Consider the following 279023-nt stretch of genomic DNA (forward strand, 5'->3'; position numbering starts at 1 on the left):
GTGGGGATGGTGTGCTTGGGGTGATGAGCTGTGTTTGTTTGGGGTCAAACATATAGTTTACATTAATGGCCAAAAAGTTCAATTTTAGTCTCATCTGACCACAGCACCTTCCTTCATACATTTGAGGAGTCTTGCACTTGTCTTTTGGCAAACTCAAAATGATCCTTACAATTTTTGTGTAAGTAAACACTTTTTTCTGCCAACTCTTCCATAAAGGCCACCTCTATGGAGTGTGTTCGGCTTAGGCTGTGTGCACACGCTGCGGATTAGGTGCGGATTTTGTAAAATCCGCAGGTGAAACCGCAGGTCAAAATACCTGCGGTTTTACCTGCGGATTGCTCTGCGGTTTTTCATCTCAATGGAGGAGATGGCAAACCGCAGGGGAATCCGCAGAAAGAATTGACATGTCAATTCTTTCTGCGGATTGAAAACCGCAGATAATCCGCGCGGAAAATTCCGCACCATCTGCACTGCGGTTTTTGATTCCCATAGGGAATCACGGTACTGTACACCGCAGCAAAAACTGCTGCGGGTCCGCAGCAGCCAAAACCGCTGCGGAACCGCAGCAAAATCCGCAGCGTGTGCACACAGCCTTATTGTGGTCGTATCGACAAGCTCCAGTCTCTACTTGGTCACTCTGCAGCTCCATCAGTATTACCTTTTGGTCTCTGTGCTGCCTCTCTGATTAATGCTTTTCTTGCATGCCCTGAGAGTTTTGGTGGGCGACCCTCTCTTGGCAGGTTTGCTGTGGTACCATGATCTTTCCAGTTGATGATAATGGACGTGATGGTGCTCCGAGGATCATCAGAGATTGGGATATTGTTTTTTTGTTTGTTTGTTTTTTATAACCCAACCCTGACTTGTACTTCTCAACAACTTTATCCCTGACGTGTTTGGAGATCTCCTTGGTCTTTATGGTGTTGTTGGTTAGTGGTGCCTCTTGCTTAACAGTGTTGCAGCCTTTGTGGCCTTTGAGTAAAGGTGTGTATATACTGACAGACATGTGACACTTGAATTGCACACAGGTGGACTTCCTTTCATTAAGCAAGTGACTTGTGAAGGTAATTGCTTGCACCAGAAGTTTTTCGGGGCTTCATAGCAAAAGGGGAGAATACAAACGCACATGCCAACTTTTATTTACTTTATCCCATATATTTAATTTATGCCTGTGTTTTTCTCATTTCACCAGTTTAGACTATTTAATGCTGATTCATCACACAAATCTGATTTAAAAATATTTAAACACCGGTTGTAATGTAACAAAATAGGTAAAAAGCCAAGGGGTGAATACTTTAGCAAGCCACTGTATATAATCATGCTGGAAACCATTTAGCAATTCAAAATGTAGATTCCTCACCGTTATGTCTGCTTCAAATTCTCATCGCATTTTCCATTGGCAGCTTTATCCCATATTAGTAGAGTGCTGAGATGATCCTTGCTGAATCCAAGCTTGTGAATGTAGTACTATAGAACAAGCTGCTCCAGGACCCCGGGGATATATTAAAATGATTTTTTAATTGAAATCGATTAAATGCTAGTTCACTGGTAGATTTTTTTATTTTTTTTTTGCACGTTTGGAGCTTAGTAAGTCTATGACGAAGAGAAGTGTATGCATTAAAATCCTAAGAAATCCCGACATGGACCATTTTCGGTGATCACCGAGAGCTGCTACTGCGCAGGTGGCGCCGTCTTAGAGGAGGACTTTTTTTTTTGCATTCTCCAGCAAGATGGCGCCGCCTGTGCAACAGCAGCTATCGGATCTCTATACAATCCGATAGATGCTACTGTGCAAGTGCCCCGGGCACCATTTTCAAAATGACTTTTTTTTTTTTTTTTTTTTTTCTTCTCGCCACATTAACCATACGATTATGCCGCAGCGCAGGTGCCACGGCCGGCATCTACCTGCAGAAGCTTTTTTTTTTTTTTCATCAGTATGTGCTATTCATTATGCAAACTAGGGGGCTGGTCAGTGAGGGATCAGTGACCTGTCAGCAGTCTGCATTATGAATAACTAATTAGAACACCACATACCCCAACCCCGCCGTAGGGCATGGGCATATCAACACAAAACTAAAAATAAAGATTTAAGAAACAGCCACAAGACGGATTTTATCAACCAAGGTATCATTTTATTTAGTTTAACAGCTCAGACCTGACATTGTACGTTACAGTGCACAATCCTGCTGACAGGTTCCCTTTAAACTTCATCCTCCTGTATTTTTTTTATTTTTTTTCCCTTGCAGAGACCTTTTGTTAGTGACAGCAAAGTGATAATGCCATGTAGACCGTGCCATTGAGAGTGGCTGGCAGCACCAATTCTGTTGGGGTTCGAAACTTGCTGGGCTTTAGATAGTGTATCACGTGCTGAGGTTAGATATGCAGAGTGTCACACATTGAGTATCCAACAGCAGAGCAAAACGCCTCCTGGTATTTGATGTGTTTCTGCAGGCTGTATCTCACAAATTGGGCATTAGATATGTGGCTCTGTGGGCTGTATCGCACGTTAAGGGTATTAGATATATGGCTCTGTGGGCTGTATCACGCATATTGGGATTAAATATATGGCTTTGCTAGGTCAGTGTTAAACTTCAGATCTCTGTAATACAGGGATGTCTGAATAAGTGGCATGGTGGCTCAGTGGTTAGCACTGCAGTCTTGCAGCCCTGGGGTTCTGGGTTCATGTCCCACCAAGGACAGTACCACGGAGAGAGGGGATCCGCCCTTCAGTTACAGGAACCTACAGATGATAAAGGTGACACCTCTCCTCCGCCCTCAGTTGGGTTCCTGTCCCTGATGGGGACTGGGCCAAAAGAGATGCAGGGTGTTCCCACTAAATGAGAATGTACAGGGCCTGATCAAAAAAGAATGGGAGAAGCCAGACAGGGAAAATCTCCATGGTCCCTTCCCTTGAGAAAATATCCCTTAGATGAAGAGGCGTCTACATCTTGGGATAAGGCCCCGAAACTTGACGTAAATGTCGCCAAGGCCTCAAAGAAGTTCGCCCTCCCCTTTGAGGACATGGGTACTCTTAAAGACCCTTTAGATAAAAAGGCCGATACTTTCCTCAAGGGGGCTTGGGAATCTTTAGTCGACCATAGCGGCAACATGTACCTCCAGAGCCCTTATGGTATGGGTTGATCAACTCGAGAAACAGCTGAGGGAAGGCACACCGAGAGAAGATTCTGGAATCTATCCCAGTAATAAGGGGAGCAGCGGGCTTCTTGGCGGACTCATCGGTCAACTCAGTACGGTTTTCATCCAAAGCGGCAGCACTGTCGAACGCAGCCCGAAGAACATCGCTCAAATGCTGGCCAGGGGACTTACAAACTAAAATGAAGCTTTGCTCAATTCCCTGTGAAGGTAAGTTCGGCTAGATGATATCCTCCAGAAGGCAGGGGATAAGAAAAAGGGGTTTCCAAACCTGGGGCCTGCAGCGTTTAAGAGGTCCTTTCGGAACAAAAAGTTTTTTCAGAAAAGACCATCGAGAGAAGGAGAGGGTTCCTCTTCGGTAACAATTCCCGAGACAAGCAGCCCTAAGTGACAGTTCGCCCCAGGGTGGGGGGGAGAATAACCCTTTTCCTTCCAGCCTGGAGGAAAATCTCAAAAAGCTCTTGGATATTAAATCTGATCGAGTCGGGCCTTAGGATAGACTTTCTCTCTCTCCCACCTCAAAAATACATGGTGAATCCACTAAGATCCTCTACACGAGAGCAGAAAGCTCTAGAATGTGAGGTCCTAAATTTGGTAGAAAAGGGAGTCCTCCAGAAGGTTCCCCTTCAGGAGACGGGCAAAGGTTTCTACTCCCCGCTTTTTCTACTGACCAAACTGGACGGCACCTTCCGATCAATCATAAATCTGGGGAAACTAAACGGATATGTTAAAAATCAAAGATTCAAAATGGAGTCAATCAAGTCAAGTCCACCATCAAAATCCTGTTCCCGAACTGCTTAATGGCGGTATTAGACCTCAGCGACACGTACTATCACATCCCCATTCACAAAGACTCTCAAATACCTCAGACTAGCTGTCACTGTGGAGGGCGACATAAGGGAATTCCAATAGAGGGCCTTGCCATTCAGAATATCTATAGCCCCAAGGGTATTCACAAAACTAGTGGCAGAAATGATGGCCCACCTAAGGGAGCAGGGCATATTAATAATCCCATATTTGGACGACTTCTAGCAAGCGATTCGGCCCAAAATTGCAAGGAACAGAGGGACAGGGTGATGGACACTTTACAGAACCTCGGGTGCCTTCTAAACCTGAAAAAATCATGGTTGGAGCCCAGCAAAGAACAGAAGTTCCTGGGGCTCATGCTGGACTCAAACAAGCAAGAGTGCCGCTTCACAGACCGCAAAAAAGAGAAAATTGCGCAAATAGTGACGAGCAATACAGAGCCCCTCCATGACACTTAGAAAAACGATGTCACTGCTGGGGTCTCTCTATGCCTGCCTGCCGGCGGTCCAATGGGCGCAGCTACATACAAGGGATCTCCCATGGGATGTATTAGCCAACCAGTTAGCATTAGGGGGCCACTTAGAGGGTCGCATAACCCTAGATTCCAAAACTATTTATTCCCTAGCCTGGCGGGGAAACGACAACCTATCCAAAGGGATCCCCTGGTTGATAAAAATAGCACACACAATTACCATGGATGCCAGTCCCATTGGTTGTGGAGCACACATGGACAGCATGGTGGCTCAGGGAGAATGTGGAGGTCAGAAACTAGAAGCCTCCTCAAACCAGAAGGAACCTTTGGCAGTAGGCTACGCCTTAGCACACTTCCTACCCTTGCTGCGGGGGGTCATCATGTCCGCATATTTTTGGACAACCAAGTGACGGTGGCCTATATCTATCATCAGGGGGAACCAGGTCCTGAGCCCTAATGGACATGTCCTCCAAAATCCTCAGTCTAGCAAAGGCAAACCTACTATCTCTCTCTGCATTACACATTCGGGGGACAGAGAACCAAAAAGCAGACTTTCTGAGCCGCACCCAAATGCAGCAGGGAGAATGTGTCCTAAAGCAGTGCATTTTTCGTCAGATTGTAGAGATGTGGGGAACTCCGGATGTAGATCTGTTTGCCGACTTCAAAACCAAAAAAGTGGAAACATTCTGTTCCCTAGACCCCAGGGGGAATCTTCAGGCCCTGGATGCCTTTATGCTTCCATGGACCCAAAACCTGACACATGCCTTTCCCCCGATAATTCTCATTCCGGCAATCATAAGGAAAGTCAGAGAGGACCGTATGAGAATATTAATAGCTCTTTTTTGGCCCAAAAGAACTTGGCTGAGAATGCTCTTGGTCACCGACCTTTGGATCTTACCAGATCTCTCGGACTTACTATCTCAGGGGCCGGTGTTAAACCCTCGGGCAGTGAACCTCCATTTAACAGCATGGAATTTGAAAGGGCACTGCTGAAGGAAAGGGGGTTCTCGGAGAACCTAATTACTACACTACAAAAGAATATTAAACCAGTTACGACAAGAGCCTATGGGAAAACTGGGAAAAATTTCTGTCCACCTCTGGGATAAGAGTCGAGGATGGGGTCAAGATTGATAAAATTCTTGAATTTCTACAGAGACCTAGAGCAGGGGTTGGCGGTTAATACATTTAAAGGTACAAGTAGCGGCTTTAGGTGCCCTTCAAAACCATGATGTGGGAGTCAACCCTTGGATAGCACGGTATATTAAGGCCTCAACCAGGTCTAGGCCAATAGTTAGCCGAAAATTACCATCGTGGGACCTGAATCTTGTACTATCCGCAATAAGAAGTTCTCCATTTGAGCCTAATCAGTCAGCACCCCTAAGAATCTTGTCATTAAAAACTATGCTTCTGGTGGCACTAACATCGGCTCGTAGAATGAGCGATATTCAAGCTTTATCAGCAGTGCCACCATTTACAAAAATTCTAGAAGATAGGCCGGGTCAGGTTTTAAGATGACTATCTACCTAAAGTGGCATCACACTTCCATAGGTCCCAAGAAATAGTCCTTCCTTCCTTCTGCCCAAATACTAGGAATAGGGGAGAGGAGAGATTTCACACCCTAGATGTGAAGAGATACCTAGTTCAGTACTTAGATGCCACCAAAGGGTGTAGGATGGAAGGATCTTTGTGTGTGCTTTCAGGGGCCCAGGTAGGGACTCAGTGTTCAAGAGTACCCTGGCAAGGTGGATAATGGATGCGATTGCTCTGGCCTATTCATCCACCGGGAATACCATCCCGGAAGGGTTGAGAGCCCATTCCACAAGAGCAATGGCAACCTCATGGGCTGAGAGATCTGAGGTATCGATACAACAGATCTGTAAGGCGGCCACCTGGTCATCACCTTCAACCTTTTTCAGACACTATCGATTAGATCTAGCCTCTACGTCTGACTTGACCTTCGGGAGAAGCGTCCTTCAGGCTGTGGTCCCTTCCTAAGCTACCAGTCTCTGTCATTCTCTCCGTGGTGCTGTCATGGGTGAGAGAGAATAACATAGTTACTTACTTTTAACAGTGATTATCGGAACACATGACAGCACCCGCTTATTCCCTCCATTCACGTGTGTGGTGAGCACGTTTTACTGTTCGTAGAGTGTTTTCGTTTAGGCACAGTGCTTCTTGTTAATAAGCAATATTATAATGTTATGTATATTTTTCCATTCTACATGACGGCACCACGAGAGAGGGGATCCGCCCAGCGAGGACAGGAAACCTTCAAGATAAAAGGGGCGGCTCCTCTCTCCGCATCAGTTGGTTTCCTGTCCTCGATGGGAAACCCTCAAGATGAAAACCTCTTGATGGAAGAAAGAAGAGGATGCCTGGGCCTGGATCGGGTGATCAAATAGCAGGCGCCGGTCTGCTACACCTGATACCAGGTACCGGTAGTCGCCTCGGGGGTCATATATTCCTATGTCCCCCCTGAGCGAGTGCATGGCCACAGCCCATGGGGCAGATGCCCGGGTGAAGCTGGATACCTTGGAGGCCACAGGTGGTGTACCCTCCAAGAGGTAAAGATACCCCGTAAAACGTCCACGGAGGCCACTTTTCGTGTTCCCTCCCTGTCGACGTACGGTGGCCATGCAGCCCATGCGACACATCGGTGTCTGGGCGAAGATATTGCTCCTCGGGGGTGCCACGTTGGTGTACCCACCCTGTTGAGACCCGACGCCAGATTCAGGGGAAGGTTTACCTGGTGGATGCGTTGGTGGTATAGTGGTCGCCCATCCTCTTCTCCTCAGGTAAGAGGGAGCAGATGGCCAGTATAGGGCCCAGGCGCTCACCGGGCAACCCGGGATCGTGCCGCTGAGCACACCGGGGCGGCAAGGATGCGCACATGGGAGCACGCATGGCGGGGTCTTGCTGGGAGGAAGCCGACGCTAAACCGGAAGTGGTAAGCGGCGACCCGGAAGTAGTACTGGCGCGCTCAGCAGAGACACAGGAGGGTGTGCGCAGTTACTGGGGACGCGCGGGCACAGGCGGTGGCGCGCGCGCGCACACAGGGCGCAAGCAGGGCGCAAGCAGGGCGCGGGGACCAGGCGGTCCAATTAGAAAAAAAAAAAAAAGGGGGAATAACCTTCCCTCTTAGGCGGAAGGTGACTGCTCTCATTAAGTGGCTCCTGCTAAGCACCTGGAAGCTGGGGGCTGCTATTTAAACCAGTAGCGGCAGGCGTCACTACACCATTATATGGTAGGGTGTGACTGCTCTCAGCACAAGATAGCAGCAGACATATACGGCAGGATGGAGAGCCCCTCACCAGAGCATATACAACCACGCCAGGAAGCAAGGCGGTCACGCTCACACGAAAAGAGCCAGACACGCCGCAGCAGCAGTGGAAGCCGCTCGGGCAGCGCACGGGCGGATCGTCAACGCAAGAAGGAGGGGTCCCTAGTCTCCTTGGGAGACAGTGAGAAGACCAGTCAGCCTCCAGATCCGGTACCCGTTTTATGAAAGCGTCCGAGTGGTGAGTGAACTACGAGAAAGTCCAGTACTCTAATGTCTGTTCTCTTTCTCTCTTCCTTCTCCTCCCTCTCTTACATACACTGGCGGGGTGGAGTATAGGAAGTCCCTAGGAAAAGTAGGGGAAAATCTAAGAATAAAGAATGTGCTTTATGCAAAAGTCCCGTGGGAACAGCCTGGAATAAAAAGTTATGCCAGGAGTGTATTAACAAAACTATAGCGGAGGAGACTCCCTCATTTTCGGATAGTCTGAGGTCCCTAATTCAAACCGAGGTTTGTAAGTCAGTAAGTGCATTGCAAACTGCGGATGCAGATAGGAAAACTAGGGATAGATCCAGCCCCTCAGGGGTCTCTCAAGAAGACTATACAGGATCAGAGGAGGACTCAGATAAAACGCACTATTCAGATAGTAGCTCAGATGGGGAAGATACGTTCCCAGTAGAATCTACGGATGAACTTATTAAAGCAATCAGATCTACCATGGGTCTGGTAGAGGAGCGAGCAAAAAAGACAGCCCAAGAACTTATGTTCAGTGGACTACAAAAGAAAAAGCGTAAGACCTTCCCTATTAATGAGCAAGTAGAAGAGCTCATAAAACGCGAATGGGAAAAACCAGAGAAAAAGTCCCAGATATCTAATTCTCTGAAGAGGAGGTATCCCTTTGAGGAAGAGGCATCCTCATCCTGGGATAGAGCTCCCAAAATCGACGTAGCGATATCAAAAGTCGCCAGGAAAACCTCCCTACCCTTTGAGGATCTGGGGTTTCTGAAAGAACCGCTGGACCGAAAGACTGACAGTTGCCTTAAGACAGCCTGGGAAACCTCGGCTGGGGCACTAAGACCAGCTATCTCAGCTACGTGTGTGGCTAGGTCTCTAAAGATATGGGTAGACAACTTGGAGGATCAACTAGAACATGGAGTGCCCAGAGAGTCAATTCTGGAAGCATTACCGGCTATTAGAGCGGCGGCAGACTTTCTCGCAGAGGCTTCTGCAGACTCGGCCAGACTAGCAGCAAAGTCAGCAGCCTTAACCAATGTAGGACGGCGCGCAGTATGGCTAAAATGCTGGCCGGGGGACACTCAGGCAAAGATGAAACTGTGCTCTCTGCCATGCGAGGGAAATTTCTTGTTCGGACCAGCGTTGGATGACGTATTGGAAAAAGCGGGTGATACAAAGAAAAATTTTCCAAAACAACCATTTCAGGCGTTTCGGCGCTCCTTTCAGAGGGGCCGAAAATTCAGAAAGCAACAATTCAGAGATCGAGACAAAAACAATTCTGACAGGCGATACAGAGGAGGGAGAGGCTTCTATTTCGGTAAGCCCTCCAGGGAAGCCAAAAAGCCCTCCCAGTGACGGTCCTTCTCAGGTGGGGGGAAGGCTCTCTCACTTCCTCCCAGCCTGGGAGAGAATCTCATCCAGCACCTGGATCCGACAGATAGTGGGGTCAGGTCTGGAATTAAAGTTCCACCATTGGCCACCACAAAAATTCATTCAGACTCCAGTGCAATCTTCTCAAGAAAGACAAGAGAGTCTGGAAGAGGAGGTATTGTCACTCATACAGAAACTCGTACTGGAAGAAGTTCCGGAAAAAGAAAAAAAGGAAGGCTTTTACTCCCCCCTATTTCTAATAAAGAAACCAGACAATTCCTGGAGGACAATTATAAACCTGAAAAGCCTCAACAGATATTTGATAGTCCCATCATTCAAGATGGAAACCATAAGATCTGCAGTGAAACTCCTCTTTCCTCGGTGTTACATGGCGGTCCTGGATCTCAAGGACGCTTACTATCATGTCCCGATCCGGCAGCAAGACCGCAAATATCTCAGGGTGGCAGTCCAGATAAAATCTCAGTGGCATCACTTCCAATACAGGGCTCTGCCCTTTGGGGTAGCAATAGCCCCCCGGGTCTTCACGAAATTAATTGCGGAGGTCTCGGCACATCTCAGGGAAAAAGATGCCCTGGTAATACCATATCTGGACGACTTCCTGATAGTGGGGAGAGATTTCTCTCACTGTCAGGAACAAGTCAAGATAGTGATGGAGACACTTCAGACTCTGGGTTGGCAACTGAACCTCAAAAAATCCAAACTGGAACCAACAATGATCCAGAATTTTTTGGGCCTAACAATAGACTCAGTGGTGCAGGAATGTCGCCTCCCAGAGGAAAAAGAAGGAAAAATCAAAAACCTAATCAGGACAACATTAAGAAAGCCAGTAATGACTCTGAGGAAAGCCATGTCAGTGTTGGGATCCCTAACTTCCTGCATACCAGCAATAAAATGGGCTCAGTTTCACACAAGGGAACTTCAGTGGTGCGTGTTACAAAACGATCTGAGACTTCAGGGGCAGTTAGAGCAAAAACTCACCATCCCGGACCCTGTACTCCAGTCACTCAAGTGGTGGTTACAGATAGAGTCCTCTCAAAGGGGAGTACCCTGGACATACACAGCCTCCAGAGTAATCACGACAGATGCCAGCCCTTGGGGCTGGGGAGCCCATCTAGACACCCTATGGCTTCAAGATCCTTGGGCTCAGGATGAAAGAGATCTATCCTCAAACGAGTGGGAGCTGTTAGCCATCGAAAGGGCGTTGGAAGGTTTACTGACACACCTGACAGGACATCACGTGAAAGTCCTATCAGACAATCGGACAGCAGTAGCATATGTGAACCATCAGGGGGGCACCCGTTCTCGGTCATTAATGAAGATAGCGGGAAGAATCCTGACTCTAGCAGAACGTCAGTTTCTCTCATTATCGGCCCTGCATATCCGAGGTGTGGACAACTTGAAGGCAGACTTTCTGAGCAGGAACCGGTTGAAGCAAGGCGAATGGTGTCTAAAAGAGTCCATTTTTCAACGGATTATGCTTATGTGGGGGAAACCCATAATAGATCTCTTCGCCTCAAAAACCAACAGAAAGGTTCAAAAGTTCTGCTCTCTAAGTCCAGCAGACATGCCACTGGCGGTAGACGCCTTCAGGATAAAATGGACATCAGGTCTCCTGTACGCCTTCCCCCCGATATGCCTCATTCCATTAGTCCTGAAGAAGATCAGGGAGGACCGAGCCAGAGTAATTATGATAGCTCCCTTTTGGCCAAAAAGACCATGGTTCTACTGGCTAAGAGTGATGTCAGTGACGGACCCGTGGGTACTCCCAGAGGACCACGACCTCCTAACACAGGGTCCCTTCAATCACCCTCCGAACTCCAGGTTGCATTTGACAGCCTGGAATTTGAAAGGTCGCTGTTAGAGAAAAAAGGGTTTTCACAAAGGTTAATTTCCACCCTAATCAGTAGCAGAAAGCCAGTGACTACAAAAATATACGGGAGAATATGGAGAAAATTTTTGTCCACCTCGGGCCCAATACAGGAGGGGGAAGTACCTGTGAGGGCAGTGCTAGAGTTTCTGCAAAGGGGTTTAGACTTGGGCTCAGCTGTCAGCACCCTCAAAGTACACGTTTCAGCACTGGCAGCATTATTCAATTATGACCTAGCAAATGATAGATGGGTGGCCAGGTTTATCCGGGCCTGTACTAGAGCCAACTCTGTCCCATCTCCTAAACCTCCTCCCTGGGATCTAAACTTAGTCCTATCATCTCTAACAGAAAGTCCATTTGAACCACTAGACGTGACATCAGATAAAGTGTTAACTTTAAAAACAGCCTTATTAGTAGCGCTTACATCGGCACGTAGGGTGGGGGACTTAAACGCACTGTCAGCAGACCCGCCGTACACTCAGATTATGGACGATAGAGTTGTCTTAAGATTAGACCCAGCATACCTCCCTAAGGTAGTGTCGAAATTCCACAGAGCTCAAGAAATAGTCTTGCCATCCTTTTGTTCTAACCCCGGTAATAAGGAGGAGGAGAGGCTACATTGCTTAGATGTTAGGAGATGTATCCTACAATATTTGGAGATGACAAAACCCTGGAGGAAACAGAGGGCCCTGTTTGTTTCATATCAGGGGGCAAGGAAGGGCCTTAAAGCCTCTAAGCAAACTATAGATAGATGGGTGAGAGAGGCCATCATACTAGCATATAGTAGTGCAGGTAGGGCTGTTCCAGAGGGCCTAAAAGCCCATTCCACGAGGGCCATGGCAACGTCCTGGGCGGAGAGAGCGGACGCCTCCATCGACCAGATCTGTAAGGCGGCCACTTGGTCCTCTCCATCTACCTTTTTCAGACATTATAGATTAGACCTATCTGCTACCTCTGATCTCACATTCGGGAGAAGAGTGTTACAAGCAGTGATCCCCCCCTAAAGAGAATACAAATCTCTGTAACTCTCTCGTGGTGCCGTCATGTAGAATGGAAAAACACGGGTATTACATACCTGGTAATGTGTTTTTTCATGAGACATGACGGCACCCTTATATTCCCTCCCTATTTGATCACGTCATTAGTTGGGTGCATTATTAGTATTATACACTCCCTTGGTGTCGGAAATTTATCAGCGTTAAAGTTGTATTATTTATGTGTACACTAACCTGCGGAGTTCCTCTCGTGCTCTGTAAAACAACTGATGCGGAGAGAGGAGCCGCCCCTTTTATCTTGAAGGTTTCCTGTCCTCGCTGGGCGGATCCCCTCTCTCGTGGTGCCGTCATGTCTCATGAAAAAACACATTACCAGGTATGTAATACCCGTGTATTTCTGTTTAACTAAACTGGAGACCCTCTGATGCTCTGTAACCAACTGGGGGCGCCCTTTTTATCTGTAGGTTCCTGTCCCTGAAGGGCGGATCCGTGGTGCTGTCATGGGTTCCGAGAAACACCGTTATCGGTAAGTAACTATGGTATTGCGTGTGTTATGTTCTCCCAGTGTTTGCGTGGGTACTTCGGTTTCCTCCCGCATTCCAAAGACACACTGATAGGGAATTTAGATTGTACAGTGCCAACAATGTCTGTAAAGCGCTGTGGATTTAATGGCGCTATATAAGTGAGTAAAGTAAATAAATGAAGCTTACGCAAACCTACCAGAGCACAGCAGTGTAAAGAGCAGCAGTTAGGTACTACCATCAAGCTACCATGTTCTCACCACTGGGTGAAGTCACTTCCGCAGTCCTGGTCTCACTGCAACGAACAGCGCTGTGGTGGTGACTTCTCAGCTATGAGAACAGTTGGTATCATAACAGTAATACAATGACAGATTGCCTACCTCCATTCAGTGTTTGCTGTACCTCCTGTCACCACTCAGCATACTCTCCCCCTTGGGAATACATGCAAATTTATCAAAGCATTTTGTGTGTAAGATATTAGGGAGACATATTAGTCAGCCAAGTGAGTGTTAATCTGTTAGAAGTCTAAGGTGTAGGAAGACCTGCAGACTGGTAATTTACATGTAGTCTATGGTCATACTGCAATATGTGACAGCAGAGTCAGGCAGACATGCTGCACTTGTGACTGAAAACCTGAAGTGTAACTGCAGTTTCAAGCTGACATGTGTTTGTACATAGGGAGTTTGGATGCATGAAATTCAGAGAAGTCCTATTCTGCTGGATGGAATGGTGTACAGGAGAGCTGAGAAGTGATTTGCTGCTTCTAGGTGCCAGTATTCAGAGAGCTGAAAGGTGTGACGCACTGAAAGAAGGGGCTTTACATGGGCTGGGGAGCAATGTACTGCTGCATCGGTATATATATACAGGGGCTGAGGGGAGTAATTTACTGCAGAATGAGGAAGTGTATATAGTAGTTGAGAGGAGTGATATACTGGTTGATGGGGTAATATGTATAAATGAGCTCAGAGGAGTGATATACTGCAGGATGATGCCTTATACTTGGTGTTGAAAGGAGTGAGATTCTACATTTATAGGGCTTTATGTATTAGTGATATGTTGCAGTGCAGGATTTGACTGTATACATTGGCTGAGAGTTGTGATGTACTGCAGGATGGTGCTGTGCATAGAGAGCCTGAAAGGAGTGATAGACTGCAGGAAGGAGCTGCATATAAGGGCTGAGAGCAGTGATGTACTCCAGGATGAGACTGTAAAGGAGCTGAGCTGAGTGATTGCAAGTTGGGTATGTAAGTTGCTGATAGGAGAGATATACCTCAGGATGCAGCAGCATACTGGGGCTGAGAGGTGATGTACTGAAGAATGGGGATGTGTATCCAGGTGCTGAGAGGAGGGATCTACAGGAGGTGATTGTATATAAGGTGCTGGAAGGAGTTATACTGCAAAAGAAGGCTGCATATAGAGGGCTGAGAGTCGTGATTTTACTGCAGGATGGGTCTGTACGTAGGTGATTGAGGGTAGTGATGAACTACATCAAGGACTGTATATAGAGGAGCTGAGAGGATTCATATACTGCAATATTGGGCAGTATATAATGGGGCTGAGAAGTGATTAACTGCAGAGGGGATGTATATAAGGTCCGAGAGGAGTGATATATTGAAGGATGGGCCTGTATATATGGAACTGAATTCGGTGATTATATTGCAGGATGTGGCAGCGTACATATAGGGTGATTATAAAGTATTAATAGGGATTCAAAGATGTATATGTTAAAATCTATTACATGCACAATAGTGAATGGCACGTGATACAGACCATATCTTTATGTTTAGTACATAATGTCCAAGAAGTATAATTTCTCCTTGTGGAGAATGACATGCTAAGCATGTTGAGGTGAGGAGACTTAAAGCCGCAATGCTCCTCTGGGAAATATGCTAATTATGCAAATTTTCACTTCAGAGAGGAAGAGAACTAGAACTCTAGTGCCACCTATTGGAGGTAGCAATCCTAAAAGTCAATGTTGACCCTTTAACGAGCCTAGTTACATGACTTAGGATAAAAGCCAAGCCAGAATCTCCATTTGCAGACACTGTGTTTTGAGGTACTGCCCCTCTCACACAGCCAAACCAGATCTCCCACTTTGCACTCGTGTAACTAGGCTCGTTAAAGGGTCAACATTGACTTTTAGGATTGCTACCTCCAATAGATGGCACTAGAGTTCTAGTCCTCTTCCTCTCTGAAGAGACAATTTGCATAATTAGTACATAATGGTTACAAATGTTCTGTGTCCTCCTTTTGTCACAGGACACACAACTCTGCGGTAATCCAGTTCAACATAAACATGCTGTAGCATGTCCCCCAACGATGGGTATTAGAGCGGCGGTAATGTGGTGCTAAAGCTCATCAAGTGTTGCAGGTAAAGAGGGCACGTAAACAGTGTCTTTGACATACCCCAAGGGAAGAAGTCGCACACTGTCAGATCCGGAGACCTGCGAGGGTCATCTGAAGAGTCAAGACCAGTACAGTGCCCAATCCATCAGTTTAGTAGTTTCTAGTTGAGATGGTGACGCACCTCTGAATGCCAGTGGGGTTCAGGTCCATCTTGTCTGCACGCGTGAGTTACAAACTCTGAGATGTGACCTTTCAATACGTTATCATTACAAACGGGTGAAATTTGCATCTTTGCAATAATATGAATGTTCAACCTGATATTTTTTTGTGTATATATAATATATTCTAATTATTATAATTTATCAATTTATACCACACGCACAGCAAGAAAAATAAGTATTGAACAGGTCATCGATTTTCTAAGTAAATATATTTTTAAAGGTGCAAATGAAGTGAAATTCTTACCACATACCTGTAACAACCCATCCATCCACACAGGCAAAGAAATCAAACCACAGATGTCCATAAATAAGTTCATGTGTGCAATACGTTTTCCCTGTGTCATTTCTCATTACACATAACTTAAATTGTGGACAACTTTGGTTTGATTACTTTGCCAGTGTGGATTGGATGAGTTATTACCGACATTTGGTGAAGATTTCATGTCAATAACATCTTTAGAAATCTAGTTAGAAAATTGACATGTTAAATACTTTTTTCACCCGCTGTATGTGTAGACAAAATTGTATTTTCTGATAAAGTAAGAAAATCCCACAGTGTTCACTGAAATAGCTTGAAACTAATAAAAGTAATTTTGTTCAATTGTATTGAATATCAACTGATATAATTCACACTTTGCTTTTGAATTGTGGTTCAACAGGAAAAAAAATTAAACTACTGAAAATGTCCTGGATGAAAAATGATGGTACCCCTAGAAAATATTAAAAATAATTTGACCATAGGGACATGTTAAACTAAGGCTGGTTTCACACTAGCATTTTATCGCGCAGCGCATCGTGCGTTATCGGGCGCATGCGGAATGTTCCCCTATCTGTAACATGGTGGTCGCAGGGTCTTGCGATTGCACGAGCTCATCAGCGTTTAGTGTGCACTGCGCATTTTCCAGGTGTGCACCCAGACGCGCCGTACGCTACATGTTGCATTTTTTGTTCCGCCTACATCGTTAAAAATCGCACGCACGTGTGCGCCCAAAAATAGCATTACAATCTATGGGGTCGCTGGCGTGCGCTTGGATGCGCGCATGTCAGCGTTTTGTGCGCACACGCGATTTGAGTAAACAATGTCTAGACAGTTGTTTAAACCTCCCCCTAAACAAGCAACATTGTTTGGGAGGAGTGTTGATAAAAGGTGTCTTCAGGGACACACCACTACAGCCTTGAAGAGAAGAGCAGCTACAGACAGCCTAGAATAGAAGACCAGACAAGAGCCTTGGATTCAAGCTTCAGCAGCCAAAATGTGAGTATTCTTCAACATAATGTGTTGTGAGCTCATTTTCGGGTTTGCCTCTGGCTTCTGGTGAGGGTTATGGAGCTGGCTGTGCTGACAGAGGAGTAGTGAGTTCTCTATCTGGACTCCCTCTGTTGGTGAAGGGAGGTAATGAAGCTGATCTATATGGCAGAGACCGGCCACCTGAGGAAGAGGACTGCGATTGGACATCAGGAGTTTCTGACTGGATTTAAGGCAGTCGACTCCCTAGTTTCTTGCTGGTGATTTTTCCTGACTGTGGCTCCTGGTTTCCAGTTTGGTTCCTGCCTTCCTAAAGCTAAGTTTTCTCTGCTATTGTTCATATGAGTTTTTGTCTGGTTTACTTACTTTTTGTGTTCAGCCAGCCCTGGCTGGGACTGGGCTGAATCCCCATTTTGTCTCTGATCAGTTGTTCTCTTTTGCTCTGTCTTCAGAATATACTTGAGTGCTGATATAGTGATTTGAAGTCTAGCGACTTCAGGGCCTTTTTCTATCAGACGTGTTGGACATTCTTTTTGACAGGGTTTTTTGCGTGATTGCAGACAGCAGCTTTTCTTTCCTGTCCTTTCTAGTTAGCGAGGGTCCCATCGTTTGCTCAGCCTATCTTTCTACCTGTGTCTGTGTTTTCATCTTATTTCACCGACAATACATGTTGGGGGCTGTCTATTGCGTTGGGGTCTGCTCTGGGGCAGTTTAGATTTTCCCTTTCTTTCTTTAGGCTTTTTTAGTTCTCCGGCTGTGACGAGGCGTCTAGGACCACCGTAGGCATGCTCCACAGCTACTGCTAGTTGTTGTGGATAGGATCAGGGGTCTGCAATCCGCTAGTTACCAACCTCTCCGGTTTTCTGGGCTTAGCTTGCTTTTTGTTTTTTCCTCCTCGGTGACTCATTCATAACAATAATGTGTGTGTGTCCTGTACAATTTATTATATACTAATGTATTTTTTGTTTAAATTTCAGCATGTCTTCTTCTGGATCGGTCTATTAGCCATCTCGGCAAGAACTGGCCCAAGCTGATCGTGAGGTGAGGATATTGCTGCTTTGGGTAAGTTTAGTTGCTGCCTCTAGAAATGTGTAATAATTTTTTTTTCTTTACAGACATCGGACACGGCAAGTGAAGGTGAAGTGCGGGAGCAGTCTGAGAGGGGGAAAAGCGTAGCCAAGTAGTGGTGAGGAGACGCTTTATATATATATATATATATAGTCTTTATATAGTCTTTATATAGTCTTTCCTTTTTACTTTTTTTTTTTTTTTTTTTTTTTTTTTATTTCTGTCTTTATTTTCATCTTCTTCTCTGTTTCTTTTTCTATCTTTTTTTCATTCTCCAAAATTACAAAGATTATAATTTTTTTTTTTCTAGGTACCACAATGGGATGACGAAGAATTTTACATCGACAACGAGCATCTGATCCGCCTTGTTGAGGAGCGTATCCCGTTGTGGGACAGCCGTGACCAGCAGTACAAAGACACAGTGGTGAACCGGCAGCTGTGGAATGAGGTGGCCGCAGTGATGATGGATGGCTGGGACAGCACCTCTCCTAATTCAAAAAAGGTATTCGGTAAGTATAAAGCTGCTCTGTGATGCTGCATTGACTCTTGGTCTTGAAGGTACTGGTGTGTTTGTGGCAAGATATATTCGTTAAAGCTTTGTTGGGACATCCGGGTATAATCTGTAAATTTCTCTTGGCTTACCTGTAGCTCACTGTAGAGGGTGTGGTACGCTCCACACCCTCTACAGTGAGGGTGTGCGGAGTTCAATAATGGGATGTATTCACAAATGCCGCCGCTGCCATCTTTGCTGCCTCTCTCCCTCTGTTCATCGCAAGCAACTGCATAAGCCTGAGCCATCCTGATGTCCAGATCCAAGTCAAAGTAAAAACTCTTCCAGCACAGATCCATGTTTCACAAGGCAAATGCAAGCAAATGTGAAGAATTCAGCTGTAAACAGGGTCTATATAAAGAATTTCCATAAGACACGCCCACTGCTGTCCCATTGGAGTGTTTTGCAAGAATACTGTGCCTGACACCGTCTGAGCCTGCCTCCTGATGTATAGACATATATTTTGAATGTGTACGCTATCCATACATGTTATCTGGGGATACGGTACCCTTTCTAACCTTTGTGCAATCCATACTGGGCCTAACACCGTCTGAGCCTGCCTCCTGATGTATAGACATATATTTTGAATGTGTACGCTATCCATACATGTTATCTGGGGATACGGTACCCTTTCTAACCTTTGTGCAATCACGTGCAATCCATACTGGGCCTAACACTGTCTGAGCCTGCCTCCTGATGTATAGACATATATTTTGAATGTGTACGCTATCCATACATGTTATCTGGGGATACGGTACCCTTTCTAATCTTTGTGCAATCACGTGTAATCCATACTGGGCGTGAGAACGGCTGGCGAGCTGTTAAGCAAGCTACAGCACCTGTGGTTTGCACACGTAAGTTTTTCATTTTTTCAGGAATGACGGTTAGGCCTAATTCCGGAACTGCGGTTGACCTGCACTTACTGGGAAATCATTGTTCGCGGGTAATAATTGTAATCAGTGATCTCCATCACTAACGTTGTTCAGCGGGTTATCTGCACCTGTAAGCGACAAACGCTGGCCTTTTCAGTGTAGCGCACATGCAGCCACGGACATGTAAGGGCATGACACACCAGTTATTGGCCAATCTCATGTGCCAGAGCCTCACGTGTCCCTCTAGTAAGCCGGACTCGGACCGCGGGGCATGACGGAGTCTCGTTCGTTAACGGAATTAAGCTTGCAATGTGTGCATCTGTTCTGTAGCTGGCATGGTTGAGGTTTCCCAGGTGGAGTCGAATTTAACCGTAGGCTCCACTCCTGGTGGTGCCCTTCTGGACATTCCTTTAAGGTTCAGCTTTGCAACCATACTGCCCACGTAAAACAAACACTTTGCCTTCATGAACGCTGTTTGGAGGGTCATGACTCGTGGGAATAACGCCGCCCAATCAGTTAACCTGCTAGAGAGATCGTTCGTTGCTCCCAAGCATGACATCACACTCCCTAGGAAGAAGGTAATGCCACTGTGGCGACCGTACTCCTGGGGGCGACACAAGTGCACTGATGCCCAGCCACTGCTCGATGAATCTGCTGGTACATTGACCCAGACCACTACATTCCCCTCGCACGCTACACGACCTGAATCTGACCCTGATGAAACTCAGGTTACCTTTCCCATATACAGTTCCATCTTACACGGTGACAAAGAGGAAGCTGCAGATGAAAGTGCAGGTTCGGCCCACCCGCCATCAGACACACCACCGTACTATCAGGGGCCCTGTGCCAGTGCCGTCGCCAACGAGTGGGCCCCCCTGCTTGCTCTGGATCACAGCACTTGCAAAGTTGAAATACTGTGCAGTGAGATGGAAGATGGGGACGACGAGGAATCCAGACAAGTACAGGGATTCCCTAGCGAGGAGACTTATTTGATTGTTTTCAATGTTGGGACAGCAATTTTTGGGGAGCACTATACTCTGGAGAATGATAGATGGGGCCCACCATACACTGGAACATTCCAAAGGTGGACATCAGACACTGGAGCAGCATTTACAGGGCCCATTATACACTAGAGCATTAGAAATGGGGCCCATTATGTTTGGAGCATTATTTGGGCCCATAAGACAGTGGAGCTTCATCCATGGGGACCAACATATACTGTAGCATTATGTGGAGCTCATCATATACTGTTTCAAACATTATATGGGACCAATGATTCTGTATGGAGAAATAGATGGGCCTCGTCATGAGATGTAAAAAGTGAGGTATTTTTCATTGTACTATACTGCTATTTCTCTGCCGTATCGGAGCATGATGAGTTGTGGTATGTGTTAAAGGGGCGCTCTTTCGCCCAGGGCACATGAAAACCTGCAGCCAGCCCTCCCCCCCACAACTTTAGCCAAATAACCCCCATTTTTCAGTGCGTAACTTGTATTATGAAGTTAATTAAGGTTGACAAGCTTAAGTAAGAAGAATTAATGCTTTTGGCATTCAAATGGGCACTGTAGGTGTGTTTCCTGTCCTCCTCTCACTGTCGACTTTTATTCCCCATTGACTTACATTGGGTTTCGTGTTTCGGGACGACCCCGACTTTTCCCTATAATCGGACGATCTTGCTCGACCCGACTTTTGGAAAAGTCGGGTTTCACGAAACGAAACGCGACCCTAAAAAACCAAAAGTCGCTCAACTCTAGTATTCACATCTACCCAGGAGTTTAGACTTTACTCTTTAGAGAGGTATTCACACTAGACATGTTAGGGCCCAGCAGTTTTGAGACCACCTTGTCATTGGTTGTTGGGCATATGATAATTGGCCAAATTATGTGGGGTAAGCGTCTCATTTTTTCCTAGTATCCAGAAGCAGTATTGCTTTTTGGATTTCATATATTTCACATGAACATATTTTAGTACTGCAGAGTGCAACTTTTTTGTTTATTGTGTGTCAGACTTTTATACCATTGGGCAGTGAAGAAAAAATAATTTACATTTTTACCACCAAGATTGTGTGTTAGCAACAAATTTTAAATTTTCATACTGGGAAATGGGTAAAAATGGCGCCAAAATTTGTCTTAGGCTACTTTCACACATCAGGTTTTCGGCGTCAGGCGCGATCCGGCGTCGTGCCGGAACGCCGGATCCGGCAAATGTTTTGTAAAACCGGATGTGACGGATCCAGTTTTCTGCCGGATCCGTCTTGTTCTTGACAGACAAAACCGGATCCGTCTCATCCGGTTCATCCGTTTTTCTATCCGTTTTTCGACGGATTACGCCGGATCCGGTTTTTAAAAACACCCCTTGTGGCCTTCCGAACGGGATTGGCTACTGGAAAACTATATATAGCGTGTTCCTACAGCCCTTCTTTGACAGGTTGTAGAGGAGAAAGTGCAGGTTGGAGAGAAGAGCAAGTTACTGGCGAAGATGGATGTTGTCATTGGAAATATTTTGAAGAATTTGGCGGATTTTACAGCGGAGGCGAATCGTTTGAGGGTGATTGTTCTGAAGAAGGAGAGAGCGAGACAGCAGCGCATCAGGCATCGTAGACGACGTTTGTGGATCCACCCCATCACAGCCAAGAGAATGACGCGTGGGGTCTATTCTACACTCTGCATGGACCTTCGACGAAACCCGGATAAATTTTTTGGATATGTTCGGATGAAAATGGAGAATTTTGATTACTTGGTGGAGCGCATTGCACACCTCATAAGAAAAGCGGACACCTATTGCCGCTTCTCTGTTTCACCCGTAGAGCGTCTGATGGTGACTTTAAGGTAAGCCACATTTATTGGATATGCTCGCATCAGAGCACACTTTCACTGCAATCTTGTTGGTGGTAGTTTGTATCTCCAAGTGTTATAGCTGAGTTTTGGTATGTAATGCTGTGATTTAAAACTAATTGATTGTTTTTTAATTCCCCACAGATTTCTTGCAACTGGAGAATACCTTTCGTCACTGCATTTCCAGTACAGACTCGGGATTTCCACCATATCTGGAATAGTGAAGTACACATGCCGTGCACTGTGGGACTCCTTAGCTGAAGAGTTTTTACCAGAGCCCACAACAGAGAGGTGGATTGAAATTGCTGACAAGTTTCAACAGATATGTCAGTTTCCCAACTGCTTGGGCGCTGTGGACGGGAAACATATCCGCATTGTAAAGCCAGCCGTATCGGGATCGGAATATTTCAATTACAAGAAATATTTTTCAATTGTCCTCATGGCCATCGCTGACGCGGAATACAAATTTATTGCTGTTGATATTGGGGCCTATGGCCGCTCCAATGACTCTCAAGTTTTCAAACTGTCTGCCATGGGGCGTAAACTGTATGGAAACACCTTCCAGTTCCCACCACCTAGACCGCTGCCGCAAACATCTGGTCCACCTATGCCATTTGTCTGTGTAGGGGATGAAGCCTTCCAGCTGTCAGAACACCTTTTGAAACTGTACTCTAGCAGAGGATTGACAAGAACAAAACGCATTTTTAATTACCGCCTCACAAGAGCAAGAAGAATGGTTGAATGTACCTTTGGTATTCTGACAGCCAAATGGCGGGTCCTATTGACTGCGATCAACCTCAAGACAGAAACTGTGGACGAGGTGATCAAAGCTTGCGTGGTACTCCACAATTTTGTTATCTGTAAGGAACCCATTTCCATTGAGGACACCTCTGAAGAAACCACCTTGCAAGATTACCATGACATTACCACTAGAAGTTCTGTGACGGTTTCAGTAATGAGGGACAATTTTGCACTATACTTTGTCTCCTCAAGGCAGAGTACACTGGCAGGATGACAGAGTGTGAAAGATTTGTGCCCTTAACCAAACTTGTGTACCTTCTGTACCAACAGTATATACCTTTGCCAACCAAAGTTGGCTATCTTGTCATGGTCTCTATTTTTAGCTTTAGGCCATAGGTGTGTACCTGGTTGTGTTTTATGCAAAGTATTTCACCTTTTAACAAAAGTTGTGTACATTGTTAGGAAATCACCAACAATAAACACAACTTTTTAGGTGAAATACTTTGCTTCAAACACAACCAGGAACACAACTGTGGCAAAAAGCTAAAATTTACCCACAGTTATATACCTGGTTTTGAATACCTTTTTTACCTTTTAAATACCCTGTATTTAACCTTTTTTTTAAACATATTTCGCCGCAGAAAGAAATGACAGACAACCAGTGTAAACAATAATTTAACTTTTATTTAAAATATTTTTTTTTTGTAAACTGTTTTTAAAGTTAAAAAAACTTTTTTAATAAAGGTTTGAATCCAACTGGGCATTTTTATTACAAAACACATCATAAATCTGTGTAGTGTGGGGTGGAAATACTGCTGGAGGGGCTGCGGGACACTTCGACACTGGGAGTGGGGAGAGAGGATTGGGATCGTGGTGGGGAAGGAACAGTTAGAGGTGATGGTGTGGAAAAAGCTACAGAATGGGTGGACATGTGGGAGGCAGAAGAGGTGGTGGGCGGTGGAGTGGAGGGTTGGGCAGGGACTGTAGGAGCAGATGATGTTGATGGCAAGTTGTATAGGGAAGGAGTTTGGTACGGGGAAGGAGTTTGGTACGGGGCAGGTTGCTGGTACTGGGGAGGTTGCTGGTACTGGGGAGGTGGATGGTATGTAATAGGAGGGGGAGGATGGAAAGTGGCTGGAGGGGGTGCAGATGTAATAGGAGGGGGGAGGATGGAAAGTGGCTGGAGGGGGTGCAGGTGGAGGAACTACTGTGGTGGGAGGAGGAGGTTGGGAGGTAACATGCTGGAGAGCACCGTGGCATGAATGCATTACATGCATCTGCTGGGTAGGAGATAGCGTTTCCATGCGCTCCACAACAGACCTGAAAAAGGTGTGGTTTGGCGAAGATCTTGCTTCTGAATGCATGGTTTGCAGAAGTGTCTTCACCTCCAGAATGCTGGAGTTGATCTGCTGAAAGCCTGCGGAGATTTGCTCTGACAAGACTTTTAGACAGTTCTGGAAAGATGCATTCAGATGCAAGAACTCTGGCGCATAAGTCTTTTCCTGACCCCTCTGCCGCTGCCGCCCAGTACCCGCAGGTGTACTAGAGGTGGCAGGGGCAGAAGGGTGGGGTAAAGGGAAATCGATCTCCTCACCAGCAGCTTCATGTAATGTAGGCGGCCACGATGCTCCTGTGCTGGTGGATGGGACAGATGGGTCGAATGTGTGGGAAGGCTGGGAAGGTGCAGATGTACCGGGGCGGTCGAAGTGTCCCTCGGTGCCGGTCTCCTCAGGGATCGCCTCAGAAGGGTCCAATCGTGCAGGCTCCCGAGTGCTGCTCACCGTGCTGTGGAATAAAGAGAAAAAAAAACAATTAAATTAGTGACATGGTATGGCCCTGGCTGAAAAAAAAAAGTTACATCTAAACATTTTTTTGTCACATGTGGTGTGTAATATTTACCTTCTGGCGACCATTGTATCCCGGAGGAACGTCAGGGCTCGTGCGTACTTGTACTTGCTCCTGCGTCCTCCAGATCCACTCGGGGCCCACATCTCTTTATTGAACTCCTTCTTGAAACGATCCCTCACAGACCGCCACCGCTTCACAATTCTCTCCCCTGATACGAGAAAGGACAAAGTGGTTAGTATACAACATCAGTGTTTCCCAAACTCCAGTCCTCATGGTCCCCAGGGGTCATGTTTTCAGGATTGACAAAGTAAATAGAAATCCTGAAAACATGATCCGTGGGGACCACGAGGACTGGAGTTCGGGAAACACTTGTTTAAATCAAGCAACCGGTACTGTATATACTTACGCTCTTTAATCTGGGCCCGAGCATCGAGGTCCTCCCAGCGGTCCACAAGGAGCGAACAGATTTCCTCCCAGAGTCGTCGGGTAACGATAAGGTCAGCGTGGCGGCGGTCAGCCATATTCCAGAGCGGCGCCCTTTCTCTGACGAGATCGATGAGGTGGTCCACATCGATTCCTCCATCCTCACCGTCAGAGTCGGGAGCACGCTGTGAAGGCTGTTAAAGAAAAAGACAAAAATAACATAATTAGCCTCCACAAAAGAAATGAAATAAAAAGTGCAAAAAAACAAAGCAAAAATATTTATACTTACACGCTGGTGACCGCCGCGTTGCTGTTGCCGACGACCCTGGGAGGCACTGCGAGGACCTCTTGGCCGAGCACCAGATTGGGAAGACTAGAGAAGAAAACAAAAAATGTTATGTCTTTGGATGTAGGCATTTGTTTGCTGTGTGTGGTCTGCAGAACATTGTTTTCTATGTGTTGTGTGTAGTGTGATGTTGTGTTTCTGCATTTGATGCCAAAATCTTACCAATTGTGAGCCCACTCCAGGTGTCTGTCCACCCCTTCCTTCTTCTTCTGGGAGCTCCTCTTCATCTTGTGATTCCTGTTTTGAAATAAAAGGCAATGAATAGACATATATTACAGAGATGATGGATTTTGGAAATAAAAACTTACCGTCAAACGCTGACGATGCGAGGGAGGGCTCCCAGAAGAAGATGTGCTGACTTCCTGCTGGCCAGACTCCATGGCTGTGGGTGGTGTTCCTGCTGCTGCCATTGCTGCTGCTGCATCTCTTGGGCGGCTGTTGAATAAAGAGAAACAAAGGGCCAATGAATATCTTGATATTCCATGGCCCTAGTTTGGAGGAATGGGGGATTTGATAATTACCGTCTCTCATCTGCTGCTGGACTCCCCTCCCGTTGTTCAGCATGCTGCTCCAATTGGGGTGGTGCTGATGGTGCTGCTGCAGATGTCTCCTGCCTTCTCCTGGTTCTTGGCTTGGGTGGCATGTTGGGTGTGGCTGAGGGTCCCACTGTCTTGCTTTTATATATGTCTTGTGGGCAGAGCTACTGAGCATGCTCAGACCAAAAAAACCGGATCCGGCCGTCGCCGGATCAGGCGCATTGCGGCGCTCATAGGCTTTCATTGTGTGAAAAAGCCGGACATGCCGGATCCGGCGTGTCCGGCTTTTTCGCCGGAGACAAAAAACGTTACAGTAGTCGTTTTTTTCAGACGCCGGATCGCGACACATTGCCGGATCCGGCGAAAACCGGATGAAACGCATGGCCATCCGGCTCGATCCGGCTCTAATGCAAGTCAATGGGGGGGAAACCGGATCCGGCATTGCATTTCCCCGGATCCGGTTTTTGTCAAAAGCGCCGGATCGTGCCTGACGGCGAAAACCTGATGTGTGAAAGAGGCCTTACAATTTCTGTCGAATACTTCTCCCCAGAAACTCTCAATCCCTGGACACTGCCACCAAATATGAATCAAGGTTCCTCTTGCGTTCCCACAGCGCCAACACCCATCCGCCACCGAGGGGAATATGGCATGCAACTTCACAGGGTATTGGTACCATCTAGTAAGAATTTTGAAATTCTTCTCTTGGGCATGGCTAGCCGGAGACATCCCATGAGCGCAGCGGTATGCCGATGTGATTTCCCTCTCAGTAAATGTGCACCCCATTTCTGCCTCCCATGCTCTAATATATCCCGGGATTACTGTTGGAGTATCATCGTTTAGTAATTTGTACACGAGAAATTTGGTGCAATGGGGGTGTCTGTTGGGCGAACATCTTCTCAAACTGTGTCAGAGAAGGTGGTGATCTCTCTCCACCAGAAATTCTTCTGACAAATGATTTTAATTGTTCATGCTCCAACCAAGATAGTGTATGTGTGGGGTAATCGTCTTGTAACTCGTTGAGGGAGGAAAGTCCCCTCTGCGAGATTATTTGATATATTCTTTGATCGGATTCCACCCTCCATCCCAAAAACCTCTCACATTGAATGCCCGGTGGAAAATCAGGATTAGCGAATATAGGAGACAATGGAACAGTGGCGCTCATTAATTTTTTCTTATATTTTAGCTTGTCCCAACTCTTAAGAATCTCGTCAGCCATCATATCCTGACAACCCCCCCCTATTTTCTCCCTATCTCTGGTCACTATCCATGGTAGATTTCGTAATGGAACTAGGTATCCCTCCTGTTCCAGTCCAACCCATTGTTTGGTCTCCCGTCTGTAATGCCAATCAAAAAGATGGATCAATTGTGAGGCCTGATGGTATGTCTCTAAATCTGGAAGTCCCGCCCCCCCTTGTGATTTAGGTCTCGTCAATGTTCTGTAGCTCAGCCTATATCTGTTCTGACGCCGTATAAAATGTATTAGAGCTGATTTAATAGTTTTAAAGAAACTTCGAGGTGGCGTGATCGGTACTGTCTGGAACACATAAAGGAACCGGGGAAGCACATCCATCTTGAATGTATTTATACAGCCAAACCACGAAATCATTTTCTGATCATACTTTTTTAGATCCTTTATACAGTGAGGAAAAAAAGTATTTAATCCGTCAGCAATAGTGCAAGTTCCACCACTTAAAAAGATGAGAGGCGTCTGTAATTTACATCATGGGTAGACCTCAACTATGGAAGACAAACTGAGAAAAAAAAATCCAGAAAATCACATTGTCTGTTTTTTTTTTCATTTTATTTGCATATTATGGTGGAAAATAAGTATTTGGTCAGAAACAAGCAATCAAGATTTCTGGCTCTCACAGACCTGTAAATTCTTCTTTAAGAGTCTCCTCTTTCCTCCACTCATTACCTGTAGTAATGGCACCTGTTTAAACTTGTTATCAGTATAAAAAGACACCTGTGCACACCCTCAAACAGTCTGACTCCAAACTCCACTATGTTGAAGACCAAAGAGCTGTCAAAGGACACCAGAAACAAAATTGTAGCCCTGCACCAGGCTGGGAAGACTGAATCTGCAATAGCCAACCAGCTTGGAGTGAAGAAATCAACTGTGGGAGCAATAATTAGAACATGGAAGACATACAAGACCACTGATAATCTCCCTCGATCTGGTGCTCCACGCAAGATCCCACCCCGTGGGGTCAGAATGATCACAAGAACGGTGAGCAAAAATCCCAGAACCACGCGGGGGGACCTAGTGAATGAACTGCAGAGAGCTGGGACCAATGTAACAAGGCCTACCATAAGTAACACACTACGCCACCATGGACTCAGATCCTGCAGTGCCAGACCTGTCCCACTGCTTAAGCCTGTACATGTCCGGGCCCATCTGAAGTTTGCTAGAGAGCATTTGGATGATCCAGAGGAGTTTTGGGAGAATGTCCTATGGTCTGATGAAACCAAACTGGAACTGTTTGGTAGAAACACAACTTGTCGTGTTTGGAGGAAAAAGAATACTGAGTTGCATCCATCAAACACCATACCTACTGTAAAGCATGGTGGTGGAAACATCATGCTTTGGGGCTGTTTCTCTGCAAAGGGGCCAGGACGACTGATCTGGGTACATGAAAGAATGAATGGGGCCATGTATCGTGAGATTTTGAGTGCAAACCTCCTTCCATCAGCAAGGGCATTGAAGATGAAACGTGGCTGGGTCTTTCAACATGACAATGATCCAAAGCACACCTCCAGGGCAACGAAGGAGTGGCTTTGTAAGAAGCATTTCAAGGTCCTGGAGTGGCCTAGCCAGTCTCCAGATCTCAACCCTATAGAAAACCTTTGGAGGGAGTTGAAAGTCCGTGTTGCCAAGCGAAAAACCAAAAACATCACTGCTCTAGAGGAGATCTGCATGGAGGAATGGGCCAACATACCAACAACAGTGTGTGGCAACCTTGTGAAGACTTACAGAAAACGTTTGACCTCTGTCATTGCCAACAAAGGATATATCACAAAGTATTGAGATGAAATTTTGTTTCTGACCAAATACTTATTTTCCACCATAATATGCAAATAAAATGAAAAAAAAACAGACAATGTGATTTTCTGGATTTTTTTTTCTCAGTTTGTCTCCCATAGTTGAGGTCTACCTATGATGTAAATTACAGACGCCTCTCATCTTTTTAAGTGGTGGAACTTGCACTATTGCTGACTGACTAAATACTTTTTTTCCCCACTGTAGTTTTATTCAGTAGGGTTTCATAATTTAGTGTGTCTGAGGGGACCTGTATGCCCAAATATTTAATGGCGCCCGTCTGCCATTTGAATGGGAAATTTTCTTTTGCCCTCTCCACATCCCCCCATGGTAAAGTGATATTAAGTGCCTCGGTTTTGGTGTAGTTTATCTTAAAATTACTGACCTCTCCATACTTTTTGAATTCGGACATTAGTGCAGGTATGGTGATGTGAGGTTGAGAGATGTATAAAAGATCATCTGCATACAATGATGTTTTATAATGCTTCTGACCTATCTTGATACCCCGTATGCTAGGGTTATTCCTCACCGCTAAATGCTCCATTGCCACCGTGTACAACAAGGGCGAGAGAGGACACCCCTGTCTCGTTCCATTATGAATCTGAAAGGGGTCCGAGAGCAATCCATTAATTTTAATTGTAGCTGACGGGTTTGTGTACAGGGCCGCAATTTTGTATAAAAACCTGTCCCCCAGCCCTAACTGTTGGAGGGCTGATTGAAGGAAGCTCCATCTCACTCGGTCAAACGCCTTTTCGGCGTCCACCGATATCAGTCCCAGGTGCTTCCGGTGGGTCCTGGCATGAGCGATCAAAGATATAGTCTTCAACACTCCATCACGAGCCTCTCTTCCCTGAACGAAACCCACCTAGTCTGAATGTATGATATATGGTAATAGGGGTGCAAGTCTGTTGGCCAGTATCTTCGCGAATAGCTTTACATCTATATTTATTAAAGAGATCGATCTATAATTAGAGACCACTGTTGGATCTTTTCCCGGTTTTGGCAATACTGTGATATAGGCCGCCAGAGATTGATGCGTAAACCCTGATGATTCAGAAATGGAGTTATAAGTCCTTGTCATATGTGGTGTTAACTGTTCTCTGAATAGTTAATAAAAGTGGGGGGAAAACCCATCTGGGCCATGGCTCTTCCCGTTCGGTGTATTCCTTATGGCCTCATCCACCTCCTGTGTCGATATATCTGCTTCTAGCTCATCTGTTATCTCTGTGGAAAGTCTAGAATGTGGCCTGTCTGCTACATATTTATCTATTTTAGTCTGTATGTCCCCTGCGTGATTAGTCGACTGCGCCCCTTCCAAGCTATATAGCCTCTGATAGTATTCTCGTATTGTTTCCAGAATCTCCCCTAGGTCGTGAGTCTCCGTTCCCGTACGTTTCTGGATTTTTGGAATATAAGTCGTCTGAGTCTTAGGGTGTAATAATCTTGCTAGGGGGCGGTCGCATTTATTGGCCTTATGGTAAAGGAGACTTTTGAAATTATTTCTGAATTTCAATGATTGTTCGTTTAATACATTTCTAAGGGTCTCCCTATGTTTAATTCCCCTACTATTACCGGTGACATAGTATTATGTTTTTGCTCCAATACATATATAGTATCCAGCAATTCTTTTGTTTCTTCTGATCTGTTTTTTAAGACGGGATCCATGTTTTACCAGGATACCACGAAGCACGCACTTAAGGGTCTCCCATTTCACCGGGGTTGGGGTGTCGTCGTTTGTGTGATCTGACCAAAACTGATCTATTGTCTTTTTTATCTCTGTAGTGCAATTCAAGTCTTTCAGCAAATTGTCATTCAATCTCCAAGTCCAGGGACGGTCTACGATGTCCGGTGGGGAGACATCTAGGAACACAGGGGCGTGATCCGACCACAAGAAGCTACCAATAGACGGTCGGGGGCGCCAGGACAGGGCATGATGGCTGATAAGAAAAAAGAAAATTCGGCTATAGGAATCATGAGAACTGGAGTAATATGTATAGTCTCTACCTCCAGGATTTTGCGCTCTCCAAATGTCCACCAGCTGCATCCCATGGATAGATTGTTTCAGAAGGGACAATTGTCTAGTGATTCCTCTCACATTTCATGTTGTGGTATCTATTCTTGGGTCAAGAGTGAGATTGAAGTCCCCCCCCTATTACCATCACCCCCTCAGCAAATTCCGCTACCCTCTTCGGAATGCCCTGACCAGCCCTGGCCTGATTTTCGTTTGGGGCATACCACCCCGCAATAGTGTAAAGGGTTGTATGACTCCTAAGTTTTAATAGTAAGTATCTGCCCTCTGGATCCGCATATGTGTCCTCGACCGTGTGCTGGAGGGACTTGTGGATCGCCACAGATACCCCCCTCGATCGGCTTTCTGGGCAGGCGCTATGGAACCACGTCGTAAAGTATCGGTCCCTGATAGTAGGGATATGATTTTTTTTAAAATGAGTCTCCTGGAGTATAAGTATTCGTACCTTAAGCTTGTGCATTCCATATAGGATTTGTGTCCTTTTCTGGGGCGTGTTAAGTCCCCTAGCGTTCAGGGATCCCATAGTGATCTTTGGATGCATTGTTGCCTGAGTCGTACCTCCTCCCTCCTGTCTGAGAGGGCCGCAGATGCTAAAGTAGATCTAAGTTATCAAAGAGATATAGATAGTGGATAGAAAAGGTAGATAATTAGACACATATTCAGTTAATTGCGATATCAGGGTCAATATCTGTCAATACGTAGCACGTCTTTGAAGCCCTGAAGTGGTGTGTTTTATGTAGGAAACCTTCTTATATCCTAAGATATACGATGGAGGAATATGTTATGGCTCCTCCGTAGGGTCGTAAGTTATGCGCGATATGGAGTGAGACTCCCCCCTCCGACAGAACCATCAGTTGTCTCCCCTCAACTGAGGGGGACAAATGTAAACTTTAACTGTGAATTAACCGAAACCCTTCATATAACGAGTTAGAGCCAGAATATGATTTGCGAACCTTGTTCTAGTGCCACTCACATCTCTAAATTCCATATCAGGCCCCGAATGAAAGCTACACCAGGCTTAAACAATAACACAGGAGTGCCGGATGTCACAGACAGGTGAATGATTTGTTACAAAATACCATCTACATACTGTAATAATATGTTGCAGAAATCAACTATCTTCCATTACAGTCATGAACTTGTCTTCGGTTTGGACTACCACAGCAGGGCAGAACGATGGCGCGATTTTTAGTACCCCTAGTAGAGGAGAAAGAGAAAAAAAAAAAAGGGGGGGGGATTTTTAGAGAGGGGAGGAGAAGGAAGAAGGGGAAGTGGGGGAGAAAGGAGGGGGAAAGGGGGAAGGGGAAGAGGGAGGGAAAAAGGGAGCGAGGGAAAGGGGGCATCGTTTTCTTTATTCCCATTGATTTCCTGTGGAAAGTGTCTGTTTTCTTTTTCCTATGTTCCGTCTATCTTGAAGACCTTGCGGAGTCAATAACGGTTGTTGCTTTGATAAATATTCCGTTCCACGATACTATTCATATGTTAGTAAACTGGAGTTTAGACACCCATCTGCGCTCCTGTCCCCCATAAGAGTGAAACCAGATATATCCCGCAATCCCCTTCCCCCACCCAAACAGGTAGTCATGGAACCTGTTCTGTCATGGTCCTGACTTCATGGTTCTCTCCCATCTTTGTTGCCTCTGGGATCACGCCCTTCTCTGTCCAGTCTTCATGGTTCTCTCCCTTCTTCATTGCCTCTGGGATCACGCCCTTCCCTGTCCAGTCTTCTGCCTGCTCTCCTCTGCCTTTGAGGGAGAGGTTGCCTGGGAGGGTCTGCTCCTCTATACTGCAACGGCAGAGAAGGCCAATCTGTGATTTCCACCCCTGGGATGTTAAGCGCCGCTGAAAAAGCAGGGATGCCATTCGGGTGACTCAGCAGGTGAACCATGCCCTATTTTTGGACACGTAGACGGAACGGAAACCACCATGTGTATGATATATCATTCTGGCGTAGGACGTCCAATAATGGGCGGAGAGCTCTCCTCCTCTGCAGAGTCCACCGAGATAGATCAGGCAATAGCTGGATCCTGGTATCCTTGTATTTTATAGTGTTCTCTATTCTTGCCTTGGACATCACTTCATTTGGTATCTATGCACCCGGCATATCACATCACGTGGAGGAGCCTGGTTATGAGGTCTTGGGCCTAACGCCCTATGAGCCCGGTCTAGTTCAAGAGGTGACTCCTGTGGTCGCTGCAGAACCGCGTTAAATACTTGCTGTAGTGTGCTGCTTATGTCTTTGGGTGCCACTGTTTCTGGTAACCCCCAAACCCTAATATTGTTCCGCCTTCCCCTATTTTCGGCATCATCAAGCATATCTGCCAGCATTTGAATGTGATAGGATTGATCTGCAAGCGTCTGATCCTGAGCATCCAATCTGGCTGTCAGTGCCGCGATAGCTTGGTCATGTTCATTAACCTTTTCATTGCACTGTTGTATCTCATCCCTCAAGGTTGATAATTCTGCCTTATACGACGTCTCTAGGTGGGTCACATATTGTTCCATGTCCTGTCTGGTGGGCATATCACGTAGTCTAGCATTCAACAGACCCAGATCGAGTCCTGGGGTCAATTGTGTGTTATATCCATAGCCCTGTGAATCATATGCAGGATAGCAGTGAGAGGGCATCGCCTGTGGGGCCTGGGTTAGTGTGAGACAACCCTCCTGAAATGGTTGGCCGCCCCCCACAGTTACTATAACAGGGGCTGTGATGTGCTGTGAGGATTCAGAGAAGCTTCTGGGGTGGGAGGACACGGGGCTCTGAGATGAGCCTTCATTGTAATCCATTTCACAATCTTCCTCTTCTGTCCTATGCTCTTCCCCGTCTTCCTGTATCTCCTCTGTCACTGCCAGCGCTGACCCCAGCTCTCCTCCCCCAGCTCCATCTTGGCGTGCTGCTGGTAGTGATTGATGTCCTCCCTCACACTCCCCAGTGCCAAAAGCAGCATCTCCGCTGTGTCTCACCTCCTGTGTCACTGATCTGTCGGCCCTGCTTCCCGCCCCTGCTTCTGCTGTGTCAGCGTCTGTTGCAGTGTCTGCTGCCTCCTTCTCATCCCCCGCCGCCATGTTTCTCAGGCCTTCTCCTCTGTCTGGGCTGACCAGGAATTTTGTTATCTGTTGAGTGGCGGGCTCTGCCACAATCAAGGGGATTCCCCCGCTTCCCTTCTTCTAACTGGCACCCATGATGGTGCTGTTGGGGTCCGGAATCGTGCGCTGATATGATTTTTAGTCTGTTTTATGGAGGGAGCTCCTCTGCCTGCTTCCTCACTGCACTGCTGCCGACCACGCCCCCATGCTGGTCATTTATACCTGTAAATAATGTTATCAAATTTGCCTTCAGATGGCAGCACATTATATTATATGGAGGACTGTGGGGAGTATAGTATACGATATGGAGGACTATGGGGTGTGCATTATACTATGGGGTATATTTTACTATGTGGAGGACTATAGGGATGCATTATAGTATGTGGAGGACTATGGGGGGTGCATTATACTATATGGCGGACTATGGGAGGTGCATTATACTATGGGGGTGCATTATACTATGTGGGGGACTATGGGGGGTGCATTATACTATGTGGGGGACTATGGGGGGTGCATTTTACTTTATGATGGACAATGAAGTGTGCATTATACTATGTGGCGGACTATGGGGTGTGCATTATACTATATGATGGACTATGGGGTGTGCATTATACTATGGAGCACATTTTACTATGTGGAAGACCATGGGGTGTGCATTATACTATGTGGAGGACTATGGGGTACATTATACTAAACAAGCAAAATGTTGCCTATTCTTTGAGTGATTGGATTCTTTATGCCGGAACAAAGATCATTGTTCTCAACAGAACTTCTCCTGGTGAAAACAGCAGTGCTGGGGATGTCATGATGCTGTATGGGGACAGACTTATCTACTAGTGAACATTCTGTCCCCATGATTTTTCCTCAGTTGGTGTAAAGAGGCCGAAAAACAAGCATCCGACGACTTCAATATTGTCGATCATGCTCGTTTAACGGCCTGAATTCAGCACATGTAAATACAACTGAAATGTTTTTGATGTGCAATATGTGAGCATTTGGGACCCCACTTTGTCTAAAGCCGGCCCCGACACTGTCTGTACATTTTGAAGGGTCCCTGTCGTGTCAGCTTTATTAGGGTGTAGTACAACTTCTTTCCTACAGGTGCCACTACTGTGATTGCAGTCTATGTAGTTAATTTGCACTTTGCTTGATTTCACTATTTAGACTGGTGGAAAGTGTCTGAATAATAAAGTAGTAAGCTCCTTTGATTATGGATGTGTGTACACTGAGATTATACCTTACTAGAATCTAGTGAGTGGTTCTTGTAATATCTGTGCTACATTGATAAATGACATTCACTTCAGCAAAACTGACAGGTTGTTTACAAGATCTGAGGTCTGAAATGTCCTTGACTGGATAACCGTGGGTAGGAAACGTGGCTTTATCAGTTATTTTCTACATCCTTCTTCTGAGGCCCACTATACATCATGTCTAACAGGCGACTGTCCAGATTTATTTGTAGAAAGTCTAAGGTCTCCAGCAGCCTAGTGGGTTAACATGACATAATACTGGAATGCCGAGCATTACATAAACTCTGATTCAGTTGTTTGTATATTTAAAGCCATCGTCATTGCTATGGTTTCATAATTTCTTATCCCTGTTTAGTAAATGTTCATCGTCAAAGAAAAAAAAAAATGACTATTTCTATTCATTAGCCCCTACCTAATATGGGTAATTTCCATTTTTGCGTTTTGTTTTTTCCTCCCCTTTTTCGAAGAGCCATACCTTTTTTTTTTTTTTTTTTTTTTTTTTTTCCTGTTCACAGAGACGTATGACAGCTGGATTTTTTTTCCGTGCCTGCCTGCCCTGTGCCTCAGCCATGCCTGCCTGCCCTGTGCCTGCCTGCCCTGTGCCTCAGCCGTGCCTGCCCACCAGTGTCCCAGTCGTGTCCGCCTGCCCACCAGTGTCCCAGTCGTGTCCGCCTGCCTGTGTGGCTACCGTGCCCGCCTGCCAGTGACTCAATCATGCCCGCCATGCTCACCTGTCTGTCTGCTACTCGTGCCTGTAAACCGTATCGTCTCCCCAAGTGGGATCAGCAGCCACAGCCAGACACCACCCTGGAGCGGCACCTGGCAGCTGCCTGCCTCACAAGCCTGACCTCACCATCAGAGGCTCCAGTGAAAACCAAGGCAGCTGCCTTAGGCTACTTTCACACTAGCGTTTTTTTGCGCTGCGCTTGGAGCGCACATAAACGCATGTCAAAAGCGCATGCAAACGCTGGTAAACGCTGCGTTATTTTGTAGCATTATTGTGCGCATAACAAAAAATCGCAGCGTTTTTATGCGTTTGTAAGCGTTTTTCATGTGTTTGCATTTTTTATGCGCAATTAACTGGAGAAAAAAATCCTTGAAAAATTCTTGCAACACACTCCACCAATGGGACACCAGTGGGTGTGTCTATGGAAATTCTTTATATAGACCCAGTTTACACCTGAATTCTTCACATTTGCTTGCATTTGACTTGAGAAACATAGATCTGCGCTGGAAGAGCTTTTACTTTGACTTGGATCTGGACATGAGGACGGCTCAGGCTTATGCCGTTGCTTGCCATGAACAGAGGGCGAGAGAGAGGCAGCGAAGACGGCAGCAGCGGCGTATGTGGATACATCCCATTATGGAACTCTGGGAGAGCCGTGGAGCGTACCACACCCTCTACAGCAAGCTCCAGGCAAACCCGGAGAAATTTACAGATTATACCCGGATGACCCAAGAAACCTTTTACTATTTGCTTGTTCGGGTAAAAGAAGTCATCCGGAGACAGGACACACAGCTCCGGTGTGCGATTACTCTTGAGGAACGGCTCCTGGTCACATTAAGGTACGAAGTTTTGCTAAACCAATGTCTGCTGAATTTTCTTGCTTGTGACATGTACTCTTCCAAATCTGGCAGAATTACAGTTCTGCCATGTCGGTAACTACAAGCTGCGTTAATTTTTGGATGCCGTGTATTGAACCAAATGCTGCCGAATTTTTTTGTTTTATTGTAACGTGTGTAAAAAAAATGTACATAAACACAAATATTAATTTTTGTTTTCTTTCTGTCACAGATTCCTGGCTACTGGAGAGACCCTCTCCTCACTGCACTTCCAGTACCGGATTGGAATCTCCACGTTGTCTGGAATTGTAGCGAACACCTGCCGGGCTCTCTGGAACGTTCTCTGTCCCGAATTCATGCCCATGCCAACCGCAGAAAAGTGGTTGGACATCGCTGAAAGATTCTGGACTGTATGCAATTTCCCTAACTGTTTGGGAGCGGTGGATGGGAAACACATCTGGATTATCAAGCCCAAAAGAACTGGCTCTGAGTTCTTTAACTACAAAAAGTACTTTTCAACTGTACTGATGGCCATTGCGGATGCAGACTGTACGTCTATTGCAGTGGACATTGGGGCATTTGCCCGTGGTAATGACTCCCAGGCTTTTAAGACATCAGACATGGGCAGGAGGTTGTATGGCAACAACTTCAGTTTCCCAATGCCACGGCCTCTTCCCAACACCGAAGGTCCGCCACAGCCATTTGTAATGGTTGGTGATGAAGCGTTCCAGATGTGTCAACACCTCCTCAAACCCTACTCTACTTGGACCTACAAAAAAGAATTTTCAATTACAGGCTGACCAGGGCCAGGAGAACAGTAGAGTGTGCCTTCAGTATACTTGTATCTAGTTGGCACATTCTTGGCACAGCTATAAATCTGAAACTGGAAACAGTGGATGAGATGGTCAAGGCCTGTGTTGTTATACATAACTTTGTACTTTCTCGAGAGCATCCGAACTTTGATCTTGATGATGTTGATCCTAATCCATTGCCTGAATTTACACAGCACCCTCTCAGGTCATCTGTGTTGAAGTTGGCCAAATGAGGGACCAATTTGCGGCATACTTCAACTCAGATGTAGGACGGGTGGAATGGCAAGAGCAAATGGTTTAAAAAAATTTGTCTTGCATGTTGTTTGTATGTTAATAAAAAAAAACCTGTTTTGATACCTGTACTGACTGCATTCTCTGTTTTTACACTCTCAATAACATTAGCAAGTAGCCAGGTGTATCAGTGAGTTTATGATGCTGTGTTTTGTGTATCATGATTTCACTAATACTCCAGAGTAGGTGACTATATAGATTATGTGGTTATTTACAAGGTATGTCTATAGTTCCTTGCATTTTTTAAAAGAGAACAATAGATATACCTTGCACTCAACACCATCCTCTATAGCAAGGGTTTTAAAACTTTACTCCTAATGTCAACCAACATATCATGCTTAAATTTTTTTTTGAACTCCAATGTAATTACTAAAAACATGCTATGTTGGTTTGGTTTGAACACTGTAGTTAGGGAAACCAACTCTATTCAGTTAGCAATACACCAGATATCTCGATTACTGACGTTTCTTGTGTCAGTCTTGGAGATATGTTTTGTCAACGAAACTAATCTACATCTTCACCAACTCCACAAGATTCAACAACTGATCATGTTGTAATGAAATCAATATTTGCAAAAATAATTTCAAACCGAGGATTCCATACAACATGATCTTTTGTTGGACCTTGAGGCCTGGAGTTGGGGAACCCTGCTGGATTGAGTATGTGCAATATTTCTAGAATGTAGAGACTGTTGTTGAAAAGACAAGTCATGTAGATTATACCTATATGACTTGTCTTTTCCACAGTAGTCTCTACATTCTAGTAATATTGAACACACTAGATCCAGCAGGGTTCCCCAACTCCAGGCCTCAAGATCCAACACCAAGCTGGTGGTGCTGTGGCAGTGGTGGTGCTCCATACAGGAGCAGCGCTTGCCATAGTGGTGGTGGTGGAGGAGTGTCCAGCAGCACTCAGACTTGAGGTGGTGTAGTGATGTCCGGCTTCGCTGGGAATGCAGGTGGCCGTGCAGTGGTATGCAGCAGAAGTCGGTAGTGTGGTTAAGCGAGTCAGCGGTGGAACTGTTGGAAATGACACCACTGACTGCTGAACATACCGATTCTGCTGCATAGCCTGCAAGTAAGCAGTGTTGCAGGCCTGTAACACACTCAGCTGTTGCTCAGGACTAAGGTGTTCCGCCATGCCCTGTTCAATTTTACTGAAAAAATCGTGCGCTGGTCTGTTGAGGTCGGCCTCCAGACGGTCAAGGCGCTGGTCGACAGAGTGGAAGCGGTGTTCCATGTGGTTAAAACCACGTTCCATGTGGTTAAAACCACGCTCCATCAGGGAAAAACCGCTTTCCGTTCTGGCGGCCAGCGCCTTGAGGCTGGCCTTAAAGGCCTCGCTCAAGTGCATGAACCTGGGCATGATATTCCTGTCCAAGGCCCTGTGCCGCTGGCGGGTAGTGCCCGTGGAACCAGTGACAGAGACCTGGAACAGGGGAACACCTGATGGACCAGCTTCCTGGTCACCAGCTGTCTGTGTTGCTGAATTGCAAGATGCTTCCTGGCTGTCAGATGGCTGGGACGGGTCCGAGGTCGATCGATGAAGAACCGCTCCTGGGACAGGGTCAGTTTGCAGGGTGCTGCTCCAAGTGATGTGGAAAGAAAGGGAGAACATGAGTATCATGAATGTACAAGAAGCATCACCTGTGGAATAGAAAAGCACATAGTAATAACAAACACCCCCCCCCCCCCCCCCAAAAAAAAAAAAACAAAAAAAAAAAACTTACGCTCTGCTGGCAAGGACCGGTCTCAGGAAAGCCAACTCGCGATGGTAGCTGTACTTTCTTCTGCGCCTTGCCACAGAACCACTCCGAACCTGTCCCTCAGCACGAACATCAGTGTTGAAGCCGTCCTTCATCGAGCGCCAACGTGTGCGGATTTTTTGTACGGTCGGTAAAAAAAAAAAAAAAAAAATTAAAAATGCACTTCTTTAACGTCATTCTCAACACACACACCTGATTGAACTTTGAAAACAGTCACTGCTGCAGCACCAATGAAACACCACCTCCGTCAGGTCCACAAAACAATGCAGCATTTGAAGAGACAAATCAATCAGTTTTCCACCAGGCATTGGTGTGTTTAATGCAAGAATATATCTTGAAAAAAACACATCAGCACCGTCAGGTCCCCAAAACAATGCAGCAGTTGAAGACACAAATCCATCACAGTTTTCAACAAGGCATTGGTGCTTTTCATGCAAGAATATATCTTGCCAAAAAACACCACCACCGTCAGGTCCACAAAACAATGCAGCAGTTGAAGACACAAATTAATCACAGTTCTCAACAAGGCATTGGTGTGTTTAATGCAAGAATATATCTTGCAAAAAACACATCAGCACCGTCAGGTCCCCAAAACAATGCAGCAGTTGAAGACACAAATCCATCACAGTTTTCAACAAGGCATTGGTGCTTTTCATGCAAGAATATATCTTGCCAAAAAAACACCAGCACCATCAGGACCATAAATATATGCAGTATCGCAGAGCATCTTTATACGTACTGAACGCCCTTTTTGAAGCTGCAGAGGCGCTGTCCCAGCCATCCATCAGCGCTGCGGCCACCTCATTACAGAGCTGCCGGGTCACCACTGTGTCTTTGTACTGCTGGTCACGGCTGTCCCACAACGGGATGCGCTCCTCAACGAGGTGGATGAGGTGCTCGTTCTCGATGTAGACTTCTTCGTCATCCTGCTGTGGAACCTAGAAAAAAAAAATATAGAATGTTTAGAAGTATGGAAAAGATACAAAAAGAAACAGAAAAGAAGCAAAAGAAACACAGAAAAAATATATACTCACATTGCGTCTCCTCCCCACAACTTGACTACGCGGCTCCCGCTCAGACCGCTCCCGCACTCCATCTTCACTGCCCGTGTCCGATGTCTGTAAAAGAAAAAATTAAAACACATTTCTAGAGGCATTGTGCCAGTTCTTGCCGAGATGGCGAATAGCCCAATCCAGAAGAAGACATGCTAAAAAGAAAACAAAAAATACATCAGTACATAATACATTGTACAGGACACACAGACATTATTTTTAAGAATACTCACACCTTGGCTCCTGATAGGGGGACATTGCGCGTGCGCCCGATAGCGCACGATGCGCTGCGCGATCGAACGCTAGTGTGAAACCAGCCTTAGTCACACCCCTTCCAGGGTAGTCTGGTTTGTGGGGCCACAACCCCCTGGTTCACGCCCACCAGTCAGGGCGTGAGCGTGACACCTACATTCTGAGACCTTCGCCGTCCCCATGCGTCTGCATTGGTGCTCACACGGCTTTTGCCCCTTGTCCGCCTGCCCCCAAATTGATATTTGTTAAACTCGTTAAGGAAGACTTTAACAGGATGGACCCCCATGTCTCTCAAGATAATCTTTCACGATCTTTGAGAATTGCTATAAAATAACTTAAAAATATGAAAGAATGGGGAGAGTTGTGGTCGGGACTGACTGTTATACTGAATAACAGTCTTCCTTTGAGTCTTTCAAGCTACACTTTCTGGATATTATGTCCTTCTTTATCTTTAAATGCTATATATGTTACTGATTCTTACCTTGTTTGCACACGGTTATAAATAAATAAAAAAAAATATGGAAGATATAGTAATCAAGACCCGTAGAAGCGAGCAATCACGAAACGGCCATCGTCCATTTTTTCTCCCCCACATACCTTCTAAACCCTGAATGTCCACTTCTCTGTCTATGGCACTGATGGAGAATTAAAGAATGTTGGATATCTTTTCAAGCTGGTGAGTGCTGCATTTTTCTTTTCATGCTGATTTGGAATTTGAATATTTTTTTCATGCAAAGCACCGTATACCAGCAGAAATCTATCGCAGAGTTCAGTGGATATTGATCTGTGGTCTGAAGTGGTGATTAGAGTTTAGCGACTTTGGTCGGATCGGGTTTCATGAAACAAAATTTGTTTCAGATGAAACTGGTCTGACTAGGGCAAAAAAAAGTCGGAGTTTCGTCCGAAACCCGACCTCCAATGCAACTCAATGGGGAATAAAAGTCGGCATTGAGTGGATGACTTAAAAGCTCTATACCAGGGGTCCCCAACCACCGGTCCGTGGCCCAGCACCGGGCCGTTGCAGTGCCCTTGCCGGTCCGCGGACAGAAGGGGAGCCGGCGGCGGTGCAGCAGCTGATACCTAGCGGTCCCTGTCGGCGACTTCATCCAGCGCTGAGCGGTCAAGTGTACCGCTCATATAAGGTCATGAATATGGACGCCACTCCTCTCCCATAGGCGTGGCGTCCATATTCATGGACCTTAATGAGCGGTAGCACGTGACCGCTCCGCACAGGAGCTGAAGCGCCGCGAGATGCAGGGAGGTAAGTTCAGCGACGGGAAGGAAGGTCAGCGATGTGAGGGTAAGTATGATGGGGAGGATGGGGGAGCCAAGTGGAGCCATATATACAAGGGAGGCCGGGAGACTGGGAGCGGAGCCATATATACAAGGGAGGGAGAGTGGGAGCAGAGCCATATATACAAGGGAGGCCGGGAGACTGGGAGCGGAGCCATATATACAGGGGAGGAGGGAGAGTGGAAGCAGAGCCATATATACAAGGGAGGCCGGGAGACTGGGAGCGGAGCCATATATACAGGGGAGGCAGGGAGACTGGGAGCAGAGCCATATATACAAGGGAGGGAGAGTGGAAACAGAGCCATATATACAAGGGAGGGAGAGTGGGAGCGGAGCCATATACAAGGGAGGCCGGGAGACTGGGAGCGGAGCAATATATACAAGGGAGGGAGAGTGGAAACAGAGCCATATATACAAGGGAGGGAGAGTGGGAGCGGAGCCATATACAAGGGAGGCCGGGAGACTGGGAGCGGAGCCATATATACAAGGGAGGCCAGGAGAGTGGGAGCGGAGCCATATATACAAGGGAGGGAGAGTGGGAGCGGAGCCATATATACAAGGGAGGGAGAGTGGGAGCGGAGCCATATATACAAGGGAGGGAGAGTGGGAGCGGAGCCATGTATACAGGATGGGACAGGGGAGCCATGTATACAGGATAGAAGAGTGGGAGCAGAGCCATGCATACAGGATGGGAGCGGAGCCATATATACAGGATGGGACAGGGGAGCCATGTATACAGGATGGGAGAGTGGGAGCAGAGCCATGTATACAGGATGGGACAGGGGAGCCATGCATACAACAGGGGGAGCCACACAGAGCTGGACAGGACGGGGGGGACCACACATACATTTTCTGATGATTAGAAAATAATCAGCATGTACAGTACTCCAGTACAATTTTTCTTAAGTGCTCAATGCGCCATTTCCTTGTAGGTCCCAATCATCATTAGCAGTGACGGTCATCAGTAGAAGTAGCCAGTGCTCCCACTGAAACAGAGAAACAAGCCAGGTGCTCCCACTCATTCAAAACCTATGGCGAGTTGAGTCACATTAAAAATGTTATAATTAAATGATAAGTATGCACTGCTAAACTACAACTGCGTCCATAGCCCCGCCCCCTTATGACCAAAGCCCCGCCCCTGTCACACCTCCATCCCCGCCCTGCCAGGCCATGGAAGAATGGTCTTGGTTCAAGCCGGTCCCTGGTGCAAAAAAGGTTGGGGACCACTGCTCTATACCCATAGAACAATTTTTGTGGGCTCGCCGTATATGCTCAGATGACAATAAATTCCATCAACAAGTCAGGGATTTAGTGGGTCTTTTTAAAAACAAAGGGTACAAATATAATGACATTTGCAGAGACTATTCAAGAGCTATGTATTCACTCTCTTAACAAAGCCGGAAAGGAATACAGCCAAAAATTCAGATTCAACAACGAGATTCATCACCAGGTTCAATTCCAATTCGGCTGAGATTAATGAGATATTCAAAAGACACTTACCGGTTTTGTTGACAGATAATGATCTTCAGAACCAACTTACGCCTTATCCTTCGTTCACCTGGCGTAAATCAGGCACATTGGGTGATATACTCTGCAACAGTCATTATATCCCTCCTAAGAATAACTGTCGTTTCATCCAGAAGACTAAGGAATTCACCAATTCAGTGGGAGACGAAACCTTTAAAATCGTCCACCATATAACATACAACACGGATGCAGTCATTTATTATGCCCGCTGCCCCTTTGGTCCTATTTATCTTCTGATGACGGCAAAGCCTCTGGAATATGTGTCCAAGGAGCAGGTGAGAGATATTAAAAATGCTGTTAACTGTGCGGAACCACATTTACTCAAGACAATCCCTAAGCACTTTCTTGAGATCCACAACTGCAACCCTAAGGGATTTACAGTATGTGGCATTGATCATGTTTATATGGGGATCCGTGGTGGAAATCTGAAACAAAAATTACTCCAAAAAGAAACACGATGTATGGTAACTTTAGACACGCTTTCCCCAAGGCGTCTCAATGAGGCCATCAGTTTGAAATCTTTAACTAGTCTATTTACTAGTTTTTTAATAATTTTCTCTTTTGGGCTCAGATTTATATTAGTTTATTTTATTCTTATTTGTATTTTTTCATTTTTCTATATTTCCTTTTCTTGGTGCTGACCTTTTGACTGATACTCGTTCCCCTTACGGACCTTTTGGTTGCTACTTTTCAATAAATCGTTAGGCTACTTAAGAAGATTGAAGTGAATCTTGTTCTTTGATTATTCTCCGTATATTTTTGTATTTTGTACTCAATTTTTCAATTTCTGGTTATTATATCTTTATGTATTATGTATTTGTTTTTTCAATGATTATTATTAATCTTGATTTTTGGCTGTCATTTTATACTTTTTGACCTAGAAGCAATAATTTATCTGTATACTTTGAATCATTGCTTATCAATATTAGTGTTACAATTCAGGGAATTATTAAATACTATATTTTATTATTTTTTGATTTGTAGTTACTTTATTGCTTCATTGTCTTAGTGATATAAATTTGAATACATGTAATTTCATTCATTATTAATTTCTTTTTTTCTGTTTGTTTTATACACTATATCAGTCCTTGTACAGCATCTCTATGATGTTTTGCCTGCTGGGCACATAAGCATTTACACATTTATAGCCTGCATTTTGGCCCAATTTGATCATGGGGTTAACGCTATATACTTTATTTTTCTTCGTTTATGCACCTTGTTCATGCTTTGTGTCTCCCTGGCATTGTTGCTGGGTAGACGCGTTACCTTGGTGACCTGTGTTTGACTCTGTCCTCCCGTCCCTCGGGGTGCGCGCTGCCCTACCGCTGCACAAGGGGGAGACATACTCACCACGGAGGAGTGACATCCACGTTTTCATTTTCTCCACTACTGGCGCAGACATGCCCCGCACATGCGGTGCGTCTTCCCGGCGGCGTCGCTGGTTGGATGTGTTGCTGGGGTGATGGCCAGTAATGACTCGAGTCCTCCTCTCCATCACTTTCGGCGTGCCTCGGCCTGCCTCGGCGCCGGTATGACAAATCATGCCGGGTCCGCCTAGGGTCTTTTCACCTTCACATAAATAACCCTTGCCCTTTTTATCTAACCACGCCTCCTGAAGAAGCTAAAGCGGTGAAACGCTCGTCGAGGGCCTCCTGTGTTCTGCTTGCAAGCCCGCTTTTTGATCACATCATGTCCCAAGGTAATACCACATGATTATTTCTGGTTTATACTTAACACCTTTTTCCTTGGTCATTAACATTTGATGATCTTCACAGGAGCAATATGCACATAGAGCACTTTACTGAAATGGCAGATTTTTATGCCTGATTGTATCTATTTCAGGTATTGCATGTATGGTACTGTGAATTTTATCAGACCTATTTTTGTATATCCATTGGTCCTATTCAATTATTTTTGTATTACGAAGCGGGTGGTGCTAAAGGATACGCGTTTTCTCTTAAAGGTACATTTCTTCTGGCTCATTTAGCTGCTATCTTTTGGTCATCTTTAAGCCATGTCATGGTCTATTATATGTTCTAAATAAAACTTGTATTTGCACTAAACTCCTATTTTTTATGGATTTTGTTCTTTTTCTATCTTCTTTGGTGATTTATTTTTCATCATTGATCCCATTATTTTCTTTGTATGTCGGTCTTCTATTTAAAACTGTGGTTTGTCGATCACATATAAGTGCGCTCAAAATTCTTCCATTTCTGGCCTCCATGTAAATTTTGTTGCAGTGTGTTAGCGAAGTTATTGACACCCCTTTGCTGTTAAAAATAGTTGCCTACAGGCCAGCTATTTATAACACTGGTTTTCTGTCACATGGATCATATATAAGTTCGCTCCAAATTCAGCCATTTCTAGTGAACGTGGAAAATATTGTCCTCCATTTAAAATGGCTAAGGCGCGTGGCAAGGGACAGGGAACTGGACGTGATGTGATGGTGCATGCAGATCATGTCGCCCGACCTTCCTGTCCCAATTACTAGGGAACTGCAGCACGCCACTATTGAACCCAGAGCAGTGTCAAAAGGTAGTTGGTTGGATAGCGGATAATGCTTCCAGTGACTTTGCCACCACCACCCTGTCTTCCACACGGTCAAGTTTGAGTAGCCATGAGTCTGGACAGCATATTGCTCACCCTGATCCTCCTTCCTCCCACCATGCCGAGTGCCCGGAGACTACTGATCCCACACTTGGACACTCCCAAAAGCTTTTCACTTTCGCATTTATAGATTCGGGCATCTTGCCTGGTCCACTTGAAGTGGGGCAAGAGGAGAGCGATGCCCAAATATTTGAGCAGCTACAATCACACGAAAGCGACCGTGGGAAAGTGTCACAGAGATGGACGATCATACGACTCAATTGCCCGAAACTCAGGAGGAGGACCAGGGTGCGGAAGTAGAAGTCGAGGTGGTGGATGATATAGTAACTGACCCAACCTGGCAGGAGGACATGCAGATAGAGGACAGCAGCACACAGGGGGAGGGAGGTGTAAGCACCACAAAAGGCTGGAAGAAGCAATGTGGTGGTCGCAGACAGAAGGTGGGCAACCGTTCCCCGTAACACCAACACGACGGAAGTTACCAGTACAACTGTTAGGTCTTCCCAAGTCTGGTTGTTTTTTGCAGGTGACACCACTGCTTACACTTTTGTGCATGCAAGCCAATCCCCTGTCCATTGTGCATGCGTAGATGCCTCCTACCCTGCACCTGCCGTTGCACACACTCAACTAGCACCATCAGCAAGCATGTCCACGTCCTTGCCCTAGTCCTTGGAACGCAAGCACAAATACGCAGCCAACGCCCCACAGGCCACACTACTAAGTTCCCACATTTCGTGACTGCGCTCAAAATGTTGCCTTTTAGGTTCGTGGAGACGGAAGCTTTCCGCAACCTGATGGCGGCCATTCCTTGATACTCAGTCTCCAGCCGCCACTATTTTACCCGGTGTGCCATCCCCGCATTACACAAGCACGTGTCCCACAACAATAGCTGTGCCCTCAACAATGCAGTTAATGGGAAAGTACACATAACCACGGACACGTGGAGAAGTGCTTGTGGGCAGGGATGGTATATCTAGCTGACGGCACACTGGGTTAACGTAGTGGAAGCTGGGACTCAGTCGGACCATGGGATGGAACACGTCCTCCCGAATCCGAGGATTGCGGGCCCTAGGTCAATCAGGGTTGCCCCCCACAGTCTACAGCTCCTGCACTAGTAGTAAAGGTATTGGCCTGCTCTCCCTCTTATGGTGAGGTGCTGGTGTAACGGGCCAAATGACCCTTAGTCCATTCAATGAAAATTCACCACACACTCTGTATTTTTGTGGTGATGCCAAAAAATATTTATTCACAGTTAGTGGGAACAGAAAAAATAGAAATAGGTAAAGTGCTCCTGCACTGCAATTCTAAAGCGACTATATTTGAGTGATGTTTCGACCTGTCCTAGGTCTTATTCAATACATCGTTGGTAATTCCTTAGTCATGAAATGAAAACCAGACAAGATGCTGGATCACCACCAGTAATGTGATTTAAAGCATAGTGCCATATTTCTCTCATCTTGGGGACTATACAGCTCACTTTGCACACTACCCTGACCAGGGAAATAGCACCACACAAACTGCATCTATCTCCATGACTTAGGAATTCCCAACGACGTGCTGAATAAGACCTGGGACAGGTCGAAACATCACTCAAATAGTCGCTTTAGAATTTTCTCCTGCGCTTTACCCATTTCTATTTTTTCTGTTTCCACCAACTGTAAATAAATATTATATTTTGGCATCACCAAAAAAATAAAGTGTGCCGTGAATTTTCATTGAATACAGCTACTGCACCTCATCCTCCTCTTCCTCCTCCTCTTCAGCCTCCATCTCCAAAATGACCACATCAGTCACAAGCTGGAAGCACTGCCTCAGGCTGTGCTGAAGCTAATATGCTTAAGAACAAACCGCACAATGCTGAAGAGTTGTGGACAGCTCTGAAACAGCAGACAGATCTGTGGTCGCTCCAGCCAACTGGCATTTCAGAATTCACGGTCATCACCATGGGACCAATCCACAACCACAAGAATTTCCTTTTAGATACATGGATATAGTTTCAAGGTTAAGAGTAAAATAGACACCCATTCACCAAGTTCAACCAATAATCCTAATGTGCTATTGCAATGGAAGCCAAAATCTCTCTGAGGTAGATGCCCCATATTACAGAAAAATATTTTTCTCCAATTATAGTAGTCAGAATAAGGTGATGGCTACGAGGCGACAAGTGTCGTGCAACACTGAAATCACAGTAACATAGTGATTAGTGGTGAGCAAGTGTACTCGTTGCTCGGGCAAGCATGCTCTGGTGTCCTCTGATTATTTTGGCGTGCTCGGAGACTGTTTTCATCGCCTCAGCTGCATGGTTTACAGCTGCTGGACAGCCTGAATACACATGGTTATTCCCATGTATTCAGCCTGTCCAGCAGCCACAAATCATGCAGCTGCATCGACAGAAGCTAAATCTCCGAGCGTGCCAAAATACTCGGAGGCGACCCGAGCAACGAGTATACAGTTGTGGCCAAAAGTATTGACATCCCTGCAATTCTGTCAGAAAATATTCAGTTTCTTCCTGAAAATGATTGCAAACCTAAATTCTTTGGTATTATCTTCATTTAATTTGTCTTAAATGAAAAAACACAAAGAATTGTCCTAAAGCCTAATTGGATATATTTCCACACCAAACATAAAAAAGAGGGTGGACAAAAGTATTGGCACTGTTCGAAAAATCATGTGATGCTTCTCTAACTTGTGTAATTAACAGCACCTGTAACTTACCTGTGGCACCTAACAGGTGTTGGCAATAACTAAATCACACTTGCAGCCAGTTGACATGGATTAAAGTTGACTCAACCTCTGTCCTGTGTCCTTGTGTGTACCACATTGAGCATGGAGAAAAGAAAGAAGACCAAAGAACTGTCTGAGGACTTGAGAAACCAAATTGTGAGGAAGCATGAGCAATCTCAAGGCTACAAGTCCATCTCCAAAGACCTGAATGTTCCTGTGTCTACCGTGCGCAGTGTCATCAAGAAGTTTAAAGCCCATGGCACTGTGGCTAACCTCCCTAGATGTGGATGGAAAAGAAAAATTGACAAGAGATTTCAACGCAAGATTGTGCGGATGTTGGATAAAGAACCTCGACTAACATCCAAGCAAGTTCAAGCTGCCCTGCAGTCCGAGGGTACAACAGTGTCAACCCGTACTATCTGTGGGCGTCGGAATGAAAAGGGACTGTATGGTGGGAGACCCAGGAAGACCCCACTTCTTACCCCGAGACATAAAAAAAGCCAGGCTGGAGTTTGCCAAAACTTACCTGAAAAAGCCTAAAACGTTTTGGAAGAATGTTCTCTGGTCAGATGAGACAAAAGTAGAGATTTTTGGGCAAAGGCATCAACATAGAATTTACAGGAGAAAAAAAGAGGCATTCAAAGAAAAGAACATAGTCCCTATAGTCCCTGATGTTTTGGGGTTGCTTTGCTGCCTCTGGCACTGGACTGCTTGACTGTGTGCATGGCATTATGAAGTCTGAAGACTACCAACAAATTTTGCAGCATATAGTAGGGTCCAGTGTGAGAAAGCTGGGTCTCCCTCAGAGGTCATGGGTCTTCCAGCAGGACAATGACCCAAAACACACTTCAAAAAGCACTAGAAAATGGTTTGAGAGAAAGCACTGGAGACTTCTAAGGTGGCCTGCAATGAGTCCAGACCTGAATCCCATAGAACACCTGTGGAGAGATCTAAAAATGGCAGTTTGGAGAAGGCACCCTTCAAATATCAGGGACCTGGAGCAGTTTGCCAAAGAAGAATGGTCTAAAATTCCAGCAGAGCATTGTAAGAAACTCATTGATGGTTACCGGAAGCTGTTGGTCGCAGTCATTTTGGCTAAAGGTTGTGCAACCAAGTATTAGGCTGAGGGTGCCAATACTTTTGTCTTGCCCATTTTTGGAGTTTTGTGTGAAATGATCAATGTTTTGCTTTTTTCTTCATTTTCTTTTGTGTTTTTTCATCTAAGACAAATTAAATGAAGATAATACCAAAGAATTTGTGTTTGCAATCATTTTCAGGAAGAAACTGAGTATTATCTGACAGAATTGCAGGGGTGTCAATACTTTTGGCCACAACTGTACTCGTTCATCACTAATATTGATACGCTGGATGTATTAATTCCCAATGGTGGTGCTTGTTTCAAAATGTGCTGAATTTTCTCTCGCTGATTGCAATTTGGACACGACTCACTTGCCATAAACGTCAATGTAAGTCTTATGCAATTTGGCCAAACTCACCATCTAACCCCAGACTAAATCTCCTGATCAACATCCCATGTGCAGAGATCTACTACCCATAACCTAGAATTTATTTTTCAGGAAAGTATCCAAAGGCACGTGCAACCTCTATGGAAACTGATAAACTTTCCATAAACATGTGACCCATTCCTGTGATGCACAATTCGTAGGAGTAATCCAAGCTCTCTTCACCTCCTGTCGCCTCCAGCTCAAAAACATTTCCAGAATCCGTCCCTTCCTCAACCCTCAATCTACTAAAATGCTTGTGCATGCCCTCATCATCTTCCACCTCGACTATTGCAACATCCTTTTCTGTGGTCTCTCTGCTACCACCCTCGCTCCTCTCCAGTCCATTCTCAACTCTGCCGCCCGACTAATTCATCTCTCTCCTCGCTACTCCTCCGCTTATCCCCTCTGAAAATCTCTTCACTGGCTCCCACTCCCTCAGTGTATCCAATTCAAATTACTAATACTGACCTACAAGGCCATCTACAACTTGTCTCCTCCATACATCTCTGAACTAATCTCCCGATACCTTCCCTCACGTAATCTCCGGTCCTCCCAAGACCTCCTTCTCTCCTCCACACTTATTCGCTCCTCACCCAACCGCCTCCAAGACTTCTCCCGAATAGCCCCCATCCTATGGAATTCCCTGCCCCAACACGTCCGGCTATCAACCACACTCGGATCCTTCAGACGGAACCTGAAAACCCATCTCTTCAGGAAAGCCTACAGCCTGCAATGATCCCCGCTGCCTACTCACCACTACTGAAGCTACCACCTCACCATCACTTGAGCTGCTGCAACCCCCCAACCTACTGTCTCCTTCCCCACCATCCTGTAGCATGTAAGCCCGAAAGGGCAGGGTCCTCTCTCCCCTCTAAATCAGTCTGTGATTGTTAGTTTGCTTACTGTAAGTGATATCTGTAATTTGTATGTAACCCCTTCTCATGTACAGCACCATGGAACCAATGGTGCTTTATAAATAATAATAATATACACAGCTGCATAGGTCTTAACACGGCTTTGGTCCCAACTTGATTACAAAAGTCTTTAATTGCAGCCATATTTTCCATCGACAGAATGTGTATGTTAAGGAATTAAGGAATTTCTGTAGAGAATTTGTATAAAGAAGGATCTAAAAGCTTTTAATTCTGACCACAATGAACTTGTAGGCGCTTATGGGTTTATTTTTATATTGCTTTACTATGCTAAACTTGAATATTTACTGATGAGTTGGACTGGTTCTTTTCCCATGGAGCAAAACATTGTAATGCATTTCTTGCAACATTAGCAAAATATAATTTCTCTTTCCCCATGACGGCACCACGGAGAGAGAGGGATCCGCCCTCAGGGACAGGAAACCTACAGATGAAAAAGGCGGTACCTCTCTCCCACATCAGTTGGTTTCCTGTCCCTGACGGGGAACCTACAGCACGTACCTGGAGTCGTCGCAGGATCCGGGGACCGATCCAGTCCGGCAATAAGGCAGCGGGGCGCCCTGCCTCGGCTGGATCGAGGCCTTAAACAGGCTCCCCCCCGAAGCACCACCATCGGGGTCGGCGGGCCTTGAGGGTGAGTGGGGAAAGGCAGTGAAGACTCCTGGAAGCCTGCCGATCCCAGGAAAAAGGGAAAGAAAAAAAAAAAAGGGGGGCCTCCTGCAGTTAGTGACGGCGGTCACTACTGGTGAGCCCAGCCGATCTGATAAGGGGCCGGGCAGGTGTCGGTGGTCACCAAGGACCATACAGCAGAGTCTGCCATACCGGGGTGGAGGTGGGGGCCCATCGAGAGCCACAGACCGGGCGGGCCTCTGCGGCACACAGCGGGGCGGCGGCAGCCACCGGAGCCAGGTGTGCAGCGCCGGGAGGCCGGCGGGACGTGCGGTACACCGGGGGACGCGCGCCATGTCTGCTCCCTTAAGGCGCGCGGTGCACCGCTGGGTAATCTCGTGGTGCGCATGCGCGAGACTTCCGGCGGGCCGCGGTACTACCGGGAGCGCGGGGATCCCTGGGAAGGCGGCGGCGGTAAATTAAAAAAAAAAAAAAAAAAAAAAAAATTTCTCTTTTCCTCTAAGAGTTTAAAAAAGAGGGGAAAAGAGGGGAAAGCGGTCACCATGAGTGGGAAACCACAGAAGGAGACACGGCGGCGGTCCCCGAAGCAGGGACCTCAGCGAACACAAGAACAGCACCAACAGCGCCAGCGCGACTCTTCCCGGCAGCGCAGCAGCAGCGGTCACACGAGATCGCGGCGCAGCCAAAGCTCCACCATGGCAGCGCAGCCAGAAGAGGATGCAGCAGTGGAGATAATCCCTACGCCTGAGACGGTATCATTCGTTCCACAGGAGGGTGAGTGATCTCCGTGAATGCCGTCTGCTAAATTGCCACCATTAATTTTTTCTCTTGCAGGGGCGTAAATGCACAACCAAATCTAAACATGCGGTATGTGCTATATGTACGGAGGAATTACCCCCTAAATGGGAGAAAAAGCTCTGTGCGGCTTGCATAGAGCAGACGATACAGGAAGAATCCCCGGGGTTTGCCCTAGACCTCAGAACGTTAATAAAAACCCAGGTTGAAGACGCCCTTAAGGGCACCAGGTCCTCAAAAAAGAAACGCCGGTCCAGGCATAGATCCCCAGAGTCGAGCACCAGTGAGTCAGAAAACGAGCTATCCGACTCAAGTGATTCTTCATCCTCCCAATCCTCTTCGTCATCATCAGAAGGGGAACGCAGCTGCTATCCCATTGAGGAGACGGACGCCCTGGTAAAGGCTGTGAGGACAACTATGGGGCTGGTAGACGAACGCCCCAAGAAAACGGCCCAAGACATAATGTTCGGCGGCCTAGAGCAAAAGAAACAGAGGGCTTTTCCGATTAATGAAAAAATCCACTCCCTCATCAAGCGAGAGTGGAAAAAAACAGACAAAAAAAGTCCTCCTAACACCAAAGAGGAAATACCCCTTTGACGACCCGGCCTGCTCCTTTTGGAGCAAAGCTCCTAAGTTAGACGTAGCGGTTGCAAAGGCCTCAAAGTTTGCCCTGCCCTTCGAAGACATGGGCACCCTGAAGGACCCAATGGACAAGAAGGCTGAAACCTTTTTAAAAAATACTTGGGAAGCAGCAGGAGGGGGGCTAAAGCCAGCCATAGCAACCACATGTACAGCACGGGCCCTGATGGTATGGCTGGACCATTTAGATTCTCAAATAAAGGAGAAGGTCCCGGGAGAAACGATACAGAAGTCAGTTGCCTATTGAAGGGAGCAGCAGCGTTTCTGGCAGATGCGTCGGTAGACTCAACCAGACTGGCAGCCAGGACGGCGGCCTTTTCAAATGCCGCAAGATGCACCTTATGGCTGAAGTGCTGGCCGGGAGATTTGCAGACAAAAACCAAATTGGGCGCAATCCCGTGCGAAGGGGAATTCTTGTTTGGCCCAACACTGGACGACATCTTAGACAAGGCCGGGGACAAGAAAAAATCCTTTCCCGGGTTCCCCAGCCAGGCATACAGACGTCCCTTTCGGAGCAAGAGGTTTATGTGACGTAAACCCCCAAAAGGGAACAAAGAAAGTTGGGAGGACAGAAGGAACAAGAGTAAGGGGTTTATGTTTAACAAACCCCCCGACAACAAGAAGCCTCAATGAAGGTACTCCCTTGGTCGGGGGAAGATTATCATACTTTCTCCATGCCTGGGAGAAAATATCCGCAAGCTGTTGGATACTGGACATAATAAAGGAAGGCCTGAGGCTAAAATTCATCTCCCTTCCAAACAACTCTTTCATAATAACCCCTCAAAGGTCGTCACAAGAGCAGCTGGCTCTGCAACAAGAAATAACGAACCTAAGGGAGAAAAACGTACTGGAAGAAGTCCCCTACCTAGACAGGGGCAAAGGCTTCTACTCCCCTCTTTTCCTTCGCAAGAAGCCAGATGGTTCGTACAGGGTGATCATAAATCTCAAAAGGCTGAACAAATTTCTAGAAATTCAGCACTTCAAAATGGAGACGATAAACTCTTGTATAAAAATACTTCCCCCAGCTTGCTTCATGGTCATATTAGACCTGAGGGGCGCATATTATCATGTGCCTATCCACAGAGACCACAGAAAATACCTCACGGTGGCAGTGACGATTCAGGGGTAGGTAAAACACTTTCAGTTCAGAGCCCTCCCCTTCGGGCTAGCTATTGCTCCAAGGGTATTTACAAAGGTAATGTCGGAAGTATTGGCCCACATAAGACAGCAAAACATCCTGATAGTCCCATACCTAGACGATCTCTTAATAATAGGGGTTACCTCCCAACACTGCAAACAACAATTGGACATAGTGATGAGGGCCCTATTGAGCCTAGGGTGGATGCTGAACTCATACCAGGTCAGGTGCAGTAGTATTTGGGGATAACACTAAATTCAATCGAACAGAAATGTTACCTGCCACAGACAAAGGTTCAAAAAATGACACAAATGACATCCCAAATGATAACCTCCCCAAACAATACCTTAAGGAAAGCGATGTCACTGTTAGGATCCATGACAGCCTGCATGCCAGCAGTTCAGTGGGCTCAGAGCCATATGCGGGACTTACAATGGCGAGATACTAGACGCAAACACTTCCTTACATGGGAATTTAGACACGCAGTTAAACATCTCACCAGAGACAAAACATTCCTTGAAGTGGTGGACAAATCCAGCCAACCTAGTCAAGGGGGTGCCTTGGACATTGCCGGCAACAAAGATCCTAACCACAGACGCAAGCCCCTGGGTGTGGGGTGCACATCTAGGCAACCAAGTGGCACAGGGGGCCTGGTACCAGGGAAGAGAGTCCGCTTCCTCAAATATGAGGGAGCTGCTGGCAGTAAAACTAGCTCTCAATCATTTTCTGGACTCCCTTCGTTCCCATCACACAAGGGTCTTCTCAGACAACCAGGTAGTGGTGGCATACCTAAACCACCAGGGAGGCACCAGATCTCGACCTCTGATGGAGGTAACAAAATCCATCTTCCACCTGGCAGAGCCCAACCTACAATCCCTGACAGCCCTCCACATAAAAGGTGCAGAAAATCAAACGGGGGTCTTTTTAAGCAGGACACGTCTAAAACAGGGGGAGTGGGAACTAAGCAAGTTAATCTTCAATCAAATCGTGAAACTCTGGGGCCAGCCACAAATAGACTTATTTGCGAACAGTCAGAACCGGAAGCTGGAAACCTTCTGCTCGATTGATCCCCGGGGGGGCCCAGTAGCCCTAGACGCCTTCACGATACCCTGGGAGTATCATCTGGCCTACGCCTTCCCCCCAATATCGCTCATTCCCTTAGTATTGAGGAAAATACGGGAGGACAAGGCGACAGTAGTGGTAATAGCGCCCTTCTGGCCACGGAGAATATGGTTCTCCTGGCTGAGAAGAATGTCCGTGACAGACCTCTGGGTTCTACCAGAAAATCCAGACCTGTTATGCCAGGGTCCAGTTTATCACCCACACATAAAAAACCTACACCTGACAGCTTGGCTTTTGAGAGGGAGCTCCTAAGCAACAGGGGCTTCTCATCAAACTTGGTAACCACACTACTACAGAGTAGAAAGCCAGTAACCACCAAGGCATATGGCAAAGTGTGGAAGAAATTCATATCAGTGTCAGGCTCTGACCCAACGGGCGAAATCCCTGTAGATAAAATTCTAGAATTCCTACAAAGGGGGTTGGAGAAGGGGTTAGCTACCAGCACCTTAAAAGTACAGGTGGTGGCCTTGGGAGCTTTGTATAACCACGACCTAGCTAAAAATAGATGGGTTAAGAGATTCATTAGAGCCTCAAGTAGATCCAGGCCGATCCTTCTACACACCACCCCACCCTGGGATCTAAATCTGGTGCTGAACGCACTAACCAAATCTCCCTTCGAACCCCTAGAGAAGGCTCCCTTAAAAATATTGTCGCTTAAGACTTCCCTGCTAGTAGCCTTAACTTCGGCCCGCCGCATTAGTGACATGCAAGCTCTGTCTGCCCACGCACCCTTCACGCAAATTCTGGAGGATAGGGTAATTCTTAAAACCGACCCAGCTTATCTCCCCAAAGTATCTACACAGTTTCATAGGACCCAGGAAATCTCCCTACCCTCTTTCTGTCCCAATCCCAAAAACAAAACAGAAGAGGTGTTACACACTATAGACGTAAAAAGATGCCTGGTCCAATATTTAACAACCACAAGGGAGTTTAGGAAGGATAGGGCTCTGTTTATCTGTTTTCAGGGGCCTCGGAAGGGTCAAAAAGCATCGAAGGCCACACTGGCAAGGTGGATAAGAGAGGCCATCACCCTATCCTACTCCTCCTGCGGGGCGGCCATACCGGAGGACGTAAGGGCCCATTCAACCAGGGCAGTGGCATCATCCTGGGCGGAGAAAGCTGGCGCTTCAATAGATCAGATATGTAGAGCGGCCACTTGGTCTTCCCCCTCTACATTTTTCAAACATTACCGTCTAGACTTGACCTCCTCTTCAGATCTCACCTTTGGGAAAAGGGTTCTGGAGGCGGTGGTCCCTCCCTAGATGTACAATCTTTGTAATTCTCTCCGTGGTGCCGTCATGGGGGAAAGAGAAAATCGTAGTTACTTACCGATAACGGTATTTCTCTGATCCCATGACGGCACCCGTACATCCCCTCCCTTTCACACACACAGGTGTGCACGTTAGAGTGAGTTAGTTAACTTAGTACTTAGCCACACGGTGCCTCTATTAAGCTTAAGTTGAGTAAATTGATTAATTTTGGATTTTTTATAACCATTTGAGTTGCAGCTGAAAATTCTGTGTAATGCTCTGTAAACCAACTGATGTGGGAGAGAGGGTACCGCCTTTTTCATCTGTAGGTTTCCTGTCCCTGAGGGCGGATCCCTCTCTCTCTCCGTGGTGCCGTCATGGGATCAGAGAAATACCGTTATCGGTAAGTAACTACGATTTTAGCACCCATTATGGACATTCCTTGTCCTCGCTGCAGCTTCTTATGTATCTTATTGTTATACACCTGTTTATTTCCTATGTGTGTATTAGAACATCACAAAAAATGCAAATTGTATATAATTACACACTAAACTCCAGAAATGGGCTGGTCAAAATTGTTGGCACCTTTCCAAAATAGTTGGTAAACAACTTTGTTTCAAGCATGTGATGCTCGTTCACACTTGCCTTTGTCAAGCAACAGGTGTGGGCAATATGAAAATCACACCTAAAACCAGATAAAAAGGGGAGAAGTTGACTCAATCTTTGCATTGTGTACAGCATTGAGAACAGAAAGAGAACCATCTGAGGACTTCAGAACCAAAATTGTTCAACAATATCAATAATCTCAAGGTTAAAAGTCCACCTCTAGAGAGGTTGATGATTCTTTCTCCATGGAGCGAAACATAATAAAAAAAGTTTACAACCTATGGCACCGTAGCTAACCTCCCTGGACGTGGACAACAGAGAAAAATTGAGAAAAGCTGGCACCATAGGGAAGTCCGGATGGTGGATAAGCAGCCCCAATCAAGTTCAAAAGAAATTCAAGCTGTCCTCCAGGCTCAAGGTGCATTAGTTTCAGCGCGAATTATCCGTCAACATTTGAATGAAATGAAACTCTATGGCAGGAGACCAAGGAGACCCCACTGCTAAAACAGACGTGAAACGGTCTAGACTACAGTTTGCTAAAATGGACATGAGTAAGCCCAAATCCTTCTGGGAAAGCTCCTTGTGGACAGATGAGACCAAGGTAGAGCTTTTTGGTAACATATGAGGCCTACAAAGAAAAGAACACAGTACCTACAGTCAAATATGGTGTAGATTCAAAGATGTTTCTGGGTTGTTTTGCTGCCTCTGGCACTGGCTGCATTAACTGTCTGCAAGGCATCATGACATCTGAAGATTACCAAAGGATTTTGGGATGTAATGTAGTGCCCAGTCTCAAAAAGCTTGGTTTGCCTCCTAGGTCATTGGTTTTTCCAGCAGGACAATGACCCCAAACATACTTCAAAAAGCACCCAGAAATGGATGGAAATAAAGCACTAGAGAGTTCTAAAGTCGCCAGCAGTTAGTCTGGATTTAAATTCCATTGAACACCGGTGGAAAAGTTTTGAAATTACTGTTGGGAGAAGGCACCCTTCAAATATATTTGATGTGAAACACTTTGCAAGAGGAGGAGTGGTCCAAAATTCCAGTTGAGAGATGTAAGAAGCTTGTTGATGTTTATAGAAAGTGTAGTACAGGGGGGTTGGTGCAGTGCAACATATAGGCAGGGACCACTGTCCAAAGCAAATGTCTTTAACCCCTTTCCTACATTAGACGTATTATTCCGTCCATGTGACCTGAGACCTAAGTTCTAAAGATGGAATAGTACATCTAGCGCGATCATCTGCGCTCACGGGGGGAGCGCAGCTGATCGCGGCCGGGTGTCAGCTGATTATCACAGCTGACACCCGGCACTGTGTCAGGGGCGGTCACGGACCGCCCCCAACACGTTTACCCCTGGCACACTGCGATCAAACACGATCTCAGTGTACCGGGGTTTAGGGAAGTATCAGGAGGGAGGGGGCTCCCTCCGTGCTTCCCTGAGACAGCCACAGCAGCGAGATGTGCAGCGCTGCTGCAGGGGTCTCCTTCCATGCAGGTCGCCAAATCCAAAATGGCGGCGAGGACCTTCGGGGGCCTGCAGGGAGGCGGCATGAGGAAGCCTGCAGCACTGCCTGTGACAGATCGCTGATCTGTCACAGCGATCTGTGATGTGACAGATCAGCGATCTGTCACATGACAGTTAAGTCCCCCCTGGGACATTGTAATAAAGTTTAAAAAAAAAAAAAAAGTGTAAAAATTTATAAAAAATCGCTAAATAAATAATAAAAAAAATTCCCTAATTCATTTTTTGAAAATAAAAAAAACAATAAAAGTACACATTTGGTATCGCTGCATCTGTAATTACCCGCCCTATAAAACTGTCCCACTAGTTAACACCTTTATTGAACCCCTTAAAAAATAAAAATAAACGAAGCAAAAAATAAAGCTCTATCATCATACCGCCTAACAAAAAGTGCAATAACGTGCGATCAAAAAGACGGATATAAATAATCATGGTACCGCTGAAAATGTCATCATGTCCCGCAAAAAAAAAAAATGATCATCAGCGAAAAAATAAGTTATAGCTCGCAATAAAGTGATGCAAAAATAATTATTTTTTATATAAAATTGTTTTCATTGCATAAAAGGGCCAAAACACAAAAAAAACATAAATGAGGTATCTCTGTAACCGTACTGACCCGGAGAATAAAACCGCTTTATCAATTTTACCGCACGCGGAACGGTGTAAACACACCCCCCAAAAGAAATTCATGAAACGCTGTTTTTTGTTCATTCTGCGTCCCAAAAATCGGAATAAAAAGCGATCAAAAGATGTCACGTGCCCGAAAATGGTACCAATAAAAACGTCAACTCGTCCCGCAAAAAATAAGACCTCACATGACTCGGTGGCTCAAAATATGAAAAAATTATAGCTCTCAAAATGTGGTGATGCATAAACTATTTTTACAATAAAAAGCGTCTTTTAGCGTGCGACAGCTGCCAAAAATAAAAACCCACCATAATAGTAAATCAACCCCCCCTTTATCACCCCCTTAGTTAGGGAAAAATAATTAAATAAAAAAATGTTTATTTCCATTTTCCCATTAGGGTTTAGGGTTAGGGGTGTGTTGGGGTTAGGGTTGGAGTTAGAATTGTGGTGTTTCCACTGTTTTGGCACATCAGGGGCTTTCCAAATGTGATATGGCATCCGATCTCAATTCCAGCCAAAAAAGTCAAATGGTGCTGCTTCCCTTCTGAGCTCTGCCATGCGCGCCATGCGCCCAAATAGTGGTTCACCCCCACATATGGGGTGTCAGCGTACTCAGGACAAATTGCACAATAACTTTTGGGGTCCTGCTACTCTTGGGAAAATAAAAATTGGGGGTGAAAAGATCATTTCTGTGGAAAAAATGTGGTTTTTTAATTGTACGGCTGTACGTTATAAACTTCTGTGAAGCCCTTGGGAGTTCAAAGTGCTCACCACATATCTAGATAAGTTCCTTGGGAGGGTCTAGTTTCCAAAATGGGGTTTCCACTGTTTAGGCACATCAGGAGCTCTCCAAACTTGACATGGCATCCGATCTGACTTCCAGCCAATTTTGCAGTGAAAGTCAAACGGCGCTCCTTCCCTTCCGAGCTCTGCCATGCGCCCAAACAGTGGTTTCCCCCCACATATTAGGTATCGGCATACTCAGGACAAATTGCACAATAACTTTTCCAGTCCAATTTCTCCTATTACACTTGGTATAATAAAAAAAAATTGAACCTGAAGTAATTTTTTATGTGAAAAAAGTAAAATGTTCATTTTTTTTTTTTAAACATTCAAAAAATTCCTGTGAAGCACCTGAAGGGTTAATAAACTTCTTGAATGTGGTTTTGAGCACCTTGAGGGGTGCAGTTTTTAGAATTGTGTCACTTTTGGGTATTTTCTATCATATAGACACCTCAAAGTGACTTCAAATGTGATGTGGTCCGTAAAAATAAAATGGTATTGTAAAAATGAGAAATCGCTGGTCAACTTTTAACCCTTATAACTTCCTAACAAAAAACAATTTTGGTTCCCAAATTGTGCTCATGTAAAGTAAACATGTGGGAAATGTTAGTTATCAAGTTTTTTGAGTGCAATATCTCTGTGATTTAAGAGCATAAAAATTCAAATTTGGAAAATTGCGAAATTTTCGCCAAATTTCCATTTTTTTCACAAATAAAAGCAAGTTATATGAATGTAATTTTACCACTAACATGAAGTACAATATGTCATGAGAAAACATTGTCAGAATCACCAGGATCCATGGAAGCGTTCCAGAGTTATTACCTCATAAAAGGACAGTGGTCAGAATTGTAAAAATTGGCCCGGGCATTAACATGCAAACCACCTTTGGGAGTAAAGGGGTTAATGTCCAAAGTAACTTGCAAATCAGTATCTGAGACCTGATGCTGTGGGCAACTGCACCGCCGTGTCATGCTGAGGAGTGCCAGGCATTTTTGCTTCCCTTAGCTCCGTGTTACTTCACACAAGATGGACATTGCAGAGCCACCTGCTTTACAGTTTGCAAGCCAAGACTGACACACCCAACTCTTTGCTACAGGGTTTTAAAAAGGAATCTCTGGCCATGGTCCACTTGTAAGGGAGTGAACAGCCCCACTACCATCCTGTATTTCGCTCCAAAAATAAAAGCCCATACCTGCTCTTCTTTAATCTGCCTTGGGTATGTAGCTTGTCCAAGACCAAGCTTACTTTTATTCTGCATTGCAACCAAAGTTATATCAATGCACTCCAGCGGCTTTAATATATTTCTATGCACATCCTTGGGGATACATACTGTCCCTCACATATAATACCCCTCACTGCCTCACAGAAGCTATTTATTGTAGTTATTAATGCCAAAGCGTGTACAACCAAATATTAAGTTGAGGATGCCAACAATTTTGTGCTGCCCATTTTTGGGATTTTGTATGAAATAATGTCCAATTTTTGCTTTTCTTCTGTTTTTTGAGTTTCATTGCACACAAAGAAATGTGTAGCAAAACCTATGTAATTGCAATAATTTTCTTGGCGAAATACTTCATTTTCTGGAACAATTTCAATTTGAAGGATGCCAACACTTTCTGCCATGACTGTGTATATACGTATATAACATTCATTATCACTGAATACTTTCTAAAATGCCAATACTTTAGTATTAGTGGTTTCCTTTGTCATTTATTTGATGCACAGATCTATTCTACGAGCACACCCAATGCTATCTTTAATATTTATAACCTATTATGTGTATTATTATAATGATTGAAAATTCCATAACTTTTGTTTTTAAATTCTTCTGTGAAAGTATATGGATAGCTACTATTCTAGGCATGTAGGAAGAAAGAACAAAAAGCATGTGACTTAGGACAGGACTAACAGAAGGGCTGACTTCAGCTGATGACCTGTCTCCTGAGTGTCTCCTCTCAGGGTTCTCTTGCAGTTTACAATACATCATTTTGAGAATTCCAGTATATGAAGACAATGGGAGGATGAGACATCCGAATTAATTAGTAAAAAATATCCTTGTTTACAAGGCAGATCTCTGCTGGAAGGGTCAGAGGTTTGCCTCATTTCATCCTCTTCCTTCTGATAATGTGTCCACTGAAAATGATAAGGTAGAGGTCATAGTGATAAATAAAGGAAAACAAGATCCTCTGTTCCTCAGAGGCAGAGAAGGCAGAGACCATCTGACAAGGATCCTTGCCTTAATAAGGGCACCAAGTCCAGTTCTCAAGTTTATACTTGGATTTTAAAAATGCTTTTCTACTTGATCCTCTGTTTCTACCTCAATGAAGTCACCCCCTTGGGTAAGTTGCAATAATTTCCTAAAGCAAAGAAAAGGAATACTGCATATTGTTCCAATGCCAAATTGTACATTCTGGAGCTCAACTCAATGTATGACTCCAAAACCATATGTGCTTGTATGTGATACATAAAGCTTATTACATTGCAATGTATAAATACACTTAACACTGTTTTTAAGACTTGGAAGTTATTGGATGCAAAATATATATGTATGTTTGTGTGTGTATATAATGTGGCTTTTATTGCCTTCATGTTTTAGCATTTTTGCCATTCTCTGGGTGCAGTATGTCATTTATTCTTCAGTAGTTTTTCAAACGAAACTTTCACTTAGGAGAAAAAAAAACCCTTCCAGAAAATGTAAAAAATGAGTGAACCAAAAAAGGCTTATAAAAGTGAAAATCATGGCACTTTTATAAACGCAAAAACAACGTCACAAAAAGGTATGTGTGTTTGTGAAAGGCGGCTTAAAGATTGCAACATAGATGCTTCAAAAATGTATTAATGTCTTAGAGGAGAGGCAGATCATAACGCACAGTATATGTTAATAGGTTCCAACCAAACACTTTTGGACTTGGTTAGAACAGGAAAATGTTGATGATGATTTCAACGATATGCATTGCCAAACTAAACTGCAAATTCCACCCTGCATCTTATACTTGGACAGGATGCATTGCGAGCCGTTTCTGCTGGGTTTGTGTATGGAGATCTCTTCCAGTGAGACACAGCATTATGGCATAAGCCATCAGTAAGGGTATGTGTACACAATGAGTAAAATTTCTGTACCATTTCTGCGTCTCTTGGCAGGAAAGATGCAAAAATGCTCCTTTCTGGTGCATTTATGGTGTGTTTTTTTTCCCCTGCATTTTGAATTGATTTGAGTGAAGTTAATGGTGAAAAACGCAGGGCAAAAATGCTCAGAGATTTGACATGCAGCAGATTATATATTCTGCATGTCAAAAATAATGTGTGCATGATACTTCAGGTTACACTTTGCAGGCATCAGGATTGTTTCAGGTTTTGTCATAAATCCGTAGAGAAAATACACCAAATCTGCAACGTATGCACACAGCCTTAATGTGAAACTCGCAGAAATTATAATGCGTTGGACAGATTAATTAATTGACTTCAATTAACATTTTTAATCTGAACTTAATTACATGTTAGTTTCGCTTAGCGCTGACTTTCATCTTTCAGCAAATGGCTTAAATACTAAACACATTAGATTTTAACACATGAAGACCACGCTCATCACAGTAATCGATCATTTAGCCCTCATTGATATTAGGATAAAGCAGAGGCAAGAAATACATTTCTTTTTGTGTGATTGTTTTCATGTTTTTAGCAAATGTGTTGAGAACCCCTTCCTTATTACATTTCTTGCATAACGAGGGGTCCTGTGACTTTCTATAATACTGTGTGTTACAATTCTTTATCATTACCATGATTTCTGCTTGGTTTCAGTGGACGAAAATCCAAAGGCTAAAAACAATACATAGCTAGTTCTGCTGTCAGCTGAAATCATGTCCAGTCTAGATAATCTTCTCTGAAGCTCAGGACATCAGTAACAGTTGTCCAGATCATTTCCAGGTCAGGATTAGGTGGATATCTTGAAAATAATTCATTGAAATATACAAGAGCACATTTATTGCTGCTGTTTAGACCACATAGAGAACAAAAACCAGTGTTGCATATTGATTAGTTGAACTGGCCATATGCCTGTCTTATGGACCAATTTCAATATTCAAGGAAACTCCAAAAATTGTAAACCCTACAAGAACTCACTGAGTCATTGTCCAAAAACTTATAATAAAAAGATAACTAGTTTTATTTAGGAATAAATTACAGAATATCACACTTACAGTAACCAACAGCTACAACAGACAGGGCACATGGAAGACTCATTTGTTAAGGACACAAAAAACGCCGGATTAAATCAGGGGGCTGTCCTGAGGAAGCCCATGCGAAACGCGCGTTGGGGCTGCATTAGGCACATGCTGGCAGGCAAATATGGGTAAGCAGAGTATCTCTTAAGACATTTTCACCTCAAGGTCTGAGACATTTGGAAACTTGTATCTACTAGTATATACTCCTACCTCTATTATATAATCTCTGTGTGACCAGGGAGTTTGTTTCTTTTTCATACCATACCTTAAATGCACTATGCACTTTTTTGAAAATACCTCTTACAAGAAAGCTTTTTTGAGGTGCAGACTGTGATCTCTGCAAGTTTACCCATCCTGTGATTTAGTCCAGCGTTTTCTGTGTCTTTCACACATGAGCCTTCCATGTGCCCTGTCCGTTTTAGCTGTTGGTTGCTATAACTGTGATATTCTGTAACTTGCTCATTAATAAAACTTGTTATCTTTTTATTCTACTTTTTGGATAATGACTCCGTGAGTTCTTGTAGGGTTTATGTTTAGATTACATAGAAGTAGACTATATATTCCAATTTGATCATATTAGCTGTGTCTTTATGAAAAAATTGGTGAATATTTAGATACGGTACTTTTTTTAACTTTATGCAACCACTTGATTTTGCAGAATCTATACAGTTTAAGGAGCTGTGCTCTTCCACTCCACTACTGATCATATCTGATCTGATATTGATGACCTATCTTAAGAATTGGCCATCAAATATGCATGATTGCAGCTTTCCACTTTGAGTTCCGACATAGTGAGTAAATTGTGTGCTTTGAAATGATACTGGGCTCAAACATCAGGGAGGTATCACAACACGCATTGTAGCCTCAACAGACTGTATAGTAAATTCAGGTCTGCAAAATTTTTTATCCTTTATTCTTTCCATCAGATATACACAAATTTCTATCTGTGTACCTAGTTCATTACTGACCTCATACAGTAGACACTTCTGAACATCTTATATTATGCATTTCTTCCCTACTTCAAGCCTTGGATCCATGTTCAGCTTATATAAGTCTGAATGAGCCTTGGAGAAACACGGACCACTTACTTAATGAATCAGAAGACAAACCGATGTGCGACAACCACCTGAGTGGCGAGTGGTATCGGTTCACTGGTATGGCTGGAGATGCTATGCCAACTTTTTGTATCCCTGAAAACCACTGTGGCACACATGCCCCAATCTGGCTCAATGGGAGCCACCCAAGTGAACTAGAGGGTATTGTGCAAAGACAAGCTTGTGCCAGTTTCAGTAACAACTGCTGCCAATGGAATACAACTGTGGAAATCAAGGCCTGTCCAGGAGGGTATTATGTGTATCGATTAACAAAGCCAAATGTTTGCTTTCATGTCTATTGTGGTCGTAAGTACTCAATTTTTTTTCTTCTTTTATCATTTACAAATGAAGTTTAACTCCAAAAATGTATGTCACAATATGATATCAAGGTTTATAGGTTTATTTGAGGGTGGGGAGGCACTAACAAGAGGCATAGCTTGTGGACCACAATGAAAAGTATGTAACTGTATCATCCTTCTCCCATCCAAAACCCTTCAACCTTGTTTCATTTATGCTACTGGTATTTTCTTATGGGGCACAGGGGGTGTTGAGTACCAAGGGTGTGTATATGGCTACAATAACCTCTCAGCCTAACTGCTGTGTCTGCTAAAAACCCACAATGCCATTTTTACTTTCAGATCCGCTTATATTTTTCAGTTTGACCAAATATACAGGTGCTTCTTACAAAATTAGAATATCAACAAAAAGTTAATTTACTTCAGTTCTTCAATACAAAAAGTGAAACTCATATATTATATAGTCATTACAAACAGAGTGATCTATTTCGGGTGTTTATTTCTGTTAATGTTGATGATTATGGCTTACAGCCAATGAGAACACAAACGTTTTATCTGTTATTTAGACTTCTATGATATTTGCGATCTGATGGAGTGTGGAGGAACGTGTCTGGACAATGGAGATTGCATATGCAGTTCTGGGACACTTCTAGGCCCTGATGGGCAGACATGTCTGGGTAAGATCAGCCTATTCCTTCATATCACACTGAAGCAAAAGTTATAAAGCTTTGCAATATACTTTGTGTTTAAAGTTCTATTGCTTTTGAAAGCTCTACAAAACTGTAAAATATACTTATATTAACAAAGCTGTATGCCAGAGAGAAATCAATGCCAGCTCTTTCCAGCATTTTTTTTCTCCGTAGAAGAGTGTCCTTTGAGGGCATGTCACCACTGATGTGTATGAATGGGTTGGGCCCACTGACTCCTTTCAGTAGCTAAGCCCCCCTCTTAAGGGTGCGTGCACACCTTAAAGGGGTTGTCTGATATCCCAGCACAGCACAAGGTAGAAACAGTCAAAGAACTATTTATTTCCTTCTGATATGGTGGGAATTTACAGTGGTCAGGGAACAGTTAATTGTATGAAAGTGTAAACAGCAGTAAACCATATGACAGTAAACATACAATGGATTTTAGAATACAGTTTGAGTAACAGAAAAGTCTCTCAGGGATTATACTTGTGCCCTTCCTACATGGAATGTACATCCGTTCCTGGGGAGCTAATACGTTAGCTCTGACTGCAGCAATGACCCTAGCGGGGGTCATCGGGGTTTCCTGCTAGGCCACTAGTCCTTCTGACAGTCTATCAAGGAACGTTGAGTTTCTTGTGTTCCAGCCAGCCCCCAGCCCATCTATTGTCCTTCACCAGGCCGACCCCTGCTATAAATGGGTCACCGAGGAGAAAAAAAGCAACATACGCTAAGTCTCAGAAAACCAGAGAGGTTGGTAACTATGCAGATTGCAGATCCCTGATCTTAACACACAACTAGCAGCAGTCGTGGAGCGTGCCTACGATGGTCCTGGACGCCTCGTCACAACTGGAGAGCTAAATAAGCCTAAAGTAAGAAAAGAGGAAAACTAACTCCCCCAGAGCAGATCCCAAAGGAAAGACAGCCCCCCTCATGTATTGACGGTGAAGCAAGATGAAAACACAAACAAAGGCAGAAAAATAGGCTGAGCAAACGATGGGTCCAAACTAACTTGAAAGGACAGGAAAGGAAATATACTGTCTGCAATCTGCCAAAAACCCTACCCAAAATAATGTCCAATACTTCTGATAACAAAATTAACCCTGAAGTCACTAGACTTCTCCCACTATACCAGCACTCTGAAATATTCTGAGACAGAGCAAAAAAGAGGTCAATCTAATAGAGGACAAAAAGGCAAATTGGCAAATACAGATAAATAAGAGTGGAAGTTCAGTACAGCCCAGCCGGGCTGGCTGACCACAAAAAAACTAAGTTGACCAACAAGAGCAAGTGTGAACATTAGCAAAAACAAACTTAACTTGAGAAGACAGGAGCAGAGCTGAAGTCCAAGACCTGAGAAGCAGACTGAATCACCAGCAACTGGATAGGGCGTTGGCTGTCTTATATCCAGTCTGATACTCCAGAGATCCAATCATTATCCTCCTCGTCAGGTGGCAGACCATTACCAATTAAACCATCCTCACTACCTCCTGTCACCACCAGAGGGAGAACGGAAGGAGAACTCCCAGCTGGTGGAGCAGAAAATGAGCTCATAACAGACCCCTGTACTTTGTTGTTTCTGAAAGTGACGGCCTGACTCACTTTCGTCGTTCTCTGATCAATAGCTTCTCGTGGATCTTTTGGTGCTTGACTGAGGGCAGGTATATCCAAGGCCTGAGGAAGAGAGGGCTGGGTCCTGGCACTAGATGGGTGGCGCCTGGGCTCTGTGTTTCGATCGGCGTAGGGCGGGTCTTGACCAGCATAGTAGGGTCAACTGGGGGTTGTCTGGGCTCTATCTGACTGTGTCCAGCACCCTACTGGTGCACGGTTTCCGCTGAGGCCAGTCACATTTGATTCAACGCAATCTTTGGCACACATCCGCATTGCTCCTCTTCTTGGCACCAAATGCTAGTTTGGCGCAGGATTTCTCTATCTGGTAACTCCATCATCCAAGGCACCTGACTGTGTCCCACACATGATCTCGCTCCTCCTGTAACTCTTCTGGTGCCGGTTGGTTCCACATAGTTTCATCCAGGCAGCAAATGGCAGTCTTTCCTCACTAATGCCACATCACGCAGGGGCTCATCAGGGGAACCATTGCCTCCTCTTACAATTGCAGTGCACGCTATCAGACGATTCCCAAGTCTGCAGTCACATAGACTTGTTGTTGTAGACCAGCAATCTGTTTAAGTAACTGTTTCATTTTTGTCTCGTTTCAAATCTGCATCATATCAATTCTTTCAGTGTTTTTGTAGTGTATTTTACCTATTCTAATAAATGTAGAAAAAAAGCACTTAAAAATGCGGGAAAAAAAGCATAAAAACATGCATATTTATGCTGTGTTTTTCCTGCCAAAACTTCAGTATTTGCAGAAGAAATGTCTGCAGCGAATACTTAACATGTGCACATACAGGGGCAGGGCGGGCTGGGCCAGGTGGCAGGGAGGCACATGCCCCCCGGGCCCAGGGCCGGCATCAGCACCTGGCGTACCCGGGCAAGTGCTGGGGCCCTGACGAGACGGGGAGGCCCACTCGCCACCTGAACAAGTTTTTTTTTTATTTATTTATTTTTTTTCGGGGGGGCCGGTCCCCCACTCTCTGCCCTCCCCCCAACATCATACTGACCACCATCTCTTTTCCTGTGAGAGCGCGCAGTCCACATGTTACCGCTCATTATGGACGCCACTCCTCTCCCATAGGTGTGGCGCCCAGATTCATGACCTTAATGAACGGTACCATGTGACCGCACGCTCTCACAGGAAAAAGTTACCAGCGCCTGGACTCAGGTGAGCGGCGTTGAGAATGAGCGTCGGTGGGGCTGGGGGGAAAATGAGCAGGGGGGCCCGGGGGGAGAATAAGCCCAGCCCCTGGGGGAGATGAGAGGGAGGGGGAAAGAGCTCAGCAGGGGAGGTGAGCCCATTATTCTCTATGGGGCATTATATGGGGCCCATTATCCAGTATAGAGCATTATATGGGGCCCATTATCCTGTATGTAGCATTATATGGGGCCCATTATCCAGTATGGAGCATTATATGGGGCCTATTATCCAGTATGGAGCATTATATGGGACCCATTATTCTGTATGAATCATTTTATGGGGCCCATTATCCTGTATGGAGCATTATATTGGGCCTGTTATTCTGTATGGAGCATTATATTGGGCCCGTTATTCTGTATGGAGCATTATATTGGGCCCATTATTCTGTATGGAGCTTTATATGGTTTCACTTATTCTGTATGGAGCATTGTATGGGGCCCATTATTCTGTATCGACCATTATATGATTCCCATTATTATGTAAGGAGCATTATATGAGGACCCTTTTTCTGTATGACGCAATATATGGGGCCCATTATTCTGTATGAAGCAATATATGGGGCTCATTATACTGTATGAAGCAATATATGGGGCCAATTCTGTATGGAGCATTATATGGGGCTCATTATACTGTATGAAGCAATATATGGGGCCAATTATTCTGTATGGAGCATTATATGAGGCCCATTATTCTGTATGAAGCAATATTTGGGCTCATTATCCCCTTAACCCCCAAGGGTGGTTTGCACGTTCATGACCGTGCCAATTTTTACAATTCTGACCACTGTCCCTTTATGAGGTAATAACTCTGAAACGCTTCCATGGATCCTGGTGATTCTGACATTGTTTTCTCATGATATATTGTGCTTCATGTTAGTGGTAAAATTTCATTCAAATAACTTGCGTTTATTTGTGAAAAAAATGGAAATTTGGCGAAAATGTTGAAAATTTCGCAATTTTCCAACTTTGAATTTTTAGGCCCTTAAATCACAGAGTTACGGCACACAAAAAACTTAATAAATAACATTTCCCACATGTTTACTTTACATCAGCACAATTTTAGAACCAAAATTGTTTTTGTTAGGAAGTTATAAGGGTTAAAAGTTGACCAGCGATTTCTCATTTTTGCAACACCATTTTACTTTTACGGACCACATCACATTTGAAGCCACCTTGAGGGGTCTATATGATAGAAAATACCCAAAAGTGACACCATTCTACAAACTTGCACACCTTAAGGTGCTCAAAACCACATTCAAGAAGTTTATTAACCCTTCAGGTGCTTCACAGGAATTTTTTGAATATTTAAAAAGAATTGAACATTTAACTTTTTTTCACCATAAAAATATTTGAGGTTCAATTTTTTTTATTTTACCAAGGGTAAAAGGAGAAATTAGACTGCAAAAGTTATTGTGCAATTTGTCCTGAGTACGCTTATATCTGATATGTGGGGGGGGAACCACTGTTTCGGTGCATGGCAGAGCTTAGAAGGGAAGGAGCGCCGTTTGACTTTTTCAATGCAAAATTGGCTGGAATTCAGATCGGACGCCATGTCATGTTTTGAGAGCCCCTGATGTACCTAAACAGTGGAAACCCCCCACAAGTGACCCCATTTTGGAAACTAGACCCCCAAGGAACTTATCTAGATATGTGGTGAGAACTTTGAACCCACAAGGGGTTCACAGAAGTTTATAATGTACAACGGTACAATTAAAAAAAATATTTTTTCCAAAAAATGATCTTTTCACCCCCAATTTTTATTTTCCCAAGGGTAACAGGACCCTAAAAGTTATTGTGCAATTTGTCCTGAGTATGCTAATACCCCATATGTGGGTGTAAATGACTATTTGGGCGCATGGCAGAGCTCGGAAGGGAAGCAGCGCCATTTGACTTTTTTGGCTGGAATTGAGATCGGACACCATGTTGCGTTTGGAAAGCCCCTGATGTACCAAAACAGTGGAAAGCCCCACAAATGACACCATTTTGGAAACTAGACCTCCCAAGGAACTTATCTAGATGTGTGGTGGTGAGCACTTTGAACCCGCCAGTGCTTCACAAAAGTTTATAATGCCCGGGCGTGAAAATAAAAAAATTGTATTTTTTCCACAAACATGATCTTTTAGTCCCCAATTATTTTAATTTCCCAAGGGTACCAGGAGAAATTGGACCCCAAAAGTTGTTGTCCAATTTGTCCTGAGTATGCTGATATCCCATATGTGGGAGAAAACTACTGTATGGGCACACGTCAGGGCTTGGAAGGGAAGTAGTGACGTTTTGGAATGCAGACTCTGATGGAATGGTCTGCGGGTGTCATGTTGCTTTTGGAGAGCCCATGATGTACCTAAACAGTGGAAACCCCACACAAGTGACCCTATTTTGGAAACTAGACCCCCTAAGGAACTTATCTAGATATGTGGTGAGCACTTTGAACCCCCCCAGTGCTTCACAAAAGTTTATAGTGCTCGGGCGTGAAAATAAAAAAATCGTATTTTTTCCACAAACATGATCATTTAGTCCCCAATTTTTTTATTTTCCCAAGGGTACCAGGAGAACTTGGACCCCAAAAGTTGTCAAATTTGTCCTGAGTACGCTGATACCTCATGTGGGAGAAAACTACTGTATGGGCACACGTCAGGGCTCGGAAGGGAAGTAGTGACGTTTTGGAATGCAGACTTTGATGGAATGGTCTGCGGGTGTCATGTGCGTTTGGAGAGCCTCTGATGTGCCTAAACTATTCAAACTCCCCACAAGTGACCCCATTTTGGAAACTAGACCCCCCACGGAACTTATCTAGATGTGTGGTGAGCACTTTGAACCCCCAAGTGCTTCACAGAAGTTTATAACGCCCGGGCGTGAAAATAAAAAAATCATATTTTTTTCCACAAAATGATATTTTTGCCCGCAGTTTTTTATTTTCCGAAGGGTAACAGGAGAAATTGGACCCCAAAAGTTGTTTTGCAATTTGTCCTGAGTAGCCTGATACCCCATATGGGGGCGTAAAACACTGTTTGGGCGCATGGCAGAGCTTGGAAGGGAAGGAGCACTATTTGACTTTTTCAACGCAGAATTGGCTGGAATTGAGATCAGATGCCATGTTGAGTTTGGAGAGCACCTGATGTGCCCAAACAGTGGAAACCCCCCCAATTCTAACTCCAACCCTAACCCCAACACACCCCTAAGGCCGGGGTCACACTGGCGAGGAATATGGACGAGTGAGAGTCGTTGAAAGCACGCATTACACACGGACCAATGATTCTCTATGGGGCAGCTCCCATCAGCCGTATATTTCTCGTCTGTATTCTACGGTCCGTGCCAATCGCAGCATGCTGCAATTGTCAGCGTACTACGCCCGTAGTACGCCAATGCAAGTCTATGAGTGCGCTAAAAATACGCATTACACACGGACCAGATGTGTGACTTGCGAGAAATACGCACCCAGTGTCCTTTAGAAAAGCCGGCAATTCAGTGTGCGATACAGTAAAATCACACTGACAGGTTTAATAACACAAACGAAAGAATAGATATAGACACATATAATACATACATATAAATAAATAAATATATATATATATATATATATACACACATGTCATTGAGACACACATATATATATGTGTGTCTCAATGACGTGTGTGTGTATGTATGTGTATATATATATATATATATATATATATATATTTTTTTTTTTCTATTTCACAGAGTTCTTCATAGCAGAATAGCCGCTAATTCATTTGCCGGCTTTTGTGAAATCATTCCCCAAGCCGACATGAAATGACACATGGTTTGCATACAGTAAACCATTTCATTTCATGTTTCGTTTTGTATGTCTTTCATTAGTAATTAGATGAGGGTTGATGTGTGAAATTTGGGAGGTGTAGGTGTTAATTTAAGGGGTTAATTCGTTAAAAAATGTGTGGGCTCCCGCATTGACAAATTACCGCGGGAGCCCACACATTTTTTAACAACGAATTAACCCCTTAAATTAATACCTACACCTCTCAAATTTCACACATCAACCCTCATCTAATTACTAATGAAAGACATACAAAACAAAACATGAAATGAAATGGTTTACTGTATGTAAACCATGTGTCATTTCATGTCGGCTTGGGGAATGATTTCACAAAAGCCGGCAATTGAATTAGCGGCTATTCTGCTATGAAGAACTCTGTGAAATATATATATATATATATATATATATATATATATATATATATATATATATATATATATATGTATATATATATATGTGTATGTATGTGTCTCAATGACGTGTGTGTGTGTATGTATGTATATATATATATATATATATATATATATATATTTTCTATGTGTCTATATCTATTCTTTCGCTTGTGTTATAAAACCTGTCATAGGGCTCCATTATATGTCCATTTTGCAAGCCGGCGAGACAATCTCGCCATACGGATTACATACGGATGCAGACATGCGCAAAACCAGGGGAAGAGTCTTGAGGAGATCGTTTGCATATTCCCAGTGCCTTCTGGGATAAGTGAAGAGTCTCCGCGAGCTCAACGATCACTGGGTTTTGGCCGTTGCAGCTGAAAAGAGGAAATCGGAGAAACCAGGGGAAGAGTCTTGAGGAGATCGTTTGCATATTCCCAGTGCCTTCTGGGATAAGTGAAGAGTCTCCGCGAGCTCAACGATCACTGGGTTTTGGCCGTTGCAGCTGAAAAGAGGAAATCGGAGAAACCAGGGGAAGAGTCTTGAGGAGATCGTTTGCATATTCCCAGTGCCTTCTGGGATAAGTGAAGAGTCTCCGCGAGCTCAACGATCACTGGGTTTTGGCCGTTGCAGCTGAAAAGAGGAAATCGGAGAAACCGCGCGCCGACATCATCTTTTTAAGAAATCTCGAGATGGAAGAGGCCAGGAGCCATTTGGTGAGCTGCATTTCTTGCTACATGTTCACAGATTTACCAGTGGAAAAGCCAAACTTCACATGCCACAAATGCAAGCTTGTGTCCCTGTTGGAGGAAAAGTTGCAAAATCTCGAAGAGAGGTTAGCTACGTTGAAGATCATTAAGGAAGGTGAAGAGTTCTTGGACAGAGCAGAATTATCTCTTCATGTTACAGAAAGAGAAGAAATTCGAAGTGCACCTGAAGAAACAGAGGAATGGAGACATGTGACCCAGAGAAGCAGGAGGATCAGGAGGCAGTCAGCACCCATACTGCTCAGGAACCAGTACCAGGCTCTCACGCAGGAAAACGATGAAGAAATACATCAGGATAAGACTTTGCCAACAAACAGCAACCTTGTACGCCTTCAGAGTCCTCCTGGATGGAGAAAGAAAAATGTTGTGAAGAAGAAACGGAGAGTGGTGGTCATGGGGGATTCCCTGTTGAGAGGAACAGAGGCCGCTATCTGCAGACCGGATATAACTTCAAGAGAAATGTGCTGTCTTCCAGGTGCAAAAATTAAAGATGTGTCTGACAGGATATCAGGACTCTTCAGACCTACAGATGACTACCCATTCCTGCTACTACATGTGGGGACAAATGACACCGCAAGAAACGACCTGGAAACCATCTGCAGAGACTTTGAAGACTTAGGCAAGAAAGTGAAAGAACTGGGAGCGCAGGTGGTCTTCTCTTCCATCCTCCCAGTGGATGGCCATGGAACAAGGAGGTGGAATAAGATTCTGCAGGTGAACAACTGGCTACGTCGATGGTGCCGTCAGCAACGATTTGGATTTCTGGATCACGGAGTGAACTACTTATACGATGGACTACTTGCTAGAGATGGGGTGCACCTTACGAAGACTGGAAAGCAGGTATTTGGAAGTCGCCTTGCTACACTTGTAAGGAGAGCTTTAAACTAGAACAACATGGGAAGGGAAGCAAAAGACCAGAAAAAGCCATACACCTGACAAATGCTATTGAGAACTCTGCTATTAGAAGTGGAAAGGAAGAACAAAGACGAAAGAATCTAATTAAAAAAAATATTGGAGAAAGAGAAACCAATCACAAACTAAAATGTTTCTATACTAATGCACAAAGCATGGGCAACAAACAAGGAGAATTGGAACTACTAACACAGGAAAAGAAATATGATGTCATTGGAATCACTGAAACTTGGTGGGACAATACACATGATTGGAATACAAGGCTAGAAGGATACAACTTATTTGCAAGAAACAGACTTGATAAACGAGGAGGGGGTGTCGCATTGTATGTTAGAAACGCGTATATCTGCACAGAGATTGAAGCTTCAGAGACTGGGAGTTCTGTGGAAACTGTTTGGGTAAGAATACAAGGACAGAACAATGGAAAGGACACCATTGTAGGCATTTACTACAGGCCGCCTGTGCAAGCTGAAGATATGGATGAACTCTTTATGCATCAAATGGCCAAGTTCTCCAAAAAATATGACATAGTTGTCATGGGAGATTTCAACTATCCAGACATTTGTTGGGAATCTCTCTCAGGCAAAACTAACAGGTCAAGGAAATTCTTATCCTCTCTTGCTGACAACTTTATCTTCCAAAAGGTAAAGGAGAAAACAAGGGGAACTGCTACCTTGGATCTAATCCTTATAAACAGGGAGGAAATGGTTGAGGAGGTAAAAGTGGCTGGGACCCTAGGAGGTAGCGACCATGCTATTTTAGAATTTTGGATAACTAGAGGCGGAAGACCTGTGAAGACTCAGACGTCAAGGTTAGATTTCAGAAAGGCAGATTTTAAGGGATTCAGAAAGAGAATTGGAGGGATCCAATGGCTGGATATCCTTAAAGACAAAAATGTCCAGGAAGGATGGGAAATCTTGAAAAATGAAATTCTCAAAGCACAGTTGTTAACAATTCCGAAAAGAGGGAAGAATAGGAAGCATTTAAGGAAACCAGGATGGATGAACACAGAACTTAAGCACATGCTAAAAAGGAAGCAAAAAATGTTTATAAAATGGAAAGAAGGAGGCATATCTAAAGAAGAATATAATGCTGTCTGCAGAACCTGCAGGGCACAAATCAGATTAGCTAAAGCTGAAAATGAATTGAGGCTTGCAAGAGATGTCAAAAGCAATAATAAAGGATTTTGGGGATATGTCAAAAGTAAAAGAAAAGTCAAAGATGCTATAGGATTTTTACAGGATGAAAATGATGAAATGGTAAGACAGGATGTTGAGAAGGCTAAACTTTTAAATTCCTATTTTGCATCTGTTTTCTCTCAGAAAGGAAATGTAACATCAACTGTTATTCACTGTCCTATTAAGGGAATAGAAGAATCCAGGATATCTATAAACAGAAAGATAGTGAGGAAACACTTAGCTAACCTAAATGTATTCAAGTCTCCAGGTCCAGATGAATTACACCCCAGAGTACTGAAGGAGATAGCAGAAGAAATTTTTGAACCCCTCTCCATAATCTTTGAAAATTCTTGGAGAACAGGAGAAGTCCCAGAAGACTGGAGAAGAGCAAATGTTGTTCCTATCTTCAAAAAGGGGAAGAAGGCGGACCCAGGCAACTATAGGCCGGTGAGTCTGACTTCTATACCAGGAAAGATCTTTGAACAAATTATTAAACAACATGTATGTCAATACCTGGATAAGAATGAAGTGATTAAACAGAGTCAGCATGGGTTTGTAACTAATAAGTCATGTCAGACTAATTTAATTTCCTTCTATGATGGTATTACTGATTGGGTGGATCAAGGAAATGCTGTAGATATAGTATATCTTGACTTCAGCAAAGCATTTGACAAAGTCTCTCATACAATCCTTATTGAAAAAATGACTAAGTATGGAATGGACAAGGCAACTGTTAGGTGGATTCATAACTGGCTTAGTGATCGGACCCAAAGAGTGGTCGTAAATGGCTGCACATCCAGTTGGAAGAATGTCTCAAGTGGGGTACCACAGGGCTCTGTCCTGGGCCCTGTATTGTTCAACATCTTTATCAACGATTTAGATGAAGGAATTGAGGGTAAACTGATTAAATTTGCTGATGACACAAAGCTAGGAGGGATAGCTAATACTAGAGAAGAGAGAGAGAGGATTCAAAAAGATTTAAATAAACTGGAGAAGTGGGCAGCAACTAACAGAATGGTTTTTAACAGGGAGAAATGCAAAGTACTACATCTGGGCAATAAAAATGAAAAAAGCATATATAGAATGGGAGGAATAGGGCTAAGTGACAGCACATGTGAAAAAGACTTGGGTATACTAATAGATCACAGACTGAATATGAGTCAACAGTGTGATGCAGCAGCAAAAAAGGCAAATGCAATTCTAGGATGTATTAACAGAAGCATACAGTCTAGATCACGTGAAGTAATTATTTCCCTCTACTCCTCTTTGGTCAGACCTCATCTGGAATATTGTGTCCAATTTTGGGCACCACATTTTAAAAAAGACATCAACAAACTGGAGCAAGTTCAGAAAAGAGCGACCAGAATGGTGACCGGTCTGCAAACCCTGTCTTATGAGGAAAGGTTGCAGGATTTGGGAATGTTTAGTTTGCAAAAGAGAAGACTGAGAGGAGACTTAATAGCTGTCTACAAATATCTAAAGGGCTGTCACATTGTAGAAGGATCAACTTTATTCTCATTTGCACAAGGAAAGACTAGAGGCAATGGGATGAAGCTGAATGGGAGGAGACACAGATTAGATATTAGAAAAAACTTTTTGACAGTTAGAGTGATCAATGAGTGGAACAGGCTGCCACGAGAAGTGGTGAGTTCTCCTTCAATGGAAGTCTTCAAACAGAGGCTGGACAGACATCTAACTGGGATGATTTAGCGAATCCTGCTTTGAGCAGGGGGTTGGACCAGATGGCCCAGGAGGTCCCTTCCAACTCTACGATTCTATGATTCTATGAAAATGCGCAACCACACCTTGCTTACGGATGACATACAGAGCACTATTTAGGGGTCATTCATCCGTATTACGCCTGTAAACTACGGACCGTACTTTGCGTCGGTTAGTGTGGCCCCGGCCTTACCCTAATCTCAGCCCTATCCCTAGGCCTAACCCTAGCCCTAATGGGAAAATGGAAATAAATGCATTTTTTAAATTTTATTTTTTTTCCCCAACTAAGGGGGTGATAACGGGGGGTTTTATTTACCATTTATGGCGGTTTTTATGTTTGGCGGCTGTCACACGCTAAAAGACGCTTTTTATTGTAAAAATATTTTTTGCATCACCACATATTTAGAGCTATAATTTTTCCATATTTTGACTCACCGAGTCATGTGAGGTCTTATTTTTTGCGGGACGAGTTGACGTTTTTATTGGTATCATTTTCGGGCACGTGACATCTTTTGATCACTTTTTATTCTGATTTTTGGGACGCAGAATGAACAAAAACCAGCGTTTCATGAATTTCTTTTGGGGGGTGCGTTTACACCGTTCCGTGTGCGGTAAAATTGATAAAACGGTTTTATTCTTCAGGTCAGTACGGTTAAACCGATACCTCATTTGTCTTTTTCCATGGTACATGATGGCACCACGAGAGGGGATCCGCCCCACGAGGACAGGAAACCTTCAAGATAAAAGGGGCGGCTCCTCTCTCCGCATCAGTTGGTTTCCTGTCCTCGACGGGGAACCCTCAAGATGAAAGCCTCTTTGAAGGATTCCGAGAAGAGGATGCCTGGGCCTGGGTCGGGTGATTAATGGCAGGCATGGGTCTGCTACACCCGACACCGGGTACCGGTAGTCGCCTCGGGGGCCGTATATGCCTATGTCCCCCCTGAGCAAAGGCATGGCCACAGCCGGAGGGATGCCCAGGCAAAGCGGCCCTCCAAGATGTCAGCGAGAGGTCCAGGGAGGCCACTGGAGTGTTCCCTCCCTGTTGACATACAGTGGCCATGCAGCCCGGGAGGCACATCGGTGCCCGGGCAGAGAGCTCCTCGGAGGCCACAGACTGTGTACCCTCCCTGTGAGCACCAGACACCGGACCCCACAGCGGTGATGCTCTGCAGCATGGGAGGCCAGGGTTCAGATCCCATCATGGATGTCTACACATACCTGCACCATAGAGGGATGGGGTCCACCATGCAGGTAAGAGGTGTCTGGGGGTCCCGAAATACAAGCGCTCACCCGGCCGGGTTCGTATGGCCGCACCGGGAGGCGCGCGCGCTGGGAGCGCGCATCATGGCCGACGAACCGGAAGTGGTTGCGGCGACCCGGAAGTAGAGCGGCGCGCACAGCACCGCGGGGCCTGGGAGAGGCAGAAGGTGTGCACGGTCCCGGGGGGGCACACAGAGCACGCGCACATCCACACAACAGGCGCGGCAGGTGCGAGACCAGTTGGTCTAAAAAGAAAAAAAAAAAAAGGGGGCTATTTAAGATCGCCAGAAAAAGCGAGCAGGCGTCACAGCACCAATTTGGAGTGGAAGTGACTGCTTGCAGCCATAAGCAGCATAATGGAGAGCCCTTCGCCAGAGCATGTGCAACCGCGCCAGGAGGCAAAAGAGAGGCGGTCGTGCTCAGAGGAGAAAGCAAAGACACGCCGCAGCAGTAGTGGGAGCCACTCGGGCACCGCACGGGCGGGTCGTCACCACAGGAAAGAGGGGTCCATAGTCTCGTTGGGAGACAGTGAAAGGACCAGCCAACCTCCAGATCCGGTACCCGTTCTATGAAGCGTCCGAGTGGTGAGTGAACTTCGAGAAAGTCCAGTAATCTAATGTCTGTTCTCTTTCTCCTTTCTCCTCTCTTTCCCTCTCCTCCCCCTCTTATATACATTGGCGGGGTGGAGTATAGGAGGTCCCTAGGAAATGTAGAGGGAAGTCAAAGAATAAAGAATGTGCTTTATGTAAAAGTCCCACAGAAGCAGCCTGGAACAAAAAGTTGTGCCAGGAGTGCATTAACAAAACCATAGCGGAGGAGACACCCTCATTTTCGGATAGTCTGAGGGCCATAATTCAGACAGAAGTTTCCAAATCGGTAAGAGCATTACAAACTGTAGATACAGAGAAGAGAACTAGGAGAGCAAGCCCCTCAGGGGTCTCTCAACAAGACTCTACAGAGTCAGAGGACGACTCAAATAAGTCTCAGTATTTAGGAAGTAGCTCGGACGGGGAAGATACGTTTCCAGTAGAAACTACGGATGAACTCATTAAAGCAGTTAGATCTACCATGGGGCTAGTAGAAGAGCAGACAAAAAAGACAGCCCAAGATCTCATGTTCAGCGGACTGCAAAAGAAAAAACGTAAGGCCTTCCCTGTTAACGAGCAACTAAAAGCACTAATAAAGCGCGAATGGGAAAAGCCAGAAAGGAAGTCCCAGATAACGAATTCCCTGAAGAGGAGATACCCCTTTGAGGAAGAGGCATCCTCATCCTGGGATAGGGCCCCTAAAATTGATGTGGCGATATCAAAGGTCGCCAGAAAATCTTCCCTACCCTTTGAGGACCTGGGGTTCCTAAAAGAGCCGCTGGACCGAAAGGCAGACAACTGCCTTAAAGCAGCCTGGGAAACCTCGGCTGGCGCACTAAGACCCGCCATCGCAGCCACTTGTGTGGCTAGGTCCCTAAAGATATGGACAGACAACTTGGAGGATCAATTAGAACAAGGAGTTCCCAGAGACACGATTCTGGAATCATTACCGGCTATTAGAGCGGCGGCGGGCTTTCTCGCAGAGGCGTCAGCAGATTCGGCCAGACTAGCGTCAAAGTCAGCAGCCTTAACAAATGTAGGACGGCGTGCGGTATGGCTCAAATGCTGGCCGGGGGACACACAGGCAAAACTGAAGCTTTGCTCTCTACCATGTGAGGGAAATTTCTTATTCGGTCCAGCACTGGATGAAGTATTGGAAAAAGCGAGTGACACAAAAAAGAATTTTCCGAAACAACCATTTCAGGCCTTTCGGCGCTCCTTTCAGAGGGGCCGAAAGTTTAGAAGGCAACAATTCAAAGACCGTGACAGAAATAATTCTGACAGACGATACAGAGGAGGGAGAGGCTTCTATTTTAGTAAGCCCCCTAGAGAAGCCAAAAAACCCGCCCAGTAACGGTCCCTCTCAGGTGGGGGGAAGGCTCTCTCACTTCCTCCCAGCCTGGGAAAGGATCTCATCCAGTACCTGGATCCGACAGATAGTAGGGTCAGGTCTGGAGTTAAAGTTCCACCACTGGCCACCACAAAAATTCATTCAAACTCCGGTACAATCATCCCAAGAAAGACAAAAGAGTTTGGAGGGGGAGGTGTTATCGCTTATACAAAAACTCGTACTGGAAGAAGTTCCAGAAGGGGAAAAGAAGGAAGGCTTTTACTCCCCCCTATTTCTGATAAAGAAACCAGATGATTCCTGGAGGACGATTGTAAATCTGAAAGGCCTCAACAAGTATCTAGTAGTCCCATCGTTCAAGATGGAGACGATAAGATCTACAGTGAAACTCCTCTTCCCTCGGTGTTACATGTCGGTCCTGGATCTCAAGGACGCTTACTATCATGTCCCGATCCGGCAGCAAGACCGCAAATATCTCAGAGTGGCAGTCCAGATAAACTCTCAGTGGCATCATTTTCAATACAAGGCTCTGCCCTTTGGGGTAGCAACAGCCCCCCCGGGTCTTTACGAAGTTAATTGCGGAGGTCACGGCACATCTCAGAGAAAAAGATGCTCTAGTAATACCATATCTGGACGACTTCTTGATAGTGGGGAAAGATTTCGCTCACTGTCAGGAACAAGTCAAGACAGTGATAGAGACTCTTCAGACTCTGGGTTGGCAACTGAACTTCAAAAAATCCAGGTTGGAGCCAACGATGGTCCAGAATTTTTTGGGCCTAACAATAGACTCGGTAATACAGGAGTGTCGCCTCCCAGAGGGAAAAGAAGAGAAAATCAAAAACCTAATCAAAACAACATTAAGAAAGCCAACAATGACTCTGAGGAAAGCCATGTCAGTGCTGGGGTCCCTAACCTCCTGCATACCAGCGGTAAAATGGGCACAATTTCACGCAAGGGAACTTCAGTGGTGTGTGTTACAAAGCGATCTGACGCTTCAGGGGCAGTTAGAACAGAAGCTCACTATCCCGGTTCCTGTACTCCAGTCGCTAAAATGGTGGTTACAGATAGAGTCCGCTCCGAGGGGAGTACCCTGGACATATGCAGCCTCCAGAGTAGTCACGACAGATGCCAGTCCCTGGGGCTGGGGAGCCCATCTAGACACCCTGTGGCTCCAAGACCCTTGGGCGCAGGGGGAAAAAGATCTATCCTCAAACGTGTGGGAACTACTAGCCATCGAAAGAGCGCTGGAAGGGTTTCTGACACACCTAAGAGGACATCATGTGAAAGTCCTATCAGACAATCGTACAGCGGTTGCATACGTGAACCATCAGGGGGGCACTCGTTCTCGGTCATTGATGGAAATAGCAAAAAGAATCCTGACTCTGGCGGAACATCAGTTCCTTTCATTATCGGCCCTGCATATCCGAGGCGCGGACAACCTGAAGGCGGACTTTCTGAGCAGGAACCACTTAAAACAAGGAGAATGGTGCCTAAAAGAGTCCATTTTTCAGCAAATTGTGCAGAGGTGGGGAAAACCCATAATAGATCTCTTCGCCTCAAAAACCAACAGAAAAGTTCAAAAATTCAGCTCCCTAAGACCAGCAGACATGCCACTGGCGGTAGACGCCTTCAGAATGAAATGGACATCAGGTCTCCTGTACGCCTTCCCTCCGATATGCCTTATTCCATTAGTCCTGAAGAAAATCAGGGAGGATCAAGCCAGAGTAATTATGATGGCTCCCTTTTGGCCAAAAAGGCCGTGGTTCTATTGGCTGAGGGTGATGTCAGTGACAGACCCATGGGTGCTCCCAGAGGATCACGACCTCCTAACACATGGTCCCTTCAATCATCCTCCGAATTCCAGGCTGCATTTGACAGCCTGGAATTTGAAAGGTCACTGTTAGAGAAGAAAGGGTTTTCAGCAAGATTGATTTCCACCCTAATCAGTAGCAGAAAGCCAGTGACCACAAAAATATATGGGAGGATATGGAGGAAATTTTTGTCCACCTCAGGCCCTATACAGGAGGGGGAAGTGCCTGTGAGGGCAGTACTAGAATTCCTACAAAAGGGTTTAGACTTGGGCTTAGCGGTCAGCACCCTGAAAGTACACGTTTCAGCCCTGGCAGCATTATTCAACTATGACTTGGCAAGCGATAGATGGGTCGCCAGATTTATCCGGGCCTGTACTAGAGCTGACTCTGTCCCATCTCCTAAACCTCCCCCCTGGGATCTAAATTTGGTCCTATCATCCCTAACGGAAAGTCCATTTGAACCAATAGACGCAACATCAGATAAAGTGTTAACTTTAAAAACAGCCTTGTTAGTGGCACTCACATCGGCACGTAGGGTTGGGGACTTACACGCACTGTCAGCAGACCCACCATACACCCAGGTTATGGACGATAGAGTCGTGTTAAGATTAGATCCAGCATACCTCCCTAAGGTAGTATCGAAATTCCACAGAGCTCAGGAAATAATCTTGCCCTCCTTTTGTCCTAACCACGGTAATAAAAAGGAAGAGAGATTACATTGCTTAGACGTTAGGAGATGTATCCTACAGTATTTAGAGGTGACAAAACCATGGAGGAAACAGAGGGCCTTATTTGTTTCATATCAGGGGGCAAGGAAAGGCCTTAAAGCCTCTAAGCAAACTATAGCTAGATGGGTGAGAGAGGCCATCATACTAGCATATAGTAGTGCAGGCAGGGCTGTTCCAGAGGGCCTAAAAGCCCACTCCACGAGGGCCATGGCAACGTCCTGGGCGGAGAGAGCGGACGCCTCCATCGACCAAATCTGTAAGGCGGCCACTTGGTCCTCTCCATCTACCTTTTTCAGACATTATAGATTAGACCTATCTGCTACCTCCAATCTCACATTTGGGAGAAGAGTGTTACAGGCAGTGATCCCCCCCTAAAAAGAGAATACAAATCTCTGTAACTCTCTCGTGGTGCCGTCATGTACCATGGAAAAACACGGGTATTAAATACCTGGTAATGTGTTTTTTCATGAGACATGACGGCACCCTTATATTCCCGCCCTATTTGATCACGTCATTAGTTGGGTGTTTGGTTAGTATTATACACTCCCTTGCTGTTGGAAATTTAGCAGTGTAAAATATGTATTGTTCATGCGTGCACTAACCTGCGGAGTTCCTCTCGTGCTCTGTAAAACAACTGATGCGGAGAGAGGAGCCGCCCCTTTTATCTTGAAGGTTTCCTGTCCTCGTGGGGCGGATCCCCTCTCGTGGTGCCGTCATGTCTCATGAAAAAACACATTACCAGGTATGTAATACCCGTGTTTTTTATGTTTTGGAGCTTTTATGCAATGAAAACAATTTTATATAAAAAATAATTATTTTTGCATTGCTTTATTCTGCGAGCTATAACTTTTTTTTATTTTTTTGCTGATGACGCTGTGTGGTGGCTCGTTTTTTGCAGGGCAAGATGACGTTTTCAGCGGTACCATGGATATTTATATGCGTCTTTTTGATCGCGCGTTATTGCACTTTTTGCTCGGCGGTATGATAATCATTATTTTTTGCTTCGTTTTTTATTTTTTAAGGGGTTCGCTAAAGTGGTTAACTAATGGGGCAGTTTTATAGGGCGGGTTGTTATGGACGCGGTGATACCAAATATGTGTACTTTTATTGTGGGTTTTTTGTTTTTTTTATTTCCAAAAAATGAATTGGGGAATTTTTTTTTTTTTTTTAATTTATTTAGCGATTTTTTTATTTTTTTTTTAAATTATTTTTACACTTTTATTTTTAACTTTATTACATTGTCCCAGGTGGGACATCAGATCGCTGTGACAGATCAGCAATCTATCACAGGCATTGGAGCAGACTTCCTCCTTGCCTTCGCTTTGCAGGCACTGAGGAAGCCAGCTCCCTGAAGGGCCCCGAAGGTCCCTGTCGCCATATTGGATCTCGGGACCTGCAGGGAAGGAGCCCCCCGCAGCAGCGCTGCACATTGCGCTGTTGTGGGGGGCTCAAGGAAGCACGGAGGGAGCCCCCTCCCTGCCGATGCTTCCCTTTAACCACCCGTACACCGCCATCTTGTTTGATCATGGTGTGCCAGGGGTTAACGTGTCGGGGGCAGCCCGTGACCGCCTCTGACACATTGTGTCGGGTGTCAGCTGTGATAATCAGCTGACACCCAGCCGCGAACAGCGGCGCTCACTCTGTGACGTACTATCCCGTCCATGGGAATTAAGTCCCAAGGCACATGGACGGGATAGTACGTCACATGGCAGATAGGGGTTATATTGTATGGAGCATTATATGAGGCTCATTATTCTGTATGGAGCATTATATGAGGCTCATTATTCTGTATGGAGCATTATATGAGGCTCATTATTCTGTATGGAGCATTATATGAGGCTCATTATTCTGTATGGAGCATTATATGAGGCTCATTATTCTGTATGGAGCATTATATGAGGCTCATTATTCTGTATGGAGCATTATATGAGGCTCATTATTCTGTATGGAGCATTATATGAGGCTCATTATTCTGTATGGAGCATTATATGAGGCTCATTATTCTGTATGAAGCAATATGTGGTGCCCAATAAACTGTATGGAAGACTATGTGATGCCCAGAATACTGTATGGAGTTCTATACTGTCCGGTCTTAAATGATAACATTTGAATCCCCACTAGGGCACGCAATGTGCTCTGCGAGGATTTGCTGGTTTCTGAGCTATGGTAGAATTTACAATAGATATCACTCATGTAATGTAAGAAGTAAGTGATATCTTTGGCATTGTACTATACCTATATTTCTCTGCCATATCTGTGCATCATGAATTGTGGTACGTGTTAAAGGAGCCCACTGAGTCGGTCTCGCCCGGGGCCCACAAAAACCTGGAGCCGGCCCTGCCCGGACCGCTCCCCCAGCAGCTGTGCAGGGCCGGCCGCCTGATGGCCCTGCACAATGAACTACGTGCGGCCGACTGGCTGCTGTGCTGTGACACGGCCGTGCACATCACAGTCTCGTACTCTCACAAGTTGCGGCTGAGACATTAGCGTATTCTGAGTGGTACACTGATGTCAGCCCCGAGCTCCTGCTGGCCGCGGTCTGCGGCTTATGAGACAGACTGTGATGTGCACGCAGGCGGCGCGATGATGTCATTGTCTCGCGCCGCTCCAGTTGTCTACAGGCCAGAAGAGGACACGGAGGCCGCGTTGCCAGGAATCAAGATGAGGTGAGTATAAACTTTTATTATTTTTTATATGAACGGGCTGTGGGGCCATCATACTATATATTATATGGGGGGGAAACTGCGGCCATCATACTGTACATATGGGGGAAACTGCGGCCATCCTATTGTATATATGGTGGAGAAACTGCAGCCATCCTACTGTATATATGGGAAGGAAACTGCGGCCATCCTACTGTATATATGGGGGGGAAACTGCGGTCATCCTACTGAATATATGGGGGGGAAACTGCGGCCATCCTACTGTATATATGGGGGGGAAACTGCGGCCATCCTACTGTATATATGGGGGGAACCTGCGGCCATCCTACTGTATATATGGGGGGAACTGTGGCCATCCTACTGTATATATGGGGGGGGAAACTGCAGCCATCCTACTATATATGGGGGGGGGAACTGCGGCCATCATACTATATATGGGGGAAACTGCGGCCATCCTACTGTATATATAGGGGGGAAACTGTGGCCATCCTACTGTATATATGGGGGGGAAACTGCGGCCATCCTACTATATATGGGGGGAAACTGCGGCCATCCTACTGTATATATGGGGGGGGAAACTGCGGCCATCTTACTGTATATATGGGGGGGGAAACTGCGGCCATCCTACTGTATATATGGGGGGAAACTGCGGCCATCCTACTGTATATATGGGGGGAAACTGCGGCCATCCTACTGTATATATGGGGGGAAACTGCTGCCTTCCTACTGTATATATGGGGGGGAAACTGCTGCCTTCCTACTGTATATATGGGGGGGAAACTGCTGCCTTCCTACTGTATATATGGGGGGAAACTGCTGCCTTCCTACTGTATATATGGGGACTGGGGCCATCCTACTATGTATATGGGGTGGAACTGGGACCACCATACTGTATATATGGGTGCTGGGGTCATCATACTATATATGAGTGAACTGGGGCTATCATCCTTTATATATAAGGAAACTATGGTCATATTACTATTTATGTGAGAGAAATGGGGCCATCCTACTATATATATATATATATATATATATATATATATATAGGAACTGGGGCCATCATACTATATACAAGGGGGGGTCTGGGGCTATCATACTGTATACATGGGGAACTGGGGCCATCCTACTATATATGGTGGGGAACTGGGGCCATCCTACTATATATGGTGGGGAACTGGGGCCATCCTACTATATATGGTGGGGAACTGGGGCCATCCTACTATATATGTGGGGGAACTGGGGCCATCCTACTATATATGTGGTGGAACTGGGGCCATCCTACTCTATATATGGGGACTGGGGCCATCCTACTATGTATATGGGGTGGAACTGGGACCACCATACTGTATATATGGGTGCTGGGGTCATCATACTATATATATGAGTGAACTTGGGCTATCATCCTTTATATATGAGGGAAATGGGTCCATCCTACTATATATATGGGGGAACTGGGGCCATCATACTATATCCAAGGGGGGGGTCTGGGGCTATCATACTATATACATGGGGAACTGGGGCCATCCTGCTATATATGTGGGGGAACTGGGGCCATCCTACTATATATGTGGGGAAACTGGGGCCATCCTAATATATATGTGGGGGAACTTGGGCCATCTTACTATATACATGGGGGAACTGGAGCCATTCTACTATATATATAGGAACTGGGGTCATCATATATATGGGGTGAGCTGGGGATATCTTACTATATGTATGGGGAGAACTGGTGCCTTCACAATATATATATATATATATATATATATATATATATATATATATATATATAAATATGGGGCTGTGGGGCCATCATACTTTATATATGAGGGAACTGGGACCATCCTACTATATACATGGGGGCAACTGGGGCCACCAAACTATTTATTTGGTGCAGTGGGGACCTTTATACTATACTAGATGGTGGTCCGATTCTATCGCATCGTGTATTCTAGAGTCTCTGTTAAAATAAAAAATAGTAATATACTCACCTTCCGATGGCCCCCGGACTCTGTCCCTCCTCTCACCACGCTCCCTGCATCTTCCGGTCCCAGTAATGCTTTGTGCGAAACACCGCTGATGACATCGCGCTCTCGCAAGTGTGACGTCATCTCCGGCCCTTCTCGTTAATCATTACTGGGACTGGAAGATGCCGGGAGCGTGGTGAGAGGCGGGACAGAGTCCGGGGGCCGTCGGAAGGTGAGTATATAACTATTTTTTATTTTAACAGAGACTCTAAACTACCCGATGCGATAGAATCGGGCCACCATCTAGTGTATTATACTCATGTTACACCCGGAGCTGCTGTCACTTTTCTGCTGTTACCTAATGTATTGTACTCCAGTTACAGCCAGAGCTGCAGTCACCGTTCTGCACTTACCTAAAGTATTGTACGCAAGTTACACCCAGAGCTGCAGTCACCGTTCTGCTCTTACCTAATGTCCTCCTGTTACACCCAGAGCAGCAGTCACTGTTCTGCTGTTACCTAATGTAGTGTACTCCAGTTACACCCAGATCTGCAGTCACTGTTCTGCTGTTACCTAAGGCTATGTGCACACGGAGTTTTTTGGCTCTGCGGATTTTGTAGTGAAAACCGCAGATAAATCTATAGATTTATCTGCGGTTTTACCTGCGGTTTTACACCTCATAATGGATGAGGTGTGAAACTGCAGCGTTTCTGCACTAAAGAATTGACATGCTGCGGATTGTAAACTGTAGCAAAACTGCGCGGAAAAATCCGCAGCATGTGCACTGCGTTTTCCAGTTTACCATTGAAAACAATGGTACTGTACAACGCACCTAAATCTGCTGCGGACCCGCAGCTGCAGAAACGCTGCGGATCCGCAGCAGAATCCGCACCGTGTGCACATACCCTAATGTATTGTACTCCATTTACACCCAGAGCTGCTGTCACTGTTCTGCTGTTACCTAATGTATTGTACTCCAGTTACACCCAGAGCTGCTGTCACTGTTCTGCTGTCTAATGTATTGTACTCCAGTTACTCTCAGATCTGCTGTCACTGTTTTTACCTAATGTATTGTAGTCCAGTTACACCCAGAGCTGCAGTCACTGTTCTGCTCTTACCTAATGTATTATACTCCTGTTACAGCCAGAGCTGCAGTCACTGTTCAGATCTTACCTAATGTATTGTACTCCAGTTACACCCAGAGCTGCAGTCACATTTCTGCTGTTACCTAATGTATTGTACTCCAGAATATGTACAGGACTGTGCCTGTGTAATGAGCAACGCAGCAGTGATGCCTTTAACGACTGTAATGTGCCTGTACAATAAGCAATGCAGCCGTGTTGCCGTGACGACTAAACAACTGTCGCTGATTGGTCGCGGCCTAACTGCCGCGACCAATCAGCAAGGCAGGATTTCCATTGCAGACAGACAGACAGAATTAGACAATTATATGCTATATATACAGGGCAGTGGGGCCATCATACTATACAGTTGAAACCAGAAGTTTCCATACACTATATAAAAAGACACATATGACCTAAAACGGGAAAGATTTATTCTGATTTCATGTCAGATAGAGAAAAACATGCAGATTTGTGATTTTATATAGTGGATGTAAACTTCTGGTTTCAACTGTATATACATAGGGGGTAATGGGGATTTCATACTATATACAGGGAGCAGTGGGGACCTTCATACTGTATATAGGGGCAGGGGGACCTTCATGCTGTATATAGGATCTTTGGGGACCATCATACTATTTAGGGGCAATGGGAACATCTTATTTTATATAGGGGCTATGTAGCCATTTTACCATATATAGGGAGATCTGGGCTCCTCAATGTATAATAAAGGGCTTTGGGGACCATTGCATTGTGTTTTGTGGTATGTAGGGCCATCATTCTGTATATTCAGAGCTTTTTGGGCACTGAGTGGACATTATTTGTTATAAATGGGACATTATTAGTTAGTGATAGGGGCACCCAGGTTCCATTATTTTTTTCTTAGGGCTCGGTTCTGCTCCCATATCTCTATAGTATGCTTGGTTCTGCTCCTATACTTCTATAGTAAGCTCGGTTCTGCTCCCATATCTCTGTAGTAAGCTCCGTTCTGCTCCCATATCTCTGTAGTAAGCTCAGTTCTGCTCCCATAGCTCTATAGTAAGCTCCATTTTGCTCCTATACTTCTGTAGTAAGCTCCGTTCTACTCCCATATCTCTGCAGTAAGCTCCATTTTGCTCCTATATTTCTGTAGTAAGCTCAGTTCTGCTCCCATATCTCTGTAGTAGGCTCGGATCTGTTCCCATATCTCTGTAGTAAGCTTGGTTCTGCTCCCATATCTCTGCAGTAAGCTCGGTTCTGTTCCCATATCTCTGTAGTAAGCTCTGTTCTGCTTCCATATCTCTGGAGTAAGCTCGGTTCTGCTCCCATATCTCTGGCGTAAGCTTTGTTCTGCTCCCATATCTCTATAGTAAGCTTGGTTCTCCTCCAAATCTCTGTAGGTAGCTAGGTTCTGCTCCCTTATCTTTGTAGTGAGCTTGGTTCTGCTCCCATACCGCTGTAGTAATCTCGGTTCTGCTCTCATATCTCAGTAGTAAGCTCGGTTTTGCACCCATAAATCTGTAGTATGCTCCTTTCTGCTCCCATATTTCTGGAGTGTTTGCCATTCTGATCTATATCTCCGCAGTAAGCTTGGTTCTGCTCCCATATCTTTGTTGTAAACTCAGTTCTGCTCCCATAGCTCTATAGTAAGCACCGTTCTGCTCGCATATCTCTATAGTAAGCTCCATTCTGCTCCTATATCTCTGTAGTAAGCTCCGTTCTGCTCCTATATCTCTGTAGTAAGCTCGGTTCTGCTCCTATATCTCTGTAGTAAGCTCGGTTCTGCTGCCATATCTTTGTAGTAAGCTCTGTTCTGCTCCCATATCTTTGTAGTAAGCTCTGTTCTGCTCCCATATCTCTGTAGTAAGCTCGGTTCTGCTGCCATATCTCTGTAGTAAGCTCGGTTCTGCTGCCATATCTCTGTAGTGAGCTCTTTTCTGCTCCCATATCTCTGTAGTAAGCTCTGTTCTGCTCCCATATCTCTATAGTAAGCTTGGTTCTGCTCCCATATCTCTGTAGTAAGCTCGGTTCTGCTCCCATATCTCTGTAGTAAGCTCGGTTCTGCTCCCAGATCTCTGTAGTAAGCTTGGTTCTGCTCCCATATCTCTGTGGTAAGCTTGGTTCTACTCCCATATCTCTGTAGTAAGCTCGGTTCTGCTCCCATATCTCTGTAGTAAGCTCGGTTCTGCTCCCATATCTCTGTAGTAAGCTCGGTTCTGCTCCCATATCTCTGTAGTAAGCTCGGTTCTGCTCCCTTATCTCTGTAGTAAGCTCGGTTCTGCTCCCTTATCTCTGTAGTAAGCTCGGTTCTGCTCCCGTATCTCTGTAGTAAGCTCGGTTCTGCTCTCATATCTCTGGAGTAAGCTCGATTATGCTCCCATATCTCTGTAGTTGTCACGTCGCTGTCAGACTCAGGGCATGCTGTTCCGGCTTCGGCCACTAGGAGGCGCCGGACTGGCACGTCGCCGCCAGTCTCAAGGCCTGCTGTTCCGGCTCCGGCCACTAGGAGGCGCCAGACTGACACTTCGCCGCCAGACTCAGGGCCTGCTGTTCCGGTCTCGGTCACTAGGAGGCACCGGGCCGTCACGTCGCCGTCAGACTCGGGGACGGCTATTCCTGCCTCGACCACTGGGAGGCGCCGTGGTTTGCCTCAGGGTGAGGGTGGTGACATAGAAGAGGCCCCTGTGCGGGCATCTGGTGGCTGCAGGCTCCGCCCCTCTGTCAATCATGTAGGGCTTACTGCATGTCCGTCTGGCCTGGTCCTGGGTGCGGTCCTGATTACATCATTAGTCTGGGAACCTGTGAGGGATGACCTGATCCCTCAAATACCTTGGGACTGGTCTTGCAAGCCGCCAGATATATTCTTGGTTCCCCTGCGTGCTACTGTGTAATTTGCTATAGTTAAACTCTGACCTCAGCCTGGATTTCTGACCATTCTATTGCCTGCCGTTTTTGTACCTCTGCCTCTATTCTGATATTTTGACGCTGACCTTTGCTTGGATTCCCGACTCTCCTTCTGCCTGCTGATTTTGTACCTTGCTGCCCTCCTGGTTTTACTGACCCTGGCCTGGACTTTTGACTCTCCTTCTGTCTGCTGACTTTGTACCTCTGCTGCCCTCCGGCCTCTGACTCCTGCCTCCTGACTTTGATTATAGGTTTTAGTTTTGACCCCTTGGCGGCCGTCCTGCTCTGGTCCACTGCTCCTCTAAACAGCTACCCCCTGGGCCTTGCTACAATTCCAGATCCCTGTATAGGGGTTAAGGGTCTCGGGGTTACTCAGGGTGCTGTTCCTACTGCAGCCCAGATAAGCAGACGGCCGTCACAGTAGTAAGCTTGGTTCTGCTCCCATATCTGTAGCAAGCTCCAGTCTGTTTCCTTATCTACTTAACAATCTTGGTTCCGTTCTCGTGTCTATGTAGTCAGCTTGCTTCTGTTACAGTATCTATGTAGGCAGTAAGCTTGGTTCTGCTTCCATATATATGCAGCTAGCTCCGTTCTGTTCCCATATCTATGTACCACCCTGTTTTTAAAGCCTGTTATCTCTGCTGCTTTAAAGCTGCGGCAAAAGACAAGCAGGGCAAAATCACCGCAACTGGAGGGCCACTGCCTTGATTGCCCCCCAGGCTGAAAAGTGCCAGCCAGCCCATGTGCACATACCCTCATTGTCAAGGCTGTTAAAAAAAGGGCGCTAGCTTGGCTATTAAAATGAGCCAGTAAGCCATCCATCTTTATACTTACACTGATAACTGACAATCATAAAATTCACATTTCATCCCATGATTACATTAGAGAATGATTCTGATGCCTTAGTAATTGCCAGCGACAAACAAGCATTCTATAATTTGCTGTTACATCGTTGACACTGTTTACACTGGGCAATGAGGAGGAATTAATGTCTGTATGAATGGTTTTTAGGCAGATCTTCGATTATATGAAATTAAAAAAATTTAAAAAAAAACTTAAATGGGTTTTCCAGTACCAGAGTTTTAGGATGGGCCATCAATATTGCATCAGTGGCGGTCAGAAGCTTGGCACCCTTTTAGATCATCAGTTTGAAGTGGCCTTTTAATTCCATCCCTCCATCCACCTACAAGGTAGGTGCAGCGCATTGCCATTCTCTTTAATTGGAAAAGCCAAAAAACTCTCTTAACTCTTACTGGACACTTTATTTTGTAGTATTACCCTATATAACAAGAGCCAATAAACTCCTACCTTGCATATGATATATAAGACTAATCAGCAATACCATTCTATCATTACAAAATGAGCAGGCTAGAACAGAACTAGATAGGAAGTGCCGAGAATATTTTTAGCTCTCATCTGCCAAAAAAGTAGACTCTGAATACTGTCTGATTTATAGCACCTCTGACTTGGTACACGATGGAAAAATCATCTGCCAGCGGCTATTACTGATCCATTCATTTATTCCTGCAGAATGATATTAGAAATATGGCAATTGCAAGAGAAATAGGACAGTGTAGAGCTATTAATATCGCTTGTAAAGAACGTACCGAATAAGATAAAAATACAGAAAGGAACAGAGGATGGAAGGAGAGATCCACTTTCAGTGATATCAGTGATTTAGCAAATACTACTGATTCAATGTCCTCTTGATAAAATCCATCTAGAATAATATTCAGACTTTTAAAATGATCATGAAATGTAAAATAAGACCTTTCAATTTCTACCAGACAGCAATTTGATAAAACGCGAGGATCTCTTATACCAACCATACTGCAGGAAATAATTTGATCTCTTGCTGATTTTGTAAGTTTGCCCACTGACAAAGTCATGAACAGTCTAATTTTAAGGGTAGGTTAATTTTAACATTGAGAGATAGAATATCAAAAATAAAATCCATAAAATCACATTGTATAAATTATATAAAGTTATTTGAATTTTGCAGTGAGAAATAAGTATTTGATCCCTCTGGAAAACAAGACTTAGTACTTGGTGGCAAAACCCTTGTTGATGAGGATTGCGCACATATCAAGAGGATATTTTGGTGCACTCCTCTTTGCATATCATCTCTAAATCATTAAGATTTTCAGGCTGTTGCTTGGCAATTTGGAGCTTCAACTCCCTAAGTTTTCTATAGGATTAATGTCTGGAGACTGGCTAGGCCAGTCCATGTCCTTAATGTGCTTCTTTTTGGGCCACACATTTGTTGCCTTAGCTGCATGTTTTGGGTCATTGACTTGCTGGAAGACCCAGTCACGACCCATTTTTAATGTTCTGGCGGAGGGAAGGAGGTTGTAACTCAGGATTTTATGGTACATGGCTCCATCCATTCTCCCATTGATGCAGTGAAGTAGTCTTGTGCTTTTAGCAGAGAAACACTCCCAAAACATGTTTTCACCTCCATGCTTGACAGTGAGGTCGGTTTTCTTTGGGTCATAGGCAGCATTTCTCTTCCTCCAAACACGGCAAGATGAGTTAATGCCAAAGAGCTCAATTTTTGTCTCATCTGACCACAGCACTTTCTTCCAATCACTCACAGAATCATCCAGATGTTCATTGGCAAACTTCAGACGGGCCTGCACATGTGCCTTCTTGAGTAGGGGGACCTTGTGGGCTTTGCAGGATTTTAAACCTTTATGGCGTAATGTGTTACCAATGGTTTTCTTGGTGATTGTGGTCCCAGCTGCCTTGAGATCATTAACAAGTTCCTCCTGTGTAGTTTTAGGCTGAGCTCTCACCTTCCTCCTGATCAAGGAAATCCCACGAGGTGAGATTTTGCATGGTGCCCCAGATCGATGTCCAATGACAGTCATTTTGTATTTCTTCCATTTTCTTACTATTGCACCAACAGTTGTCTCCTTCTCACCCAGCATCTTATTTATGGTTTTGTAGCCCAATCCAGCTTTGTGCAGGTCTAAGATCTTGTCCCTGATATCCTTATAAAGCTCGTTTGGTCTTGCCCATGTTGTAGAGGTTAGAGTCTGACTGAGTCTGTTGACAGGAGTCTTTTATAAAGGAGACAGGTGTCTTTACTGCAGGTAACAAGTTGATTAGGAGCGTCTAACTGGTCTGTAGGAGCCAGAACTGTTAATGGTTGTTCAGATACTTATTTCTCACTGCAAAATGCAATTAAATTTATATAATATGATTTTCTGGATTTTAGTTTTGATATTTTATCTCTCAATGTTAAAATTAACCTGCCCTTAAAATTATAGACTGTTCATGTCTTTCTCAGTGGGCAAACTTACAAAATCAGCAAGGGATCAAATAGTTATTTCCCCCACTGTATGTATAAGTAAAAATAATGAGTAAGGGTGAAAAACGTCTATGACTTGAGCCTTAAAGGTAACCAATGATGTTGAAAATGGTATCTGATCTGCAGGCAGGATTTTACAGACAGAAGGTTCTGATCAGATTGATATACATTTTCCTAGAATAATTTCCTGGTGTTTGTATGCATATGAGTCCAGTGGGTGGTCTTATTCAGTGATTGACAGTCTTCCCTCTGTTACTCTGCATGTGGAAACAACTGTCAATCATTAGTAGGATCTCCCACTGGACATATCAAGGATTTCAATGAACATGCTGAGTTTTTCCCACAAAGCTATATATCATTCTGCTTAGTTTCTACTTCTCTGTACAGTACTTCCCACAGATTGGACTGCTTGTGCAACGAGAGAGGTTTCAACCAAGTTTATTTATTTGTATTGCAGATGAAAATGAATGTGAGCGAGATAATGGTGGCTGTAGTGAGGTCTGCATTAATCTGAAGAACTCCCATCGCTGTGCTTGTGGGAAAGGACGAGTGCTGGCTGTAGACGAAAAAACATGTGAAGGTGAATACCTTTTCCTTTTTATTGCCATACCTAGTCACGTCCTTTAAGAATGAAATTCAGATTCACATTTGAAAGAACATTAAAAGTTGAGAAGTCATTCAAACTTTTTGTTCTTTGTACTTGTGGTAATCTTGAGTTATATGATGTATTTCATCATTTATATACTGTACATGACTACATCCAAATGTTCTAAACTCAACTTGGCACCTTTCCAAAACTGTGGGTAAGCAACTTTATTTCAGTTGTATGATGCTCGTTCAAACTAACCTGTGGCAGGTAACACGTGTGTGCAATATGAAAATTACACCTGAAACCAGATAAAAAGGGTAGAAGTTGACTCAATCTTTGCATTGTGTGTCTGTGTGCCAAACTAAAGGTCCCGTTACAATTAGCGATGCACCAGCAATCCCGACAACAATACGACCCGGTCAGGATCGCTGGTGCATCGCTAAATGGTCGCTAGTGAGCTGCCAAACAGGCAGATCTCACCAGCGACGTAGCGGCGGTCGTTACTTACCTGTCAGACGGCGGCTCTGGTGACGACTTCCTACCGCATCCATGGAGTTGCTCGTCGGCGCCAGCAGGAAGCTGACAACGAGAAATGGACCAGGATGATCTCGTGCGATCAGCGATATCCAGCGGGGAGCCGGGTCGGAGGTAAGTGTCACATGTAGCGAGATCGCTAGCGCTGTCGCTGTTGTGTCACAAAATCGGTGACGCTTTAGCGATCTCGCTATGTGTGACCGGGGCTTAAGCATGGAGAACAGAAAGATGAGAAAAGAACTGAGGACTTGAGAACCAAAATAGTTGAACAATATCAACAATCTCAAGGTTACAAGTCCATCTCCAGATATCTTGATGTTCCTTTTAGGATCCTTACACTTAGCGATGAACCAGCAATCTCGACAACGATATGATGCGGTCAGGATCGCTGGTGCATCGCTAAGTGGTCACTAGTGAGCTGCCAAACAGGCAGATCTCACCAGCGACATAGCAGCGGTCGGCGGTCGCTACTTAACTGTCAGCGAGGCGATGAAAACGTCCTCCCGCCCGTGTCCACACGTCGCTCGTCGCCACAGCAGGAAGCTGACGACGAGAAATGTTCCAGGACGTTCTCACGCAATCAGCGATAACCAGCGGGGGAGCCAGTCAGAGGTAAGTATCACATGTAGCGATATCGCTAGCAATATCGCTGCTGCGTCACAAAACCAGTGACGTTATAGCGATATTGCTAGCGATATCGCTATGTTTAACGGACCCTTTTGTCCACAGTGCGCAAAATAATCAAGAAGTTTACAACCCATGCCACTGCAGCTAATCTCCCTGGATGTGGATGGCAGAGAAAAATTGATGAAAGTTTGCAACACAGGATAGTCTGGATGGTGAATAAGCAGCCCCAATCAAGTGCCAAAGAAATTCAAGCTGCCCTGCAGGCTCAGGGTGCATCAGTGTCAGTGCAAATTATCCTTCTACATTTGAATGAAATGAAACACTATGGTAGGAGACTCAGGAGGACCCCTCTGTTGCCAGAGAGACAAAAAAAAAAGCTAGACTGAAGTTTTCCAAAATGTACGTGAATATGCTGAAATCCTTCTAGGAAAACGTTTTGGGGACAGATGAGACCCATGACAGAGCTTTTTGTTAAAGCATATCATTCTACTGTTTACCGAAGATGGAATGCGAAAAGAACACTATACCTACAGTCAAATGTGATAGAGGTTGGGGCATGGCTATGTAGCCGAGGGAGAAGGACGCACACTGAGAGAGCTCCTGAAAATCCTGCTTCCATCCTGCGTCTGTGGCCTCATAATTGCAACATACCTGTCAGCATTTGTGACATCTGGATGCCGGGGACCCCGGTGGACCCCACTGAGAGACGTGAAGTAGCTCTGGTGAGCTGAAAGCAGGGGGAACCAGAGCATGCGTCTTAAGATGGCCGCCACCTCGTGCAGGCCCCGCCGCCTGCTCCATCAGTAAGAGCTGCGGCGTCCAGCTTTCATTGCCACAGTGCTACCGGATGGTAACTCACATCCTGAGGACACAACTGACTCGCGGTGAGTGCCCTGAAAAATTGGGCCCTGCGTTCCTCCCGTTCGTTAATAGATTCACTGTGCCGCTGGTGCCACTTCTGTGGGGACTTCTGTACCCCCCACTGCTGCTGTCTGTGCGGAGGCTGTGGTCTCTATCCCCCCCTGGCTGTGACAAACCCAAACCTTGCTGCTGCAGCACCAGACACTGCCCTTCCTGATCCATGTGATGACCCCCCCCCCACTACATAGGAGCTGCTTCTGAGATATATCTCCTTTTACAAGCCCTGCTGTGCATATAATTGGGGGAAAGCCCCCAGAGCCTGCACCTCTGATTGTCCTGTTGCGCTGCACTGTCACTGATTGAGTCAATCTAAAGGATCAGCAGCAGCAGAAAAATTAAAAGAATATGCCAGACCCGACCCCTCTGAAAGTGTACGGGTTCCCAAAAATAATCCTTCACAAGCTCAGCGAAAAAGCCGTCCCCCTGGGGGAGAAGAGGAGAATGAGCAGGAAGAACTGACCCTCAAACAGGTGTCTGAACAGCTAATGCAAGCTGTCACGCTCGCGCCTTGGCTGAATGGCGCGAGCCGGGGGTTTGTGGCCCCACTGGACCACAAACCAGACTGCCCTGGAAGGGGTGTGACTACGACAGCTACCTTGGTCTTCACTGGAGCCTCTGATGGTGAGGTCAGGCTTGTGCGGCAGATAGCTGTCGGGTGCCACTCCAGGGTGGTGTCTGGCTGTGGCTGCTGGTCCCACTCTGGGACAAGTCACTTTGACAGAAGCTATAGACAGGCAGGCAGGTAGACACGACAGGCACGGCTGAGACACTGGGCAAGCAGGCGTGGCTAGGAGACACAGGACTGGCGGGCACGGCTTGGAGACACAGGACTGGCGGGCACGGCTTGGAGACACAGGACAGGCGGGCACGGCTTGGAGACACAGGACAGGCGGGCACGGCTTGGAGACACAGGACAGGCAGGCACGGCTTGGAGACACAGGACAGGCGGGCACGGCTTGGAGACACAGGACAGGCGGGCACGGCTTGGGGACACAGGACAGGCGGGCACGGCTTGGGGACACAGGACAGATTGGCGTGGTATGAGAAGGATCAGGTAGGGACCTGTTCACACAGCAGGTGTAGGCAGGAGGGAGTGGTGTATGCTGGAACAGGATTTGGACCTGTTCACACAGGAGGTGCAGGTATGGATATAGGCAGGAGTGTGGAGTAGGCTGAGCCGCAGGAGTGCGGCGTAGGCTGGGCAGCAAGGGAGCCGGGCAGGCTGAGCGGCTAGAGAGCCGAGCGGGCAGAGCGGCTAGGGAGCCAAGCGGACAGAGCGGCTAGGGAGCCGAGCGGGCAGAGCGGCTAAGGAGCCGAGCGGGCAGAGCGGCTAGGGAGCCGAGCGGGCAGAGCGGCTAGCGAGCCGAGCCGGCAGAGCGGCTAGGGAGCCGTGCAGACAGAGCGACCAGGGAGCAGACGCACAGATAGGGAGGACACAAGGAAAGACACGGCAGAGAAGGAAACACAGACAAGGAGACTGACAGAGGTAAGACTGAGTTCAGACAGAGACACAGGGACAAAGGCACAAGGACCAGGATATTCTGCCTTCTGGCAGGTGGACAGAGAACAGACAAGGCACAGGGAACAAGACTCAAGGGCCAGGATATTCCGCCTCCTGGAAGGCGGACAGAGAAATGCTAGGCAAGGTACCAAGACACAAGAATACGCAGTAAGAGCCTTCAGAGAAGGCAAGACATAGGACAGGGCCTGGCTGGCTCAGAAGCAAGGAGCTAACTGAGTTTAGACATTGCACAGGCAATGTTTCAGTGGGAGTGGCGAAACTAAATAGTCAAGGGCTCTAGGTGATTGGTAAGGGACATATTACACAGGTGCACCCTGACTACGTAAGAACCAGAGAGTTCAGGCGCCGCCCCCCTATACACACAGTCTGGAAACATGGAGAGCAGAGGCACAGAGCTGGCAACAGACAGAATTCACAGCATGGCTTGAAGCAGAAAGTAAGTTGGTGTGCGGGGGATGGGAGGCCATGCAGTAATGCCAGCAGGGTTGTTACAGTACCCCCCCTTTACGGCCCCTCTTCCTCAAGCCTGCCAGAATGACCTGAAGGAGTATGGGACCATACACAGTCCAGGTTGACACGACATCCTTCAGGTATGGTGGAATATGTGTGCCATCAGGAATCTCGGAGTGCCAAGCTTCTTGGTGCCCGATGGAGTCCGCTTCCAACACAGAGGGTAAAAGGACTTGGATTTCGTTCTCCTGGGTGGCAGAAAGCAGGGACCTGGAAGCCTCAGACTTGACCCCTACATCAGCCGGCCAGCTGGAAACAGAAGAGACCTTCACTGAGTCCAACTTCAGCCCGATATCCCAAGAAAATTGGACCTCCTCCTTAGGATCAGGAGGAAGCATCTCTGCCCAGGTATCTTCACCAACTAGGCAAATGGAAGCTGGAGGCATACATACAGGGAGCCACTTCAGCCTGTTACCCTGAAAAAACTGGTCCTCCTCTTCCAGGTTGGTGAGAAATGGAGATACGTGGGTCACTGTTCCAACCTCTTCACCCACCTGTCAAATGGAAGCTGGAGGCATACATAATGGATCCATCTTCTGCCCATGGCCTAAAGAAAAATTTTCAAGCGACAGGGATGCTTCTGGGAACTGGTCACAGGAGGTGTGTGGAGAGGGCGCCACTGCTTCCTTTTCTTCAGTGACATCAGCACACCATGACCCAATAGCCAGCAGAACAGATGGGGAAGGTAACACTGTAGCCTGACCTTGTAACATTGGAACTAGATATCTTTGGTGACTAGGTAGCTCCAAGTGCGGCACCATACTGGGTCTTCGGACAGGAACGGGCAGTAGAGTATCCGGCTCAGAAGGACCGATGGGCAAACTGGTCAGCAAGTGTAAAATAAACTTCTCCAAATATAATGCTCCGATTTGGAGCTGTAGTTGTCCCTTCGACACTCGACTGTTCATAAGTAGGGCACGACCATCACCAAACACCGTCACCGGATTCTGGAGCTGTGGAACAGGAACCCTACACAGACTCCGTCTGGCTTGCAGCTTTAACACATCTGCAGGGCCGAAGCTCCCACAAGGCACACGAACAGTCACCGATCTTAGTGAAGAGGAGGGACTCTTACCAAGGGCAGCCTCTCCCACTGACCCAAGGTTTTGGAGCTTGCGCTCCCTCGGACAGAAGCCGTCCGGGTATTCCACACAACCGCAGCAATACTGTATGCCCATCTTACGACTGGTTTCAGGCTGCTGCTTTGCCAGCCCAGTCTTAACAGTCTTCTTGGGTTCAACTCGAGTCGCTGCTTTAACGAGTGGAGGAACTAGAGGGTTTCGGACGGCGGTCGCGGTCTGACGAGGTTGTTTCTTCACTGTTTTCGCCTGTCTGGCGCGCCTCTCAGATCTGGAAAGGGAAGACTTGGCAGACGTAGCTGGACTGGGTACTTCAAAGGCTTTACGGAAGGCCACTAGGAAGGCCTCTAGGTCCGTGATGATAGGATCCCCTGCTTCCCAGAGGGGACAGATCCACATCAAAGCTTCTCCCGCTAAGTAGGACATTATATATCCCACTTTGACCCAATCAGAGGGGAAACAGGCTGAATTCCACTCAATGTACCGCAGGCACTGCTCCAGGAACCCTTGGCACTCCTTAGGATCTCCATAGAACCTTGGAGGATCTTCAGGGTCAAGCCTCTCATAAGCCAGGAGCTGGTTGTAGATGGCATTGGAGACACTGATGGGTTCAGAAGTCTCAACAATCGGAACCACACAGGGCGGAACAAATTCTTCCAGATGCTCATACTGGCAGAGAGAAAGTCCCTCAAGCTCTGCAAGCAGAAGGACATGGGACTCAGCGGGGACCATGGCCTGTGCAAACTGTCACGCTCGCGCCTTGGCTGAATGGCGTGAGCCGGGGGTTTGTAGCCCCACTCGACCATAAACCAGACTACCCTGGAAGGGACATGACTACTACAGCTACCTCGGTCTTCACTGGAGCCTCTGATGGTGAGGTCAGGCTTGTGCGGCAGATAGCTGTCGGGTGCCACTCCAGGGTGGTGTCTGGCTGTGGCTGCTGGTCCCACTCGGGGACAAGTCACTTTGACAGAAGCTATAGACAGGCAGGCAGGTAGACACGACAGGCATGGCTGAGACACTGGGCAAGCAGGCGTGGCTAGGAGACACAGGACAGGCGGGCACGGCTTGGAGACACAGGACAGGCGGGCACGGCTTGGAGACACAGGACAGGCGGGCACGGCTTGGAGACACAGGACAGGCGGGCACGGCTTGGAGACACAGGACAGGCAGGCACGGCTTGGAGACACAGGACAGGCGGGCACGGCTTGGAGACACAGGACAGGTGGGCACGGCTTGGAGACACAGGACAGGCGGGCACGGCTTGGGGACACAGGACAGATTGGCGTGGTATGAGAAGGAGCAGGTAGGGACCTGTTCACACAGCAGGTGTAGGCAGGAGGGAGTGATGTATGCTGCAACAGGATTTGGACCTGTTCACAAAGGTGGTGCAGGTATGGATATAGGCAGGAGTGTGGAGTAGGCTGAGCCGCAGGAGTGCGGCATAGCGGCTAGGGAGCCGTGCCGACAGAGCGGCTAAGGGGCCGTGCAGACAGAGCAGCCAGGGAGCCGTGCAGACAGAGCGACCAGGGAGCAGGCGCACAGATAGAGAGGACACAAGGAAAGACACAGCAGAGAAAGAACCACAAACAAGGAGACTGACAGACAGAGGTAAGACTGAGTTCAGACAGAGACACAGGGACAAAGACACAAGGACCAGGATATTCTGCCTCCTGGCAGGCGGACAGAGAACAGACAAGGCACAGGGAACAAGACTCAAGGGCCAGGATATTCTGCCTCCTGGTAGGCGGACGGAGAAATGCTAGGCAAGGTACCAAGACACAAGAATACGCAGTAAGAGCCTTCAGAGAAGGCAAGACATAGGACAGGGCCTGGCTGGCTCAGCAGCAAGGAGCTAACTGAGTTTAGACATTGCACAGGCAATGTTTCAGTGGGAGTGGCGAAACTAAATAGTCAAGGGCTCTAGGTGATTGGTAAGGGACATATTACACAGGTGCACCCTGACTGCATAAGAACCAGAGAGTTCAGGCGCCGCCCCCCTATACACACAGTCTGGAAACATGGAGAGCAGAGGCACAGAGCTGGCAACAGACAGAATTCACAGCATGGCTTGAAGCAGAAAGTAAGTTGGTGTGTGGGGTATGGGAGGCCATGCAGTGATGCCAGCAGGGTTGTTACACAAGCCATATCCTTTACTAGGACTTCTCTGACGGAGAAGATAGAAGACGTGTACACTGAGGTGGGGCGACTCCAACAGGACATGCAAGCTATGCAGGGACACATTACGGAAGTGGAGAGGAGAGTATCCCAGGTATTAAACAACATGTATGTCAATACCTGGATAAGAATGAAGTGATTAAACAGAGTCAGCATGGGTTTGTAACTAATAAGTCATGTCAGACTAATTTAATTTCCTTCTATGATGGTATTACTGATTGGGTGGATCAAGGAAATGCTGTAGATATAGTATATCTTGACTTCAGCAAAGCATTTGACAAAGTCTCTCATACAATCCTTATTGAAAAAATGACTAAGTATGGAATGGACAAGGCAACTGTTAGGTGGATTCATAACTGGCTTAGTGATCGGACCCAAAGAGTGGTCGTAAATGGCTGCACATCCAGTTGGAAGAATGTCTCAAGTGGGGTACCACAGGGCTCTGTCCTGGGCCCTGTATTGTTCAACATCTTTATCAACGATTTAGATGAAGGAATTGAGGGTAAACTGATTAAATTTGCTGATGACACAAAGCTAGGAGGGATAGCTAATACTAGAGAAGAGAGAGAGAGGATTCAAAAAGATTTAAATAAACTGGAGAAGTGGGCAGCAACTAACAGAATGGTTTTTAACAGGGAGAAATGCAAAGTACTACATCTGGGCAATAAAAATGAAAAAAGCATATATAGAATGGGAGGAATAGGGCTAAGTGACAGCACATGTGAAAAAGACTTGGGTATACTAATAGATCACAGACTGAATATGAGTCAACAGTGTGATGCAGCAGCAAAAAAGGCAAATGCAATTCTAGGATGTATTAACAGAAGCATACAGTCTAGATCACGTGAAGTAATTATTTCCCTCTACTCCTCTTTGGTCAGACCTCATCTGGAATATTGTGTCCAATTTTGGGCACCACATTTTAAAAAAGACATCAACAAACTGGAGCAAGTTCAGAAAAGAGCGACCAGAATGGTGACCGGTCTGCAAACCCTGTCTTATGAGGAAAGGTTGCAGGATTTGGGAATGTTTAGTTTGCAAAAGAGAAGACTGAGAGGAGACTTAATAGCTGTCTACAAATATCTAAAGGGCTGTCACATTGTAGAAGGATCAACTTTATTCTCATTTGCACAAGGAAAGACTAGAAGCAATGGGATGAAGCTGAATGGGAGGAGACACAGATTAGATATTAGAAAAAACTTTTTGACAGAGTGATCAATGAGTGGAACAGGCTGCCACGAGAAGTGGTGAGTTCTCCTTCAATGGAAGTCTTCAAACAGAGGCTGGACAGACATCTAACTGGGATGATTTAGCGAATCCTGCTTTGAGCAGGGGGTTGGACCAGATGGCCCAGGAGGTCCCTTCCAACTCTACGATTCTATGATTCTATGATTCAGGTAGAAGACACCATCGCACCTATGGAGGCAAAGTTGACAAAGGTTTCAGGATCGATTAACGCCTGGAAGCAAAAAGCGGATGATCTGGAGAACAGGATGCATCGAAATAACATCCGTGTCATTGGACTTCCGGAGTGTTCAGAGGGTCAACATCCTGAGCAATTTCTGGAAGGCTGGCTTAAGGCCTCTCTGGGGGATGTGTGGTGCCCCTGAGGCTCAGTCGCCACAGAGGTACTGCACCTTCTCCTAAGGTGTAGTGCCCCACCATCCAGGTAAGGTGGGAACTCCTTTCCACACTCCAACACTCGCACCCCACACGACAGGGTAGTTCTGCACAACCACATTGCGGCTCAGTGCTTAGAGAGTAGCAGAGCACCTTTGGTGGTTCCCTGCTTGGAACACTGGACGTGCTGGGAGGTGGGTGGAGTTTAGATACATAAAAGAGTGGGAAAGTGTAGGATGACAGGTCAGTCAGGAGAGGTCAGTCTGACAGAAGGTCAGTCGAGTAGGAAGTCACTCGGAGAGGAGTGAGGATCCCTGGAAGAAGGGATGGAGGAAGGAGTGCTGCAACTGCCTCAGTGACCTGAGCCAGCTGGCACGGGAAAGTAAAGAAGGTGGAAAGACGTAGAACTGAACCCTAAGCTTCCATAAGAAAGAGAGATTAGTACGGAACGAAGGAGTAGAGACAACAGAGAGGACATGGGTTGGGTAGAGGAACCCTGCCTATAGGTTCTCAGCGCAAGGTCGGGGCCTGGTCCCCAAGGTTGTATGGACACTTATGGTTCTGCAGCAGACACCGGTGGAGTAGTTGGCTGTAAATGCACTACTCCCATGTAAGACTTGGGGCACAACAGCAACTGTATAGAGAGCCGGGATTCAGGAGAAGGGAGTCCCCGAAGCAGGCTACAGCTGTCTGCCGTACAAGTAGAGTTCTTGGGAACATCAGTCAGGAGGAACTCCAGTGTAACTCAGTACTACGAGATCTTCACACTTTAAGGCGCTATAGAGGAGTCGTTCAGAAAAGACACATAAGTTGGCGGAGTGTTGGAGGGGAGCATTCCATCTTGCCTGGAGGTTGACTGGGTCTCTCACCCGGAGGACAGACATGGTACGGAAGCGGGCACTACAGACTGTGAGTAAAGCTTTGGAACTGCATGCCCTGGTGTCCTCCATTCCTTCCTGCATCCGCCAGTCTAGCACTGCTACATCCCCTGCGCCGGACACTACACCATCTAAGTGTCACTTCATCTACACTGCCCTGGGACGACAGCCCTGCCTGTGGAGGGCTATACCATCATTGCTGCACCACACCATCAGTCCCAGCGGATCTGTATGCAGCGTCAGCTTAACAACTCCCTTGCCGAACACCACAGGTGGCGTCACGAACTAATCAAATCATTACATTCCCCGCCATTACTTGGGTGCCCGGAGCCATGGACCGGGTCACCGCTGCTGTGACACATCCCCCTGACACCGGCCCGTTACCGAGTACCCCACGGCCCTGGGAGGGTGACCCAGATGAATTTTCTCCAGTATTCGCCGTCAAAAGAGCACATAGGGTTCCTACAAAACCCCTTCCTCCGGGAGCCCCACCTAGACCCTTCTTGGCTCGTCTCCTCAACTGTAAAGACTGAGACACCATTCTGCGTCTCGCACGGCCAAAAAAGCCCCATCATATTTGATAATGCTGTGATTTCCATTTTCCCGGATTTTTCCATGGAACTTCAGAAGCAGCGGGCACAATTCATCGAAATTAAGAGGTGGCTCAGAGAGAAGAACATCGTGTATTCCATGAGCTACCCGGCCCGGCTCCGGGTTGTACAAGGGGCTCATCTATGTTTTTTACGGATCCAGCGGAGGCGACTGAGTGGCTGCGGTCATGGGGGATCCCCTGCAAAGGAATCCTAATGTACTTGCTGCCAATTTGAATCCTTCAATTAGAGGCCCAGTTGGGGCTTCCTCGGCGGGTGTCCAGTTCAACAATACCGGACACTGAGTTCAGTGATGGTATCCCCTTATTGTTTATTCAATAGGGGCGTGGGACTTTGCTCCTATATTGCTAGACTAATGTTTTGTTTTTTTCCTTTTTAATAGTCTTAGTTTTAATAGTTTTTTAGGTAGTAGTCGCAGCCAGTGTCAACTTTGTCTTTTATGTGATGTTTCAAGTCTTTGCTTGGGCACTAGCATACACCATGTTCAGATAGACAAAAATGGGGTCTGAAATTATATGCATGACCTGGAATGTGAGGGGCATTAAGACCCCCCCCCCCCCAAAAGAAAATCAAGGTATTCTCGCAGATCAGGCAATGCCGTCCACACATTGTGGCCTTGGTGGAGACGCACCTGACCAGGGATACTGCATGGTGTGTGCAGAAACCGTGGGCACAATGGTATATCCACTCACTTCATACCAGTTATTCAAGGGGGGTCTCGCTATTGATACATAAGGATGTTAGATGGGAAGCCAGGGAGGCCCGAAGGGATCCTGAGGGACGTTTTGTATTTGTGCAAGCACTTATTAATTCCAGACAATATGTTATTCTATGTATTTACAACTCGCCTCCAGCTAATATGTCTATTCTCCAGAAGGCGATGGGTTTCGCCCTGAACTATCCAGACGCAGATGTCATCTGCATGGGGGATTTCAACCAGGTCATGAATAACCATCTTGACAGGCTGAGATTGGGTGATGAAGGGCGGGAGGAGTCTCTCCCATAGGTTACATCCCAACTGTCGCAATTCATGGAGGGTAGTGGATGGCTGGATCCATGGAGAACGTGACATCCCGAGAAAAGGGAATATACTTGCCATTCATCCACCAAGCGCTCCTTGTCGCGTATAGATTACATATTTGGATCCAGTGGTCTAATAATGTGGGTAGATAGTATAGAACATTTCAGATCATAGCCCTGTCGTTCTTAAACTTAAATACGGACCACTCAGCAACAGGATGGCATGGAAATTAAACCCCTTTTGGCTGAAGTTGATAGAATCACCCGATAGAATGATCGATCAATTACATTGCTTCATTTCATCCCACCCTGAACCTCGGAATATTAACTTATTTTGGGATGCCCTTAAGGCATACTTGAGGGGCTGCTTATCCTCTACGATTTCTTATATAAAGCGAGTGACATCGAGGGAGGATGATGAGGTGGAGCGGTGATTGAGAGACTCAGAGGCCGCCTATATATCTGATCAGACTAGTGGCAATAGAGTGGAGTGGCTGGCTGCTCAAAGATTATATACTCAACACATAGACACCAGGTCCAAACGTAAATTATTTTTATTCGGACTCCCATGACAGCACCACGAGAGAGGGGATCCGCCCTTCGGGAACAGGAAACCTACAGATACAAAAGGGCGGCACCTCTCCCATGCATCAGTTGGTTTCCTGTTCCTGAGGGGACGGGATCCTACAGACCGGATCCCAGGCCGGCCGGTATAGGTAGCGAGGGGGGGTCTCCTACCTCGGCCTGGTGCGGAGCTCCTGGAGGACGCCACGGTGGCCCAGGATGGGTGGCACGGCTGTGGTGGATACAGCAGGGAGCGGCGTTCGGAGGAGGTCCGTCTCCATATGTGGGCCGCTGCCGGTAAGTGTGCACCCCGGGGGCTCCCAGCTCCAGCGGCGCGATCGCGGAGGTTGGGGGGGGCCGGCGCAGCTGCAGGGCACTGGGGCCGGGGAGCGCTCCATAGTGGAGCGCCCGGGCGTCCCGCGTGACTTCCGGTCACGTCGGAGTCGCAGTGACGTCATGGGGCGGAGCCTGGGGGTGCTTCCGGGTCGGCGGCGCCACTGCGCAGGCGCGGTCTTCCCACTAAAAGAAAGGACTCAGGATCTCATCCGCAGAGAGTGGAAAGAGCCAGATAAAAGAGGGTCGCTACCACCAGCCCTCAAGCGGAGATATCCCTTTGACGATTCAGCAATGAATACTTGGGACAAGGCCCCCAAATTAGATGCAGCTATTGCGAAAGCATCGAAGAGATCCTCACTACCCTTTGAGGACATGGGGTCCCTTAAAGATCCTCTAGACAGGAAGGCAGATACATTCCTTAAAAATACCTGGGAGATGGCAGCCGGTTCCTTAAGACCAGCAGTAGCATCAACTTGCACGGCCAGGTCCATGATGGTCTGGTTGGACCAGTTAGAGTCGCAGCTAAAACAAGGAACATCTAGACAGGCAATCCTTGGGGGCCCTACCAATAATCCAGGATGGCGCAGCCTTCCTAGCAGATGCCTCGGCTGATGCAGTCAGAATGGCTGCCAGGGCAGCAGGACTCTCTAATGCGGCTCGGAGAGCCCTGTGGTTAAAGTGCTGGCCGGGAGATATTCAGTCCAGGGCGAAACTCTGTACTATCCTGTGTGAGGGGGAATATTTATTCGGAGCAGTCTTGGACGAACTGATGGAGAAGGCTGGGGATGATAAGAAAAAATTCCCAAATCTTTGGTCCGCATCTTACAGACGACAGGTCACCAATAGTGACTGGGTGCGGAATGTGATATCCACCGGACTCAGGTTGGAGTTCACTCAAGTCCCACGGGATACCTTTAAACCAACACCCTTAAGGTCTTCACCCCTCGAGCAAGCGGCTTTAGAAGCAGAGGTCTTGAGCCTGTGTTTGAAAAACGTTCTGATAGAGGTTCCAGAATCTGAGAGAGGAAGAGGGTTCTACTCTCCCTTATTCCTAATACAAAAACCGGATAAAACATTCAGAACGATTATTAATTTACGTTTCCTTAATGAATTTTTTGGTTAAACGCACCTTTAAAATGGAGTCCATTAATTCTACAATAAAGATGCTGTTTGAAGGGTGTTTTATGGCGGTCGTGGACTTGAAAGGCGCATACTATCATGTGCCCATCCACGCAGATTTCCAGCAGTTCCTTAGAGTGGAGGTATCAATAGACGGTATAATCCATTATTATCAATATAGAGCCCTTCCCTTTGGTCTCTCAGCAGCGCCCCGGGTATTTACAAAAATAGTGGCCGAAGTTATGGCTCATTTACGGGAAGTTGACATCTTAATTATCCCATACTTAGATGATTTTTTGATTGTGGGAAATTCAGTGGACCATTGTCTCAGATAAAAAAAGCTAAGTCCAGATTAGAGAACCTCGGATGGATAATAAATTATGAGAAGTCCCGATTTCAGCCGTTAAAGGTCCTGAAGTTTCTAGGCTTGCTGTTAAATTCAGAAGCTCAGCAGTGTCTGTTACCCGTAGATAAATTACAGCAGATACAGCAACAGGTTCTTCGGGCAATCGATAGACCCTCCATGACCCTCAGGCAGGCCATGTCCCTGTTAGGCTCCCTAACCTCATGTATCCCAGTGGTCAAGTGGGCACAATTCCACACTGGGGCCCTTCAGAAAGACGTCCTGGTTAATAGCAGAACCTAAGAGGGCTTCTTGCAGGGTCAAGTATTGCTAAGCCCCTCAACTATTACATCTCTTAGGTGGTGGCTCGATGTCGGAAATTTAGCCTCGGGGGTGCCCTGGGTGATACAGATAACCAGCGTAATAACCACAGACGCTAGTCCTTGGGGTTGGGGGGCCCATATGGGGGACATAGTGGTACAGGGACAGTGGGACTCCGATGCTGAGACCTCATCTAACCAGAGGGAGCTGCTGGCGATTGAATTGGCCGTTAAACTCATTATGTATCTACAGGGCCATCATGTAAGGATACTCTCGGACAACCAGGTAGCGGTAGCTTATGTCAACCACCAAGGTGGAACCCGCTCCAACCCCCTGATGCGGATAACGGAACGTCTCCTTCAGATAGCAGAGAAAAATTTTCTATCTTTAATCGCGCTCCACATCAGCAGAAAAGACAACATGAAGGCAGACTTTCTAAGCCGCAGGGCCCTAAAGCAGGTAGAATGGGCTTTAAACTCTGACATCTACAACCAGATTGTCCGCAAATGGGGTCAACCGGAGGTGGACCTCTTTGCCACCAAAGAAAATAGGAAGGAAAAAACTTTCTGTTCCCTAAATCCCAGGGAAAATCCACTGGCCGTGGACGCCCTCCTAATAAAATGGGACTTCTCGCTGGCTTATGCTTTTCCGCCTTTGAACCTTCTACCTCTGGTAGTGAGGAAGATCAGGGAAGATGGGGCAAGAGTCATATTGATTGCCCCCTTCTGGCCCAGAAGGACCTGGTTTGCATGGTTGAGGACCATGTCAGTAAGCGATCCCTGGGTACTGCCGAACCTTCCAGATCTCCTCTACCAGGGGCCAGTCAACCACCCACAAGTAGCGGAACTCCGTTTGACGGCATGGTGTTTGAGAGGACACTATTGAGGGATAGAGGCTTCTCAAAAAATGTAATCGATACACTCCTAAAAAGTAGGAAACAAACCACCACAGGTATCTATGCTAGAACCTGGAGGCGATTCCTGTCCACCTTTGAGATTAATATCAGGGATGGAATACCCGTAAAACAGATTCTAGAATTCCTCCAGAGTGGTCTCGAGTTGGGCCTTTCCACTAGTACATTGAAAGTACAGGTTTCAGCTTTAGGGGCCCTATTTGCATGCGACATTGCCGGTAACCATTGGGTGGCGAGATTCATTAAGGCAGTTACCAGATCGAGACCCATACTCAAAAATAGGTGTATTACCTTGGGACTTAAATTTAGTCCTGACAGCCATGACAGAAAAACCGTTTGAAACTCTGGATTCTGCTTCACTAAAAATGATATCACTTAAGACAGCCTTTTTGGTAGCAATAACATCTGCACGTAGAATAGGCGACATACAGGCACTTTCCAGATTGCCCCCTTACACAGAATTCTTACAGGATAGAGTAATCCTAAGGCCAGACCCGGCATACCTCCCCAAGGTAGCAACTCATTTTCATAGGACACAAGAAATAGTTCTGCCTTCCTTCCTCCCTAATCCAACCAATCCTAAAGAACAAAAACTTCAGGCTCTAGATGTTAAGAGATGCCTACTTAAATATTTAGCAGCCACAGATGCTTGGAGGAAGGAGAACGCATTATTTTTATCCTTCCAAGGTCCCAGGAAAGGGTATAGTGTCAAAGCGCACGTTAGCGAGGTGGATTAGAGAGGCTATCTCTCTTGCCTACACAGCAGGTGGCGGTCTGGCTCCACAGAACCTGAGGGCGCATTCCACTCGTGCCATGGCATCATCCTGGGCAGAGAGATTGGGAGTATCAATTGACCAGATATGTAAGGCGGCCACCTGGTCATCTCCTTCCACCTTTTTTAACCACTATAGGTTAGACATGGGTGCCTCCTCAGATCTCACCTTCGGGCTAAGGGTGCTGCAGGCTGTAGTCCCTCTCTAAATTAGTTTACATCTCTGTAATTCTCTCGTGGTGCTGTCATGGGAGTCCGAATAAAGTATTAAGTTACGTACCGGTAACGGTGGTTTTCGGAAGCCCATGACAGCACCCTTAGTTCCCTCCCTTGTTCACGTATAAGGGTGCACCCCTTTAGAGGATTGTTTTCGCGAGTTCACCTTATGTGGGAGATGGTTTAAAGAATTGTAAATAGGATAGATAGGTTGTATATATTGTGTATATGCGGTGTACTAACCATGGTAGCCTCTCAAGCTCTGTAATCCAACTGATGCGTGGGAGAGGTGTGCCGCCCTTTTGTATCTGTAGGTTTCCTGTTCCCGAAGGGCGGATCCCCTCTCTCGTGGTGCTGTCATGGGCTTCCGAAAAACACCGTTACCGGTACGTAACTTAATACTTTTGCCCGTCAATCTTATTTCGAGCTGGGGAACCAGGCAAGTAAATTCTTGGCCTATTTGGTACGTCAACGCAACACTACTAACACAATATTACAGATCCGTAGCTTAGATGGTACTCTGGTATCAACTGAAGAAACACTGAGCTGCTTCCATAACTATTATAGATCACTATGCAACTCTAGAAGTGATGTTGATAGTCAGGGATGTTTGGAATACCTATCGGATATCACATTTCCTACACTAAGCCCTTCCCAGCGTACCTTTATGGATGCTAAATTTACTTTGGAGGAGGTAGAGAATGCCATAATGGGCATTGCGTCTGGGAAGGGTCCTAGACCCAATGGGTTTCCCATTGAATTATACAGGAAATACCGGGAGATATTAGCGCCACTGTTGTTGATGGTGTTCCAGGGGATTTGGGAAGGAGGGTCTATGCCAGAGTCCTTCTATGAAGTTAACATAATAGTACTTAAAAAAGAGGGGAAGGACCCATTAGATTGTGGATCTTATTCCCCCATATCATTAGTGAATGTGGACTATAAGATTTTTACGAAAATTTTGGCTACCAGGTTGAATTTGATTATATTAGAACTTATACATCCTGATCAAACTGGCTTCATGCCTGGTAAAAGCACTTCTATTAGGCTGAATTCACACATCGCGGTTTTTTTCACGTTTTCGCTGCGGTTTTAAACGCACGATTTTGCCGCGAAAAATAAGCATCCCATGCAATCATATGGGATTTCGCAATGTTGTGCTAATGCTGCGTTTTTTTCCGCGGCGGAATCACTTTGCGGTAAAAAAACGCAGCATGCTAATTATTTTGCGGATCCCGCACCCATAGGATGGTACCCACGGTCCGGAGAAGAGTAGACTGTCCTCCGGGCTTTGGGTACCATATCACTGTAAAAAATAGAATTAAAATAAAAAATATTGTTATTCTCACCTTCCGGCCTCCCACGCAGCTTTCCCACCTCTCTCCATGCTTCTGGTCCCAGTAATCCTTTGCGAGAATGACTGCGATGACGTCAAGATCTCGCGGGAGCGCGACGTCTCGCAGTAATTCGCGCAAAGGATTACTGGGATCGGGAGAGTGGAGAAAGGCGGGAAGGCTGCGTGGGACACCGGAAGGTGAGAATAGCATTATTTTTTTTTGTTTTATTATTTTTTACATTTTATCTTTTACTACTGATGCTGCATAGGCAGCATCAGTAGTAAAAAGTTGGTCACTCTTGTCAAACACTATGTTTGACGAGTGTGACCAACCTGTCAATCAGTTCTCCAAGCGATGCTCCAGATCGCTTGGAAAACGCTAGCATTCTGCAAGCTAATTACGCTAGCAAATCGCTAGTTTTTCTGCGGGAAAATCGTGGGAATTTAAAATGTGATTTTCCCGCGGAATGGAATTCCGGAATTCTCGCGGTAACTTCCGTGAGAGTTCCACTACGTGTGAACGTAGCCTTAATATTAGACAAGTCCAGTCGGTGGTCCAATATAGCTCCCTGGTACCAGATAATAAATGGGCATTGGCATCGCTGGATGCGGCCATGGCTTTCGACTCCCTTCAGTGGCCCTTCCTATGTGCATGTTTACAGAAATATGGGTTTCTAAAATGGGTTAGTACATTATATATGAAACCTAAGGCTCGTGTCATCTTAAATAGTTCTATATCTGAGTCCTTTTCACTGCATAGGGGAACCCGTCAGGGTTGTCCCCTTTCTCCGGCACTTTTTGCACTGGCGATCGAGGCATTGGCTATTCGTATAAGATCTTCCCCTAATATTGAAGGTATAGAAATAGCGGGTCGAGTAGACACCATAGGCTTATACGCTGTTGACATGGTGATTTTTATGGGTAACGCAGAGGACACATTGGCACGGGTAATAGCCACTATCAATGAGTTCAGTAAACATTCCGGCTTATATATAAATTGGGAAAAGTCTGCCCTGATGCTCCTCTCCCATGCCCCGATGCCACGACTGGAGGCTCTCTCCTCATTACCTATTGTACCCAGTTTCAAATATCTAGGTGTTCACATATCTCAAAGCAGTTTGTTGGATTTGCGGCTCAACATATACCCATTGTTGGAAATGGTTAAAGCTAAATTTCTAATCTGGAGTAAACTCCCGCTTTCTGTAGCCGGACGTATTAATTTAATTAAAATGATACTGCTCCCTAAGCTCAGCTACTCTCTTCAGCAAAGTGCTGTGGTAGTACCCCAATCCTTCTTTGCAAATTTGAACTCTCAAATTACGTCTTTTATATGGGGAAAATCTAGGCCCAAACTCAGGTTGTCCACCCTGCAAAGACCAAAAAAGGAAGGTGGGGCAGCGCCACCAGACTTTTTTTTATATTATCTTTCTGGACAGGCCAAAGCCATATGCAAGTGGATGCCTGATGATCACCTCCCTAACTCTGAAAGCCACTTGCTTCATGCTGCACGAGTTAGCTGTCCACTGGGCTTCCTAGAATCGGAAAAAATAAATGTCCCCCGTTTGCTCCCCCTGCTTCGCCTGGCACGATCAGTGTGGAGGCAGATTAAGAGAGTAATTGGATTTGGAGACATAGTGGCTGAAATGCCCCTGTGGAATAATGGTTATTTTCCGGCATTGCTTGAACACCCGTCTGCCGAGTTCTGGACTCGGCACAATGTTTCCTCGGTAAGCGATTTGCACGATCATGGAACCTTGGTGTCTTTTGAACAATTACAGGTCAAATGTACCATCCCAAGATCCCAATTTTTCCGTTATCTACAATTGAGGCCGGCCTTTCAATCACACATGAGAAATATGGGGATAAACAAAGCTATATCGTCTCTGCCCTTGATAGGCATCCTTAAATCGCAAGCTCCCCAGGGTCTCATCTCCACTTTGTACACATATATGCTATCGGTAGGTGGCGGAATCCACCATAAACTCGGTTAAAGGGAAGTGGGAGAGGCTCATTCCCGATGCACAGGGAGAAGAATGGGGAGAAATTCTGGAATCTCCGATCGGTGTGTCTCCGTCTATCAATAAAAGAATGATACAATTATATATTATAAATCAATCATATCTGACCCCGACCCGACTATTTAGGATGGGCCGATTCCAATCATCGGAATGTTTGAGATGTCACTCATTGGATGCAGACTTTATACACATGATTTGGCTATGCCCTATATTGGAAGGAGGTGACGTCATTATTAACTTCCCTGGTACAAGCTCCTGTTCCCCTTGAGCCACTGGTTTGCCTGTTTGGGGTGTGGGATGATGAATCTTGGGGTCATTATATCAGGGTCTTTTTCCGGGAAACTTTATTTATGGCACGAAAGGTTCTGGCACTGCGTTGGATGGGGAACTCGTGTCCCTCCCTCAGGATTTGGATCGATTTGGTGAATGCGGTTATTCCATATGAGCGTACGCTGTATCGAAATAGAGGGTGCCCGGGCAAATTTGAAAAGATCTGGGAGAGGTGGAATTCCTCTCATCTTACCTTGGTAGGAGGGAGACATTGCATAATAATTAGCTGATTATATGGAACTAGGCTGCAAACTGGTAGTTATAGTTTGGTTTAGAAAGTTAAAAAGACTTTATTGTTCGAATAACAATACAAAAGCTTGCATGGTTAACCGGACACTACATTTTATTCCATATGTAAACCGACATATGCATTTTGTTTTATATCTAATACTGTGGAAAGTGTATATACTTTATGCAATGCTTATCATCATATACAAGTGTGTATGTTGTTTGTCTTGTTTATGGTTTAATAAACGAATTTAAAAAAATATGATAGAGGTTCAAAGGTATTTTGGGGTTGTTTTGCTGCCTCTGGCACTGGGTGCCTTGACTGTGTACAAAGCATCGTGAAATCTGAAGATTACCATTGGATTTTGGTTCACAATGTAGTGCCCAGTGTTAGAAAGCCAGATTTGTGTCCTAGGTCATGGATCTTCCAGCAGGGCAATGACCCCAAACAGACTGAAACAAAGCGCTGGAGATTTCTGAAGTTGCCAGCAATGTGTCCTGATCTAATTTCCATTAATTTTGTCTGGCCCATTTTTGGAGTTTTGTGTGAAATTATATCAAATTTGCCTTTTTTCCTGTGGTTTTTTTTTGTGTGGCTCCAATAAACACAAAGGAAATAAACATGTGTATAACTAAGAACAATTTCAAGGGTCCCAACACTTTCAGTCATAACTGTATAGGTTTTTTTGTAATACCTTATAAATTTTGCTTGAAGAGCTGTCCAGGCTGAAATGGACTCTTTGTGACTGCAATCATGATGATGCGCACGCAGTCACGATTCCCCTGTAATCCGTTTGTAGATGAGCAGTCATGTATGCAAATGTTTGCATACTTGTGGTCAATTGTCTACTAGTCTCACCCCGCTCCTTTCTATTCTATTGAGAGAAGTCTGATGAGTCTAATTGGAACATGAATGCAAGTATGTAAATCGTCACAATTTGGCGGTCTGCAGTCACTCAGACTTTTCATTTGGGAGGCAAAATGAAATTAGAGGAAATGTGCTGTCCACAAATCGGATTGCATTTACAAAGTGACAAGTTCCCATTAAGGCGTCATGGCAGTCCGTTAACGCTGCCATTAACCCCTATTATCGGGCGTATCGCCAACGCATGCCATAATCGTGACAGAGCCCCGAACGCGGGCTGCGGCGTCTGAGGCTCCGTCACCGCTAGCGCAGATAAATCATCTGCGCTAGCGGTATAGCATAACGCGATCATGTTATGCTACAGCGTTAGTGCAGCCCGTCAACGCTATGCGTTGAACGGGCTGCTTTAACGCAGTATGAACCCGGCCTAAGCATTGTTTTCCCATTTTTTTTTTTTATTTTTTTTTTTTAGTCATTATTAATTAACCTATTTCCACCCCATGACATTCTATTCTATCATGTTAAGTGGGTTGTTCCCTCAAAAGCCCTAAACAACCCTCAGTCACTTTAAGAGCTGGATTATAATTATCTCCTACAAGAAATCGTTCTGGGGCTGCATATTGAAGTACAAAATAATCTAAACACTTATGGACAGAGACTATCTTACATACTAATCTTAATTTTTCTCCAGCTTTGTGTCTATGCTGATTATTGAGCAATCTTTTATATATATTCCTGAATTTTATGTCTACATTAGATATTCAGGGATGTCAGAACAACAATGGAGGCTGCAGTCATACCTGTGCTCCACTTGGTGATTCATACCAGTGTCTGTGCCCAAGGGGCCTTGTCATGTCTGAGGATAATCACACTTGTCAAGGTATGGTGGAAGAAAGAAAGGTTCTGTTGAACTTTCCAATCATGTTGATATTTTATGTGCTTCTTCCATTGGTGATACTTAGTTTTCTATCAAAACAGTTTTACTAAAGGTTTCAAACTGCTGTCAGTAAAACTAGTTCCTAAGGCCAATTAAGGCATACAAGATGTACATCTAGGCGCAAGTTTTATTGGCCTTAGTGGAAAGATACTGCCGAGTTTATGTAGTTGATGCACTTGGTACTGCATGTTTATTGGGGCCTAGAGCACAGGTCAAGGCCTATGCTCTATCAATACTATATATATGTGTCCACTTTATAATTCTTCACAAACTTCACCCAATTCATGTTGGGGCTAATAGTAATTTGTGATCCAACCCATAATGGTGATTGTCTCCAAACAAGGTTTCTTCTACTCTGAAGCTTTTGGACCCATTATTACGTCAAAGTGTGAACCCACCAGAGAATCTTTCGGCATTCTGCTGAACCTGTCTGACCCTGTCACAGATATGCCTTACACAGCAGTACTATTAGCATATATTTCTACCAACATCAGTTTTCATAAAATACCATCATTTTAGGTGATCTAGAGCGGACACCATTGCTGTGTTTTGTTTGTAAATTGCTGGATGTTTTAGTCTCCAAAGAAGACCCTCATCTTTCACTTCTTGGATACCCTTTTGCTCAACCTGATACATACAAACACTGACTTTGTTAATAACACTTTTCATTCTCAGTGTGCATTGGTGTGAAAGTCATAGGAGATCATTAACCTGTGGCAGAGAGTCAATGTTCAGCTTTGTTACTTAGTTGTATGTGGGATTGAACATTTAATTCCATCGCTAATAACCACCAGGGATTCTCATAATAGAGAGTAACAGTCATCTCAAATTGCATTTTCTCACTGTGTGACCTAATTCTATATGTGTAGAATAAAAAGTTTGAGTTCAGAGTGAAGGTTATAAGCTTCTTAATTCTTTTCTACTATTGTTTTTTTTTCAGTACCAGTTTTATGCAAGCCAAGTTCCATAGAGGTCTCTGTCCCTAAGGATCTGGTTGGTGGACTTGAACTGTCACTTACTAATTCCTCCTGCAAAGGTGTATCCAATGGCACCCATGTGAATATCAACTTCAATCTCAAGACTTGTGGCACCGCTATCAATGTGTGTAACTGCTAGAGAGAAAACTTGGTTATGCTACTATATCTATTCTTAATCTGTCAATATGGCTGTGGCCTTGGCTTACTTCAGATCTAATGCAGTTTTTCTGTATTTTTCCATCTCACTAGATACAACCTTTTTCTTCTTTTAAAAAAATGGATGTAGCTTAGCCACGAGGGATACCTAGCCAAGAGCATGCTAGCTGCATGTTGGGCCAAATTCATTAAGAGATACAAGCCTCTTAATAAATTTGTAGCATCTTACTCCCGTGCACCCTTAATTAAGACACGTGTGAAAAACACCAGTCTTGATGAATTGGGGTCTATGACCTTTTATGACATCCGGAGGAATGAAATCTTAACCAGAGCCTCCATTGTGCATATTGCCTTCCTGTTCTGAGTTCTGATATTTCATAACATATAGCAGTATCTGAAACTGTGGAAGTTAAGAGTATATCGAATGTAATTTTACATGTTTGCTTAATTTTACAAATGTGTTTACTGCATTCTCTGACACTTTACTGTTTTCACCTTTTGTAGGTAGCAAGTGATAAGATTATTGCTACCAACCTTGTCACTGGCATGCCCAAGCAAACCCCAGGAAGCAACGGAGACATTATCATTCGTACAAGCAAGATTCTTATTCCGATTACATGTGAGTTTCCTAGACTTTACACCATCATCGAAGGATATGTACCTAATCTTAAGAACTCACCCCTGGAAATCATGGGTCGCAACAGAGGCACCTTTCCCTTCACCCTGGAAATTTTTAAGGATAAAGATTTTGATGAGCCTTACAGAGAAACTTTGCCAATACTTAAGCTCAGAGACTCGCTTTATTTTGGCATTGAACCCCTGATGCGTGTCAATGGACTGGAAACCCTAGTGGAGAGTTGTTTTGCAACACCAACTTCCAAAAATGATGAAATCCTGAAATACGATCTAATTAAAGATGGGCAAGTATTAAAATGCTTTATTATGATAGTTAAGTAATAGATAAGTGTAATCCTCTGATGCAGCAAAGGTATCAAAGTTTTGCAGATAATGTACCAAAATACCATTTACCTGATTCATTGCTATTCAGGTAGCCAAAATTTACTAAACAAAACTTCCTCTGGAGTTTTGTGCAAAAATAATCCTATAAGTGAGTGTAGCAAAGTGGAAAAGATCTAGATTCTTTTCACGTTAGTGCCCCTAAAACAATCTCTTGCAGTAAGGGCTCATTCAGACGTCCATTTTTTTAACATTTTAGAAAACGGTCCTAGTTTCATCAGTGATTTTGTTCAGAGTGTTGCCAGAGTTTCATTTTAGTTTAGTCCAAGTTTCATGTAGTAGTTTTATAAGTTTTTCTCGGATTAGAGAATGAAAAGTTTATCTACCTTCTCCTGTCTAGCACGGACAGTATAAGGATGGCATCTGAGTGCTGCCCAATGTTTTGTTTCACGGACCTGTAGACTTGCATTGTTTATCTTGAGCCAACACTCGGATCAATATCAAACAAGTCCCCGCAATTTTGTAAGGACTACTTGGTACACACAAAAAATTGGCCAAGTGAATAGCCCCATAGACTATACTATTTATGAGTTCAATAATTACAACAAAATCCAGCATGCTGATTAAAGCACAAAAAGGGGAATCTTAGAGTATTTTCAACCATACAAGTACATTTTATTAACATATTTGAACCCACTATTAAAAAATGCAAACAGAATAAAACTGCCTAAGCAGGGAATAATTAGGGATCCTTAGAAAAATTGTACAGTCAAAAGCACATGTATAGGAATCAGAAGAAGATTGAATGTTCCATATGTACGAGTGCACTTAGAAACAAGAGCAAAAATGGGAAAAAAAAAATATATATATATATATATATATGGTATAATATGGCCACCTAGAAGACGGTGCTTAGAGCTGACAGAGTACTCCATTGAGCTAATATAAGGCAAATACCCTCATGTGAGGGCGTAGATTACAGCACGTAGCTGTATACATGTGACCATGTAAAGTAAAGTGCGTTAAGTGTAAAGCATTAGGTGTGATAAGGTGCATATAATGGATAAGTATATGCTAAATTAGACTAGTAAAAGGATCCCAGCCTGACACCGCTATGCTCTTTTCTCCGTGTCTTCATCACGCTTCCCTCATTATTCCCTGCTTTGGCAGTGATATTCTGTTGGTATTTTTTAATAGTGTGTTCAATTATGTTAATTCAATTTACTTGTATGGTTGAAAATATTCTTTGATTCCCCTTTTTGTGCTTTAATCAGCGTGCTGAGGTTTGTTGTAATTATATTATTTATTGAGTTCTGACCTCTTATCAATCCCATTGCAATAGGGATTTTCTGGTGTCATAGGTATGAGTTATATCTGTGAAAAACGGATAGAACATGTAAGCAAAAAACAGATGTCTGAATGATCCCTAAGTGAGAGGACTGCATTAGAAAGCCTTGCACTCTGCGGCCACCACCATGTTATATAAATTTCTATTTAAGCAAATAGCATGCCATTCAATGCTTCTCCAAACCTTCCATTTTTTTTTCCAACAGCTCCAAAAGGACAATTTAGCATGTTGATGATAAAAAAAAAAAATTAGTGGAGAACGAATATTCTTTCACACTACCTTGGTTTCTGAAGCATCTAATATGATTATAATGTAGATTTCATAATCCAGGGGTGTTCATTTAAAGCCAAAAAATAAGGTCTCCGATGAGGTAAAAGCTATATAGCAACCACTGAAAATAAGACAGAACCATTACAGGTTTTAAATAAGGGGTTAGAGGAAAGAAATACTGATATTTTGTTGCTAATAAAGAAAAATAGAATATGTACTCAACTATAGGGTCTAACCAATAGAACATATAGTGGTGTAGGTAATAAGAGTACAAGGTAATGGATAAATGTATGGCTTCAAAGCATTGCTCAATCGCTGAAAAATTATTTTATGTCCTTTTTGAATGTAAATGCTAATGAGGCTGAAAGTGCATTGTGGGGTGGTCCAAAGTGTGCCAAGTACATTTGTCTTTTTCATTACTCCCTGGCTTATGCTTCTCTCCTCTCTGTATTCTGGGAGTGGGGGAAAACAAGTGAATAATTGGGAGTGGAGGAGAGAGCAAATTACTAATTGGGAGTGGAGGGAAGAGCAAATGATGTAGGGGGAGAGCTAATGGCTAGTTGGGTTTGGGGGGTGGGGAGAGCAAATGATGAATTGGGAGTGGTGTGTGGGAGGATAATAAATGATGAATTGGGAGTGAAGGGTGAGGAAAGGAAATTATGAATTGGGATTGGGTGTGGGAAGAGCAAATGATGAATTGTGGGAGTAGAGGGTGGGGAAAGGAAATGATGAATTGGAAGTGGGGATGGGAAGAGGAAATTATGAATGGGGGTGGGGAGAACAAATGAGGAATTGGGGGCAGGGAGAGCAAATGATGAATTGGGAGTGGGCGGGTGGGGAGAGTAAATGGCGAATTGGGGGTGGGGAAAGAATTGGGAGTGGAGCGTAAATGATGAATTAGGAGTGGGGGTAGAGAGAGAAAATTATGAATTTGGAGAGCACATGGCAACTTGGGATTGGGTGGTGGGGAAAGCAAATGACAAAATGAGATTGGGGTGGGGAGAGCAAATGATGAATTGTGAGTAGGGGTAGGGAGAGCAAATGATGACTTGGGAGTGGGGGGAGCATATGACAAACTGGCAGTGATGGAGAGCAAAGGATGAATTGGGATTGGGAGGATGGCAAATGACGAATTGGGAGTGTAGGGGAGCTAATGATAAATCGAGAGTGGGGGAGAGCAAATGATGAATTGGGATTGGGGGGGAAAGCAAATGACAAATTGGAAGTAGAACCATGCCAAAAAAGTCTAACTTTTTGTGGTTGCGGCTAAAAAAATTATTTTGTCCAAAACAAAAGCTCATGGGCTATGCATGGGATCTGATGTCAAAGGGAACTGTTAATGTGTGATTAGTGAGGACGTGGTACAGAAGTGGAGTTTTTTCCAAGTGGGGGTGGTGGGACTGTGGAAGGTTTAAGTGGTGTAGGCAGAGCTGGAGTGGATCCTGGGCTGAGTCAAAAGGGGACCCGAAAATTTTGCCAGTATAGGGTCCTGAAGTTCCCAGTGGCAGCCCTGCATAATACACCTAGCTGAAATAGTGCATCCAGGCTGTGATTCTTGTTGCCTACGATTTGGACAACATGAATCATCTGATAGCTTCCCTTCAATGGAAAAGCATTAGTGGGAAGTCAGTGGGTAGCAACAAAAAGGGTCATAAGCAAAAGTAAGATTCAGATTTGCTCCTCTGTAAAAATCAAAATGATTTGTATCATACTAAATTTGTGAAAATTTTCTTCAGGTTCTACAGGGGATTTCCAGGGCAAAATATATACAGAAATCAGTCTTGAATAGAAATTTATGAAACACATTTATTTTGTTCAGTTAGGCCAGGTGCCGCTATCTTCTCATAACCGTTCCATCCTGGCTCCCATCAGCTGCTCCTCTGGTCCTGTCATCAGGTCAAAAGTGGCAAATTTTTGCTTTTATCTTACTTTTACAGCTCCACTGAGTATTCCAGTTTTTGGTTGTTTTCTTTTTTTAAAATCCGCCACACGGTTCAACAGATATGGGCCTTTATATTTAGCACTGAATTTTATTGTTTTTACCAAGGAGGCATAGCTCACAGTGTAATAATGCAAAGCCGTTAAGACATGCCCCAGAGAAACCTGTGAGCACAGAGCCCACTGGGAACAGCTATAAAGATTAGTACTTTATAAAAAAAAAAAAAAAAAAAAAGTCCATATCTCTGGATTCGTATAGCAGATATAAAAAAAGAAAAGCTGAACACTCAGGGAAAATCAAGAATAAAATCAACAAATGGACAGTTTTAACCTTTTGACAGAACACACGAGATAGCTTCCTGTGTCGGCATCAGCTATGTGTCACAACTCATTCAGAGACACAGAAGGTATAGGTCGCTTCATAGGAGTGCTAGGAGCAGGTCAGGACTTCTGGCCTAATTGATCTCCATTAGTAAGTTATATAACTTATTTTTTTGCACCTAAATTTCTGTAATTTTCTTTAGCTCTCAAACCCATGTAACCTCATTGACTTTAAAGAGGTTGTCCAGTGTTTAAAAAGAAAAAAAACAGTCAATACAAAGAAAACAAAACAAAAAAAAGCAAATTTACAATCGCAAGCATATGCATCTCTTATCGTCCCAGTAGATCCAGTGTAGGCTGCCCTAGTGTTTCCGCTATCTCAAGGGGCGATGAGTGCACCATCTGGATGTCACAGGACCGCTGAAGCCTGTTATTGGCTGCAGTGGTCAACTGACAGGAACAGCATGTCATCCGAGAAACCAGTTCCAGCCGATTGACCGATGTAGCCATTGACAGGGTTCAGCAGCCCAGTAACATTAGGACTACACAATTATCTGGTGCTGGTGCCAACTCCCGGAGTGGCCTGCGCTGGATTCACAAGAGTGAAAGGAGGTGAGTATACTTTAGTTCATTATTTTAGAATATTGGCTACCTACAGAAAAAAATATACGCCAGATAACCTCAATGTTTAGTGAATTTTTCACCCGAGTATTCGCAATCCAAATAGAGAAAGCAATTAGTTCCAGCTGCGTACACTACATTGTGGCATACACTATGAAGATGTTATATTTTAAGTGATGGAATAAAGAAGAATTTTATACGCAGCTGGAACTAATTGCTTTCTCTAATTGGTTTCACGTCAGTCCAGACGGAGTTCCGAGGTCTGCTGTGGATATCTGGTGAGCTGGCTTATGTTGCTTTTGTGTATTCGCAATCCAAAACCAGGAGTGGAACAATCAGAGGAAAAGTATAATAGAAACATGTCACCACTTCTGTATTTATCACCCACTCCTGGTTCTGGGTTACAAATACCGAGATTAACAACTCACCAAATACTGATAGTGTGAACGTGGCCTAAGCACAAGCTAAAAAAAAAATATAAGAAGTTCTTGGTATTTACATGTGTTACTTGCCAAGACCTATGACACCAAAACGTGCCAAATTGGGCAAATCATTGGGGGAATTGGACAGTCTTCTAAAATTGTAATTTCTTATTTTTTTCAGTTGTGTCTCCGATGAAGCAGTAAAACAATATACGTCAAAAGATCATCTTGCCAAACACTTTCAGGTCCCAGTGTTTAAATTTGTGGGAAAAGACAATAAGGTAAATATGGGAGTTTTCACACAAATTTCATAATTTGAATAAAAGATCATTTGTTTGCAAAAATAAGAAGCCTATGAATACAATGTGAATGTATTTATCATCCATAAATATAAAGCACACATACAGTACATTTTGTATTACACTGGCGATTTAGAATATTACAAAAATGCTGAGAAGGTTATTTAGCTGTAACTTGTGATCATAGGAGAATACATTGAGCGAGAGATATTGGGATAAAATTGTACAACCAAGTTTTGTACAGCCGCCTTGCCCTTCACCAGGACTGAGAACGGTAGGTCAAAATGTAGAGAAGCCTCTTCCCTCAATGATTATAATCCTAATAAACTGGAAATAATTATAATCATTATCACATTTATATTCAGTTCCCAGGAGTAGGACAGGCATCGCTGTTTCTAATTCTAGCTCATAGACTGAACTCTATATCAGCAGGAGAACTCATGGCTTTCAGGTCTAGTGTACGACGACCCCATTAATTTAGCGTATGGAACTGGTATTTACAGCATCAGTTATAAATGGAGAAGATTCTGCATACAAGATGATGTCACAAATTATACTTTCACATTTAGGTCAGTGCATTATAAAAGAAAAGCTGTTTTATGTAACAGGCTTATAACTTGGGTAATTTCCTTTTGCCCCTGAGACAGGATGGATACTTAGCACCAGTAATATAATAAGAATCAATTGGTGTTATTTTGTCTATGGAAAAAAGTGTTTTGATTTTAAGCCTGCATCGCCAACGCCGGCTGTAAAACTAGTCATCAATCAAAGGACCGGGGAGTGGTTACAGCCTTGCTCACAATATATTGAGCGTTGACTATAAGGCTATGTGCACACGTCCGGAATTTCTGTGGGAGTTCAGCAACTCCCTGCCGCGGGAAATACGCGAGAAATCCACATGCGTAATTCCCACAAAAAACTAGCATTTTGCATGCGTAATTAGCTTGCAGAATACTAGCGTTTTCCAAGCGATCAGTAGCATCACTTGGAAAACTGATTGACAGGTTGGTCACACTCGTCAAACCTAATGTTTGACAAGTGTGACTAACTTTTTACTATTGAGGCTCCTTGTGAGGAACTGAAATACTTTCCCAGCACAAATGACTAGTTACCTCAATTTATGTTGTATTTACATGCAATGACCTTATCTGGCGAGGGAATATGTGCCTTTCTATCTCTCGGCAGGGGGGCCACTTGGGTTCACACCACTCCAGACTGGCCAGAGATTTCACTGGCTGTGAATTCAATGTACATTGGTGAAGGGGGTTGGAATGTTGGATTTGGTTAGAGGGTTGGGAGTAGAGTTAAGAGACTTGATGGGGGAGTGCAGTTGTGTCTGGGGATCTGAAGCGAAAGGAGCAGAGTTAAGGCCGCTCCTGCAACCCATGAATGGACTATCGAACTTGGAACTAAGCTTTCTCGGGCTTCGGTGGCGAGATCTATATTCCCCTAGGAATTATCCCATGGACTATTTTTACTGACTTGTTGCTGATCCCGTGGACTGGGGGCATTACATTGGGGTCATCCACTTGGACTTACTGAAATGCTTGTATGGATACAAATAAAACTTGTTGCATCGTTAACCTGCCTAGGTGATTACTAACACCCACAACTCTAGATCTTCTCACTCCCTATGCAGCATCAGAAGTAAAAATATATAAAGTTAAAAATAATTTAAAAAAAAATGAAAAATCGTGACCGCTACGCAAAGGCGTAGCTAGGGGTTCAGCTTAGGGGGGGCGAAAAATCTGAGTGGGTCCCTAACCTGTAGCCCTGATTACAACTCAGGTTGGCACACTCTAGTCGTGGGTATAGGAGAACCTCAGTAGATGACCGCACTGTAACTGAAACAAATCTCTATACAAAAAACAATACTGATATTACCGCCATATGGTGACCTCATAGTGGTAGATACCAGTCCTGCAGAATGTACAAGAGTTTACTATACAGTTACAGATGATAACTTACAGGAGACGTTCTTTCTGATAATCGTTCACTTTTGCATCTTACTCAGACCGACATGACAACTTCTCCAGCCAGGACTCATCTGCAGAGATTACAACAAAGACACATCTGACTTCTCACATTTCCAGCCCAGTACCCATCTATCTCCAACGTGCACAAATTACTCAACCCAATACTGAGCCCCTGGTGCTGTTTGTGTCCCTGCCCTGTGGCTACAACTTACACAGCTCTGATATATAAGACAAAGAAATAAATAGAAGAAAATAGAAAGATATTGGGTGTGTGTATAGAGGCCAGTGTATGGGAATAGCTCCCTGAATGTGTCCAGGTGACCCTAAAAGAAATACTCTTGTCTGGACAAGACCCCAAAGAGGGAACCAGAAAGAAAGAGGGGGTTAGATGAGAGGGAGGTAAAATATTACTAATGTAAAATAGAAACTGGTACGCCTTCTCTTTTATTCCCTTTTCTGCCTTTGGGGGGGTCTTGTCCAGGCTGAGTATGCGTTCAGGGGTCTATATGTGATCAGCTATACACACATACTGGCTGTTTGTATTTTCTTCTATTTGGCTCTTTATCATATATATTCATCCTCAACTTTGTGGGGATTATTTTTTTTTAATAAAAAGTTATATACCGTAATTGGGTTTTCATGCTTGCCACGCTGGATTTACAATATGAGATGATCGGACCCTCACCTCGGCTACAGGACCAAGTCACAGGGTGTGTGTGTATATGTGTGTATATATACTGTATATAGAGAGAGATATTTGAAATATACGGCTGCCAAACATTCCAGGCAGTTACCCATCTTCAATATAGCAGTAAAAAAATGAAGGCAGCACACCATTTAGACTAAATGAAAAAAAAATGAGTTTTGGTTCTCCTGGGAAAAGGTTCTCAGTAGAACCGAAACATTGCTGAGCCCAAATGAGCTATTAAAGCACAATTTTTTAATTTTGTTAATGGTGCTCGGCCTTCATTTTTTTGCTACTTTAGATTTTTACATTTACCTGTGTGTGTGTGTGTGTGTGTGTGTATGTATGTATGTATATATGTGTATATATATATATATATATATATATATATATATATATATATATATATATATGTATGTATGTATACGAAGAGGGAAAGTCACATATTCTTATCTGTGCTGTCCTGTAGCCGAGGAGATGTCTATTAGGGATACTGACCACTCATGTCAGTGGCTCTGAGGCACAAGGAGATTTATGGCAGCTGATTTGCATAAACAGACGCTTTCTGAGCTGTATAAAAGTTCAAGTAGCCGCCACAAATCTACTGTGCCTCAGATACAAGAACACAAACAATAAACCATCCAGGACTTGTAAGGAGGGGAGCAGCGTCCTGCCCCTCCTCACTGCACAGACACCTCAGGGCCCCTGATGCACGCAGCAGCCAGAGTTCTTACAGCATCTTGTCTTGCTCTGCAGGCTGCGTGGTGATGTCTCTCCTGCAGACACACAGGGAGCAGTGTGGTTGCTCTACAGTTTGCTGGAGGAAGCTTAAACGTATAGTGTCCCTGCACTATACAGAGAAGCTTAACTACATCGGTGAGCTGCACACGCTGACATGGTTAACACTGGCAGAAGCTCTGGGTGTGGGTGGGCCCCCTCAGAGCAAGGGGCCCGGGGCAACCGCCCCCCTGCTAGCTACGCTACTGCCGCTATGTCATCAAAGGTCATTGTCACAAGGCCTCGCTGGGAACGGGACTTGGCGGGAGCATCGCTGAAGCCTGGGGCCGCTGCATGGGATGCCGGAAGGTGAGAATAGCACGATTTTTTATTTTAATTCTATTTTTTACAGGGATATGGTACCCAGAGCCTGGAGGACAGTCTCCTCTCCTCCAGACCCCGGGTACCATACGCACATTTTCCACTTACTTTGCGCATGGTGGGCATAGCCACATGCGAAAAGTAAGCGGAACAATGCATTCCTATGTGTGGGAATTCCCGCGATTCCGCACAAAGGATGAGGATGCTGTGTATTTTAACACGATGCAGTTTTGCTGCGGAAAAATGCACAGCATGTGCGGAATGCCATTGAATACAATGGGTTGCTTATTTTATGCGTTTCTGCAGCGTTTTCACTGTGGAAAAAAATGAATAAAATCCACGGGAATTCCGGACGTGTGCGCATACCCTAATAGTTCACTGCAAAGCCTTTAATGAGTAGTAGTGGGGGGCTATATCAGGGAGGATAGAATATGAACTAGTGGTTACAATTGCAGCCTTGCAGCACTGGGGTCCTGGGTTCAAATCCCACCAGGGACAACATCTGCAAAGGAGGTGTTCTCCCCGTGTTTGTGTGGGTTTCCTCCGGGTACTCCAGTGTCCTCCCACATTCCAAATACATACTAATAGGGTTTCTAGATTGTGAACGTGGGTCGCCCTCCCAGGGCTGCGGGGTACTCGGTACCAGGCCGGTGTCAGCCGGATGTGTCACAGCAGCGGTGACCCGGTCCATGGCCCTGGGCGCCAAAGTAATAGGGGAAGTTGAATGGTGGAAGGTAGTTAATGGAATAGTTTCTGACACCACCTGTGGTGTTCAACAAGTGAGATGTTAAGCCGATGCTGCATGCAGATCCACTGGGACTGATTGTATGGTGCAGCAAAGATGTAAAAGCTCCCCACAGGTGAAGCTGTAGTCCCAGGGCAATGTGGATGTAGGGGTAGCTGAGAGGCGCAGGCAGTGTAGAGCTAGTACCCAGATGTAGCGGTACCAGGTGTGTTGGCGCGAGAGTGAATGGAGGACACCAGGGCTTGTAGTTCCAAAGCTTTACTCAGTCTGCAGTACACACAGGTGCCTGCCTCCGTGCCGTGTCCTCCGGGTCAGAGGCCCAATTAACCTCCAGGTCAGATGGAATGCTCTTTTCCAGCGCTCCGCCAACATGTGCCTTTCTGAACGTCTATAGCACCTTTAAGTGTGAAGATCTCCTAGTACTGAGTTACACTGGAGTTCCTCCTGACAGATGTTCCCAAGAACTCTACTTGTACGGCAGACAGCTGTAGCCTGCTTCGGGGACTCCTTACTCCTGAATCCCGGCTTACTATCATTGTTGCTGTTGTGCCCCCAAGTCTTAGATGGGAGTAGTGCATTTACAGCCCACTACTCCACCGGTGTCTGCTGCAGGACCATTAGCATCCATACAACCTTGGGGACCGGGCCCCGGCCTTGCGCTTAGAACTTCTAGGCAGGGTTCTCTCCTAACCACGTCCTCTGTTCCCTTTTACGCCTTTGTTCCGTACTAATCTCTCCTTCTCCTGAAAGATCAGGTTTCAGTTCAATGTCTTTCTCCTTCTTTCCTTTCCCATGCCAGCAGACCCAGGTCACTGAGATCTGCTGCAGCACCTCCTTCCTAGATCCGTCTCTCTCAGGGATCTTCTTTCCTCACTCCTCTCTGAGTGGCTTCCTCCCTCTGACTGACCTGGAATCTTAAACCTTCCTGCTCTTTTATGTATTCTCAACTCCACCTGCCTCCCAGCACGTTTCGTGTTCCAAGCAGGGAGCCACCAAAGGTGCTCTGCTACACTCCAAGCAGGGAGCCGCAATGTGGCTTTGCTGAACTACCGTGTTATGTGGGGGGCGAGTGTTGGTGCGTGGTCAGGAGCCTCCAACTCACCTGGATGGTGGGGCACCACACCTCAGGAGGAGGTGCAGTACCTATGTGGCGACCGAGCCTCAGGGGCGCCACAAACCCTATTGGGGACCGTGCCAATAATGTTTGTAAAGCGCTGTGGAATTAATGGTGCTATAAAAATGTGTAAAATAAATATCTGCAGGTAAATCACATTTCTGGATATGACTAGTTCCCCTTGAGGGAATATATCTCATACAGCAGAATTCCTCTTCCCTATCTAGCTGATTCCTAATGGGTGCAGCGTTCACAGGGATAATGGTGTCATAATGTGACTCTACTCAAGTTGCAGGCTCCATCAGGGGTCATTGTTTTTTCCCGCTAGGCTGCAAGTCTTTCTAACAAAGTCAATTAAAGCTTTATGGGCCTTCCTCACACTGTCCATCGCCAGATCCCCATCTGCTGCACCGTCCCGGATCGAACCGTGGCTGTGTGACAGTCACAATACATGCATAGATAGCCTGTTTCTTGGCCTCTCCATGAATGTGTCATGACTGTCACACAGCCGTTACACATGCATCTGCGGAGCTGAATAGCTGATCAGCCGGCGCGATCCAGGAAGCCGGGTTCCCTCTGGAGTTTATTTGGTAAGCGCTGTAGCTTGTCAAATAAGCCCTGACCCGATCAAATTCGCTCATCTCTACTAAAGACTCGGCAACGGTGCCACTCTCTGCACTCGTCCTGCTGATCTCACTCATTGATGCCAAACTTCTACCCATCTTGCTACTTGCTACTGTGGTGTTTTAGATTGACAGCTACGGCACATAGAATCATAGAATCGTAGAGTTGGAAGGGACCTCCTGGGCCATCTGGTCCAACCCCCTGCTCAAAGCAGGATTCGCTAAATCATCCCAGTCAGATGTCTGTCCAGCCTCTGTTTGAAGACTTCCATTGAAGGAGCACTCACCACTTCTCGTGGCAGCTTGTTCCACTCATTGATCACTCTAACTGTCAAAAAGTTTTTTCTAATATCTATAGAAACCTATAGATATTATACATGTCACCTGCTCTTGTTTAAACTAGTCCTTCCTTCAACACTTCCTCTTTCTTCTGGTTCTGCAGGGTTCCGTTAGAGCAGTAGGTGGCATTCTCTGATCACAAATGGTGCACAACACTGGAAACTCTCATCTTCCATTGTACTCTCTCTTACATGGCTACAGTCACTGCTCACTACCCTGTGAGTGTTGGTTGTAAATGTAAGGAGGTAGCCGTCGAGGTCATCACATGCCTCCCCCTCTTTGGACACTGTTCACATGGATTACGTGCGGTACCTTGTCCTTTACCAATGCTAATGTGTTCCTGTAATGTTGCTGTATTGTGTATGTACTGTTTAAAAGCGTAGGGATAGAATAGAATGTAGTATAGGATAATAGTGGGATTAGAATGACGGGAGCACCATAGAGGTGGTAATAATAATATTATTTCTATAGCGCTGACATATTCTGCAGCACTTTACATTTCAGAGGGGACTTGTACAGACAATAGACATTACAGCATAACAATAATCACATAGATCATAACAGATACCAAGAGGAATGAGGGCCCTGCTCGCAAGCTTACAATCTATGAGGAAAGAGGTAGACACGAAAGGTGGGTGGTAACAATTGCCCTGATTGTATGGACCAGCCATAATGTTAAGTGTGTAACAGTACAGACACAGAGGGCTAATGGATGCATAAAGCATGTGGGAACATGATGCGGGGAACCTGGTTATGGTAAAACTTTTGGCTGTGCCACACAGGGATACAGTATGTAAAAGTTTGGGCACCCCTATTAATTAGTGATGGGAAGTTCGGCTCTTCTTGGTGATTCGGCTCCGCTCACCATAAAGAGCCGGCTCTTTTGGCTCTTTTAACGGCTCTTTTTTTTAATATTAATCCGTTTTCCCCAGTCCTCGTTCCAGGTCTTTGCCTGTAAAGTGAGGGCCTCATTCTCCACCTATATAAGGATCTAGTGACGCAGTGTAGACTGTTATTCAGCATTGCTGTCTCCTCAGATTGTCAGCTCTTGTGATCAGGCACCGGCTCCTCGGTTGCAGAAAGTCTTACCATGTATTCCTTTCTAATCTGTGGCGTTTTTTGTTCATGTCCTGTCTGGATTAGTAAGTGCTGCAATCTGTGTTGGCGCTGTATAAGAGTATAATCCGTAAAAGGTATGTTGGAAGCACTGTGCCAACACACACTCCAAAATATGTAAGCAAAGCCTACTGAATGGTAAAATCAGACACTGAGAGCAGCTGCCTGGCCAGGGTGCTGATCAGACATTGCTGACCTATTCTAAAGGCCACATCTCACTAAGCGATCTCGGTAGCGAGATCGCTGCTGAGTCACAACTTTTGTGACGTAACAGCGATCTCACCAGCGAGATCGCTGTGTGTGACAGCGAGCAGCCCCCCTGCCGGTATCGCTGATCGCTGGATGAAACCTCTGGACATTTCTTTGGTCGCTGGTCTCCCGCTGGCCAGCACGCATCGCTGCGTGTGATAGGCGGGAGACCAGCGAGCAGGTGTAAAAAAATAATAAAAAAAATAAAAAATCTAGTTATTCTCACCTTCCGACGTCCCGTTCAGCCATCCTGCCTCTCTCCACGCTCCGGTCCCAGTGATCCTTTGCACGAATGACCGCGAGACTTTGTTATCCCTCGAGACCGTGACATCTCGCGGTCATTCTCGCAAAGGATCACTGGGACCGGAGCGTGGAGAGAGGCAGGATGGCTGCACGGGACGTCGGAAGGTGAGAATAACTATATTTTTTATTTTGATTCTATTTTTTACAGCGATCACGTAGCGACTTATTAGCGATCCTGACACCTTGATATCGGAGTCAGGATCGCTGGTAAGTCGCTTAAGGGCCTGTCACACTAAGAGATATCGCTAGCAATATCGCTATAACTTGTGACGTTATAGCGATATTGCTAGCGATATCGCTGTGTGTGATACTTACCTCCGACCCGCTCCCCCGCTGATTATCACTGATCGCGCGAGAACGTTCAGGACTGTTTCTCGTCGTCAGCTTCCTGCGGCGCTTCCTGTGGAGAGACGAGCGACGCGTGGAGCCGGGCGGGAGGACGCAGGATCGCCTGGTGTGACAGGTAAGTAGCGACCCCCGTCCTCAGCGATGTCGCTGGTGAGATCTGCCTGTGTGGCAGCTCACTAGCGACCACTTAGCGATGTACCAGCGATCCTGACCGCGTCATATCGCTGGTCGGGATCGCTGGTACATCGCTAAGTGTGACAGTACCCTTAGTGTGACGGGGCCTTAAGGTTAGCCAGCATTAAAGTCATGGACAACCTCGCAGGTGCACTTATTTGAAGCCTGCAAAATGATTTGGACTAGGGCCAGTTCTGTTTCCATATTACACTGAAAAGATCCTTTCTGTTCCCCACGTGGCCCCTTCCTCCTGACTCCCCTATTCCTGCAGTGTAATAACGTCATGTGCAGTAAAGGGCCTGTCACACTAAGAGATAGCAATATCGCTATAACTAGTGACGTTATAGCGATATTGCTAGCGATATCGCTGTGTCTGATACTTACCTACGACCGGCTCCCCCGCTGGTTATCGCTGATCGCGCGAAAACGTTCAGGACTGTTTCTCGTCGTCAGCTTCCTGTGGCGCTTTCTGCTGTGAGGATGAGCGACGCGTGGAGCCGGGCGGGAGGACGCAGGATCGCCTGGTGTGACAGGTAAGTAGCGATCCCTGTCCCCAGCGATGCCGCTAGTGAGATCTGCCTGTGTGGCAGCTCACTAGCGACCACTTAGCGATGTACCAGCGATCCTGACCGCGTCATATCTCTGGTCGGGATCGCTGGTACATCGCTAAGTGTGACAGTACCTTAAGAATAGTTTCATATCGGCCCTGGTGATCTGATAATGAACCAGCAGTAGCCCAGCGGGACATCTATTCCCCCAGACTAGTAGTCCGCACCTTCATTGCTGCAGTCATTCCCTCTTGGACGCGATTTATTCGCATCCATGTTTTTTCTGCAAATGGATGCAAACGCATGGAACTGCACCCTGATCAGGATCTGGTTGGAAATGTGAAATTCAGACTTCTGGGGCAGAGGATAGGGGGAGAGAGGAGAGGAGAGGGGAGAGAGACTGGTGAAAGAAAAAAAGAAGAATGGGGCTCTGAGCCTGCGCAGTATGAAATCCACATGCAGATTGGACGCAGGCATCCTGATTCGGGTGCGTCTACATTGACAATCATATGTTTTTGTACGTGCTGACACATATCAGGATGTCTGCAGATTTTTTTTAACACCCAAAATTCGCAACAAGCTGCGTTTTGGGAGAACATGGAAAACCCTGATGCAAACGCAGGTCCGTGCGTCCCTATGTTAAGTATAGAGATGTAATCTGGATCAGAATGCATCAGGATTGCTACGCTTCACAACGCACCGTACCACAACACTAGTGTGAACGCAGCCCCACTCGTGCAGCCCCTAACCAGGAGCCCCCATGTTATATACATGCTCCCAATACATTTTATTACCATTACCACACTATAACACAGGGCACAAGCCCTTCTAGTGAGGCAGGAAAGATCACTGTATGACAGAGCAGCATGTGGACATAGTCTAGATTATGTCTGCAGTCTGTTCCCATACAGTTTCATCACTTTCCCATAGTACATCCCTCGCTTCTGAGCATCAGAGCCGCAACACGGATCCCTGCACACGGACCCGTGTTGTCCTGGATCCATGCTCCATGTTAATTCCAGACGTGTAGCTGCGGATCTGTGCGTCTCCCTGTGCCTGCGTGTTTTTCAGATGACACAAAACTGCAACAAGTTGCGTTTTTGTGCATCTGATAAAATATGCAGACACGCGGATCTGTGGGAAAACGGTGACAACTGGATGCACATGCAAGTCCCATCCGTCACCACTGAAAGTCAATGGAGACGAAAACGGATCCGTGTGCAGCCAAAATATGCAAGTGTGACACCAGCTTAACCCTATAAGGCCATGTGCACGCGGTGCGGATTCTGCTGCGGATCCGCAGCGTTTCAGGCTCTGCAGCAGCTTTAGGTGCATTGTACAGTACCATTGTTTTCAATGGTAAACTGAAAACCGCTGTGCACATGCTGCAGATTTTTCCGCGTGGATTTGCTGCGGGTTCAAATCCACAGCATGTCAATTCTTTGTGCGGAATCCACTGCGGTTTCAAACCTCCATTGTAGAGATGTGAAACCGCAGGCTAATCCGCGGGTCTTTTTTACGTGCAGATTTTTCCAAATCCGCAGCACCAAAAATTACGTGTGCACATGACCTAATTATTGGGGCTGGACCTAGATCTCTGCACAGTTTTGCCTGAAATCACTTTATTATATTGCTTACCCCTACCCTCAGCAAGACCTGACGCTTCTCCCTGTAGGGTTCCTGTCCTGTGTGACTGTACTGAATCCTCCTCACTCAGGCCGGTTTCACATTTGCGCTTTATGGCGCAGCGACGGACTGCGCACGGCCGCCGCTAAGCCCGGCTCCCTGCCCGCCCGTTCCGGTCATTGCCGCCTACTAGCGCACATGGACGCTTGCGATCTGCGCACCCTATCTTTAGCATAGGGTGCGCAGATCGTGCGCTGGCCGTGCGCTAGCAGGATTTTGCCGTGCGCTGCGCACTTTTGAAGGTGTGCCCGTGTGCGCCGAACGCAGCATGTTGCATTTCGGCGCGCACGACGCACCTTCAAAAGTGCGCATGGATTCAACTCAGTAACAACAGATTCTTGACAATAATGTGCAAGAATCAGTGACGAAGTTGAAGTTACGCAGGGGATGGATATTTCAGCAAGACAATGATCCAAAACACCGCTCCAAATCTACTCAGGCATTCATGCAGAGGAACAATTACAATGTTCTGGAATGGCCATCCCAGTCCCCAGACCTGAATATCATTGAACATCTGTGGGATGATTTGAAGCGGGCTGTCCATGCTCAGCGACCATCAAACTTAACTGAACTGGAATTGTTTTGTAAACAGGAATGGTCACAAATACCTTCATCCAGGAACTCATTAATAGCTACAGGAAGCGACTAGAGGCTGTTATTTTTGCAAAAGGAGTATCTACGAAATATTAATGTCACTTTTATGTTGAGGTGCCCATACTTTTGCACCGGTCAAATTTTGTTTCAATGCAGATTGCACATTTTCTGTTAGTACAATAAACCTCATTTGAATCCAGAAATATAACTGAGTCCATCAGTTGTTAGATATATTAAACTGAAATAGCTGTTGCAAAAACCAAAATTGTTATAAAGAAAAAAGGTTAATAATAATAGGGGTGCCCAAACTTTAACATATGACTGTAGATTAGGTTAATGTGTTGAGGCGATAGGCCAGTATGAATAAATGCGTTTTCGGGGCACGCTTAAAATTGTGGGGATTGGGGACTAATCTTATTGACCTGGGAAGTGCATTCCAAAGAATTGGCACAGCACGTGTAAAGTCTTGGAGACGGGAGTGGGAGGTTCTGATTATTGAGGATGCTAACCTCAGGTCATCAGCAGAGCGGAGGGCGCGGGTAAAGTGGTATACTGAAACAAGGGAGGAGATGTAGGGTGGTGCTGAGCCATGGAGGGCTTTGTGTGTGAGGGTAATAAGTTTATACTGAATTCTGGAGTGGATGGGTAGCCAGTGTAATGACTGGCACAAGGTAGAGACATCGGTGTAACGATTGGTGAGGAATATGATCCTGGCTGCAGCATTCAAGACAGATTGGAGAGGGGAGAGTTTGGTAAGAGGGAGACAGATTAGAAGAGAGTTGCAATAGTCGAGACGAGAATGAATAAGAGAAACAGTAAGAGTTTTTGCAGAGTCAAAAGTAAGAAAAGGTCGAATTCTAGAGATGTTTTTGAGGTGCAGATGACAAGAGCGAGCCAGTGATCGAATGTGGGGGGCGAAAGAAAGCTCGGAGTCAAGTATGACCCCAAGACAGCGGGCATGTTGCTGGGGAGTAATAGTGGAACCACACACAGAAATGGCAATGTCGGGTATAGGTACATTTGTAGAGGGAGGAAACACAAGGAGTTCAGTCTTTGACAGGTTCAGTTTCAGATATAGTGAGGACATGATGTTAGACACAGCGTTTAGACAATCGCCGGTGTTTTCTAGAAAGACTGGCGTGATGTCAGGAAAGGAAGCGTATAATTGGGTGTCATCAGCATAGAGATGGTACTGGAAACCAAATCTACTGATTGTTTGACCAATAGGGGCAGTGTACAGGGAGAAGAGGAGGGGACCTAGAGCCGATCCTTGAGGAACCCCAACAGTTAAGGGAAGGTGAGAGGAGGGGGAGCCAGCAAAAGATACAGTAAAGGAGCGTTCAGAGAGATAGGAGGAGAACCAGGAGAGAACGGTGTCCTTGAGGCCAATTGAACGGAGCATAGTGAGGAGGAGCTGATGATCCACAGTGTCGAATGCTGCAGAGAGATCCAAGAGAATTAGCATGGAGTAATGACCATTTGATTTAGCTGTTAGTAGATCATTAGAGACTTTAGTGAGGGCATTTTCAGTAGAGTGTAAAGAGCGGAAACCGGATTGGAGAGGGTCGAGAAGAGTGTTATCAAAGAGATAGCGGATAAGACGGGAGTGGACCAGGCATTCCAGGAGTTTAGCGATGAAGGGAAGATTAGAGACAGGTCTATAGTTAGCGGCACAGTTTTGAGGTAGAATAGTATAGTGAGCATTAGGGGTTTTCCAGTTGGGAGGGGTTACAGATGAGTGCAGCATAGAGCAGTGGGATATAGGGAAGCACTTCCTGGTTAGTGGGCAGAGCAGATGCAGCAGTGAGTAGAGACAGTCTGACAGCAGTGGGGGATGAAGCTCTTAAGGCAGGAAGGGACCCCAGGCTGAGTGTTGTGCAGGCGGTCACCAGCTTAAACAGAACCGTTCCGAGGAGGATCTGAAGCTTACGGCAGAGACTAAGTGAAGCTGAGACAGCGAGCCTGTTACCCTTTATTTCAAAGCTGGACCAGGGGAATGGCAGAAAGCTGGTGGTCCTAAAGGCACGGATGGGACAGGGATTGCCAGAAGGAACATAGGTTGCCGGGAAGGCAGGGAAAGCTTAAGAAATGTCACTCTGTATACACTGTGCCACATTTGTGATGGATACCCTACTGCTAAGGAAAGTTGAACTGTTGAGAAAGGACATTGTCTCTGGAATGGTTTGTGGATATGGGTCTGTACTGACAGAAGTAGAGGGGACTCTGACAGTAAATGTGAGTGTACTGTTGTGCATACTGCACATACAACAGAAGGGACATTATATTTCATCTGTGGGCACCAGGGTGTGCATATAAACACGCCCTGGTGTTTTGACTGACAGCTCGTTCTGCAACGCATATGTGCAGAGTGAGCTGTCAAACGAAATGCGCTGACATACTTAGACATCACTCACTGTGAACGGAGCGGTGACTATAACTGTTATAAGCACACATCTATGACTGAAAACCATCGGCTTCCGGGAGGAATAAAATGAATTTTCTCCCAATAGCCAGTCGGTAACGTGGCTAGATGGTATTGTAATGCCATTAACCCGAAGATTAACCTTTCAAACTGTTTTTATGCACATGTACCTCTTTCAAAGAGAATAGACCAAAGTAGACAAATATTTTTATAAAAACTAGCTTTTATTATATTTTATTCTCTTTCAAAGAGAAGTACAGCAATATCTTAACAGGACCAATTCCTTTCCTCTGTCACTGAGAAAGCAGTGTTTGAATTGATATGCAAATGAGGCTATAGATCTGGAGCCACTGTCACTCCAGCTCTATTCCCTTCCCAGCACCAACTCCTCCTGCTTGACTCCTGGGCAGGGAATAGAGCAAGAGTGTCAGATGCTTTTGATTAACAGGCGCATTTGCATAGTAAATTCAAACATTGATTTCGCATTAAAGGGGGAACAGACTGGCCATGTAAAGGTATTTATGAACTTGTCTTTGAAAGAGCTACGTGGGCATGAAAATAGAAGGCATGGGGGGATGAAATCCTGCTGGCAGATTCCCTTTAACCCTTTCATGACCTTGCGATTTTCAATTATTGCACTTTCATTTTTTTCCCCTTCTTCCAAGAGCCATAACTTTTTTTCTGACAATATAGCCATATGAGGACTTGTTTTTTGCGTGACAAGTTGTACTTTTTAATGGCACCATTGATATTACCATATAGTGTACTGGAAAAAAGGAAAAAAAATCCAGGTTTTTAGGCAAAGTGGGACACTGGGCAAAAGTTTAAAAATGGGGCCCCAAAAGCTCACATATTGCACCATCTCTCAGAAACATTTCGGTTGTAGTTACATGCGCTGAGTAGAGTTGAGCGACTTTTGGTTTTTTAGGGTCGCGTTTCGTTTCGTGAAACCCAACTTTTCCAAAAGTCGGGTCGAGCAAGATCGTCCGATTATAGGGAAAAGTCGGGGTCGTCCCGAAACACGAAACCCAATGTAAGTCAATGGGGAATAAAAGTCGGCAGTGAGAGGAGGACAGGAAACACACCTACAGTGCCCATTTGAATGCCAAAAGCATCAATTCTTCTTACTTAAGCTTGTCAACCTTAATTAACTTCATAATACAAGTTACGCACTGAAAAATGGGGGTTATTTGGCTAAAGTTGTGGGGGGGGGGAGGGCTGGCTGCAGGTTTTCATGTGCCCTGGGCGAAAGACCGCCCCTTTAACACATACTACAACTCATCATGCTCCGATACGGCAGATAAATAGCGGTATAGTACAATGAAAAATACCTCACTTTTTACATCTCATGACGAGGCCCATCTATTTCTCCATACAGAATCATTGGTCCCATATAATGTTTGAAACAGTATATGATGAGCTCCACATAATGCTACAGTATATGTTGGTCCCCATGGATGAAGCTCCACTGTCTTATGGGCCCAAATAATGCTCCAAACATAATGGGCCCCATTTCTAATGCTCTAGTGTATAATGGGCCCTGTAAATGCTGCTCCAGTGTCTGATGTCCACCTTTGGAATGTTCCAGTGTATGGTGGGCCCCATCTATCATTCTCCAGAGTATAGTGCTCCCCAAAAATTACTGTCCCAACATTGAAAACAATCAAATAAGTCTCCTCGCTAGGGAATCCCTGTACTTGTCTGGACAGGTGCTGTAGCTTGCTTAACAGCTCGCCAGCCGTTCTCACGCCCAGTATGGATTGCACGTGATTGCACAAAGGTTAGAAAGGGTACCGTATCCCTGGATAACATGTATGGATAGCGTACACATTCAAAATATATGTCTCAGGAGGCAGGCTCAGACGGTGTCAGGCCCAGTATGGATTGCACGTGATTGCACAAAGGTTAGAAAGGGTACCGTATCCCTGGATAACATGTATGGATAGCGTACACATTCAAAATATATGTCTCAGGAGGCAGGCTCAGACGGTGTCAGGCACAGTATGGATTGCACGTGATTGCACAAAGGTTAGAAAGGGTACCGTATCCCTGGATAACATGTATGGATAGCGTACACATTCAAAATATATGTCTCAGGAGGCAGGCTCAGATGGTGTTAGGCCCAGTATGGATTGCACGTGATTGCACAAAGGTTAGAAAGGGTACCGTATCCCCGGATAACATGTATGGATAGCGTACACATTCAAAATATATGTCTCAGGAGGCAGGCTCAGACGGTGTTAGGCCCAGTATGGATTGCACGTGATTGCACAAAGGTTAGAAAGGGTACCGTATCCCTGGATAACATGTATGGATAGCGTACACATTCAAAATATATGTCTCAGGAGGCAGGCTCAGACGGTGTCAGGCCCAGTATGGATTGCACGTGATTGCACAAAGGTTAGAAAGGGTACCGTATCCCTGGATAACATGTATGGATAGCGTACACATTCAAAATATATGTCTCAGGAGGCAGGCTCAGACTGTGTCAGGCACAGTATGGATTGCACGTGATTGCACAAAGGTTAGAAAGGGTACCGTATCCCCGGATAACATGTATGGATAGCGTACACATTCAAAATATGTCTCAGGAGGCAGGCTCAGACGGTGTCAGGCACAGTATGGATTTGACGGCCCAGATTACACAGCGGAGGAGCAGGGAGAGGTAAAGATTGCAAATGCTGGGGCCCTGCCCAAGCAAGGGGGGCCCACTCGTGGGCGTCGGTACTGGCACTGGGCACCTCATAGTACAGCGGTGTGTCTGACGGTGGGTGTGCACCACCACCGTCAGAGACACTTGATTGCACTATGAGGGACCCTGTGCCAGTGCCCGCGCCCAAGAGTCGGCCTACCCACCTGTCCAGGGCAACGGCACTCGCACGGTGTCATGCGGTAGGTGGTGACCCCGGCCATGGGGGGGGAGGCAGCACAGTTAGGGAGTTTTAGAAAGTGGCATATGTTGATGTTGGACATTCAGCTGATGCAAAAGGCGAAATAGGTGAAGTACCAGGAAGAGGTGGACCAAAGCAAGCCATTTTTCTGTCACCCTATGTGTCATCAGGGGAAGGTGTCACAAAATCCTTGGAAACCCATGCGTGGTTCATTTTAATGAAGGTTAGATCATCCACATTTTGGGTTGACAGACGGGTCCTTTTTTCTGTCAGGATTGATCCAGCTGCAGTGAAGACTCTTTCCGATAGCACACTTGCAGCTGGGCAAGCGAGCTCCTGTAAGGCATATTGGGCCAATTCAGGCCAGGTGTCCAGTTTAGCGGCCCAATAGTCAAAGGGGAATGACCTGTGTGGGAGAACATCGATATGGGAGGAAAAGTAGTTTGTAACCATAGTTGACAACTGCTGTCTCCTGTCACTTTCCATCGATGCAGTATTACCAGTTGTGTGAGCGGTATTTGAAAAATCAGTCCACAACATTGTCATGAAACCCCTGTCTCCAACGCCACTTCTGCTGTGTGCACCACGAACACCTCTGCCAAGCTGCCCCCGGCCCGTACGGCTCGTGTGAGAACCATCACCGCTGCTGTGTGCTGGGAATGCCTCAAGCAACCGATTTACCAGAGTTGCTTGTTTATTAGCCAATATTAGGTCAAGGTTCTCCTGTGGCATGATGTTTTGTAATTTGCCTTTATAGCGTGGATCCAGGATGCTGGCCAACCAGTAGTCGTCATCGTTCATCATTTTGGCAATGCGGGGGTCCCTTTTTAGGATCCGCAAGGCATAATCTGACATGTGGGCCAATGTTCCCGGTGTCAATGATGCACTGCGAGTGCTGGGTGGAGGAGCACTTTCTGGCAAATCCACATCCCTCCAGTCACGCACAAACCCTGTACCAGACCTTGCCACGCCAACATTTTCACTTGCCCCACGAGATGCATCCTCCTCCCCTAAGTAATCATCCCCATCATCCTCCTCCTCCTCCTCTTCTTCCTCCACCTCGTCCAGGAGAGGTCCCTGAGCAGACAATGGCTGAATGTCATCAAGGATTCCCTCCTCCTCTTCCTCATCATCAACATTGGCTGCAGACGCCTGCTCCTTAAGGTGCGTCAAAGTTTGCATGAGCAGACGCATAAGTGGGATGCTCATGCTTAGGATGGCGTCGTCTGCGCTTACCAGCCGTGTGCATTCCTCAAAACACTGAAGGACTTTACAAAGGTCTTTCAGCTTCGACCACTGCACGCCTGTCAACTCCATGTCTGCTCTCAAAGTGCCTGGCCGTGTATCCTCCCACAAATGCATTATGGCCTGCCTCTGCTCGCACAGCCGCTCCACCATGTGCAGGGTGGAGTTCCACCTTGTTGCAATGTCGATAATGAGGCGGTGGTTGGGAAGGTGGAGCAATCGCTGCAGCTTCTGCATACGAACGGAGTGTACAGGCGACCGGCGGATGTGCGCGCACAGTCTTCGCACCTTCTGGAGCAGGGCTGTTAACTCCGGATAATTTTTGAGGAAGCACTGCACCACCAGGTTCAAGGTGTGAGCCAAGCAAGGTATGTGGCTGAGTTTTGAAAGGGCTATGGCTGCCACAAAATTACGGCCGTTATCACTAACTAACTTGCCTGCCTCAAGATGTACACTGCCCAGCCATGACTCAGTTTGTCGCTTCAAGTACTCGGCCAGCACCTCGGCGGTGTGTATGTCGCCCAAACACATCATCTGCAACACAGCCTGCTGACGCTTTCCACTAGCTGCTCGATAGGGGGACACATCGTGTGCAACAGTGGCAGCTGCAGATGGAGTGCTCGTACGACTGCGCTCTGTGGACGAGCTTTCGCTTCTGGAGGAGGAGGAGGAGGAGGAGGGTCGAACGCCTACAGCCAACTGTTTCCTATACCGTGGGCTAGGCAGCACTGTCCCACCACCGCTGTCCCCTGTGGACCCTGCATCCACCACATTAACCCAGTGCGCAGTGATGGACACGTAACGGCCCTGGCCATGCCGACTGGACCATGCATCAGTTGTGAGGTGCACCTTTCCGCTCACTGACTGCTTGAGTGCATGGACAATGCGGTCTTTCACATGATGGTGGAGGGCTGGGATGGCTTTGCGAGAGAAGAAGTGGCGACTGGGTAGGTCATAGCGTGGTACTGCATAGGCCATGAGTTCGCGGAAAGCTGTGCTTTCCACCAACCGAAAGGGCATCATCTCAAACGAGATTAGTTTGGCAATGTGGGAGTTCAAACCCAGTGTACGCGGATGAGAGACTGAGTACTTTCTTGACCTACTCATAGTGTCTGGGAGGGTGAGCTGGACTTGAGAGCTGCATATGGTGGAAGTAGCGGTGGACAGGGCGGACTGAGAGAGGGTTGATGATGGTGATGGAGTTGGTGTTCTTTCTGATGGCCTAGAATCAGTCTTTCGTTGATATAACAGTGGGATTCCCTGACTGCTGTGGTCTTGCAACGACACCTCAACATTTGCTGCTGTGCTAACCGGTGGGCTTACAGTGGGGGAAACAATGTAGCGTTGCTGACTACCTTCGTTGTGATCAGTTGCACATGTGGCACTTGAGGTTTGGTGTTGTGTCCACGCTTGCAAGTGCATGCTGGTTAAATGTCTAAGCATGCAACTGGTATTCAAATTTTTCAGATTTTTCCCTCAGCTAAAGGTCTTTGCGCACTTCTTACAGATAACCTTGGCCTGATCATGAGGATTTTGTTCAAAAAAAGTGCCACACTGCACTCTTCCTACTTTGGCAGACATTTTGCGGCCTAGCACGCTGTGATCTTTTGACCCTCTAGACAAGCTGTCCAGCAACTCTTTTGATGTTTGGAACCTGTCTTTGGAGTGCTCCGGGCCTGCCAGATAACAGCTGTTGCGATGTCGATATCTGCTGTGGATGCTCCTCATCTGAGCTATTGGAAGCAGCACCCTCTTCCCCCAATGGATGCCAATCTGGGTCAACAACTGGGTCATCCATCACCTCCTCTTCTATGTCATGTGCACCTTTCTCTGTGTCACCGTGTATGGTGGTATAGTGTGCGGGAAGGGGCACCTGAGTCTCATCAGGGTCAAAATCTGGCTCTGTACACTGCGAGGACAATGTAGTGCTCTGAGTGAATGTACCAGCAGAATCATCCATCAGCGGCTGTGCATCAGTGCACTCCATGTCAGATTCATCTTGGCCTGGGTAATTCACCATTTCACTTGATAATCCAGGCATGGTATGTGAAAACAGCTCCATGGAGTAATCAGTAGTATGGCCTGCGTCATCCTTCAATCTTGGTTGGGGTGAAGGACACAAGGAAAGGTGTGGTTCATGAACATGAGCCTCCAATGACGACTCAGTGCTTTTACTTTTTACAACTGAAGAAGAGGAGGCGATAGAGCTGGAGGCTGAGTCAGCAATGTAAGACAAAACTTTTTCCTGATGCTCTGCCTTTAAAAGCGGTTTGCCAACTCCTAGAAAACTAAGCGTTCGAGGCCTTATGTAGCCAGACGATGACGCAGGGTCAGCACCTCCTGCATTCAGTCCTATTTTGCTCTTGCCACTACCATCAGATCCACCACCAACACCATCATTACCAGCTGCCAACCCCCGCCCAATTCCACGGCCTCTTCCACCAGCCTTCCTCATTTTTGGTAGAAATGTAGACAAAATCCAACAAACTATATAGTAATGTAAAACAAGGTACAAGGTGTCTATAGGACAGGGGAGATTTAGAATTTCTGCACACACTTGTGGACAGTGGACACTTTTGGATTGTGTGAGGCCCACTGATATCTGAGCGCTATGTGACAGGCTCGATGGCACAGCTGCCTGTGACCAAAGTGACGAGAGGATAATGGAGATTTTGAATCTCTGCGCACACTTTTGGACACTGGACACTTGTGGATTGTGTGAGGCCCACTGATATCTGAGCGCTATGTGACAGGCTCGATGGCACAGCTGCCTGTGACCAAAGTGACGAGAGGATAATGGAGATTTTGAATCTCTGCGCACACTTTTGGACACTGGACACTTGTGGATTGTGTGAGGCCCACTGATATCTGAGCGCTATGTGACACGCTCGATGGCACAGCTGCCTGTGACCAAAGTGACGAGAGGATAATGGAGATTTTGAATCTCTGCGCACACTTTTGGACACTGGACACTTGTGGATTGTGTGAGGCCCACTGATATCTGAGCGCTATGTGACACGCTCGATGGCACAGCTGCCTGTGACCAAAGTGACGAGAGGATAATGGAGATTTTGAATCTCTGCGCACACTTTTGGACACTGGACATTTGTGGATTGTGTGAGGCCCACTGATATCTGAGCGCTATGTGACACGCTCGATGGCACAGCTGCCTGTGACCAAAGTGACGAGAGGATAATGGAGATTTTGAATCTCTGCGCACACTTTTGGACACTGGACACTTGTGGATTGTGTGAGGCCCACTGATATCTGAGCGCTATGTGACACGCTCGATGGCACAGCTGCCTGTGACCAAAGTGACGAGAGGATAATGGAGATTTTGAATCTCTGCGCACACTTTTGGACACTGGACACTTGTGGATTGTGTGAGGCCCACTGATATCTGAGCGCTATGTGACACGCTCGATGGCACAGCTGCCTGTGACCAAAGTGACGAGAGGATAATGGAGATTTTGAATCTCTGCGCACACTTTTGGACACTGGACACTTGTGGATTGTGTGAGGCCCACTGATATCTGAGCGCTATGTGACAGGCTCGATGGCACAGCTGTGACCAAAGTGACGAGAGGATAATGGAGATTTTGAATCTCTGCGCACACTTTTGGACACTGGACACTTGTGGATTGTGTGAGGCCCACTGATATCTGAGCACTATGTGACAGGCTCGATGGCACAGCTGTGACAAAAGTGACTAGAGGATAAGGGAGATTGGATTGCTTTTAAAAAAGCAGTTTGCGGAGCAGTGGGTAAACAGCAATGCCAGCGTGTCAGGAAGCCTTAAAAGGCAGCCCAACAACCAACACCACTGATACACCACAATATAGCCTCCCCTTGCACTGCACACACAGTGACTTGTGTGTTGTGCAGGCCAAATCGCTAGCAGCAGAAGCAGTTTTTTTGTCTTCTTCCCTGCCTAACGCTCTCCCTACAGAATCAGCAGCAACCTCTCCCTATACTAAGATCGGCAGAAGTAAGATGGCGGTCGGCGTGCACGCCCTTTTATACCCCCTGTGACGCCCACCAAAGCAAGCCAATCACTTGCATGCCCTTCTGAAAGATGGTGGTGACCCGTGCCTAGGTCATCACATTGCCCACAGTGTCCGTGGATCCTGATTGGCTGAAAAAGAGCGCAAAACAAACTTCTGAAACGCGACTTTGGCGCGCAAGTCGCCGACCTCGTGGCCGACCTCATCCTAGGGTCGGGTTTCGTTTCATGAAACCCGACTTTGCCAAAAGTCGGCGACTTTTGAATTCTTTCGACCCGTTTCGCTCAACTCTAGCGCTGATTTAAGGCCATTAAATGAGCGCGATCGACAATATTGAAGTCATTCGACGCTTGTATCCCAACCTCTTTCCACCAGCTGAGGAAGAATAATGGGGACAGAACAATCACTAGTAGATAAATCTATCCTCATACAGTATCATGTTGTCAGCAGCACATCTGCAGTTTTCACTGGGTGATGTGCTGTTGAGAACAATGATTTTTGTTCCGGCATAAACAAGCGAATCTCTCGATGAATAGGCAGCATTTTGTTTGTTTAGGATAATACACCCCATAGTCCTCCGTATAGTATAATAAACACCCCATAGTCCTCCATATAATATAATGTGCCCCATAGTCCTCCATATAGTATAATACACTCCCCATAGTCCTCCATATAGTATAATACACGCCTCATGGTCATCCATATATTAAAATACACTCCTTAGTCCACCATATAGTATAATACAATTCTCATAGTCCTCCATATATTATAATGCACTCCCCATAGTCATCCATGTAGTACAATTCACTTCCCATAGTATAATGCACCCTATAGTTCTTCATATAGTATTATGTATTCCCCATAGTCCTCGATACAGTATAACACAGGTCTCATGTAGTACATATAGTATAATGCACTGCCCATAGTCCGATATAGTATAATGCAGCCGCCCCACAGAATATAATGCAGCCACCTCATAGGGTATAATGCAGACCCCCATAGAATATAATGCAGCCGCCCAAATGGAATATATTGTAACACTTTCACAGACTATAATGCAACCCCCCATAGAATATAATGCAGCCTCCCCCATAGAGTATAATGCAGCCCTCACATAGTATAATGCAGCCTCCTCATAGGGTATAATGCAGACCCCCATAGAATATAATGTAGCCTCCTTATACAGTATAATGTAGCCCTCCCCATAGAGTATAATGTAGACTCCTCATAGAATATAATGCAGCCCCCCCAAAGAATATGATGTAGCCCTCTATATAGTATAATGCAGCCTCCCATATAATTTAATGCAGTCCCCTGTAGATTATAATATACCCCCCTCATATAGTGTAATATAGCCACCTCAGAGTATGATGCAGCCCCCCTCATAGAATATAATACAGCCTACCACACGATAGACTATAATGTAGCCCCCACTCTCCCCACCATAGAATATAATCCAGCCCACGGTTCAGTATTCATTTACTGAGATATTTAAAAGAAACACACCCCCCACACACAGTTCTCATCGATCCTCGTTCCCCGCGCTGCTCCTGGCTCTGCTCTGGTCTCAGCAGCTGCACTGACCTCTGCCCTGGACACAGCGGGTACATGATGAAGTCACGTCATTGTGCACCCGCAGTGTCAGATGCAGAGGGGAATGATGGGAGAGCGAGCGTCACATGATGCTCTCTCCTCCATCATTGCTTTCAACTGTATCGGTGTCTTTGATGCTGATACAGTTGAATACGGTGAGCGTGCGGGGGTCAGCGTTGTTGCCGGGCAGGCCCCCCTGACTCATGGGTCCCATAGCGGCTGTGTGGTGTGCCGCTATTAGCAGCATGCAACTGGCTGGGGGCCTCTGAGGGAGCGGGGGCCCTAGGCATCTGCCTAGCCTGCCTGCTGCTAACGCCGGCCCTGATGACAGTAAATGTATCAAGATACTCGGCACTCCAGAGTTCATGAAATATATTTTAATGCAATCTAAAATTTTCAGTGATGTTTTGGCTCTAAATTATGGACCTTCGTTGTTAAAGTCGGATTGCTCGAAGTATTGCAGATCTTAAGATTAGCAGCGCAGTATGAGAGGGAATATCAAATTGCGTGTTGCTGACTCCCGGCTGTCAACCGATCGGCACCCTGCGATCAATAGACAGGAGCGCCGATTAATGACGAGCCTCTGGACCCATGAATGTTAAATTCTGCTGTCAAAGGCATTTGATGGCTGATTGAATGAGTCCTCAAGTGTGGGGAAAGATTGGAGCTCTGCGTGCAAGCCCACATCAAAGACAGGGACATGACATTTAATGTAAATATACGTTAAAGATGTGGTCAGTTTTGATCTTTGTACTTTGTCACTTTTTCTTCTCGGTCTTTAAAGAGCTATCATTTTTTTTTTATTCTTCCCGTAATGTACAGTGGGGAACATAAGTATTTAATACACTGCCGATTTTGCAAGTTTTCCCCTCTATAAAGAATGAAGGTACACTTCAACTGTGAGAGACAGAATCTTAAAACATATGTAGAAAATCACATTGTATGATTTTTAAATATGGTAATTAATTTGCATTTCATTGCATGAAATAAATATTTCATGCAATAGAAAAACAAAACTTAATATTTGGTAGAGAAACTTTTGTTTGTAATTATAGAGATCAGAGATTTTCTGTTTGCACACACTGCAGCAGGGATTTTGGCCCACTCCTCCATTCAGATCTTCTCCAAATCTTTCAAACTTTGGGGCTGTCGCCGGGCAACATTGAGTTTCAGTTCCCTCCAAAGATTTTCTATTGGGCTCAGGTCTGGAGGCTGGCTAGGTCACTGAAATTCTTTTTATCGAGCCATTCCTTAGTTGCCCTGGCTGTGTGTTTTGGGTCATTGTCATGCTTGAAGACCTAGCCACGACTCATCTTCAATACTCTCACTGAGGGAAGGAGGTTGTTGGCGGAAAACTCGCTATACATGGCCCCATCCATCGTCCCTTCAATATGGTGCAGTCATCCTGTCCCATTTGCAGAAAAGCACCCCCTATGAATGTTGTTTCCCCCATCTTTAAATACAGCCTTAAAGGGATTACAAGACAGACAGGACGAACAAGCCGAAAGCATCTCTGAGGCTACTTTCAGACTTGCGTTAGGAGGCGCAGCGCAGGGCTGCCGCTAAGCTCCGCCCCTGGCTGCACCTCCTCCAGTCAGCTCCTCCTCTTGGCGCTTGACGCTGCATGCGACGGCATACCCTATATTTAACATTGGGTACGCTGGCCGTGCGCTGGTATGTTTTTGCCAGCACATGCACCCTTTTTGCGCTGCTCTGACGTGCGACAAACACACCGTGTTGCATTTTTATGCGCTCGGCGCACCGCAAAAAGGGCGCATGCACCGGCAAAAACATACCAGCGCACGGCCAGCATACCCAACACTAAATATAGGGTATGCCGGTCACATGCAGCATCATGCACCCAGAAGAGGAGCTGACCGGAGGAGGCACGGCCGGGGGCAGAGCGCCTCATTACGCAAGTCTGAAAGTAGCCTGAGATGGAAAAAAGACTGTCAAATCTCAAACATGATACCTATAGTGACCATAATAAGATCTTGGCGCTTACAAAAGAAAATGCCTTGGGATAGAGTTGATGATCTGGAAAATTGTTCCTTACATAATAATCTGCGTTTGGTAGGTCTGTCAGAATCTTTTTTACCTAAGGATCTGAAGTCAATCTGCGAAATTGATCTTCCCAAGGCCCTACATCTTTCTACAGGACGAAAAGTAGAGAGGTCCCACAGAGTAGGGCCAATGACACCCTCAACTACATCTGAGGGAAATGCCTCGAAGCGCCCACACCAGACAATCATGCGCTTTTTGGATTAGAATGATAAAATCGATATATTGCAAGCATACCAGAGACGCAACCAACCTTTGATGATCTGTGTCCACAAAACTCTCATCTTTGATGATTTCTCAGCTGAAGTTACAAGGAGACATAAGGCCTTTAGTCCTATCTGTACGAAACTGTACCAGGAAGGCATCCGATTTCAACTTAAATACCCTGCAACCTTGATTTCCTTCAGAATTTTAGCCATAATGTTATCAACTATTTTAGCCATAATGGTATCAACAATAGAGGGGATATTTATTTGCAAGTCCAAGTTACCAGATGATGGCAAAGAGGTGGAAATGGGCATTGCTGCTTCCCTGACAGAGGTCATCTTGGAAGAAGTCATGTTAGCAGACTCCCTAGAGGGCTGGCGCTGTTTGTCTGATGCGGAAAAGGTATTGGTCCATATAAAGATATGTTGGAAATGCAGAGTATTGCACGTCATTAATTCTAAGCAGGTCACCAGGTCGTATTTCAAGATGCACTTGTATGCACGGGGTTAATGGAGGGCAAGGGACACCAATCACAAAATTCTCACATGGCCGGCGAACGACCTGGAAGCCCCATAATCAAAGAGATCTTTTCATGTTAAATAGAAACAAACTGCTGCAAGATTCAAACTTGTCAGGCTGTGAGTGACTTTGCTGATCACAAGAGGGGGTAGACATTTGCAGAAGAACAGTAAATCATTGTACAATCAGGGTTCTACTTCAGCCCGCCCCGGAAGTCCAATTTATGTAATGTAAGATCACCTTTGTAATGTCAGCCTTGGAAAATTCCGGTGATTACAGAGAGGCAAAGCCCAGTCCTGTGTTGTATAAGAGCAAGTACAGTTACTCACTCATATGAGGAGAGGGGGGAATGCTCCTCCTGGCTTTAGCTGCATGAAGACCTCCTGGCAGACATGCTGGGCAGGGAAGCAGCAATGCAGTCCTATTAGCTTTTGTAGTGGATATCGCCAAGTTGCTTGATCCCACAGGTCTGATTTAAGGCCCTTTTACATTTAGCGATGCACCAGCGATCCGACGAGCGATCCGACCCGGTCAGGATCGCTGGTGCATCGCTAAATGATCGCTAGTGAGCTTTCATACAGAAAGATCTCACAGCGATGCAGCAGCGACGCAGCGCACGATACTTACCATTCACACACAGCGATCCTGCGTCCTCCCGCCCGCCTCCACGCGTCGCTGGACGTCACAGCAGGAAGTCTCAGCAGGAAGCGCCCGACGAGAAATGGACCCGGACATTCTCGCGCGATCAGCGATGGACAGCGGGGGAGCCGGTCGTTGGTAAGTATCACACATAGCGATATCGCTAGCAATATCGCTATAACGTCACAAAACCAGTGACGTTTTAGCGATATTGCTAGCGATATCGCTTAGTGTAAAACCCCCTTTAGGTCTCAAAATGTTCCTGGGATAAGTGGCAATAATCCCTCAGTGAAAGAATATGAAGTGGAACCTCAAAGTCTGCTTTTTTGTTGCCTTTCAGGGAAGTCTTCTTGAATGTGGTTTTGAGTACCTTGAAGGGGTACAGTTTTTAGAATGGTGTCACTTGTGTATGTTCGATCATACAGACCCCTCAAAGTCACTTCAAATGTGATTTGGTCTCTAAAAAAATGTTTTTGTAAAATTTGTTGAGAAAATGAGAAATCGCTGGTCAACTTTTAACCCTTATAACTTCATAACAAAAAAAAATTTTGGTTCCAAAATTGTGCTGATGTAAAGTGGACATGTGGGAAATGTTACTTATTAACTATTTTGTGCGATATTACTCTCTGATTTAAGGATATAAAAATTAAAATTTGTGTAATTTTCGCCAAGTTTCCGTTTTTTTTTCTCACAAAAAACGCAAGTCATATCAAAGAAATTTTACTGCCATCATAAAGTACAATATGTCACGAGAAAACAATCTCCGAATCGGTGGGATCCGTTGAAGCGTTCCGGAGTTATTACCTCATAAAAGGACAGTGGTCAGAATTGTAAAAATTGACAGGGTCAGAAAGGTGAAAACAGGCTGGGTCGCGAAGGGGTTAAGGTAATGAATATTCACTCCACACCTATGGAAGTGGAGAGGCATTCATATTACCTTAATGAGGGGGACCAAGTGATTGCTCTGCCAAAAATTCTCCTGGTGCCGGAACCAATGAGATGGAATGAGCAGGAAGGTGAGTAGGATGTCTTCTGGAAGCCGGCGGCTGCGGGTGTCACTGTGTGCTCTATAAGAGAAATGAATATTCATTTGTCTTTAGCAGTGGGCCCAGTTACAGCCGCTGGCTCCTGCCTCCTGTGACCCGCCCCCCCTCCCCCGCCAGCCCTCTCCCGCCAGCCCTCTTGGACAATTGACTCTGTGTATAAGCTGAGGGGGGTGTTTTCAGCACAAAAAAAGTGCTGAAAAACTTGGCTTATACACGAGCATATACGGTATATAAAAATGGTATAGCTGAAAACATCCTCTTGTCCTGCAAAAAACTAGCTGCCAAACAGCTTTAGCAGTGGAAAAATAAAAAATATATATCGCAATATAGCGATGCAAAAATAATTAGTTTTTTTAATTAAAGTTTTTGTGTAAAAGCGCCAAAACATAAAGATATAAATTTGGTATTGCTGTAATCGTACTGACCCGAATAATAAAATCCTGAATTGCTGGTTTTTGTTCATTCTGCCTCCCAAAAATCAAAATTGAAATTGATCAAAAAATGCTATGTGCCCGAAAATGGTATCAATAAAAACGTCAACTCATCCCACAAAAAAAAAAACGCTCGGCTCACATTTATTCTGTGCTCTACGCTGAGCGCTTACAGAGGGGTTTCCATGTAAATCTCTGAAATACGTGATTCTTATGGAACCTCCAGCAGAAAATTCCCTATAATGAGGCAGATGGGAACATTGGACATTGTCGGTCTAAGATCTGGTGGTGTCTGTCTTTTTAGTTGTGCATAAAAATGCCATCGACCACAGTTTTGTGCACTTCTGAAAAGAATAACACGGCTGTACAGAGGCCAGAGTCCAGGGTAAGGGTACCGTTACACCTAGCGACTCACCAGCGATCCCAACCAGCGATATGACGCGGTCAGGATCGCTGGTGAATCGCTAGGTGGTCGCTAGTGAGCTGCCACTCAGGCATATCTCACCAGCGACATCGCTGGGGACGGGGATCGCTACTTACCTGTCAGATGCGTCGATCCTGCGTTCTCCCGCCCACGTCCACGCTTCGCTCATCGGCGCCGCAGGAAGCGGACGACGAGGAATGGTCCAGCAGCTTCTCGCGCGATCAGCGATAACCATCGGGGGAGCCAGTCGGAGGTAAGTATCACATGCAGCGATATCGCTAGCAATATCGCTGCAACGTCACAAAATCGGTGACTTTACAGCGATATTGCTAGCGATATCGCAGATTGTAATGGGGGCTTAACTGTGCTGTCTCATAATAGTGAATGGAACCCTCAGGGGGTTTGTCTAAATCACGTCATTTAACGATTTAGATGGAAACCCCAAAGTAAGTTCTCAGTACAGCACAGGATATACTGTATGTGATACAAAATGTTTTGTAAAATGTTCCCAATAAAAGCTTCAACTCAATCCACAAAAAGCAAGTCCCCACTCAGGTCTGTCATCTGTTAACTGAAATATAGGGGGCTTCCACGTTATTGGTAGTAGAAAGGATCTGGAAAAGCGTTGTGCCCCCCACCTCCTAAAATAAATCCAGCAAATTCTGTGTTCCCAAATCCAAATGCCCTCCTCCCTTCTGAGCCCCACAGTGTGTCTAAACCACACTTAGCATCCACATGTTTGTCAGGGGTATAATTTCCAAAATGGGGTCACTTGAGGGGGGATATTCTGCTTTTCTAGCACTTAAGAGCTCTGTATATGGAGTTTGCAAACTATTCTAGGAAAATCTGCGCTCCAGGAGATAAACGGCGCTCCACCCCTCCTTATTCTCTCCGTATAGCTAAGCAGTACTGTACAGCCACATATAGGGTATTTCCATGTTGAGTAGAAATGTTGTGACATATTTTGGTGTCATTTTTACCAATTTCCCCTAGTGAAAAAAAAACCTAAATTTTTGTGGTAAAATGTAATTATTTTTTCTTCTCTGACCAATGATATAAAATGCTGTTACACACCTGTGCTGTCAGTATGATCACTGCATCTTTAGATGAATTAATTGAGATATGTAGTTTGTAAAATGGGGGTCACTTATTGGGGGTTAAGCTTTTCTGGCACCACAGTGGCTCTCACAGTAGGTCATAGCAGGCACAAACCATAATCGTAAAATCTGCGCTATAATATGGCACTTCTTCCTTTATGAGTTTTGCACTGTGCCTGAAAAGTAGTTCCCGATTACATATATGTATTCGCGCAAAAAGGAATAATTGCACAACATACTGTAAGGTCCATGTTTTCCTATTAGCCTTATTAAAAAATAAAAGTTATGGTCTAAAACAACATTTTAGCTGTAAAATGTATTTACTCTTTATTCACTGCCCAATGGTATAAATTTCTGTGAGGCACATATGTCAACATGCTCACTTTACCTCTAGATGAATTTATTGAGATGTGTAGTTTGTAAAATAACGTCACTTATGGGGGAGTTTCTGCTGTTCTGACAACTCAGGGGCTCTGCCAATGTGAAGTGTCACCCTCAAACCATTCCAGCAAAATCTGAACTCCAATATGGCACTTCTTCCCTTCTGAGCTTTGCACTCTGCCTCAAAAGTAGTTTTCGACTGCATATGGGGTATTGGTGTACTCCCGAGAAATTGCACAACAAATTGGTGCATTTTCTCCTGTTACACTTGTAAAAAAAAAAAAAAGAATTTGGGGCTAAAAGTTATTGTGGGAAAAAATGTAAACTTCTGTGAAGCACCTGGGGGTTCAAGGTGCTCACCACACATCTAGATGCAGTCCATGATGGGTCTAGTTTCCAAAATGTGGTCATTGGTGGGGGGTTTCAACTGTTTAGGCACATCAGGGGCTCTCCAGACACGACATATCGTCCACTCTCGATTCCAGCCAAGACAAGCTATGCTCCTTTACTTCTGAGCTCTGCACCAAAACAGTAGTTTTGCACCACAAATGGGGTATTGTCATACTCAGGAGAACTTGCACAACAAATTTTGGGTTCCATTTTCTCCTGTTAACTTTGTGATAATAAAAAAAATTGTGGCTAAAGTAACATTTTTGTGAAAGAAAGCTAAACGTTAATTTTTTCTTACACATTGCTTCAGTTCCTATGAAGCACCTGAAGGGTTAATAAACTTCTTGAATTTTTTTTTGAGCACCTTGAGTGGTGCCAGTTTTTAGAATGGTGTCACTTTTGGGTATTTTCTGTCATATAGACCCCTCAAAATCACTTCAAATGTAATGTGGTCCCTAAAAAAATGGTTTTGTAAATGTTGTTGGAAAAATGAGAAACTGATGGCTAACCTTTATAGCTTCCTAACAAAAAAAAAATGTTTCCTAAATTGTGCTGATGTAAAGTAGACATGTGGGAAAATGTTATTTATTGACTTTTTTTTGTGACACGACTCTCTGATTTAAGAGCATAAGAATTAAATGTTTGAAAATTGTGAAATATTTTATTTTTTTGACAAATTTCCATTTTTTTCACAAATAAATGCAGGTCATATCAAATAAATGTTACCACTATCATATCACAAAAAAAAAAAAATTTGTCTCATAATTAGTGGGATCCATTGAAGCGTTCCAGAGAATTAGAATTGAGAAGCGTTCTCAGAATTGTAAAATTTGGCTTGGTCATTAAGGTCAAAATTGGCTTGGTCACTAAGGGGGCTAGATTCTAGACTTTTGTTCATGATGGGTTTTATAATTTATGGTTGTTTATTTATTTTTTTTCAGTATAAAAGCATGTTTTTTTTTCTTTGAGCTTTTTAATACCATATTAATTAATTTTTAGTAAAGGTTAATACAATATACCATATTAAAAAGGTGGTCACCACTTCTTTTCTTCAGGAGCACACTGCTACCAGCCCCAGCTTCCTGCTTTGCCATCCTGAAGGTTGATAGTTTGGACCAGTGGTATGGTTGCACCAAACTAAAAACTCTAGCAGGCCACTTGCAAGGGCTGTTTTGGTGCTGTAGCATTGGAGGTGAAGCAATCAGGCCAGCTTCAGAGCTGAACGAACAAGATATAAAAGCTTAGAGCCTACTAGTGGCGAAAGTACTTACCTAGGTAATAGTGATGAGCGTACATGCTCGGGTGCTAACCGAGTGACTTCGGTGTGCTCGGATAATATGTGCGAGTCCCCGTGACTGCATGTCTCACAGCTCTTTGATAGCTGTAACACATGCATGGATTGCCTGTTTGTCGAACAGCCGAGAGACATGCAGCCGCGGGGACTCAAAAATATTATTTGAGCATGCCGAAGAGACTAGGTTAGCACCCGAGCATGCTCAGATAATATCTCATCCAAACATGTTCGCTCATCACTACTAAGTAACCATCTACTCTGAGGACTACAGGGAGTCTGATATACTAGGCAATGAGCTGTACATTATAAAACATTAAAGCCACTGGAGTGGTGCCACTAATCTAAATTACTTGCCCCCTAGTAATATACTTACCAGCCACCATCTTCATCTGTTATCAGCACTGTGTAGGGTTCGGGCTGAGGGAGGCGCGATTAGGTGTTGTTGATGCTGATAGGTGGGGAAGGTGTGCTGTTCCCACAGAACTGGAGGGGGGGTGACCCACTTCCTGATGCCGACAGACTGTAGACTTGAGACAGAAATTGAGTTCAACAGGCCTGTGTTTATTCACCGTTCCTTGACGACTTCCAGCACTTTGCTACAGGATTTTTCACCGTTCCTTTTTACACAGACCTGGGGTACCTTCACTTCCTATCTACGCCGTTGCGGCGTCCTTTGTGGTTCTTCCCACTGTGGCTGCCCTAGGCACATCCACCACAGCGCTTCACCTTTCAAAGTACGTCGTCACTTGCCAATCTCAGACCATCTGTCTGCCGCTACTGTCGTTTTGGGTCACCCCCGTGACCGGCTTCACTGTCAGTTACTAACTGAGGGCTTCTACCGTATTCCTTGCTATGGCAATCCCTCCTATCAGATGAGCTCCCCTGGCTGACTGGACTTTCTGGAACCTTCCCTCAGCCTTTATACTACCAGCCTAGGTAGCTCCGCCCACTCTCACCTGATAGTAACCTTTAGCCAATCACAGTGACCTTGACATCTGGCAGTTACATAACCACCCTCTCCTACACTCCCCACTGCCCTCTAAAGGTCACTCTACAGCACGGCACCCTTTTTCTCTTACTCTGTGTTTCCATTCCTATACTGAGCCATCCCTCTGCCTGTCACTAAAGGCAGATCTCTCCGTCAGGTCCACCTCCCTACAACTGTTCCAGTCTGTCTTCTGCAGTTTGCGACCTGCCAGATCGCTTAATTGTTTTCTGGGCAATCCAGAAGTCACAATTTAAGGTAAGTCTATGAGGGCCAAAAAGAAGCTCTCATAGACTTGCAGTGAGAGCTTGTGACCGTTACTTCTGACTTTCGATCAGTCAGAAACTGTGATCACGAGATGGCGGCAAGGGACCAGACCAGCACAGGAACAGCAGAAGACAGCAGTTGGTAAATATATTAGGGGCAGAGAACTTACATTAGTGGCACCACTTCAGCGCTGAAATAATAAAAAGTTGGAGGGTGCTTAAAAATACTCTCAATTCTTAAGAACAGAGGAATTTTAAAGTAAATGTTGCTTTTGTAAGCATGTTGCAATTTTTGCTACATAAGAACTTGAGACAACCCCTTTACTTGCAAGGGTTGATCTTTAGAAAATGTCTTACAACTAATACTTGTTTTGCATCATACAGGAGGTGTTCCTTCATTGTCAAGTTTTGGTCTGTGGAGCCACAGATGAGCGATCACGATGTGCTCAAGGTTGTCGACGCCGAATGCGTAGATCAGCAAATATTGAAGAAGAAGAAGAAACAAGTCACCTCTCAAACCATCTTCTCACTGGAGGTCCCATAATAATAGACATGGAAGAGTAGTTTTTCTTCCATTCATCTTGACAGTGCTGTATATAATGTGCTCTTTCTATTGCTCCATATTTCCATTACTTATATTTTCTATTATATTTATGTTTGTTTTACTCCTAGCACCGTGATCAGGTCTGCTATTCAGTTAAATGACCAGAATCTTGATTAAAAACTGTGGTGCCAATTCAGCATTTGTGCGTCCTTTTTTTTCTATAGTAAAAATAGTTCTAATGCTATTTTTTTTATTTGCTCCTTATTCATTTTTTAGGTTGCATCTATATAAAGCTAACTTTGCTTGGTTTTCAAAATCAAAATTTTTGTGAAGTTATACTTCATTACGCTAGTGGAGGACAAAATCTGTCAATGTTTCTTTGGGAACAGTTAAACACTAGCATACGTAACATATGACATTGTAAAACTTATTAAAAGGATTATGCTACTTTTGGTTTTTTTTAAAAAAAGGCACAAAAAGTGAGAGAGTAAAAATAGTAGTTATCTTTGAGTTACCGGTAGTTTCTCTTCCTCAAACCTTGTATAGTCATTTTGATAAATTTGGCACAAAATCTGCCAGGTAAGAGGCCGCTCATTCTGTTGACCACTTTGTCTGCACAATACCAAGGGTGCGGAGGTAAGAAGAGGCTGCTCACACTGCTATCCTCACTGTTTATATGAACTAATACTGGATATATTAGAAATGCTGAGAAAAGAGGAGGCTGCTCTCACTGCTGTCCACCCAGTATATATGATCTAATACTTGAGATACTAGAGGTGCTGAGGTAAGAGGCTGCTCACACTGCTGTCCTCACAGTCTATATGAACTAATACTGGAGATATTAATAGTGTTGAGATAAGGAGACTGCTATCACTGTTGCCCACCATGTATGTCTGATTGAATAATAGAAAAAGCCAGAGAGCTGAAGTAAGAAGAGGCTGCTCACACTGCTGGCCAACATTTCTAAATGAATACTGAGCAGATACTGTAACCTGGAACTAAAATATGCTACATCCTATAAACCACTCAGCATTGAAAAAAAACATGGTGGACAGCAATGTGAGCAGCCTCTTCTTAAATCATCACCCCAGTATTAGGTCAGAATATACATTAAGAGCACATCTACTTAAACATGCAAGAGAGAAGCTTCCTACCGCACATGCTCACAGGTTATTGTCTGATTAACATTCTACAACTGGTCTTTTTCAATGTAACAAGACAAGTTGGCATTTTGACGTACTAGCTCCATAGACCTAAGGATTTGCTAACTGAAACTATTTATGAAATTATTTTTAAATACATTTTCTTTCCTTCTTTATTATTTTTGTATCCCTGGAGAATCCCTTTAAGGCCGGGATCACACATGTGAGAAACTCGGATGAGTTTCGTTTCTCAACATCCGGCACTGCCGCTGGCACTCGGGAGCGGAGCGTGCAGCTGCATAGAAATACATGCAGCCGCACACTCTGCTCCTGAGTGACAGCGGCAGTGCCGGGTATTAAGATGAGAGACTCGTTCGAGTTTCTCGCATGTGTGATCCCAGCCTAAAGGGTTGTATCACAAAGATCTGTGCATACTCTATTAAAGCATACGTACATCATAAAGCAGAATATTCTGCTTGAGTTACGTATAAAGGTTCTCAATCGAGAACTTGAGTCATCTGTGTAATTCATGACCCGTATAGCCAATGAAAATGTTTCTTGACAAAATCAGCTTTTTCCCAGAGGGTGTGATAAGCTAATCACCACAACAGCTTTCATCTGAACAGTACAGTAGTTATCTCCGGTACACAACCACTTTAAACATTATGGTGTGTTTGTCTAATAAAAATATAGTATAAATATAAAAGCATATTTTATAAAATTTTTATTGAGTCAGTCAGGTGCACTAAAATGAGATCAAAGTGTATAATCACACTGCAAATCATAAAATAATTGGATGAATGATGAGAGTGAATAGATCACATTTACAAGTAGAAGATGGATGTGCCTCAGTTTCAAAAAGTTGTTGTAGCTGGTATTCATCACCGAACAGCATATGATTGAGCTTGTTCTGGGTATAAGTGGGGGTCTGAATTATAAAATATTAGATGAAAATTACTAAACATGGTAAAACTCGCTATTATTCTGGCCTCCACTCTTTGATAAGACATTGTGTTGGGACATGAGCCTGGTTCTTCCTAGTAGAGACTATCTCTCTAGGACTATGTCTCTGGCTGTCTAAATCGTACCAAGTTTTTTGTTTTAAATATTCTGCATAGTTCCTTGGGATATCTGGCATAAAATGTCACAATAAATAGATGTTTACAGAAGAAAATTGGGGTAAATGAGTGTCTTGTCATGACCAGTAAGGAAAGCAGAATGGCAACTCCTAAAGGCATCCTAGAATCTGGAATTTGCTGGCCTTCAAGGTTTTCTCTTTGCAGCCTAATGACCAGATGCAACTTAACCTACAAATAAACTGAGTTACTTCTCACAGTAGTGGTATAATGTTCCACAGAGAATACCGGCACAGAGTTGTGATGTCTCTCCATTGTCCACCAATCCTTGAACCACAGTAATGTTCTATGTTTGAAGCTATTAATGTTCTTATAGTTCATCTCTTTCCTCCTCATTGCAGATACAGGCTGATCGTTGACTATTCATGAAAGGTCGACATCCCAAGGTCCAGACAGTATTAAATACTGTGTCAGCCATTGACTCACATGCTACAAGGAAAAAAATTACAGTTAACTTATACATACTATTGGTTGTTTATTTTCTTGAATATTTTACAAATGTATCAAATAGTTCTTTGGGTGCTGTTTAGTCCTAAAACTGGATCAATACAATGCAACTAGAAAGCTAATCAACTTTTTGCCGATAAATCTGATATATTTGTAAAATAGTTTGAATCAATGTGCACATACACTGCACGATTATTGCTCAACTGACGGTTCTCTTTGGGGGTCATTTAATGAGACACATTGTGCATGGTATATGCACTTTTAAAGAGGTCTACTCAAGAACGCCCTTTTATTTTTTTTCTAAGTTTATATAAATAGGTCTAAGGCTGGTTTTACACTTGCTGTGTTTTTGAGGCCCGTTTTTGCAGGCAAAAACCTTCTATGATGTACCGCAAAAACAAGCTCCTTTTTTGCGGTACCATTGAAATGTATTGCGTCCGTGTCCGTATGCCATGAAAAATATCGAGCAAGCTCGATATTTTTTCACGGCAGCAAATACGGCCCTCCTACTAATTTTTACGGGCCAATTTTGCTGCCCCATAGAAATCTATTGAGGCCGCAAAAACAGCCAGCAAAAACACGGTAAGTGTAAAACCAGCCTAAAAATATTTAAATGTTTCATTTTTCTGATACAGAGCTTCAAATTCCTAGTTAAGATGTTTAATTATAGTTAAATGATACAGTTCAAACACCAATACCTGCTACTAGGGATAGTTTAGGCACTTAATGAATGCAATCATAAAACAATAGGCCAAAACTATCTAAAACTGGCTTCAAGCAGGCAAAATTCAGTATACCTGTATTCAGGGCCACCTAAAAAAAAATTTCTGATCCTCCTTTCTGTAGTTAGGAATGTAGTCATACATTTATCCCAAGGGGACACAAGCCAAGAGGAAAGAAACACTTATGCTTCTTCTAAAAACTTGTCAACACTCTAATACCTGAATATTTTGATGATCACCTCAATACAAGCCCATAAGCTATTTTTGTAATTAACACAACACTGAGAGTGGCTCAAAGGTCAAAGGGTTTCTGCTACTTATATCTGTGAACTATCCTCATGATTGGTGGGGGTCCAACATGGGAGCTCTCACTGATCATCTGAAATCACCTCCAGTGGTGACCAAATGTAAACCATGAACAGAGAAGAACACCACAACCATGTACACTGTTCAATGCCCGCATAAGATCTGTACTAAATACTTCTGATTCATGCTCGGCATAGAGGTGTCAGGTGTCGTACTCCCAATTATATTATACCGATGACCTTTCGTAAGAAATGGTCATAAATATAGGAGTGGTGGACAGCTCCTTTGTAATTGAACAGTAACAGATGTATGAGATAGCTAATAGGTATTATTAGTTTGAATAAGTTTTATTTGAAACATCATATGAAAGCACAATAACCAATCTCCCATGCAAGGGAGCATATATTATATTTATAATAACAAATTACATATACAACAAAAAGGACAGGGTAGGGGAAGGATAGTCAGTAGGAGTTCAGCCATACAGTGCTTAATATTAATGTGAAGAACCAATTTGAAACATCCGTCTCAAGTAAACACCCAATATTTGTTATGACTTCTGGTAAGGCCTTTTCTACAAGTCATAAACGGTTAAGGGGAAAGCCGCAAAGCCAAGTCTAGCTGTGTATTTGTATGTAATTCTATCCAAAGATTCCAGACATTGAGAAATAAGTTCCACGTATCAGATCTAGTAGATTCTATATGCTCATATAACATGATGGTATTCATTCTTTCTTTTACCAAAGATATCAACAGTGAAGGGGTTTTCCATCTTGCGGCTATATGCTGTTTGTTTGTTGCCATACACAAATAATTCACCAATTTATGAAAACTTTTAGAGAATCTCGGCGGCTTAGTACCCAATAAAAAGGCAGAGGGCACTAAATCGATTTGTTACCCAAACATTTATTCTACCAGACATTTCACTTTCTTTCAGAGCTCAAGAAGACCACCAGATGTGTTTCTTGTCCCCCGATACCCCACATCCCCTGAAACAATCACCGGAGACACTAGGGAACAAATTATGAATTCTATCTGGTACATAGTAGGATCTATGTAGAACCTTCAAAGAAGGCTCTACCAATGAAGTTTGATAACTACCTTTAGATAATGTCTCACTACTACGGTACCAGTCATCAATCGACCTGACGAATACTAAATCTTCCTCCCATTGTCTACTAGGTATTATTAATATCCATGGTTGCCTAAGGTGGCTTGTTGGTTAATGAACACCCCCTAGACTAAAATCTAGAAGTTAAAAAAGTTAAGATATAGGTATAAAGATGTCAGCATTACATCTGATGATTGTCAATTGGGACATATTGTATGCTACGGTCACCCTACATACAAAGTTGTACTTATAGGCTTCAATTTAAGTTACCTGTAACTTGCATATGACATGTTGGCTATTCGGCTGTTTTAGGTGCCAAATTATATCTCCAGAACATTGACATGGCAGCAAGAAGCGGTCCTCTTTTAGTGATGTGACCCATCTTAAACATTCTCTGTCTCACAACCATCTATCCCCTAGTCTTAATGTTGAGGCCGTGTTCAGATTTTGCAGCCAAAGTGTGCACTTTATACCATAATTCCAGCAAAATACATCTTTTTGCAGTAATTTTAAAAAATTGCTGCAAAAATGTTGCCGTCTCAGCTGACACTCCCATTCACAGGAGCGTTCGCTGCGAAATTGGACATGGCCGATCGTCATCTCTCTCGACCGTTAGTCGGCTAACACACCCATACATATTAAACCGTCATCTGAACCTATTGATATCGTGAGTTCAGCCAACATTAGTCTAAATGTGTATGGAGGCCTAAAGGCTTTTTTTTTCTTATTGCTCCAAATGTTAAAGACACTCTGCACCTTAGCAATACGTGTAGCACGCATATGTTTATTTCAGCGAACCAATAGGGCAGAGTAGTGATAGTCTTGTCTTTTCATGCCGTCTCCTCCCTTACTACACCTCCATAAGCAATACAGTCTAGCCATGACTTAGATTGTGGACACTCAATCATTCCCACAGGCTGTCGTTATCAGCCAGAACAATGATTATACTCCTCAATATTGAAATTGCAACACCAATAAAGAAAAATGTGGAATTATGGAAATCATAGGATAGATGCACATGTTAAGGATATACAAATAATGAACACATGGAAATAAAATTTTGAAAACATTTTGGTTTATCCTGTATCAAGTGTGAGTGACAAAAATCCTTGCACTTACACACTTTGGCTGCTATCAGTGAGCTTATTAATTTTTGTATGAGGAATGTTCTGCCACCCTGAATGCACTTGGGCAAATCTTCAAGATCCACTGCTGGCAGCTCCCTTTCCAATGACGTCCCTGATGTGCCCAATGTCCCATCAACGACCAGAGATGCTGCAGTCCATGGTTGTATGTCTATGTCAAGCAGGCTGCTTACAGTAGCACCGATAACATAAGACCTGGCGTTGTGTTGAAAAATGGCTCCTGGGATGCTATGTAGAAATCAGGGCCGGCTCCAGGTTCTTGAGGGCCCTGGGCGAAAGAGTCTCAGTGGGGCCCCTCCCTTTAACACATACCATGATTCATGCCGTGTGGCATCCGTGGTGCCGGCCAAAAACGGGCTTGTCTCCGTGTGGATCACACGGACACGTATGTGATCCACACGGACACACGCTCTGTGGCAAAACACGTTCTTGTAAAGGAGGCTATTGATTAGTAGTGTACGTATGAAAGAAAGATGAGAAAGAAAGAACAGAGTGAGAGAGAGAACAGAAAGAACAAAGAGAGAAAGAAAGAAAGATTAGAGAGAGAAAGAAAGAGGGGAAAGAAAGAGAAAGAAACAGAACAGAGTGAAAGAAAGAACAGAGCGAAAGAGAGGAAAGAAAGAAACAGAACAGAGAGAGAAAGAAAGAGGGGAAAGAAAGAGTGGACAGAAAAAAAACAGAAAGAAAGAGGGAAAAAAGAACAGAGAGAGAGAAAGAAAGAGTGGACAGAAAAAAAGAACAGAGAGAGAAAAAAAGAAAGAGGGGAAAAAGAAGGAACAGAAAGGTAGAGAGAAAGAAAGAGGGGATAGAAAGAAAGAACAGAGAAAGAAAGAGGGGAAAGAAAGAACAGAGAGAGAGAGAAAGAAAGATCAGAGAGAGAGAAAGAGAGAGAGAGAGAAAGAACGGGGAAAGAAAGAAAGAAACAGAGAAAGAAATATTCTATAAAGATACCATAGCAGCCCAGCTCCCATTGTAGTGCCCACCTGAGCCTCCCGCTGCAGAACATATCATGATCCGCTCACATGGCCAGCATCCCCGATTCCAAGGCAATCCCGCTGTTCGCACTGTCTGAGGACACGGTGATGGATCTGAAGCATTCCCCGAAGTGCCTCCATGGTTCCGTCAAAATCTCCTCCCGAAATTACCTCATTTCCGGTCAGTTCCAGCACGTCACTTCCAGTAGAACATCACAAGCGAGTTTTAAAGTGCTCTTTGGGGCTCTGCCATGTAATCCAGTGTCCGTGGGAAAAGTAAGCTCCCGGCTGGGGCAGTCTCTCTCTCAAAATCGTGACTATCCTGCTGGATCCAGGACGGTTGGGAGTTATGAATGCTCCCCACCATATACCTTGTACACGCACGGTTCCTGTTTGTATGCCTCGTACACACACGGCTCTGCTCCATACATCTTGTACACACGGCTCCGCTCCATACACACGCGGTTTAACTCTGTACACACTCGGCTCTGCTCCGCTCCGTAAACACACGGCTCAACTCCTTACACTTTACACACAGGGCTCCATTCCGTACACCTCGTACACACACGGCTCTGCTCTGTACACCTCGTACAGACACGGATCCACTCCATACTCATCTGGCTCTGCTCCGTACACCTCGTACACACGTGGCTCTGCTCCGTACACCTCATACACATGCGCCTCCGCTCCGTACACACGTGGCTCCGCTCCGTACAACTCGCACACGTCCAGCTCCGCTCCGTACACCTCGTACACACAAAGCTTTGCTCCGTACACCTCGTACACATCCGGCTCCGCTCCGTACACATGCGGCTCTGCTCCATACACCTCATACACACGTAGCTCCGCTCCGGCTCCGTACACCTCGTACACACACGGCTCCGGGCTCCGCTCTGTACACCTCGTACACACACGGCTCCGGGCTCCGCTCTGTACACCTCGTACACACACGGCTCCGGGCTCCGCTCTGTACACCTCGTACACACACGGCTCCGGGCTCCGCTCTGTACACCTCGTACACACACGGCTCCGGGCTCCGCTCTGTACACCTCGTACACACACGGCTCCGGGCTCCGCTCTGTACACCTCGTACACACACGGCTCCGGGCTCCGCTCTGTACACCTCGTACACACACGGCTCCGGGCTCCGCTCTGTACACCCACAGCTCTGACACACACACACACACACACACACACACACACACACACACATACACACACACACCTCTGCTACATTCCCCTTGTAAACCCCCCTGACCCCACACAAACTTCCCGCACCCTCATCCAGCACCATGACAACCTACACAGCAGAGTCCTGCAGTCACACTTCTGAGCATGTGACCACTAACTCCTCCCCTCTTGTGACCTCATCACAGGTCCTGTGCCAGAAGAGTACATAGCGTAGCGCGATGACTCATTGCTGGCTGCGGTGGCTCTTGGAGAGGGCGAAGGATGGGGTTGGTGCATGGGGGGCGTGGCGGCGGGTACCCAGACAGCGTGAGTGGGCCCCCCGTCTCGCCAGGGCCCCGGCACTTGCCCGAGTGCGCCGGGTGCTGACGCCAGACCTGGTAGAAATGAACATACCACTGGTTGCACAAATGTAATGTTAATGTAATGCCAAGCTCTTTTTGTACCTTGAATTAAGATATGAAATTTATGATGAATTGGTTTGGGGCATGTAAGTATAATGAACTGGGAGAACAGGGAAGCACTCTGGGTGTGAGGGGTTGAGTACGCAGTGACTGGTAATGAATTGGTGGAAAGCGTACAGCTGAAAATTAATTTAACTTTTTATTGGAAGAGGGAAAAGTGGCTAATTAACTTGAATAAGGAAGTGTGTGTATTTCTGCACATGGCACTCATACTGGATACTGAAAAATCAAGAACATTTAGTTTCCATTTTGCCATCATTTGCATATCATTTACATGTATATCAGTCCTTTGATATCTATAATTCCATGACTTTTCCTTTTTTGTATTGGAATTTCAATATTGAGTGTAATTGTAATCATCAAACTTCTATATTCTGGAACTATGGCCGTTGGAAGCACAGATAATACTGTAGCCTGACCATGGATTGTTGGTACATGACGAGTTTCTAAAGGATTGTTATTTAGTATTATTATTTCCAATTATTAGTATTCTTAACAAAAATGACTACTAGTTTATTATGGGAAATATGAGCGCAATTACCATAAAAGTTTAATTAACAAAACATGGTACGTTTAAAATAAAAAAAACCTGCTCTATGTATAATTAAAAATCTATAGCTTGGAAATATCAAAAGATAATGTAGCTCTTACCTTCAACTTTGGAGACAAACCCCAGGCTTTTCTTCAAGTCTGAACAGATGGAATGTAGACACCAGCGGAACTTTGCATCACAGCGGTACTTGTTTGCCCCACAGGTATCATAACAGATATCCAGCTGGTTACAGCACTTTGTCATAGCTGGAATGCCCATATCCAACTGTATAGAGCAAGCAAAAGATCTTTAAAGGCCTTTTCCGGCTAACAATTTTTTTTTAAATACCGTTAGAGAGTTCAAAGTTAATAAAGAATTTCCCTATCTGCTAACCAGAGTGGAGACCTGAAGGATCTGTGAGGTCCATTTGCTAATGGAATATCCTATTTACTTTTAAGGGGCATCATGGGTGGAAACCATGCTATTTGTAGATAAATTATATTGATGTAACATTATAAATACACTGATATGCTGCACTGCTCTCAGTAATATGATTTTCAACATCACTGTTGATTGTAATCAATAGCCAGTTAATACTTTCATTAGTGATTAATCAATTATTGGGACAAGTCTTTTTAATTAAATAGTCCTCCGTATTATAGGCACAGATACTGCTCTAGCAAAAATTAAGAGACCACTTCCAAATGTTCAGTTTGTCTGATTTCTCTCTTTATAGGTATATTTTTGAGTAAAATGAAAATTGTTATTTTAGTCTACAAACTTCTGACAACATGTCTCCGAATTTCCAAGCAATACATTTTTTTTTCTGAATAGGAGAAATGGTCAAAATTAAAAAAAAAACAAACAAACAGTGCATTAACACCTCAAATAATGCAAAGAAAACAAGTTCATAATCATTTAGAAAAACAATACTATTGTTTTGACTGGAAGAGTTCACAAATTAATATTTTGTGGAATAACCTTGATTTTTAAAAACAGCTTTCATGCGTCTTGGCATGCTTGCCACCAGTCTCTCACACTGCTTCTGGTGCAAAACTTTAAGCAGTTCTCCTTTGTTTGATGGTTTGTGACTATCCATCATCCTCTTAATTACATTCCAGAGGTTTTCAATGGGGTTCAGGTCTGGAGAATGGGCTGCCCATGACAGGGTTTTGATGTGGTGGTCTCTTAATTTTTGCCAGAGCTGTAAAGTCACCTTTACTAATGAGGTGATATAATATAACATACAAGTGGGGTCAATTCTTTTATGTCTATGTTAATTTTGTGACTATTCACATTATGCCATGAGTACTGCTAAGTATATTAAATGGAAAGAGGGGGGCATACCTAAAGAAGACTATAAATCTCATAGATTGTGAGCTTGTGAGCAGGGCCCTCATTCCTCTTAGTATCTGTTATGATCTATGTGATTATTGTTATGCTGTAATATCTATTGTCTGTACAAGTCCCCTCTGAAATGTAAAGTGCTGCGGAATATGTCGGCGCTATAGAAATAAAATTTATTATTATTATTAATGCTCTTTGCGGGGAATTCAGAGCAAGAGTTAGAAGAGCTAAAGCCAGTAATGAAGTAAGGTTTGTAAGGGAGACCAAAAACAGCAAAATGAAAGTCAAAGATGCCAAAGGATTTTTACAGGATGAAAAGGGTGAAGTGGTAAAAATGATATTAGAATCATAGAATGGTAGAGTTGGAAGGGACCTCCTGGGTCATCTGGGCCAACCCCCTGCTCAAACCAGGATTCACTAAATCATCCCAGACAGATATCTGTCCAGCCTCTGTTTGAAGACTTCCATGGAAGGAGAACTCACCACTAGTGTTGAGTGATACCATCCGATATTGAGAAATATCGGATCGGATTGGATCGGCCGATACCCAAAAAGTTTCGGGTATCGCCGATTCCGATACCAGAAGTCCCATTCAAGTCAATAACACAAATATCGGAATAAAAAAAAACCCTTTCTTTACTTGTACATCCAGTTCGGGAGGGGGGAAGAGTGTGGGCGGACACTGTGCGTGTCTGTTTGTGCGGGCGGAGTCTGTACGGGCCTGCCGGGGGTCTGTGCGGGCCTGCCGGGGGTTGTGTGTGTGTGCAGGCATCGTCCGATGGGACTACAAGTCCCATCGGGCTATGCCTGCTACAATGACAGTGATTGACACATTAGCCGATGATGGGACAGTAGTAGTCCCATCATCCGGCTAATGTGTTGAATGTAAAAAAAAGAAGAAAAAAAATATACATACTACATATATACAACATTCATACAACATACATACAGTCATATGTTAAAGTTTTGGCACCCCTATTAATGTTAACCTTTTTTCTTTATAACAATTTTGGTTTTTGCAACAGCTATTTCAGTTTCATATATCTAGTAACTGATGGACTCAGTTATATTTCTGGATTCAAATGAGGTTTAATGTACTAACAGAAAATGTGCAATCTGCATTTTAACAAAATTTGACTGGTGCAAAACTATGGGCACCTCAACATAAAAGTGACATTAATATTTCGTAGATCCTCCTTTTGCAAAAATAACAGCCTCTAGTCGCTTCCTGTAGCTATTAATGAGTTCCTGGATCCTGGATGAAGGTATTTGTGACCATTCCTGTTTACAAAACAATTCCAGTTCAGTTAAGTTTGATGGTCGCCGAGCATGGACAGCCCTCTTCAAATCATCCCACAGATGTTCAATGATATTCCGGTCTGGGGACTGGGATGGCCATTCCAGAACATTGTAATTGTTCCTCTGCATGAATGCCTGAGTAGATTTGGAGCGGTGTTTTGGATCATTGTCTTGCTGAAATATCCATCCCCTGCGTAACTTCAACTTCGTCACTGATTCTTGCACATTATTGTCAAGAATCTGCTGATACTGAGTTGAATCCATGCGACCCTCAACTTTAACAAGATTCCCGGTGTCGGCATTGGCCACACAGCCCCAAAGCATGATGGAACCTCCACCAAATTTTACTGTGGGTAGCAAATGTTTTTCTTGGAATGCTGTGTTTTTTAGCCTCCATGCATAACGTCTTTTTGTATGACCAAACAACTCAATCTTTGTTTCATCAGTCCACAGGACCTTCTTCCAAAATGTAACTGGCTTGTCCAAATGTGCTTTTGCATACCTCAGGCGACTCTGTTTGTGGCGTGCTTGCAGAAACGGCTTCTTTCGCATCACTCTCCCATACAGCTTCTCCTTGTGCAAAGTGCGCTGTATTGCTGACCGATGCACAGTGACACCATCTGCAGCAAGATGATGTTGCAGGTCTTTGGAGGTGGTCTGTGAATTGTCCTTGACTGTTCTCACCATTCTTCTTCTCTGCCTTTCTGATATTTTTCTTGGCCTGCCACTTCTGGGCTTAACAAGAACTGTACCTGTGTTCTTCCATTTCCTTACTATGTTCCTCACAGTGGAAACTGACAGGTTAAATCTCTGAGACAACTTTTTGTATCCTACCCCTGAAAAGCTATGTTGAATAATGTTTGTTTTCAGATCATTTGAGAGTTGTTTTGAGGAGCCCATGATGCCACTCTTCATAGGAGAATCAAATAGGAGAACTACTTGCAAGTGGCCACCTTAAATACCTTTTCTCATGATTTGATACACCTGGCTATGAAGTTCAAAGCTCAATGAGGTTACAAAACCAATTTAGTGCTTCAGGAAGTCAGTAAAAAGTAGTTAGGAGTGTTCAAATCAAGAAAATGATAAGGGTGCCCATACTTTTGCACCGGTCAAATTTTGTTTAAATGCAGATTGCACATTTTCTGTTAGTACAATAAACCTCATTTGATCCAGAAATATAACTAAGTCCATCAGTTATTAGATATATGAAACTGAAATAGCTGTTGCAAAAACCAAAATTGTTATAAAGAAAAAAGGTTAACATTAATAGGGGTGCCCTATTAATGTTAACCTTTTTTCTTTATAACAATTTTGGTTTTTGCAACAGCTATTTCAGTTTCATATATCTAATAACTGATGGACTTAGTTATATTCCTGGATCAAATGAGGTTTATTGTACTAACAGAAAATGTGCAATCTGCATTTAAACAAAATTTGACCGGTGCAAAAGTATGGGCACCCTTATCATTTTCTTGATTTGAACACTCCTAACTACTTTTTACTGACTTCCTGAAGCATTAAATTGGTTTTGTAACCTCATTGAGCTTTGAACTTCATAGCCAGGTGTATCAAATCATGAGAAAAGGTATTTAAGGTGGCCACTTGCAAGTAGTTCTCCTATTTGATTCTGCTATGAAGAGTGGCATCATGGGCTCCTCAAAACAACTCTCAAATGATCTGAAAACAAACATTATTCAACATAGCTTTTCAGGGGAAGGATACAAAAAGTTGTCTCAGAGATTTAACCTGTCAGTTTCCACTGAGGAACATGGTAAGGAAATGGAAGAACACAGGTACAGTTCTTGTTAAGCCCAGAAGTGGCAGGCCAAGAAAAATAACAGAAAGGCAGAGAAGAAGAATGGTGAGAACAGTCAAGGACAATCCACAGACCACCTCCAAAGACCTGCAGCAACATCTTGCTGCAGATGGTGTCACTGTGCATCAGTCAACAATACAGCGCACTTTGCACAAGGAGAAGCTGTATGGGAGAGTGATGCGAAAGAAGCCGCTTCTGCAAGCACGCCACAAACAGAGTCGCCTGAGGTATGCAAAAGCACATTTAGATAAGCCAGTTACATTTTGGAAGAAGGTCCTGTGGACTGATGAAACAAAGATTGAGTTGTTTGGTCATACAAAAAGGCGTTATGCATGGAGGCTAAAAAACACAGCATTCCAAGAAAAACACTTGCTACCCACAGTAAAATTTGGTGGAGGTTCCATCATGCTTTGGGGCTGTGTGGCCAATGCCGGCACCGGGAATCTTGTTAAAGTTGAGGGTTGCATGGATTCAACTCAGTATTGGCAGATTCTTAACAATAATATGCAAGAATCAGTGACAAAGTTGAAGTTACGCAGGGGATGGATATTTCAGCAAGACAATGATCCAAAACACCGCTCCAAATCTACTCAGGCATTCATGGAGAGGAACAATTACAATGTTCTGGAATGGCCATCCTAGTCCCCAGACCTGAATATCATTGAACATCTGTGGGATGACTTGAAGCGGGCTGTCCATGCTCGGCGACCATCAAACTTAACTGAACTGAAATTATTTTGTAAACAGGAATGGTCACAAATACCTTCATCCAGGATCCAGGAACTCATTAATAGCTACAGGAAGCGACTAGAGGCTGTTATTTTTGCAAAAGGAGGATCTACGTGTGAGAAAGTTCCCACGCAGCTTTTGCCATAAAGTGATACCAGTGAACTATAGTAACCTCTCAGTGATGCAGTGCAGGAGATCGTCGTGGGACACTCGTGGATTTCTGCAGATCAGGGAGTATATCGCTTGTTTGTTATTTTAATATTTTTTACAGTGAGATGACACTGGCTTCGGGGAACAAAGTGACAAGTGATGGTGAGTATGTACTCTATGTTATATGTACTGTATGTCTATATGTATGTATTGTATGAATGTAATGTATGTAGTATGTATGTTGTATGTCTGTAGCATGTTGTATGTAGTATTTACTATGTATGTATGTATGTTGTATGAATGTAGTATGTATGTAGTATGCATGTATGTTGTATGAATGTTGTATATATGTAGTATGCATGTAGTATGTATGTTGCATGAATGTTGTATGAATGTAGTATATATGTAGTATGTATGTACAGTCATGGCCAAAAGTTTTGAGAATGACACAAATATTAATTTTGACAAAGTCTACTGCTTCATTTTTTCTAACGGCAATTTGTGTCACGCTCGCGCCTTGGCTGAATGGCGCGTGTCGGGGGTTGTGGCCCCACTGTGCCACAGACCAGACTACCCTGGAAGGGGCGTGACTGTGACAGCTACCTTGGTCTACACTGGAGCCTCTGATGGTGAGGTCAGGCTTGTGCGGCAGATAGCTGTCGGGTGCCACTCCAGGGTGGTGTCTGGCTGTGGCTGCTGATCCCACTTGGAGACAAGTCACTTGGACAGATGTGACTGACAGGCAGACTGAGACACAGGGCAAGAAGGTACGACAGATACAGGGCAAGCAGGCGTGGCTTGGAGACACTGGGCAAACTGGCACGGCTTGAGACACAGGACAGGCGGGCACGGCTTGAGACACAGGACAGGCGGGCACGGCTTGAGACACAGGACAGGCGGGCACGGCTTGAGACACAGGACAGGCGGGCACGGCTTGAGACACAGGACAGGCGGGCACGGCTTGAGACACAGGACAGGCGGGCACGGCTTGAGACACAGGACAGGCGGGCACGGCTTGAGAAGGAACAGGTAGGAACCTGTTCACACAGCAGGTGCAGGTATGGATGCAGGCAGGCGTGGAATATGAAGGAACAGGTCTGGACCTGTTCATACAGGAGGTGCAGGTATGGATGCAGGCAGGCGTGAAATAAGAAGGAACAGGTTTGGACCTGTTCACTCAGGGGGTGCAGGTGAAGGCAGAAGTGCAGAGAGAAGCTGCAGAAAGAGGTTCTGCAGTGGCAGCAGGAGTGGAGCAAAGCTGAACCACAAGGTCTGTGGAGAGAAGCTGCAGCAAGAGGTACTGCAGCGGCAGAAGGAGCCGTGCAGGCAGAGCGGCGAGAGCGCAGACGCACAGATAAAGCTGCGAGAGCGCAGACGCACAGATAAAGCTGCGAGAGCGCAGACGCACAGATAAAGCTGCGAGAGCGCAGACGCACAGATAAAGCTGCAAGAGCGCAGACGCACAGACAGGGAGGACACAAGGAAAGACACAGCAAGGAAGGGAGCCACGGACAAGGAGAAAGGGAGACTGATAGACAAAGACAAGACTGAGTTCAGACAGAGAGACAGGGACAAAGACACAAGGACCAAGATATTCTGCCTCCTGGCAGGCGGACAGAGAACAGACAAAGCACTGGGAACAAGACTCAAGGGCCAGGATATTCTGCCTCCTGGCAGGCGGACAGAGAAATGCTAGGCAAGGTACCGAGACATAGGAATACAGACTAAGAGCCTTCAGAGAAGGCAAGACATAGGACAGGGCCTGGCTAGCTCAGCAGCAAGGAGCTAACTGAGTTTAGACATTGCACAGGCCATGTTTCAGTGGGAGTGGCGAAACTAAATAGTCAAGGGCTCCAGGTGATTGGTAAGGGACATATTACACAGGTGCTCCCTGACTGCATAAGAACCAGAGAGTTCAGGCGCCGCCCCCCTATACACACAGTCTGGATACATGGAGAGCAGAGGCACAGAGCTGGCAACAGACAGAATTCACAGCATGGCTTGAAGCAGAAAGTAAGTTGGTGTGCGGGGGATGGGAGGCCATGCAGTGATGCCAGCAGGGTTGTTACAGTACCCCCGCCTTTACGGTCCCTCTTCCTCAAGCCTGCCAGAATGACCAGAAGAAGGAGTATGGGACCACACACAGTCCAGGTTGACACGACATCCTTCAGGTAGGGTGGAGTATGTGTGCCATCAGGAATGCCAGATTGTCCGGTTTCTTGGTGCCTAAGGGAGTCAGTTTCCAACACAGAGGGTACAAAGACTTCTTCCTCCTGATTGGCAGAGAGCAGGGACCTGGAAGCTTCAGACTTGACCCCTACATCAGCCGGCCAGCTAAAAACAGATGACACCATCACTGAGTCCGACTTCCGCCCGATGTGCCAGAAAAATTGGACCTCCTCCTCCCGGTTGGTGAGAAATGGAGATAGGTAGGTCACTGCTCCAACATCTTCACCCACCTGCCAAATGTAAGCTGGAGGCATACATACAGGGAGCCACTTCAGCCTGTTAACCTGAAAAAACTGGACCACATCTTCCTGGTTAGAGGATGGGTGAAGCTCTGTCTTGGGACCTTCACCCCTGGGCCACAGGGGAGCTGAAGGCATACACTCAGGATCCATCTTCAGCCCTTTATCCTGGGGAAGACAATCAAGAGGCAGGGGTGCTCTTGGGAGCAGGACACTGGTATAGTCGCTGGGGACGTGTGAGGAGACTGAGACCGCCTCCCCCTCTTCAGAGGCATCCTCACACCTTGACTCGGCGACTAGCAAACCAGACGAAGAAGACGACCTTGCTGACTGAATGCGACACAAGGGAACCAGACACCTCTTGTCACTTGGTTGTTTCAAGTGTGGTACCTTGCTGGGTCTCCAAACATAAATGGGCACCAGGATCTCTGGTTCAGAATGACCCATGGGCATACCAGTCAACACGTGGAAGATGAACTTCTTCATGTATAAAGCTTCAACCTGGAGCTGTAGTTGTCCTTGTAGGACTAGACTGTTTTCCAACAGGGCTCAGCCACCTCGAGACAACGCACACGTCGGCTTCGGGAGCTGTATGACAGACGACACACTGACCCCGTATGGCTGGCGGTTTATACACACCAAAGCTCCCAGAAGGCAGAGAAAGAGTCATTTGCTTCACAGGACAGAGACCGTCGGGATGTTCCTTCACGAGACCAGATTGCGGCTGTAAGCTTGCCAGCCGCTTTTTCTTAGACCTCTTGGACCTTACACGGGAGGCCGCCTTAACAGGCTGAGGAACAGGAGTGTCAGGGACGGTCACAGACGGATGAGAGGATTCACCCATAGGTTCCTCTTGTCTGGTCTGTATCTGGAAGCTTGAGGGGGAAGACATCTCAAGAGCAGCTGGACGAGGCATGTCGAAAACTTTACGGAAGGCCACCAGGAAGACCCCCAGGCTCATGACGACAGGGTCCCCTGCTTCCCAAAGGGGACAGATCCAATTTAAGGCATCACCAGCTAGGTAGGACATGATATATGCCACCTTGACCCGGTCAGAGGGGAAACAAACTGCATTCTGCAGGATGTAGTGCAGGCACTTTTTCAGGAACCCTTGGCACTCTTTGGGGTCCCCATAGAACCTAGGCGGATCTGCTGGGTCGTGCTCTTCGTAGGCCAGGAGCTGCTCATAGATGGCCTTGGAGACTATGAGTGGTTCCGAAGTCTCCTCAATTGGAACCACACAAGGCGGAACAAACTCTTCCGGTGGCTCACACTGGCAGGGAGAGAGTTCATGACGCTCTGCGAGCGGAAGGACATGGGACTCAGCGGGGACCATGGCCTGTGCAAGCTGTCACGCTCCCGCCTTGGCTGAATGGCGCGAGCTGGGGGTTGTGGCCCCACTGTGCCACAGACCAGACTACCCTGGAAGGGGCGTGACTGCGACAGCTACCTTGGTCTTTACTGGAGCCTCTGATGGTGAGGTCAGGCTTGTGCAGCAGATAGCTGTCGGGTGCCACTCCAGGGTGGTGTTTGGCTGTGGCTGCTGATCCCACTTGGAGACAAGTCACTTGGACAGATGTGACTGACAGGCAGACTGAGACACAGGGCAAGAAGGTACGACAGATACAGGGCAAGCAGGCGTGGCTTGGAGACACTGGGCAAACAGGCACGGCTTGAGACACAGGACAGGCGGGCACGGCTTGAGACACAGGACAGGCGGGCACGGCTTGAGACACAGGACAGGCGGGCATGGCTTGAGACTCAGGACAGGCGGGCACGGCTTGAGAAGGAACAAGTAGGAACCTGTTCACACAGCAGGTGCAGGTATGGATGCAGGCAGGCAGGAGTGGAATATGAAGGAACAGGTTTGGACCTGTTCACACAGGAGGTGCAGGTATGGATGCAGGCAGGCGTGGAATATGAAGGAACAGGTCTGGACCTGTTCACACAGGAGGTGCAGGTATGGATGCAGGCAGGCGTGGAATATGAAGGAACAGGTCTGGACCTGTTCACACAGGAGGTGCAGGTATGGATGCAGGCTGGCAGGAGTGGAATATGAAGGAACAGGTTTGGACCTGTTCACACAGGAGGTGCAGGTATGGATGCAGGCAGGCAGGTGTGAAATAAGAAGGAACAGGTTTGGACCTGTTCACTCAGGGGGTGCAGGTGAAGGCAGAAGTGCAGAGAGAAGCTGCAGAAAGAGGTTCTGCAGTGGCAGCAGGAGTGGAGCAAAGCTGAACCACAAGGTCTGTGGAGAGAAGCTGCAGCAAGAGGTACTGCAGCAGCAGAAGGAGCCGTGCAGGCAGAGCGGCGAGAGTGCAGACGCACAGATAAAGCTGCGAGAGTGCAGACGCACAGATAAAGCTGCGAGAGTGCAGACGCACACAGATAAAGCTGCAAGAGTGCAGACGCACAGATAAAGCTGCAAGAGTGCAGACGCACAGATAAAGCTGCAAGAGTGCAGACGCACAGATAAAGCTGCAAGAGTGCAGACGCACAGATAAAGCTGCAAGAGTGCAGACGCACAGATAAAGCTGCGAGAGTGCAGATACACAGACAGGGAGGACAAAAGGAAAGACACAGCAAGGAAGGGAGCCACGGACAAGGAGAAAGGGAGACTGATAGACAAAGATAAGACTGAGTTCAGACAGAGACAGGGACAAAGACACAAGGACCAGGATATTCTGCCTCCTGGCAGGTGGACAGAGAACAGACAAGGCACTGGGAACAAGACTCAAGGGCCAGGATATTCTGCCTCCTGGCAGGCGGACAGAGAAATGCTAGGCAAGGTACCGAGACACAGTAATACAGACTAAGAGCCTTCAGAGAAGGCAAGACATAGGACAGGGCCTGGCTAGCTCAGCAGCAAGGAGCTAACTGAGTTTAGACATTGCACAGGCCATGTTTCAGTGGGAGTGGCGAAACTAAATAGTCAAGGGCTCCAGGTGATTGGTAAGGGACATATTACACAGGTGCACCCTGACTGCATAAGAACCAGAGAGTTCAGGTGCCGCCCCCCTATACACACAGTCTGGAAACATGGAGAGCAGAGGCACAGAGCTGGCAACAGACAGAATTCACAGCATGGCTTGAAGCAGAAAGTAAGTTGGTGTGCGGGGGATGGGAGGCCATGCAGTGATGCCAGCAGGGTTGTTACAATTTGCATATACTCCAGAATGTTATAAAGAGTGATCAGCTTAACAGCAATTACTTGCAAAGTCAATATTTGCCTAGAAAATGAACTTTATCCCCCAAAACACATTTCAACATCATTGCAGCCCTGCCTTAAAAGGACCAGCTAACATCGTTTCAGTGATTGCTCCATTAACACAGGTGTGGGTGTTGATGAGGCCAGGGCTGGAGATCAATCTGTCATGATTAAGTAAGAATGACACCACTGGACACTTTAAAAGGAGGCTGGTGCTTGGCATCATTGTATCTCTTCTGTTAACCATGGTTATTGGTTATCTCTAAAGAAACACGTGCAGTCATCATTGCACTGCACAAAAATGGCCTAACAGGGAAGAGTATCGCAGCTAGAAAGATTGCACCTCAGTCAACAATCTATCGCATCATCAAGAACTTCAAGAAGAGCGGTTCCCTTGTTGCCAAAAAGGCTCTAGGGCGCCCAAGAAAGACCAGCAAGCGCCAGGACCATCTCTTAGAAGTGTTTCAGCTGCGGGATCGGGCTACCAGCAGTGCAGAGCTTGCTCAGGAATGGCAGCAGGCAGGTGTGAGTGCATCTGCACGCACTGTGAGGCGGAGACTCTTGGAGCAAGGCCTGGTCTCAAGGAGGGCAGCAAAGAAGCCACTTCTCTCCAGAAAAAACATCATGGACAGACTGATATTCTGTAAGAGGTACAGGGAGTGGACTGCTGAGGACTGGGGTAAAGTCATTTTCTCTGATGAATCCCCTTTTCGATTGTTTGGGACATCTGGAAAACGGCTTATTCGGAGAAGACGAGGTGAGCGCTACCACCAGTCTTGTCTCATGCCAACTGTCAAGCATCCTGAAACCATTTATGTGTGGGGTTGCTTCTCAGCCAAGGGAATGGGCTCTCTCTCAGTCTTGCCTAAAAACACAGCCATGAATAAAGAATGGTACCAGAATGTCCTCCGAGAGCAACTTCTCCCAACCGTCCAAGAGCAGTTTGGCGATCAACAATGCCTTTTTCAACATGATGGAGCACCTTGCCATAAAGCAAAGGTGATAACTAAATGGCTCAGGGAACAAAACATAGAGATTTTGGGACCATGGCCTGGAAACTCCCCAGATCTTAATCCCATTGAGAACTTGTGGTCAATCATCAAGAGACGGGTGGACAAACAAAAACCTTCAAATTCAGACAAAATAAAAGCATTGATTTTGCAAGAATGGACTGCTATCAGTCAGGATTTGATCCAGAAGTTGATTGAGAGCATGCCAGGGAGAATTGCTGAGGTCCTGAAGAAGAAGGGTCAACACTGCAAATATTGACTTGCTGCATTAACTCATTCTAACTGTCAATATAACCTTTTGTTACTCATAATATGATTGCAATTATATTTCCGTATGTGATAAAAACATCTGACAAACACACATAAAAACCAGAGGGCAGCAGATCATGTGAAAATATATTATTTGTGTCATTCTCAAAACTTTTGGCCATGACTGTATGTATGTTGTATGAATGTAGTATAGATTAAGTATGTATGTAGTATGTATGTATGTTGTATGAATGTAGTATATATGTAGTATGTATGTATGTATGCTGTATGAATGTAGTATGTATGTTGTATAAATGTTGTATATATGTAGTATGTATGTATGTTGTATGAATGTAGTATATATGTAGTATGTATGCTGTATGAATGTAGTATATATGTAGTATGTATGCTGTATGAATGTAGTATATATGTAGTCCCATCGGACGATGCCTGCACACACACACAACCCCCGGCAGGCCCGTACAGACCCCCGGCAGTCTGCACAGACCCCCGGCAGGCTCTTACAGACCCCTGGCAGTCCGCACAGACCCCCGGCAGCTGGCACAGACCCCCGGCAGGCCCGTACAGACCCCCGGCAGGCCCGCACAGACTGCGCATCATGATGACATCATTTCAGCAGCCAGTCACAGCTACAACAGTGGCTCATTGCATTATGGGAACTTCCGATTCCGGTATCCGATATTGTAAAAATATCAGTACTCGGTATCGGAATTCCGATACAGCGAATATCGGCCGATACCCGATATTTGCAGTATCGGAATGCTCAGCACTACTCACCACCTCTCGTGGCAGCCTGTTCCACTCATTGATCACTCTGTCAAAAAGTTTTTTCTAATATCTAATCTGTATCTTCTCTTTTTCAGTTTCATCCCATTGCTTCTCATGTTTCCCTGTGCAAATGAGAATAATGATGATCCCTCTACACTGTGACATCCCTTCAGATATTTGTAGACCGCTATTAAGTCTCCTCTTAGGCTACTTTCAGACTTGCGTTAGGAGGCGCAGCGCAGGGCCGCCACTAAGCTCCGCCCCGGCCGTGCCTCCTCCTGTCAGCTCATCCTATGGGCGCATGTCGCTGCATGCGACTGGCGTACCCTATATTTAGCATTGGGTACGCTGGCCATGTGCTGGTATGTTTTTGTCGGCGCATGCACCCTTTTTGCTCTGCGCCGAGCATACAAAAATGCAACACGGTGCATTTGGCACACGTCAGCGCAGTGCAAAAAGGGTGCATGCGCCGGCAAAAACATACCAGCGCATGGCCAGCGTACCCAACGCTCAATATAGGGTACGCTGGTCGCATGCAGCGTCATGCGCCCATAGGAGGAGCTGACCGGAGGAGGCGCGGCAGGAGCGGAGCTTAGCGGTGGCCCTGCGCTGTGCCTCCTAACGCAAGTCTGAAAGTAGCTTATGCCTTCTTTTATGCAAGCTAAACTTTCCCAGATCCTTTAGTCGTTCCTCGTAGGACATACTTTGCAGTACACTCGCCATACTGGTAGCCCTTCTCTGAACTTGCTCCAGATTTTCAATGTCTTTTTTAAAATGTGATGCCCAGAATTGGGCACAGTATTCCAGATGATACCTGACCAAGGAGGAGTAGAGAGGGATAATTAGTTCACGTGGTCTAGACTCTATTCTTCTCTTAACCCCTTTCTGACATCTGACATACTATCCCGTCCATGGGACCCGGGCCCCTATGCCAATGGACGGGATAGTACGTCATAGCGATCAGCGGCGCTCACGTGGTGAGCGCCGCTGATCGCGGCCAGGTGTCAGCTGATTATCACAGCTGTCACCTGGCACTATGTGTCAGGGGCGGTCACAGACCGCCCCCAACACATTAACTCCTGGCACACTGCGATCAAACACGAATGCAGTGTACCGGGGGTTTAGGGAAGCATCGGCAGGGAGGGGGCTCCCTCCGTGCTTCCCTGAGACCTCCGCAGCAGCGCAATGTGCAGCGCTGCAGCGGAGGCCTCCTTCCCTGCAGGACCCCGAATCCAAATTGGCAACGGGGACCTTCGGGGGCCTGCAGGGAGGCGGCTTCCTCATGCCTGCAAAGCGCCAGCATGAGGAAGCCTGCAGCACTGCCTGTAACAGATCGCTGATCTGTCACAGTGATCTGTGATGTGACAGATATGTCCCCCCTGGGACAGTGTAGTAAAGTTTAAAAAAAATTGTAAAAATAATTTATAAAAAAATCGCTAATTTAAAAAAAAAAATATTCCCTAATAAATTCATTTTTTGGAAATAAAAAAAAACAAAACAATAAAAGTACACATATTTAGTATCACCGCGTCCATAATGACCCGCCCTATAAAACTGTCCCATTAGTTAACCCCTTTAGTGAACCCCTTAAAAAATAAAATAAAAAAACAAAGCAAAAAATAATGCTTTATTATCATACCGCCGAACATAAAGTGCAATAACGCGCGATCAAAAGGACAGATATAAATAACCATGGTACCGCTGAAAACGTCATCTTGTCCCACAAAAAACAAGCTGCCATACAGCATCATCAGCGAAAAAATAAAATAGTTATAGCTCGCAGAATAAAGCGATGCAAAAATAATTATTTTTTATATAAAATTGTTTTTATTGCATAAAAGCGCCAAAAGTTAAAAAAAATTATAAATGAGGTATCGCTGTAATCGTACTGACCCAAAAAATAAAACAGCCTTATCAATTTTACTGCATGTGGAACGGTGTAAATGCACCCCCCAAAAGAAATTTTTGAAATGCTAGTTTTTGTTCATCCTACGTCCCAAAAATCGGAATAAAAAGCGATCAAAAAATGTCACGTGCCCGAAAATGGTACCAATAAAAACATCAACTCGTCCCGCAAAAAATAAGACTTCACGTGACTCGGTGAGTCAAAATATGGAAAAATGATAGCTCTCAAAATGTGGTGATGCAAATACTATTTTTACAATAAAAAGCGTCTTTTAGCGTGTGACAGCTGCCAAACATAAAAACCCGCATAAATAGTAAATCAAACCCCCCATTATCACCTCCTTAGTTAGGGAAAAATAATAAAATTAAAAAAATGTATTTATTTCCATTTTCCCATTAGGGTTAGGGCTAGGGTTAGGGCCGAGATTAGGGTTAGGGCTGAGATTAGGGTTTAGGGGTGTGTTGGGGTTAGGGTTGGAGTTAGAATTGGGGGGTTTCCACTGTTTAGGCACATCAGGTGCTCTCCAAACGCAACATGGCGTTTGATCTCAATTCCAGCAAATTCTGCATTGAAAAAGTCAAACGGTGCTCCTTCCCTTCCAAGCTCTGCTATGCGTCCAAACAGTGTTTTACCCCCACATATGGGGTATCAGCCTACTCAGGACAAATTGCAAAACAACTTTTGGGGTCCAATTTCTCCTGTTACCCTTAGGAAAATAAAATATTGGGGGCAAAAACATCATTTTTGTGGAAAAAAAATGATTTTTTTTATTTTCACGCCCAGGCGTTATAACCTTCTGTGAAGCACTTGAGGGTTCAAAGTGCTCATCACACATCTAGATAAGTTCCTTGGGGGGTCTAGTTTCCAAACTGGTGTCATTTGTGGGGGCTTTCCACTGTTTTTGCACATCAGGGGCTTTCCAAACGTGACATGGCGTACGATCTCAATTCCAGCAATAAAAGTCAAATGGCACTGCTTCCCTTCCGAGCTCTGCCATGCGCCCAAATAGTGGTTTACCCCCACATATGGGGGTATCAGCGTACTCAGGACAAATTGCACAATAACTTTTGGGGTCCTGTTACCCTTGGAAAAATAAAAATTGAGGGTGAAAAGATCATTTTTGTGGAAAAAAATATGATTTTTTAATTGTACGGCTGTACGTTATAAACTTCTGTGAAGCCCTTGGGGGTTCAAAGTTCTCACCACACATCTAGATAAGTTCCTTGGGGGTCTAGTTTCCAAACTGGTGTCATTTGTGGGGGCTTTCCACTGTTTTTGCACATCAGGGGCTTTCCACACGCGACATGGTGTCCAATCTCAATTCCAGCCAAAAAAGTCAAATGGCGCTGCTTCCCTTCCGAGCTCTGCCATGCGCCCAAATAGTTGTTTACGCCCACATATGGGGTATCTGCGTACTCAGGACAAATTGCACAATAACTTTTAGGGTTCTGTTACCCTCCGGGAAATAAAAATTGGGGGTGAAAAGATCATTTTTGTGAAAAAAATTTAAATTTTTAATTGTATGGCTGTACGTTATAAACTTCTGTGAAGCCCTTGTGGGTCCAAAGTTCTCACCACATATCTAGATAAGTTCCTTGGGGGGTCTAGTTTCCAAAATGGGGTCGCTTGTGGGGGGTTTCCACTGTTTAGGCACATCAGGGGCTCTCCAAACGTGACATGGCTTCCGATCTGAATTCCAGCCAATTTTGCATTGAAAAAGTTAAACGGCTCTCCTTCCCTTCTGAGCTCTGCCATGCGCCGAAACAGTGGTTCCCCCCACTTGTCAGGTATCAGCGTACTCAGGAGAAATTGAACAATAACTTTTGCCATCCAGTTTCTCCTGTTACCTTTGGTAAAATAAAAAAATTGGACCTGAAGTAATTATTTTGTGAAAAAAAGTTAAATGTTCTTTTTTTTTATAAAAACATTCAAAAAATTCCTGTGAAGCACCTGAAGGGTTAATAAACTTCTTGAATGTGGTTTTGAGCACCTTGAGGGGTGCAGTTTTTAGAATGGTGTCACTTTTGGGTATTTTCTATCATATAGACTCCTCAAAGTGACTTCAAATGTGATGTGGTCCCTAAAAATAAAATGGTGTTGTAAAAATGAGAAATCGCTGGTCAACTTTTAACCCTTATAACTTCCTAACAAAAAAAATTTTGGTCCAAAATTGTGCTGATGTAAAGTAAACATATGTGAAATGTTACTTATTCAGTTTTTTGTGTGCTATATCTCTGTGATTTAAGGGCATAAAAATTCAAAGTTGAAAAATTGCGACATTTTCAAAATATTCGCCAAATTTCTGTTTTTTCACAAATAAACGCAAGTTATTTGAATGAAATGTTACCACTAACATGAAGTGCAATGTGTCACGAGAAAACAATGTCAGAATCATCAGGATCCATGGAAGCGTTTCAGAGTTATTACCTCATACAGGGACAATGGTCAGAGTTGTAAAAATTGGCCCGGTCATGAATGTGCAAACCACCCTTGGGGGTGAAGGGGTTAATACATCCTAGAACTATGTTTGCTTTTTTGCTGTTGCATCACACTGTTCACTCATGTGCAGTCTGTGATTTGGGCTGGACAGGTAGACAGACATCTGTCTGAGATGGTTTAGCGAATCGTGCATTGAGCAGGGGTTTGGACACAATGACCCCGGAGGTCCCTTCCAACTCTAACATTCTATGATATATTCACATGTTCAGTATTTGGTCAGTATTTTCCATGAGTATTTGTAAGCCAAAACCAGGAGTGGGTGAAAAATGCAGAAGTGGTGATGTGTTTCTGTTAAACTTTTCTTCTGATTGTTCTGATTATTTTCTTTCTTATGTTATGAACACATTATACCATCGGCTCTTCTTTTCACACTGGAAAGTCTGCTTTTGACTTTAGGTGTCAAATATGATATATTTTATTGCTCTATTATTCCCATCTATCTGTTACTTTAGCCACACAAAGTGCTATAGTCAATAATTCATTCATCAGTGAAGTTTATCAGGCCTCCTATCTTAATAATGACTTACACTTTTCCCACTTCAGTCCTGCAATATTTCTGGAAAATCAATTCAAAGCTTACAGATTTTCTAGCTGGGTGAGGAAGCATCATTAGTCAATGCTTATTTACGACCTCTTTACAAGATTCCTCAACTCATAACATCTTCAGGTGAACGAAGGACCATACGCAATGATAAATGTCTCACAATGTAAGAGAAATGTGAAAAAAAATGGATCAAAAAATCTGCAGCCAGCTTTTTTCTTTTTAATAAGCAATGAAAGCATACCAAAATTCATTTCTGGATCCTAAGCACAGAACTGTAGCTAGGTTTCAAAAGGTTCAATGTACTGCCCTCACCTCAATTCTAACTATCTCGGTCGAGGTAAAGTGGCTTGTTGGCGCTTACCAACCCCCACACACAATTTTATTAACATTTTATAACAGAGCATACATAAATGCAATATCATGAGGCATTCATGACACATGAAAGAAAAAATAAAAAACACAACCAGATTATAAATAATAATAAGAAGAACTCATGGAAACATTTCCAGCCAGCGAGACCATTTCTTTATAAAGGAAGGAAGACAATTCAGCAACGCCAATTTTTGCTCATATGACTTATGTAAAGTCAGCTTTGCAATAATATCAAGTGAAGAGGGCACTCGAGTGGATTTCCAATAAAACGCAATTTCATTTTTAGAAACCGAAAGTAAATGAATAACCAATTTCCTAACAGAAGGATTCAAACGACTTGCATCCAACGAGAGCAGGGCGAACTGAGGAGTCAGTGAAAAATCTGATTGATTTAAAATATGAGAAATAAGAGAGGAGATGTCCTCCCAAAAATGCCGAAGATGTGGACAAAACCAAAATAAATGGGAAAGGCTACCATGATGCCCGCAATCCCTCCAACAGAGAGGGGAGGTGGAAGGGTTGATAAAAGCTAGACGAGATGGCGAATAGTACCATCTCGATATGATTTTAAAGTAGGACTCATGGAGAGCCATAGACATGGTAGCAGAATAGGTTAGAGACATGGTCAGTTCCCAAACATCTGGGGTAACAGAAAAATTCAAAACCGATTCCCATTTTTTCATATATGGGGATTTTATAAATGCAGAATCGCTGTTGAACCACTGGTGGATATAACGAGTGGACCAAAAAATATTATGGCCTGAGTTGCATAAAATATTGATCGCTGGCTCCGATAGCGGAGGGCAGCGAGTCACCAGTGGAGTCAAAAATTCTTTCAACATAGTAAAGTGTAGAAAAGCAGAGGAGGGAACCCCAAACCTACTCTTAAGATGAGAAAAAGATACAAATTTATGACCATCAAAGATGTCATTTAATTTAGAAATACCCCAGTCAGCCCAAGTAGAATGCAAATCGAATGACTAAACAGAGGCCAGAAAAGAGAGAGGAAGCCTCAACAGGAGTTGAATCCTAGAAAAACCACTCTTAAATTTAAAAAACTTCCTCCAAGCCACAATAGCAGCCATAAAAATTGGATGATTAGACTGAGATAAATGCTTAGATGTCAATAGATTCAAAATAAGAGAACAAGGAGGGGAATTTTTATTAAAATAAAATTCCAAATCCGTCCGTGAAGGTATATGGCCAGTTGACCACCAACATAGACTTTGCTTAATAAGATTAGAGTAATAATAAGCTGAGATATAAGGCAGTCCCATACCTCCACGTAACTTATGTTTGTATAACTGATTCGAAGCAATACGGGCATTTTTATTTCCCCAAATATATAAATTAAGGCGTGTCTGCAGACTAGTTAAATAAGAAGTGGAAACAAGCAGGGGAAGGGATCTGAAAACATAAAGGATTTTGGGAAGGAATATTGATTTGGCTGCTAGACATTTTCCCCACCAGGATAATTCTTTGTCCGCGTAAAAATTAAGGCCTTTAGAAATGGAGGCAATTAGGGAATCTAGGTTAGTGGAAATCAGAGATCCAAGGTTTCTAGAAAACCACAGACCTAAATAAACAATTTCCTTCTCCGCCTAACCCCAAGAAGAGACAGCCTTTATACTCCTGATTTGAGAATTGGTGAGATTAAATTGGAAAACTTTGGATTTGGACTCATTAATCTTAAAATAGGAAAGGGAGGAAAATTTTTGAAGAAGGGATTGTAAATGTGAAATAGAGGAGCAGGGATTAGTGAGAGACAGGAGGACATCATCAGAATATAGACTGATCTTAAACTCCTGACGATCTGTTCGAACACCCTCTATGGAGGAATGATCTCTGATTAATTGGGCTAGCGGTTCTATTGCAAGGGCAAAAAGCAATGGAGAGAGGGGACAACCCTGCCGGGTACCATTGGAAATGGGGAGGAAAAGTGATTATTAATGTAAATTTTTGCTTGAGGGTCAGAATATAAGGCCATAATTTTGGTGATAAAGTCTAAATTAAATCCAAATTTTAGTAGGGAGCATCGGAGAAAGGTCCAATTCAAGCGATCAAACGCTTTTTCTGAATCTAATGAAATTAGAGCAGAAGGAAGTTTTTGGGAATTGATTAACTTTATAATATTTATCAGCCGTCTGGTCCCTTCAATGGATTGCCGATGTTTGATAAAGCCAATTTGGTCCGTGGAAATTAATTTAGGCAGTATAATATTAAGACGATTAGCTAAAACTTTAGAATAAATTTTGAGGTCAGTATTTATTAATGAAATGGGAAGATAATTAAGAATTTGATCAGGATTAGTATTGGGTTTGGGAATTAGTACGATTGTAGCATCTAAATTTTCTCTAGGGAAGGAACCAACAGACACAGCGGCATTAAAAAGTTTAGTTAAATGGGGACAAGAATGTTGCAGAAAGACTTATAATAATTGTTACTATAACCATCGGGACCAGGGGCTTTATATGACTTTAATTGACTAATGGTGTCACCAATCTCTTCAGCAGTAAAAGGAGCAGATAAAGAATCTGCGTCCACAGAGTTGAGATTTGGAAGGTTAACCGAAGATAAAAATTATTAATAGAGTCCGCATCTGGAGCGGGAAGAGAAGGATCAGACCTCAAATTATAACAGTTGATTGAAATATTTCGCAAATTCATTTGCAATGTCTTGTGGGTGGGTGAGGGATAATCCCTTAGGAGAAATAATTTTGTCAATGCGGTTGCGTACTCTAAGCTTCTTTATTCGATTAAACATAAAACGGGTGGGTTTATTAAGGGACATGTAATGATGAAATTTTGATTGCTTTACTGCCGAATCATAGAACAAAAAAATTGTGGCCCTTAATTCATTTCGAAGACGGGATAAAACAGCTAGAGATGTGGAGCTAGAGGGAGGATTCTTAGATAAGGACAATTCCAACTCTTTCTCCTTAATCAAAGCCTGCAAATTTTTTATTTTTTGACAGTTAAAATCTTTTATACGGGAGGAAATATGAATAAGAGTGCCTCGCATAACCGCCTTGTGAGCATTCCACTGGAGGAATGGTTTGGAAGGATCAAATATATTTTCTGAAAAATAAAAATTGAGAGATTTAGATATTTCCTCATGGTAAGTAGGATTTTTAAAAATAGAAGCATTACACTTCCACAACTGCAGATTATTAACAGAGTGCCCCTCAACCAACTTGGCAATAACAGGAGCATGATCTGAAATAGATTTATTCCCAATTAAAACTGAGGAAAACCTAGGGAGAGAAAATAAGTCTGACAAAATGAGGTCAATACGAGAGGCAGATAAATGAGAGTCAGAAAAAAATGTATATTCCTTTGAGGTGGAATTGAGACAACGAAAAACGTCAAAAAATTCATTAGTGAAAAGCCAATTATTTAAAGAAGGGAAATTAAGTCTACTGGAAGAAGAGGCATCAAGCGTATTATCGGGTACCAAGTTAAAATCACCTAATATTAAAAGAATGCCTCTCTTTAGCGGTTCAAGTTTTTTTTAGTAATTTGTTCAAAAACCTAATTTGACCTTTAGTAGGAGCATAGATATTGACAATGGTATAAATTTGGGAGTCTATAGAACAGACAAGGGCATGAAAATGACCGTTCACATCAACCAATTCCTCCAGCAGTTCGAACGACAAGGAGTCCCTGACTAGGGTCTTGACACCTGCCTTTTTAGAGGGACCTGAGGCCTCAAAAACATGAGGGTAATTTTTTAGGGAAAACATGGGATGATTATTAATTTTAAATTTAGTCTCCTGGAGGCACACGACATCTGCTGCAGATTTATTAATTTCTCTCTGAAAGGAAAAACGCCTATTTGGACTATTAAGCCCCTTAACATTATAAGTAACTAATGTAAGTACCATAAAAAAAGAGAAAAATTGGCATTAAAAAACAATCACCAGCTGGAAAGTGTCAAAAAAAGAAAACACTACAAAACTAAATAACCAAAGAATAAGTACAAACTTAAAATTGTACAGTGTTAGAACCCTAAGAGGGAAACCACAGAAAATGGTTCTCCTACTTGCGCAGGGGGAAAAGTCTGTGCAGCGCAAGGCTAAGGAAACCCTCATTAACACCTATATCAAATAGACAAATATACAAGCTAAACACAATATTAAATCATATAATATCAGATAACCCATAGACACACATCACAATAGGCTCAGGTGACATGTCCTGGACCAGCAGAAGAAACTGTAGGAACAGAGGACAAGACACCCTGAGATTTCAGAAATTGGAACCCCTCTTCAGGTGAAAGAAAAGTTGCATTCTTCCCTTTGTAATTAAAAAAGAGGCGTAGAGGAAAGCCCCACTTATGAGGAAGGCCTCGCTCCCGCAACACGGAGGTCAGTGATGGAAAGTGTTTCCGACCTTCTATAGTTGCTTTAGATAGATCAGAAAACAACTTTAGATGGTGATATGGTTCCGGAAAGCCACCCTTAATTCTGACGAAATTCTGAATTTTCTCTTTCATGTGGTAGAATTGAATTTTCATAATTACATCCCTGGGTAGGTCTTTAGGGATGAAAGGAGGCTTAGGAAGATGATGGATACAATCAATGATAAGATCCGTATCCGAAAGATTGGGAATCATCCTCCTAAAAACTCCCTTAACATAGTCAGAAAGCTTGACGGGTGAAATATCTTCCGATATACCCCTGATTTTAATATTGCTGCGGTGGGAGCGGTCCTCCAGATCTGCTAATTTAAGTCGCAACTGGTGTAACTCAAACTTGGACTCCGAATGGTGTTTTAGAGATACCGTTTGTGATTTTTCCAATTCCCCCAATCTAGACTCATGGTTATCCAACCGAGCAGTAAAGTGTTCAAGAGTGTCTTGAAAAAGCTTTGTTTGGTTAGCCATGTCGATACACATCCTGGCACTAAGTTTTTCAACTAATGTGTTCCTATATGCCTCAAGGGTTGTAGCACCAAGGAAGGCCCCCGACAACTCCTCAGGTTTCAGCCTGGATTTTTTCGGAGTAGGTTTGGGGGAAGAAAAACTACAATCCTCCCCCTGAGGAATTGGCACTGGAAGACCGCGTACTCCCCCCACCCGAGGGACCCTTCCTCTTTGAAGAGGAAGAAAGACCCATTGTCTCAGTATGAGAATTTGAGGAAGGAAGATCTCCACTTAACGTTGTCTCGTTGTGTGGACAACGAGAGAGACACATTGTCGGTAGAAAGCTGCGAACAGTCTCTGTCAATGGGAGAACGGGACTTAAGCGGACTCAATAGATTAAACGTGTCCCTGGAGGAACCACGAGGAGACTTGGGTTCTTTATTTTGCTTTTGCCCTCTAGAGACACCTGTAGTTTTAGCTATAGGTAATTTTGAGTTGAAATGACTCATTTTGCCAAGTGATATAACCAAGAACTGAGAAAGAGTAGAATAGTAACTTTATATTAAATAAATTAACCCAGGAGATAATGTCACAGAAATGTATAGGGTTGTGTTATTTTGAGGTGACCGGCTTGAGACCACCGCTACCCAACATCAATTTTTACTAAAATGTTTATTTATTTATTGTTTTATTTTTTTTTTGGTTTTTTGCATTTTATTATGTTTTATTTATTATTTCTAATATTATTGTTTCTTCTGTTTCCTCTCTCCCCTCTCCCTCCAATTTATATATTAAATATTATAATTACACTTTAAAAACTTATTATTTAGTTTTAAATAATTAATATTAATTATATCGTATATTTGTTATTTATATATTAAATGAGCAACAATCCCCTATACCAATCAGTATGATGAAGTATGTGTATACACTTTTCAATGCAAGAACAGCAAATAAAGCAACATCAAATATTGAGTTCAAGCCCACCAAGAAAATGGCCGCCCCAGCAGCTGCGACTCTAGACCCACCAATAAAATGGCTGCTACCATAGGCGGCGACTGCAGTCCCCCACAGCTTCCAGACAGGCTGCAATCAATGGCGATGTCACAGGCAGAGGTGAGGAAGCCTGTGGAGCAGGAGTAAACAGCGATCCGTGCCTGTCACAGCCAGACACGTCAGGACAATGCAACTGGGGATCTCCACTTCATTCAGAAGAAGGCCCTGGTCCAGCGATGATGTCACAGGAGGAGGAGCAGCCGGAGTATAGAGGAACAGGGCGAACTGACAAAGGAACTTCTCGGGCAATGTGCCCTGGTAAAACAAATTAAAAAAAGATCCAAAGCCCCCCGGTCCATCAGGGGCAACCCCATAAATGGGGATAGATAAATTTTTATTCAATTTTAAGCCCAGAAAAAAACTGCATATAGTGGTGACGTCACTGGGAGGGAGGGAGGCGGCACCTGCAGCAGTCCCAATCCAAATCTTCACCTACAATGTGCCCAGGCAAAATAAAGTTAAAAGGGGGTGCAAACCCCCCAGTTAGACAGGGGCAGACCTATAGAAGGTCACAGGGGGGTTCCAATGTATTTTGTGGCGCCACCCAAATAGCGGTGACGTCACTGGCAGAGGAGGAGGATCCGCAGCGCAGCAGAGTCCAGAGGTCTGTGGGGGGAACTTCCACAGCAGTGTGTCCAATGAAAACACACACAAAAGAGATCCCCAACCCCCCCCGGTCCACAAGGGGCAGCCCCAAAATAAGAGTTAAAACCAGTCTAGTTCAAATTTGATCACAGGAAAAAAACTGCTTATAGTGGTGACGTCACTGAGAGGGAGGGAGATGGAGCCTGCAGCGGTCTCAGTCCAAGTCTTCACCTGCGATGTGCCCAGGCTAAACAAAATTAAAAGGGGGCGAAAACCCCCCAGTTGGGTAGGGGCACACACACAGAAGGTCAAAGAAGGTGTTTTAATATGTTTTATGATACCCACCGATTAGCGGTGACGTCACTGGAAGGCAGAAGATGGCGCCCAGAGAAATTTCTGACAGGATCTTCACCCCCGCTGTGCCAGGGTATAGCACAGTCAAAAGGGGGCTAAAACCGCCTGGTTGACCAGGGGTACATCCAGAGAGGGTCCAAGAGGAAATCTTCCAATAAATTGGCGCAATATCAAAATAACGAAAATGTCACTGAAAATTGATAAAAGCTCCAAAAGTCAAAAAAATTGTGGGAAAATGAATATAAATCCACACCAATGTGATGAAAGGTGAAAAATAAAATATAAAGAAAAAAGAGGCAGTCTGAGTCTTTTTTACCTCAGACAGGATCTCTCACAGTGACACGGCATCAACCGACGCCATTTTAGCAGGCCGCAGTCTTCGCCACAGGATAAAATGTCCTACGTATGTCCGATTTTGACAGGAAACATCTTAAAACGTGCCAAACAACTTGCTGAATAAAAGTAAGTATGAATGAGAGCGAAAATTTAGAAATATAGTTGCGTAGTCAGTAGCTGTAGAGGGTTACCTCAGGAGCACGCACGCAGTGCGACTTACATCACCTGCGCCTAGGCCACGCCCCTTATCACATGTTCCCAATTGTAACCCCTGGCTTTCACAGAACATATCTTGGCCTCTATAAATATTGAAGCAGCATTTTTGAGAAACTTGTCACCAGTTTTATATCTTATAAACCCTGCCCCTTTAAAAGCATGCAAATGGGGTTCCTACAATGACTTTTTACCCTTATAGGTGCCCTTGCATAGCTGCAAAAAAATCTTTTATTCATGTCTCACACTGAATGCAAACTGCGCAGTCCAGTCCGATGGACAAACTGAGGTCATACTGGGAGCCACCCTAGTTCCTTCTAAAGCTGCCTCTTCTATCTTGATGGAAGTGAATGACGTCTTCTACCGTCATCCACACATTGCTCATAGTTTCACACTTGCACAGTTGAATCAGAGACCTGGGCAGGTGCACTTCATTCTTCCTTAGGGTAGAGCAAATTCATGTAATGCGCTGGTGCCAGCTTCACTTCTACATCACCGGCTCGCTGGCTGTTCAATAGGGCAGAGTGAGGAGCGTTGGCTCAGGTCTCTGATTCCACTGCGCAGGCTCGAGACTTTGAGCACTGTGTGGATGATGTAGGACATGTAATCCACTTCCATCCAGATAGAATAGGTGGCTTTTGAATGGACTGGGGCAGCACTGAGCGCAATCTGGAGAAACCCATAGGATCTGCCCATGCAATATGTATGCAGCACGAGACATCAATAAAAGACTTTTTCAGAGGTTTACAGGCAGGGGCACCTATCAGGGTATAAAGGAGTTGTGGAAACTCTATTTACATACTTTAAAAGGTGATGGTTTATAAACTAAAAAACTGGTGAAAGGTTCCATTTAAAATCAAGGCCTTTATTGGTGTGTATTCTCGGGTCCTCTACCAGAGGCCTGGGAGTTTGAGCGTTCTGCGCAGGATCTTAGTTGTTCCTAGCATTGCGCTTTTCTTGACAAAGAGCTCAGATGTTGCTCCTGGGATCTGTTGTAGCCATTCTTCCAGCTTAGGGGTCACTGCTCCAAGTGCTCCTATCAACACTGGAATCACTGTTACCTTCACCTTCTCCATTCTCCTTTGAGGCCCTGGTATTTCTCCAGCTTCTCATATTCCTTATTTCTGATTGTTGCTGTCACTTGGCACTGCCACATCTATTATCATTGCTGTCTTCTGATCCTTTTTCCTGCTATGACAATGTCTGGTTGATTAGCCAACACCTGCTTATCCGACTGGATCTTGAAGTCCCACAGGATTTTAGCCCTTTCATTCTCCACCACTTTTTCTGGGGTCTCCCACCTGGACTTAGGAGGACTTAGCCCATATGCTGTGCAGATGTTCCTGTATACAATTCCCGCTACTTGGTTGTGACGTTCAGTATACGCTGTTCCTGCTTGCATTTTGCATCTTGACACTGTGTTGGACTATTTCTGAGGTTTCTTTGCATAGTCTGCACCTTGGGTCTTGTCGTCTGTGTTAGATTCCTGCTGCTATGGATGTGGTACTTAGTGTTTGTGGATCGCCCTCCCAGGGCTGTGGGGTACTCGGTACCGGGCCGGTATCAGCGGGATGTGTCACAGCAGCGGGGACCCGGTCCGTGGCCCTGGGTGCCCAAGTATTGGGGGAATGTAATGGTTTGAATGAATAGTTTGTGACGCCACCTGTGGTATTCGGCAAGGGAGATGTTAAGCCGACGCTGCATGCAGATCCTCTGGGACTGGTAGTGTGGTGCAGCCAAGATGGTAAAGCTCCCCACAGGTGGAGCTGTAGTCCCAGGGCAGTGTAGATGTAGGGGTAGAAGAGAGGCACAAGCGGGGTAGTAGCTGGTACCCAGGTGTAGCAGTGCTGGGTGTGTTGGCGCAAGAATCAGTGGAGGACACCAGGGCTTGTAGTTCCAACGCTTTACTCACAGTCTGTAGTATACACAGGTGCCTGCCTCCGTACTGTGAAAAATGAGGATGAATGAACTCATGGAGATCAACATACAACACTGCGGAGACACCATCACATGTTTCTCAACGCAATGATTCTAGAGCAATGCCCCCATCCCTTATGGGAAATATGGCCTTGCTCCTACTAGCCAGTTTCCTACTCCACACTGATGAGGGGCAATACCCCGAAACAGCTGTCTGTGGATGGATACCATGTTTTGGCATAGGTGGTTTCCTTCATTGGAGACTACCCTTCCCGTGGTTGTTCCTTCCCTGGGAAAGACCTGGCTAGTCATTGCTTGCGTTGAGAAACAAGTGATGGTGTCTCCGCGGCTTGTGTTTTGCATGTTTTTGCATATTTCCCATAAGGGATGGGGGCATTGCTCTAGAATCATTGCGTTGAGAAACATGTGATGGTGTCTCCGCAGTGTTGGATGTTGATCTCCATGAGTTCATTCATCCTCATTTTTCACAGTCTTTTCCTAGGCATTGCTCCTACTAGCCAGTTTCCTACTCCACACTGATGAGGGGCAATACCCCGAAACAGCTGTCTGTGGATGGATACCATGTTTTGGCATAGGTGGTTTCCTTCATTGGAGACTGCCCTTCCCGTGGTTGTTCCTTCACGGGGAAAGACCTGGCTAGTCATTGCGTGCATTGAGAAACACGTGATGGTGTCTCCGCGGCTTGTGTTTTGCATGCCTCCGTACTGTGTCCTCTGGGTCAGAGACTCAGTCAACCCCCAGGCCAGATAGAATGCTCCCTTCCAACGCTCCGCCAACATGTACCTTTCTGAACATCTCCTCATATAGCGCCTTTGGTGTGAAGTACTCCCAGTACTGAGTTACACTGGAGTGCCTCCTGACAGATGTTCCCAAGAACTCTAGTTGTACGGCAGACAGCTGTAGCCTGCTTCGGGGACTCCTCACTCCTGAGTCCCGGCTCACTATCCAAGTTGCTGTTGTGCCCCCAAGTCTTAGATGAGAGTATTGCATTTACAGCACACTCCTCCCATCGGTGTCTGCTGCAGGACCATTAGTATCCATACAACCTCGGGGACCGGGCCCTGGCCTTGCGCTTAGAACTTCTAGGCAGGGTTCTCTCCTAACCCACATCCTCTGTTCCCTTTTACTCCTTCGTTCCGTACTAATCTCTCCCTCTCTTGGAAGATCAGGTTTCAGTTCGATGTCTTTCTCCTTCTTTCCTTTCCCGTGCCAGCAGACCCAGGTCACTGAGGTCTGCTGCAGCACCTCCTTCCTTCATCCCTCTCCCAGGGATCTTCTTTCCTCACTCTCTCCTACTGACTGACCTGTAATCCTAAACCTCCCCGCTCTTTTATGTATTCTCAACTCCACCCGCCTCCCAGCACGTTTCGTGTTCCAAGCAGGGAGCCACCAAAGGTGCTCTGCTACACTCCAAGCAGGGAGCCGCAATGTGGCTTTGCTGAACTACCGTGTTGTGTGGGATGCGAGTGTTGGAGCGTGGTCAGGAGCCTCCAACTCACCTGGATGGTGCGGTACCACACCTCAGGAGGAGGTGCAGTACTTCTGTGGCAACTGAACCCTCAGGGGCGCCACATTTGCTTTTGTGCTGCTATGATTAGTGCCTCTGTGTTGTCTCGGAGTCCAGCTTTCTCCAGCCATTGGTAGGATTTCTCCATGTCAGCCAACTCCATTATCTGTTGATGGTACATCCCATGCAGCAGCTTGTCTTGCCACGGTGCTTCATGTTCCTGTTCTTCCTTCCAGATCTGTTGTTGTTGCTGCCTTAGGCTTTCTCTCAGCATCTCATCTTTTGGTGCCATTCTTCTGATGTATTCCTGGAGACTCCTTGTTTCATCCGTGATGGTGGCTTGGATATTTATCAAGCCTCGACCACCCACCTCTCTGTTGATATACAATTTTTGGGTGCTAGACTTAGGGTGGAGACCTCCATGTATATGGAGACCTCTATATATTCTGTATATATATATATATATATATATATATATATATATATATATCAAGAGAAAATGGAGCAGCACAATCCAAAATCTTAAGGTGCACAGGCCTCCCAAGCAATTATCCCAAAAGCCAACATTCACATAAGGAAAAACTGAAGGCAGCACTCCTTTTCAAAGCGTAAAAAATGTGGATTTATTTCAGACCCACAGGGTTGGCGACGTTTCAGCTCATGCAGAGCCTTTATCAAGCAGTGAATCTAATACACTTGTGTATATATATATAGGTATTTTTCAAGTGCTCCAATTAAATTACAAATGTGAATATCACATTAATTCACAGATTTTCATATTTATAAATCATAAACAGTGATTACATAATATCCTGCGTTACATAAAGTGCATTGTGCATAAAGTGCTTACAAAAAACTGTGTTAATCTTACAAAATAGTATCAATTGCATTGCTAATCTCAAAATAGTGCAGCTGTGCACACAAAAACACTCACTTAATTCAGGAATCCACAGCACACATGGAGGACGCCATTAGCCATCTCTGGCATTCATTATAGTCTACTGCGCATGTTTCTCATTCACATAGCGCCAGTAACAACACCATGGCCAATCATTTATCTTGTGTAGTATTTCACTCAGTGCGCTTGCCCAGTGCACACTATGCAGCATCTCAGCGCCATCTTGGTAGAGGCATATGATCATGATTCACTATTTTTTTGCATACTAAATAAATGTTTTTAATTCTATTATTTATGTCAAACAGTACTTTTAAAGTTCCAACAATCACTTCTATTTCAGCGCTGTTCATATATGCTATTGAAGTGTCCTGTATATAAGACACCAGATTTTTAGCCAATGGATTTAAAATTTTATCCAGGAACATCCCCATAGCGCTGAATAATGAATCCACTCCAGACAAAGGTTTTATTAAATAAGAGCATATATATATATATATATATAAATCTTTATATCTATCTCTATATCTATCTATATCTATATATATAGAAATATATATATAGAAATATATATATATATAATAAATCTATCTATCTATCTATCTAGATTTATATATCTAGCAGGACCAAATAAGCATTAGTTTGGCCAAAGCATGTGTCCAGTAGGGAATAGGGAGTAGAGACTGTGGGGATAATGGGTGGGGACTGAAGGAACGATGGATGGGGCACAGGGTGGGGGTAAGGATGTCCATGGCATATCATGGCTGTCTTTCTCGCAGCCTATGGCATGCGCTCACATATTGCGCTGCTATCTCCCTCTCGATTTCTTCTTCCCCCAGCAGGATATATGTTTTCTCTTCCTCCTTCATGGAGCTGAAATCCGGGAAAAGATTGGATAGTCTCCTGAGGAGAGTGTCCCTCACTGCTGAGTATTTGTTGCAGTGCAGCAGGAAGTGGGTCTCATCCTCCAGGGCCTCCAGGTCACAGTGTAGGCACAGTCTGTCTTCCCTGGGCTTGTAGCTCTGTTTGTGCCGGCTGACCTCGATGGCCAGATTGTGGGAACTGAGTCTATACCAGCTCAGGATCTGTCAGTCTATGGCGTCCGAGAGTTTCTCCAGATATGGAGCCAGTCTATAGTCTTTCTGTAGACTCTGGTGCATGGACAGTTTCTGAGAGCTGCTGATCTCGTTCTTTCAGTCACTTATGTACCTCTCCTGCGCCTCATCTACCATCTTCCTGATTCTGGCTTTTGTCAGGTTCCTATGGTTGAAAGTTCGGTCAGGTTGGGTTTCGATGAGCTGTTTCAGGGGTCCTGGTTTGTGGACGCCACCAACAGTTGTGGCCAAAAGTATTGACACCCCTGCAATTCTGTCAGATAATACTCAGTTTCTTCCTGAAAATGATTGCAAACACAAATTCTTTGGTATTATTATCTTCATTTAATTTGTCTTAAATAAAAAAACACAAAAGAGAATGGAGCAAAAAGCCAAACATTGATCATTTCACACAAAACTCCAAAAATGGGCCAGACAAAAGTATTGGCACCCTCAGCCTAATACTTGGTGGCACAACCTTTAGCCAAAATAACTGCGACCAACCGCTTCCGGTAACCATCAATGAGTTTCTTACAATGCTCTGCTGGAATTTTAGACCATTCTTCTTTGGCAAACTGCTCCAGGTCCTTGATATTTGAAGGGTGCCTTCTCCAAACTGCCATTTTTAGATCTTTCCACAGGTGTTCTATGGGATTCAGGTCTGGACTCATTGCTGGCCACCTTAGAAGTCTCCAGTGCTTTCTCGCAAACCCTTTTCTAGTGCTTTTTGAAGTGTGTTTTGGGTCATTGTCCTGCTGGAAGACCCATGACCTCTGAGAGAGACCCAGCTTTCTCACACTGGGCCCTACATTATGCTGCAAAATTTGTTGGTAGTCTTCAGACTTCATAATGCCATGCACACGGTCAAGCAGTCCAGTGCCAGAGGCAGCAAAGCAACCCCAAAACACCGGGGAACCTCCGCCATGTTTGACTGTAGGGACCGTGTGATTTCTTTGAATGCCTCTTTTTTTCTCCTGTAAACTCTATGTTGATGCCTTTGCCCAAAAAGCTCTACTTTTGTCTCATCTGACGAGAGAACATTCTTCCAAAACGTTTTAGGCTTTTTCAGGTAAGTTTTGGCAAACTCCAGCCTGGCTTTTTTATGTCTCGGGGTAAGAAGTGGGGTCTTCCTGGGTCTCCTACCATACAGTCCCTTTTCATTCAGACGCCGACGGATAGTACGGGTTGACACTGTTGTACCCTCAGACTGCAGGGCAGCTTGAACTTGTTTGGATGTTATTCGAGGTTCTTTATCCAACATCTGCACATCTTGCGTTGAAATCTCTTGTCAATTTTTCTTTTCCGTCCACATCTAGGAAGGTTAGCCACAGTGCCATGGGCTTTAAACTTCTTGATGACACTGCGCACGGTAGACACAGGAACATTCAGGTCTTTGGAGATGGACTTGTAGCCTTGAGATTGCTCATGCTTCCTCACAATTTGGTTTCTCAAGTCCTCAGACAGTTCTTTGGTCTTCTTTCTTTTCTCCATGCTCAATGTGGTACACACAAGGACACAGGACAGAGGTTGAGTCAACTTTAATCCATGTCAACTGGCTGCAAGTGTGATTTAGTTATTGCCAACACCTGTTAGGTGCCACAGGTAAGTTACAGGTGCTGTTAATTACACAAATTAGAGAAGCATTCCATGATTTTTCGAACAGTGCCAATACCTTTGTCCACCTTCTTTTTTATGTTTGGTGTGGAATTATATCCAATTTGGCTTTAGGACAATTCTTTTTGTGTTTTTTCATTTAAGACAAATTAAATGAAGATAATAATACCAAAGAATTTGTGTTTGCAATCATTTTCAGGAAGAAACTGAGTATTATCTGACAGAATTGCAGGGGTGTCAATACTTTTGGCCACGACTGTATATGTAGCATGGCTTTATGGTGATGGGAGCTTGGGTTGCTACTCTGTAGGTGAGCCTGGAAGGACAGCGCCCTCTTCAGGACCGCGAGGTGCAGTGAGAATCTGCCCAGCTCAGCCCGACAGGCACTGTTGGCGGTGCTCCGATGGACCTGGAGAAGGTGTTTACAGAATTCCAGGTGGAATATTTCCATTGGACTGGAATCCCACTTTGACCAGTCTGGGTATGTGTCCGAGTTTGTGTATATACTTATATATATTTATAAATAAATATATATATATATATATATATATATATATATATATATATATATATATATATATATAATAAAAGGAACACAAACAGAATCTAACTCCAAGTAAATCAAACCTCTGTGAAATCAAACTGTCCACTTAGGAAGCAACACTGATTGACAATCAATTTCACATTCTGTTGTGCAAATGGAATAGACAACAGCTGGAAATTATTGGTAATAATAAAGGAGTGGTTCTGCAGGTGGGGACCACAGGCCACATTTCAGTACCAATGCTTTCTGGCTGATGTTTTTATCACTTTTGAATGCTGGTTGTGCTTTCACATTGTGTGAACATGCAAGTCCCCTTTAAAAGACTATTTAGATAAATGTTAAAAAACACCTTCCCAGTAAAATAAATGGCCAATGCCAAAAATGAAAAAACCTTAATCTAGAGTGCTGCACATCCCTAAAATACGGCCTCAACTGATACCTTCCTAGCCGTGGAGGTTGGCACCCTGCACAAACGGTTAGAAACAGACTCCATAGGGATGGTCTGAGGACCCAACGTCCACAGATGGGGGTTGTGCTCACAGCCCAACACCGTGCAGGGCGCTTGGCATTTGCCACAGAACACCAGGATTGGCAAATTCACCACTGGCGCTCTGTGCTCTTCACAGATGAAAGCAGGTTCACACTGAGCACATGTGACAGACGTGACAGAGTCTGGAGACGCCATGGAGAGTGATCTGCTGCCTGCAACATCCTTCAGCATGACCGGTTTGGCAGTGGGTCAGTAATGGTGTGGGGTGGCATTTCTTTGGAGGGCTGCATAGCCCTCCATGTGCTCACCAGAGGTAGCCTGACTGCCATTAGGTACCGAGATGAGAGCCTCAGACTCCTTGTGAGACCATATGCTGGTGCGGTTGGCCCTGGGTTCCAACTAATGCAGGATAATGCCAGACTTCATGTGGCTGAAGTGTGCCAGGAGTTCCTGCAAGATGAAGGCATTGAAGCTATGGACTGGCCCGCCCATTCCCCAGACCTGAATCCAATTGAGCACATCTGGGACATCATGTCTCGCTACATCCACCAACGTCAGGTTGCACCACAGACTGTCCAGGAGTTGGTGGATGCTTTAGTCCAGGTCTTGGAGGAGATCCCTCAGGAGACCATCTGCTGCCTCATCAGGAGCATGCCCAGGCGTTGTATAGTAAGGAGGTCATACAGGCACATGGAGGCCACACACAATACTGAGCATCATTTCCTTGTCATGAGGCATTTCCACTGAAGTTGGATAAGCCTGTAATTTGATTTTCCACTTTGATTTTGAGTATCAATCCAAATCCAGACCTCCATGGGATATTCATTTGGATTTACATTGATAATTGTTATGTTTTAGGGTTCTGAACACATTCCACTATGGAATGAATAAAAATTTGCAACTGGAATAATTCATTCAGAGATATCTAGGTTGTGGTATGTTAGTGTTCTCTTTATTTTTTGAGCAGTATATATTATATATATATATATTATATAACATGGGTGTACAGCCACACAGGGGTCCATGAGGTGAGGGGGCCACTACCACCTCCAAAGCTGGTAGAATGTGACATTATGATGTGGTATTTGACTGCAAAGGGCTCATTTATTGTCCTTACCCAGGGGCCCTCTTCTGCCTATGTCTGCTCGTCTATATAGAATTCTTACCCCCCACTGCTGCTAACACTTTGTAATGCTTGGCTTAACTACTGTAAACATTTGCATATTAGATTACCATATCCATTTCACAGCCTTTAGTTTTATTAATTGATGCTGCAGACAACCCCATGCATTCTGCAAATAGCTGCTAATAAATAATTGTATGCAGTCAGTAGAGTGGCACAATATTGCCGACACACTATTTAATGTCTGGGGTGATTTGGCGTGACTAGTGATTTCAGTGTTCCCAGAGCAAATATTTCTGCCTGACTGGTTGACCCCAGTGCATGGCACCTTAATGGGCTCTTTCTGTTCAGCATTTTGACTGTTTTTCATCAAATAAAAACGTACAGTGCAGAAAATGCTGAGGGATCTCCTATTTCCATGATGAATATTCATGAGTATTTACATGCAATTTAACAGAAAGGAATTCTAATTATGTAATGCTGAGAATGCAAAGGTGACTTTGTGAAAGAGAAGCATAAATTGGGCCTTTTATTAAAAATTACAGTGAGTCTTGATGCTCCATTTTCAGATTATTTATTAATGGAATCGTACCTGCATAATTGACTGGTAACTATTGCTAAGACTGTAAAACAGAAATTATCTGCTGGCAGCTCTTTATATCATTCAGTTTTGATTATCGTTCACTCATGTAGCTAGTGACACAGAGTGCACATGACTTCCTTGCAGTTTTGCTGTGATTGCTATGAAAAAATGCATTGACAGATCACATGCAAAACAAGTGTGTTCTCTAAATTCAGCATAAAATGCCACTCTTAATGACTACTGCAGTCTCCGAGTTTTTCAACCCCTGCATGACAAACACTTTTACAGTGCTCTCCCCAGTTAACTAATATTCTTGAATTTGGGTTTGCATGCTGCAACCTTCTTCTTGAAATCCCCCGAAAGATTGTCTACGGCATCTCAAGTCAAGCAACCTTGACAAAAACTCCAAAATCTTCCAGGACTTCTTTTAACACCAAGATTTGATGGATTTTGGGGTGTGATTGGGATCATTGCCCTTTTGGAAAGTGTAGTGCCATCAAAGCGTTGCTTCTGTTTTATATTCTTAGCATTTCCTGATACCTGATATAAGCTGTCTTGTCGTCCACAAGCTGTAGATTTCTAGTGTCACATGAAGCAGAGCAGGCAAAGAGCATCACCAAGTCACCAACATGCGTCACTGTAGGCAGAGTGTTTTTTCTCAGCGTCCATAGTGATCCATAGGCCCCAAAATTTCCAGTTTTGTTTAATCAGTCCAAAAAACAGAATCTGAAAAACGTATGTGGCTTAGTTATATGATTCTGTGCTTTTGGGTCAGTAGAGTTGTACATTTTGGAGCTTGAGCTTCAGCAATTAGGATGAGCCTTACTGTGTAAACTGAAACCACAAAGCCTTATGCCATAAAATCTTGCTACAAATGTTTTGAAGTAAGTCAAAGCTTTGGCTACTAGCCTCATTAGGAATCTGGTGGCAGCCCGCTGATAGCTTCATTTTGCCCCATCCATTAGTGTAACCTGTGGTAATTTAACTTTGATTTTGTGAATTCTGCTTCCAACTGTATTTCTAGGAACATTCAATACCTTTGCTATCTTTTTGCTGCAGACAATAATCTCTTATTTTACTTTTGTAGTACATTCTCTTAACAACTCAGGTAGGAGGCTATTACCCATGAGCAATGGGCTAAGATTCCTTACAATCGCTGCCAGAAGCCTGTGTCTGGCCGTGTATCATGTTTGCACCAGGTAATAACCGAGAAAGGTTGATGCTTATCATGAAGGGGATGAATAATTCTGAGACTGCAGTAGTTAATAAAAGTGGCATTTTATGTTGAATTTGGATAAACTCCTTGTTACACTAGTTGTATTTAGCAGTTTAAATTGTTCTTGTTTCATTGGTTTATTGAAAACATTAGGAACCCAATTTGCAGTGGAGGTGAATAATTCTGATTTCAACTTTATTACAATAGAATAATTGTTTTACAAAAAGTGGTACCAGAGCACACTTACATAAAATAACGTTTGACTAAACCCTTATTTGGTCAACAACTATTTTCCCCAGATCCACCATTTTATAGTTAGCAAAACATAGTAACATAGTTAGCAAGGCCGAAAAAAGACATTTGTCCATCCAGTTCAGCCTATATTCCGTCAGAATAAATCCCCAGATCTACGTTCTTCTAAAGAGCCTAATAACTGTAAGATACAATATTGTTACGCTCCAGGAAGACATCCAGGCCTCTCTTGAACCCCCCTGACTGGGTTCGCCATTACCATCTCCTCAGGCAAGGAATTTCAGATTCTCACCACCCTAACAGTAAAGAATCCTCTTCTGTGTTGGTGGAAAAACCTTTCTTCCAGACGCAGAGAATGCCCCCTTGTAACCGTCACATTTCTTGGTATAAAAAGATCCTCGGAGAGATATTTGTATTGTCCCTTTATATACTTATACATGGCTATTAGATCGCCCCTCAGTCGTCTTTTTTCTAGACATATTATTTCAATGGGAAGGTGGAAAGAAAATAGGCTGATAGCAAGCAAAACGTCTTGGCATAAAACCAAAAGGCTGAGAATCTTGGATGTTGCTTTCCCCTGAAATCTACCATAGGTTTGCCTCATATGGGATGTGGCCACCACCTTTCATCCCTCATATACGGCCTGCAATAAAAGAAAAACACCTTTTATTATACTAATGGGTCGCCCTCCCAGGGCCGTGGGGTACTCGGTACCAGGCCCGATGAGCTTCAATGGGAGATGTCACGGCAGCAGGGACCCGGCCTGTGGCCCTGGGTGCCCATTGTAAAAGGGGGGAAAGTTCAGTGTGCTTTTGATGATTAGAATGAATGAGTCGTGACGCCACCTGTGGTGTTTGGTAATGAAGGTGTTAAGCCGACGCTGCAGACAGATCCTCTGGGAGAGATGGTGTGGTGCAGCAATGATGTTAAAGCCCTCCACAGGCAGGGCTTTAGTCCCAGGGCAGAGTAGGTGAAGTGACACTTAGATGGTGTAGTGTCAGGCGCAGGGGATGTAGCAGTGCCGGGCAGGTTGACGCAGGAATAAGTGGAGGACACCAGGGCATGTAGTTCCAAAGCTTTACTCACAGTCTGTTGTAGCACAAGAGCCCGCATCCGTGTCATGTCCTCTGGGTCAGGAGATCAGCCAACTTCAAGGCAAGATGAAGTACTCCTTTCCAACACTCCGCCAACATATGTGCCTTTTCTGAACGTCTCCCTCTTAGCGCCTTTAGTGAAGTACTCACAGTACTGAGTTACACTGGAGTTCCTCCTGTCAGATGTTCCTATGAACTCTACTTGTACGGCAGACAGCTGTAGCCTGCTTCGGGGACTCCTTACTACCTAGTCCCGGGCTCACTATCGATGCTGTTGTGCCCCCAAGTCTTGTGTGGGAATAAAGTGGTGACAACTTCTATTCCTCCGGTGTCTGCTGCAGGACCATTAGTATCCATACAACCTCGGGGACCGGACCCCGGCCTTGCGCTTAGAACTTGGGAAGGGTTCTCCTCTACCCCTGATCTTTAGTTCTCCTCTTCTCCTCACATTCCGTACTAATTCTTTCCTTCTTATGGAGAGTCAGGCTTTCTATCAAAGTTCCTTTCCTGTGCCAGCGGACCCAGGTCACCGAGGTCTGCTGCAGCACTTCCTTCATCCATCCCACTCAGGGGATCTCCTTTCACAGACTGACCTCGTCAGACTCCTGTGACAAACTGACTAAATCCAATCCTCTTCCCGCTCTTTTAGTGCAAACTAAACTCCACCCGCCTCCCAGCACGCTTCGTGTTCCAAGAAGGGAGCCACCAAAGGGTGCTTTGCTACACTACTATGTTGTGTGGAATGCAGGTGTTGGAGCGTGGTCAGATGTCTCCACCTTACCTGAATGGTGGGGTACCACACCTCAGGAGGAGGTGCAGTACCTCTGAGGCGACTGAACCCTCAGGGGCGCCGCACTAACTGAGGGGTGGTCGGATACAAGGGACGTCGCTGATCTTGGTCTAGTGCCTCCCTTCTTCTTTCAATTCCGTTCTCCTTCTGTGCTTCATGTAGATGACGCGTCCCTACTTCATCCACACAGTGTTCACCGGCATCATGCTCCTACGCAGCTGTACTTCTCTGTCCTGACCATGGCAGAGTAAAATACTGCAGTGCGCATGCACCGGGGATCTTTGACCTTTTCCAGCGCATACACACTGCAGTACCTGGCTCTGCCTTCAACAGGGAAGAGAAATACGCCTGTGCAGGAGCACGTTGCTAGGGACCCTGTGGGGATGACTTAGGGAGGCTTCATCCACACGAAGCAAGAAGGAAGTGAGGCGCTGGGCCAAGACCAGCAACTCCCCTTGAACCCGACCTCCCCACAGGGGAGTATGATAAAAGGTATTTTTCTTTTATTGCAGGCCGGATTGGGGGCATATACACAGCATATTTGTATGCTGTATATGAAGGTGGATAGGTGGTGTCCATATCTCATATGGCACAAACCTGGTGACAGACATTTGCAGGTATGCCACAAAGCTAGCAATGTCTCTTTAATGAAAAACTGGTCACTTGCACACAAAAGTATTGAGTTAAATAACTTGTATTAATCTCTGAGCTCCCCTGATTCAGCCACTCTTTTCTTCTTGCGCTGACTTGCTCCATTGCAGAGATATTCACATTGGTTTCCTCTGTAGCACACTGTGTGAAATCTCTGCTAATAATGCAACTGGGCTTTTCTTCAGAGTTCTCTATGGGGATGGAGCTTTCACTCCTCTCTCTGAGAGGCTGACAATCGCAGCTCTCTACAGCATCTGAGACTGACAGACTGCTAGATCAGCTGCTGAGCTGTGATTGGCAGCATATTGGATGAGTGAACGCACATGTTCACAGAGAAAACTCTGAAGAAACGCCCAGTTGGACAATGCAGAGATCTCCTTTACTGTACTCCAGAAGAAAAAACTGTGAATATTTCTGCAGTGGAGTGTCATTTAACTCAATTTTTTAGGCAAGTAATAGTTTCTCTTTAATGGGATTGTACATTATTTAGTTGGATATACCTGATCTGCAGTATCAGATTTAGTGACAGGTGTGGCACAGTTTCTGCAAAAAGGAGCCACATTTTTGTAATCATACACAGCCGACTGAATATGTAATTATGTTAATAGTTGTTTGTGCCTAGAATACAAAAGATGTTAGTGGTACATACACTCTCTGGTACCTTGAGACCAAGGAAGTAGGAGCTGCAGCCATTGGGTTCTGGAGCCTTGTACTCTGGTCGAGGAAGTGGGGCTTTGCCTTTAAGAGATTCCAAAGAAACATTGCATTATCAATGGACATTTACAATAGTATTATCTTGTTAACTTTTAACAAATGGTCTGTTAACAAGATTCTACAGAATTGTCTGACCTTTCATATCTGTAGCTGGCCAGAGATATTTTCAAAGATGTAATCATTGGTAATGGTCTATATGTTCTAACAGGAAAAGATACGTTTGATGATAGATGAAAAAGAATGACCTATACAGCAGAAGAGAGATGTATTGTTCATTATTATTCATCTGTCGTATGTCTTTGTCAGATTTATATTCTATTATCTGTAGACATGGCGTTCATTTATTTTATGTGTTTTTGTAATTCATCACCATTTTACTATAGAGGAAACAGACAAAAATGTGCCCCTTTTAGGGAACTCAAAAGAGCCTACTTTTAGGCTCTTGCTGGTGCAGATATTTAGGGGACTTGTAAACGAGTATTGAGCGAACGTGCTCGCATGCTAACAGAGTATCTTCTCCATGCTCGAAAAATATGTTGGGTTATCCCTGCATGTGTTGCAGCTGTCGAACAGCCAAGAGACTTGCAGGCGAGGGGACTCTAACATATTATTCGAGCACGCCGAAGACAATCCGCACCGAGCATGCTCTGAGAACACCTTATTGGAGCATGGTCGTTCATCACTATTGTAAAAACCTCCCAAGGAGTCATTGATTCAGAACATTGCAGTGTACTTTACAGAACTGAATATACAGGCACTGTTGGATTGGTAAAGGTTCATCTCACAAAATTTGAATATCATCAAAAAGTTAATTTATTTCAGTTCTTCAATACAAAAAGTGGAACTCAGATAGAGTCATTACAAACAAAGTGATATATTTCAAGTGTTTATTTCTGTTAATGTTGATGATTATGGCTTATAGCCATTGAAAACCCAAAAGTCATTATCTCAGTAAATTAGAATACTTCATAACACCAGTTTGAAGAAAAAAATTTAAAATCCGAAATGTTGGCGTACTGAAATGTAGGTTCAGTAAATGCCCTCAATACTTAGTTGGGGCTCCTTTGATAGCAGCCTTCAGCTCGTCTGCACTGTTGGGTCTGGTATCTCATCTTCCTCTTGACAATACCCCATATTCTCTATGGGGTTACGGTCAGACGAGTTTGGTGGCCAATCATGCCCAGAGATTCTGTTGTTTTTAAGCCAGGAATTGGTACTTTTGGCAGTGTGGACAGGTGCAAAAACCTGCTAGAGAAAGAATTGTCCATCTCCAAAAAGCTTGTCGGCAGAGGAAAGCATGGTGCTCTAAAATTTCCTGGTAGACGGCTGTGCTGACTTTGTTCTTGATAAAACACAGTGGACCTACATCAGCAGATGACATGGCTCCCAAAACCATCATTGATTATGAATACTTCACACTAGACCTTGGAAATCAAGGTCCCAGAGTCTGGAGGAAGAGTAGAGAGGCACACAATCCAAGCTGCTTGAGGTCTAGTGTGAAGATTCCACAATCAGTGATGGTTTCACTCTAATATATGAATTTTACTTTTGTATTGAAGAACTGAAATAAATTAACATTTTGATGATATTCTATTTTTGTGAAATGCACTTGTATTTGTTCCAATGGTAGATCTTCTATAGGCCACTAAGGGACCAAATTGCTTTCTCTGTGGTAGGCACCAACTTAGATTGCAAAAAGTCCAACATTTTTTAAGCATAACACTAGGTCTTATCACCATTTTGTTGCTGTATTCCTGTTATGACCAAAATTAGAGCTATCCTATTCTGGCGGTAGCCATATAGTCTTCAAAAATAAAAATAAAATACATTTAAAAGGAATCTGTGAGAAGCATAAGCCCTCCTAAGCCATCTATATGGTCATAGAAAGTTCATTAAAATTAAACCTCAGTACCTTCAATTCGATCTTTTATTTCGGAGGAATCAACATTTTCGTAAAAAAAAAAACTGTTATGATCTGTGGTCTCGGACATAGATCTCCGAGAATCTGCCAACAGAGCTTATTGTACATAAAAGGGGGTGTTTCCAGTGTGAGACAAGTAATGACTGAAAGTTTGCTCTCCTGATCTCACTGCAGAGCTGTGTGTAATTATAACGATCACAGCATAGGAGAGCTGAACTTTACAAAGTAATGCTGTTGGATTCCAGATATCAAGTTATCAGTTTATTTAATTTTCTATTACCTACATGCCCATATAGAAAGTTTAAGAAGGCTGATCCTACTGACAGATCTCCTGTAAAAGAGGATCTGTTACCAGATTCCATAATACAAAATGGACTAAGTACTTCTCGCTAGTGGATCCTCTGATATTCAGAGGAGGTATGTTTCCTTATGCAGATAACCTGTGACCTTTATGATAAAGCAGGCTTGGAGGACACATTTTATAAATTACTCCTTATTAAAAAAAAAGTGGTATAGCTTTTATTTTTTCCTTGTCACAATTTGAGGTTCACAAAATACTATAGTGCATAGAAACACAACGAAAATAAATCTCCGTGGTATGGAACTTGTTTAATACAGTAAAGGGTGTTCTGGTTTCTGAACTCTGAACCGCAGCCCAGTGTCTCAACCTTTGGATCTCTCTTACCACAGACGACCTAATTACAGCCTCTTGCATCACACTGTTTTTCAGGCTTAAATGCACAAGAAAATCAGACCTTTTTGCCTTACACAACTGGGTTTAAGTGTTCTCCTTCCCTTTAAAAGTTTTTAAACAAAATGAAACCGACCAGCAGAAAATGTCCCATTTTTTGCCAAGCATATCCATCCTTTTTCTCCAAAGCTTTAGATCAGTCCCACAGAAAAAAATTATTCAGATAATAACATTATACTGGGGAATTACCATGGACACAATTGCCTAATAGCATTCTTTAACGTAGGTTGAAGGTGAACCTACTTAAGTCTAAGGAAAATGACTCAGCAATTACCAATCATTTATTAACTTTTTTGAACTGGTGAGTATTCCCTTCAAATACCTCTGTTGTTTATAGATCCATGTTTGATAGCCAGACACTGAAACTCGTACAACCTTACCTATTACATTACGATCATGATTTCCATTTTTATTTCATTAAAATGAGGCTATTAATGCCATGGTGTCTGGTTTGGCCCACTAGACGATCATCCAATAAGCCACCCACAACACAGCCTATATGGTCTGGCAGCTTACAACTCTTTATGAAGTGAAGTGAATGATTGGTCATTTTTTTGGATTAAGCTCCTCATCATTGAAAGGTTTTCGAACCTACTGATTTTAGCGTGTCTGGCAGACCATCTTATGTGTGATGGTCCTCCCAACTCTCTCAAAGCAGATGATACAGTATTTGAGGAAAGAAGGATCAGCTAGATGGAATTTCAATGCTTGATGCTTTCATTTCTAAGGAAGATAAGCCACTGGTCGAGGTGTCTGGCAGCAGCTATCTTCAACTTGGCCATCAAAAACATGTGAGCACTCACGTGCACAGGAAAGTCGGGAGAAACAACCGTTAGGCCGACAGCTGCCTCATGTGTATGGTCAGCTTTAGAGTTCATACCGCCTGTGTGTGAAATCATAAAATGGTACATCTCTCATCTGCCATCTTGAACCTTTGATTGACACCTGGGGATAAGCTATTGACTTTTCAGCAAAAAAACAACTCTCATACACTGTGGTCAATGACTCTCATAATCCCTGGGCCCATGTGTGGGTATAGTATAAGTCTTATAGTCTAGCCTTCCTTTTGATTTTCCACATGTTTCGTGGTCCCTCAGAGGATGTAGATAATTTACCAGGACAATGCAAGTAAAATGCATAATATTTATTTCCATATATTATTTCCTTTTCAAATGGGACTTGTTCATTTACTATACGAGACACTGATGGTTGCATGCTGTGACTAGTGATGGTCTGGAAAGATTTGACAGGTTTTCCCAGTTTGTTGGTCACCCATTAACAGTAACATCAGTACTGCCTCCTTGGTGGCTCATAAAGGAGAATTATTTTATGCAAGTGCATTTGCACAAATTCAAGAGGGCTAGAAGGCAGCTATAGCTGGATTATTGCAAAACATTTTATAAGTATTATACAGCCATTCTTACACTGATTTTAATAATAATAATAATAATAATAATAAATTTTATTTATATAGCGCCGACATATTCCGCAGCACTTTACATTATAGAGGGAACTTCTACAGACAATAGACATTACAGCATAACAATAATCACATAGATCATAACAGATACCAAGAGGAATGAGGGTCCTGCTCGCAAGCTTTCAATCTATAAGGTAGACACGAAAAGTGTCTGGTAATAATTGCCGTGATTGTATGGATCAGCCATAATGTTAAGTGTGTAACAGTACAGACACAGAGGGCTAATGGATGCATAAAGCATGTGGGAACATGATGCGGGGAACCTGTTTATGATAAAACCTTTGGCTGTGCCACACAGGGATAGATTAGGTTAATGTGTTGAGGAGGTAGGCCAGTCTGAATAAATGCGTTTTCAGGGCATGCTTAAAATTGTGGGGATTGGGAACTAATCGTATTGACCTGGGAAGTGCATTCCAAAGAATTGGTGCAGCACGTGTAAAGTCTTGGAGATGGGAGTGGGAGGTTCTGATTATTGAGGATGCTAACCTCAGGTCATCAGCAGAATGGAGGGCGCGGGTAGGGTGGTAGACAAACAAGGGAGGAGATGTAGGGTGGTGCTGAGCCATGGAGGGCTTTGTGGGTGAGGGTAATAAGTTTATACTGAATTCTGGAGTGGATGGGTAGCCAGTGTAATGACTGGCACAAGGTAGAGACATCGGTGTAACGATTGGTAAGGAATATGATCCTGGCTGCAGCATTCAAAACAGATAGGAGAGGGGAGAGTTTGGTAAGAGGGAGACCGACTAGAAGAGAGTTACAACAGTCGAGACGAGAATGAATAAGAGAAACAGTAAGGGTTTTTGCGGAGTCAAAAGTAAGAAAAGGTCGAATTCTAGAAATGTTTTTGAGGTGCAGATAACAAGAGCGAGCCAGTGATCGAATGTGGGGGGCAAAGGAAAGCTCGGAGTCAAGTATGACCCCAAGACAGCGGGCATGTTGCTGGGGAGTAATAGTGGAACCACACACAGAAATGGCAGTGTCGGGTATAGGTACATTAGCAGCGGGAGGAAACACAAGGAGTTCAGTCTTTGACAGGTTCAGTTTCAGATATAGTGAGGACATGATGGTAGACACAGCGTTTAGACAATCGCTGGTGTTTTCTAGAAAGGCTGGCGTGATGTCAGGAGAAGAAGCGTATAATTGGGTGTCATCAGCATAGAGATGGTACTGGAAACCAAATCTACTGATTGTTTGACCAATAGGGGCAATGTACGAAGAGGAGGGGGCCTAGGACTGATCCTTGAGGAACCCCAACAGTAAGGGGAAGATGAGAGGAGGAGGAACCTGAAAAAGATACAGTAAAGGAGCGGTCAGAGAGATAGGAGGAGGACCAGGAGAGAATGGTGTCCTTGAGGCCAATGGAACGGAGCATATTGAGGAGGAGCTGATGATCCACAGTGTCTAATGCTGCAGAGGTGTCCAAGAGAATTATCATGGAGTAATGACCATTTGATTTAGCTGTTAGAAGATCATTAGAGACTTTAGTGAGGGCAGTTTCAGTAGAGTGTAAAGAGCGGAAACTGGATTGGAGAGGGTCGAGAAGAGAGTTATCAAAGCGATAGCGGATAAGACGGGAGTGGACCAGGCGTTCCAGGGGTTTAGAGATGAAGGGAAGATTAGAGACAGGTCTATAGTTAGCGGCACAGTTTTGATCGAGGGATGTTTTTTAAGTAGTGGATGTATGATGGCATGCTTAAATGAGGAGGAAAAGATACCAGAAGAGTGAGAGAGGTTAAATATTTTAGTTAGGTGAGGGGTGACAGCAGGGGAAAGGGACTGGAGGAGATGTGACGGAAATGGGTCACTTGTGCAAGTGGTTGGGCGAGAAGATGCAAGGAGCCTCCTTACTTCTTCTTCTGTGACTGGTTCAAAATCAGAGAGTGAGCTAGATGCAGTGGGGGAGGGAGGACAGTGCATGGTATGAGGTGATTGGGAGATAATTTCCTGTCAGATCTGGTCAATTTTTTCTTTGAAGCAATTTGCCAGATCGTCAACTCGAAGCTCCATGGTTGGGGCCTGTACTCTTGGGTTGAGTAGAGAATGAAAAGTGTCAAAGAGACATTTAGGGTTATTGGACAGTGAGGTGATGAGGGTGTTGAAATAGGTTTGTTTTAAGAGGTGAAGGGCAGTGTTGTATGTTCTAAGCATAAACTTATAATGGATGAAATCTTTGTGTAGATTGGATTTTCTCCACAGACGTTCAGCGCACCTGGAGCACCGCTGCAGGAAACGTGTTTGCAGGGTGTGCCAGGGTTGTCATCGTCTGTGTTGTGGTGTTCTATTTATAAGAGGTGCAAATTCATCCAGGGCACTTTGAAGTGTTTCATTCTAAAAGTAAATACACTAATCTCATAAGGTCAAAGATATGTATTTAATAATGTATACAGTTTATTGGTGACATCAGCGTCAATATATCATCCATCAATATAATAAGCAATTGACACATAGGGCATTGACCTAATTATAAAGTTTAATGACTTCTACAAAAAAATGTGATTTTAAAAAGTGATATAAATTATATTAGAATATAAATATTCCTCAACCCATTACATAATGTGGAATAAGCATGTTCTGCTTTGTTCTAGAAGCAGGCCACACTTCGTTTCTGCAAATTACAGGGATTAGGTGATTTGTAATAAACAGCAGATAAAGCACATTTTATTGGTGATCCACAGTGAATTCATTTTTAAGGATAATTGTATATTGCAAGTGATAAAATTACTATGATTTAGGTCATCTTTGAGTCTTTAAACGAAAGCTCATAACAAAACATATTTCCAATTTCATTACAAGAGCTTGTCTGCTTTAGATAATGCTAATCACAGGAAGCCAGCTGTAATCTGTAGCGCCACCAGAGCAGAAATGAAGCATTGCACGATGTCAAATAAAGTTGTTGTTATTATGATTATTATACTTATTATTATTTATTTTTAGATCAACTTTGATTCCATGGTGCTTTACATGTGAAAAGAGGTTATATACAAAATATAAATTACAATGATCAAATTAATAATGACAGACTGGTACAGAACGAGAGGGCCCTGCATTTGTGGGTTTAGTCTATGGGATAATGGGGAAGGAGACAGTGAGTTGGGGGATTTTGGCAGCTCCGGTGATGGTGAGGTGGCAACGGGGTCAATACAGGTTGTAACCTTTTTTGAAGAGATGGGTTTCAAGATCCATCTAAAGGTTCTGAATGTGGTGGATAATCAGACATGTTGGGGCATGGAATTCTAGAGGATGGGGGATACTTGAGAGATGTTTTGGAGGCGACTGGGTGAGGAACCTATACGAGTGGCGGAGAAAAGGAGGTCTTGAGAGGATCAGAGATTATATGTGGGAAGATATTGGGAGGTTAATTTGGAGATATGCGGAGGAGATGGATTATGGACTGCTTTGTAGGTTAATGTTAGTAGGTTGAACTGGATACGTTGGGGATCAACTGCTGTATGTGTACCACCCATGTCAGGTCCTTCATAGAGAGATGCTCCTAGGAGCAACTCAGTGCTGGTGCATGGTAAAATAGAGTATTTAAAGGGAATCTGTCACCCTATTTTTCACCAGCTGCCGGCACTGACATCAGGGGCTTATCTACAGCATTATGTAATGCTGTAGATAAGCCCCCAATGTAACCTGAAAGATAAGAAAAAGGAGTTATATTATACTCACCGGGGGGGCGGTCCGGTCTTGGTCCGATGGGTGTTGCGGTCCGGCGCCTCCCTTCTTCTAACGGTGACATCCTCTTCTTTGCTGCCTGTTATGCAGGAGCCATGACAGGCAGCAAAGAAGTGGATGTCACTGTTAGAAGATGGGAGGTGCCAGACGGGACGGCGACACCCATCGGACCGGACCGAACGCCGGGGTGAGTATAATATAACTCATTTTTCTTATCTTTCAGGTTACATCGGGGGCTTATCTACAGCATTCTGTAATGCTGTTGATAAGCCCCTGATGTCGGTGCCGGCAGCTGATAGGCGAAAAATAGGGTGACAGATTCCCTTTAAAATAGTTTCTGGAAATCACTATTTAAAGTGTGCTAGTGCCCCACTCTGATTACTAGGCTGTTTTTAAGTAGCCTAAATATAGCTAACTGATGTCAAAAGCCACCTTTTAGTAATTTGCATTGGGACCCTTATAGAACAGCTGGTAATGTGCAGGTAAAAGTATGCCACAAACCCGTTATCTGACACTTTTTCTTGACTATCCTTTGAGTATGGGGGACCTCCTGACTTTCCCTCAATAGATGGGGTTCTGAGAAAGAAGGATCATACATGTTGAATTTTAACCCCTTAGAGGCCTTGCCCTATTTCGTTTTCGCGTTTCGGTTTTGCATTCCCCTTCTTCCCAGAGTCATCACTTTTTCATTTTTCCGTCAATATGGCCATGTTAGGGCTTGTTTTTTGCTGGACGAGTTGCTCATTTTAAACAACACCTTTGGTTTTACTATATCATGTACTCAAAAACGGGAAAAAAATTCCAAGTTCGATGAAATTGCTAAAAAAAGTGCAATTCTACAACAGTTTTTGGATTTTTTTTTTACCATGTTCACCAAATGCTAAAACTGACTTGTCATTATGATTTTCCAGGTCATTATGAGTTCATAGACACCAAACATGTCTAGGTTATTTTTTATTGAAGTGGTGAAAAAAAACCAACAAATTTGTTTAAAAAAGAATTTTAAAAATTGCACTATCTTTCAATACCCGTAGCATCTCCATTTTTTGTGATCTTGGGTTAGGCGAGGGTTTATTTTTTGCGTGCCAAGCTGACGTTTTTAATGATACAGTTTTGGTGAAGATGCGATCGCTTGATTGCCCGTTATTGCATTTTAATGGATTGTCGCGGCAACCAAAAAAAGTAATTCTGGCATATTGACTTCTTTTCTTGCTACGCCGTTTAGCAATCAGCTTAATCTTTTTTTATTGGTAGATCAGGCGATTCTCAACGCAGTGATACGAAATATCTATATGTTTGATTTTTTTATTGTTTTATTTTGAATGGGGCGTAAGGGGGGTGATTTAAACTTTTATTTTTTTTATATTTTGAAAAACACTTTTTTTTAACTTTTGGCATGCTTCAATAGTCTCCAGGGGAGATTAGAAGCTGCCATAACCCTATCAGCTCTGCTACATACAGGCGATGGTCAGATCATCTGTATGTAGCAAAATATGTCACTTGCTATGAGCACCGACCATCGGGTGGTGCTCACAGCAAGCTGGCAGTGACAACCATAGAGGGCTCCAGGAGACATCTGGTTGTCATGCCAACCTATCGGTGACCCACGATCACGTGACAGGGGGTCACTGATGGGTGGATTTGACAGCGGCATTTAATCGTGATTCCACCAGTGGCTGTTCCGGGCACATGTCAGCTGTTCAAAACAGCTGACATGTGCCGCGAAAGATGTGGGCTCACCGCCGGAGGCCACATCAAAGGAAGAGAAGCCACCTGCTCAGTTAATTCCTAATTCTTCTGTGCTTCCTATAGATATGATGCCAGATGTGTCTGAAATAGTATTACCAACTCACCACATTGATAACACAAGCATGCTGCAGCACATGTATGTGGTAGCATGGGTAATAGGAGTTGGTGAATGGAAATGTGGTGCCCCTGAGGCTCAGTCACCACAGAGGTACTGCACCTTCTCCTAAGGTGTAGTGCCCCACCATCCAGGTAAGTTGGAGGCTTCTGACCACGCTCCAACACTCGCACCCCACACCATAGAGTATTTCAGCATAACCACATTGCGGCTCCTTGCTTAGATAGAAGCAGAGCACCTTTGGGGGTTCCCTGCTTGGAACACTAGACGTGCTGGGAGGTGTGTGGAGTTGAGAAGACATATAAAAGAGTGGGACGGTTCCAGGATTGAGGTTCAGTTCAGTTCAGTTCAGTCTGACAGGAGGCTGAGTAGGAGAGGAAGCCACTCGGGAGGAGTGGGGATCCCTGGAAGAGGGATGGAGGAAGGAGTGCTGCAGCTGCCTCAGTGACCTGAGCCAGCTGGCACGGGAAAGGAAAGGAAAGGAAAGAAGGAGAAGGACAGTGAACCGAAGCCTGAGCTTCCATAGAAGGGAAAGACAAGTACAGAACGTAGGAGTAAAAGGGAAAATAGAGGATGTGGGATAGAGGAAGAACCCTGCCTAGAAGTTCTAAGCGGAAGGCCGGGGCCCGGTCCCTGAGGTTGTATGGACACTAATGGTTCTGCAGCAGACACCGGTGGAGTAGTGGGCTGTAAATGCACTACTCCCATCTAAGACTTGAGGGCACAACAGCAACACGGATAGAGAGCCGGGACTTAGGAGTAGAAAGTCCCCGAAGCAGGCTACAGCTGTCTGCCGTGCAAGTAGAGTTCTTGGGAACATCTGTCAGGAGGAACTCCAGTGTAACACAGTACTAGGAGATCTTCACACTTAAAGGCGCTATAGAGGAGACGTTCAGAAAAGGCACATAAGTTGGCGGAGTGTGGAAGGGAGCTTTCCATCTTGCCTGAAGGTTGACGGAGTCCCTGACCCGGAGGACACGGCATGGAAGCGGGCACTACAGACTGTGAGTAAAACTTTGGAACTACATGCCATGGTGTCCTCCATTCCTTCCTGTGTCCGTCCGCCTAGCACTGCTGCATCTCCTGCGCCAGACACTACACCATCTAAGTGTCTCCATAACTACACTGCCCTGGGACAACAGCCCTGCCTGTGGAGGGCTATACCATCATTGCTGTACCACACCATCTGTCCCGGAGGATCTGTCTGCAGCGTCGGCTTAACACCTCCCTTGCCGAACACCACAGGTGGCGTCACGAACTATTCATCTAACTACATTCCACCATTTACATCTTCCTATTACTTGGGCACCCAGGGTCACGGTCCAGGTCACTGCCGCTGTGACACATCCCCCTGATACCGGCCCGGTACCGAGTACCCCACGGCCCTGGGGCGGCCCAGAAACCTCAACAAGGCTGAAAGTTGTCTTTTGACCCCTGATGCTCAGTTTATAAAAATAGCTATACACTTAAGATTTAATCCATCTCCTCCATAAACATGCACATTCAGATCAGGAGAGTATGCATATTTTATTTCACTAGAGAGAGGGGAATAATTTGCTGTGTTTGACCTACAATATGTCAGCTTGTCTCCTATGGAAGATAAAATTGTTGTTGAGATATGTTGGATTTCAACATGCTGTTGTGCTACCCCCATACACAGTAGATCACGAGCCCATGCCCAATTCAAAATCTGAATGCCCAAGTTCAAAGGTGCTGTTCAGGGCTGACACAGTAATGACCAATCCAGGGGTGCATGGCCTGCGGCCCAGAGGCCACATGCGGCATCTAATGCCATTTCGTTTAGCCCTCAACCATATAGAGAGAACAATACTTGAATAACAGGTTGAATATATTTGGGCAGGCAGACACAACAGTAATGGCAAACATCTGAGGAGCAGGGACTGGTCACTACTAATGGTGCATTGTGTAGACCTCTCTGGAGGCCTTATACATCAGGAGAAAGGGGTGCCTTACTCCTTTCTGCCAAATACGTTATGGGAATTAGACAGGTGGCCTTTCGTGTCTTCTGCTCTCTCCATTGAGGTTTGTGGGAGTTCTGAAACATTAGACATTAATTGAAAAACCCATGATCTATTTTTTGAGAGCCATGTGCAGGCATCACCTCTTCCTTTTTATGGCCTATTCACACAGGCTTTTGTTTACAATGATCTTGAAGCAGATTTTACTGCAAATCTACATAAAACAAAATGCTTCACATACTGTGTGAAAATGATTCCTATTACTTTTACTGGGAAATATTCAAAATAATATGAAAAAACAGTACTTTGTCGACAGGAGCTTTTTTCATACAAATCAGTAGGAAACATATTCAGAGAGCATTTGATGTGAAAGTATGAGGTCACATTCCCACAATGAGTATTTGGGGAGTCTTTGATGTTGAATTTCTGCATCTATTAGGTAAATGAAGTTACTTATGTTTTTTTCATTGTGTTTTTGAATGTGTTTTTTATTGTATTTTTGATGCTTTGCTTTTTGTCTCTTTTTGGCGTGTCAATGTTTTGTTTTTTTATGCATCCTGGTATTTGGCTTTGATAAAACTTTATCAATACCGTCAAGTGCAGGTTACATGTATTTTTTACCTGCAGATTTTCTGTACACGTATAATGCAATTGGAAAAATCTGCACATAAAACTCAGTGTACTTGAAAGAGAAATTAACGTCGCAGATTTCAGACACATACCGCAGTTCAGTTTACACTGTCTGAAAAATAAAAGTACACTTAGCATTAGATTTCTATAAGGCCGGGGGTCACACTAACCGATGCAAAATACGGTCCGTAGTTTGCATGCGTAATACGGATGAATGACCCCTAAATAGTGCTCCGTATGTCATCCGTCAGCAAGGTGTGGTCGCGCATTTTGCGCATGTCAGCATCCGTATGTAATCCGTATGTAATCCGTATGGCATGATTTTCTCACCGGCTTGCAAAATGGACATTTAACGGTTTTGAGGCCTGCTAACTATTTAAATCATTAGCCTGCACCCTATTTATTGGCTCAGGAACAGGTGACTGCCTCCATTCTGTCCATTTGTGACCTTGCCTTGACTAGGTGTGTTGCTGTTGTATGTGCAACATGGCAGACAGTCTGAGTTTCAACACAACTGAGCAGGTTCTCTTCAACTGGCTTTTGTCACGCCGCTTTGGTCAACCATACCCAGTGATAGTGGATCCGCGGAGGAGGAGACGCATGTGGGTACATCCACTTTTGAGACAACGACTCACAAGAGGTAATTTTCACCGCCTCTATTCTTCTCTGCGGGAGCATCCGGAAAAATTCTACCAATACTGTCACATGAGCCTTGCAACATTTGATCTTCTCTTGGAGACAGTGCGCCCTGGGATAACCTTTCAGGACACAAGGATGCGCAAAGCTACATCTGCAGAGGAGCGACTTCTACTCACATTACGGTATGTACTACACAACCACGTTCTCTATGTTCATGATGTGTTGCCCAAAGTATGTATTTTTTGCTTCTTGGATTAAGTTTAATGCCCTCATCTTATTCCAGATATATTTAAACTTGCAGACCAGAATGTTATGTGTAATATGTACTGAATATCACTTAGTCGTTGTGCGACCAAATATATGTGTGTTAGTAGATCTGAATTATTAACAAGTTTGGTATGTATGTACCTGGTTTTTAGTTAATTTGTGCATTCTAAAATGTTCCATTTCTGTTGTTCTTCAGCTTCCTGTCCACTGGCCTGTCTTATGCCGCCCTCCACCATGAGTTTCTCATTGGAAGATCTACCATTTCTGGCATAGTCAGGTCGACATGTAGTGAAATATGGTCAAGACTACATCAACTCGTCATGCCCCAGCCCAGGATGGAAGACTGGTTGAGGATATCAAGGGACTTTGAGGAGGAACGCCAGTTTCCTAATTGTATTGGGGGCCTTGATGGCAAACAATCCGGGTGCGTAAGCCGCCAAACCCTTGGCTCCCAATTCTTCAATTATAAACAATAATTTTCTGTTGTATTGTTGGCTCTGGCTGACCATCAATACAAGTTTATAATTGTTGACATTAAGGCTATGGAAGGACGGGAGACTCTAGAGTCTTCAATACTTCCATTATGGGTCGGCGGCTACGCACCAACCAGTTGGATCTACCACCACCACGCCAGCTACCAGGCTCCACTCAAGAATCAGTCCCTTATGTCCTTGTGGCAGATGAGGCGTTTCAGTTAACGCGTAATGTCATGAAGCCATATCCACGGCGCAACCTGGACCACCGGCGCAGAATTTTTAACTTGCGCCTATCACGTGCTTGGCGACTGGTGGAGTGTTCCTTTGGCATTCTTTGTGCCAAATGGCGGGTACTCCAGTCTGCCATTCAGCTGAGTGAACAAAATGTTAATGAAGTTGTTAAAGCCTGTGTGGTTCTTCATAACTTCACCAGGATACATGATTGTTCCTCCTCTGCTGGTGTTGTGCGTGGGTTGGACAATGTGCGTAGGGCGAGACCACCTATCAACCCTCAACGTAGACCACTCTCTGGGCTCAAAGTGCGTGATATTTTCACAAATTACTTTATGTCACCTGAGGGGGAAACTTCTTGGCAAGAGCATGCTGTGTCTATGTTATAATTTTTTGGTTTATGTCTGCCTAATGTGGTGTGGTAACCACTGTGGCCACTAGGGGGCACTGTGTGGATGTCCCAAGAGAACGGATGAGTGGCAGAATCCTGAAGGATGGTTATGTATCTCAAGGTGGGTGGCCTTGAGATGGAGACTTAGGTATGCGTATTGATCAGCAATGATATTGCTAAGGTGTTTTTTCAAAGTATAAGGGAGAAGTCTCCAGGTAACTAGAGAGTTGGGGGGGCCTGGTTACCTACAAACCCACCCAGGGGATGTGTTTAAAGCACGGTTGTAAAGAGTGTGAAAATGCCTGAAGGACCGGTGATGAGGTCAGAGTCATGTGACCCAATGGGCGTGGCTATGAACGATATAATGTGGCCAGGGTGAGTCACAAGTGGTGAATGCAGGGACCTGGTTGGTCCAGAGCGGAAGGTCCCGTGTGCAGGATTGTCTCCTGGCTAACAGCCTGTGTGTGGCTGTGTGTAATGGCTGCCAGAGCTTGAGAGTTCCCTGGAGGGATATGGACGCCTGCAGCCTGAATGAAGGAACCATGTGGAGACCCTGAAGTGGGTGAGATAAATGAGGGAAGCTCTGTAATGGACGCTATGCTGTGAGGAACTTTATTTTGATTGCTTTGGATTATGCTACGGATATGAACTGTATAGTGCTGCTGTGGCTCTATGACGGTGAATAAACTGCAAGGACTATGTTTTGAGTTTATGGAAAACCTGTGGCGGATCTGGTTTTGTTTGCTGCCTACGAGGATCCCCTAAGTAAATGACAGCGCTACCTCACACTAAATATACATATTTAAACCCCTTATGATTCTATGACTGTTTAATTGCATTGGTAAGCGTATGTTAGTATGCTGACACCGTTTTTTTGAATTGAGACAGAGATGTAAAATGTAGTAGACAAATGTTTACTTTTGCCTTTTTTTTTAAGCAAAACATATTATTGCCATATGAGAAATGTGGCAACGGGCCAAATTGGCCTTTGTGCAGATGTGAAAATTGGGTACAATAAACATTTTCGGACATATAAAACAAACAAAATACCATTAGGCAATAACAAAATGGAAATATTATAAATTTTGGTACGTCGGGGGAGGAGAAGGCGGAAGACCAGCCTGTGTTTGCTGCTGGCTACTTTGCCCAACTTGGCCATCGCCCTGTGTGGGGGCATACTGTTGCCCATGATGTGGGTAGTGTACTGCCTCCTGGGATTGTGCTTGGTACTGGCCAGAGTGATACTAGAGAGGGGCCTCTTGTTGGGTCTGGTAGGCCGGTGTCTCATACCCACCAATATAGCCATGTCGTCCCCAACCAGGTTGGGACCAGCCTCCAACACTGGGTGGGAACAAGTGGCCATATTGGTGAGGTTGGCTAGAGCCAGACATATGTGGCTGCTGTTGGAAAGGTTGGGTAGGTGGAGGAAGGGGGTGAGGTGTAGGCCCACGTATTTGAGGATCCTCAGAGCCTGCTTGAGCAAGCATGTGTGTGGGGTGTCTAAGGCGCATTAGATTTCTGGGTGAAAGCTGCCACCTCTCCAGATATTCAAATAACTCATATGGGGTATTGGGGTGTGTGCTTGCATCAAGCAGAATCTGAAAACATCCTCGAATACGGAGCCTCACCTCATGGGAAAGGGCACGAAGATAAAGGGCCAGGCTGCGTGATTATGCCTTCTCGCCATCATCATTATTGACTCTAGCCAGATAGTTCAGTACCCCTGTGTCCACATTGGTACGGGTATCTTGGGCAGGGATATGGCGCCTTCTTCCTCGCCGGGATGGTCCAGCAGGCTGTGGGGAGCCCCGGATCTGGCAAGTTGGGCTGCTGCTCATGTTGCCCTGCTCCTCCTGTATGGCTGATGATGCAGCAGCAGACGGTCCTGCTTGTGGATGTGGTCCTGGTGGTGGGGTTTGTGGCGCAGGCACTGGGTTTTCCTGAGAGGAATCTTCACCCATGCTTCTTGGAGGGGGAGAAGATGGGCCAGCCACCTCATCCCCTACAGACCCAGGATCTATGATGGGCTCGGTATCTGAACCAGTTCCTCTCTCTGTAAGGTTGGACTGAGTTCTGTTATGAAATAGAACAGAGCCAAAAATAAATCAATTTTTTTTGCCCTGTAAAGTATCTGTGTAATGTGGTGTGAGGTATCTACTTACGGTCTCAGATCCAGAATAGGAGCAAGGAAGGCGAGGCGGTCATAATAGATGTATTTCCTCTTTATCTGGCCCGCATCACCACTCCTGGACCGCTGCTGACGTTCCCGCCTGTATTGGTTGCGGATGCTGCGCCAGCGTCTCATCACATCTTCCACTGCAATTTGACAGGAAATATTCTCAATTTCACATATTTGATAGGTCAAATTTGCTACCAGTAGCCTAGGCATGTGGCATTCTGGGGTGTGCTTTCTACCCAGGGTGGCATATATAATTGGGGCATCCAGGCCAGATACACAGGGGCACAATAGTTCATGTATCAAGTAACTACACTTAATAACTTCGTTGGCTAGGAGGATAAGGAGCTTGTGGACTTGGCCAAATTATGGCAGTGTAAAACCATGGGTCATATCAAAATCTACCCTCCTCATGAGGCAAAAAGTACAAGCACAGGAAGGCGGGGGCTGATTCTAAATGCATTTTTTGAAGTGAGGTAATTCTAAACAGTTTTTGGTTTGTACTTACTCAGTTGCTGCTGCTCCTCACGTGGCCGATCACTAAAATCGTGGAACATCTGGCAACATATGCGCCTCCATGACGCCTTTCTTGCCCGGTTGGCTTAATGGGCATCACGTTGGTCCCAGATTTCTGGCCGCTCCTGCACTAAGACAATCAGCATCTCCACATTGAGAAAATATGGCGCCATGACACTGCAGGACTCCGTAGAGGCGTACTTCCTGGATATCTGGAGCGCTTTTTGGCCCATGTGTAATCCGTTTTTTTTGTGCACCCATAGACTTGCATTGGCGTACTACAGACCGTAGAATACAGGCGAGAATTATACGGCTGTTGGGAGCTGCCCCATAGAGAACCATTTGTCCGTGTGTAATGCATGCTTTTAACACCTCTCACTTGTCCGTATTCCTCTCTAGTGTGACCCCGGCCTTAATCCCATCCACTTGCTGGATCTATAAGACTCTGCGTTTTTTGACACAGTGAAAAGATATAGCTTAAAAAAAAATCAACAAAATGTAATTATTGGGGCTCTTCGTGGGACAAATGAATTATCGGCGGACAGGTGAGGAATATGGTGTTTTATTATTTTTTATTTTCCGACAGTAAATAGGTAAAACAATGAGGAGTGTTTATTTCAAATAAACAAGTTTGTGTGCTTATATTAATTAAAAAATTTACTTGGTCTCTGTCTTTATTACATTTGACTATGGGGTTAGTAATGGAGGTGTCTTATAGACGCCTCTCTATTACTAACCGGTAGACTTAATGTCAGCTGCCATAATACAGCTGACATCAACCCCACAACTATTACCCCACTTGCCATCACACCAGGGCATGTTGGAAGAGCAAGGCAATGCACCAGATTTGGCACATTTTATGGATGCGCCATTTCTGGAGTGGCTGAGGGCTGATGTTCTTAGTCTGGGAGGGGGCCAATATCCATGACCCCTTCCAGGGCTATAAATATCAGCCCACAGCTGTCTGTTTAGCCTTTGCTGGTAATTAAAGGAGGACTCTACGTCTTTTTTTTATGGAGTCCCCTGAAAATTAACCAGTAAAGGCTAACCAAACAGCTGTGACCTCTTCTTAATAGCCTTGGAACATTTTGGACTATTTGCCCCTTTCCTAGATTATTAACATCAGCCCTCTGCCATGGGCTTTCACTCAGCTGGTTATGAAAATTACAGGGGACCCCCCACACCGGTTTTTATTTATTTATACATGATGTACAAAAACGATGCAGAATACAACTCCCATCGTACTCACCTGGTTGAGGTGATCTCAGGGGGACCAGACAACAATATTGAGAGCTGCCTTCAGCATCTGGCACCTAGGAACAGTGCAAACTCACGGACATACAGTCCGTGTGAAAAAACTGACATGTATTTGTATGTCCGTATTTGTGGTCCTTAAAAAAGACTGCGTATGGAAATAAAAAATGGACACGTGAAGGGCGCTTTAGAGTGCTAATTGGTGGAGGTAAGAACCCTGTCAGTCCAATTTGTACCTATTAGACATTTGAGGTATATACTTTTGTACTTTTGATATGTCATTAATGTCACAGAAGGTAATATCCCTTTAATTTTTGGTGTGACCCCCCCATTGGTTCAGTATCACAATGTGGCACTTGAACCAAAATAGATTGTGCACCCCTGGACTAATGTTCAATTAGATCAGTGGGTTCTGCCACCTTGCACTCTCAACTATCATCTGTTCTGTTTTCAGCATTAGCTCCTTAGGGGCAGTTCTTGGGTGCTATGTCTCAATTCCTTTTGAATGGAATAGGAGCTGAGCTCCAGTACCTGGAACAGCTTCTGAATGGAGCTGTGATATTGCAGCTCCTGTACACTGTTTACATGCAGCCAATGCTGCTAACTGCTGATGGGTGGGGATATCAATTTTCGGTGTTGGTGTCAGAATATTCATGATATTTCTACAAATCATGATTCTACAAATAGGTCATAATATACTCGTCCTGGACAACCAAATTAAGGCCTCATTCAGAGGTCAGTTTTTGAAATATGGGTTACGTTTTCATGAATAGAACTATTATTCATTGCAGTTTATAGGGCTGTTCACATGTCCATGTTTTTTTTTTTGTGGACAGAGTTTAAATATAAAACCACAGATACATGTCCGATTTTGATGAAAATAGGTCAGGTTTTTTTTTAACGAGCAAAATCACTGATATCTGAAGGAGCGCTAACATTTATGTCTTTGGAGCTGATTAAGCATCTACTTTCACTATAAAGACTTGAGTCACAGATCCCAATTCCCAGTGCTTACAGTTTATTATACATGGCCAGTCAAACCACTTTTTACTTCTACATTTTAACCCCCTTTCTAAAGTTGATGTTTTACTAAAATCTATAAAGTTATTAATTATGGTATTAATTAGACTTTAGGCTAAGGGTCTCTATAGCAGGTGAAGGTACAATTTAAAATGCACATACTGTGCCTCGATCATTTTTAAAAATTAGACTTACCATAACGGCACTTGTATTGGCAAACTCCATTTCTTCCGCCCAGGAGTTCCAAGAAGGAATCAAAATAGCCATTGACTGCTTCAAATCCATCCCTTATTGTTCCAATACCCCAGTCTGATGAGGAATCTTCAGAGGGCATTTGAGTGGCACTATTCTGCGTTATATCGTCTGTACTAGTTACTATACCAAGTGCCAGGCATAGCACAGCGGCTTTAATAGTCGTCCTCATGCCGTCTGAAAAAGTCAGAAGTATAGAGAAAACTTTCTTTTCTGTGAGCGTTTGTCTGAAAATGGACTTTATACACTGAAGTGGCAGCTCAGATGAGGTCACTGCAATAATCACAATATAGACAACATGCAGTTCAAAGGTTGGCCTCGGTGTAAGTCAGACCGGGAGCTGATTAGTCAGAATCTGAACCAGTTTATCCAAACATGTCCAACATGCCTAGAATTAGAGATAGAGATATAGTCCCTTAATTTCTAGAATTAGAGATAGAGATATAGTCCCTTAATTTCTAGAATAGAATTTTATTGGGGATAATATTATTACCAAAATTCAAATAGCATGTATAGTGAAAATAAGTTACATCAGGCTTAATTTATGATGGACATTTAAATGGTTGTCCAGCCTTAAGCCCCCTTTACATTTAGCGATGCACCAGCGATCTCGACCACGATATGACCCGTCAGGATCGCTGGTGCATCGCTAAATGGTCGCTAGTGAGCTGCCACACAGGCAGCTCTCACAGCGACGTAGCGACGCTGCAGCGGTCGTTACTTGCCATCCAGACGTGGCGATGATGACGTCCTCCCGCCCGCATCCACACGTCGCTCGTCGGCGCCAGCAGGAAGCAGCCAACGAGAAATGGACGTGGATGATTTCGCGCGATCAGCGATAGCCAGCGGGGGAGCCGGTCGGAGGTAAGTATCACACATAGCGATATCACTAGCAATATCGCTGCTGCGTCACAAAATCGGTGACTCTTTAGCGATATTGCTAGCGATATCGCTATGTGTAAAGCCCCCTTTAGGCTACAAGTCTGCAGTATGTGAATCCTCCCATTGCACGCACTGCGCACTTTAAGGATTTATAGGTGCCGACGCCAGGAGATGTATGTGATTTGCATATATGCAGTCACATTCTGACTAGATGTACATGATCTCATTAAATGCAAGTGTATTGATTGAGGCCAGACACATCTAGTCATAATGTGGCTGGAAGTATACAAATTGCATTCTTATGCTTATGTAATGAAGGTATCTGGATGCAACGAGCATTAATCACGAGGTAGAAGCAGCCAGGGGTTGATATAACGGTACTTATATAGAAGAGTAACTTTTAAACAGTTAGTGTTAGTAGATATGCAATTTTACAGTATAGGGTATCACAACAAGCTTAGAATGAGGAAGAAAGTCTTTTACTACTTAACGTTAGTGGTTCACCCAGTCTTGGGAGTCACCACGTGAGAACAAAGCTCTGGCCCTAGCGGGGGTCACCGGGTTTTCCCGCTAGGCCTCAATCTCTTACGTAGTCTATTAAAGCTCGTTGAGCCTCCCACGCACCAACTGGCCCCCTCCGAACCTGTAGTCCTAGTCCCAGCCGACTCCAATACAATAGGTGATAGCTGGAAATGATGGCTGGTGCTCAGACGCACTGTTCCTCCTCAATTGCATGCATGCCTCTCCTGTCGCAGTCGCCGCATGGCTCTTCTCGACTTGACAGTCGGTGGAAGTCTCTCAGGCTTGGGGCAGAGAGGACTGGGCCTCAGCTCTTGACAGGTCACAGTCACAGAGTCACTGCAGACTTGTAGCCTCAGGTCAGAAAACCTCTAAGTTGTAATGGATGGTTTTATCAAAGCCACGGTTTTGAGGTAAGTTATTATATCAGCAACCACAAGGTTGAACAAATACATAATAATAGGGTCATATAAAAGGATAAAAATAAATCCTAATTGATCCTGAAAATTACTCCATATGAGAGCATATGATATACAAAAGAGAACAATTGAAGTCTAAAATGCTTCAAATATAACAATGACTCCCTTATTAAACACATATATAAAATTAGATACTAATAAAATCTGATCAAGGACAGTGAACAGAGCTGACATGCACAATTGGTACATACACAATAATTAATCCGAAGCCTGTATAGATATCAATGTAGACACAATAGCCACTACATGCGTCCACGCATGGCTAGATCAGACTATTTGAATGAATAATACTAATGGCAATCTTACATGGAAACAAGCTATAGGGAACATAACCGATAGAATGCAATAGTGCACTTAAAATCAGTATGAAAACAATGGGTGATTCAGGGGGTCTTTGTTTCCGGGCTGGCATTACCCTTGGCACTTTATTTTTGGTATGTTCCTCCTGTTTCCATTCTGGTTTTAAGTGCACTTTATATGTCATGTTCCCTGTACATTGTTACCATGTGAGATTGCCATTAGTATTATCCATTCAAAAAGTGTGATCTAGCCATGAATGGACGCATGTAGTGACTATTGTGTTTAATAAAGGATTCATTCTAATATTTGACGCATTTTAGACTCCAATTGTTCTTTTTTGTATATCAGTTGTGAGATAAGGTTGCAAAGTCTCATTCTCAAACATTCTTGGCAGTTTACTTTATTTAGTCTCCAAGGAGCGTCGCAGAAAAGTTTATTGGTGCCACAGTTTGTAGAACACTTCAGTATGTAGCATGTGTAAGCAGGTGACTGATTACAACGCACAGAAGGCATGAGGTGGGAACAAATAATGAACTATTTATTTCTTTCCAATATGGTAGGAATTCACAGTGGTTTAGGAACGGTTAATAATATGAAACAGTGTTAACAGCTATAAAGAATACGACTGTAAACATACAATGGATTTTAGAATACAATTTAAATAACAGAAAAGTCTCTCAGGGATTACACTCATATCTTTTCTTCATGGGTAGTCCATCTCTTTCTGGGGGAGCCTACTATGTTAGATCTTCCTGCAGCAATGGCCCTAGCGGGGGTCATTGGATTTTTGCGCTAGGCCACAAGTCCTAACAAAGTCTATCAAATAACGTTGAGCTTCATAAGTTTCAACCGGCTCCCACCCCACCTGTTGTCCTAGCCCAGGCCGACCCCTGTAGCATACGTTATTGCTGGAAGTGACAGCCCGGCTCACTTGTGTCGTTCTTCTGCAACGGCAGGTGTCCTCCTCCGGTCAATATCTCCTCGCGGATCTTCGGTGCTTGACAGATGGCGGGTATCTCCTAGGTTTGAGGGGGAGATGGCTGGACCCAGCTCTCGACAGGCATCATCTGGGCTCTGGTTTTTGACTGACGCAGGTCAGGTCTTGGAGTCTTGACCGGTGTAGATGGATTGCTGGACCTCATTGGGAGTTGTCCGGGCACTGTCGGCAGCCAGCACCCTACTGGCGCACGCTCTCTGCTGCGGCCTCCTGCATATCTCTGCAAGACTCCTCTCCTTGGCATCAAATCTCTCCGCAATTTGGCGCACAGGACTTTTATATCGAGGAACTACATCATCCCAGGCACCTGACTGGGTCCCACTCATGAACTCACTTCCAACTGTTCTGGTGCCAGGTGGTTCTGCATGGTATTGTCCAGCCAGCAGTTGGAAGTCTTTACTCACTAATGCCACATCACGCAGGGGCTCTTCAGAGAATCCCTCTCACCGCTAACCTGACTTCCAAAGAAGATGGGCTTCACATTCGCTTACCTCACTGACAATACCGTAGTGGTAAAAAGCTTTCTACAAAATCCAACAACCAGCTCTCCTTCATTATAGCAATAAAACCTTCTGTTTTAAACTTCTATGTTTCTTTACCAGTATGTAAGGGGATTGAATAATGTTATTGCTTTACGTTTCCTCCTAAGGTGGTCCCGATACCGCATGTTTTAGTGTAATATAAAGTTGACGTACAGTATGTTTGTTGATATATTGTGGTATTGCTACATGAGTATATGTATTACCCCCTATAAGTAATGGTACTGCTACACGATTAGGTGTATTACCATTTCCTGTAAAATGTACATATCATATTATGTTCCTTTATACTGTATATTGTACTCATATAATTATAGGGAGAGTGTAGTGCTCACTTTTGGCCATTAGATGGGGGCATTCTAGTAGCTACAGTTGTAACTTAGGAATTAGTATAAGAAATAGTTAACATAAGAGGGGCTGCTGTGTAATAAGCCAGTGTGTTAGGTTGAGCCAGAGGGCGAGGGACACCCGAACCGTCCACAAGGGCTATAGGCCCCGGACACAACAGTAGCCACGCAACATTGAAGGAGTAAAGCCCAGTCATCCAACACAACAGGATACCACAGCAGTAGGCAGATACAGTTGGGGAGCCAATAGTGGTTCCAGTATGTGGCAACTCATCGCATGGGCAGATACCCTCAGGGCCGTGGTGAAACGGCTAGAGGAACCTACAGATGCAGTGAATCTGGACAGAAAGCATGTGGTGCAAGGGCAGGGAACAGCACAAAAGGGCAGGTCGCTCTCCCAGTGGCTACTTACTCCGGGAAATAATGATCTTGCGTCTGGGGCGAAACAGACCAAGGGATGCATATCCGTAGCAGAGCTGTGTAGAGAGGATGCTGAGGAATCATCAGGGATGGTCTGCCTTCTGCCCACGCCTTGTGACAAGAGTAGCACAGGGAAAGAAAATGAACATTGTTTTGTGAAGCCTGTTGTAAAAGCTGTGAAGACTTTGTATGCTCTGTGTAACGAACCCAGTAAAGATGTTCTTGTTAAAGTTGAAATGGACTGTGTCTCAGTTAATGTAAATCCGCCTGGAGAGGGTCCCGTGGCATAGGGAAGATCCTGAAGGAGCCAGACCTGGAGACACAGGTATGCTGAATAGTGGACATTGTATTTCTGTGAGGAGAGGTGTATCTAGGCTTTCTGGCACCCGGGGCAAGAATTCGATTCGGCACCCCCCCCCCCCAGCACACATGCGATTTGCACACTTAGGCTGGAGTCACACTGTTGAATTTCTCATGCGATAATCGCATTGCATAGCACAGACTGGCCGGCACCTCTCCTGATCTGAGCATGACAGCATTGGATGGATTACTATGCAGCTGCCAAGCTCAGGTCAGGAGAGCCACAGCCAGTGTGAGTTTTACGATGCGATTCTCGGATGAAAAATACACCAGTGTGTCTCTGCCCTTAGTCATGTACCCATGAGCTGCTCTCCCTATTGCTCTCAATGTTCAGTGAAAAACTGAAAGAAGCAGGAAGAGAAGCTCGTTTTCACAGGACCATAAGTATGAAAATCGCATATGAGTGAAGTGTTCATGTGATGACTACTGGAACCTGCACAGCTGAATCCTGACATTGCAGGCTTCTGAATTCTCACAACAAATGCACTGCACACATTTAGGAGTTTCTCTTGCCGATGTACAGTCATGTCAGCACAAGTATGTGATTTGTATACTTCTGGCCACATTCCGACCAGACTTGCCTGGCCTCTCTCTGTTCATTTTCATTGAGTGAGGCCACACATGTCTAGTCAGCATGTGACTGCGTGTATGTAAATTACTGGCATGAGAGAATCCTAACAGCGTTCAGTGAGCACTGTGAGAATTCAGAAGTCTGCAGTCACATAGAATGTCTGCAGACTCAGCACAAACCTGGAGAATAAGTCAGTATCACAACTTATAGTTATATCCCGGTACCTGATAGATGATGTCATCTCTGGAGTCGTTCTCCTGCATTTCTTCTTCTTGTCCAGACCCCATGATGAGTTTTCTCATCCACATCTCGTCTCTGCAGACTTCCATCTTCTCCGGTCTTCTTCACCAACTCACCACACAATGCCCTTAGAGACAGAAGTGTCATTATAATGCTCCTAAATAAAAATATCTGCAATATACTATTCCCCTCCCTCCTCATACTGTCTCCTCTAACATCCCACCTGTTCACCACACTGTCTCCTCTAACATCCCACCTGTTCACCATACTGTCTCCTCATATATTTACCCCCTCACTCTCTATACTAGCTGCTCACACATACCCCCGACTTCCCATACTGTGTCTGCACACATCCCATCACCCTCACTCCCCATACTGTGTACACATACATTCACCCGTTCGCTCCCTATACTGTCTGCACCCATCTCCCATACTGTTTCCTCATACATGTCCTCATACACACTCTTCATTTTGTGTCCTCTAATCTCCCAACACAGATTAAATCCCATCCCCACTCCAAATCCTCCCATCCCCACTCCAAATCCTCCCACACACATTAAATAACCCCTGTCCCAACTCCAAATCCCTCCACACATTAAATAACCCCCCGTCCCTACTCCAAATCCCCCCACACATTAAATCCCATCCCCACTCCAAATCCCCCCACACACACACACATTAAATCCCCATCCCCATTCCAAATACCCACACACATTAAATAACCCCTGTCCCTGCTCCAAATCTCCCCACACATTAAGTATCCCACATCCCCACTCCAAATCCCCCCACACATTATGTACACCCCCCACTCTAAATCCCCCCACACAAAGTAACCCCCATCCCCACTCCAAATCCCCCACACATTATGTACATCCCCTCTCCAAATCCCCTCAAAGTAATCCCCCATCCACTCCAAATCCCCCACACATTATGTACACCCCCCACTCCAAATCCCCCCACACAAAGTAACCCCCATCCCCACTCCAAATCCCCCACACATTATATACACTCCCCACTCCAAATCCCCCACACATAACATAACCCCTCATCCCCACTCCAAATCCCCCCGCACATTATGTACACCCCCCACTCCAAATCCCCCCACACAAAGTAACCCCCATCCCCACTCCAAATCCCCCACACATTATATACACTCCCCACTCCAAATCCCCCACACATAACATAACCCCTCATCCCCACTCCAAATCCCCCCACACATTATGTACACCCCCCACTCTAAATCCCCCCACACATAAAGTAACCCCCATCCCCACTCCAAATCCCCCACACATTATGTACATCCCCTCTCCAAATCCCCTCAAAGTAATCCCCCATCCACTCCAAATCCCCCACACATTATGTACACCCCCCACTCCAAATCCCCCCACACAAAGTAACCCTCATCCCCACTCCAAATCCCCCACACATTATATACACTCCCCACTCCAAATCCCCCACACATAACATAACCCCTCATCCCCACTCCAAATCCCCCCTTCTCCTCCTCCTCTTCTCCAAATCGGCCCCCCTTCTTTTCTTCTCCAAATCCTCCCCTCCTCCTCCTCTTCTCCAAATCCCCCCTCCTCCTCTTCTCCAAATCCCCCCTCCTCTTCCTCTTCTCCAAATCCTCCTCCTCTTCTCCAAATCCACCTCACATCTCCCATCTTCGGTGGTGCTTCGCTCTGGGCGCCGGTGAGTGACGTCGCAACGTGATCACATGACATGATCACACTGCTGGCGTCGCTCAGACCCGGCGGTCAGAGCTTCAATTGTACTGGCGTCTGTATCCCTGGGAGCCGGCGCGCACAGCTTCCCTGCGCCAGCTGTCAGCTTGACAGCCGACACACAGAACCGCCAACTCCCAGGCCGGGGGGCGGCAGAATGCAGCCGCCGGGGAAGACACTGCGGACCGCCGCATTAGATGGCCCGACTGCACCCCCTGCCGGCTGCGCCAGGGGCAAATGCCCGGCTGCCCCCCCCCTAGATATGCCTCTGTCTATGAGGGAAGGACACTAATGCCCAGGTCTCCTCAGCTACGACTACGGTCCTGGCTGAACCTTACAAGTAATCTTGGCAACTAGGGTAGAACCTCCTCAACACCTTGGTGGTTGGCGAAGGCCATTGCACCTGAACAACCACTAAGACATTAAAAGAATAAATAATCTCGGCACATATACAGCACATGAAAAAAAAGGAATAGCATATGGTACTCCCACAATGTTATACTGTATAGTACAGAAGCGTTTCTTACTGAAGCAAATGCAATCTCTTCTCACATATGGAAACTGTGACGAAGGATAAGAAAACCATATAAATGCAGTTCACATACACCGAACTTTAATTATTCGAGAACTGGAGGAGACTCCTCACTTTTTTTTTTAAAAGATGTAGCACTCCTAAGTTGGATTAGGATTCAAACACATTTAGTGTGGTCCACCACAACACCAAATTGCCCATTGGTGAACTCAGACTTTTGGGGCCCACTATCATATCAGAACCTGAAGCTGATAAGGGGTAAATATTCTTATAGAGACCACCAAGCTGATGTAGAGAAACTTACAGGCCATTCAATATTAACTGGAAAATAAAATATGCAAATAGATTCTTCATTGAGGTACCACATTCCAGATAAATGGAAAAATCTTACAAAGGCAGTGGGAAGTTTGGATTATGGAGGATGAGCGACTTAAATCATTGGCATAATAAGGGCACAGATAGAATGGTAGACAGAGAAGATGTCGGATGATGCAGCACAGTGGAGAGATTTGTGAGAGAGTGTAATAGATTTACATTGAGTCCTCGATTGAATAGACAAAAAGTGCACTGCCTTACAAAGGGTGGGGACATTGCTATATTGGATTGACCAACTAGTAATGGGCCATCTAGATGGAAATGCAGGTACCTAAGTAATTGCCCAGTTTGTCAACCCCTAAACCTGGTATCAGTAGGGTAAATTAATGAAGTTGTAGCTAAATGAAAATCAATATTATTTTCAGACCACCCACATAAAGATCAAATAATTGCAGGGTCTTAAATTGATGAACTAAGGATGCCCAATAATTTATACATGCAGAATGAACTTCACTAGTAGCGGATCTTTACAATATCAAGCAAATTGGAACATGAGAATTTGTGCATATTGTTGAAAGATAATGATACTGATTTTCCTTGATTTATAATGCTCCACTTTGATTTAATGGATCACAATTTGAGCCCACATACAGTCATGGCCGAGCATCTTGGCACCCTTGAAATTATTCCAGAAAATGAAGTATTTCTCCCAGAAAATTATTTCAGTCATACATGTTTTGTTATATACATGTTTATTTCATTTGCGTGTATTTCAACAACACACAAAAAAAAAACTGAGATAAAGACAAATTGTACATAATTTCACACAAAACCCCAAAAATGGGTCAGACAAAATTTTGGCACATTTCCAAAATTATTGTTAAATAATTTTGTTTCAATTATGTGATACTCATTCAAACTCACCTGTGGCAAGTAAAAGTTGTGGGCAATATGAAAATCACACCTGAAACCAGAGGAATAGACTCAATCTTTGCATTGTGTGTCTGTGTGTGCCACATTAAGCATGGAGAACAGAAAGATGAGCACTATCTGAGGACTTGAAAACCAAAATTGTTGAAAAATATCAACAATCTCAAGGGTACAAATCCATCTTCAGAGATCTTGATGTTCCTTTGTCCACGGTGCACAGTATAATCAATAAGGTTAAAACCAATGGCACTAACCTCCCTGGATGTGGATGGCAGACAAAAATTGATGAAAGGTTGCAAGTCGCAATGCAGGATAGTTCGGATGGTGGATAAGCAGCCTCAATCAAGTTCCAAAGAAATTCAAGCTGTCCTGCAGGCCCAGGGTGCAGTGTCAGAGTGAACTATCCATTAACATTTGAATGAAATGAAACGCTATGTCAGGAGACCCAGGAGGGCCCCACTGCTGACACATAGACCTAAAATAGCTAGACTACAGTTTGCCAAAATGTACATGAGTAAGCCAAAATCTTTTGGGAAAGTATATTGAGGACAGATTAAACCAAGAAAGAGCATTTTGGTAAAGCATATCATTCTACTGTTGACTGAAAACAGAATGAGGCTTACAATGAAAAGAACACAGTGCCTACAGTCAAATATGGTGGAGGTTCAAAGAGGTTTTGGAGTTGATTTGCTATCTCTGGCACTGGGCGCCTTAACTATGTGCAACGCATCATGAAATCTGAAGATTACCAAAGGATTTTGGGTCGCAATGTAGTGTCCACTGTCAGAAAGCGGAGTTTTCCATCATAGGTCTTCCAGGAGGGCAATAACCTCAAACATACTTCAAGAAGCACCCATAAATGGATGGAAAGAAAGCACTGGAGAGTTGTGAAGTGGCCATCAATGAGCGCAGATCTAAATCCCATTGAACATCTGTGGAGAAATTTTAAAATTGCTAATGAGAGAAGGCACCTTGAAATATGACAGACCTAGAGCAGTTTGCAAACGAAAAGTGGTCCAAAATTCCAGTTGCGAGATGTAAGAAGCTTGTTGATGGTTCTAGGAAGTGATTTATTGCTGTATTTGTTACAAAGGGAGTACAACCAAATATTAAGTTGAGGGTTCCAACTATTTTGTCCAGCACCTGTGGTTTTGTTTGTAATTATGGCCAATTAGCCTATTTTTATCTTGTTTTTTTCGTGTTATTCCAATACACGAAAAGGAAATAAGTGTATAACAAAATATGTGTAATTGCAATAATTTTATGGGACAAATACATTTTCTGGAACAATTTCAAGGGTACCAACTCTTTAGGCCATGACAGTATGTTACGACATCAAGCCAAAAAAAGCAATAGTTCCGGTAACTTGTGTGGCGTAGCGCAAGAGAAGTGTGCAGTAATGATGGTTAAAATATTCTTCTTCAGGCATTGAGCAATATGTTCTTCATGATGATCTATTTGTGAAACACTTAGGTTTTGTAAAAGCAATTATATCAGAGGACAAAGTACTACAGAGAAAGATAGTGAAATCTACTGATTAAATTAGCCTCTAGGTAGCTAGGTAGATCAGATTGCAATACTATCAGCGACGTGTGTCACAGCTACCTTTTTATTGCACTATATGTAGGATTAAAGGTTGTGTCACTTTAATAACAGCTTGTCCTCAATTTACTAGCTTCAAACCTATAATTGGAATATAAATGTATGCTTTATATATGATATTGTGCTGATACGATGTGCTGGGCTTAATTGGAAGGCAGAAATGGAGTGAATGAAAGCCCCCAATAGAATTGGGATTAGGCAAATATGGCAGCAGTAAGCGATAGTCTTTGGCTAAATATACCGATTGGCAATAAATAGCCTATTTATGCAGGCAGACCATGCTTAACATTGTGCCCTGAGCGATCTGAAATAGATCATTCATTGTGCATAGGCTGCCATTCTACTTGGTAGAGCGATTACTGTTCACACCCAACAATGCGCTCAAAAGGACAATGATCTTTTGTGCAAAGGATCAGCAGCATACAGTAGTGTTCAAAATAGCAGTCCAATATGACTAATAACCAGAATCACTGTTTTTGGTATCAATTATATTACCACGTCAGACAATTTACCAGTTGGTGCAGTAGATTCTAAAGCTGGAGTCACACATAGCGACTCACCAGCGATCCCGACAACGATATCAACGTGTCAGGATCGCTGGTGAGCTGTCAAACAGACAGCTTCACCAACGATCAGCACAGCGACGCCGAGCGCGCGGCATCGCTGTGTACGTTAGTTACCAGCGCGCTGATGCAGGGAGCTGGTAACTAAGGTACACATCGGGTATCCAAGGGACGTGCGTCACTTAGATACCCGATGTGTACCTTAGTTACCAGCTGATCGCTGGTCTCCCGCCTGTCACACACAGCGATGCGTGCTGGCCAGCGGGAGACCAGCGACCAAAAAAATGTCCAGGGCTTTCCTACAGTAATCAGCAATACCGGCAGGGGGGCCGGTCGCTGATCGCTGTCACACACAGCGATATCGCTGGTGAGATCGCTCTTGTGTCACAAAACTTGTTACTCAGCAGCGATCTCGCTATGTGTGACGAGGCCCTAAGAAAACCAACAGACTCCACATTCATGATCTGCAGGTTTTTGAGTCTGTGTATTAGAATAATTAATTGAAAGGCGGTGTGTTCAAAATAATAGAGGTGTGGAGATCAATTAGTGAGGTCAATCATTCTGTGAACAATCAGGTGTGTCAGGTGGTCCTTATTTAAGGGTGAAGCCAGGACATGTTGTAAATACATTTTTCCTTGATCGCCTGAGAAATATGGGTCGTCTGAGACATTGTCCAGAAGAACAGCGTATTTTGATTAAAAAGTTGATGAGAGGGTAAAACTTATAAAGAAGTGCAGACAATGATCAGTTCAGATAAAATGATCTCCAATGCTTTAAAATGGAAACATGAAAGAAAACGGAAGACTACCATATGAATGGATGGAAGAATAGCCAGAATGGCAAAGGCTCAGCCAATGATCAGCTCCAGGTTGATCGAAGACAATCTCAAGTTACCTGTGAGAACTGTGACAGGTAGAGGACGCCTGTGTGAAGATAGTCTCTTAGCAAGAAGCCCCACAAAGCCCCACTGTTATAAAAAAAACACATGTACTGAAGCGGATAAAATTTGTCAAAGAACACAACAACTGGCCTAAAGAGAAATGAAGAAACTATAAACAAAAAACAATCACCACGCTATGCTGAGACAACAGAGAATATAAACATATATGTTAGATACTCACTGGCTGAATGGGTAGATGTGGAGCATGTTCATGAAACAGATATGAAGCAGATTTTTTCATCAGCTGATCAGTATGGCTAGTGGAATAATAAATATTATTGTTAGTGTTACCACAATGGGTGTATAGTGTGCAATGAGAGGGTGCAAGATTGCAAATACAGTACTTACTGAGGGTATCCACATTCAAATTGGATGAAGGGTTTAGGAGTTTCAGCTCCTTAACATGTGCCACCTTGTTTTTAAAGGGACCAAAAGTGATTGGACAGATTAAATAATTGTAAATAAAATGTTCATTTCTAGTACTTGGTTGAAAACCCTTTGTTGGCAATGACTGCCTGAAGTCTTGAACTCATGGACATCACCAGACCCTCAGAATTCATTCGGCTGCTTCTGTCCTGTGTCACATCATCAATAACCACTAGTGACCCAGTGCCACTGGCAGCCATGCATGCCCAAGCCATCACACTGCCTCCACCGTGTTTTACAGATGATGTGGTATGTTTTGGATCATGAACTGTACCTCGCCTTCGCCATACTTTTCTCTTTCCATCATTCTGGTAGAGGTTGATCTTGGTTTCATCTGTCAAAAGAATGTTCTTCCAGAACTGTGCTGGCTTTTTTAGATGTTTTTTAGCAAAGTCCAGTCTAGCATTTTGATTCTTGATGCTTATGAGTGGCTTGCACCGTGCAGTGAACCCTCTGTATTTACTTTCATGCAGTCTTCTCTTTATGGTAGATTTGGATATTGATACGCCTACCTCCTGGAGAGTGTTGTTCACTTGGTTGGCTGTTGTGAAGGGGCTTCTCTTCACCATGGAGATTATTCTGCGATCATCCACCACTGTTGTCTTCTGTGGGCGCCCAGGTCTTTTTGCATTGATGAGTTCCCCAGTGCTTTCTTTCTTTCTCAGGATGTACCAAACTGTAGATTTTGCCACTCCTAATGTTGTAGCAATTTCTCAGATGTTTTTTTTTCTGTTTTTGCAGCTTAAGGATGGCTTGTTTCACCTGCATGGAGAGCTCCTTTGACCGCTGGTTCCTTCACAGCAAAACCTTCCAAATGCAAGCACAACACCTCAAATCAACTCCAGGCCTTTTATCTGCTTAATTGAGAATGATATAACAAAGGGATTGCCCACACCTGTCCATGAAATAGCCTTGGAGTCAATTGTCCAATTACGTTTGGTCCAATTAAAAACAGGGTGGCACATGTTAAGGAGCTGAAACTCCTAAACCCTTCATCCAATTTTAATGTGGATACCCTCAAATGAAAGCTGAAAGTCTGAACTTCAACTGCATCTGAATTGGGGTTTTTTTTTAAATTCATTGTGGTAATGTCTAGAACCAAAATTAGAAAAATGTTGTCTCTGTCCAAATATATATGGACCTAACTGTATATTCTCTGTTGTCTCAGCATAGCGTGGTGATTGTTTTTTGTTTATAGATTTTGTAGTATGCCAACAGGAGTGACATGGGATGCCCTCCCACCCAGAGCTGTGGGGTACTCGGTACCGGGCCCGATGAGCTTCGATGGGAGATGTCACGGCAGCTGGGACCCGGCCCGTGGCCCTGGGCGCCCATTGTAAATGGAGTTGTTTCAGTGTGCTTATGGTGATGAAAGTTTATAAGTGATTCGTGACGCCACCTGTGGTGTTTGGCAATGAAGATGTAAGCCGACGATGCAGACAGATCCTCTGGGACAGATGGTGTGGTGCAGCAGTGATGTTATAGCCCTCCACAGGCAGGGCTGGAGTCCCAGGGCAGTGTAGTTGAAGTGACACGTAGATGGTGTAGTGTCAGGCGCAAAGGAGGCAGCAGTGCTGGGCAGGTTGGCGCAGGGAATAAGTGGAGGACACCAGGGCATGTAGTTCCAAAGCTTTATTCACAGTCTGTTGTACAAACAGGTGCCGGCCTCCGTGCCATGTCCTCCGGGTCAGGGACTCAGTCAACCTCCAGGCCAGATGGAATACTCCTTTCCAACACTCCACTCCGCCAACATGTGCCTTTCTGAACGTCTCCTCTTATAGCGCCTTTAAATGAAGTACTCCTAGTACTGAGTTACACTGGAGTTCCTCCTGTCCGATGTTCTTATGAACTCTACTTGTATGGCAGACAGCTGTAGCCTGCTTTGGGGACTCCTTGCTACTAAATCCCGGCTCACTATCCAGTTGCTGTTGTGCCCCTAAGTCTTGTGTGGGAATAAAGTGGTCACTACTTCTATTCCTCCGGTGTCTGCTGCAGGACCATTAGTATCCATACAACCTCGGGGACCAGGCCCCGGCCTTGCGCTTGGAACTTCTAGGAAGGGTTCTCTTCTAACCCACGTCCTCTGTTCCCTTTTACTCCTCACGTTCTGTACTAATCTTTCTTTCTATGGAAAAATCAGGCTTTCAGTCTATATTGCTCTCTCTCTCTTCCTTTCCAGTGCAAGCAGACCCAGGTCACTGGGATCTGCTGCAGCACTTCCATCCATCTATCCCTCTCTCCAGGGATCTTCTTCTCCACAACTCACTTCCTCACAACTACTGACTGACTGAATGACTCAACTCTTCCCGCTCCTTTGTGTAAACTCCACCCACCTCCCAGCACATTTTGTGTTCCAAGCAGGGAGCCACCAAGGGGTGCTATGCTACACTCCAAGCAGGGAGCCGCCGAAGGTGCTTTGCTACACTACTTTGTGGTGTGGGGGTGCAGGTGTTGGAGCTTGGTCAGGAGTCCCCATCTTACCTGGATGGTGGGACACCACACCTCAGGAGGAGGTGCAGTACCTCTGTGGCGACTGAGCCTCATGGGCTCCACACACACAGTACCTGTTATATCACCAGATGCAGCATCTGGGACCAGCCCTCCTTCACCTTCTGAGTGGTTAGCGCCAGTGTATTCATACTATAAGAAATGGAGAAACATTTTGGTGCCGGACCTATTTACCGCATACCAGGGATCATGGACCAGTTTGCAAATAGTAAAATACTTGAAGAGATCATGTTGCCTTACGCTGAAGAGGATTTGCCCTTGAAACACAACAACACAAAGACACACTAGTAAACGAGCAAAATCTTGGTTCCAGTCTAACAAAACTCAGGTTGTGGAGAGGCCAGCCCAAATATTTGGACCTTAATCCGATAGAACACTTGTGGGGTGACATCAAAAATTCTGTTTCTGAGGCAACGCCACCAAATGCCAAAACATTGTGGTATGTAGTCCAAGCATCCTGGGCTGGAATAACCGTTGACAGGGTCCAGAAGTTGGTTGAAATGCAACATAGGTGTGAAGTAGTTCTAAAAAACTGTGGGTAACAACTAAATATTAGGTTAGTGAATCACCGGAATACTAAATCCACACAAAAAAAGTACATATTGTGAGTTTGTAAAAGACAAGCAGTGTGCAATGCTCCCAATGCTGGAAATAAAAACTAGTATAAAGATTTTGTGATTAACTCAGGTTTTTCAACACACTGCTATTATTTTGAACACTAATGTATTTAGACTGCAATATTATCATGAAATAAGCGTTCCTAGGATCATCAGGATAATCTTGCAGTGTAAATGGATCTTAGGCCTTTGGCTATCATTTGTGATGAAAGAGCACAATATAATTTCACTGCAGAGAGCTAATGTCATGATATCATTTAAATGCCATGGTCAGACAGTGTCAGCTGCATTTAACCCTTTCACGACATGCGTCGTACATGTACTGCTCAAATCAAAAGAGAATGTATGGAGCAGGCTAATAGGGACTAACAAAAACAGTGAAAAGTTAAGAAGTTTAAAAAAATAAAAAAACATTAATACTTCTAATCACCCACATTAAAAATAAAGATGTTAAAATACACATGGAGCCACCACATTCGGAAAAGTGCGTAAACGACAAAAAATCAAAAATGTCAAAATTGTTTTTTTTGGTCACTAAAAGTCCACAAAAATGTTATATCAAGCGATCAAAAAATCACATCTATCCCAAATGATATCAATAAAATCTTATTCAAAAATAAGGTATCACACAGCTCCATCGACTGAAAATTAAAACACTATGGGTCTCATAAAATAGTGACACAACCCAAAGTATTTTTTTTGCAAATTTGTTTTCTTCAACACTAAATTAATTAAAAAACTAGACATGATTGGTATCGCCGTATTCGTACTGATGATCAGAATCATTTTGAGAGGTCATTTTTCCAACAAAATGTACTCTGTAAAAACACAATTCCCCCCAAAAAATGTCAAAATTGCATTTTTTTCACAATTGCTCCCCATTTGGAAATTTTTCCATTTTCCAGTACATTATGAGATAAAATCAATGGCGTGATACGAAAGTATAACTCATCACAAAAAAAAACAAGCCCTCATATGTCTAGCTGGACAGAAAAAAGTTATGATTTTGGGGAGAAGAGGAGGAAAAAAAAAGAAGTCGTAGAATGGAAATTGACAGTCATGAAGGGGTTAAAGTGGATAAACAATGATGTTGAGAACTCTTAAAGGGAACCTGCCAGCAGGATTGTGCACAGTAACCTACATACAGTGTCAGGTTGGCACCGTTATACTGATTACAATGATACCTTGGGTGATGAAATCCGTCTTGTGGTTGTTGTTTAATCTTTATTTTCAGCTTTGAGTTAATGATATGTTCGTGCTTCGGGGCGGCCTGGTGGGGGGTCTCCATGTGGTGCTCTGCTTAGGTATTCATAATGAAGACTGCTGACCGGTTGCTGCTCCCTCACTGGCCTGCCCCCTAGTTTACATAATGTGTGTATATATATATATATATATACACATACAGTCATGGCCAAAAGTATTGACACCCCTGCAATTCTGTCAGATAATATTCAGTTTCTTCCTGAAAATGATTGCAAACACAAATTCTTTGGTATTATCTTCATTTAATTTGTTTTAAATGAAAAAACGCAAAAGAGAATGAAGCAAAAAGCAAAACATTGATCATTTCACACAAAACTCCAAAAATGGGCCGGACAAAAGTATTGGCACCCTCAGCCTAATACTTGGTTGCACAACCTTTAGCCAAAATAACTGCGACCAACCGCTTCCGGTAACCATCAATGAGTTTGTTACAATGCTCTGCTGGAATTTTAGACCATTCTTCTTTGGCAAACTACTCCAGGTCCCTGATATTTGAAGGGTGCCTTCTCCAAACTGCCATTTTTAGATCTCTCCACAGGTGTTCTATGGGATTCAGGTCTGGACTCATTGCTGGCCACCTTAGAAGTCTCCAGTGCTTTCTCTCAAACCATTTTCTAGTGCTTTTTGAAGTGTGTTTTGGGATATTGTCCTGCTGGAAGACCCATGACCTCTGAGGTAGACCCAGCTTTCTCACACTGGGCCCTAAATTATGCTGCAAAATTTGTTGGTAGTCTTCTGACTTCATAATGCCATGCATACGGTCAAGCAGTCCAGTGCCAGAGGCAGCAAAACAACCCCAAAACATCAGGGAACCTCCGCCATGTTTGACTGTAGGGACCATGTACTTTTCTTTGAATGACCTTTTTTTTCGCCTGTAAACTCTATGTTGATGCTTTTGCCCTAAAAGCTCTACTTTTGTCTCATCTGACTAAAGAACATTCTTCCAAAATGTTTTAGGCTTTTTCAGGTAAGTTTTGGCAAACTCCAGCCTGGCTTTTTTATGTCTCGGGGTAAGAAGTGGAGTCTTCCTGGGTCTCCTACCATACAGTCCCTTTTCATTCAGACGCCGACGGATAGTACGGGTTGACACTGTTGTACCCTCGGACTGCAGGGCAGCTTGAACTTGTTTGGATGTTAGTGGAGGTTCTTTATCCAACATTCGCACAATCTTGCGTTGAAATCTCTTGTCAATTTTTCTTTTCCGGCCACATCTAGGGAGGTTAGCCACAGTGCCATGGGCTTTAAACTTCTTGATGACACTGCACACGGTAGACACAGGAACATTCAGGTCTTTGGAGATGGACTTGTAGCCTTGAGATTGCTCATGCTTCCTCACAATTTGGTTTCTCAAGTCCTCAGACAGTTCTTTGGTCTTCTTTCTTTTCTCCATGCTCAATGTGGTACACACAAGGATACAAGACAGAGGTTGAGTCAACTTTAATCCATGTCAACTGGCTGCAAGTGTGATTTAGTTATTGCCAACACCTGTTAGGTGCCCCAGGTAAGTTATAGGTGCTGTTAATTACACAAATTAGAGAAGCATCACATGATTTTTCGAAAGGTGCCAATACTTTTGTCCACCCTATTTGTTATGTTTGGTGTGGAATTATATCCAATTTGGCTTTAGGACAATTCTTTTTGTGTCTTTTCATTTAAGACAAATTAAATGAAGATAATAATATCAAAGAATTTGTGTTTGCAATCATTTTCAGGAAGAAACTGAGTATTATCTGACAGAATTGCAGGGGTGTCAATACTTTTGGCCATGACTGTATATATATATATATATATATATATATATATATATATATATATATATATATATATATATATATAAAAATCACCCGCGTTGCAGCATGATCTGCATGTGTACTGTGAAGTTTTTTCTTTTATATTGTGCTATAAATAAATTAATCAGAAAAAAAGGGTCTGAAAATGGCGCCGGCCGCACCTGCGCAGTAGCAGCTGTCGGCGATCGCTGATAGTTGCTACTGCGCAAGTGCTGGTGGCGCCATCTTGGAGGAATAATTTTTTTTCTATTTTACAAAATGGCACCACCAGCATCTGTGCAGTAGCAGCTATCGGATTGCTGATAGATGCTCCTGCGCAGGCAACATTTTCAGACACATTTTTTTTATGATGAATTTAGTTATAGCATGATATAAATGAATAAACTGCAAAATACACATGCGATCATGCGTTTCCGGCGCCTGCCTGCTGCAGGTGATTTTTTTTTTTTTTGCCGGCTGGGCCCCACCTTCCATAGCCGTCCATCATGCGCCTGTGCTGCTATCTGGGCCCTGCCTCCCATAGCCATTCATCATGCCCCTGCTCTGTCATCTGTGCCCCGCCTCCCATAGCCGTCCATCATGCCCCTGTGCTGCCGCCTTTGCCCCGCCTCCCATAGCCATCCATCATGCCCCTGCTCTGCTGCCTGTGCCCCGCCTCCCATAGCAGTCCATCATGCCCCTGCTCTGCTATCTGGGCCCCGCCTCCCATAGCCATCCATCATGCCCCTGTGCTGCCGTCTTTGCCTTGCCTCCCATAGCCGTCCATCATGCCCCTGCTCTGTCACCTGTGCCCCGCCTTCCATAGCGGCGCCTGCTCTTTTAAAACAGTTCTCGGGCATGCGCACTGTGCGCTGCCCATGAACTGACATCAGGCGATCATGCCTGCATGTTGTGGAGGCCCCAGACCCTGCCCCACAGTGTGTGTGTGTTAGGATGTATTCAGAAACAGAAGAGCCACCTTCACAGAATGCAGCCTTAGTGCTGCTGAAGGTGGCTCTTTTAGTTAACGCCCAGGGGGGGGGGGTGACAGGTTCCCTTTAAAACCAGCTGCCACAGAGGACTGGACTGGGCCCTTGACCAAGGCAGTGCGAATTGAATTGCTTATCTCCACTGTTGCAACATACTATGTATAGTTTTTATGATTTTTCATATTGAAACAAGCTTAAGACAATCTGTGCTAATAGAAACTTCTGCTCACAAGGTGGTGAAAGGTGATCTCTGAACAGACAAACATTGACTGCATAGGTTACCACATACTTAATGAGTCCACTGGGCTTTGAGAAGTGTGATTAAGCATGCATTTCATCATGGTATCTGTATTTCCTAGAACTCGTGTTATCTTGTTTTTTTTTTTAAAAATTTATAGTCTAAGATCTGGCAACAATAACATATGTGTAAGGGGTACGGGGGCCAGTTTAATTCCCTGCATGCCTTGCATATGTTCCTGATAAAAGCCATATATTGTGTAATGTTTATATATTGTATATTGTACCAATGTTTATGTGTTGTAAAGATATAGGGATAGTGTAGGACTCAGACCAGTAGGGGGAGCACAATAGAATAGGATAGGGATTAGTTAGACAAATAGGGATAGGTTAGTTAGGAGGGGATAAGGAAGAGTAGCTGGGGGGAGCTTCCTGGAGTTAATCAATGTGTGAGCCGGGAGCAAGGACAGGACAGTCGTGTCCAGGGGGAAAGTTTAAGCAGAGGATGTTTAAGCAGAGGAGCCTAGCGGTCCAGGGCCTTAGAGCTGACAGTCAAACATTGGTGGAGGAATACCAGGGCATCATAAGAATGGTAGCAGCTAACTTTGTGGGAACAACCCTAAACGTCCGAGACCTACTGCCTAGTAAGGAATGGAAGAGCCATTCTTCGACTTCACCTTCAGAGAGGGAAGCGGGCGTGGAACTCCTGAAGTGGGTTAGTCTGACCAGTCAGAAAGCTGCGGTATGGGTGGATCCGGTGGATATTCCTGGAGGAATGAGGGACATTGGAATGGAATGGTGATATTCTGTGAAGAATCTTGTGCTGTTTCTGTGACTAAACTGAATGAGCTGAGTAAAATTGTTTTGTTGAAGATGAACTTGGACTCTGACTGTCATTGTGTATTGCTAAAAGAAAAGGAACCCCGCAGTGTGGAATGGATCTTGATTTTCAAGTGAGTGGACTACAATGTGTTAATGTGGCAGAGGGCCAGGGTATGCCAGTAATGCCACCATCAGCCACGACTACCCCCCTGGCCTCTGTTTCATATGGCATAGTGAGCAACATATAACATTTGGCACTCGTAGCAACATAAGGTAGCAACATCTGGCCTTTTTTGATCTGGGTCTGGCACAATCTTCTGGCACACTGAAATACACCTTTGCCAATAACATTTGGTACTTGGAACATTAGTACCTGACTAGACTTCAGGCAGCAACGAGCGAATATGACATTCTGTGGTAATGTAGTGACCCAGTCCAGAGTGTGTCTGTCCCTTTAAGTAATACTGAATTGTGAGTAGCTTCTGTACACTACTGCTCACTCTCTAACTGACCCTCTACATTATCTGTGACCGTAATTCTCCATTTCTAGTCACCTTCATTTTAGATGCAATGCATTTCTTGTTTGCTGTGTTCTGTCCCCATCTAATGGTGAAAGTGTACAATGACTGAATTTTTGTTTAGTAAGGATCTGAGATGTGAATTCGGGCTCCTATTGGCCAGCTCCTAGTCACATGGTCAATAGGAGGCGCTGTTTTTCCAGGCAAGTCTAGAATGTTCGGTAGTCTGAGGGATGCCTTCAGGGAGCGCAGAACACACGTGGAGGAGGTTTTTACCTCAAGATATCCTGCAGGCGCAAAAGCCTAAGTTCCCTCTAACCTGTACAGACATCATTCTATTTCTGACAGGATTCACCACATGTAAAGTATTGCTGACAGGATTCACCACATCTAAAGAATTGCTGACAGGATTCACCACAGTTTCTACATTCACCGATAAGTACTTGTGCACGTGCCGCAAGTACAGGCCTGTAAACCTCTAATTGCTGCATCTACCTCCCTCTGTAAATTACCAAAAGACAGTGTCCAGTGCTCTTAAAGCTCCAGACCCCAATCACGTTTCAGCATCTAAGTGTGAGCTGTAATTGCTGTGGACTACCCATGAGGGACTGTTCCTAGAATCATAGAATCGTAGAGTTGGAAGGGACCTCCTGGGCCATCTGGTCCAACCCCCTGCTCAAAGCAGGATTCGCTAAATCATCCCAGTCAGATGTCTGTCCAGCCTCTGTTTGAAGACTTCCATTGAAGGAGAACTCACCACTTCTCGTGGCAGCTTGTTCCACTCATTGATCACTCTGTCAAAAAGTTTTTTCTAATATCTAATCTGTGTCTCCTCCCATTCAGTTTCATCCCATTGCTTCTAGTCTTTCCTTGTGCAAATGAGAATAAAGTTGATCCTTCTACAATGTGACAGCCCTTTAGATATTTGTAGACAGCTATTAAGTCTCCTCTCAGTCTTCTCTTTTGCAAACTAAACAATCCCAAATCCTGCAACCTTTCCTCATAAGACAGGGTTTGCAGACCGGTCACCATTCTGGTTGCTCTTTTCTGAACTTGCTCTAGTTTGTTGATGTCTTTTTTAAAATGTGGTGCCCAAAACTGGACACAATATTCCAGATGAGGTCTGACCAAAGAGGAGTAGAGGGAAATAATGACTTCACGTGATCTAGACTGTATGCTTCTGTTAATACATCCTAGAATTGCATTTGCCTTTTTTGCTGCTGCATCACACTGTTGACTCATTCAGTCTGTGATCTATTAGTATACCCAAGTCTTTTTCACATGTGCTGTCACTTAGCCCTATTCCTCCCATTCTGTATATGCTTTTTTCATTTTTATTGCCCAGATGTAGTACTTTGCATTTCTCCGTTAAAAACCATTCTGTTAGTTGCTGCCCACTTCTCCAGTTTATTTATATATTTTTGAATCCTCTCTCTCTCTTCTCTAGTATTAGCTATCCCTCCTAGCTTTGTGTCATCAGCAAATTTAATCAGTTTACCCTCAATTCCTTCATCTAAATCGTTGATAAAGATGTTGACCAATACAGGGCCCAGGACAGAGCCCTGTGGTACCCCACTTGAGACATTCTTCCAACTGGATGTGCAGCCATTTACGACCACTCTTTGGGTCCGATCACTAAGCCAGTTATGAATCCACCTAACAGTTGCCTTGTCCATTCCATACTTAGTCATTTTTTCAATAAGGATTGTATGAGAGACTTTGTCAAATGCTTTGCTGAAGTCAAGATATACTATATCTACAGCATTTCCTTGATCCACCCAATCAGTGATTCCGTCATAGAAGGAAAATAAGTTAGTCTGACATGACTTATTAGTTACAAACCCATGCTGACTCTGTTTAATCACTTCATTCTTATCCAGGTACTGACACACATGTTGTTTAATAATTTGTTCAAAGATCTTTCCTGGTATAGAAGTCAGACTCACCGGCCTATAGTTGCCTGGGTCCACCTTCTTCCCCTTTTTGAAGATAGGAACAACATTTGCTCTTCTCCAGTCTTCTGGGACTTCTCCTGTTCTCCAAGAATTTTCAAAGATTATGGAGAGGGGTTCAAAAATTTATTGTGCTATCTCCTTCAGTACTCTGGGGTGTAATTCATCTGGACCTGGAGACTTGAATTCATTTAGGTTAGCTAAGTGTTTCCTCACTATCTTTCTGTTTATAGATATCCTGGATTCTTCTATTCCCTTAATAGGACAGTGAATAACAGTTGATGTTACATTTCCTTTCTGAGAGAAAACAGATGCAAAATAGGAATTTAAAAGTTCAGCCTTCTCAACATCCTGTCTTACCATTTCATCATTTTCATCCTGTAAAAATCCTATAGCATCTTTGACTTTTCTTTTACTTTTGACATATCCCCAAAATCCTTTATTATTGCTTTTGACATCTCTTGCAAGCCTCAATTCATTTTCAGCTTTAGCTAATCTGATTTGTGCCCTGCAGGTTCTGCAGACAGCATTATATTCTTCTTTAGATATGCCTCCCTCTTTCCATTTTATAAACATTTTTTTCTTCCTTTTTAGCATGTGCTTAAGTTCTGTGTTCATCCATCCTGGTTTCCTTAAATGCTTCCTATTCTTCCCTCTTTTCGGAATTGTTAACAACTGTGCTTTGAGAATTTCATTTTTCAAGATTTCCCATCCTTCCTGGACATTTTTGTCTTTAAGGATATCCAGCCATTGGATCCCTCCAATTCTCTTTCTGAATCCCTTAAAGTCTGCCTTTCTGAAATCTAACCTTGACGTCTGAGTCTTCACAGGTCTTCCGCCTCTAGTTATCCAAAATTCTAAAATAGCATGGTCGCTACCTCCTAGGGTCCCAGCCACTTTTACCTCCTCAACCATTTCCTCCCTATTTATAAGGATTAGATCCAAGGTAGCAGTTCCCCTTGTTTTCTCCCCTACCTTCTGGAAGATAAAGTTGTCAGCAAGAGAGGATAAGAATTTCCTTGACCTGTTAGTTTTGCCTGAGAGAGATTCCCAACAAATGTCTGGATAGTTGAAATCTCCCATGACAACCATGTCATATTTTTTGGAGAACTTGGCCATTTGATGCATAAAGAGTTCATCCATATCTTCAGCTTGCACAGGCGGCCTGTAGTAAATGCCTACAATGGTGTCCTTTCCATTGTTCTGTCCTTGTATTCTTACACAGTTTCCACAGAACTCCCAGTCTCTGAAGCTTGGATCTCTGTGCAGATATACGCATTTCTAACATACAATGCGACACCTCCTCCTCGTTTATCAAGTCTGTTTCTTGCAAATAAATTGTATCCTTCTAGTCTTGTATTCCAATCATGTGTATTGTCCCACCAAGTCTCAGTGATTCCAATGACGTCATATTTCTTTTCCTGTGTTAGTAGTTCCAATTCTCCTTGTTTGTTGCCCATGCTTTGTGCATTAGTATAGAAACATTTTAGTTTGTGATTGGTTTCTCTTTCTCCAATATTTTTATTAATAAGATTCTTTTGTCTTTGTTCTTCCTTTTCACTTCTAATAGCAGAGTTCTCAATTGCATTTGTCAGGTGTATGGCTTTTTCTGGTCTTTTGCTTCCCTTCCCATGTTGTTCTAGTTTAAAGCTCTCCTTACAAGTGTAGCAAGGCGACTTCCAAATACATTACCTGTATATTTCCTTCTTTAGTAGTCCACCACTCGCAGAGTCGCCGAGGACGGCTTATCTTCAGAGGGGAAGTATGTAGTGACCCAGTCCAGAGTGTGTCTGTCCTTTTAAGTAATACTGAATTGTGAGTAGCTTCTGTACACTACTGCTCACTCTCTAACTGGCCCTCTACATTATTTGTGAGCCGTAATTCTCCATTTCTAGTCACCTTCATTTTAGATGCAATGCATTTCTCGTTTGCTGTGTCCTGTCGCCATCTAATGGTGAAAGTATACAATGACTGAATTATTGTTTTGTAAGGATCTGAGATGTGAACTCGGGCTCCTATTCGCCAGCTCCTAGTCACATGGTCAATAGGAGGAGCTGTTTTTCCAGGCAAGTCTAGAATGTTTGGTAGTCTGAGGTGTTATGAGTTCATTTTCTCCTTCACCTCTGATGTCTGATGAACTCCCTCTGCTGGTGAAAGGAGGTAGTGAAATTGATCTGGATGGGAAGAACCTGTCATCTGAACAGGTGGAGTGTGATTGGACATCCAGAATTTCTGAGTGGATATAAGGCAGCCGACGCCCAGCAGGGTTGCTGGTGATCCTTTCTGCTCTGAGCTCTGGCATTCAGTTTAGCTCCTGTCTACTAAAAGCTAAGTATTTGCTCTGCTATTTTTCCATGAGATTTTGTCTGTTTACTTAGTGTTTGTGTTCAGCCTGCCCTGGTTGGGACGTGCTGAACTCCATTTTTGTCTCTGATCAGTTGATCTCTTTGCTCTGTCTTCAGAATTTACCCGAGTGCTGATATAGTGATTTTGAAGTCTAGTGACTTCAGGGCCTTTTCTATCAGACTTGTTGGACATTATTTTTGGCAGGGTTTTTTGCGTGATTGCAGCCAGCATCTTTTCTGTTCTTTCCTATCTAGATAGTTGGGCCCCATCATTTGCTCAGCCTGTCTTTCTGTCTGTGTTTGTGTTTTCATCTGTTTTTCGCCGACAATACATGTTGGGGGCTGTCTATTGCTTTGGGGTCTGCTTTGGGGCAGTTTAGATTTCCCCTTTCTTTCGGCTTATTTAGCTCTCCGGCTGTGACGAGGGGTCTAGGGCACCGTAGGAACCCCCCACGGCTACTGTTAGTTGTGGTGAATAGGATCAGGGGTCTGCAATCCGCTAGCTTCCAACCTCTCCGGTTTTCTGGACTTAGCTTGTGTTTTTGTTTTTTCCTCCTCCGGTGACTCATTCATGACACTGAGGGATGCCTTCAGGGAGAGCAGAACACACGTGGAGGAGGTTTTTACCTCAAGATATCCTGCAGGTGTAAAAGCCCAAGTTCCCTCTAACATGTACAGACATCATTCTATTTCTGACAGGATTCACCACATGTAAAGTCTTTATGACAGGATTCACCACAGTTTATACATTCACCTATAAGTACTTGTGCACGTGCCGTGACACACTGTGGAGATAACCCCAAGTACAGGTCTGTAAGCTCTGATTGCTGTGTCTGCCTCCCTCTGTAAAATACCAAAAGACACTGTCCAGTGCTCTTAAAGCTCCAGACCCCAATCACATCTCAACATCTAAGTGTGAGCTGTAATTGCCGTGGACTACCCATGAGAGACTGTTCCTTATTTGTTCCAAGTTATAATTCCCGTTCCTGCTGAAGTAAAAGCAACTGTTATCCCCGAGACCGGTGTGTGTCATAATTCCTTCGGCTGCGGACACCGTGTGGGGGTGGATAGCAGGAAACATTCGGCCTGGTCATTACAGTAACATCTGGTAGCAACATCTGCCATTTCAATCAACATATGCCACCATCTGGCATTTTACTGAGCAACATCTGGCAGTATCAGATTACATGGTGAATGTGTAACTGTGGTTTCAAGAGAACTTGCAGCAGAATGTCTCTACGTAGCTCCTTCTCCTCCATAGAGCCTAATGAGCAGCAATGGCCATCTCTTATCTCAGTGTTCACTGAAGACATCTCTTGCAAGTGAATTGAGAATATAGAAAATAAAAGAACAGATTTTATAAGATACTAGCTGAAGAGCCCAGCGTTGCCTGGGCATAGTAACCAACTGTGGTTAGTTATAACAAATTGTAATGATTATATTGCACATAAAAACCGTGCATCTAATGCTATCCTGTGTGATACTGACTGCTGAACCATGTATCTAATTCTATTCTGTGTGATACTGTCTGCTGAGCCGTGAACCTTATACTATCCTGTGTGATACTGTGTGCTGAGCTGCGTATCTAATCCTCTCCTGTGTGATACTGACTGCTGAGCTGTGTATCTAATCCTCTCCTGTGTGATACTGACTGCTGAGCCGTGTGTCTAATCCTATCCTGTGTGATACTGACTGCTGAGCCGTGTGTCTAATCCTATCCTGTGTGATACTGACTGCTGATCTGTGTATCTAATCCTATCCTGTGTGATACTGGGCTCCCCCTGCAGTCTGTGTCAGAGGGTGGTCTGTGTTGGCAGGGTAATAAATTGTGTTATTTCCAGCTTTACAGAAGGATGATAACACCATAGAAATGATAAGAATAATAGGCCTCAGTGACCACAACTGACTACAAAAAAAAACTGTTGCTGATAGCAACCAATCACAGCTCATTTTTCATCTTTTAAACAGCTCTGGGACAGCGTGGCGAGTTTTGAGTGGCGACTTTTGTGTTTCGAATTTTATGTGGCGAGGGTGGTATATGTGTTGAAGCACGTGGTAGTGTGTGGCACATTTTGTGTGTGTGTTCATATCCCCATGTGTGGTGAGTATCCCATGTCAGGGCCCCACCTTAGCAACTGTACGGTATATACTGTTTGGCGCCATCGCTCTCATTCTTTAAGTCCCCCTTGTTCACATCTGGCAGCTGTCAATTTGCCTCCAACACTTTTCCTTTCACTTTTTCCCCATTATGTAGATAGGGGCAAAATTGTTTGGGGAATTGGAACACGCTGGGTTAAAATTTCGCCTCACAACATAGCCTATGACGCTCTCGGGGTCCAGACGTGTGACTTTGCAAAATTTTGTGGCTGTAGCTACGACGGTGCAGATGCCAATACATACATACACTTTTTCCCCATTATGTAGATAGGGGCAAAATTGTTTGGTGCATTGGAACGCGCGGGGTTAAAATTTAGCCTCAACATAGCCTATGACGCTCTCGGGGTCCAGACGTGTGACTGTGCCAAATTTTGTGGCTGTAGCTGCAACGGTGCGGATGCCAATCCTGTACATACATACACACACACATACACACCCACATTGAGCTTTATATATTAGATACTACAAATGTTTTTATTTTCATGTGTACTATTAATTTATGGTGGTGGGGAGAAGAATTAAAATGATGACTACAATTTAAGATTTACTGGGCACAGCTGTTAAAGGTGGTTAATGTCAAGTTTAATTATTTATAGGGCGATTGTTCTACATCATGTAAAATTGAATTATTACTGTAACATGAGGCAGTTTTGCAGATCAGTATTGTTGCATATATCGTTTAATTGCCATCCAGCAATACCCAGAACTGAATTAACTTAAAGACAACTGAAGTTTCATTGAAACAATTTGAGGAGCACATAGAAATTGTGGGGTCCTGTAGCAAAAATCCCTTCTGCCCTCTTCTCCCCCGCCCCCAAAAAATAAATATATGGTGCAATAGGTTGGATTACATCACAATCCCACAAAGGAAGACAGGGAAAAAGGATATGAATTTCAGCACATACACAGTAATTGTGCGCCCAATGAAGCCACTTAGTGGTCTCACCTATTCATCTCTTCCATGGTTCCCATAGAGTGTGATGACCACAAAAATGTTCCCTACACACATAGTGTGATGGTCCCCACAACTTCCTTCTCCTGCACACATGGTCATGGTCCCCACAAAGGCACCAGCAACAGACACAGCATACCACAACATTTCTATGGAACTGAGGACTATATAGTTATCCACGCACATTCTTGCATTCTGGGGACTGTCCCTATACAAAAAACAAGCTATCTCCAGCGCTATACAACATTGTAACGAATAAGACCTAGGACGGGTCAAAGCGTTTGCAATTGAATATAGTCGCTCTGTAATTTTTTCCTGCGCTTTGCCTTTTTTCCTGTTTTCACTGACTCAAATAAATATGATTTTCTTGCATCACCCAAACAATAGACTGTGCGGTGAATTCAGATTGTATGGACTAAGTGTTATCTGGCCAGTTACACCAGCACCTCACTACGTGACAGAGTGCAAGCCAAAACCTCCTCTTTAAATTAAATTTATGGTATCAAATAACTAAATTGCCATGTGCATATGTATTCACCCCTTTTAGTGTGACGCACTTAAAAATTTCTGATGCAAGCAAGTACCTTTATAAGTCACATGCTTAGTGAAAGAAAGTCCACCTGTATGCAAAGTGTCACATGGTCTGTCAGGATATACACACATTTTCTGAAAGGCTACAGAGGCTGCCACACTATTAAGCAAGAGGAACCACTAACCAAACAACACCATGAAAACCAAGGAAATCCCCAAACAAGTCAGGGACAACGTTGTATAGAAGTACAAGTCAGGGTTAGGTTAAAAAAAAAAACAAAAAACAAAACCTAAATCTGATTAACTCCCGAAGCACCATCCAACCCATTATCAAATGGAAAGAACATGGTACCACATCAGACCGGCCAAGAGATGGCCGCCCACAAAAAAACTCTCAGCCAGTGCATGGATGGCATTATTAAGAGAGGCACAGAGCCCAAAGGTAACCCTGAAGGAGCTGCAGAGTTCCAAGTGGAGACAGGAGTATCTGTACATAAGACCACAATAAGCTGTACACTCCATAGAGTGGCCTTTATCCACGAGTGAGCAGAAAGTTTAATTACACCTACTGGTAATTCGGTTTCTAAGACCCTCCACGACAGCACCACAGAAGGTTGCCTCCCCATCCTAATTATGGACAGGAAGCACAAAAGGTTTAAATAGCTCTTCACAGTATGAATGCTTGAACTATTTATTAACAGCAAGGAATCAAAAAATGAACATAAGTTTTAGGGGGGGGGGGGAATTACCATGCTGTCATGGAGGGTATTAGAAACCGAATTACCAGTAAATGTAATTCTGTTTTCTCTAATCTACTCCACAACAGCATCACAGGAGAAGTACCAAAGAATAATGCTATGGAGGGACAATAACCTGGAGGACCTTCCTACCAAAGGCTAAATCTTTTATAGATATTAGATCCAATCTATAGTGTTTAGTGAAGGTATGGACAAAGGACCAGGTAGCAGCTTTGCATATCTGCTCAATGGATGCACTAGCCCTTTCAGCACAAGAGACAGACAGGGCCTCTGGTGGAATGAGCTTTTAGTAATTTAGGAGGAGATAGGTCCTGATTTTTCTATTACTCCATGATTGCCCTTTTGATCCAATTTGCCAGTGAGCTTTCGGAAGCTTTCTTCCTTTTATTGGGTCTGCAGTATTGGACTAAAAGGTTTTGATCTTTCCTCCAAGCTTCAGTTTGTTTTAGCTACTAGAGAAAGTTTGTCAGAACATCCAAGGAATGAAACTCTGTTTTTCTTATGTCTGTTGGGTTTTGACAAAAGGAATGAAGGATTATTTCTTGGGACATATGGAAATCAGCAGTTACTTTTAGCAAGAAAGAAGTGTCTACGCAAAGAACTACCCCGTCATCCGGAATCTTCAGATAAGGTTCCCTAATGGATAGGGACTGGGTCTCGCCCACTCTCCTTGCTGTAGTAACAGCTACTAGTAGAGCTGCCTGTACATTTGAATTTGCGCCATAGTTTCAAAGGGCAGGATAGTCATTCATTTCAGTACTATATTCAGGTCTCAGGATGGAATGACGATGGACATCCTTGGACACATTCTAGCTGCTGTCATAAACGTCTATCCATCGGTAGTTTGCCAAATTCTAGTCAAAGAAGGAACTCAGAGATGACACCTGGACCTTCAGGATACTAGGTCTTATCCCTTTCGATAGGCCGTCTTGTAAGAAGTCCAATATTCTGGCAATATCAGGATGAAACGGATCAATGAAGTAGATCCATACCACTCAGAGATGGTTTTCCTTATCTTAGAGTAGATAGCATTAGTGACCTGTTTCCTGCTTTTTTTGTAGAGTACTGATCATCTGAGAGGCCTCTAGATTTCAGCATTGAGGTTTCAGATGCCAGGCTGCCAAGCATATGCTGTGAGAGCCAGATGAAAAATTGGACCTTGATGTAGCAGGTCGTGGTCTAGAGGAAGGATAAGAGGCACCTCTGATTTCAGAAGGTTCAATGCCCCAAACCAGTTCCTCTTTGGCCATGGAGGAGAGATCAGAATGGTCATAAGTCTCTCCGGTCTGATCTTTTGTAATATCCTTGGTAGCAAAAGAATCAGAGGATATGCATATGTGTTATGATGAGTCACCGAAGGAGGAAAAAACAAAATACCAGCTAAGTCCAGAAAAACCAGAGAGGTTGGCAGCTATCGGATTGCAGACCCCTGAACCTATCCACAACAACTAGCAGTAGCCGTGGGGTGTTCCTATGGTGCCCTAGACCCCTCGATCACAGCCGGAGAGCTACATAGCCTAAAGATAGAAAGGGGAAAAACTAAACTGCCCCAGAGCAGACCCCAAAGCAATAGGCAGCCCCCAACATAGAATGACGGTGAAGCAAGATGAAAACACTAACAGATAGAAAGATAGGTTGAGCAAACGATGGGGCCCAAGCTAACTACATAGGACAGGATAGGAAAGCTGCTGTCTGCCATCCGCAAAAACCCTATCAAAATGAGCCAACCGACTGATAGGAAAAACAGGCCCTGAAGTCGCTAGGCTTCAAAAGACTATATCAGCACTCAGGTATATTCTGAAGACAGAGCAAAAGATCAACAGATCAGAGACAAAAATGGAATTCAGCTCACCCCCGGCCGGGGATGGCAGAACTCCCAAAAAACAAGGCAAAACAAAAACAAAACTGAAGAGTACAAAGCAGAGCAGAAAAACTTAGCTTTGAGACGCAGGAATCAGACTGGTCTCCAAGAATCCAGCAGGAAAATCACCAGCCAGGAAGAAGGGCGTCGGCAGCCTTATATCCAGTCCTCAATTCCAGCCACCCAGTTATCATCTAGCTGCCCAGGTGTTTGGTAATCAGTCTCACTACCTTCCTTCACCAGAGGAGGGAGTTCATCAGACCTCAATGGTGAAGGGAAAAATGAACTCAACAGTACCTCCCCCTTGAGGAGGGGTCACCGAACCCTCATTCATGCCACCAGGGCGATCCAGGTGAGCCCGATGAAAGGCACGCACCAATCTTTCGGCATGAATATCAGAGGCAGAGACCCAGGAATTATCCTCCTGACCATAACCCTTCCACTTAATCAAATACTGGAGTCTCCGTCTAGCCAGACGGGAATCCAGAATCTTCTCTACCTCATATTCCATGTTACCTTCAACCAATATAGGGTCAGGAGGTGCCACCACAGGAACTACTGGTTCAACAAACCTCTTCAACAAGGACTTATGAAACACATTATGAATTTTAAATGTGACAGGAAGAGCCAACCGAAAAGAGACCGGATTAATAATCTCCAAAATCTTGTAAGGTCCAATAAATCTAGGCTTAAACTTAGGAGAAGCCACCTTCATAGCGATATTTTTTGATGACAACCAAACCATATCGCCCACCTTAAACTGGGGACCAACGGTCCTACGCCGGTTGGAAAACCACTGGGCCTTTTCCTGGGAGAGAGACAACTTATCCACTACTTGGTCCCAGATCTGGTGCATTCTCTCCACCACAGTGTCAACACCTGGGCAGGCAGAAGGCTTCACCTGCCCTGAAGAAAATCGAGGGTGAAAACCAAAGTTACAAAAAAAAGGTGACATCAAAGTGGCAGAACTAGCTCTATTATTTAAAGCAAATTCGGCCAAGGGCAAAAATGAAACCTAATCATCCTGATCGGCAGAAATAAAACATCTCAAATACGACTCCAAAGTCTGGTTTGTTCTCTCCGTCTGCCCATTGGTCTGAGGGTGAAACGCAGAGGAGAAGGACAACTGAATTCCCAGCTTGGAACAGAAAGTCCTCCAAAATCTAGACACAAACTGAACTCCTCTGTCAGATACAATGTTCTCAGGAATCCCGTGCAAGCGAACCACCTGTTGCAAAAACAAGGGCACCAACTCAGAGGAAGATGGCAACTTAGGGAGTGGTACAAGATGGACCATCTTAGAGAATCTATCACAAATCACCCAAATAACAGTCATTCTCTGAGAGACAGGCATATCAGAGATAAAATCCATTGAAATATGGGTCCATGGCCTCCTGGGCACCGGCAAAGGCATCAACAAACCACTAGAGCGAGAACAAGGTTTAGACCGGGAGCAAGTCCCACAGGACTGCACAAAATTCCTGACATCACGAGACAAGGCGGGCCACCAAAAAGACCGACTCACCAGATCTCTAGTACCAAAAATACCTGGATGATCAGCCAATGCAGAGCAATGAACTTCAGACATCACTCTCTTCCTCCACTGGTCAGGAACATACAACTTTCCACTGGGACAACGCTCAGGTTTGTCCTCCTGAAACTCTTCCAGAGCACGCCTCAAATCGGGCGAGATGGCAGAAAGAACTACCCCCTCGCCCAAGATGGCGGCAGGCTTAGTCACAACAGGAGAATCAGCAAGGAAACTCCTAGAGAGGGCGTTTGCCTTGACATTCTTAGTGCCCAGAAGAAAAGAGACCACAAAATCAAAACGTGTGAAAAACAAGGCCCACCTAGCCTGTCTAGGATTCAAGCGCTTGGCCGACTCCAGGTAAATCAAATTCTTGTGGTCAGTAAGGACCACGACTTGGTGTTTGGCTCCCTCCAACCAATGTCTCCACTCCTCAAATGCCCATTTCATGGCCAACAGTTCCCGATTCCCCACATCATAGTTACGTTCGGATGGGGAGAACTTTCGGGAAAAGAAAGCACAGGGATTCATTTTAGATATCACAGGATCTTTTTGGGACAACACCGCTCCTGCACCAATCTCCGAAGCGTCCACCTCCACCTGAAACGGGAGTGAGACATCAGGTTGCCGCAAAACCGGAGCAGAAGTGAATCTTCGCTTCAGCTCCTGAAAGGAAGAAACAGCCTCCGGAGACCAATTCAGCACATCAGCACCCTTCCTAGTCAAATCCATCAATGGCTTGGCAATACCAGAAAAATTAGCTATAAATTTCCGATAAAAATTAGCAAAACCCAAAAACTTCTGGAGGGCCTTCAAAGAAGTGGGCTGAACCCAATCATAAATGGCCTGTACCTTGGCCGGGTCCATTTCAATAGTTGACGGAGACAAAATAAATCCCAAAAATGAAACCCTCTGTACCCCAAAAAGGCATTTTGATCCCTTGACATACAGGGAATTCTCCCTCAAAATCCGGAACACAGTCCGAACATGTTCAACATGAGAGTCCCAATTCTTGGAGAAGATCAAAATATCATCCAGATAGATAATCAAAAATGTATCCACAAAGTCTCGGAATATATCGTTCATGAAGCACTGGAAGACAGAAGGGGAATTAGTGAGCCCAAAAGGCATCACCAGGTACTCAAAATGTCCCTCCGGAGTATTAAACGCCGTCTTCCATTCATCCCCATGCTTAATGCGAATAAGATTATACGCCCCCCTGAGGTCAAGCTTGGTAAACCAGCAAGCACCTTTAACTCTGGAGAATAGATCAGAAATCAGGGGTAACGGATACTGATATTTAACAGTAATTTTGTTGAGGGCACGATAGTCAATACAAGGCCTTAATGAACCATCCTTTTTAGCCACGAAAAAAAAACCAGCACCTAAGGGTGAAGAGGATGGTCTAATATGACCCTTCTCCAATGCCTCCTTAATATAGGATCGCATAGCCTCGTGCTCGGGTACAGATAAATTGAAAAGCCGACCCTTGGGGAATTTACACCCCGGGTTCAGCTCAATTGCACAGTCATAACTCCTATGAGGAGGCAAAGACGCAGACTCATTCTCACTAAATACATCATAAAAGTCAGCCAAAAAGTCAGGAACATCATGCGACTGGGGAGAGGTGGAGAAAACAGGAGCATCACTAAGGGCACACCGACAACCCCAACTCACCACAGACAAAGATTTCCATTCCAGAACTGGATTATGGATTTGCAACCAGGGAAACCCCAGAATAATGGTATCATGCAAATTATGCAACACCAAAAATCTGCAATTTTCTTGATGGTCTGGGGCGACCCGCATTACCACCTGGGTCCAAAATTGAGGTTTATTCTTCGCCAAAGGAGTAGCATCAATACCCCTCAAAGGGATAGGCGTCCGCAGAGGTGTCATAGGAAATCCACAACGTTTAGCAAAATCCAAGTCCATCAGGTTCAGAGCTGCTCCTGAATCCACAAAAGCCTTGGCGGAAAATGTGGACAGGGAGCAGATCAGAGTAATTGCCAGAAGAAACTTAGGTTGAACACCACCCACAGAAAACGTGTGTGCACAACGTTTCTCTCGTTTAGGGCAGACAAATAATATGCGAGGCATCTCCACAAAAAAAACACAGCTTATTACGCCTTCTGAACTCCTGACGTTGCACCCTAGACAAAACTCTATCCCATTGCATAGGTTCAGACATTTGTTCAACAGGTGGCAACATCTCTCATGTAGTTTTGCGTTCACGTAAACGCCGATCCACCTGAATGGCTAATGACATAGAATCGTCAAGACCAGAGGGAACAGGAAATCCCACCATAGTATCTTTTACAGTTTCTGACAAACCCTTCCGAAAGAGGGCTGCCAAGGCACCATCATTCCAGGTAGTAAGGACCGCCCACTTTCGGAATTTTTGACAGTACAACTCTGCCGAATCCCGACCCTGGCTTAATGCCAACAGGGTCTTTTCAGCCTGATCAATAGCATTAGGTTCATCATACAACAACCCCAAGGCTTGAAAAAATGCGTTCACATTATTCAGAATAGGATCATCAGGTTTCAAAGAAAACGCCCAATCCTGGGGATCGCCGCGCAGCAAAGAGATGACAATTTTAACCTGCTGTGCGGAGTTCCCCGACGAGTTAGGCTTCAAGGCAAAAAATAATTTACAATTATTCTTGAAATTCAAGAATTTAGACCGATCCCCAAAAAACACATCAGGAGTAGGAATCTTTGGTTCAGCAGCATGTGAATGAGCAAGATAGGTGGAAATTCCCCGCACTTCAGCAGTGAGCTGCTCCACACGATCAGACAATTGCTTCATCTCCATTGAGAGAAAAATTCCCCCTACGGCCTCAGAGATATAGAGGAAAAAATATGCACACAAAAAAAAAATTGACACTTTTTTTTTTTTTTTTTTTTTACAATTCTCTCCTGCTATTGAGTACCCTAGGATCTGCGGTATGGCTGGTGATTCTGTTATGATGAGTCACCAAAAGGAGGAAAAAACAAAATACCAGCTAAGTCCAGAAAAACCAGAGAGGTTGGCAGCTATCGGATTGCAGACCCCTGAACCTATCCACAACAACTAGCAGTAGCCGTGGGGGGTTCCTACGGTGCCCTAGACCCCTCAATCACAGCCGGAGAGCTACATAGCCTAAAGACAGAAAGCGGAAAAACTAAACTGCCCCAGAGCAGACCCCAAAGCAATAGGCAGCCCCCAACATAGAATGACGGTGAAGCAAGATGAAAACACTAACAGATAGAAAGATAGGTTGAGCAAACGATGGGGCCCAAGCTAACTACATAGGACAGGATAGGAAAGCTGCTGTCTGCCATCCGCAAAAACCCTATCAAAATGAGCCAACCGACTGATAGGAAAAACAGGCCCTGAAGTCGCTAGGCTTCAAAAGACTATCAGCACTCAGGTATATTCTGAAGACAGAGCAAAAGATCAACAGATCAGAGACAAAAATGGAATTCAGCTCACCCCCGGCCGGGGATGGCAGAACTCCCAAAAAACAAGGCAAAACAAAAACAAAACTGAAGAGTACAAAGCAGAGCAGAAAAACTTAGCTTTGAGACGCAGGAATCAGACTGGTCTCCAAGAATCCAGCAGGAAAATCACCAGCCAGGAAGAAGGGCGTCGGCAGCCTTATATCCAGTCCTCAATTCCAGCCACCCAGTTATCATCTAGCTGCCCAGGTGTTTGGTAATCAGTCTCACTACCTTCCTTCACCAGAGGAGGGAGTTCATCAGACCTCAATGGTGAAGGGAAAAATGAACTCACAACACATATGCCAACCTGCTCCACGGCTAAGAAAATGCATTCACTTTTGTGTTCGGTCAACTCGCACACAGGTTTATGTCTGGCTGACCCCATTTCTCGGTTATTAATTTATATTTGTTCTGCTCAGGAAGTTTGCTTGGATATAGCCGGATCCCTTTAGGTAAAGAGCTGACAAGGACAGGAGATGACATTCTGCCCAACAGAAAATTATTGACGAGACTTCTTGCAGGTTCCCATACTTTGTGCTACACTGATGATATAGGTGGGCCACCGTGGTTATATTATCTGAACAAACTGTGGCTTTCTCCACAGCACTCAATTCCCTGAAATTTGAGGACTGGCCATCCATCCGTTTTGGCCAGACACCTTGGAAGACGGCCGGAGATGTAACTGCTCCCCAACGTCTTTTTCTGTCGTCTGTTGTCACCGAAGAGAGAAGATGTTGAATCCAAAGTATTCCCTTGCCCATATTGTCTTGGTTGAGCCACTAGTCAAGAGGTATTTTTATGTGGTGAGGAAGGGAGATTCTTGTGCTGAGTGAGCCTGGAGTTTTGCCCCAGCGAGAAAGAATTAAATTCTAGAGAACCCTTGTATGAGCCCCTGGGCCCAGGGAACCACCAGAATGCATGCCGTCATCAACCCAAGGACTGACATGGTGAATGTTATGGATATAATCTTCTGGTTCCTTAGGATACCAATCTTGGATTTTACATGTATCCGCTTAGTCACTGGAAGTGAGGATAACTGGTCCTGAGAATCTAGGAGGATCTCCAAAAAGGCTTTCTTGGTTGATGGAGTGAGATCAGATTTCTCCTAATTTAAGATCCAACTTAATAATGTTAGAGTGTGGAGGGCTGACTGAAGCTGGTCTCTGAGACAGGCAACAGAGAGCCATAATGAGGAAATCATCCAGGTAAGGATATTTTCCTTCCTGAAAAACGCTACCACCTCTGCCATGATTTTTGTGAAAGTTTAGGGAGCCGATGAAACCTCCAAGGGAAGGACCCTAAACTGAAAGTGGCATACTCTTTGATTTTGGGTGACTGCAAATCTCAGATATCTCTGATGATCTGGATGAATGCGTACATTGTAGTATGCATCTTGAAGATCTATAGAAGTCATGAATAAGTCCTTGCTGATTAATGGGACTATGGATTTTACAGACTCCATTTTGAACCTTCTGCACTTATGTAGTACATAAGCCATTTTAGGTTTAAAATTACTCAATAGGCCACTTTTTTATGAGGAACAACTGGGAATAATGGTCCCTGCCCTGTTCTGGAACAGGAGAGAACTGCTGACGTTAGGATGTCCTGAAGTTCTGTCTCTAGGATATTTTGTCATTTCATCGATAGGTGAGACTATACCTGAAGCTTCTGTGGGGGAAAAAGATCAGAACTTGATATTTATTTCCATCCTGACTGAGTCCAGAATTTTCTGATCCAGTGTTAACTTCTGCCAATGGGAAAAAAACTGCCTCCTACTTGTTTGGCGTCATTGTCTTTCAGAATGTTGACTCTGAAAAATACTCTTTCCCCTTTGGGTTAGCTCCAACATCCTGTTTTCCCTTTCCCATTTTACTGAGTTTTTTGTGTCTGTGAGGGACAAAATAGTCTTTTGAAGGTTTTAGGCTCAGGAACAGATTTATCTTTATCTGCTATTTTCTCTAATAGTTCGTCTAGAGTTGGACCAAATACGTACGCTCCTCTGAAGAGTATACAACATAGTTTTGACTTGGAGAGAATGACCACTCCACATTTTTAACTAAAGAGCTCTTGTGCTGTTTGAGAGAACCGAGGCCCTTGCTGCTATCTGGACGAACTGTGCGGAGGAATCCAGTTGCTGTCTAGAGGATCTTTAACTTGGAAAAAATCTTCAAAGGGTAAGGTAGTCTTCTTGGCTACCCTGGCCACCTGGATATCCACTTTGGGAATCTCCGTCCAAAATTTGGATATGTCCTCATCCAGAGGGAAGCGGTCTTTCAAATCTCCTGGGATGTTCTCACCACCAAAAGTCTGAAACACAGAGAAACACAGTATAACAAACATGTAAAAATATTATGTTGTAAAAAAAAAACAGTATTTTTTTTTACAGTAGAGTATTTTTACACGTTTGTTATACTGTGTTTCAGTCTTTTGGTGGTGTGAACACTGTCCTACTGACTTTTTTGCTGTGTGCATGGCCCGTGCGTTTGTTTTCAATTGGTTTGCAAGTTTAGGGAGGTCTCCACCTCTCCCTTGTGGGCCATGCACATATAAAGCAGTCTTACACAGCGTGTCCACATCGGACATTACCTTTCTGAACCCAGCTCATATACAGTGCCTTGTGAAAGTATTCGACCCCCTGGAACTTTTCAACCTTTTCCCACATATCATGCTTCAAACATAAAGATACCAAATGTACATTTTTGGTGAAGAATCAAACAAGTGGGACATAATAGTGAAGTTGAACGAAATTTATTGGTTATTTTAAATTTTTGTGGAAATTCAAAAACTGAAAAGTGGGGCGTGCAATATTATTTGGCTCCTTTACATTCAGTGCAGCAAACTCACTCCAGAAGTTCATTGTGGATCTCAGAATGATCTAATGTGGTCCTAAATGACTAATGATGATAAATATAATCCACCTGTGTGTAATCAAGTTACCGTATAAATGCACCTGCTCTGAGAGTCTCAGGGTTCTGTACGATGCACAGAGAGCATCATGAAGACCAAGGAACACAACAGGCAGGTCCATGATACTGTTGTTGAGAAGTTTAAAGCCAGATTTGGATACAAAATGATTTCCAAAACTTTAAATATCGCAAGGAGCACTGTGCAAGCGATCATATTTAAATGGAAGGAGTATCATACCACTGCAAATCTACCAAGACCCGGCCATCCCTCTAAACTTTCATCTCAAACAAGGAGAAGACCGATCAGGGATGCAGCAAAGAGGCCCATGATCACTCTGGATGAACTGCAGAGATCTATAGCTGAGGTGGGACAGTGTGTCCATAGGACAACAATCAGTCGTACACTGCACAAATCTGGCCTTTATGGAAGAGTGGCAAGAAGAAAGCCATTTCTCAAAGATATCCATAAAAAGTGTCATTTAAAGGTTGCAACAAACCACCTGAGAGACACACCAAACATGTGGAAGAAGGTGCTCTGGTCAGATGAAACCAAAATTGAACTTTTTGACAACAATACCAAACAATATGTTTGGCGTAAAGGCAACACATCTCATCACCCTGAACACACCATCCCCACTGTCAAACATGGTGGTGGTAGCATCATGGTTTGGGCCTGCTTTTCTTCAGCAGGGATAGGGAATATGGTTAAAATTGATGGGAAGATGGATGGAGCCAAATACAGGACCATTCTTGAAGAAAACCTATTGGAGTCTGCAAAAGACCTGAGACTGGGACGGAGATTTGTCTTCCAACAAGACAATGATCCCAAACATAAAGCAAAATCTACAATGGAATGGTTCACCAATGAACATATCCAGGTGTTAGAATGGCCAAGTCAAAGTCCAGACCTGAATCCAATCGAGAATCTGTGGAAAGAGCTGAAAACTGCTGTTCACAAACGATCTCCATCAAACCTCACTGAGCTCAAGCGGTTTGCCAAGGAAGAATGGGCAAGAATTTTTCTGCAGCCAAGTTAGTATGTATGGGCAAAGTTGAGTCATTTAGCCTTATTTCCATGTTGAAGGTATGGCTTTTTGAACGCAATTCTTCCATGTTGACAATTTCTGGCCACACTTCTTGAAACTGTATATGCCAGTTCTGAGCTGATGTCACTGCTGCATATCTTCATATTTTGAAGAGCATAAACATGATGTGTCTTTCATTTTGCTGCACTAAGTATCCTTGGCTGAGAAATGCATCTACCATTCTCAAAACTGCTCATTTCTTGGTGCTTTTTTGTAAAAGAGCTTTAAAGGGAATCTGTCACCTATTTTTTGTATATAAGCTGCAGCCACTGCCATCAGGGACTTATCTACAGCATTCTGTAATGCTGTAGATAAGCCCCAGATGTAACCTGAAAGATAACGGATTTTTCTTATACTATACTCACCCGGGGTTTGGTCCGATGGGTGTCGCGGTCCGGGGCCTCCCATCTTCTAGCGATGACGTCCTCCTCCTTGCTTCTGTCGGGCTCCTGCACAGGCATACATTATCTGCCCTGTTGAGGGCAGAGCAAAGTACTGCAGTGCGCAGGCGCTGGGCCTCTGACCTTTCCCGACACCTGCGCACTGCAGTACTTTGCTCTGCCCTCAACAGGGCAGATAAAGTACGCCTGCGCAGAAGCTGCAGCAGAAGTAAGGAGGAGTAAGTCATCGCTAGAAGATAGGAGGCACCGAATCCGGACCTGCGACACCCATCGGACCGGACCAGACCCCCAGGTGAGTATAACAATTTGTTTTTCTTATCTTTCAGGTTACATCGAGGGCTTATCTACATTACAGAATGCTGTAGACAAGCCCCTGATGGCGGTGGCTGCAGCTTATATACAAAAAAAATAGATGACAGATTCCCTTTAACAGCATATCTTGAAACTCCAGTTTGCTTTGAAATCTTTGCCTGGGAGAGGTCTTTGCTGATGCAATATAACTACTTTGTGCTTGTGTCCCTGAGACACTCCTCATGGCCAAGTCGTGAGTTGGGATGGTCAATAAGTCCAAGATCAGAAGCAAGGAGGGTATGTCATAAACAGAAGGAAGAGATAAAGGCGTAGTTCGGTAACGTAGTTTGGTAACGTTCCAAGGTCATAATACCAGGAAGATATCAGATCTAAGCAGAAGGGGATAAACAGACGGATGGATGGGCAGAACCAGGTCCTAGGTCAGGCAATGAAAGATCTAGAAACAGAACCAAAAGTCACAGAGGAACAAACCACACAGTAGCTGAATGTAAGTCTGGCAAAGGTCTGGAAGAAACAGCCCAGTTAATTAACCTGGCAATCACCTGGGACAATGAATACCTGGAGACAGCCAGTGCCTTCCAGTCTCAGACTGGACAGTCGAGCTGTCAATCAACACACTGATCGCTCAGCACACCCCAGCACCAGCCTGGACGAATAAGCTGTGAATCAAAGTACTGACAGCCTCAGCACACCCCAGTACCAGATTGGATGGCTGAGCTGTCAGTAACTGTATCCCAGACACACTGAGGGATGGAATCGTGATAGTGCTTAGTTTTATGTCATGCATCATGGCAAGACTGTTTTTCCCAACTTAACCTTTGTAGCACAATGTGGCTTTCCATCAAGCATTTTTAAGCCTCCTTCAGATGTTTCTGTTTCAGGCAATGACGGTTTTAACCTACAGTATGTATGAAAATGAAGATCATTAACACCTGTTTATTCTACTTAAAGCACACACCTGATTACAATCCTATAAAATCCCTGGCTTTGCGCAAGTACCTAGGAGGAGTGATGCTGTTTTGAAGGCAAAAGGTGTTCATACCAAATATTGATTTGATTGAGACTTCACTGTTATTCATTCACTTTGCATTATGTTAGAATTGATAAAAAAAAACTATTTTTAAAATAATTCTTACTTTGCAGCATTTATCCACATCTATCTTACACTTTTGTACAGTACTCTATGACTAGAGATGTTCCGAAGAGCTGGCTCTTTTTAACGAGACATTCTGCTGTATTTTTAGGGCAATGCTCCATGAGGAAAACATTACATTAGCTATCCTGGAAAGAAATATTATGACCGAAGTGGACAGCTTAATGAACAAAAGTGTTTTGCAAAATACAAAAAAACAAAACAAATGCTAAAACACTTGGCTAGAGTAACAAACATAAAAATGCAAGATCTTAGCGGAAACTTATATTACCCACCATGAGTGCAGTCGTAAGTCCCATTAAATGAGGAGGAAGTTTTTTTTGTTTTTTTTTTACTACCAACTAAAAATAATAAAACACCTGGTAAAATGCTATTTAGTTTTAGTCTAGACATTTTTTATTTGATGACCTGAATTTGTAGTCAGGAACCACCATGTCATTCACCCTTTATAAAAAAGGGTGTGTAAACAATAAAAAGTTATGTTCTTTTTCTATAATATAGAGTAAAGCTCCAAAAGGTCATTTCCGTATCCAGACCACATTTACTGCAACTGTTTTTTTTTTTCTTCACCATTTACTATATATACTAGCCATCTTAAAAGATAACCACGTGCTCCTCTACATAAAAAAACAACACAATTTTTCAATGCAATTCTGGTGAGATCATTACAATTTCATTTAAACTTCGAGACTTTTAGTACTACTACACCGTGTGCAGAATTATTAGGCAAGTTGTATTTGAGAGGATTCTTTTTATTATTGAACAACTATGCTCTCAATCAACCCAAAAGACTCAAATATCAAAGCTTTATATTTTTGGAAGTTGGAGTGGGTTTTTTCAGATTTGGCTATCTTTGGAGGATATCTGTTTGTGCAGGTAACTATTACTGTGCAGAATTATTAGGCAACTTAATAAAAACCAAATATATACCCGTCTCACTTGTTTATTCTCACCAGGTAAACCAATATAACACAAAATTTAGAAATAAACATTTCTGACATTCAAAAACAAATAAAAAATAAAAAAAAAAAATCAGTGACCAATAAAGCCACCTTTCTTTACGATGACACTCAAAAGCCTTCCATCCATAGATTCTGTCAGTTGCTTGATCTGTTTATGATCAACATTGCGTGCAGCAGCCACCACAGCCTCCCAGACAATGTTCTGAGAGGTGTACGGTTTTCCCTCCTGTAGATCTCACATTTTATGAGGGACCACAGGTTCTCTATGGGGTTCAGATCAGGTGAACAAGAGGGCCATGTCATTATTTTTTCTTCTTTTAGACCTTTACTGGCCAGCCACGCTGTGGAGTATTTGGATGCATGTGATAGAGCATTGTCCTGCATGAAAATCATGTTTTTATTGAATGATACCGACTTCTTCCTGTACCACTGCTTGAAGAAGGGGTCTTCCAGAAACTGGCAGTAGGTCTGGGAGTTGAGCTTCACTCCATCCTCAACCCAAAAAGGTCCCACAAGTTCATCTTTGATGATACCAGCCCATACCAGTACCCCACCTCCACCTTGCTGGCGCCTGAGTCGGAGTGGAGCTCTCTGCCCTTTACTGATCCAGCCTTGGGCCCATCCATCTGGCCCATCAAGAGTCGCTGTCATTTCATCAGTCCATAAAACCTTAGAAAAATCAGTCTTAAGATATTTCTTGGCCCAGTCTTGACGTTTTATTTTGTTTCTTGTTCAAAGGTGGTCATTTTTCAGCCTTCCTTACCTTGGTCATGTCCCTGAGTATGGCACACCTTGTTCTTTTTGATACTCCAGTAACGTTGCAGCTCTGAAATATAGCAAAACTGGTGGCAAATGGCATCATGGCAGCTTCACACTTGATTTTCCTCAATTCATGGGCAGTTATTTTGCGCCTTTTTTTAATCAACACGCTTCTTGCGATCCTGTTGGCTATTTGCCATGAAACGCTTGATTGTTTAGTGATCACGCTTCAAAAGTTTGGCAATTTCAAGACTGCTGCATCCCTCTGCAAGACATCTCACAATTTTTGACTTTTTAGAGTCCGTCAAATCTTTCTTCTGACCCACTTTGCCAAAGGAAAGGAAGTTGCCTAATAATTAAGCACACCTTATATAGGGTGTCAATGTCATTAGACCACACCTCTCCTCATTACAGAGATGCAAATCACCTGATTTACATTATTGGCAGTTGGCTTTCAAGCCTATACAGCTTGCAGTAGGACATGTATAAAAAGGATGTGATCAAAATACTCATTTGCCTAATAATTCTGCACACAGTGTAGTGTAACCTAAAGCAAAAAAATATTGTTTAGAATTTACCAGATAAGACCGGTTTGCCAAGAGCACAGGTTCAATTAAAAGACCCCATAACATTGTGCCTGTGACAGCCGATTTTATGTATTTTCCTTTGCAAAGAGTGTATAAAAAAACCAAAACAAAAACTGATGGCCATCAAAGTCAGAGAAGTGGTTTTACATGCAGAAATTGTAGTCAGGTCCCAGCATGGAAGTCTGGGTCTAACCAAATTGTCCTTCATGAAGAGATCAATACTGAAACGGGCAAGTTGAGGGCCTGTAACAGATCTACTTTTGGACTTAAAAAAAACTTTTAGACTTCCACTTGGTAAAAAAAAAAAAAAAAAAAAAAAAAAAAAAAAAGGGCAGCACTCCACTTACCCTCTTATGATCCAGCACAGTCTCTTCACCACTGACATATCAACACACTGCACCTATGTGAAATCACCGCTGTAGCAGGTCATTAAGACCAGAGGCTGCAGTGAAGAGCTGGATTTTCACCCAGAGTCTGTGTAGATAAAAACAAAAAAAATATATATTTTTTTTTGTTTTTGGGTCATTGTCTGTAAGCCATAATCAACATTAAAAAAATAAACTCTTGATATGGATCACTCTGTAATGACTATATAATCTTTTGTATTGAAGAACTGAAATAAATTACCTTTTTGAAGATATTCTAATTTTGTGGGAAGCACACACTTGTGTGTAATATATATACACTCACTGGCCACTTTATTAGGTACACCATGCTAGTAACGGGTTGGACCCCCTTTTGCCTTCAGAACTGCCTCAATTCTTCGTGGCAGAGATTCAACAAGGTGCTGGAAGCATTCCTCAGAGATTTTGGACCATATTGACATGATGGCATCACACAGTTGGCGCAGATTTGTCGGCTGCACATCCCTGATGCGAATCTCCCGTTCCACCACATCCCAAAGATGCTCTATTGGATTGAGATCTGGTGACTGAGGAGGCCATTTGAGTACAGTGAACTCATTGTCATGTTCAAGAAACCAATCTGAGATGATTCGAGCTTTATGACATGGCGCATTATCCTGCTGAAAGTAGCCATCAGATGTTGGGTACATTGTGGTCATAAAGGGATGGACATGGTCAGCAACAATACTCAGGTAGGCTGTGGCGTTGCAACGATGCTCAATTGGTACCAAGGGGCCCAAAGAGTGCCAAGAAAAAATTCCCCACACCATGACACCACCACCACCAGCCTGAACCGTTGATACAAGGCAGGATGGATCCATGCTTTCATGTTGTTTACGCCAAATTCTGACCCTACCATCCGAATGTCGCAGCAGAAATCGAGACTCATCAGACCAGGCAACGTTTTTCCAATCTTCTACTGTCCAATTTCGATGAGCTTGTGCAAATTGTAGCCTCAGTTTCCTGTTCTTAGCTGAGAGGAGTGGTACCCGGTGTGGTCTTCTGCTGCTGTAGCCCATCTGCCTCAAAGTTCGACGCACTGTGCGTTCAGAGATGCTCTTCTGCCTACCTTGGTTGTAACGGGTGGCAATTTGAGTCACTGTTGCCTTTCTATCAGCTCGAACCAGTCTGCCCATTCTCCTCTGACCTCTGGCATCAACAAGGCATTTCCGGCCACAGAACTGCCGCTCACTGGATTTTTTTTCTTTTTCGGACCATTCTCTGTAAACCCTAGAGATGGTTGTGCGTGAAAATCCCAGTAGATCAGCAGTTTCTGAAATACTCAGACCAGCCCTTCTGGCACCAACAATCATGCCACGTTCAAAGGCACTCAAATCACCTTTCTTCCCCATACTGATGCTCGGTTTGAACTGCAGGAGATTGTCTTGACCATGTCTACATGCCTAAATGCACTGAGTTGCCGCCATGTGATTGGCTGATTAGAAATTAAGTCTTAACACACAGTTGGACAGGTGTACCTAATAAAGTGGCCAGTGAGTGTGTATATATATATATATATATATATATATATATATATATATATATATATATATATATACACACATACACATACATACACACGATACGTTTTGGTGAACGCTATAGATCCATTACATCAGGAAAGGGCTCACTGCGATTAATCAAGCATATTCAAGATGTGCATAAAGCTAACCCAGAAATTTTGAGTTTTGCAGGGATTGAAAAGGTCAATTTTCCACCACAAGGAGGCAACCATGACAAAGCTTTATTGCAACAAGAAGCTAAATGGATCCTGAAAGCGAACGCACAAGGTCCTTTGGGATTAAATGACCAGATCGATCTATCAGTATTTTTTATAAAAAAGTTATATAAAAATTGTATGTAAAGTTATTTAGATTATAATCTTCCTATGATATTGTAAAAATACAGATTATCTTGTAAATCGATATGGAAAGATTTATTCTTTACTAGTATCTTGCACTCTGTATATTGTATAACTATATTTTTTTGTAAATGTTTGTGTCACAACGCGTTATGTATGTTAATTAGTAAGGTCTGTGGCCCTATAAAGGGAATGACCTTTAGCTAATCCCCTCACCCGGACCCGTAGAAGCGAGTAATCGCGAAACGGCCGTTGTCCGGCACCTCCCTCCCCTAGTATTCCTCTAACGTCCTGCATGTCCACATATCTATATGGAATTCATGTTAAATAAAGTTGCAGTTTTTCAGCTATATCGGTGAGTGCTGCATATTTCTCCTTTTTTTGAGATTATATATATATATATATATATATATATATATATATATATATATATATATATATATATACACACATACACACACCCACACAGTACATGCACACTACATACACGCAGTGACAATCTTCGCGATTTGGGCTCTGCATACTTATATTTTAGATTTAAAATGAAACAGTTGAAATGCAATTGAAGTGTAGACTTTAAGGCTTAATTAACCCTTTCACCCAGAGCCTGTTTTCACCTTCATGATCAGGCCAAAGTTTACAATTCTGACCACTGTCACTTTTTGAGTAGAGTTGAGCGAATTTGTTCAGGTTCCCTCTTAATCGGCAAGCTATAGCGCCTACCGAATTAGCTGCAGAGGGTACCTGGCTTCCTGTATCTCGCCGACTGATCAGCTGATCGCCGCCACAGCTGCATCACAGTACATGCATGGAGAGCCCAACAGGCTCTCCATGTAAGTGCTGTGACTGACAGAGCCACGACACGTGCAACTGGGCACCGATCAGCTGGCGCGATCCAGGTAGCAGAGTACACTCTGCTGCTTATTTGGCAAGCGTTCTAGCTTGTCGAATAAGAGGGAACCCGAACAAACTTGCTCTACTCTATTTATGCGGTAATAACTCTGGAACGCTTCAAGGGATCCCACTGATTCAGATAGTTTTTTCGTGACATTTTGTACTTCATGATAGTGATAAAATTTCTTCGATAGGACTTACTTTTATTTGTGAAAAAATAGGAAATTTGGCAAAAAATTTAAAATTTTGCAATTTTCAAACTTAACTCTGATTTAAGGGCTTAAAAATGTCACACAAAAAAGTTAATAAATAACATTTCCCACATGTCTACTTTACATCAGCACATTTTTTTAAAACATATTTTTTGCTAGGAAGTTATAAAGGTTAAAAGTTCACCAGCGATTTCTCGTTTTTCCAGCAAAATTTACCAAACCATTTTATTTCGGGACTACCTCACATTTGAAGTGATTTTGAGGGGCCTATAGGACAGAAAATACCCAAAAGTGACACCAGTCTAAGAACCGCACCCCTCAAGGTGCTCAAAACCACATTAAAAAAAGTTTATTAACCCTTCAGGTGCTGGACAGACATGGAATGTGGAAGGAAACAAATGAATATTTAACTTTTTTTTTTTTACTAAAATCATACTTTAGACCATTTTTTTATTTTTGTATGTGTAACGAAAAAAAAAAATTGATCCCAAAACTTGTTCAATTTCTCCTGAGCATGCCGATACCCCATATGTGGGGGAAAACCATTGTTTGAGCACAAGGCAGAGTTTGGAATGGAAGAGGCGCAGTTTTTTAAATGTAAAATTTGCTGGAATAATTAGCAGATGCCATGTCGCGTTTGGAGAACCCCTGATGGGCCTAAACAGCGGAAACCTCTCCACAAGTGACACCATTTTGGAGACTAGACCCTTCAAGAAATGTATCTGCAAGTATGGTGAGCACCTTGAAGCCCCAGATGCTTCACAGAAGTTTATAATGTTGAACTGTAAAAGAAAAAAAAAAAAAAAAAAAACACAAATTTTTTTTTTTATTTTCACAAGAGTAACAGGAAAAACTGAAAACCAAAATCTATTGAGCAATTTTTCTTCAGTACGCCGATATGTGGGGGTAAACTACTGTTTGGGCACACAGCATAGGTAAGTAAAGGAGTGAAATTTTGAAACGCAGACTTTGATAGAATGGTCTGGGGGTGTCATGTGACATTTTGAGAGCTCCGGATGTAACGAAACAGTGGAAAGCCCCCAAAAGTGACCATTTTGGAAGCTAGACCCTACAAGGAATTTATCTAGATGTGTTGTAAGCACCTTGAACCCACAGGTGCGTCACAGAATTTTATAATGTTGATCTGTGAAAGTGAAAATAAAAAAATTGCACAAAAATGCTTTAGCCCTAGTTTTTTTTCCCTTTTTCACAAGGATAGCAGGAGAAAATGGACCCCAAATATTTTCTTTAATACTGTGGTATAATTGAGACTGCAGTTTTAGTCATCGCGTCAGTATGATTACAGCAATACCATGTTTATATAGTTTTTTTTATTTTGGAGCCTTTACCGTTTATGGAAAAAATTATTTTTGCATCGCTTTATTCTCAGAGCTATAACATTTATTTTTCTGTTGATAGGGCGGTGTGGTGGCTTGTTCTTTGTGGAACAAGATGACATTTTCAACAATACCATATTGATTTACATTCGCCTCTGATTGTTTTATTTCACTTTTTATTCAGCGGTATGATAAAGCATCATTTTTTGCCTCCCCCCCCCTTTTTTTTTTTTTTTAACTTTACTTAGTTCCTCTATGAAACTTTCACTTTCTGCAGTCTCATCACAGTTCTAATGGATTGCAATGCATTAG

General features: G+C 44.4%; 2 protein-coding genes across 3 annotated transcripts; one reads left to right on the top strand and one right to left on the bottom strand.

Annotated features, from left to right (window-relative positions):
- Nucleotides 1-62777: 62777 nt before the first annotated feature.
- On the top strand, nucleotides 62778-160068 carry OIT3 (oncoprotein induced transcript 3). The gene is made up of 9 exons (XM_073585812.1): nucleotides 62778-62926; nucleotides 65833-66207; nucleotides 66764-66874; nucleotides 96597-96719; nucleotides 118347-118469; nucleotides 119467-119627; nucleotides 120164-120579; nucleotides 125718-125817; nucleotides 159713-160068. The coding sequence occupies exons 1-9, from the start codon at nucleotides 62875-62877 to the stop codon at nucleotides 159890-159892; spliced, it is 1641 nt and encodes a 546-aa protein (XP_073441913.1). The 5' UTR covers nucleotides 62778-62874; the 3' UTR covers nucleotides 159893-160068.
- Nucleotides 160069-161723: 1655 nt separating this feature from the next.
- Nucleotides 161724-229116, bottom strand: PLA2G12B (phospholipase A2 group XIIB). Of its 2 annotated transcripts, none has more exons than XM_073585814.1 (4): nucleotides 228803-229116; nucleotides 209285-209361; nucleotides 169159-169324; nucleotides 161724-162579 (listed from the first exon to the last, which is right to left on the bottom strand). In XM_073585814.1, exons 1-4 carry the CDS (start codon nucleotides 229029-229031, stop codon nucleotides 162461-162463), a joined length of 591 nt encoding a protein of 196 aa, XP_073441915.1. In that variant the 5' UTR covers nucleotides 229032-229116; the 3' UTR covers nucleotides 161724-162460. The 2 variants fall into 2 exon arrangements, with proteins under 2 accessions (XP_073441915.1, XP_073441914.1); XM_073585813.1 differs by having other exon boundaries at nucleotides 209273-209361; nucleotides 228803-229115.
- Nucleotides 229117-279023: the final 49907 nt, after the last annotated feature.

Source organism: Dendrobates tinctorius, unplaced genomic scaffold (genome assembly GCF_039654945.1).
Source record: "Dendrobates tinctorius isolate UK_male_01 unplaced genomic scaffold, ASM3965494v1 ptg000089l, whole genome shotgun sequence".
Lineage (NCBI taxonomy): Eukaryota > Metazoa > Chordata > Amphibia > Anura > Dendrobatidae > Dendrobates > Dendrobates tinctorius.

Excerpts from the sequence above, each read along its gene's own strand:
- OIT3 (XM_073585812.1), top strand. The coding sequence starts at position 62,875 with ATGCTTTTCTACTTGATCCTCTGTTTCTACCTCAATGAAGTCACCCCC. Across the intron at positions 96,720-118,346 it reads AGACGAAAAAACATGTGAAG|ATATTCAGGGATGTCAGAAC; the intron begins GTGAATACCTTT and ends TGTCTACATTAG. Across the intron at positions 118,470-119,466 it reads GGATAATCACACTTGTCAAG|TACCAGTTTTATGCAAGCCA; the intron begins GTATGGTGGAAG and ends TTTTTTTTTCAG.
- PLA2G12B (XM_073585813.1), bottom strand. The coding sequence starts at position 229,031 with ATGAGGACGACTATTAAAGCCGCTGTGCTATGCCTGGCACTTGGTATA. Across the intron at positions 209,362-228,802 it reads CCAATACAAGTGCCGTTATG|GCAAAGCCCCACTTCCTCGA; the intron begins GTAAGTCTAATT and ends AATCTCTTAAAG. Across the intron at positions 162,580-169,158 it reads GTTTGTCTCCAAAGTTGAAG|CATGTGAGTCAATGGCTGAC; the intron begins GTAAGAGCTACA and ends TTTTCCTTGTAG.